The 224,930-nt window shown below is 42.0% G+C and overlaps 4 protein-coding genes and 1 long non-coding RNA gene across 11 annotated transcripts; 2 read left to right on the top strand and 3 right to left on the bottom strand.

Annotated features, from left to right (window-relative positions):
* Positions 1–2,560: 2,560 nt before the first annotated feature.
* Positions 2,561–51,075, bottom strand: IL16 (interleukin 16). 2 transcript variants are annotated; one of them, XM_030578392.1, is made up of 21 exons: positions 50,752–51,075; positions 40,442–40,578; positions 38,692–38,824; positions 36,646–36,795; positions 35,556–35,664; positions 32,360–32,502; positions 27,256–27,366; positions 24,240–24,354; positions 21,695–21,768; positions 21,391–21,607; positions 20,169–20,286; positions 18,522–18,654; positions 16,566–16,653; positions 14,580–15,058; positions 11,675–11,813; positions 9,385–10,588; positions 7,656–7,839; positions 6,404–6,505; positions 4,982–5,234; positions 3,588–3,713; positions 2,561–3,047 (listed from the first exon to the last, which is right to left on the bottom strand). In XM_030578392.1, exons 1-21 carry the CDS (start codon positions 51,058–51,060, stop codon positions 2,842–2,844), a joined length of 4,530 nt encoding a protein of 1,509 aa, XP_030434252.1. In that variant the 5' UTR covers positions 51,061–51,075; the 3' UTR covers positions 2,561–2,841. The 2 variants fall into 2 exon arrangements, with proteins under 2 accessions (XP_030434252.1, XP_030434253.1); XM_030578393.1 differs by lacking the exon at positions 36,646–36,795 and having other exon boundaries at positions 9,385–9,883; positions 9,983–10,588; positions 21,391–21,604; positions 38,716–38,824.
* A 39,344-nt stretch (positions 51,076–90,419) lies between these two features.
* On the bottom strand, positions 90,420–106,061 carry CFAP161 (cilia and flagella associated protein 161). Of its 2 annotated transcripts, XM_030577607.1 has the most exons (8): positions 105,874–106,061; positions 103,445–103,534; positions 103,032–103,270; positions 101,321–101,405; positions 99,514–99,672; positions 98,010–98,083; positions 96,746–96,957; positions 90,420–92,817 (listed from the first exon to the last, which is right to left on the bottom strand). In XM_030577607.1, the coding sequence occupies exons 1-7, from the start codon at positions 105,958–105,960 to the stop codon at positions 96,762–96,764; spliced, it is 930 nt and encodes a 309-aa protein (XP_030433467.1). In that variant the 5' UTR covers positions 105,961–106,061; the 3' UTR covers positions 90,420–92,817; positions 96,746–96,761. The 2 variants fall into 2 exon arrangements, with proteins under 2 accessions (XP_030433467.1, XP_030433466.1); XM_030577606.1 differs by lacking the exon at positions 90,420–92,817 and having other exon boundaries at positions 93,324–96,957.
* LOC115658522 lies at positions 105,783–201,212 on the top strand. 5 transcript variants are annotated; one of them, XR_004002322.1, is made up of 9 exons: positions 105,783–105,869; positions 120,979–121,036; positions 141,108–141,212; positions 143,030–143,130; positions 153,513–153,607; positions 164,247–164,402; positions 176,717–176,835; positions 180,686–180,763; positions 200,624–201,212. It is a non-coding gene; the product is annotated as an uncharacterized LOC115658522 (long non-coding RNA). The 5 variants fall into 5 exon arrangements; XR_004002323.1 differs by lacking the exon at positions 120,979–121,036 and having other exon boundaries at positions 105,813–105,869; XR_004002325.1 differs by lacking the exons at positions 105,783–105,869; positions 120,979–121,036; positions 141,108–141,212 and adding exons at positions 129,612–129,622; positions 131,804–131,809.
* TLNRD1 (talin rod domain containing 1) lies at positions 189,627–192,737 on the bottom strand. The gene has a single exon (XM_030577605.1). It carries the CDS (start codon positions 191,436–191,438, stop codon positions 190,371–190,373), a length of 1,068 nt encoding a protein of 355 aa, XP_030433465.1. The 5' UTR covers positions 191,439–192,737; the 3' UTR covers positions 189,627–190,370.
* A 5,775-nt stretch (positions 201,213–206,987) lies between the features above and the next one.
* On the top strand, positions 206,988–219,580 carry MESD (mesoderm development LRP chaperone). Its single transcript, XM_030577793.1, has 3 exons — positions 206,988–207,173; positions 212,688–212,920; positions 215,050–219,580. Exons 1-3 carry the CDS (start codon positions 207,003–207,005, stop codon positions 215,312–215,314), a joined length of 669 nt encoding a protein of 222 aa, XP_030433653.1. The 5' UTR covers positions 206,988–207,002; the 3' UTR covers positions 215,315–219,580.
* The last annotated feature ends 5,350 nt before the right edge of the window (positions 219,581–224,930 follow it).

Raw genomic sequence — 224,930 nt, 5'->3', positions numbered from 1 at the left:
GAATTTGTTCCCCCCCTTGTCTTTTAGTTTTTAGCACAATAATAAATTAAGCAAATAAGTTACAGTTGCATTAACTTTCTGTTAATTTAAATTCTATTTTAAGTGATAGAAATACATGGAGATCAAGGCAGTAATATCATCCAGGGTACTGTACTAGTAGGTCCTGAAGACTGGTCAAATCTTGGGGGTACTTACAAACCTTGACAAAGATGCTGTAATACACTATCAGTGTTTACAAAGAACTCTCCATTTGAAGCAATGGCATGCCTTGTGTGACCATCAATGCCAGATCTGTCCCCAAGGTATTTAGTATTTCCAGTCACCAACTGGCTCACCGAGCCTTACATCCCATAACCAATCACTGATATTTTCATTTTAAATACTACTGCAGTGAAGTTAAAAATTACACAAACTATATATTCAGATAACCAGGTTCAGTTCTAAATGTCCTTGTTACTCTGGCCCAGATTTTTTAAAGTATTTAGGTATTGCTTTGCTCAGGGCTTGTCTACATCAGAAAGTTGCAGCGCTGGTGAGGGAGTTACAGCGCTGCAACTTTGAAGGTGTACACATCTGCAGGGCATCACCAGCGCTGCAACTCCCTGTTTGCAGCGCTGGCCGTACTCCCGTTTTGTCTCGGGTGTAGAGGATCCAGCGCTGGTGATCCAGCGCTGGTAATCCAATGTAAACACTTACCAGCGCTTTTCTTGACCTCCGTGGAAGGAGGAAGCCTCTGGTAATCAAGCTGGTCTCCTTCCCCGGTTTGCTCTCTCGGTCCCGGAACCCCGAGCAAGCAGGTCTCCTTCCCTGCGGTTTGCAGGGGGGTTCGGGAACGCGAGAGCAAACCGGGAAAGGAGACCAGCTTCGCTGCGGTTTGCTCTCGCGTTCCCCGAGCAAGCAGGTCTCCTTCCCTGCGGTTTGCAGGGGGGTTCGGGAACGCGAGAGCAAACCGCGGCGAAGCTGGTCTCCTTCCCCGGTTTGCTCTCGCGTTCCCCGAACCCCGAGCAAGCAGGTCTCCTTCCCTGCGGTTTGCAGAGGGGTTTGGGAACGCGAGAGCAAACCGCGGCGAAGCTGGTCTCCTTTCCCGGTTTGCTCTCTCGTTCCCCGAACCCCGAGCAAGCAGGTCTCCTTCCCTGCGGTTTGCAGGGGGGTTCGGGAACGCAAGAGCAAACCGCGGCGAAGCTGGTCTCCTTTCCTGGTTTGCTCTCTCGTTCCCCGAACCCCGAGCAAGCAGGTCTCCTTCCCTGCGGTTTGCAGAGGGGTTCGGGAACGCGAGAGCAAACGGCGGCGAAGCTGGTCTCCTTTCCCGGTTTGCTCTCTCGTTCCCCGAACCCCGAGCAAGCAGGTCTCCTTCCCTGCGGTTTGCAGAGGGGTTCGGGGAACGCGAGAGCAAACCGCGGCGAAGCGGGTCTCCTTTCCCGGTTTGCTCTCCCGTTCCCCGAACCCCCCCTTGAAGCCGCCCAACAGCGCTGCAGTGTGGCCACATCTAACACCACTTGCAGCGCTGGTTGCTGTAAGTGTGGCCACTCTGCAGCGCTGGCCCTATACAGCTGTACTAATACAGCTGTAACAACCAGCGCTGCAAAATTTTAGATGTAGACATGGCCTCAGTGTTGCAAGGCCTATGTCTCATTTTCAGAAGTGACTTTGACACTTAGGAGCCCATTGACTTTCAGTGAAATGTAGGCTGCTAAGTGGCTTTTGATGACTTAGGCTCCTGAATCATTTAGGCAGCGCTGAGCAGAGCAATCCCTGAATGCCTTTCAAAATTCTCAACCCTGTACTTAGGATATTTTTAATTCACAATGCAATGCCTGGGTATTGCAAGGCTTTTCAAATTCTTGTTTCACAGTAAATAATGTGCTGTGGTACAATGTTCTTCAGATGCATGTGCTTAATTCTCACTCAGACAAACGAGATTTTCATCTATATTAGCTTGATTCTCTACTTTGTCCGCTTTAGGGGTGGTGGCGCTGCAGGGAACTAATCACTCCTTGATTCAGGGCTGCTTGGCCATTGAGCAAATGATTGCTGTCCAGTGCAACTCTAACTTACTATCCGACTGTTACACCAGGGGAAGATAAGATGGAGCTCTGCTACGTCCTGTCCCGTCTTCTCTTCTCCCTCTCCTGACCCCAGAATACCCCCAAACATCCTCTTTTTTCCCCTTACAATGGGGGTGTAGGGTAACTGGCGTAGAAGGCAGCAGAGCCAGCTTTATGCTAGCAAAGAATTCCCCTTCTCCACGGGGTGGCCCTGGCTCCTTTGTGCTGGATAGAGCCATCCTTCTTTGGCTGCTTGCCCTCTCTTCCTCCCTTCCCCATGTGCTGGAAGCTGTGGGGAGGGAGATTTAGGAGCCAGCCATTTCTATTCTGCACCCACTGAGAGCTACCTTATGTTACAGAGTCCCCAGCTAGGGTTTGGTCAGTCTCTGGAGAAGGAATGAGAATCTGCCTTAGGCTTTTGGCCTGTTTCTAATTCTCCTCAGATTTGGTGGTTAAATTAACTTTGCACGCTAGTCTGTGATGCCATCAAATTGATTTACATGGGATAGAGAATACTGCAATTTTCACACATTTTATTACACTCATTATATTAAGACCTTTTTTTAGCCTTCTACAATTTTCAACAGCTTCTTATGAATATTATAAACGGAATTGTGAGCATTTTATATCAGTCTCTTATTCCGGACAACTTGCTTGGAGGTTGCAAAGATATCTGTAAAACTTGCAATATGATCATCTGCACTTCTACAATATCTCTGCTGTGTTGGTAAATAGCTTTAAGTAATGAAATGTTGTGGGTTGGTTTGTTTGTTTTGTTTGAACATTGGCAGCAGTTTCATTCTTCTCCTTGCAAAGTTTCAGATGATTTAGTGGTAACAGAACTTGGATTTTTCCTCTTGATGATAGCAGTGATGGGCCCATCAGGTAATGCCTTGATGATATTCCAAGCTTCAAAACGGGTGAGTCCTTGCATAACAGTTGTGTGCACTTGCAATAGCTCATCACCAGGCTGAACAGTGCTGCTTTGTTCTGATGCAACTCCTGTGGGGAGACAATGAATTTACTTCAGTTCTTTTGTGTGGGGAAATCTTTGTTGTTGTAATTATGGATAGCTGTAGCAGGATGTTACATGGAAGATGTGCATATCTGATGCAAAAATAAAGAATCAAGTATTTGCCACAGTGCAAATGCAGAGACCTCCAAATCATTGAACACATTGTGAACAAGTGCCCCCCCTCTTTTCATTTCCAGGAGGTATAGCAAAAGTGCACGCTGCATCTTCTCAAGCCCTCAAATGGATTTCAAACCTTTCAGCTAACTTGTAGATGTTGCCATTTCCATGCAAAAGAAGAAGTGTGTTTCTGTATAAATGGTATAAAATGCGTCTGGTCTAATTACAAAGCAAGGAGTTCATCCCGCACAACGAAATGTAATGCTGCAGTTTAAATAAAAAATTATCATGGACGGGATCGTCATCTGGTGTAGCTCAATGGAATTACTCCAGTTTACCACAGCTGAGGATTTGACTGTGTGTGTGTGTATATAATAATAAATAGAGACAGAGTGTTTAAACATCTCTACCTTTAAAAATCCTGTTGATGATGATGGGTTTATCTCCATGGATGGAGCCTTTCCCTCCTTCCAGACTGAATCCTAAGCCAGCAGGTGTCTTTTCCAGAGTTACAGTGCAGATTGTGTCTTCAGTTGCTGGAAAGGAATAGAATGGTATCAGGAGGGGTACAAAATACTCTGAAAAGTGAAAACATCTGAACAAAGAACGAGTTTTTGTTTGTTTAATTTTTTGTAGGCAAGTAAATGATAGCGCAAAACAAGGCAGAAAATGACCATTTTCTTCATCTTTTTGCTCACTGTAAAGTTGTTAATTGCTCCTAGAGAAGGTTATGGTCAGGGAGGATGTATTTTTAGTGTATAGAAATCTGAGCCAAATGAATAGGTTGGATTTAATGTAAACGGCATTTGCTTGAATTACATAAACATGCTAGAGACACATTAACATTTCCATTCACTGTATATATTCCGAAATTAAGTATTTGGTACAAGTGACCTGATGGTAATATTAAAAGTAATATTATCTAAACAGCCAATAATGTTTATTTGGGGTATGTAAATATGATTATAAAGCTCTGACTTCTGAACAAAAATCCTAAGAATGAAGATGATTCTACAAAACTGTATGTCCTCCATATATTTTGAATATAGCCAGCTGCTGTGTTGGAGGCCAGAGCATGATTTAGGAAATCTGGAGAAAGTATCCTTTCAAATAAAATATTTTTCACAACACAGGAACTTTTAGGGGCTTAAAATGAAAGTTCATTACTACTACTCACATGAGTAGCCATTACACATGCAGTTAATCCTGTTAACTATGCTTGACATTATCTGAATTTTCTTAGAGCTCCATTTTGAGGAACCTTGCTTTTGGTGCAGTTTAGTGATTTATGTAATGTGTATATATAACTTTATTGCATTTTCCCAGCATACCTTCCCCCACCAATGTTAATTAATTTTTTTGTTCATACACAGCTGAGCCCCAAATCAGCATTTACCGCATAATTATACAGAATAAAATAGCATATGTTGTTTTGCATGAAATTGTCAATATTTTGTTACAAAATTGCAACTCTGATTTATACTGAAGACTGCATAGATTTCAATCTGTAATTTCATAATGATTTTTTATATATACACCTAGAATCTTGATTCGGCTGATAGATTTTGCAGGACTGGGACTTTGGACAGCAGAGAGTAGTATCAACTGAGTAACAGGTTGTTTAAAGCCTACTTCCCGGATTTTTAAACAGTTGTCCAACTTTTAATCACAACTCCAAGATTTGTCTAGCTAAATCCATACAACCCTTTGTAAAGGGCAAGGATTCTGTGGTGGTATATACAGGGAGGTATATAAATATCTAGATAGGTAGCGAATGTGGTTTATGCAGGTGTAGAGTACTCACTAGCTTCTGTTGAGGTTTCACTTTCTGTAGAATACGTAGTAGAGTCAACTGAAACATTAAGACTTTTTTCTTCCTCTTTAGCTTTTTTAGTCACTATGACGGCTTGCCTTGGCAGTCGAGCCTGGCGCATGATCGCCAAGGCATCGTTGTGAGTGGCACCTTTAAGAGACTTTCCATTAATGGATAAGACTTCATCTCCTTTCTGGATAGTTCCTTCCTGAGATGCTAGTCCATTAGGAAATACTCTGTGAACCTATTAGAGACCCCAGCCGTCACAAAAAAAGAGAAGACGTGACTAAGTCTCACAGTTAGTAAAGTTAAAATGTGACACATTTTCATTTCTTAGCAAGAAAGAGAGCTGATTTTTAAGGCTCATGGATTGTAACTGTTGTGGTAGAAGCTTATTAAGATACAGGGGATACTGGGTGGCTTGTGGCTAGTACCACCTTATGCTATCAGCCATCAGATTTCACAGAGTTTAACCAGGTCAGTCATCTTGTCCTGAACCTGCACCAGTGACTTAAAAAGAGAGAAAGAGAGAATCAGGAGTCTGAAAAGACGGACTGGTTATTTAGTAGATGACCATCTTCCACTGAGTCCATGCTGAATCTATGCTGCAGTAGGTATTGTGCTCTTGAAGGCCTTCATCACTACTGATGATTAAATATCCCATGGCACTTAAAATAGGCATGGTAATCCCAGTTTTCTGGCAACATTTCATTCCAATTTGCTAATTATCTTCTGGCACCATAAATTCTTTTCCATTTCATGCCCTATGCTGCTTATGTAGGGTTGCTGGGTACTGTTAAGGAGCTACATTTTTTTTTAAATGTCGTTCTGAAAAAATGGAATGGCAAAATTAATTCCATTTTTCTTTTTGTCGCTCAAACTTTTTCAGAGTTCGAAAAGTTACAGAGTAGGAAAAGGAAAAGATGTGGGGAAACCTAGATATTGTGTGTTTGTTTGTTTGTTTGCGTAAGGTGACAAAAAGGGGAAAACTCAAAAATCTGAAAAAAAAAATGGAAAACCGAATGAAATGACATTAACCTCAATTCAAAATTGAAATTTTATTTCAAAATTTTCCATTTCCAATATTTTTCTGCAGAAAGTTTTCATTTTTGATGAACCCCCCCTTTTTTTGAGAGAGAGAGAGAGAGAAAAAACATTTTCCAGTTGAAACTACATTGGCCAGCTCTAATTTTTTAATATTTCTTTGTGTATAGCCTGTTGTCATTCCCATCGTATTCTTGTTTTCTCTAGCCTTGAACTTGCCCAGTTTCTTTAATCTGTCCTCATAGGTCTTAGCTTCCAAACCTTTTCCATTTTTGACGTTCTCTTTTCAACCCATTCCATTTTTTCTGCTACCTCTTTTTAGACTGAATGTTTATTTTGGGAGTATTTTATGAGAGTGATACTACTTACAGTAACAACTTTGTTTTCTAGATCGATTCCTCCTGCCAGGCTGAATCCAAGACCAGCATCTTCTTCTTTATGCAAAATTGTAACCTGAATATCATCAAATTGCTAAACACAGAAAAAAAAATAATTTCAGACGCATCCTACTATAATTTAAGATTACCAGAAGATGTATATTTTCTCCTGTATCCACTGTGTATTCTGCAGTGGCACTTAGATGCTAAGAAAACTCTGTATTTGTTTTTATTTAATGGGCTAACTTCACCTGGGTATCATATCTCATGAATGAGTTTGTGTCTAAAAGTTTTGCTGCTTCAATGAATGTGCTGTAAATTACAATATATTAAAGATCACTGATCACTACTGAAATAGATATAGAAAATAGTATTGGCTCAATGGTGAGAACTATGTACATGGTCTTCTATCTGTGAGAGGAAAAAACTTTTGTTATCTACAACTCATCCTACTCAATGAATAATGGTCTATGGCTCAAAAATTACTTCTAAGCCGGGTTGCTATATTAATGTACATTTTGTTAAAGTTTTAATTGTAACAATATCCTGGAATGAGCTGTTTCAGTCTGTTACCCTTTTAGATTACAGTTAATATGACGGAAAATTGCCTTTTTTTTTTTTTTTTTTTTTTAGTAGCACATACTACAGTGTTCTTAAGGATTCAGGTATAACACCTTTTCTTAAGAGAAACTGATTGATTTATCTTCACTTGTCTCATAACAATGTGCTTTTTTGTAGCTGGATGCATAGGTTGGTGGACAGGCCACTGAACTAAGAGTGAGAATGCCTGGATTTTATTCTCTGTGCTTCCTCTGCTTATATAATCTTGACCAAGCCATTTAGACCAAAGTCTTCAGAAATGTCCATCGCTATTGATTGCCCAAATGAGAGACAATTAAGGCCTGATTTTTTCAGCTTTTCTGAGCTCCCACAACTCCTGTTGAGTCAACTGGGTGTTCGTTGCCTTTGAAAATCAGGCCTCTTTAAGGTACTCCTAGTTAGGTACCTAAAATTGATGCAAACTTTTGAAAACATTGGCTTTGCCCTCTATGCATCTCAGTTATCCCATCTGTAAAATCGGGCTGATAATTCTTAGCCATCTTTGTAAAGTGATTTGAGCTTCATGGCTGAAAACTGAGCATTACTGTTACATATTGATATTGGTGTTGTGTTTGTAAGAATTTCACATAGCAAAAATTAAACACTTTTCTTTCAGAATAGAGTGCACAGAAAAGTGGACTTACCTTTAAGGTAGCCTCATCTAGTGATTTTACTTCTTCTATAAGCTTCTTTAATTCTTCAGGGGAAAGCAGAGAGATGACTGACTGCCCAGACACACTAGATGCTTGAGATGAACAGTGTTCCTGTTTCTCTTCCTCTTTCCCTCTGTCTGTTAAACTCACCGTATAGTCTCTCAGTTCAGAGAGGCTTTCCCATTTTGAAAAGGGAAAAAAGCAATATTAATTTGTGATAGCAGCTTCCACACTGTGGCACAGAACAGGCAATTCTGGAATCTTCATCTTTTGATCATACTAGATTTTAACTGGTAATGGGCCAAGCGGTTCAGATCTCTATTTATTTGTTCCTAGTAATGCCTACTATGTAACATACCAAGAGGTGGCAGGGTTGCTGCCTCAGTAGGGTGACCAGATGTCCTGACTTTATAGGGCCAGTCCTGATATTCGGGGCTTTGTCTTATATAGGCATCTATTACCCCCCACTCCCTGTCCTGATTTTTCACACTTGCAGTCTGGTCACCCTGTGCTTCAGTGATGACACACTTGTGTGAGCATTCACATGAAGGAATAAGAGTCCTCTTGAAACTTTGCCCCAACTCAAATTGAACCTTTCCTGGGCATTGAAAAAAAGTCCAGATAACTTTTTTTTTCTTTTTTAACATGACTCCAGACTTCCTAGTTATATCTGCGATTGGAAACGGGTGGCAAAAGTCCCATACTCTTGTAAATATATCAGACTCTTGTGAGAGAGGTTGTTTTCACTGTGTTTCAAATCTGAGCTTGGAAATACCCATCCCACTTTTGCAGTTACAAAAGGTTCAGATGTGTATCTGAGAGTGCAGATGCTTATCCAAACCATAACCCCAAGGCCCAGGACATTAGTTCATCACAAACTATAACCTTTGCAAAAGCTGTTAAGCACATAGCTTCCCCCTCTTTATTTAATGACACTGTCATATCAAACTAGCAGCACAGAGGGCATGTCTGCAAAACAGAGACTAGACTAAAAAATTTTCGGTACAATATATTTGAATTACATACTAGGACACCCTTGAAGAACATGAGGCAATGTTTGAGAGGTTCACATCCTGCTTTTAAAATAACTTCCCAACTTTTTAATTTCAGTTTATTTAGCTATTCTTTTCTAGATTCCTCACCTGGTTAGATATTTATAAGATATGAAAAAATGATTATTAAAAAAAATCTAATGTTGACAACCTGAGTAGGGCAAATCCTTATAAGAGGCAAGACCTCTCTGGGGACGTGCAATTCATTATTTTGGGGAAGTTATGGAACCCATGCTGGCTACTTTTTCTGGTGCAGCAGGAGTCAGACCTTCTCCTTTACTGATCCCAAAAGACCATCAGTGCGCTAATATAATAGCAGAACTTGGCCTCAAATGTTGGCAAATTGGTAGCATTGAAATAAAGGGGTAGGAGCAGCTATATGGACTTACTCTTGAAACTGTCCCAATACTGGGTTTAGCAGTTTTGGGTCCATTCTTCTGGCTCCGACTATGGAGAACCTAGGGATATTGTTCTGTGGCTCAAAGAAGCTGGCAGCATAAAAGCTTAAAAATCTTATTGATGGCAGCATGCATTCAACTGATCCTTTACATTCCTCTGAAGATTTAACAACTCTGTCTACACTCTAAGCAACCTATACTCCTATCCAAATTGCCTGAGGTGCAAATTGCTTTGTGTAGTGTGTGGGGAACTTTAATATGGTATCTTACTTCAGGGAAAATCCAGTGTCTGAATGATGACTCTCACTCGTAGATGAGGGAGGGGTCCCATTCTCTTCCATGGCGTGCTGAGATGAGGTTTCCAAAGTGCTCCATGGATTGTTCCCAGAAAAGAGCGGAGACTGAGGAAGGCAAAGCAAAGATTTCATTAAAGCAGATGACACTTGATTGCTGATGGAATGGATTTTGCTGTATTTTTCATCATTTGTCTTCATCATCTCACAAGACTGGTTAGCAGTAAGGGGGAAGCTTCGTGTTCTTTGGGTCTGTGCTTTTGCTACTGGACAGTGAAGTTCAGTGGCTTGTGAAGGTAGTAAATCCAAGGAAATTTCAGTACTTGTGCTGTTGCTTCTCTTTGGACTAGGAGTGAGTGCCTCTTTGGGAGAGCAGGACCTATTTAGGCTCAGAGTCTCGACTGTAACCACAGATGGAGTTGATTGTAGTTGGTTGTTATCAGAACCTTCATTGTAAGGGCCTTGGTTTAAATGAACTGCAGGTGATTCTGGCTCTTTTGGACTGGGAGAGTTTTCTTTCCAGACTGCTGGCTTTGGGCTGGGAGAATTTTCTTTCCAGACTGATGGCTTTGGGCTGGGAGAATTTTCTTTCCAGACTGATGGCTTTGGGCTGGGAGAATTTTCTTTCCGGACTGATGGCTTTGGGCTGGGTTTTCTATTTCCTTTTTCAGGTGACTGAGGAGCACTGAAAGTTTCAAAGGAGTTTATTCTCTGCTTTATTGATGATCCTCTGGGTGAGGCCCGGGATATACCAGAGCCCTGTTCTTTGCCAGAAACACTCTGGAGGTCAATGGAACTTTGATCTGCCCATGTGTTAATATGTGAATTTCCTTTCTTCAAACCTTTTAGACTTTGGCGAAACCAGGCTGGTTTAGGTGCTACTGGAGGGCCCTTTTTCCCAGTGTCACTTTCATCTGAGTTGTGTCCTTTTGAACCATCTGCTTCTGCTTCTGATTTCTGCAGCACTACCTCTGGACAGCTGGGACTTTGATTTTCTTCATTTGTGGTGTTGTTGGGGTCTAAATCTAAGTGACTGTTTTCTTCACTCATAGTAGGATTAAACAAGCTTTTGATGCAATCAGAAATTCTAACCCAAGGATCTTCTGCTGTAGTATCAAGACTGTAATCTACCCGTGGTTGTCTTCTAAGTACAGGCCTTTGTATTGATGAGATAGGATTCCCTGTGTTGTAGAAATAATTATTATACATAAGCTTTCTTTTCATTCCCTCCATATATCCCTTTGCATTTATCACTGCTGCTTCACTGCCTGTGGGCTTCTCTACACTCAAGCCTCCAACAGGTTATTTAAGGTTACAACTCTTAATCTAAAGTTCTGTTTCACTGTGACAGAAGCCGTCTTGTGCTGATACTGGATTTAGCTGCAAACCCAGGCTCTTCGGTGCTGGTCACTTCCCTCAAGGGACATGTAACCTCTGCAGGTAAGCCTCTCTCCTGACATCCTGGGACACTGAAATCATTGTACATGCTACAGCACTGTCATGTTAAAATATAAGACTAAATTTATCTCATCTCAACTACAGCAGATTGAACTAGCTGGTGTCGCAGCAGATAAAAAAAGTTATTCTTCCCTTTCTGCATTTTAAAGCAGGTTCTTTAAACATTATCTCTGAGACCTATCTTTGATTGATGTGTCTATATGTCTCTCCAAATGGATCCGTGCACTTCCCTAGTGTATACCATTTTATCTTTGATGTAGGATGTTTTATATATCATGGACTTATTAAACCTCTTACTGACTATTGGTGCAGACAGGACAGTGGTGAAGGTTTTGGGGTTTTTTATGAAAATTTATTTCAGTACAATGAAAAGAATAACTGCTCAGGAACGGTTGCCATTTTAAATACTACTAGCTACCATTTCACTAACAGAATCAACAGGGCATCAACTTTATGTCAATTATCTATAATACATGCAGTTCAGTTTTGAAACTATAAATCAAAAATGTCCTGTGGTACATGCTAAAAATAAAATTCAGTAGCACTCAGTTTTTAATATAAACAAATAAAGTATCGTCTGAAAATAACTAGTGATTCTTGTACGCCTATTACCACTTATTCTCTTTAATTACAGACAATCTATTCATCTTTTGGTGTCATTCACACTTTGAGTCAGAGGTAGTTAATGCACAATTGTGTAGAAATGTGTCTGTTCACCCAGTAATTTAGTCTGTTTTTTAAAGATGGAATTGAAATGAATGCAAAACTCATTAACCCTGCTTTTGAAGCAAATGGAATGAAACACCTACCTAGGTTTGCTTTCCTCTCTTGGTCTCCGTCTGCTGACACTGCAGCTGAGTGTTCAGTACCTCTTGGTGTTACAGAAGTTGCAGAGAGACTGTGTGTTATAACTGTTTTATTTCCCTGTAGCAGCAGGTCTCCTGCTTCCTGTGGAATAAACAGGAAATAGAACTATGTCAAAACATAATCACACAAACCACATTGTATATGAGATGTAGAAAAATGTTCTTCATGTTCTTGTGTTTAATCTGAGAATAAATATTAAACAGCAGAAATACTGATTTGTTCTGTGCTCCAGGAAAGGGAGCAAAATATTTTATGTATGCATGTAGACACATTGGAAATTTTTTTGTTAACATCTCAAATTTTGATGGATTGTTTGTGTTGTGTACCACAACGAAGCAAGATATTGGCTGCTACAACTTTAGACTTCTAAAACCAGCCACACGGTAATCTCTTGCAAATCAGTTAAGCAGAGACAGAAAATGAACTGTCTAGCGTCTGTCTTTATTTTACACAGTGCTTTTCTGTGTGGGGCCTTTACCTCCAAACACAAAATTGTAATGAGCCCAATTCATGGCTGGAACGTCAAGAGTTTTTCCCCTTTTGTTCTTGGTTGGAAATGCAGAATGAGAGGTTTTGTCTGAGGTCTTAGTAGATGCCACTGGAGGCAGCCATTTGCAGATGCTCTACAATTACCAGATTACTACGGAACTAACGTCACAAAGTTACCATCTGCCAGAGCTCCAGTGTGACTCACAGGAACCATGGACAAGAGGGAGAAATTCTGAAAGAAAAGTGAGATTATCCTGTAAACATCGGACTGCCTGGCAACTCCTGAGCATTCTGACAGTGATGGGTTAGCACTTAATCCTCACTAGTCCAGTGAAGAGTTTACCTCTGTCAAGACCCTGATCGTCACCGGCTTTGGTAGTCTCAGTCTGGGTTCACTTTCTAATCACCTTCTGGAGGGTGTTCAGTCATCCAAGAGCAACTTCTGTCTTTTTAATATGGCGTTACCTAAACAAGCATCTTAGTGTGTGCTTATCCCTCGCTTGAGACCACATGATAATAGTGCAAATGGTTAGAGTAATAATGAATGATTTGCATAGGGACAGAAAGTAAATTATCCAGATTCAAATTCATTTTAAGCATTCTAATGCAACCAGCTTTGCATCTTAGTAGCTTTGCAGCTTTCTTCCAATTAGGAGCCTGATCTTGTGTAACACTGTGCACCCAGATCTTCAACTGTAACGAAATGGGGATTCTGAAACAGATGACTGGATCAACTGACTGTGTGCTCCTGGCTGGTAGGGACTGTATCTACTTGCGTATTGACACAGTGCTAAGTACACCACCGGTGCTTTGTAAATAATAGTTGTGATCTGTAAAATATTACAGTTTAAAGCACAACATTTTAAATCAAATAATTTTGGCTTGAAAAAAGTAAGCTCACAATCTGCAGACACCGCACACACAACCGGGGCCAGTACGTCTCAAATTGAGCAATACGACACGTTTGAGAATAAAGAAAAATAGAGAAGGGCACTAATAAATCTTTCACTTAATTATCTGAAATACATTTTGAAAAGTAGGAACCTTGTTTTCTATGCAGCCACCTACTTAAGAGACATCAAAAGTCTTTCCAGGGAATCTTTCTTTGACTGCACTAAATTTTGGTTTGTGTATACTGATCTCAGGATTTCTTTTGTTCCCCTTATCACTGCAGAATTACACTTGCAGCTTAATAACCAAGAATTGCATTGTTTCTCAGCTCAAATAATTACTTGCTTTAAATGGGACCTCGAGAAGCTGTTTCTCCTTGTCTTAGCTGTTTTCTCCAACAAAGCTGATTGTAGAGTAGCTGTTGGTGTGCATGCATATATTTCTACTGCACTCCATCTTAGATGATAGGAAAGAAGTCTCCTTATTTTAGATGCTAAGCGGCAATGTCCTTATTAGTTAGCTTTATGCTATACTTTAACCAAGGCCTTTACTGTTGTGTGGGTTTATTTTCATGGTTGCTCAGTTTTGCTTGTTTCACCTGGCACTAAATTCTATTAATTTCTACTAGCCTATTACTAAACCTTGTGTAAATGGGTTCCTTTTTTAAACAAACCACAACACAGTTTCCACACACACATCACAGAACTGTACACATTTATTCAAATTTGTTTCTCTGTTTCTGTTAATTCTTTTGGGGGTAGGAGGGATGTACATCTGACTGTGTAAGGTAATTCATCTAATTTTAAAATATTTCAAAAGAGCTAAATTAATCAACAAATAGGGGAGAGAGTCCATGGTTAGTTTAACCATATAGCTAAAGCATCTAGGCCTTGTCTACATTAGGGATTTTGGGCAAACTGTTCCCACTGTTACTAATACCAGTTTATTTCCTCCAATGAGCATGCTAGTGTGGTAACTGTTTCACATTATTGTTCTTGTAGTTTACTGATCTCACTGTTTATTGAATGGGTTGGCTCTGCATTTGATGTTGTGGAGTTAGGGAGTAACTACACTGACTTGACAGTAGAAGTGGTGCAAACTATCCCAATCCTTGTCTGCAGCCCACTGGTCTTCAAGTCCAGAGTGACCAGAGACTGCCAAATGCTCAAAATGGTTTTGTACCAATGAGGGATGTTCACTAGGGGACTCTGGGAGAACTTCACATTTATTCTCACTCCTGTCTGCGTTTGGATTTGAACACAGTTTTCCAGAAGTGAAGTACAAATGCATTACAGCATTCCTCTGCCTAGCGTCCCTCATTTGGGGGGGTCCTATTTAGAACTAAGGTTCAAATTTCACTAAACAGATAACGTATCACTTTACCTTCCAAATATAAAACTATTCTAAAAGAAAAAAATCCTGCTGTTTCTCCTAAAAACCCTGAGAACTATGCAGGATTTACTTCACCTGAACATTGGCAGAAGATGGGCTCCCATCGTCTTGTAGCATAGGTTTCCCTTTCACCTCTGTGTTACACTGGTCAGTGTCTGTGCAGTCTTGTTTAAAATACTTCCTTGGTGGAGGTTTGGGCTTTGACGATTTAGGTTTTCTAACAAGAATCTCCATAGATTTTTTTATGTTCTGAGAGAGATGGCCTGCTTCATTGCCAATGGGAGGGGAATGGTTCTCCAAACTGGTTCTGGACAATGAATCCAGCAAGCCAGGCTGTCTGGTAATTGGTACATCAATGCTGTGTACTTTTGCCTTCAAGTCAGCACGCTGGTATGGGGTGCCATTACTGCAAGATGACCTGGGATTGTAACTACTGTCACTGCTGGAACGGGTCATTAGCTTCTGAGATCTGCGGCTGCAATAAGTAGTGTTCTTCTCAATGTGTTTTTCATGCTGGTATCGGCCATGCCAGCTAGTTTCCAGTCTTTTAACACCTGTATCAGCAACATGATTAAAATATATAAAATGCAGCCTATACTTTGATGAAAACACTCAGATACATTCAAAGCATTTTCTTCTAGGATTGTTAATCAAATCCACTGTAAAACTAAACCAGTTGAGTATAGCAATCTGATCAGTGTACCATAGCGAAAAGGAGGCGAAGCATTTGTGGAGGCTTTTTAGATCAAGGAATCATTTAATTATTGGACACAAACAGTACTGCCCAGATATACTGTTCTCCTGTTTACCCTGTTAGTAAAGAAAGGGAAGGTGAAATGTATCTCGTATTATAAAGCATTGCGATAATAGCACTCCATTCTGGGACTTGGCAAGTAGCCCTAAGGGGAACCTAGTGTGCCTTTGGCAACAAGGGAAATGGGGTGCTTATCCCATCCATGGATAGGCTGCATGTTACACTAATACTGCATTATTGATCTGCTGACATTGGGTCAGATACCTTCAGCCAGGGGGGTAGTAAATCTGAACAAGCTCCAGAGGAAGTGAGCACAAGAAAATGTAATGGTTAAGAAAAGTGTGAAGGGAACATTATCTAGTCTGTTTCTGACAGGAAGTAAGTCAGAAATGGAAAGTGAAATCACAATGAAAAAGTTTCAGTGGTGCAATCCCACTAAAGTTTGAAAATGTTACCCCTTGTCACCCATGCTGTACCTCATGCCCAGCATCTGAGTCTATCCCTTTAAGTCAAGGATGCAGCTCTTCTGGGAGCCCACCAGTGTTGCTCCATCAATCGAACAGAGTGTGTTACTCAGCATGAGGATGATAGAGCTGGGCACTGTCCACCCCTAGAACCAAGCCTGCTACCTCTGCGGCACTCCCAGTGTGAAGATCAAACCCAAATTCAGTCCTCCCAAATGGCAGCGTATTGCTCTGGCTGTTCTTACCAGAAAAACAGAACATTCTTGTGAAGCGTGTTAAAGGCTGGTTTTAGGACAGGGTGTGAAATACTGAGTACAGCAAGGGCAGGAAATGGGGCGGGGGTGCCACAAAGCATCAGCTTCACTGGAGCTGAGTCTCACAATGTTTGGGGTATGTCTACACTGCGGCTGGGAACAAGCCTCCCAGTCTGGGCAGACAAACTCATGTTAGCAGGGCTCAAGCTAGCATGCTAAAAATGGCAGTGCAGACATTGTGGCTTGGACAGAGACTCCGACTAACAGCCCGTGCTCATCACCACCATACCAAGCCCAGTCTCTGCCCAAGCTGCACCATCCACTCTGCTGGTCTTAGTGTGCTAGCTCAAGCCCCCACAATACAAGCCTGTCTACCTGAGCTGCATTGTAGACATACCGTTGGAGGTCAAACCGGTGTCTTGAGCTTTTTACACCATTCTCTGGCAGTATCTCTCAGGATGGACTTCAATAGTATAGCTCTATGCTCTTTCCACCTTTCCCTTCTGCCCCAGCCAGGTTACTTAACTAGTCTGATATCTCTGTCAACACTAAGTCATATTGTCTCAGCCAGCTGAATGAATTCCCTTACCTTCAGTATTCCATTGTTGCCTCTCCCTTCCAAATCTGTTGTTTTCCACAGCTTGTGAAACCGCTTCCTTTAGCTGCTGTTCGGATACCTATAAAATATTGTGTCATTCTTGCAAAGCTCACCAAAAGATTGGCTCACCACACAACTTTCCATTCCTGCAAAGCCTTTCTCACAAAAATAGTCCTTACTCAGGCAAGTGGTCTCAATGAACCTAATAGGCCTAAACATGTGAGCATGGATTACATGCATGAGAAAGGGTTTTGGGGCCTTTAATCAGTAACATATATTCAGTACAGCTGAAGCCTCTGTATTGACAATCTAGATAAATGGGACATTTTTCAAGAATAAAGGGTAGCTTATCCATTGTACAAGATGCACAGTTCTGGGGTTGCCGTTATAAGGTATCTGGATGGTGTATTTTTTTGGTGCACAGATTAACCCAGTTAATAGGTCCGACAGACTATTAAAAACATTTCTGAAAAAAAATTCCCATAAGGACAAAATATTTCTTTCATATCATTCAATATAATAACAAGAATTGGCTGCGTAAAATTCAATCAAATCAAAACGCTGACTTTTAATTACGTTCTGGGAGAGAGGCTTAAAATCAATACTGTTGAGTTTCACATTCTATTCTTGGTGTATATTTAATCTTTCCCGGTTCTTACTCCTCAATGAGAAGTTTCACTTGAATGAGTTTCAGATACTCTTGTTTTCTAAGAAGCTGTCATAGTATAATTCCCAAATCTGAACCTTAGCGTTCAAAATATGGCTACTAGCATGAATTTTCCTAAGCTTAATTACCAGCTTAGATCTGATAGGCTGTCACCAATCAGGACTTAGGTAGAGCGCCTGATAGACTCTGGTCTCCCCAAACCCTTCCCTGGGGACCCCCAAGACCCAGATTCCCTGAGTCTCACAACAAAGGGGAATAAACCATTTCCCTTCCCCCCTCCTTTCTTCCTCCCAGCTCTTTCGCGCCCTGGGTACACTAGGAGACCACCATGATTCAACTCCTTGAATCACTCCTTCCCCCTCCCTTCTTCCCCGGAGAGAGATACAGAGATAAACGCAGAGAGCAGGTTTTTCTTCCCTCCTCCCTTTCCTTTCTCCCACCAATTCCCTGGTGAGTGCAGACTCCCTTCCCTGGAGTTTTACAAAAGATAACCAAAAAATCAATTAGATTCTAAAAAAGAGGAAAACTTTAATAAAAGAAGAAAAAACATAAAACTTGTCTCTGTAATCAAGGTGGTAAATATACAGGGTTTTTATAGCTTATAGACAATAGAAAGAAGCTTTCTCCAGCAGAGAAACAATTTAAGCTACTTCCAGCAAGTACACATCTGCAAATAAGAAAACAAGTTAAAAGACTATAACCGCCTTTTTTACTTACTAACTATTCTGAATAGATAAGAGACAGTACCTGGGAGATTGGCAGAAACCTGGTTGCACCTCTAGTCCCGTCCAGGACCCAGAGAGAACAATACACAAACCCAAAACCCACAAACAAAGGCTTCCCTCCACACAGATTTGAAAGTATCTTGTTTCCTGATTGGTCCTCTGGTCAGGTGTTTGGGTCCCTGTTTATTAACCCTTTACAGGTAAAAGAGACATTAACCCTTAACTATATGTTTATAACAGAAGCATATGTTGTATATCATTGTTCCTGAAAACCTGTTTCCTTACGTTGTTTATTCAAAGCACGTGAACACTCATGTCAGACACTGTCTTCACTGATCCTTGCACCACATATATCTCTATAATAAGACAGCACACTATTTTGAATTTAAATATCTTGGGTTTGTACCTTACCCTATATTTTAGGTAAAACCAGAGGTCCTGCATGTACATCGGCATGTTATTTGCCAAACTGATTTATACCAATTCTGCTACCAATATTAGTGTTAGTTTGTCAATATTTGCTTTATTCAAAATCAGAAGAATGTGGAATGCTACCTGTGGATCAGGGTGTCTGCTAATAATAATCTGCACAGCACCAGGACTGCAGTGGCTTAGAACAGCATAAACTTCATTAAGTGTCATATTTTGGACTGGTGCTTCATTAATTTCTATGATTTCATCTCCACACCTACGAAGGGATAAAAAAAAATAATAATCCAGCAAGAAGAGCAGACTTTACATTGTTATTTCTAGCATATTGTTCTATCATGACTGTAACTGTGCAAGAAACATACATTCATGTGGTTGAGCTTTGTTATGGTCACAGATTAAATTAGTGTGTTTCACTGGGTCCCTTCCCAGAAAATGGGAAGGGAATCAGCACTGAGGCATGACGTTTCCTCAGTGGTGCATTCTCCATAAATCTGAATTCTCTGCACTTCCCACAGTGCATGTTTTGTATTATAATGGCAAGACAGACAGAAAATGACACAGAAGGCTGTCCTGTTGCGTGCTGTTTACACCCACAACTTCCTTCCTGCCTACAATGTAGCATTTCACTTCTTGTTTGTGAAAAGTCTGCTACTTGCACTGAAAGGGCAGAAAGGACGGTAACAGTGCTTGAGAGACAAGCTGGCTGAGGTAATATCTTTTATTGGACCTGCTTCCAATGAATGATATTACCTCACCCACTTTGTCTCTCTAATATCCTGGGACCAACAACACTGCTCCATAATACGGTGTCTGTCCTTTATACTAAATGCCGAAGAACAACTTATTAATAATCAGCTTTTAGATACTAATTATTGGAAGCTCTGTTCACGGTTGAACTCTGAGTCTTTCCTAAGGAAGTTCCAGCATGGCACAGCTGGGTACTATCATGCCCTCTCTCCCCTCTGTCCCAAACATGCACATGGGTGCTGAGGGTTTCAAAGTTTCAATTCAAATGTTGCAGAATTTGTGGCATTTTCAGCTGAGTTTCCAGATACATTCAGGGTGCAGAACCAGTGTTAAAACAAAAATCCTTTGAGTTCTGCACAACTCTAAATACCCACAACGTACCAGGTCCTCCTAACGTTGTCCTGTGGCAATGAAGCTCTCAAATCCAATGGGATAAATTTCTGTTGGTGTGGAAGGTCCCTGACACAGCAAAGCTGTATTTCTATCATACAGTAGGGGATAGAATTTGGGGAACATGTGCAAGACTCTGCAATGCCATCTGCACCCAGGAACACTGTAGGTGCACACAAGTATTGGGGAGGGGAGGGAAAGAAAGGGGCAGGGCCAGTGGATCAGTGACTATTCGGATCTTCTAGTCATTTCTCCTGTAGCAGGGGAATAAACGCCCCAGAAACGATTCCTTCCATCAACCCCATCTAAAAGCCCAAGTACTGCAAAGCCCATTTACTTGAACTTTGTGTGGGAGAGAGGGCAGCGTTTGGCCCCATGACAGACATTGTCAATATTTAGGTCAGTCTTAGTTTGATCCTCAATTTTCTCATGTATCTCTTTTCATTCACAGTTCCTATTTTCCTGGATTATAATCCCATTTCTTGCCAGCCCATACTTGTTCCTGTATATTTCAAAACTTAGCCTCCTGCTTGGACAGATGGGAGTTCCATCTAAGATGACAGAGCTTATCTGGCAGGGGAATGCAAAACTTTCATTCTGAAAGGTTCTCTGATAAAAAAACATTCAACGTACCTGAGCCTCCCATCCATATGAGCCACGGAGCCTGGTGAGAGGGTATGGATAAATATCCCGGAAATGCATTGGGCATAAGGGACACTGCACAAACCAATTCCTAGGCCAACGCCAGCTTCTGAAAGGACCCATCAGAAAGATGCATAAGAAATGTGAACACCAAAATAATTTGGGAGCACTGTTTCTAAACGAGAAACATCTGTTGCATCTGAAGAAGTGGGTTTTTACCCATGAAAGCTTATGCCCAAATAAATCTGTTAGTCTTTAAGGTGCCACCAGATTCCTTGTTTTTGTGGATACAGAGTAACACGGCTACCCCCAATACTGTTTCTAAATGGTGACCTCAAAACACGCTTGCTGAAAACAGAGACATATCCTTACGGTTATGCATTTTCCACATGCAAATGAATTTTTTTTTGCACGTGTAAGGAGGATGCACACAAATGTTGCTAGCCACATTTGAAAATTTAGTTCACACATTCGTTGTTAGCATGTTGCAGATACAGTACAATGCAGCTTTATTTTGCAAAGGCTCTGTCATGCAAACTGTATCCCAAATCATTTTACAATGAGAAATAACAGAGAGAGGGAGAAAAATGAAGAAGGAAACGTGGTTGTGTGTAGCCTGAAATTGTTCTCTTTTTTGTTTTCTGTGCAAAACACCTTTAGATTTTTAAGACCTCTTCCTCTTTACACAGACAGCAGCCATTGAGTTGATGCAACCTATTCAAGAAATGTCACACTTATTTACTTTTATTCTTTGTTTTGGTGCATCCTGTATTCTAAACTAAGTCATTCTTTCAATGTATGTGATTGTTTTTTGTGTCTGGACAAACACAGCAGTTGGGGGAAGAGACAAAAGAAATGGCTGTTTTATAAAGCCATGAATGTTCACACTGAAATAGAGACTTCCTATACTTAAGAATGAGAGTTGTGTAATGTGTTTGTAAGGGTGTGAGGAGAACTAAAAGTGTCAATCTAGTGCCTGAGTGGAACAATGGGTGGAAATATGGTAGGTGAAAGACAACAATTGATTGATAGCTTGGCAGGATATCATAGCAGGCACTGAGTCTGTATTAGGTGAGTTGGAAAACAAATCTGTGCAAGCAGGGGAGGAATTAGGATAGAGTGAGGACAAACATGCAGAAAGTAAATGAGCCATCAGTTTGGGAATCAATGTCTTGTTCCATGTATTCCTTGTTCAGTTTATTTTAGCACCTACCTTTGTTTAAGGAAACTTCCATTATGACTCTGTCATTGGGCTTTGTGGTGCGTAATGAAAGGGCAGCACCATCTGAACTGAAAGAGCTGTTTTCCTTGGTTATCCGAGTGCTGGAGCTCAGAGACTGACATAAGTGTGACGATAGGTAGCTAGAGGCAGAATAAGGAGTGCTAAGGCTTGTCCTGACCGTAAGAGTGAGGAGACCCTTTTTGGCCTGCTAGAAAGAAAAAACAATGAGTGGGCTGAGCTCACAGGCATCTTCTTGTATAAAGATAGAAATTGTGCTGTAAGGAGAGTGCATAACCTTGAATTTTTGTAAAGCTTCATAATGCGTTAATCCGTACATTGATTCTCCGTTCAGTTCCAAAATTTCATCACCTGTTTTAAAAAGGAATAATTTAAACTGTGTTACTAATTGCTATTACCGAATTGTGTGAGAGACAAATAACCAAGAATGAGCATGCCTTGAATGTAGTAACACAGTGTTTCCCAAACTTGGGACGCCACTTGTGTAAGGAAAGCCCCTGGTGGGCCAGGCCGGTTTGTTTACCTGCTGCGTCTGCAGGTCCGGCCGATCGCGGCTCCCACTGGCTGCGGTTCACTGCTCCAGGCCAATGGGAGCTGCTGGAACTGGCGGCCAGAACACCCCTCAGCCTGCACCGCTTCCTGCAGCTCCCATTGGCCTGAAGCAGCGAACTGCGGCCAGTGGGAGCCACGATCGGCTGGATCTGTGGATGCAACAGGTAAACAAACCGGCCCAGCCCACCAGGGGCTTTCCCTACACAAGTGGCATCCCAGTGGGAAACAGTGCCGCAATGCATGGAGATGAAGATATACCACCTACAGCACTGATTTCAGTGGGACCAGACAGAGCCCTTTAGTGACATTAAAATGCTGCTATAAATATTATGTGCTCTAAATCAAATGTGTGACAATTAAGTTAATGTTAGACTCCTCCCCCATACAGGAAATTATTAGAATTTTTACATTTTCAGTATTGCCAACTGTCGCAATTTTATCCTGACTGAATATTTTGGGTTGGGGCTTTTTTCCCTGCTTCATGAAAAGATAAGGTTACCAACTGTCTAATCACACAAACCTAAAAATCCTTGCCTCAATCCCTTCTCCAAGGCCCCACCCCACTCACTCCATTCCCCCCTCCCTCCATCACTCGCTCTCCCCCACCCTCACTCACCTTCACTGGGCTGAGGCAGAGGATTAGGGTGCGGGGTCCGGGCTAGGGCAGGGGACTGGGGTATGGGAGGAGGTGAGGGGTGCAGGCTTTTGGAGGGAGTTTGGATGCAAGAGGGGGCTCCAGACTGGGTCAGGAGGTTGGGGTGCAGGAGAGGGCACGGGTTCTGGAAGGGAGTTTGGGTTCAGGAGGGGGCTCAGGGCTGGGGCAGGGGGTTGGGGTGTGGGAAGGGGTGAGGGGTGCAGGCTCTGGTTTGGGTGGCGCTTACCTCAGCGGCACTGAGGGGCTAAGGCAGGCTCCATACCTGCCCTGGCCCCATGCCAGTCCTGGAAGCGACCAGCATGTCCTTGCAGCCCCTGGGATGGGCAGAAATCTCCGCATGCTCCCTAAGAGCTGACTCCACAAATCCCATTGGCGAGGAACTGTGACCAATGGGTGATGTGGGAGTTGATCCTGCCTTAGCCCCACTGCACCACGGACCGGGATGGGAGCCGCCTGAGATAAGCGGGGTCAGGGGGCTCCGCGCTCTGCCTCCTCCATGTGCTGCTCCTGGAAGGGTCAGCATGTCCCTGGGGAGCCAGGGGGTTCTGCATGCCGCCCCTGCCTACAGGCACCACCCCTGCAGCTCCCATTGGCCAGGAACTGCGTCCAATGGGAACAGTGAAGTCAGCGCTCGGGGCGTGGGCAGTGTGCGGAGACCCCTGCCCCCTTCCCCCCCACTCAGGGGCTGCAGGAACGTGTCAGCCACTTCATGGAGTAGCATGGAGCCAGAGCAGGTAGGGAAATTCATAATTTTCAGCACGTGGGCAGAGCTCTAAGCAAGAGCCTTGGAGCTGAGGACGCAGACCAGCCCTACCTTCACGTACAGTCCTAGGGGAGGGGGAGTTGAGGAAATGATGTTGCTGAGTGCCAAGCACAGACATGTTTCTCTGGGGTCAGGGCAGGAAGAGGAAATGAATGGCAGTTCCTCTGTCTTAGGGGTGAGGATTGGGAAAGTGGTATCTCCATCTGAGCAGCCTAGGAGAGCCATGCATTTCTGTGGTCATTAAAGCTTGCCTTTTTCAGCTTGAAATGATCACATATCTACACTGGAAGAGGAGTAGAGGGGAGTTAAAAAGTTGAAAGACGCACTAAACAACATGATCTAATTTAAAAAAAAAACCCACCTTCCTGATTTTGGGGAGTCTTGCTGATGATTTTTGATCTCTTGAGGTTGGCAATACTGCAGGTGAATGACTAAAAACTTTGAAATTTCACTGAAAAATGGGGGTTGGGGGAAATAGCAAAAATATTTGATTTCCCCACTCCAGTTTTCTGCCTACCTCTATTTACAGTGGCTAAAAATGTAGCTGAGTCACTAGCCTCTCTTCTGAGATTATAAACAGAGGAGCCATGCCACTTAGAATGTGGATATTTGTCATGCAGCCAATGAAATTAAACTGCCATCTCATTTCACAGCAGCCACCAAACAAGCTTCAGGGGAAAACAACTTTCATTCACAGCCAACCTGAGCTGGCTTTGACCTTTATGTCACCAATCCCACAAGCAATCCGATCCTCTTTTATTCTACATTTTAAATGTCTGTATTGCTTGTGTGCTAGAAATTTTGTAACACCCCAAACAATCATGCTAAATATTTTTCATAGGAACTTCCTACCTTCTTGTAACCTTCCATCAGCAGCAGCAGCTCCACCTGGAAAGATGGTCTTTACATAGATACCAATGGGCCCGTAAATGCTGTCCTTCCCTCCAACAATACTGAAGCCCAACCCCTAAATTATGAGAGAGAGAGACGATGTTTATTTCTCATAATGGCTACATTGTTTTCCCATCTGTACTAAAATGCTACATGGGCAATAACAATAAGCAAAATTACATGGTGAACATTAATATATTCATTACAAGATTTAAAACAAAGGTGGATATAGTGATCTCCAACTTAAAATTTCAGTTAAATACCTTCTAAGAAGTTCTTTATAAAAGTCACAAACAATTAATTTGAGACTATATATGTGCTGCACTAGTAACGTTTAATGATTAGAGCATATGATTAAGTGCCATACTCCTGACTCTGCCACTAACATAATGTGTGGCCTTGGGCAAATCATTTAACTTCTTTTGCCTCAATTTTCCCACCCATAAAATGGAACTGATATTCACCTCAGAGGGATGTTCTGAGACTTACTTCTGGGGGAACTCTACAACACTGCTCACCTGCAAAATTCATGTCCCCCACAGAATTTTTTTCTCCACAGAAAATACATTCTGCCAGGGGTTGCTGTGGCACCAGAACAGAGGGATGTCGGTTCACCAGCCATAGGAAGGCTGCCAATAGGGAGGACAAGAGGCTGCCTTCCTCACAGAGTCCTGCCAGGTGAGGAGGCACAGGATATGGTGGGGACAGACAGAGCAGGGCAGATGGGGCTGCTGGGATTCTGAAGGGCTAGTTGTGGGGGACAGACTGTGAAGGAGCTGAATGGGAATGGGGCTGCAGGGCCCCAAGAGGATGGGAGTGGCTGAGTGTGGGTGTAGGGCCAATGGAAGTGGGATGTGCCTGGGGGTGGTTGGGTGAGGGTGTAGGGACACATGAAGATGGGGAGGTGTGCATGGGGATGGGGAGGGGGTGCAGGGACGCATGGAGATGGGGTAGTGAGGGGCAGGGGTTGCATAGGAGCAGAGGGTGGCTAAATGGAGGTGCAGGGACATGTGCAGACAGGGAGAGGAGGATGGAGAGCCACACTGAGATGCAGAGAAGGGGTGGCTGAGTTGGGGTGCAGGGACACATGGGGACAGGTTCAGATGTGCCTGACTCAATGGGAGAGGCTAGAGGTCAGCCAGGATCTGCATGGGGGAAGGTCCCCAACTCCCTAACAACCTCCTCCCTCTCTCTCCCTCCACCTCCAAAAAAACCACCCTGATCCCTACGTCTCCCACTCGCATCCAACAACCCTCCAGGTTCACTCCAGGCTTCTTCCCAGCAATTACTTCCCTCTCCTTCAACTCCTCCATTGCCCCTGACTCCCCCAAGCCCTATGCACTGCTTCTGAGGATGGAGGGAAATATGTTTCTGTATTGTAATGTAAATGAATTATTACTCAATGTTCTGTATTAATATGCCTAGTAAGGAAACTATTTGTCAAAAAAAAATTCCTGAATCTTTTTTGTTGTCTCTGTTGTTATAGACATACTTGCTAACAGGTATTTTGAAATTGGTGTGATTATATTGTGTTATGTAGACAAAAAATATGCAGAATTTTAAAATATAGTGCGCAGAATTTTTAATATTTTGGCACAGAATTCCCCAAGTAGAGACTGTACTTAATTAATATCTGTAAACCACTGGAAATCCTTGGATGAAAAGTGCTATAGAAGTGCAAAGTACTACATACAGTGGGGCCCTGATACATGACTAGGGCCCTTAGGTGCTACCGTAATACAGATGATGATGATGATTTATTTTATTGAACTCCACAGAAGGACTTTCTGATAGCTGTCCCTACATCTGTACTAGACGTTAATTAGAAAGAGATCTTTATTAGAGAATTTACAGGCCTAAAAGTCCTGTGTTTAAGTTCTAGTTTCCATATTTTATGCATCCCAAGCTACAATGAAAGTCAGTCAAAAAATAATCACACATGCTAATACAAATGTGTGGCCAGACAGAGAGCAAGAAGACCCCTTTGGCATTTTTATTTGGAAGTGTGATAGCAATTGCTTTCTCTCTGTCTTGCTAGATATGGTCTTTGTAAATCTAAGTTTTGTTTTTGTGCATGTGTACATGATTTTACCGAGGGTCTTGCTTATGTAACTATGCTTTATCACCAACTGCATCTTGTGGAGTTTCCTGGCTTAACAAATCAGGATGATGCAAGCTGCAGGGCAGAGTTTAACTAGATGATATAAACAAAGCTGGTAATATGTTGCCATGGAGAATATGCTCTAGCTACTGTGCACACATGCAATTCCCATTAGTCGCAGATATGCATGTGCATGGAGAGTGAGCCCTTGCATAGAGTACAGGAGGTGTGCTATGAATTACTGCAAAATCTGAATCGAACTGAAGACAAATTACACTAAAGAGACAATCCTGCAAGGTGCTGAATTCCCTCAATTCCTATTAAATCAGTTGGGAGTTGAGAGCAGTCAGCACCTAACAGGATAGAGTTCAGCTTTAATCTTGCTGTGTGAATGTTTGGTGTTTGTGAAAGGTGACAAATCAAAAGGTTCTGGAGGCTGCAGTCCTTTATTTACCTGGAGGTCAGATACAGCACAGGCAGTGCATTCTTCCCCACCCTGCCAGTCCACCACTGTCTCTCAGCTCTGACTTGGAGGGAGCATCTCTAGAAGGGAGAGGCTAATTCAGTCGCCACACCCCAGTCAGTCAGTGCCCCTCATTGCTAAAAAGGATGCCAGTGAATATCAGCTGTTGGTGGTGATTGTGTGATATATGTCCATTAAGAACTGACCTGTGACCAGCAACACACGACACAGACCACCAAACAGTCAGCAGAGGATGGTGATTTTTAGTCACTGGCTGCCAAGGCTCAGATTGGAGCTGGCAACCCAGAGGTGAAAGGCTCGCTGTCCCGTTACCAGTCTCCCTGCACCATTCGCTCCCCATTTGATATGTACACCTGGGAAGATGACTAGTATTCTGTTTATGAGCATCTCACCTTCCCTTGGCCTTTCATCAAAACAATGTTTGATATTACGGAAGCCTGTGAGCCACAAGACATGTGCGTTAACTGAGCAGTGCTCAGCGATCTAGAAGGTCTTGAAACCGCCTGCAAAAAGAAAAATAGTTTTAATGCAGTGCCAGGCATTTGTTGTACGTACCAGATGAATGTGTGCAATTGCTCTGAGAGAGTATAGTCTTAATGGAACAACAGATATCCCACAAGCAGAAAGTGCTGGGTTTTAAAATATTTGTTTGCAGGAGTCAGATAGCTCATTTATCCAGGAACCAATGGTCTACAGAATTGCCTGGTACTTTAGCCTTTTTTTCAGATGCATAGGATATTCCGCTAAAACCCTGAGGTCCTTATAGACTATGGGTTTGATTTTGAACTTGCTTAAATCATTTCTATGCTTGTCTAGCTACAGTGATCCAACCAGATTTAGAATCTAGACCCTAGAAATACTCTGTAATAGTATCTATTATTTGAGTCATATTATTTGTGTTGGCATGTGATATTCCCATGCCAGAATTACGTGTTTGAAGTCTTTAAAGCACAATTTGAGGAGTTCAATAGCTCAGACATAAGTTAGGGGTTTGATACAGGAGTGGGTGGATGAGATTCTGTGGCCTGCGTTGTGCATGAGGTCAGACTAGACGATCATAATGGTCCCTTCTGACCACAAAGTCTATGATTCTATGTTTGGACATTTGGGTCACGACAAGCACTGTTATGTAAAGGCCTGAGTACAGCACTGTGAATCCAGATCATCTCCGGATTTCTATTCTTATTATTTATTGCTATTACTGTAGCACCTCAAGGTTCAGTCTAGTCACAGACCAGGACCTCGCTATGCAGTCCTGACTTTGCCACTGACTAGCTCTATATCTTTGTCACCATTTTTCTGCCTGTTTCCTTTGCCATCAAATGGTGAAAATAATATAAACTTACTTATAGCTGTTGTACAACTATTAGTTAACGCCAATATAAGTGCTTCAAGTATGTAAACAGCTATGTCCTGTGATTAAGCAGTAGTACAACATTCTTCCAAACAGTGAAGGAAGTAGTTCCGTTTTGCTTGGATATATTCAATGAGAAGCTGATAACCAATTTGCAAGTAGTCTGCTTCCTTCAGTTTAATAGATGGTAGATTTCTTAATTTCCAGCCCATGAGGCATGACTAGTTTTAATATGAGTCTGTATCTGTAGTGATATACATGTAAGCAGGGTCTGAATGAGCTCTACTCTGACATCCAGTGATGAACTGGGGAGATGTCGGGGCGGACCATATTTGCACAGACACACCTATTCTGCCTAGGTGTTCAGCAGACAGAGCTGCTTTGTCAAAGTGATCAGTTTTGGCTGGTTTTGGTTACAACCCACTTTGAATGCAGGAGTATCCTTATTGTATGAGTAAAGGGCAGCAGAACCTAGGTTCAGTCAAGGCATACAGTACTAACTTGCTAAGAAGGGGGCAAGGATGCCAAATCCCACTAATGATGAGAGCGGATGGGGACCAGTGTTCCTACTCGACGGTGTGCGCTCTGCCTAAAGAGTCCTAGCTACTGTTTGACCCTCCCCTCTCCAGTGTTTAAAGACAGAGCTGATTAGACTCAATTGAGAGGCCTTGTTTCTGTTCAGTGATTACTAGAGCTGGAACCACTGATGAGCAGGTCTAGGAGCTAAGCTTTGGACGTGCTGTGGGGACAGTGTTGCAGTGAAAGACATGGAGAGGGAGCAGCACCGAGGTTCCCTGCTACCCAGGGCCGTCCTTAGGATTTATGGGGCCCTAGGCAGTATTATTAAACTGGTGCCCCTATGCCGGATGGCAGCCCAAGCTCACAGCCTGGTGGGGGAGGGGGAGGAGGGACTTGACAGCAAAGGATAATGAGATGCCCAGCCTGCCTTATGGTGGCGGAGATCCCCGCAGAGACTTCCATGCACATTCCCTCATGCAGAATGGACATGAAGAAAGTACCTAATTAAAAGCACTAAAATTTGGGAATAAAAAATGTCAGTCACAGGTTTTTTGATATGCCCTGAAGTTTGTCAGAGATTTATTTGCAAAAACTTCATAGTAAGGGTGAGTCAGCTGTCCTGCTGAATACAACATTACATATAATGGAATACATGATGCAGCTCTTCTCTGTTTTACATTTTCTTCATCAGTATTTCTGAGTTGAATTTATATTTTAAATGTACTCAAATCTTAAGCCAGCAGTCCAGATTACTACATATTTAACTCACTGAAACAAAGACATTCTTTTAAATTAATCAGAGAGATTTAGTGTGTTCATAACAATGTTCATTGCTTTTAGAAAAAGGGAACAGTAATTTACTTTGTGTGATCTCCATAACAAGAGACATGGTTATGAAATTTCACCAACTTTAAAAAAAAGTTTCCAAAGATTTTAGGTATAACAAGGATTTTGTCTTACTAAGGTACTGATTTTGCTGGAGGGTTCTTTTAAAACTAGTTTGTCGGATAGTCAGAAGTAAAGAAAGGGAACTCTTTGTCCAGCTATCTGGAAGGGAAGGACTGTTGTCCCTTTAAGGGCTCTCTTCAGTGGGGAGTGGAGGGAGAGGTGGTGAAGGGATGGACAGAAAGGACAGGAAGACTTGGAAGCACTTTTTTTTTTAACTATAGTAATTAAAATGTGTATTTTAGATAAGGGAGGTCTTTTGAAGGATTTATTTAAAAAATTATGTGTGAAGCTCCACACATTTAAGGCTAAAGATGATTGTGCATCTAAAACTCTATGCAAGCATTTTTTAGAAATGTGATTTTATAATCTTCACCAGCTCACTAATGAAATATTTTTAAAGCAAATTTTAAACTAAGGTCCTGTAGACTGACATGTTCTGTGTAAATATTACATTAATGCACAACTGTTTTTGTCAGTAAAGTCAGAAACTTGACAGTATAAAAATTTATTTGGGCATAAGCTTTCGTGGACATCTGATGAAATGGGTTCTAGTCCACAAAAGCTTATGCCCAAATAATTTGTTAGTCTTTGAGGTGACACAAGGACTCGTCCTTGTTTTTGCTGATACAGAATAACAGGACTAGCACTCTGAAACCTGTCAGTATATACCTTAGGGTTGGCAAATGCCTGTTAAATGGCTTTATTACCTCTTGAATGTCTCTTTAACAGTTTCAATGTTGTGCTAATAGGTCTGGCAGGCTGGAGGTTTTTTCACTTTTAACTACTAGATTCCCTCCCAAGGAAGACTCACCAGGCTAGAGCAGCCATCTGTGGGAGCCTGCAGGAAGGGTCAAAACAGGGATAGGAAAACAAGAGGGTGGACACTAAGACCCAGTGGTGCCCCAAATTTTCAGGTGCCCTACGCAGCTGCCTATGTTGCCTATGCCTAAGGACGGCCCTGCTGCTACCCAGTGAAATCACTAAGAGCTGGACTAAGCTGGGGAACCCCAGAACACAGCAAGCAGCAGTGACAGTGGTAAGTGGCAGAGATGAGGGGTGGCAGCAAGTGGCCAGCAATGGCAGAGATAACAATGGCAGCAAGCAGCGAGCAGTGGCAGAGATAGCAGCAACTAGGGCATGGCTTGATGCTCTGCCCACCCGCCACCAAGAGTGATAGATGGACCCATGTGAATGCACTTCTGAACTCCAGGTCTTTGCTGACTAAGGACAACCAACTGTGAGTGAGGAGCAGTGGAGAGAAAGGGGATGGGCATGTTGAAGGGATGTTCATTCGTCGGAGTTTCACACCGCACAGTGAGAAACTGAGGCAAAGGACACCGCCCAAAGTACCAGGGGTGGGTGTTTATGGCTACATGCTTTTGAGTGGTGGTTGTGGTGTTTTCTCAAATGAATGCATGGTTCACTTTCCTTTTTATTACAAGTTTTTCTTTTCTTATACACAGACTCAATGCTTGCAACTGGGGAGATATTGCCTCTTATAAGTGCCCAGGGGTGGTGGTTAGTTTTCCCAGATTACTGCATGGGGACTCAAGCCACTTCTGTTTTGTATTGTTCAGAGAAACCCCTAGATATTGAACCTCATTGCTGCCGACTCCAGCTGGCAGAAAGGTTACATGCATAATGAAGACTCCCTAGATGAACATTAGCACGAATCTCATTTAAGCACTGAATCAAGTTATTATCTAATGCTAAGTATGCGTGAAGTTCAGCAGGTCCAGAAGCATGTGCAGGGAAGCTGAGAGTTCTGATTTTCTACAAATTTGTTTGTGCAGAGATGTGAAACTAACAGCTGCATGAGGCTCTAATGTATGGAACACCTGTCAAGTGTTCAGCTTCTGTGTATGTCAGGAAATGAGGCTTGATTAGTACGTGAGAAGAAGCTTATTTGTGCACTGCCATAGAGAGAGTTAAGAATGTGAATACCTGGGAGATAGCTGTGCAGTGCCAAAAATATACTCAGTGAAAGGTACATCTCTGTCAAAACCCTGGGGACCTGAGATACGTGCAAGTTTATACAGAGTTTGTTGAAATCCATGCCCCTGAGGAAGGGCCTGCGTAAGGCTCTTCAAGGTGCAGAAGCATTGCAATTTCTATCTGTAGCCAGCAGAGTGGATCAGCCATTCAGGGCCTCTTCTGCTGTCACCGTGGCAGTGCTCTCTGCTAACTCCAAATAGACCAGAGGGCTATGGGGGTGAACAAGGAAAGGGGCAACAGCATCCATTCTCCTGTGGATCCATTGTAGCTGGAAAACATGCATCGGGGTGATCGGGGCGGCAGCTGCTGGAGAAAGGACAACGGAAGGGCTGTGCTGTCATAGAACCTTTCCTCCTTTTCTGGACCTGCACCTCACACTGTCAGTTCAGTGTGGCTTTGCACAAGTGTGTGTGGGGGTGGGGGGAGTAGGCAGAAAATTCACCATGGGGAGATTGAGGCAGCACAAACCCTTTCACTTAGGATGGCCTGCTGGCAGGGAGCACGGCTGGAGTGACTGAGAGATGCACTGATTCGTTGTATCCCTAGCGCAGTCTCCAGTGGCAGGCCCCCTAAGGTGGGAAAGCTTTGGCAAGAAAAGTGCAACTTAGCTGGAGTGTTCTTGTTTGGTGAGCCTGATGAATGTAACTTTCTAGTGGTGTGTGATTTCCTGTTGCACTTACCGGACCTCTTCCTACCAAACAGTCTAGCTGCTGAGAGAGTGACTTCCGGTTACTGTAAAGAGAATGGGGCTGTCTGTCTCTATATGCTGCTGATTTCTTTGTCGTTGGGTAGTCAATTTCCCCCATCCAGTAAGGATTTACACCTGCAGGAGACAGAAGGCATGACACCATATTTTTCATGAGCATTAGCTTCAAATACTTCTGCATCAAACACTTGACCAGGCGCTCAATAAATTCTGTTTAGAAAGATTTTTCAAGTTGTAAATGTAACTGTCCCAGGCAGCGATGGGATTCCCTGAGCAACCATTAGGAACCACACCTCACAAGCTTCAGTTGCACCCAGTGACTTCACATGATCAGCTGCTGGGCACACACAGCTATAGAGAGAGTTGTGCATGGCAGACACACAGGGCCTTGTTCAAAGACTGCCTGCTGCACACACATTCCATTCACTTTTATGCACAAGCTTCTGCATCCATAGCCCTCTCTCTCTCCATATCAGGGGCTCGTTACAAGGGAGCATCTTAATTGCATCACATGATGCACTGAGAGCAAAATCACATTACCCCAAAGTAAAGAAGACATAGAGACAGTTATCACAGAATCAAAGGAGAATACAGATGAAAAGACCTGTTAGCTCAGCCAATTCCTCCTCCTGCCAATGCAGGGTGAGACTATTACGCATATTTCCCCACTTTCATTGAAAGATTATTCCACAACCTAACAGACTTCACTCTTCGGTAGATTTTTTTTTAGTTGTTACAGGTTTTCAAAAGACAGTTGGCTGGATGTGTACTTTTTTCCACAGCAAAACCCTGAGCGCAAGGCTGCTGGTTGTGGAAAATCTGCCCACTGATGCACCATGTCTACACCACTCTGCTCCACTGAGGGACTTGCACCCAGCCTGTGCTGCCACAGTGGTGCTGACCAAGTTGTGGTGGGAAGGAGAGAAAGGAGGGGATGTGCTGACTCAACATATCCCCAGGGCAGCCTCTGCCAGTGTAGGATCCTATGAAACCCTGACTCCAAATTCAAGCTCCATCTTTGGGAGAAACAGCTGAGAAGGACAGTGGTGCAGACACTACCAACACTTCCGCAGGGGTGAGACCCTCTAGGACACAGCAATCCCAGCTGTCTTAGAAGTGGGTAATCAGGCTCAATCACCTAATGCTAGACTATGTGTCCACAAAGGAGTTCTGCTGGCATAAGCCGTGAGGAGGAAGATCAGGCAGCTTGTACCCGGACAAGGATGGCATTTCTAGCTGTTACAGACTTTCACAGTTTGAATCACTGGAGTATACTTCTGTTCATGTCACCTATGCCAAACAATCATAGGAGGTCGGAACCTGATCCATGCTTTCTGGCTATAATAAACTGCTGCATCAGGGACCACCCTCTGGTCTATGCCTTGTCTACTAGAAGGAATATGCAGTGGTGGGGGACTGGGCAGGTAATTCACCTGTTTAAAACTTTAACACGCTGACATACAGAGTATAGGATTGGGTTTTCTGGCTATGTCCTGTTTCACTACTGCTACCCTTGCTATATTGTTTCTATGCTTTCACCTATGCTGTGTAGAGGCACATCTCATAAGGATTTCATTTTATTACAAGCTATTTCAGCTATTGCATCTCCTCATAAAATTTCTTTTCTGGCTGTTTATATCTATCTTTGCATTTCCAGTGTGCCCATTGCCACGGTCTCTGGACAAAAGTGAACCGTCTCCTCGAGACTCAGCTCAATTGTTAGTTTTAACTATTTCACTCGAAAGGCCATGCTGATTACACTCAATGGAAAACAGACAACAGCATTGTGAATAATCATCTCTATATGACAAAATATTTTACTAATGAAGCACATGCGGAACATGTATCACTAGTCTGTGCATTTGATTAGAGAATAGATACTGTACTCAGCCCATCTGAGTACCCTAGAACACTATTATTTTTGTTTCCAGGAATTACAATCAGAACTTGTATGCAGTTATTGCAGTACAATAGACCTCTCGCTTCTCCTAAAAGACATTAAAATGCAGAAAATCTTTCATTTTTGGAAGCAAGGGCTCAGTTTTAAAACTTTATGGAAAATGATGAACTCAGACTACAGTGTCAAAGAAGTAACCGTGTATGATGTCTGTCTGTGTACAGACAAAGAAAGGGAGAGAACATCATAACGTAGTTCATAAACTCTATGTCCAGATGTCTCATTTGATGCAAACATTTAACATAGCCTAACACTAAAACTACAGCACAGGAGTTAACATTGAGTTAAAGTGACATTCCCAACATAAAACTGATACATTTAAAAATGTCACTGCCCCTATTACTAACAACACTCAAGAGTATGGAAATATAAATAATTTTTAATATCTAATTTATTTCTCAGCATTTATGCTGCTTGTTTCCTTTTTGCATTTTCACTCAATCTCTCGAAGGGACCTTCAAAATTGAACCTACAAATCAAGCTCATATGCATCTTTGCACACAAATACAATGGGTGAAATCCCGGTCCTACAGAAGTTTATGAGAGTTTTGGCACTGTCTTCAGTGGAGCCAGGATTTCATTTGTTGTTTAACAGCATACATCAAAACGTCAGACACACACTGTGTATGTGTATGCGTAAATAGCTACACAATGAAATAGGTGTGCCCATATTTGTGACTACAGATCAGGGAGGCACACTTGTAAATTTTACCCTTATTAAAGACTTGTTTATAGTCAGTTGCACTACCCATTTCTCAAGTATTGGTATACGTTGCCATTGGGAATTATAACACTTAAGAGGAATCTTTAAATCTAAAATGATTTTTTTTAATTACAAAACTACTTTTGTTAATGTTAATTTTAGTAAAAATCAACCAAAGCTTTCCCCCCCAAAAAATAGTCTGAATCAGTTCAGGGTACCTTTAAAATATACAAAATGGTGTGCAAGTGTATATATATACATAATTTTTGTGTACCGGGATCATGACTGATAAGTATGCATGGATATCTGAATCCATTCTTTAATACTAGCTTTTCATGCACCACAAGTCTTACAGAAGAAACTTTAGCTAAAACCCTCCAGAGTAAAGCCTGGCAAAAAAAAAAAAAAAAAAAAAAAAAGCTCTTTCTTTCAACATCATGATATCGTAACCTGAGAAAGTTTCATATGTTTAAATTTCCCAAGAGAGTATATTTCCTCTTAGAAACTTACTGGCTGAATTGCTGCGAGTCCTTTGGCAGCTGGCTTTAGTGTGCAGAAAACAATTAGTTTGTATTTCCAATTTAACAGGCCTTTCATTGTAGACACCTGTTGAGGATTCCTGAAAAGAGACCCAGAATATTTTAAATACAAATTTAACCAGCTATGTTTTTACTGAGAGTGCTAATCCCTTCACTAAGTGCAACAACAAAAAACATGGAAGTTAATCTCCATTTTTTAAAAAAATTATCACAATTTAGTTTGCACAAACCTCAGCCTGGATTTTAACTTCTATCCCAGAACTTGGGGAGAAAAGCAGTTTATCTGGCATAAATGGAATGATGAGAGATGGTGGTTCCAAATGATTTGTTTGATAATGTTTCTTTCAAAACATCAGAAGTAATTGTAACTTACCTCAGAACTAGTATGGAAATACATGCAGTTTAGAAGTTACATTCAGGATGCTGGGTAAAAAATGAGTCCATCTCCCTCTTCTTCCTCCACTCTCAACAAATTTACAAGGATATTTTCATTTCTTGGTAAACTCTAGATATGCTGGTCTAAATATCAGATGTGACTAGTGGTTTGGTTTTAAAGGGACCTGATTTTTGGAGGATAGATGATTAGCACTTTCTGAGAATCAGGCCCTTTCAAGGAGTTCCAAGATAGGCACCCAAAATGACTTTTGGGTTAGAGAGTTGGGTGTAATCATTTACTTTTCCCATCAAACTAGGAACCCCACTCTAAGCATACTTTAAAAATAATGAGTTCCATCCATCTATGGATCTAGGCAATTTATTGCAATTAATAGGATATATTGAGCCCTATCAATTCTAAAAGAATGATAACTGTTGGCAGTGTAATCATACTATAAAAAAGTATTAATTGCATGGAAAAAACCCCTCTCTCTCTCTCGCAGTTAAATGGTTGGGAAAATAGCGATGATAAAATCACATGTATGTGACAAACTATCACTTTGCATAAAACGTCAAGCTAATTTTACTCAAGGGAATCTTGCAGGGGTTGAGGAGGCCACAAATGGTATAGGAGCAGGGCCTATATGTCATAAGATGTTGAGAGCCAACAAAAAGATGTAACTTACTACCTGAAGTCTAGTTTTAATAGAGCTGTTTGAACGTATCCTATCACAGTGAGCCAATGAATGATAACTTTCCTCTTCAGCAGCAGGTGGCGCCATTGCCAAATCATAAAAAAATACATCTTCTTTCCGGCTTGCTTCCCCTAGTGAATTCTTTAGAATAAAAAGCCCAAAGAAGAGTCTGAAGGGTGCGTTGCGAAACTGATTATATAGCTTTTAGCTAAGCAGCCAGTTCCAGAATCTCATTTCAAAAATGTTTTCTATTCACTTTTAGTTTTGTTTTTCGGCCAACGTAATGTATGTTTTAAAGTGCGGGGTGGGGCCTACCCTGGCTGAGGCTGTTGGGTGCTACCGCAATATAAATGTTAAATATAGTCTGCCTTTATAAATCAGAAGTCTTCTTTGATTTTGAAAGGAAAAATAAATAAACTCCTGGTTAAAGTCAAACAGCCCTCAGGGTGAGGGACAATGTACAGTATGAAGATGCTAAAAAGAGGCACACTCTGGGCAGGACTGCAGGCTTTAGTTCTCATTTCTCTAACTAATCCTGTACTGGCTATGTGAGTTTCCCGGGCTTTAGATAACTGAACTTTTTTTTCCCCATTAACATTTAGGTCCCAATCCTGCAATGAACACCTGTGCAAACACCATTGACTTCAAAGGGGCTCCGTAGATGCAAGGCAGGGAAATACCCCATGGAACTCACTGCAGGAATGGTGCCTTAGGACTTGTCTACACAGTGCTTCAGTCTGTACTAGCTGGGTATAAATTCTAGTGCAGTGGTTCGCAAACTAGGGCCGCCGCTTGTTCAGGGAAAGCCCCTGGCGGGTCGGGCTGGTTCGGCTGATCACAGCTCCTGCTGGCTGGGGTTTGCCGTCTGAGGCCGATGGGGGATGCAGAAAGCGGCGTGGGCCGAGGGACATGTTGGCCACCCTTCCTGCAGCCCCCATTGGCCTGGAACAGTGAACCGCAGCTAGTGGGAGCTGCGATCGGCTGGACCTGCAGACGTGGCAGGTAAACAAACTGGCCCGGCTCACCAGGGGCTTTCCTTGAACAAGTGGCGGCCCTAGTTTGAGAACCACTGTTCTAATGTGCCCTGGTGTGTTGCACACTAATTGGCCCAGGTGCATGGTGCTGGCGCACACTAAAAGCTCCCCAGTCTGCATTAATGTAGTCCCATTTCAAACACTACTACCTTAATGTGCACTAGACTGTGTCCAGTACCCGCTGTCTTCATGTAACTTTTGCCAACATGCCATTTGCTTTTATCAAAAAGTGAATGTCCTGTCCAATCATTTATTCTGAGTCTCTCCTACAAATTATGGAAGTAGGGTTTTAATTTAAATGAATGCACTTATGTAAAATGTAATAAAGCTCTGGCTTCATTATTATTTTTTTAATGCCTTTACACTATATGGCAGTTTACTGGGTGAGCAGCAAGGACTAAATTAGGGAAATACAACCAGCACCACTCAGATGTGTGCTTTAGAGTAGATTAAAACCCTGAAATCTGGATCCAAATGGCCCACCCACAAAAAAATCAAAGGGCTTCCACTGAAAAAGGGCTTGTTTGTAATACTTCTTCCTCACTGTCCTATGAGTGCTATCTCGTGCTCTCCAATCCCCACGGCAAACCCTAGCACTCTGTAGCAGTGGGTCCCACAGCTATAGAGCCTTGGATCCAAACTTGATGGGTCCTTGGCCCTTTCCCAGCCCAGGTCCTGGGTTCATGGATCTTCCCTTCATTCACTCCAGCTTTGGTCAGTTTGTGCATAGAAAACACACAGTGGTGGGATATGTGCTTATGAAAGGAGTGATTGTATACTCCCAGCTAGAATTTCCAAGGGCTGATGGCTCCCCATAGTCTCTGTTTGTTCTGGAAGAGTTACACTGAAGGTTAGCAGACTTAGACCACATGAGGTTTTGGGGTTTGTCAAGAAGAGAAAAACAAATGTTCCAGATGTTCAGTGCACGGATTCCTCTTGTCTTTCAGGTAAATGCTGTTGAACTGCCATGGAGATGGGGGTGGCGCACAGCCCTCACACTTACCTTGCTAGCAATCACCAAATTCACTAGGCCTGTCGCTGACTGAATGAGAGATTCAGCCTCTTTGCTGGTGAGCTCTTTAAGTGATTGTCCATTTAGTGTTAACAATTCATCCCCTGGGCTTAGACGACCATCCCTTTTAAAAAAAAAACACACACACAGTATTACAGAGCGAAGAACAATACAGCATAATTGAGCTTGTTCTTGGTGTCTTGCCCGCAAAGGAGCCACATGAAATCTCTCCTTTCCCCTGCCACCTTGAACACCCTGATGCAGGGGCTGGCTACAATCACAGATGACTCCCTGCTAGCACTCCTTAGTACACGAGTATCAGAGGGGTAGCTGCGTTAGTCTGGATCTGTAAATGCATGCATCCGACGAAGTGAGTATTCACCTATGAAAGCTCATGCTCCAATACATCTGTTAGTCTATAAGGTTCCACAGGACTCTTTGCTGCTTAGTGCACAAGACATCCCAAAGAGCTCCCTCTTCCTCCACCAGTCTAAGCTGTGCAGAGCACTGTATACTGTGCTCTCTTAAGAGAACTCAGGGCCATAATGCCTTCCAGTACTTCTGATAGCATGGTGGCCCTTACTAAAAAGAGGACACCATAAATCTTGTACAATGCACAAGCTGGTATCTTTCTAATCAATTATTCAGATAACGCATAGAGAGTGCACTTAAAAAGTTTGTGGACAATACCAAGCTGGGAGGGGTTGCAAGGGCTTTGGAGGATAGGACTAAAATTCAAAATGATCTGGACAAACTGGAGAAATGGTCTGAAGTAAATTGGATGAAATTCAATAAAGACAAATGCAAAGTACTCCATTTAGGAAGGAACAATCAGTTGCACACATACAAAATGGGAAATGACTGCCTAGGAAGGAGTACTGCAGAAAGGGATCTGGGGGCCATAGTGGATTGCAAGCTAAATATGAGTGAAGAGTGTAATGCTGTTGCAAAACAAGTGAACACTATTCTGTAATGTTGTAAGCAAGACACAAGAAGTAATTTCTCCACTCTACTCAGCACTGTGACCAATTCTAGGTGCCACATTTCAGGAAAAATGTGGACAAACTGGAAAAAGTCCAGAGGACAGCAACAAAGATGATTTAAAGGTATAGAAAACGTGATCTATGAGGAAATATTGAAAACATTGGGTTTGTTTAGTCTGGAGAAGAGAAGGCGGGGATCGGGCGGATGATAACAGTTTTCAAGGACATAAAAGGTTGTTACAAGGAGGAGGAAGAGACATGGTTCTTGTTAACCTCTGTGGATAGGACAAGAGACAATGGGCTTAAATTGCAGCAATGGTGGTTTAGATTTGGCATTAGGAAAAACTAGAACAAAGCACTGGAACAAATTGCCTTGGGAGGTTGTGGAATCTCTGTCATTGGAGGTTTTAAGAAAAGGTAGAGAAATGCATGTCAGGGATTGTCTAGCTATTACATAGTCCTGCCTTAAGTTCAGGGGATTGGACTAGATGATCTCTCGAGGTCCCTTCCAGTCCTACACCTCTATGATTCTATAATCCTTATTTGCGATTAACATTGAGAAGAGTTAGAGCTGAGCATGGCTGCATCTTTTATTTCTAATATGTGTAACCATTTCTTCAGCTCCGTGCAATATAAGATGTTTCCTGTGCATCACTGCATTCCTTTGGATTTAAGATCTTAAAGTGCAGCTAGTGTCAGAAGATGGATCCTGCAAAAACCATCAAGTTAGTCCGTAACAATAATTATAAACCAAGTACCTGTGGGCAGCACCCCCATTGATCACCTGGCTGACTGTGAACCCTTTCCCAACAGAAGTGCAGTTGGAGGTTCTCGAGATTCGGATCCCCAGGCCGTCATTTCCAGTGGCTATACAAAGCCTCCAGATGCAGCCATCCTGGTTTAGGAAGATGAAGACAAAAACTCTTTATTGTGTCAAAGTAAATATGCAGAGAATATTTAAGTTATTTACAGTTTGATTTTTTTTAAAAAAAAAAAAAGCTTCAATTTTCCTGGTCCTAGATCCAGATTATGTCTAAGCACAAGAAAAGCAGAAGCTGAATGCAGCTCACTTGTGAGTAGATGCTGTTGTGTGAGACAAACATGTCAAACAATTCTTCTCCATGGGACTGCAATGGCTTCTGATTACTATAGGAAAAGATTATAGTATGATGTGTTTTGCCATGAAGAGGCAAGAGAGCAGTTGACAGACTTTTGACAATAGGGATGTGTGAGTTTTTTGCCTATGCCAACTGGAAGGGAAGGGAGAGACAGAAATAATAAGTTAAATACGCTGGGACACATTTATACTTGAAGTCAGTGGAGTATTTTTCCCTCTGTTTTATTGATACAGTTAAGTGTTTTCTTCTTATTACGTTACAAGTGGTTAATGGTCCTGAAAGAAGTAGCCATCAACCCAGGGGGGAAAGAAAAGAAAAAGAATGAGAGATTGAATCCCAGTAATACGTTATAATATTCAACCCCTAGTGGCAGTAGAGTTAAACTGCCATTTTTATTTTGTTAACTTGGCTTTATGCACTGCTAAGAAACTCATGCCAATACAAGGCCAAATTTTGCCTATAGAAACATACATGAAAGTCACTCTTGCTTCCAAAAACTGATGTTGGGAGATAAGGTCTGGTGAGATTCTTGCCCTAGGTTCATGGCCAAATACCTCCAGCCTGGTAAAGCTCGTGCAGTTGGCAGTGCCATGGGACAGCTAAGGATAAAAGTGGTAGTGGCCATGTGGTCTGAGGAGGTGCCCGAACAATGTTTCATTTTATATTCAGAATTCAGGCTTGGATCTTGCAAACCTTTTCTCACAGAAATACTTATTCCCATGAATAGCCCCTTTGAAATTAACAGAACTGCTCACATGAGCAATGATTCTTCGTACAAGTCAGGGCTTACAGCGTTGAGCGCTTAAATTTGGAGATTTTATTTTTTGACACGTTGGGGCAAATTTTCAGCCAGTCTCAAGCTCCACTCTATTCAGAGACACCTCATCCCATTGAAACCCACATGTGGGGTCCCCAACTTGTGTACAGGTCTTAGATCCCCATCCCGCAAGGAGAACTGCATGATTCCCAGTTGAGTTAGTGGAGCACCATGCAGGCGGCTTCATGGTTTTCTTTGCAAGATCAGAAGCTTAGATTGTAAATTCTTTGGGGGCAGGAATTATCTCAATATGTGTTGTCCACATATGCATATCCTGACTCAGATTTCAAGGCAGGTGCTGCTGTTATTTAAATGCCAAATAATAATAATAAGAGGTGGTTTGGATATTGTTCTGGGCACAATCATTTGTATGCATTAAATTAGTGAGAATGCAAAAATGGAAGCTAGTTCTGTTGTGTGTCTCACAAATACTAGAGAACAGCTATAATTTTTGTTTTAAATCCCCTTTTTTAACCCCATCAGGCTTGGTTAATTTTCAGTTTAGCTCTATTTGTCAAACACATTAGAAATTAGTTGTTGTTGAAGGGATGTGTAGCAATTTGTATGTGTTGTCGTCATTTTCAGTTTTGAGTTCTGGATATAGATCATTATATTAATATCCAAGTTATAGCAACATGACATAAAAGCTGACCTTTAAAAAATAAATATTAGACTGGCCAATGTTACAGCAGCCAATTTGTTTGGGTTTTGCTCTTTAATGTCTTATTTCCTGTCTCATTTATTATTTTATATATAAAAATGCTCTGCTAGTGCTTCCAAGACCAGAGCAGTTATTAGTTTTGCCTCTTTCTTTAATGTATCCTGTTGGTTTTGTTAGGTGACTCATAGTTCCAGGCCTGGCAAATGTAGAGAACTTGTTAAAATCAAGTTGGCAGGTTTGCTGGGTGGGCAGGGGGTTCCTCCTAGGGCACCAGACCTAGTTGTTACTGGAATGTATGTTTAATGCATATTGGTTGCCAGTGAATAAAAAAATCTCTTTAACTTATAGGCAGCTTTGCCATACAGAGCTTAATGAAGCTGGTGAAACATGTATTTCACATCTGTTCACATTTTATTGACCCCAAGCATGCAAATAAAATGAAGGCCTTTCAATAGTGCACTGTTAGTAAGATTAGATTTAAGCAAAAGATCTCAGTCTGGAAGAAAAATCTGAATCAAAGGAGTATCGCAAGAACCTTTTGGAAACTTTTGTGTCTAGATTCAGCTGATCTTTCATGCTTTTCATTTTGCAACCAATTTTCTTCATTCTTGTCATGCCAAAGGCCAAATCTCAGGATATTTTTCTCTCTGCCATTTTGGAGATTTCCTTTTCTGTCATTTTCTCATTAGACGTTTCTAGCTGAGTCCTGTCTTGAAACATCTCCTTCCAGATGCTGTTTTGAAATAAGAGTAACCACGACTTCACTGGAAAACTGAAACACTTTTGTGCACTCCTAATGTAACTCACAATAGTTAGATTGTCTGAAATGAAATACATGGTTGCACATGGATAGTTCAAGGAAGTTCTGGTAATCACATAACCAGGCATATGATGATAACCTGATTGACTCTGTTTAAAAAACAGTCATAACAATATAACAGTAAGTGCAACTATTAGGCTTCTGTATCCTGCTGAATGCTAAAGAGCTGTGATTTCTGAGTCAATGACCGATTAGGAGAATAGAGCCTTTCTGAATTTTCTTCCAGAGAAATTGTATTGTGTCAGTTTTGAAAAATAGGGCCAGAGGCCTCGCTGGTGTAAATCAGCAGAGCTCCATTGATTTTGATATGTTCAGTTGAGGAACTGGCCCTTTAAAAACTTTTAGACAAAATTCCATTTATTTTCCTAGCATCTGTCTGCAAATTCCCTTTGCAATTAATAAAGGTACCAGCTGGTACCTGTGAAAAATCCATGGGCTAGTGGAACAGTGCCATTGGAGGTGGCTGCCCTACTCCTTCCCTCTCTGTTTTACCACCTTCTTGCCACCTGCCCTCCTCGGTAGTGAGATTATGAGATCAGTGGTACATGAATTAATGGGATGATGCAGCAGGTGGGGCATGGGATTCAGGTTCCCACAAAACCCTGGCTATAGCTAGTTGTTGGATAGAGAGACAGGTAAACAGATCACGCAGTATAAATAATCGGTCTATTCATCAACTATCCTTAGCCATGTTTTTTTTCTGGGAATCTGCCCCACCTGTTGTAGTAACCACTTCCTACATGTCACATCACTCAGCAAGTTTGAGAGAACCTGTCTCTGATCTCACAGTCCCATTTCTGGGAAAGGCAGAAGGGAGAGGACGGAAAGAGAGAGAGAGAGCACACAAAAAGAAAGTGAAGGAATAAATACAGCCTCCCTCCCAACCAACCTTGTCCGGCTGTCATGCCATAACCCTGTTTCTGAGACATCACAGTCTTCTGCCATGGAAATCGTCCCGTCACAAAGAATGGGTTAAATCATTCTCTTCTGGAAAATGGGAAGTTAACAAAAAATATACCAGGATGATGATGATGATGATGCAGAAAAAGTGAGTTATTTTTTCTCTCAGGCATGAGAAATCGAGGGCCACATGGAACAGGCCAGGGGTATGGTTCTGGAACCACACGGAGCTCTGTGATCCACTGACAATCCTGACTCCAGTCTTTTGGTGGTTGGGCAGAAAACCTGCCCCTCAACATTGTACGCTGTCCTGGATACCCTGTCTCCCTGAGTAGCCTTATTGCCATGGCTATTATTACAGTGATTGGGTGTTACATGCCACTGCCCAACATAGGTGAGGGTGAGATGTGCAGGAGAAGCCACATATCATAATGTAGTGCAGCCAGAGGCAGTAATAAACTAGATGGGGATTACTGCTTGAAATTGCTTGCTACAGTGGGTGTCCCTGGTCCCACCCATTCCTCCCCATGACTGACTTTGTCTCTGATTTCTCAGTAGCCCTATCAGATATACCCTCCTTCCACAACTTTTGCCTCAGTGTCAGGGCACCGAGTGTCATCAAGAGCAGAGAGACTGTAAAGCAGATCTTCTAATTTACACACCAGCATCCTTACCGTTTGGTGCACACATGAAAAGCCAGGAAGTTACTTTGAGCACCACATGACAGGCTAACGAATTCAGATTGGAGCATTCTTTCCCAGTGATCATCCTGCTCAGGGTAACTTATTATAGGCTACCAGCCTTTGGCTTGACATTCCATTTTCTTTGTTGTTTTTTTAGTCAAGATCACAGTAGCTTGAGTCATCTGCACTTCTAAGTATTGGATGTGTTGAAAGATCATAGCACACCCAGTAGAACTTACTTAACAAAATCCTTAACTTTTGTGACATATAGAAAGAGAATTCCAATGAGTGAGAGAGGTCAAAATAGCCCCTATCACTAGCCTCCCAAAGCTGCGTTTTCAGACAGCTACCTACCAGCACAATAATATTTTATGCTCTTAGGATTCTGTTGTCTGACATCAGAGATTCACCAATGCTAGACTTTAAGGCCAGAAGGGCCCCTTGCGATAGTCTAGTCTGACTTTCTGCATAACACAGGCCATGGGATTTCTCATAGAACCCATCCAGATGAAGACTGAGATGCCTTCCTTTCTTGGTGAATACTGTTAAGAATACTCTGAATACTGCCAGACTATTCTTGCCATGAGAGTCGATCAAAAATAAAAAAGATTATGTAGGTATCTAGAAGATTTGGAAAACATTTTCATTCCATGGCTTATCCAAATGGACCAATTTTCATTTTCCAGACAACTTTTTGTATGGTTGTATATTTTTATAGTGATATTGGGAAGTTTGTCTCAGACAATATCAAACTCACGTAGAACATAGCTGCATGCCAACTACAGAGTAATCCAGTGGTTCTCAAACTTTTGTACTGGTGACCGCTTTCACATAGCAAGCCTCTGAGTGTGACCCCACAATAAATTAAAAACACTTTTTTATATATTTAACACCATTATAAATGCTGGTGGCAAAGCGAGGTTTGGGGTGGAGGCTGACAGCTCGTGACCCCCCAGGTAATAACCTCACGACCCCCTGAGGGGTCCTGACCCCCATTTTGAGAACCCTTGGAGTAATCAGTAAGGGATCTTTTGTTTCACTCCAGGTCCATCTACCCATTGGGAACATAGAATTGCATACATCCCAGTTTAATCACTGAGTGTGGATTCTGAAATTAGTAACACTTTATTTGCTGGGTTAAAATAATCCCCAAAATGCATACTGGGGAGTAACCATGCTTTGAATGTTCCTCCTTGAAAGCAAAGGCAAATGATTTAGAACCATAATGTAATCAGAATGTCAGAAGAATCTTTCCATGATCTGTTCAGTTTGAATTCACATCAAAGTATTTGTTTATTTTCATAAGCAGAATAAGTGTCCCATAGTGAGACCGTTACACAAGTTATAGTTCCCGGGATTCATCTGAAACTCAGCCACCCGGTATCAGTTATCAGAATTGTCACAGTAGACCGAAAATGTTGTGACTTTGCCTAGAAATCAGTTATGAAGCAAACCTAATACACAGCACACTCTGCTACTTTATAATAATACACATATCAGCGTGGTGAAGACTGTATGCAACCTCACACGATTGTTGCTTTAAGGTACAAATCACTAAGGTGGAACTGGGAGAATCTACACTGGCACAAGTCACTTGTTATACTAGCACCAGTGTCTGCCCCAGGGGTTGCACTCATGTGGCTACATCAGTATAGCCACACTGGAACAAAAAAAATGTCCTTGGTTGCATTGTGCTCAATTTCTGTTTGTTAAATAAGAGCGAAGTAGTAGTAGTGTTCTCCTTAAACTCTGAGGATAGGACAAGAAGCAATGGGCTTAAATTGCAGCAAGGGCTCTTTAGGTTGAACATTAGGCAAAACTTCCTGTCAGGGTGGTTAAGCACTGGAATAAATTGCCTAGGGATGCTGTAGAATCTCCATCATTAGAGATTTTAAAGAGAATGTTAGACAAACACCTGTAACGATGGTTTAGATAATACTTAGGGCTGGTTTTCACTACGGGAAGATGGATGCTGCTGCAATCGATGCAGCAGGGATCAATTTAGTGGGTCAAGTGAAGACCCCGCTAAATCAACCACAGAACGCTCTCTGGTCAACCCCAGTACTCCAGTTCTTCAAGAAGACTAAGGGAAGTCGACCAGAGAGTGCCTCCCATCGAAGCAGTGCAGTGAAGACACTGGGGTACGTTGGCCTAAGCTACGTCAACTCCAGCTAAATTATTCACGTAGCTGGAGTACTGTAACTTAGGTCAACTTACCTCAGTAGTGAAGACAAGGCCTTAGTCCTACCATGAGTACAGGGGACTGGCCTAGATGACCTCTCAAGGTCCCTTCCAGTCCTACGATTCTATAATTATGGTGCAAGTCACATACAATTCTCAGGGTCTTTGTAAGCTGTCAGTGTGGCCCTCCAAACCACAACAAACAAAACAAGCCATGTCTTCCAGAGATCAAAAGTGTTGCCTTAGTTTCCACACTTCCATCTATTCACAGCTGCTCTGTTTTGACAAGCAACAAAGACCCTTGTAGTACTTCTATTATTCTTGTTACGATCACTGGTTATCAAAATTATCTCTATGTAATATGTAAATGATAGCTGTAATCAGATTATGGCACTTCCTATGATATGTATTGTGTTGATACATAGAACTTGCCAAGTATTTGCAACAAGAGTACCTGAAACTGGTTTCCTGAAATAAAGTGATGCTGGTATGAACACTAGTGAATCGTTCACAATTATCACGGAAAGGCTCAGACAGGAGCATGAATTCATCCACTGCTGGGTGTGGAAGGAACTGCTTTTTGAGAGTTCAGTGCTCTGGATTTCCATCTACATCTGGCGCATCTGTACGCAATGTACAGTAAATCATTTAATATTATTTTAACAACTTCTCCCCTCCAGTGAACACCCTCAGTAAGTCTTTGTGAAGGCTGTTCTTACCTTCAGTGTCATGGGCATTATGCATAGGGCTGAAGGTATTGCCAGGCAAAAAACTGATGGACTAACCCAATAGTCTGGCACAGCTGTGTGCCCCAGTAATGTCACAGAAAAATGGATTCTGATTCCCTGAAATGAGAATGGGCCGTGCATTGACCAGTGAATTTCTGCAGCTGATTATAGAGAGGAATAGAGAGCCTGACATACTGGGACCTGAAGAAAATCACCAACTCTTCTGGATGTTTGAGGAGAGAGGTTTTAAGAGAGGGCCAAAGACTCTCTAATACATGCTGCACGAAGGAGCCAGCTATGACAGACCTGTGTGACATAGAGGGGATGTACCAATCACTTCATTGCATATTACAGAGTCTCAGCAAGATGACAGAGAAGGGAGATCAAAGTACATGATGCTGGCATCTCTGCTCTCATAGGAGGAGAAATGAAGACTTGATGGCATCACCATGATTCCACCCTGCATACAGAAGGTTAACAAGTGCCACTAGGGGACACTTACGTTGTTAAAGATTAATTAATGTGTAACTGTTCTCCAGCGGCAGTAGCTAACCTGACTACTGTAAATTCAAGGCACCTGGATTCTCTGACTTAACTATCTTTGGTAAAACGGTGAGAAGTCATATGCTGGTGAACCTGGTAGCAGTTATTGGAACTTGGAGTGGTTTGGGTTTGTGGATGGACAAGTTGCAATCTCTGACAAGCACATGAGGTGGGAGGGATAGCATAGTGGTTTGAATATTAGCCTGCTAAATCCAGGGTTGTGAGTTCAATTCTCAAGGGGGCCACTTAGGGATCTGGGGCAAAAATCAGTACTTGGTCCTGCTAGTGAAGGCAGGGGGCTGGACTCAATGACCTTTCAAAGTCTCTTCCAGTTCTAGGAGATAGGTATGTCTCCTATTATTAGAATGCACTGTGCAAGGAAGATAGAGAGGAATCCTTTGGCTGTCAGAGGCCAGCAGCCTCCTTTCATTTGCAGAGTGAGATCACCAGCCAGAATGTGGAATGCTTCCATGCTGGAGGAAGGGTGTGGTTTTGCAGAGCTCCATTGTGATTGTGTGTCTTTTGGGGCTGACTCAATTTAAGTCATTTTTTTTTCTTTCTGTTGAAATGCAGTAGAATGCAGGGGGAGGGCCTCCATTTTGAGATTGAAATGTTGCATACTATATTCTTCTGATTCACTTTTTGTCAAGTTTGGGCTATGTGCTGTGATTATTAGAGAGAAGCTCAAGTGGCATGATATAGATTTGGTTTTAGAGTTTCAACACCATAAATATTAGTTGATGTTTGGATATGAAGTTTTGATTTGAGCCCATCGCTAAAGAAGACATGCAAAAATGAATGGAAGGAATATTTAATACGAAGGAATCAGTTCCCTCATACAGGACAATATTTGCATTGCTAATATGAATATGATGTAATAGGTATTAGGATACCATGGAGGTCACCAGCTACAAATTACCTAGGTATTGTAATGGGGCAAGGCCAGATGGCTACAATAAAGTAGTGAGGAACAGGTATGTTAGCCCCAGGCAAAACAAATCCCTGGTACCATGGTAACCAAATGGCAGTTGCTCCAGGTTAATCATGAAAATTAAGGGGCCAATTAAGATCCTTCTAGAGGGCAGTGGAGATAGCTACATTGATTGGGACACCTGAAGCCAATCAAGGGCTGGCTGGAACTAGTTAAAAGCCTCCCAGTTAATCACTGAGGTGTGCATGTGAAGAGCTGGGAGCAAGAGGTGCAAGGAGCTGAGAGTGAGAGGGTGTGCTGCTGGAGGACTAAGGAGTACAAGCGGTATCAGACACCAGGAGGAAGGCCCTGTGGTGAGGATAAAGAAGGTGTTTAGAGGAGGCCATGGGGAAGGAGCCCAGGGAGTTGGAGCTGTCATGCAGCTGTTACAGGAGCAGGGGTGGCTCCAGGCCCCAGCATGCCAAGCGCGTGCTTGGGGCGGCATACCGTGGGGAGCGCTGCGCTGGTCGCCAGGAGGGCGGCAGACAGGGTGCCTTCAGCGGCACGCCTGCGGGAGATCCACCGGAGCTGCAGGCAGAGCACCCTCCATGGCATGCCTCCATGCCTGGGGCGGCGAAATGTCTAGAGCCACCCTTGTACAGGAGGCACTATAGACAGCTGCTATCCACAGGGCCCTGGGCTGGAACCCGGAGTGGAGGGCAGGCCTAGGTTCCCCCAAAACCTCCCAACTCCTGATCAGACATAGGAGGAGTTGACCCAGACTGTGGATTCCACCAGAGGGGAAGATCACTGAGGTGAGCAAATCCGCCAATAAGCGCAAGACCCACCAAGGTAGAGGAGGAACTTTGTCACAGTATATAATGTATATTGAGTTCCTGTCACCAAGAAGGTTCTCATAAGAACATAAGTGCCTTAGTCTTTACTAGATGAGTGACAAACTATGTACTGTGTATTAAGAGATGCTTCACTTACATCTGTAATGCAGCCACCTCTGGGATGAAACAATGTAGCTGCTTAACAGCACACAGCAACAATATACAACACTTTAAGACAGAAAGTGATGAAACATGCAGCATCCAACTGAAATTGTAGATGGAATTTATTATAAGTGTCCAGAATGTAATCACTCAATTTGAAAAATGGCCAAAATGGTGGGGTTACTACATTTCCTCCTCATAAAAGCAGCATTCGTTTTTTAATGACCAGAGGTACTTAGGGTCTATCTTTTATATAAGAAGGTGACATCTCTAGCAACATAGTCTCTAGCACTCTTCAAACTCAGACAGATCATTTGCCTACTGGATCATCTGAGTTTCCTGTAGTGCTAATCCAGCTGCACCTCACTTAGCTTGTAATATCTGAGAAGATCACTGTTTAAAAATGGGCTGTACTGTAATGACAGCTTTCTATTATGACAGCTGATCTGCTGCATTCCAGATAGAGTGCACCTGCCTAATGCATTGAGTAGGGTTTAATATTCCACTGACTTCAATGGCATGTCAGCCAGCAGAGTGCAGTGGAGAGACCTTGTAGTCCAAGAGGGAGTATAATACATTTTGTATGCTATTTATGGGGAGTTGGAACACTGCTGCCTCATGATCTCTGAGAATCAGTGGGGTGTCTTCTGTGCCCTGAGATTCATGAAACCATAACATCAAATAAAAAAAGAGTCAGTGAATTGCCTACCTGGATGAAGAACTTTCTTCTCATATTCTTGCAGCTCTCACTTGCATCATCTTTGGACTCGATCACGTTGGTGATCACAAGAGGATAAGGAGTGCTGTTATCTGATTCTGAAGTGCACAGCACTTGTAATCCAGGACAACTGTCAATTTCCCCTTGATCCCAGTTGGTAGAAATCTCAATGGGATCAGGGCATTTCTCATCTGGACTCGACCCATCATCAGTATTCTTGGCATTACAGAGTATAAGTGATCTTGAAATGGAGCGAAACTTTTTTGATTTCCTACTCCCAGCGCTGCTCTGTCGATCCATCTTCAGTGAGCTGGTGATGCTGCCCTTTTTCCTTTCGTGTTCCCATTTATGTGGCATGACAAAGCCAATAACTTTCTCTAGGCCTCAGCAGCTAAATATCTTCCTGGAAGAGAAATATAAAAAGTGAGTTATAATTTGCCTCGTCCTATTTCCCCTCCCAATAACCTACACTACTGAAAAATTGTGATGAACAAATTGAGTCAAGAGAGCCTTTCAGTCTTCTAACAACCATGTGATGTGTTATGACTTGCAGCGTTTATTTCTGAGAAGTGCTGTACTAAATTCTCCTTCACCTTTTCATTCTCTTCCCATGCTCTCCAAGCACAGAGGAGTGCTTTTAACAAATGTTTTTGAGGTTTCCCTTGTGTTGCTTCTTCCTGATTTCTGCTGAATTTGCAGGCTGAAATCCCAAATTGAAAAGAAGATACACAAAAGCACTATTCTATCCTTCAAACTCACATAGGAGAGGCTCTGCTTGGAGCCTGATTTATGAAAGTATTGTAATTCAAATAGGATTAATCAAATTGTTAAGGTTAAATTCTCTGCCTGGCACATCTGACTTGTAAGTGGTTTAGCTAAAGTAGATCTTGGCCATGAATAAGGAAGGAATGTCAGGCTGGAGTAAAACACATACCTTTGGACAGCTAAGCCCACTTAAAAGACTGTGTTTAATTGCAAAAGAGAGATCCACTCAAGCCGTTTAGATGTGAATACCTGATTAAGGATTGAACCTCAGAAAAGAATACAACTCCAGCGTATTAATGCAAAAATAACCCATTAAAGGAATTATTTTTTCCACTGTATGTTTCCGTGTACCAAATCAAAATAAAATAGAGCACAAATGCCACAGAGTAGCAATATGACATAAAAATTGGTACTTTATAAAACGAATATGAAGTAAAGGAATAAGCATATTAGAAAAATTAAGAAAAACTAGTCAAATTTTCAGCATAACCATTTTCCATCAGAAAATGCAAGTTAGTTGAAATTGAAATGGTTTTCAGGAGCATATTGATTTTTGGTGGGTGAAAGTTTAAATGAATCATTCTGACTTTCTCATTTCATTTTGATAACATTGAAACATTTTGTTTTAACTTTATCATCTCAAGTAATTTCATTTATACTTTATAGTATATCACAGTATTAATTTGAATAGTATATTTAAAATTATATATTTATTGTTATATATTATTATGTTTTGACATTATCTAAATGAAATGTGTTTACCCTACTGAAACTAAACGATTTTACATTATTGAAATAAAATGTTGCTGAGCCTAAATTTTTTAGCATTTCCCATTTCACAGAAAATTTTGACTTTTCATTCCAATTCTGAATGAAAACAAATTTTGAAATGTAGGAATTTCCTACAGAACAGAAATTCTGTTTTCTAGCCAGCTATAGTAAGAAAGTTATGCAATTATATAGGGTTTATTCCTCCTGTTTTTATCTTCCTCTTGATCTGTTTATTAAAATGCACAGGTCCGGGAAAGTTATGGAATGTAGTTTACATTAAATTGAAAAGCATATTTAAAATAATTCTTTTCAAGTCTGTAGCTTTGACCCATGCAATTTGCACAATATGCTTTAAACTGGGATTTCTTTCTATCTCTTTTAGTGACTGTAGTGCTGGTTAAAGTTGTAAACCTGGCTGGAGTATCTGGTTAGGGCCTGAACAGGTACACCCTGACCAGGAAGAAGAGTGCTGAGACAGTGGTTCAATCTCTATGTTCCATTCAGTCCTTAGTATCTCTGAAAGTGCTAGCAAAGGTGCCAGGTAATACTAATTATGATGTGATGAGTTGAGAATTTTGTTGGACATTTTTCAAATTCATAAAATGTTCTTATTATGAATGTTTAATAGCATGAAGATCACAGACAGTGCAATAAAGCACAGAAAACATATGCACAGGGAGATGATACTGTGGGAACGCTTCTCAGAGGGCTCAGCTTCACTGTTTACAAGCACAAATTGCACTTGAAAAAAGGTGCAAAATTTGCACCTATGTCTTTTGTGTCAGCAAATGAATTGTGGGTGTAAGTCATAAGTTGCATGTTACAAATGAGATTTCTACCCACAGCTCTGTTGGCGATGCAAAAATGTGGGTGCAAATTTTGCACAGGCAAATTGCAGCCGCAAAAGAGAGACCAGCCATCTGAAAATTATAGGCTTGTAGTTTTTACACCAAGCCAGCTCCACTGTATAATAGAACCCTACAAGACAGCCTCAGAATTATATTCCTGTTCTCTACCGCTCCGGCAAATACCCATAGAAACCAAACCAAACACTGAGGAAAAGAAGGAAAAATGAATATGGTAATGTGTAATAGAGAACCTGAGCAAAAGAGGTATATGGTGGGAAATACGTAGCTGCTAGAGGAGTACAAGACCCAGTCTGCATCAAAGTTTGTTTAATTTTGTAAAAGAAAAACAAACATTGCACATAGCCTTTTCATGAGAAGCAAAGAGGTCCCTTTATCCATCATCGAGAAGTATGTTAATACATATGGTGCCTTGAAGAGGTTCAGGCATTTTAATAGGTGATTCTCTTTTATGAGAGTTTAAGATAATTTATTTTCTATCATAGTAATAATAATATCTTTCTGCTTCATAGTGTCTTTCATCCAACTGGATCCCAGAATACTTCACAAATTACATACTAGCACTAGGTGAGAGATTTTCCAAAGAAACGTTCTTCCATCAGAAAATGCCGATTCATTGAAATCAGAATGTTGTATTGGAATGTGTTCACTTCAATGAAAATTTTTATGGAAACCTGCCTGGTTTCCTGTCAGCTCTTCTGCCCACCTCCCAGCTTCTTGGCAGCTCTCCTGGTGTGCTGGCACAGAGACTGGGCTCCTTGGGCTTCCAAGCTCTCTGGTTTCAGTTTTGAAGGAATCTTTCAACATCTAATCCTAATGCAGGGCTGTACCTCCCAGCTCTGTAATCCTACAATGCTGTACCTCCTCTAGTTTCCCTTTTTTGTTGAATGGAATCCTTCTCTCTGAAAAATCCCTGTACCAATCTCCTCTTATTGCTCATAGTTTTATCAAAAAGCTGAGTGAAGTTAACAAGGGTCTGGTCAGTTTCAGGGATGCTATTGAGAGGTGTACCTTAATGAAACTGACAAGAATCATGATCATTTCAGTTAGTAGCTGCTTGAGAAAACTAGAAGCCAGGCAGAGAGAGGTACTGGGGTTATTCATAGAGAAGGCTTCCCCAGGCTCTGAGTTACAAGGAGTATGGGGAGCTGGCCCTGGAAATCTTTGAAAAATTCCATTTCTGTTCTTCCAACATGGATTTTCTTTCTTTTTGCTGTGAAAAAATTCATAGAGCTTTTTTTTTTTAAAAGCAAAAAAGCTCCAGAACAAGCCCTGACTCTTACAACATATGACAAAGAAAAAAAAGGCCTTGATTTAGGAAAGCATGTAAGCATGTGCACAAGTCCCAAACACATGCTTAAAGTTAAGTACATATGTAATTGTTTTGTTAATGGAATGCTTTCCTGCCTAAAAATCCCCACAAACAGTAAAACATGTGGAACTCAGTTAATCCACCCAAGTCAGAATAAAAGAGGGTATTTAGGCATAGCTAGATAGGCATAGATAGGCAGCATGGTTGAATTAATCAGTAACCTGTGTTCTGTGCCTCTGTTTCCCCATCAGTAAAATGAGGCTAATAATACTCACCAGAATCCTCTATTTGTAAAGCACTTTGAGATATACGGATTTAAAGTGCAATGTACTATTGTTAGTCACAACTTTAACAGCCTAATGCATATTCAAATAACAAGAAAATGTGCACATTGATCTGATTAAGTATCACATCTGCAGTTTGTATTACACTTTTTACATGGAATAATTTGCATTAGTTAACGCTAAATGACACCCACCCATATTATTGCGTAACGTCTTTGGGGGGTTGTTTTAGTTTTGTTGGTTTTGGGTTAAATAAGATTTTTTTTTATTGCTGCTGCAATTTATATCAGCCTCTGGTGTAGAAATCAGTCCAGCTGCTACTTTTTGACATAACAAATCTCCATTAGAACCTCAATATGTTAAGAAATGAATCTGGAAAAGTTCATGATAAAGGTTACATTTCCTGTATGCTTGAGGGTGTGGAAGGCTGGACCTTACAGATGAAAGACAGAAAGTGGGCTTGGATGAACAGTATGATTGATAGGGCTATGGGAATCTCAAATCCTACTCAAATAGAGATGCAGCTAGTCCAAGAGCATCCCCATAACATCGGCATAGGAAGCACTGTGTCTAACCTGCTCAGGAGTGCAAGTAGGGTGGTATGCTCCAGTATGCAGCACCGGCAAGAGATTTTTAGTGGGTTAAGGGTACCGGAAAGACTTGTGGGGGCTAGAATCCCCCTCGGGGTGGGAGGTGAAATTGCACTCTGCTCCTTAAAGGAGTAGAACGTGGTTATGGAGGGCATTCATTCTTTATATGGGTCCAACAGTACAATGTATATGCTAATTACCTTAAACAAAAGGCTTTGTTTAAGGTTAGCGTATGTATTGTGCTGCTAAGTTGGTCAGGAGTCCTCAAGGGGTGAGTGGTAAGGGGGAAGGAAGTTGTTTAAACATTTGTTTTTGATTCCTGATCCAGCCTCTGGACTAGGAACATATACTGATGGGAGCATTCTGGCCAAGGGACTGAGAATTTTAAGGTAATCTGGAGCCTTCATATTTCCTTGATCCTTTGCAGATGGATTTCTGAGTTGGATATGGTACAAAGACTGTTCTAGCCTCATTGATTGCTGATTTTTCCCTTGCAATAGACAAAGATCGGATGTCTGCTGACTTTCTCACACAAGTCAGCAGCCTTTGATACCTGTGATATAAGCAACACAGCCCTTGCTTGAGTGGTTTTGTTCTTTCCTCTCCAAATGTCAAAGCCTGTTCCCATTGAACTCAATAGCAAAACTTCTTTTGATTTCAATGGGAACAAGGTCTGGCCCCAAGAGGTCAGAGAATGTGATTTGATCAGTTGCTTCTCTGTCCAGAGACAGTGCTCATGCATGTTCTGCCAGGCTGATTTTGAGTGCCCCTCCTGTATGTCATGCTGAGGAAAATAATAAAACAATTTGGGCTGTAGTTCTATCAAGATTCACATGGCGCACACAGTTCTATGCCTCTTTTCCATCAGACCCAAGTGATCAGCAACTTTGCTTTCCTAGTGCCTAGCGGAGAGCAATACTTAGGCCTTGTCTACACTGGCACTTTATAGCACTGAAACTTTCTCACTCAGGGGTGTGAAACGCCTCCCCCACGAGCGATGCAAGTTTCAGTGTTGTAAAGTGCCAGTGTAGACAGTGCACCAGTGCTGGGAGCCACGCTCCCGGCTCTGGTAGCTGCTCCCCTCATGGGGGTGGGTTTTTTGCAATGCTGGAAGAGCTCTTGACTACACAACCATGTTAAAGTGCTGCAGGTAAGCTGGAAGCAGAAGCTTAGTTTGGATATAAGGGAGGCACTGATAGTGTGTTAAGGGAAAGTGGGGTGATTGTCCTTCCTACCCTTCATTTAAGAAGTTTTCAATTTGGGTTGCTGCTGGATCCTTAGCGACATCTGGAAATACAGGTGGCACCAGGGGACCAAAGCATCATCTTACAACTGCATCCGTTTAACAGATGCAGTTGTAAAATTTTAGACAGGTAAGAAGGGTGTCGGAGGTGACAGGGAGAGCATGGGGGTCCCAGGCAGGGGGCGGGGAGGGGGAGTCACCTGGAGAGTCATGTGGGAGGTCACAATGTCCCCCCCTTGCGTCCCTCCTATGAGTGAAATACCAGCAAGAAATGCTCTCTACTTGTACCACTGACACTGCTGTATTTTTAGAAGGAGACCATGGAATATGCATCAGAACTTACCTCCGGACACTCAAGGCCTTTCACATGAGATTGGTTGCCCTCACAATGTGGAATCAGTGCTTCCAGGAACTCCTACGGTATAGTAACAACAATAATATTAGAGATAGGTCTGAACCAAAAACCAAGGTCTAAACCGCTCCATGCTAGGGGACAGTTCAGAGGCAGATGGCATCTATTGTTGAGCGGTTTCAGTGTTTCACAAATATTTTCCCCCGAGGAAGTAGTTAATTAAACCGAACCTTTCTACAACTGGGTAAACTGAGTCATAGCAAGATTTATGGCCAAACTCTGGTGCACCAGAGGACAGCCCACAATGAGTGAGGATGGAGTGAAGCAGCAGAAGCCCCTTCTCTGCTCCAGCATACCCAGACAGCAAGCAGCCGTACCCCTGAAGCCACTGAGCACAAAGGGGAGTACATGCCATACTAAATGCCCTGGAAGGGGCCTCTCTCTACGAAGCTGGGTGTGGGGGGAAGTGTATAGGACACCTACTGAAAGGGGAAGGACATGTTGCATAAGTTCCACTCCCCCAACATTTCTTAAGGCATTATGCCTGTTTCTGCCTTATGCAGAGATAATGCCTCCCTTCTTCACTGCATGGACAGTACAACCACAAGCCCCTCCATCCCCAGTGCTCCTTTATGTCTCGAGACCAAATTTAACCCTACAAGACTTACCCAAGATCACACAGCAAGTCAGCAGCTGAGCTGAGGCTAAAACCCAGGAGTCTTGACGACTTCCAGTCCCTTGCTCTAAGCAGGAGATCATGCCCCTACTCCCAGCTTTTACCAAGGCAATGTTGTCTATAAAGCTGCTACATAAGTGATACAACAACGGTAGGAGGCACCAAAAACACACTCTATACGCTCTCTAATACAAATGTCCAGAAAGCAGCAATACAAGTGCCAGAAGATCTTCATGAATCATCTCCATCTTCCACCAAATTTAATTCAGTATATTGTGGGAAAGGCCAATGATTTCAAAGCCAGCTCCCCAAACCATTTATCTTTCCCCTGGTGCGCTTGCTGCTTGTCATATTCTCTGGCCATTCCTGTACCTCCAGCCCTCCTGATGGAAGTTGTCTGTGGTTTGTAACTCAAACCAAATGTTACTACTTTTTTCAAAGGTTCCCCCACCCTTCCAGCTTTATGTTAAAAAGCTCTCTGTCTGTCTTCTGTAAACAATATACATAATTTTTGAGTAGCATTCATTTGGTTCACATTTTTGGTTGGATATTAAACCAAGCATTTACAAACGTAAATAATTTGGAGTTGTTCCCGGACTGAATGGGAATCCTCTGCTGTTAATGAAACAGTGGAAAAGTTAGATCTATTCTTTAATAGCAAGAACACGAAGGCTTTACATTACTTAGTACTAACAGCATAAACTCTTGCATCCTATTTTAAATCTCGATCCTGTGAGCTTTATCAGTTTTGTTACTGAGCTTTACCATAAACAATGAACGATCACAAAAGTCTAGGGCTTCCAGCCAAGAAGGAGAACTGCTCCCTTTTTGTTTTGGTAAAGAGCAAAGGCATTTTGGAGTACTGGATTTACTGGGCAAAGCCTGTAGTAATTATTAAATAAAAAAATCATAAAGAGAACTTACAACAGAGAGGCAGAAAAACCTGACTCCTGCAGAAGGCTGTTTTTCTTCATAGGCCTGGCAAAAAAACAGTCAATAATTGAAAACACACCCTCACTGTCACATGACTTAGTTTTAGTAATTCAGTTCAGTATATTGGAATGAGACTATTGTTTCCTAATTGACCAAAATGTCAGCAGAGATAGATAAACAAAGTCAATGAGATACACATTCAGGAAGACTGTTCCTGACTTTCTTGCAGCTGTTCAATGAAGACCAGCTTTCCAGGATTTTATCATTCCCGCTACCCTTTTTTTTGAATAGCCCCTGGATGTACTGGGGCTTTGAGCAAGTTACACCTCTTGAGGAGGAGGGGAACCAAGCTAATCGAGTGCAGGATTTCCTGTTGCTGGCCAGCTCAGCCAACATGCTTCTTGTAATTTCCAACAGTTATGTTACATGTTAAGTCAATAGGAATTTTAGCGGTCACTTCCTTTCCAGAAGCAAAAACAATATGGGACCCTCCAAATATTGATTAACAGGAGCCACTGTGAGGCTGAGTCCCAATTCCCACTCTTAATTCTCCTCTTACTCCAAAGGGGATGTAAACTGAATGGTCCATATGACTAGCAAGTTACTTTTGCCTTCATGCTGGCTCAGCTGCATTGGCCAGCGCTGGGGGAGAAGCCAAGTTCTTGCCCATCTGAGCTAGCTTTCCCTGTACATGCTGTACTAATAAAAATACCCAGTGCCCGAGAGACCTGATTTTTAGTCAGTGATTGTTTATTTGATACAGATTTTAAATAGCAAAACTTATTTAGAGGCCTCATTTTTCTTTTAGACCCTATAAAATGTACATAATATCAGATCCAGAAAAATAGAAGCCTGAATTACCCTCTCACCCCTCACTGTGGTCCCTCAAGCTCACACTATCACTGCCCAGGATTTATTCTGTGAATAAATACTAGCAAGGACTCCACTGCTATCAGTCCAACACTTAAATGCCTTCTCTGATTTGAGTTGTAATTTGAGTTTAAAAAGCTACTGTGAAATGGTACCGTGTTTATTGTCTGTCAATGACTTTTAGATCAAAGCTGCTCCATGTCGGTAGGAAAAAGGGTTTCTTCAACTTTCAACCCTGCTGGACTCACACGGTGGAATGTGGAAGTCAAGCTGAGGTGTTTCCTGTCTGCGCAACAGCCCAAATAACCCAGGCCCAACTTTATAGGCAGAGGCAGCTCTAGGTATTTTGCCACCCCAAGCACGGCAGGCAGGCTGCCTTCGGTGGCTTGCCTGCAGGAGGTCCCTGGTTCCATGGATTCAGCGGCACGTCTGCGGGAGGTTCACTAAAGCCACGGGACCAGTGGACCCTCCGCAGGCGTGCTGCCAAAGGCAGCCTGCCTGCTGCCCTAGCTGCGACTGGCAGAGCGCCTCCTGTTGCTTGCTGCCCCAAGCACGCACTTGGCGTGCTGGTGCCTGGAGCCGCCCCTGTTTATAGGTGGTGCTAATTCATAGTTGAGGTGTTCATCATGAGAAGAAAAGCACCCAGCTTTTGCTTTCATGTACCAGAGTAAGTTTGCAGTGCACAGTTAGATAAAACATCCATTCACGTGTAAACGGAGCAAATTTGATCTAGAGTCACTGAAGGGCAACAAATATGGAATGTCACAACACTACTTAAAGTCTTATTTTGGAGAAGACCTATGCTGACTAGTGGACACCGGACATCAAATTTCTCTCCTGTAAAAAAGTAGAATTAGGGAACTTATTTTTCCTATTATTTAACCAAAAACCATGATGCCCTGTAATACCTAAATCCTTGCTGTGGCATGGGCATAGTGGGCTTAAATAGAGGGCTAGCAGCAGCTTTGTCAGTAGTCAAGCTCAGCATGCAGTACTACAGATATGAAAAATCAGTGAAGAAACTAACAAGTTACACAGAGTTTCTCAAGCATTTTTACAGCGTAGCGCACACATGCTATTATTTAGGAATGTAGAACTCATTCATACAAAATCTGAACAGTCTCAACATTTTTCTCCAAACACAGACCAAACTGGAATCTTTTCTGAGGCTCCAAAACACCAGAAATCTTTTTTTCCTTCCTTTTTCATTTTCACACACCAGTGCGCTTCCTGACTATAGGCCGAATTCTGGGGTCCCTAAGTCAATTGGAATTTTGCTCAGTTAAGAAAGGTAGAATTTGGCCTACTGCCGGGCAGCAGAAACATAAATATCATGAGAGAGTCTGTTGCTCATGCTATTTCTTTCCATCCTTTTTTAATATAACATTTTTTCAGTGCACAGTGGTGATCGGAAAAGTGAGCTGTTAGAATGTACAAGGATAAAGATAGAAAATAATACCAGAGTTCTAATGCCATTGTATATCTTGATGGTATTTCCTGATACTGAATCCTGTGCTTGGGTCTCATTACAGCATCGTAGAAAGGATTATAGTGGGAGAATGGCACTGAAAAATGATCAGAGACATGAATTCTGTATGACGGGAAATGATGAGAAATCTTTCAGTACAGAGAAGGTGTAAAGAAGTGACATGATAAGCGGTATATAAAATAATTAAGCTTATAAAAAGACCTCTCAGTGGATCCTATTTACCCTTTCTTGGAAAACAAGAGAAATGGAATGAAAAGGTGACAAATTTAAAACCAATAAAAGGAAACAGAATTTTTTTATACAAAGCATAATTAATATGTCAATACCAAGGGTGAAAATTTAGCCCCTTTGAAGTCAGTGGGGAGTTTTACCATTGATTTCAATAGGGCCAGGATAATGCCCTATTGAGTTTAGTAGATTTTTTTAATTAGCTGTTCATATGATCAGAACTAGCCAGTTACAGTGGTATAAAATATGTAAGGGCTAAAAGGAATAACCACCCCCTTGCCTTGGAGCAAAAGCAAACCTTGTCTGCCAAGGTGGGAAGACATTCCCCCAGGGCATGTTATTTTATAATTGTCTCATTATGGAAATTAGCCACCTTTCTGTGAAGTATCTGGAACGTGTGCCTTTCTCCCAAACAACTTTTAAATGACAAAAAGCAATTTCCTTTTCATTGCTATTGGTCCAGGCCTAAATTAGTCACTTTTGCCTTGACTATTGCAGCCTCTTCTGCACTAGCCTCCCCATATCCCACTGCTACCCCCTCAGTCCATCAAAAATGTAGCAATATAAAAATTGCCAGCCTGGATCAGACCAGTCCAATAGCCTGTTGCTGACAGTCTCTAGCATCAGAACAAGTAACCTGCACTGAGCAATTCTCGGATCACATGCCTCCAGGAAGTTTCTTAGTCCCTCATTAGTTAGAGGCTGGCTGAAATATGAGGGCATATCTCCCTTCCAAAGTGCTTCTTTGTTTTTAACATCTATTATTGTGACTGGATACTCTTTTTATCAAAGAAAAGTGCAAAACCCTCATGGGTGAACAATTACTGTATCTCCTGCCCATCAGGCAAATTCCTTCCTAATACCTGTTGTGATGTTGCACTCCATAATGCTTTATAGAAATATGCTTATGAGTGTAAATATGACATAACTGGAATATGTTTTATGCTAGATAGGCCATGTAACATATCTTTGCAAAGATTATGTTCTACTGAATGTAGTCATCCTATTCGTATGCATGGATCATTATTGTATCTGAAGTTATGAGTGTTGGCTCTATGCTTGTATTTACAGTGTTTGCTGCAGAAAGCACCTAAGGCAGATTTGATCAACATAGTGTGAGGAGGGTTATGCAAGTAAAGGGAAGTACTTGGCTAACAATGGACCTTGATAGATGCCAATCCACAGCTGAGCTTTCCTGGGAACATTTGGGCTAACATGTGGGCAATGGCTTGGCCTGTAGAGAACTGAGTCATGCATGGACATGTGACTTGCCCATGTGACTCCAAAACTCCATCTTGTACCTGTGATTCTACACAGGGGGAGAGAGGGGTTTCCACCCACGAAAGAGACTATATAAGCCCCTGGAACTCCCTCCATTTTGTCTTCAGCTGGCTCAAGAGAGAACTTCTCCACACCAAAGAGATGCCTGAATGAAACTGGAACAAAGAACAGTAACTACGGAGGGGGGGGGTGGTGTGAGTGATTGCTGGATCCAGACTAGGAGGAAGTCTAGTCTGTAATAGAAGCTTACTGGAACATCTCTGAGGGTGAGATTTACCTAAGGTGACCAGACAGCAAGTGTGAAAAATTGGGATAGGGTGGGGGGTAATAGGAGCCTACATAAGAAAAAGACCCAAAAATTGCGACTGTCTCTATAAAACCAGGACATCTGGTCACCTTAGATTTACCTGCATTTAGTTTCTTACTGTATTAGGTTTAGACTTGTATGTTTTATTTTATTTTGCTAGATAATTTACTTTGTTCTGTCTGTTATTAATTGGAACCACTTAAATCCTACTTTTTATATTTAATACAATCACTGTTTACTTATTAATTAACCCAGAGCAAGTAATTAATTCATGGAGGAGCAAACAGCTGTGCATCTCTCTCCAATCAGTGTTATAGAGGGCAATTTATGAGTTTACCCTGTATAAGCTTTATACAGAGTAAAATGGGTGTATTTCAAACTTGGATCCCATTGGGAATTGGGTAGATGGGTGTTGGAAACAGGAGCACTTCTTAGGCTGTTTTCAGTTAAGCCTGCAGCTTTTGGGGGACTTGGTTCAGACCTGGGTCTGTGTTTGTAGCAGGCTAGCATATCTGGCTCAACTAGGCAAGGCACTGGAGTCCCAAGCTGCCAGGGAAAACAGGCTCAGAGGTAGTCCCAGCACATCGGGTGGCAGTTCCCAAGGGGGTTTCTGTGACCCAACCCATTACACTGTCACTTGGTGGTTTGCTTATGCGGTGAAGTAGGAGGAGAGCTCTCTCTTCCAAACACACAATGAATCCTGGGTACTAGAACTATAATTTGCCCTTCTTTTTCAATCCTGCTAAGGTCTTGATGTCAATGAGATGCAGTGACGATGAGTTCTACAAGGTAATAATGCATTGTGTAGAAATGTGTTTCCCTGCAGTAGTTTTAAATTTTCTGCCTTTCGGGCTCATTCAGTTCTTGTATTGTCAAAAGTATTGTTCTCACCTCCAAGTCTTTGTGGAATTTTGCTTCCACTTATCTTTGTACTCATTTCACCCTGTATCCCCACTTGCTCCTTCACCTTTCTCCTTTTCCCTCCTTCTCTTACTCTGAGCTTCACCCTTCCTTCCAGACCATCTTATATGGTTGGAGAACCCTCCCTCTTTTTCAGATCCTTGAAACCCACCTCTTTTGTGAAACCTTGCTACCTTTAGCCTTACCAATTGCATCCAGGCCTCTTGTTATTGAACTGTTGCTCAGTGTTGACCACATGTTGTCTTTGCCTGAATTAGGTTATAAGATACTTGGCGTATGGACCTTGTCTTTCTGTGTGTTTGTGCAATGCATCATGTATACTTATGGTACTGTATCTAATTGTTAGGTCTTTCTCTGGTGGACTCTGTTACTTGTGTTTTAGATGTATTATCTACAATGTTTTTATGGAGCATAACATTTTCACTGGAGAAGACAGTTGCTACCAAAAGAGCTCATCCCACACAGAATGCATCTGCCCCACCTCCAGGCCAGATTATGCAGCCCTGGATGAATGGGTTGATTATTGTGTAGGCAAAATGGGCTGGTTTTAAAAAAATAGCACACATGTGATGAACATGAACTACATAAATGATGCACTGGCTGTGCATGTGACTGAGAAATACAGCAATGGCTGTTTGGAAACCATCGACTGGGTGGGATGCTGAGAACCATGGCATGTGGGGCATGGCAGGAATGTTATCCTTTTAACAAAGTGAGGGGTGTTGTTTAAAGGATTATTTCTATTTATTTATAGATCACGTGTAAGAGTTTGGAGGTGGACAAAAGAATGCTTGCATGTATGGTAAGGCTTAGTGCTTGAAATCACTGGAAGTTATTCATTTCATTTAGATTCATTGATTCCCAGGCCAGAAGGGAGCATTGTGATCATCTGGTCTGGCCTCTTATATAACACAGTTCTAGTCACTAGTAAAGAGTTCGGGGGTAGGGCACTTGGAGCTAGGGATATGGTTCCCATGGGTAGGGCATCTGGCCCTAGGGCTAGGGTTCTTATCGCTAGGGCACTTAGAGCTAGGATTAGTGTTCCAATGGGTAGGACTTCGCACCCTAGAGTTAGGGTTCCTACGGGAAGGGCACTTGGAGCTAGGGTTCAGGTTCCTGTAGGTAGGGCTTCCCACCCAAGGGTTAGAGTTCCTATGGGTAGGGAACTTGGAGCTAGGGTTAGGGTTACTATGGGTAGGGCTCATCCCCTAGTGTTAGGGTTCCTATAGTTAGGACACTTGGAGCTACTGTTGAGGTTCCTATGGATAGGGCACTTGGAGCTAGGATTAGGGTTCCAGTAACTAGGGCTTCCCACCCTAGGGTTAGGCTTCCTATGGATAGGGCACTTGGAGGTAAGGTTAGGGTTCCTATGGGTAGCGCTTCCCGCCCTAGGGTTAGGATTCATAACATTAGGGCACTTGGAGCTATGGTAAGGGTTCCTATGGGTAGGTCACTTGGAGCTAGGGTTAAGATTCCTATGGCTAGGGCTTCCTGCCCTATGGTTAGAGTTCCTAAGGTTTGGGCACTTGGAGATAGGGTTAAGTTTCCTTTAGGTAGGACTTCCCACCTGAGGGTTAGGGTTCATATGGATAGGGCTCTTGGAGCTAGGGTTAGGGTTCATATGGGTAGGGCTACCCTCCCTAGGGTTAGGTTTCCTAAGGGTAGGACACATGGAGCTAGGGTTAGGTTTCCTAGGGGAAGGGCACTTGGAGCTAGGGTTAGGGTTCCTATTGGTAGGGCTTCCCGCCTAGAGTTAGGGTTCCTATAGGTAGGGCTTCCCCCACTAGGGTTAGAGGTCCTAAGGGTAGGGCACTTGAAGTTACGGTTTGGGTTCTTATGGGTAGGATGCCCCGCCCTAGGGTTAGGGTTCCTATGGGTAGGCTCTTGGATCTAGGGTTAGGGTTCCTGTGGGCAGGGCTACCCACCCTAGGGTTAAGGAATTATGGGTAAGACACTTGGATCTAGGGTCGAGGTTCCTATGGATAGGGAACTTGGAGTTGGGGTTAGGGTTTCTATGGGTAGGGCTTCCCACCTAGGGTTAGGATTCCTGTGGATAGGGCACTTGGAGTTAGGGTTAGGGTTCATACATGTTGGGTGCCCCATCCTTGGCTTAGGGTACCTCTGGATAAGGCACCTGGAGCTAGGGTTAGGGTTCCTATGGGTAGGGCACTTGAAGCTAGTTTTAGAATTCCTATGGGTAGGGCTTCCCGCACTAGGGTTAGGTTTACTAAGGTTTGGGCACTTGGAACTAGGGTGAGGATTCCTATGGGTAGGGTTTCCCACCCTAGCATTAGGATTCCTAACGTTAGGGCACTTCGAGCTACGGTTAGGGTTCCTGTGGATAGGGCTTCCTGCCTTAGGGTTAGGGTTACTAAGAGTAGGGCACTTGGAACTAGGGTTAGGGTTCCTATGGATATGGCACTTGGAGCTAGGGTTGGGATTCCTTTGGGTAAGGCTTCCCGTCCTAGGGTTAGGCTTCCTATGGGTAGGGCACTTGGAGCTATGGTAAGGGTTCCTATGGTAGGTTGCTTGGAGCTAGGGCTAGGATTCCTATGGCTAGGGCTTCCTGCCCTACCATTAGAGTTCCTCAGGGTTGGACACTTGGAGATAGGGTTAAGTTTCCTATAGGTAGGACTTCCCACTGTAGGGTTAGGGTTCCTATGGGTAGGGCTCTTGGAGCTAGGATTAGGGTTCCTATGGGTAGTGCTTCCCACCCTAGGGTCAGGGTTCCTAAGGGTTGGGCACTTGAAGTTACGGTTAGGGTTCCTATGGGTAGGACGCCCCGCCCTAGGGTTAGGTTTCCTAAGGGAAGGGCACATGGAGCTAGGGTTAGGGTTCCTTTGGGTAGAACACTTGGAGCTAGCATTAGGATTTCTATCGGTAGGGCTTCCCGCCCTAGGGTGAGGGTTCCTAAGGGTAGAGCATTTGGAGCTAGGGTTAGGATTCCTATGGGTAGGGCTTCCCACTCTAGTGTTATGGTTCCTATGGGTAGGGCACTTGAAGCTGGGGTTGTGGTTCCTATTGGTAGGTCACTTGGAGCTAGAATTAGGGTTCCTATGGGTAGGGTTCCTCCCTATGGTTAGGGTTCCTACAGATGGGGCACTTGGAGCTAGGGTTAGGGTTCCTACAGGTAGGGCGCCCTGACATAGACTTAGGTTTCCTATGGGTAGGGCACTTGGAACTAGGCTTAGGGTTCCTATGGGTAAGGCACTTGGAGCTGGGGTTGGGGTTCCTATGGGTAGGTCACTTGGAGCCAGGTTTAGGGTTCCTATGGGTAGGGCTCCCCACCATTGGTTTAGGGTTCCTATGTGTAGGGTACTTGGAGCTAGGGTTCGGATTCCTATGGGTAGGGCTTCCCTCACTAGGGTTAGGTTTCCTAAGGTTTGGGCACTTGAAGCTAGGGTTAGGATTCCTATTGAAAGGGCTTTCTGCCCTAGGATTAGGGTTCCGAAGGGTTCGGCCCTTGGAGGTAGGGTTAGGGTCCCTATGGGTAGGGCACTTGGAGCTAGGCTTAGGATTCCGATTGGTAGAGCTTCCCACCTTAGGGTTAGGGTTCCTAACCTTAGGGCACTTGGAGCTAGGGTTAGGGTTCCTATGGTTAGGGCTTCCCTCCCTAGGGTTAGGGTTCCTAAAGATAGGGTACTTGGAGTTGGCGTTAGGGTTCCTATGAGTACGACTTCCTTCCCTAGGGTTAGGGTTCCTAAGGGTAGGGCACATGGAGCTAGGGTTAAGGTTCCTATGGGTAGATCACTTGGAGCTAGGTGTAGGGTTCCTATGGGTAGGGCTCCCCACTGTTGGTTTAGGGTTCCTATGTGTAGGGTACTTGGAGCTAGGGTTAGGTTTCCTATGGGTAGGGCACCCCTCCCTAGGTTTAGGGATCCTTTGGCTAGAGCTCTTGTAGCTAGGGTTAGGATTCCTAAGGATAGAACTTCCCGCCCTAGGGTTAGGGTTCCTGTGGGTACGGCTTTCTGACCTAGGGTTAGGGTTCCTACTGATGGGGCACTTGGATCTAGGGTTAGGGATTCTCCGGGAAGGGGTTCTCACCCTAGGTTTAGTGTTCCTATGGGTAGGGCACATGGAGCTAGGGTTAGGGTTCCTAACGGTGGGGCACTTGGAGCTAGGGTTAGGGTTCCTATGGGTAGGGCTTCGCCTCCTAGGGCTGGGTTCCTAAGCGTAGGGCACTTGGAGCTGGGGTTTGGGTTCCTATTGGTAGGCCACTTGGAGCTAGGGTCAGGGTTCCTAAGGGTAGGGCTTCCTGCCCTAGGGTTAGGGTTTCTATGGCTAGGGTACTTTGAGCTATGATTTTAATTCCTATGGGTGTGCTTCCTGACCTACGATGAGGTTTCCCAAGGGTAGGGCTCTTGGAGCTAGGGTTAGGGTTCCTGTGGGTAGTTATTCCAGCCCTAGGGTTAGTGTTCCTATATGTAGGGCACTTGGATCTAGGGTGAGGGTTCCAGTGGGTAGGGCACTTGGAGCTAGGGTTAGGGATCCTATGACTACGGCACTTAGACATAGGGTAAGTGTTCCTATGGGTAGGGCTTCCCGCCCTAGGGTTAGGGTTCCCAAGTTTAAGGCACTTGGAGCTAAGGTTAGGGTTCCTATGGGTAATGCACTTGGAGCTAGGTTTGGGGTTCCTACTGGTAGGGTTCGAGCTAGGGTTAGGGTTCCTGTGTGTAGAACTTCCCGCCCTAAGGTAAGGATTCCTATTGCTAGGATTCTTAGAGCTAGGATTAGGGTTCCTATCGGTAGGACTTCCCTCCTTAGGGTTAGGGTTCCTAATGGTAGGGCACTTCGTGATAGGGTTAGAGTTCCTATGAGTAGTGCTTCCCACCCTAGAGTTAGGGTTCCTAAGGGTAGGGCACATGGAGCTAGGGTTAGGGTTCCTATGGGTAGGACTCACGGCCCTAGTTTTAGGGTTCCTATGGGTAGGGTACTTCGAGCTAGGGTCAGGGTTCCTATGGGTAGGGCACCCCTCCCTATGTTTACAGTTCCTATAGCTAGGGTACTTGTAGCTAGGGTTAGGGTTCCTATGGGTAGAACTTTCCACCCTAGGGTTAGGGTTCCTGTGGGTAGGGCTTCCCGACTTAGGGTTAGGGTTCCTACGGATGGGGCACTTTGATCTAGGGTTAGGGTTTCTACGGGAAGGGGTTCTCCCCCTAGGTTTAGGGTTGCAATGGGTAGGGCACATGGAGCTAGGGTTATGGTTCCTATGGGTAGGGCACTAGGAACTAGGGTTAGGATTCCTATGGGTAGGGCTTCCCACCTTAGGGTTAGGGTTCCTAGCGGTAGAGCTCTTGGAGCTTTGCTTAGAGTTCCTATGGCTCGGGTTTCCCACCCTAGGGTTAGATTTCCTAAAGCTAGGGCACATGGAGCTAGAGTTACGGTTGGTAAGGGTATGGCACTTGCAGCTAGGCTTAGGGTTCCTATGGAGAGGGCACTTCGAGCTAGGGTTAGGTTCCTATGGGTAGGGCAGTTGGAGCTAGGGTTAGGGCTCCTACGGGTAGGGCTTCCAGCCCTAGGATTAGGGTTCCTAAGGGTAGGGCACTTGGAGGTAGGTTTAGGGTTTCTATGTATAGTGCACTCTGCCCTAGATTTAGGGTTCCTATGGGTAGGGCACTTGGATCTAGGGTTAGGGTTCCTATGTGTAGGGCTTCCAGCTCTAGGGTTAGGTTTCCTAAGGGTAAGGCACTTGGAGCTAAGGTTAGTTTTTCTTTGGGTAGGGCACTTGGAGCTAGGTTTAGGGTTCCTATGGGTAGGGCACTTGGAGCTAGAGTTAGGGTTCCTATGTGTAGGGCACTTGGAGCTAGGGTTAGGGTTCCTATGGGTTGGGCATTTGGCCCTAGAGTTATGGTTCCTATGGGTAGGACCCCCCCACCCTAGGGATAGAGCTCCTATGGGTACGGCACTTGGAGCTAGGGTTATGCTTACTATATGTAGGGCTTCTGGCTCTAAGAATTAGGGTTTTTAAGGTTAGGGCACTTGGATCTAGGGTTAGGGTTCCTATGGTTAGGGAACTTGGAACTAGGGTTAGTGTTCCTATGAGTAGGGCTTCCAGCATTAGTGTTATGGCTCCTAAAGGTAGGTCACTTGGGGCTAGGGTTAGGCTCCCTATGGGTAGGGCTTCCTGCCCTATGGTTAGTGTTCCTAAATTTAGGGCACTTGCAGCTGGGCTTAGGGTACTTATGGGGAGGGCACTTCGAGCTAGGGTTGGGTTCCTAAAGGTAGGGCACTTGGAACTCAGGTTAGGGTTCCTATGACTATGGCACTTGGACATAGGGTAAGTGTTCCTATGGGTAGGGCTTCTCTCCCTAGGGTTAGGGTTCCAAGTGTATAGCACTTGGAGCTAGGGTTAGGCTTCCTACTGGTAGGGTGCCATGCCCTAGGGTTAGGGTTCCTATGGGTAGGGCTTCCCGCACTAGGGTGAGGATTTCTAACGATAGGGTACTTCGAGGTAAGTTTAGCGTTTCTATGGGTAGGGCATCCCACCCTAGGGTTAGGGTTCCTATGGCTAGGTGTCTTAGAGCTAGGGTTAGTGTTACTACTGGTAGGGCTTCCCGCCCTAGGGTTAGGGTTCCTATGGGTAGGGCACTTGGAGCTAGGGTTAGGGTTCCTATGAGTAAGGGTTCCTTGCCTAGAGTTAGGGTTCCTATGGTTAGGGCACTTGGAGCTAGGGTTAGGGTTCATATGAGTAAGGGTTCCCGGCCTAGGGTTAGGGTTCCTATCGGTAGGGCACTTTGAGCTAGAGTTAGGGTTCCTATAGGTAGGGCTTCCCACCGTAGGGTTAGGGTTCCTAAAGGTAGGGCACTTGAAGCTAGGTTTAGGGTTCCTATGGGTAGGGCACTTGGTGCTAGGGTTAGGGTTCCCATGGGTAGGGTTTTCCTCCCTAGCGTTAGGGTTCCTAAAGGTAGGGCACTTGGAGCTAGGGTTAGGGTTCGTATGTGTAGGGCACTAGGAGTTAGGGTTAGGGTTCCTATGGGTAGGGTTTTCCTCCCTATGGTTAGATTTCCTAAGGGTAGGGCACTTGGAGCTAGAGTTAAGGTTCCTATGGGTAGAGCACTTGGAGCTAGGGTTAGAGTTCCTATAGGTGGGGCTTCCCAACCTAGGGTTAGGGTTCGTAAGTGTAGGGAACTTGAAGCTAGGGTTAGGTTTCCTATGGGTCGGGATTCTCGCCCTAGGGTTAGAGTTCCTATGGGTAGGGCACTTGGAGCTCGTGTTAGTTTTCCTATGGTTAGGGTTTTTCGAGCTAGGATTATGGGTCCTAAGGGTAGGGCACATGGAGCTAGGGTTATGGTTCCTATTGGTTGGTCACTTGGAGCTAGGGTTAAGGTTCCTATTTTTAGAGCTTCCAGCCCTATGGGTAGGGCACTTGTAGCTAAGGTTTGGGTTCCTAAGGGTAGGGCATATGGAGCTAGGGTTAGGGTTCCTATGGGTAGAGCAGTTGGAACTATGGTTAGTTTTCCTATGGGTAGGGCTTCCCGCTCTAGGGTTAGCGTTCCTATGGGTAGGGCACTTGGAGCTAGGGTTAAGGTTCCCATGGGTAGGGCTTTCCGCCCTAGGATTAGGGTTCCTAAGGGTAGGGCACGTGGAGCTAGGGTTAGGGTTCCTATGGCTATGGTTCTTGGAGCTAGATTTAGGGTTCCTTTGGGTATGGTGCCCTGCCCTAGGCTTAGGGTTCCTATGTGTGGGGCATTTTGAACTAGGGTTAGGGTTCCTAAAGGTAGAGCAAATGGAACTAGGTTTAGGGTTCCTAAGGGTAGGAGTTCCCACCCTGGGATTAGGGTTCCTAATGGTAGGGCACTTGGAGGTAGGGTTAGTTTTCATATGGGTACAGCTTCCCACCCTAGGGTTAGGTTTCCTAAATCTATGGCACATGGAGCTAGGATTAGGGTTTCTAAGGGTAGTGCACTTGCAGCTAGGCTTAGCATTCCTATTGGTAGGGCACTTGAAGCTAGGTTTAGATTCCTAAATGTAGAAAACTTGGAGCTAGGGTTAGGGTTCCTATGTGCAGGGCTTCCCACCCTAGGGTTAGGGTTCTTATGGATAGGACACTTGGAGCTAGGGTTAGGGTTCCTAGTAGTGCTTCCCGCCCTAGATTTAAAGTTCCAAAGGGTAGGGCACGTGGAGCTAGGGTTAGGGTTCCTATGTGCAGAGCTTTCCGCCCTAGGGTTAGGGTTCCTAAGGGTAGGGCACATGGAGCTAGGGTTTGGGTTCCTAAGTGTAGGGCACATGGAGCTAGGGTTATTGTTCCTATGGGTAGAGCACTTGGAGCTAAGGTTAGTGTTCCTATGAGTAGGGCTTCCCGCTCCCGGGTTAGGGTTCCTAGGAGTAGGGCACTTGGAGCTAGGGGAAGGGTTCCTATGGGTAGGGTTTCCCGTCTTAGGGTTAGGGTTCCTATGGTAGGGCACTTGAAGCTAGGGTTAGGGTTCTTATGTGTTAGGCTTCCCACCCTAGAGTTAGAGTTCCTAGGGGTAGGGCACTTGGAGCTAGGGTTAGGGTTCCTATGGGTAGGGCACTTGGAGCTAAGGTTAGGGTTCCTATGGGTAGGTCTTTCCGCCCTAGGGTTAGGGTTTGTAAGGGTAGGGCACGTGGAGCTAGGGTTAGGGTTTCTATGGGTAGGGCACTTGGATCTAGATTTAGGGTTCCTATGGGTAGGGCATTTGGAGGTAGTGTTAGGGTTCCTATGGGTAGGACTTCCCACCCTAAGGTTAGGGTTACTAAGGGTAGGGCACTTGGAGCTAGGGTTAGGGTTCCTATGGGTAGGGCACCCTGCCCTAGGGTTAGGGTTTCTATGGGTAGGGCACTTGGATCTAGATTTAGGGTTCCTATGGGTAGGGCACTTGGAGGTAGGGTTAGGGTTCCTATTGGTAGGACTTTCCACCCTAAGGTTAGGGTTACTAAGGGTAGGGCACTTGGTGCTAGGGTTAAGGTTCCTATGAGTAGGACTTCCCCCCTAGGGTTAGGGTTCCTAAGTGTAGGGCACTTGGAGCTAGGGTTAGGATTCCTATGGGTATGGCTCCCTGCCCTAGGATTAGGGTTCCTATGGGTAGGGCACTTGGAGCTATGGTTAGGATTCCGGATGCTTAATGTAGTGTTCACCTATTTTCCAAGTTATTGGCTAGCATCATAGAGTATATTAATTACTGCAACTGCAGAATAGTAATAATTTATGTGAGCTCTCTTGTTTGGGGATTTTCAGAGTTTTTTAATCTCATTTTTTATGACTTTGCCTCTTTATTCCATATTTCCAATCACATAATGTTGCTTTTTCATCTGACCTTGCTTTCTTTTTGATTTATATGGCCCTGAGCGGCATACCAAAATAAAGGGCGCTTGAGGTGGAATGAAACGGGGATTAGCAGTTGCCAACAAATGTGATTTATCAGGAAAAATTATAGTGTGAAAGAAAAATGAACTTTCTCTATCTGCAAAATCACATGAAAATGGTCTCAGTATTTTTTAAGGCTTCAGTATAAAAGTTGCATTTAGGGCCATTTTTTTTTTTTACATTTTATTGTAGGTTCTGCCTGGCTTCTGGCACCTTTACTGATGTAGAGTTAGTCCCTTACTCCTCAAGCAGCCCCACTGGAATGTCTGGGAGTACTCAAGGAGTGAAGGACTACTCCACATGAGTGAAGGTTCCGGAATCTGCTCTGCTCCAGAGCTCACAGATATCAGTGCAAAGATTTCCATTGACTTCACTAGGCTTGGATCAGACCCAAACACAGGTAGTACGTACTACTGTATGTTGATTGGAGGATTAAGAAAAAAATTAACATTGTCAGTTATTTCTGCCCTTTGGTGAAGAATTAAGCAATCCCCTACCCCTTAAGTGTCTGGGACTAGGTAAGATGAATTTACTGCATCTGTGGGAGCAGTTGTTATTTCAGCTGCAAGGGCTTAGCAGCAGTCACCTTTTGAGTCGCTGTCATCCTGTGTGCTTGGCAAAGGTAAAGCTATTTAATTTAGCTGCTCCTTCTCTGCATTAAATGAGTCTTGAAACTCCCTCACATTTACATTGCTTTCCTTTCTCTCCAACACCAGGATAGCCATAAAGAGATGCAAAGTGTATGATTTTTATTTGTGGTGTCAAAGATTTCAGCGGCTGGTTTTCTTACCAGCTAATTTATTCAATCTGGTGACCTCTAATGCCAACTGGTATCATAATACATAACACATACATACCACACTTACATTAAAGTTAACAATATTGGCTATCAAATAAACAACTGCCTAATAAGGTACAGAATGTCATGATGCGATTGCTTAGTGGTAGTGCTGGCAACAGGGAGCACATTACAACAGTGCTCCTGAGATTCCATTGGCTTCCAGTCTGCTCCTGATTGCAGTTAATTATGTTGATGTTAATCTTTAAAGCCCTACATACTTTATGTCCTAGGCTTCGAGTGATTGGCTCTTTCCCATGTGCCACCATGACATTTGAGATCAGCTGATGCATTTGTGCTAGCAATACTGAGATTTAAATATATCAAAGCTGTTGGCATGGAGTTCTGAGTTGAGGGTTCTTGACCTTGGGAATTGTTTTTCCCACTGATCGAACAGATCCTGAGCATAAATTTTGAGGCACAGTAGAAAGCCCATCATCAGTTTACACAGACTTGGAGAGTGGGAAGTGGTATCATTATACTTCCTTTACTGCAGGAGCCTACATGGTAAATATTTTGGTAATTTTGTATTGCTATGATGACAGCAGCTTAAACATTGAAAACTAAACAATAATATCATGTACTTCTACAGCATCTTTCATCTGAGGATCAAAAACAAAGCAGGTCTGATAAATCCCTTTTAACCGACAAGACAGAGAGAATTTAAGGCCAAACTTTACCAAAGCGTCTTCTAATTCTGTGTGACTAATTTTTGGGTGTCCACTTGAGCATTGGCCTGCTAAACCCAGGGTTGTGAGTTCAATCCTTGATAGGGCCACCTAGGGTTCTGAGGCAAAAATCAGTACTTGGTCCTGCTAGTGAAGGCAGGGGGCTGGACTCAATGACCTTTCAAGGTCCCTTTCAGTTCTAGGAGATAGGATATCTCCATTAATTTTGGGGGGAGGGATTGCGCATTGGCCTGCTAAACCCAAGAGCATGAGTTCAATCCTTGAAGGGGCCATTTAGAGATCTGGGGCTTGGTTCTGCTTTGAGCAGGGGATTGGACTAGATGACCTCCTGAGGACCCTTCCAACCCTGACATTGTATGATTCTAAGAGACACCTAGGGTCTGAGTTAGGGAGCACCCATAACTTCAGGGGAAGTCAAAGGGAGCTATAGGTGCTTGGCATCTCTGTAAAATCAGGAGCTAGTAACATTATCTTAAGCTGGACATTCAAAAAAGAAGTCCATTTTGACAAATTGGTACTAAGTGACAGCTTAAGATTACCAACCATATTCTAAATATATCTTAACAGATGCAGTTGTAAAATTTTAGACAGGTAAGAAGGGTGTCGGAGGGGACAGGGAGAGCATGGGGGTCCCAGGCAGGGGGCGGGGAGGGGGAGTCACATGGAGAGTCATGTGGGAGGTCACAATGTCCCCCCCTTGCGTCCCTCCTATGAGTGCAATACCAGCAAGAAATGCTCTCTACTTGTACCACTGACCCTGCTGTATTTTTAGGAGACCATGAATATGCATCAGAACTTACCTCCGGACACTCAAGGCCTTTCACATGAGATTGGTTGCCCTCACAATGTGGAATCAGTGCTTCCAGGAACTCCTATAGTAACACCAATAATATTAGAGATAGGTCTGAACCAAAAACCAAGGTCTAAACCGCTCCATGCTAGGGGACAGTTCAGAGGCAGATGGCATCTATTGTTGAGCGGTTTCAGTGTTTCACAAATATTTTCCCCCCGAGGAAAAATTGGTACTAAGTGACAGCTTAAGATTACCAACCATATTCTAAAAATATCTTCTTATAAATGGACACACAGTATCATTCCAAAAAGTAGCGAGCATATATACTACAATATATGCATGGGGTAGAATGATGCAAAATGCAACAGGAGTAAAAACATTGATTCAGATCCCTGGCTAGAGGTGAGGGAGCAGGTGCAAAACTGGGGTAAAGAGACCATGGTGTGCAGTGACAGCGCCCTCATGTAAATTAGAGCAGCTGTTCAAACCTGTGTTGGGTGCTACAGCCTCACAAGGCCAAAGCAGCAGCCAAGGATAAGTACAGTATAACGGCATTCTGCCACCAGCTGTCTTTTCCAACAGCCATAACCTCGTCCCTGGCAGCAGGGAGGGATACCAGAGGAGCCTCTACATTGACTCTGCACCACCAGCGGGTTTCCTTTACACGAGGGTGATCCTCCTGGCACTGGATATACCAGCTCTGCAGCCAGACTCCACTGGCAGTTCTGCCAGTATATAGTTAATATACTATTCTGTATGCTGCTTCTCTAGATTCATAGTGTATGAAACAGTCACTAAGAAGACTCATACTAAATGGAACTATCAAGCGAACACTGTATTAATAATATTGGCAAGGTTTCAAATCTAGGGATTTTATTTATAGCATATGGCTAAACAAATATGTCTCCGAATTGAGGCTGAGATTCTGGACCAATTTACAGATTTCCTGCATCAGATAGCATTGCACTCTGATTCAAGTAAATGGTATATTTGACTTCTTGCTTGGAAGTATTCTCTAAGAGTGTGATGGGTGATTACATTAATGTTTTATTTTAAAAGGGTTGCAAAATATGTGGCAGTTTTACACAGGATCAGATATTAGCTTTGTCCAGTTCTCACTGAGGCTAAAATATGCTTGTATTTTTCAGCATAGTTTCTCTAAAGGAAAATATAATCTTTTAAAATGTAGACTAGACAGTTAAAATGAAATAAGATTCAGAAATGATTCAGAAAAAGGCACTGGGTCTTAACAAAAGCTTAACAGAAAACCCCCTAACCTTTCCTCTAACTTCTGCTCACTAGGGTTGATTACCAGTGAGAGAGATGATTTATAGATTTACAAACCCATTTACATAGTGGATGATATAATTTTTTATTTTGTTTCTATTCTATTTCTCATAGTATTATAAACTTGAAGAGGCCTTGACAGCTAAGGAAAGCTTCTGTTGCGGGAAAGTCTCTACTTTTAAATATGCTTACCTGGGAAAATATTGTCCAAGAACATCCTATTTTGCAGGTACTGACTGGCTAAATATACATGTTCCTTTTTATCGTGAGATTACTAATCAAACAAGAAGCAAAGATGAGCAGCTATATCACTCCAAATTCCCCCTATCACTTTAAAATGAGATATCCATTATAGTGAACAGAAAAGCAAAAGCACAAAATTCATACAGGAAAACTTGCTTCTGGCTTTACATTTTATCTATTTACTCTTCTCATTTAAACTGTCAAAGAAAAACACTTTGAAAATGAAGCATATTTGCATCTTCAAACAGCAGAATAAACACTACTGAGACCCAAACAGTTTGGTATAAATATATCACTTACCATTGTCAAATATCAAACATATCTTCTTATTTAGGATCATTATTGTAACACCTTGGATGTGAAATATGCAGCTGAGTCACTTCATAGTATGTTAAATACTTTACAAAATAAAAAATACAATGTAAGTCCAGGGTGTTTGGGTATTTGTAAGTCCTAAGCATGCGAAGTGACTACTCAATATAACAATTTTTCCCCAGCAGAAAATGCCTTTGCTATTTGCCAGCAAATCTTTAATGCTTTAGACAGTATTTCCAACTACCGCCCTACTTGCTAGGCAGATGTGTATAAAGGAGATGTTATTTCACTGAATCAACCACTGAAATTGTAACCCTTTTCCTGTACCACAAACAGAAATGTAAAACCTCAATCTTTCCTTTGGACTTTAACTGACTTGTCTCTGTTGTACGAAAGCAAATGCAACTATTTCAAGGTCTCCTATATGGAAAATGTGGTAAAATGTTTTAGATCATCTTAGAGCTTCAGCTTCCCACTCCAGCCACTCATTAGTTAACTGACCCTTGCTGTGTTTATGTAAATGCACGGTACAAATACAACACCTAGACTCCTTGCCCTGCGTTGAAATGATTAATTTATTACTCTTTTTACAAAACACACATACCGAGAAAGAGAGACAGAGGGAGAACACACAGTTCTCTTTTAACCTGAGTGAGAACTCCTTTCATAAGGCCTGAAAGGGCTTCAGGAGGCTGCTCTTTGGGAAATAAAGTCTGAATAGTGGATAGCAGAGTTTGGCTCAAGGGAGGCGGACATCAGCCGAAAGCAAACAAAGGGAGCTGAGACTTTCCTCTGTGTGAGAAGAGAGAAAAACTGATCATGATAACAATGACATTTGCACCACCTGCAAATTCTCCTGTCCTTTAATGGTTACACAGTTGGTCAGTTTTTATTCAGATGCACTTTTGTGTGAGGGGAAAATAATTATTCCCCCCAAATAGATAATACTTGGGGCTTTTCATCTTCAGAGCACTTCACAATTAACTAATCGGGGCTTTTCATCTTCAGAGCACTTCACAATTAACTAATCAATCCTCATCATAACTACCAAGGGGAAAGCAAGACAGAGAGACAAAGGGCCTTTATGCTCAGCCCTGAGTAAGGAGTGCTATATAGGACTGAGTCACAATTCCTGCCCTGCTCTTCTGGCTCTGGGGAGATGGGCCAGCAAGATATTTCACGCTCTTGTGCCAGCTATGGCTCCACCCACAACATGCCCTCTTCCCACCCACCTCCTTTCCTCCCCGTGTCCCAGCCTCAATCCAGTTAATTCTAAAGCAGCTGCATGGAGAAGCCCTTTTCTCTACCCTACTCCCCTATGTAGTCACATTAAACTAGTCAAAATCTAGCCCTGACTTGTTTAAGACCACAGACAAATTCAGTGTATCTGGACTAGAATTAAGTCTTTCCTGGCTCTCAGTCCTATGCTCAAACCACTATTCCATATGCTTCTCAAGAGAGGAGCAATAATTCCATTTCACTGCATAACTTTAATTTTTTTCTATATTTTATTGGGTTTAGGATGTACTAGTCATGTGGCAAGGACACAGCCTGTCCCTGATCTGAAACAAGCCTAGAATACAGCAAACCTCCAGATCAACAAAATAAAGTTCACAAAAGAAACAGTTAAACATTCTGACTGGCTTCCCTCTGTCACAGAAAATGCTAAACACATTTGTAAGTTATATAAAACTGCGTTGATTCATATTTTCCCCTCCCAGTTTCATAGCCTGGGGTGGCTGAAGGACCTTGTGACATCCTCCAGGCACTCCAGGGCTTGGTAATAAAAACAAAAATCCTCGGCAGAAAACAAATGCTGTCTCAAACCACACCTACCTCACTGACGGACAGATTTCCCATTTTCTTCACTTATGCTCAGACTAAACAATGTTAAATTTACAAATCTGACAGCTATTTATTGTATAGCAAATGTATCTACTGTAGCAACAAGGAGGTGGGTAGATATTGCTGGCTATAAGCCACAGGACAATTTTTCAACCAGGCATGTGTGGTCATTACCTAGAAGCTGACTACTTGATTTAACACCTAATATTAACATAAGGCCTCATATATAGACACAAACTGAAGCCCCAAGCTTTTCATTTTTCCCCAGGCAAAACAGTCTCTGTTTTCAGTTTTTCTAACTTACCATTAATAATAGTTATTAATAATAATGACAATTCACTTCACTTTTCATCCATAGCTCTCAAAGTGCTTCACAAAGGTGAATAAATACTATTATCCCCGTTTTAAAAATTGGTAACTAGAGGTATAAAGAGATTATGAGCCATATTTACAAAAGTACCTAAATTTTGAATGACTCAGATTTTGGCATCTTTTTAAAACCTGGCCCTTTATAGAAGTTTGTCCATGCCTTTAATAATTTTCATTGCCCTTTTCCAGGCCATTCCTATATCTTTTCATAGATAATATGACCAGAATTGAACTCTTTTTTTTTTTTTTTTTTTTTAAAAAGGAGAACGTACTATTGATTTATTTTATGGTGTTCTTCTATTTTCAGTATTTTTCTCTATCCAGTTTTTAAAACAGCCTAACATCTCATTTGCTTTTTTTTGACCACTGCTGTGCACTGAGCAGAAGTTTCCATTAAGCTGTCCACAGTAACGCCTGTCTTTTTCTTGAGTGGTTAATTTAGAAACCATCAGTGTATATAAGTAGTTCAAATCATTCCTCCCAATGTGCATTACCTCATGCCTACCTACATTGAATTTCAACTGCCATCTCGTTGCCCAATTCCTCCCTTTAAGACTTTTCTAAGTTTGCCTTTCCAAAACAATTATCAATCGTCTACAAATGTTGCTGTCTGACTGTTTCCCCTTGACTACCTCCCGCCCCCCACACTCACGCTTACAGGCGCACATTCCAGATAACTGGTGAACACATTAAATAACTCCAATCCTAGTACAGATCTTTGGGGCATCCCCTTATTAATACACTTCCATTTTGTAAATGACTGTATAGCCATACTCACTGTTTTCTAATTCTTAACCATTTTCTAATCTATAGTTATCTCACCCTATGGTAACTTTGTTCCCTAAACTGTCTCTTGTGAAGGACTTTATCAAAGGCTTTTAGAAAGTGCAAATAGAATTCTACCTACTGGTTCTTCTTTCTCTACTATTCTGTTGACTCATTCAAAGAACTCCAGTAAACTGGAGAGGCACAACTTTCTTTTAAACGTATAAGCAGAGGGATGGGTGTTTTTATAAGCAGGAGAATATCATGTAGAACTAGGGAAGTGTCATTATCACGCTACAAGGCATTAGTTAGACCATACTGTATCCAGTTCACTTTAAAAAAATTGGAAAGGGTTCAGAATTATGTGAGGTTTGGAAAGCATGCCTTGCCATGAAAGATTAAAGAAACTCAGTCTATTTATTTTATACATGAGCAGGTTAAGAGGTAACTTGATCCCAGTCTGTAAGTACCTATACGGGGAGAAGATTTCTGATAGTAGAGGTCTCTTTAATTTAGCAGAAAAAAAATAAAAGTTCCAATGGCTGGAGGCTGAATCTTGACAAATTCAGATTAGAAATATGGTCCAAATTTGTAACAATTAGGATACTTAACCATTTGAACAACTTACCTAAGGATGTGGTGGATTCTCCATCGCTTGAAGTCATGAAATCAAGAATAAGTGACTTTAGAAAAGATATGTTTGAGCCTGAACAGAGCTTGTTGCAGGAATTACTGGATGAAATTCTATGGCCTGTGTTATGCAAGAAGTCAGACTAGATGATCATAAATGGTCCATTTAGACCATAAAGTGCTATGAGCTATGCTGGTTTCTCCCTATCATATCGCATTCAGGTAGGCAATTTTATATCTATGTCTTTAATTCCTGTTTCAACTCATTTGCTTAGTACTGAGGTAAGGTTTACTAATCTGTAATTCCCAGGTTCACTTCTAGCATCTCTTGTAAAGATAGGCGCAATGTTCCTTAATGCCTCTGGTGCAGCAGCTGATTTTAATGCTCAGGTTATTACAGTCTGTTTCCTCCTTGGCAGAGTGACTCCTGTCATCCCCAAGAAACCACTAGGAACTACTCTGTTCTAAAGGGTTAAAACTACTCAGATTTGGCAACAGCCTTTGGGTCAAAATATGACAAAATTGCCTCCTGAGCAGCCCTGCTCATACCTCTTTTAAAACTGACCCTGGGCCCCAAGCAGTACAAGAGATTCTCTTGCCCAGCTGTACAATAGTTATCTCAGGTTGATACTACTATTATTATTTATTTAACATTTCTGTTGAGGTAGTGCTGAAAGGCTGCAGCTAGACTGAATCCCAGTATCCCATGTACAAACATGTCATAAATTACTGTCTCAGCCCTAAAGAGCTTGCATGGACATTTATTCTACTCTGTGCAATTTGCCACAGTACCTGTATGCGTGTGTTTTTATAGCAGATGATTCCACTGTATTGCGGTTGTAGTCATTTGAGCTGGAACATATTTCAGTTTGATTCTTTACTGAGAGGATTCACTTCCTTCAAAACCCTGCAGCTTTGTAATTGGATGGTGGGGGGGATGCTATTTTCAGTTGATTCTCTGAGTTAATCGGACAATGGAACCAAGAAGTTGGCCAAATTGGACAATGCTCTTAATCTTTTGGGGGAAACAGATTTACCTGGCTAAAGTCTTGTGTTCTCTGCCCATCTGAAGCCTGCAGGCATTACATAGTTTTGGTCATTAAATAGAGATGTAAACGAGATTTAATTTTTATTCAGTTACCAATGGTTTATCACATTGGGATTCTGTGGGATGATGGGAGCTAGATGAGTGCAGGCTATTATTAACTGTCATGCTGCTCCCTTTTTATGCCTGAAACACAAATTATTAAGGTGAACATTTTTATTTTGTTCAAGGAAAAAAGGAATTAAAACAAGAAGGCATCCTGGTCTGGTTTTGAAGGAGAGTGGATTTGTAATTAATATACTGGAGAAATGATCATAGTTCATTCCTACAGGGAAAGTTACCTTACCTTCATTAAGCTCTCATGGTCAGTGTCATCTTTATGTCGTCCATGTAGCTGATGGAACTGCAAGTTTAAGCTATTCTGAGCAGCTTTAATTTGTGCACCTAAGTTCAAACATTTTGTGTTCACGCCTCCTTCAGAATGGCTCCTCCCCCGTTTTCATGACTCTGTCAAGTTTTGGACTCCTTCATCCCACCCAGCCAAACGTCCTCTTGAATGGCAGGCAAAATAACCCCAGCTGCTGAATACTCACTTAATGGAAGTGACACAGGAGTATCACCCTTAGTGAGTTACTCAGTTAATTTTAAAAAATCGCTCTCACTCAGCATGTAAGTGTGTTCTGGGTTTCATACAGCAGCTTTAAAAACTATTTCAAGTCTCCTATGGTTGCACATAACTTATTGTTCATTATACCAATTCTGAATTAACATCTTTATTTACAGTATGAGCCTTGTGTTATTGCAGAAAATCCAAGTGTCATTGTAGGTTACGTGGACTGAACAAAAAAACCCTTCACTGCTAGTTGGCCTTATATAATGCCTAACTTCTGAAGCTAAACAGCTTACAGTAGTGTTGTGTAAGAGACCGAATGTTCAGTGTAAATCAACTTTTCCTGAATTCTTTTTGTGATGAATGAATGCTCTGTTCTGAGAAAATAATTGCCTACAGGGAAAGGTTGCATACATACCCTCTGCAGTGCAAACAGCTGGTCCCCAAATCCTTGTAAGTTAAATTCATAGAGAGCAGGAATTTGTGTTGGTGTTTCAGTATGTTACGTAAAGTCCAGTCCTCTGCTGAAGCCATTCACTAGTTCCAAAGTGTCTCACTGTTTAAAATCAGTAGCACTTCAGGACAAATTCCGTAACTGCCTAACCTGGTACCATCAGTTAATATCTGTTTATCGATTAATTAGCTTAGGGAAGAGGGAAATGCTTAGCTGCAAACACTTTCAGAATGCTTCACACGTTTCACTGTAGCACTGAGAACAAAAAAACATGTTCTGACAAAGGTATAACTTATAATAATTATTCAGCTGACAGCATGGAACCTGTATAAAGATGTTCGCGTGCATCTGAAAAAGGAAGAACACATGGACAAAAATAGAAAAGATCCAGAGAAGGGTGACATTTTTGCCACTACAAAAATCAGCCCAAATCATCAAGATTTACCTGATTTCAGGTCAAAACCACTTAGCTGGCCACAAATTGGCCCACACTGGCCAGAAATTTGGCAGCCTTGGCCCACGTTTCAGGTTTGATACATACCTGTATGTCATTTTGAACAGCTCTGTTTCATTGGCAGAAGAGTCTCATGAGCAACACGAATCTTTAGGGGGGGAAAGCAGGAATGCTATCCCAGCAGTAGTCCACCTAAACGGGAATCCATTTAACAGTCACTTCGCTCCTAGGTGTGGATTACTAATAATAGTGATGCCCTTCCTCCTAAGCATGTCCTGAAGAAACTTATCACATTGAATAGTTTAGTAGGGAAAAAAAGAAGGCAATTCATATGCTGGACCCAATTCTGGGCTACTCCTCAGAACCTTCATGATGTTCTGGTGAGCAGGACTGGAAACCAGCTGGATCTCTCCACTGAGAAACACCCCTGACATAAGGAGGACCCCTCAATAGTGTAGGACCGACAGAATGACCATATGCTCTGCCCTTGCAGACCATGGAGCAGGAGTGTGCTAGGGGAAAAAGTAGATCCTGGAGCAGAGTGATACTGGAGAAGGAGAGTATGAAGCTAGAGTGCCCTGTGCCTGGGCTATTCTTCACTGCCATATATTCCCTTGGGGACAGTTACAGCCTGGGCATAAATTAGACTAGCCCCAGGGCTGCTCAAGCTTACATTGGGAGCCTAAACTAGCCCATGGCAGTGTCAGAATCTAGGAAGTGTAAAGGTGGCATAAAGCCACATTTCTGCCCCCTCCTCTCCCCCCCCCCCGCCCATCCTCCTACATGCACACCAGACTCAAACACAGTCTAGAATCAGGATCTCTCTCTCTGTCTGACACGCTGACTCCTAAGGTTTCCAAAAGGAGACATTAATGTTTTCAGAAAAAAGAAGGGAAATTACACTAAAGGGAGGGAGAGAGAGTCTTGCACACGTGCACCCGCACTTGTGTCTAAAACCCAGATTTTTGTTGTGTCAGTGTTAAAGTACCTACTCTCCCAAACTATCCACAAGTCCCAAAATATGCTTGCTTTCTTGTGGTCAATTACACTCACTACTTGCAAGGCTACAGTACCTCTTGGGTGTTCTGGTCAAGGCTAACACTGCTAAAATTGCCAGCAAAAAGACAGGAAGAGACAGAAAAACTTGAACTGGAACACAGGAGTTTTTAATCTTTCACCCGCTACTGAAAGCTGCGGCTGCAAGAGGAGGAAGACCCAGACAACCCAATCAGGAGAGGTAGCAAGAAACCAGGAAGAAAGGGTAGAGAATGCTGTCTGCTGTGGATTTCACAAATTGCCATGTTAAGTCTTTTAGAGACTCTATAATAACAACTTACATGCTGACTATTGTTTAAAAAGGTTAAACTGTTGCCAAGAAAACAAAAGCCACTGAAGCCTTGATACACCTCATTTCTTAGCTACTTTGATGTTGCCTCTGTTGTGTTTGTGTGTTGAAGGGATCTATAAGAACTGTGGGTAAAACTTTCAAAAACACTGAAGTGTCATTTTCAAAAGCACTCAGGAGCCTAACCTTCATTGAAAGTCTGGCTTTGTCTACACTGGCAACTGAACGACAAAACTTTCGTCTTTCAGAGGTGTTAAAAAAACAAACCCCCGGAAAACAAACGTTTTGCCAACGACAAGCACCGTTGCGAACAGTGCTTTCTCGGCAGGAATGCTCTCCTGCTAACTAAGCAAATGGTGCTTATTGGAGGTGAAAGCTTTTTGTCGGCAGGCAAGCTCTTGCCAGCCGACAAACAGCAGCCACACTGTGTGCCTTTTAGCGGCACGGCTGTAGCGGCACAGCTGTGTCACTTAAAGCTGCATAGTGTAGACATAGCCTCACACACACAGGTTCCTAAGACATTTTGAAAATGGGACTTATGCTCCTAAGTTTCTTAAACATTTCTGAAATTTTTACCTTTGACTATATACATATATAACCATATGTGACTCGTATTCCCTTTGGTGGCATTATCACATTCATAGGGACATCAGTGTGGTTTTTAGCCTCTCATTAACATCAGTGGAACTGGTGTAGCCAAATCTCAGTACAACAACTGAGAATTTACCAACTGGTAGTGTTTTATGTCAGGTTGTGTCTACACTGGCACAACAAGGCACCTGGGTTGGATGGCATTCATATTGAGATGCTTAAATATGGAGGCAAAGACATGAAATCAGTCATCTGTTCACTGTGCAACAAAATATGGATAGAGGAGAAAGTGCGGGAGGAATGGACCCTTGGTATCATAATCAAATTACCAAAGAAAAGTGACCTAAGCAATTGTTCAAATTGGAGCGGAGTAACACTTCTGTCTGTCACAGGAAAAGTACTAGAAGCAGTCCTCCTGAACAGAATGAAAGGAAAGATGGATACCATCCTACGTGAACAACAATCTGGATTTAGACAAGGGAGATCATGCACAGATGCTATTTTCACCCTGAGATAACACAATTGAATTCCAAGGCAGCCTTGCCATTAATTTTGTGGATTTTCAAAAGGCATTTGATAGTGTAAACAGAGAAACAAAGTGGAAACTTGTGGAACAATATGGAAGTCCAACAAAATTAATCAACATCATGAAGGCATTCTATGCCAACTCAAAATGCTGCATGAAAATTGATTAAGCCATTGAGCATCAAGATAGGTGTAAGGCAGGGGTGCATCCTGTCTCCTTTTTTGTTTATGCTAGTCATCGACTATGGATTAAAACAATGCAACAGTGATACATATGGCCTAAAATGGAATAATTCAAGGCTATTTCATCTAGACTTTGCTGATGGCATCTTCACTGATAAGAGCGATGTCAACGGACTACAAAAATGCACAAGCCAAGTAAAAGAAGTAATGGAGAAGATAGGTTTGAGATATAATGCAAAGAAATGTAAAGTCATATTAATGGGGACTACAGGGACAGAAATCAAAATTGAAGAAGAGAAACTGGAGAAGGTGGACAATTTGACGTATCTTGGAAATACCATCAGCCAAGATGGTACTAATTCTGAGGAAATAAGAAGAAGAATTGGGAAGGCAAACACTGCATTTGGAAGACTCAAAAACATCTGGCAACTCAAAAACATCTTCCTCAAGACAAAACTGAATGTGTACAAAGCAATTATTATCACCATCAAAACATATAGCAGTGAGACATGGCAACTTACCAAGAAAGATACACACAAGCTGGATGCATTTCATCACAAATGTCTGAGAAGAATATTGGGAATAACATATAGAGATAGGAAGACAAATGAAGAAGTCAGAAAAATGACTGGACAAGGCACCCTCTCACAAATAATCTACAAAAGAAGACCTCAGTGGCTGGGACGTGCTGAGAATGGAGAAAGAACACTTACCAAATTTGTGTATTTGTTCAAACTCAGAGGAAGATATGGTCTCAAAGCTGGATCCAAGCCAGTATGGGGCAATGAAGAGGAGGATGTAGATGGCTGCTGCAAGCCACTCCCAGCGCTTACAGTTGAAACCAGACAATACCACTGAGAACCATAAAGCCTACATGACCTATAACTGGATGGTCTGCTGAACTTTGCTTTGATATACCTTGTGCAGCAGTGCTTAACAGATGTCAGAGACCAGGCATTCTAAGATGCATATGTAAACAAATAACAGAGATGCCTGTGCATAAATTATCCTTCATCGGCAAATCCCAGTGATGGTTGTGTCAGACTCTTTTCATGTTCATGCCTATTACCTGGTACTTACTTTTATGAGCCCTCTGTTGGCAACAAAATTTAGAAACTTAGAAGAGTTGTGAAGAATTGTTGACAGATGTTTTCTAATACTGAGAACTCTGTTCTTGTGCACAGAGGAAGGAGGTGGTCTTGTGTGCTACCCATAAGGAAAAAGCACAAGTAACTCAAATGCACTATTGACATGTACACTTCCTAGTTGCAGAGTTACAAACATCACAGTCGTGAGCTGCCCAGTGAACCGCGCACCTCATTTGGAACCAGAAGTATGCAATCAGGCAGCAGAGACGAAAAAAAACCAAAAAAGTGAATACTGTACAGTACGGTGTTATGTAAACTACTAAAAAAATAAAGGGAAAGTTTTAACAAAAGACTTGGCAACGCAGGGAAACTGTTTCTGTGCTTGTTTCATTTAAATTAAAACATCATTTTTCTTCTGCAGTAAAGTTTCAGAACTGTATTAAGTCAATGTTCAGTTGTAAACTTTTGAAAGAATGACCATAATGCTTTGTTCAGAGTTATGAACAACCTCCATTCCCGAAGTATTTATAACTCTGAGATTCTACGGCAAATAATATTCAGCTGTCAAGTATCTTGGACATCATGTATTTAGCATTCCTACTCTGACTCCTCATGGCCATGCTGGACTATCACACTTCCAACAGGGCAACAGGTATTCCAGTTTCTCCTCCTCCTGCTAGGAGATGTGGTGGCAGAAGCAAGCTTCTGCTCTTTGGTCTCAAAGCTGGATCCAAGCCAGCATGGCACAATGAAGAGGAGGAGGTAGATGGCTGCTGCAAGCTGCTCCCAGTGCTCTGCTGGCAAGGCAGGTAGGGGGACAGAAGGTGAACCCTACCAAATTTTCCAGTACAGTGCTTGGATATTTTCCCACCACTATTGTGTGGAAGATTCATAGGGTGAGAGTATTTTAAAATTTCTTTACCCCAGTTACTGATCCTTCTGTTAGTCTCCTCCTCTGAGCCACTAGCCTGGCCAGAACCAATACCTTATGTCCATCACTCCAAGGAAAGGTAGCCTCTAGAGAGCCTTGTGGGATTGAGTTAGGGACCCAAGGACTAGTGGTAAATGCACTAAGAACACTTTATAATCACTGAAGACATATAACGTTTGGGCCAGGAGGCAGAGTGGAGGAGACATGATGTGAAGGGAGATGTGGGTTATGAAGGCAAAGGGAGAAAACAGAAAGAAAAAAGTGAAAAAACAGATGGAAACAGAAAAAGCCTTGTTTGGATTTCCAGCTTGCTGTGGTAGCTTGTACCCCTGCAGTTAGCTAGGAGGTTAAGGCCTTTCTTTGCTGCTGCAGAGCTTGAAAGCTTTCATAACAACAATATCTACAGCGCTTTTCATCAGGAGCTCTCAAACCACTTTACAAAGGAGGTAAGCATCATTGTCTCCATTTTACAGGTGGGAAAACTAAGGCATATAGGTGAAGTGACTTGTCCAAGGTTACCTAGCATGTCAGTGGTCAAGTCTGGAACAGAACCAAGATCTCAAGCCCCATTCCCGTGCTTTATCCACTAGGCTACAGTGTCTTCCTAACTGGCAGAGACTGTGGTGATCTGCTGACTTAGTGAATCGTATCACTCCTCTGCCCCGAACTGCACTGACTCACATCTACCTCACGGTTATGGTTACAATCTATTAATAGCAAACGACTTATCTGATGAATTTAGCCTTTATTTCAATTTGTGAATTATCTGCAGACAGATTTCTTTTTATTGATTAATTTGTCATTCAAAAACCTTACGTCAATATAGTTGTGAGTTGCTCAGGAATTGTTTGCTTCATTATCTTTGACTATTCACTATTCATGGTGTGTGATTGGCTATGCAAGTCACATGGTGATGGTTCCCCTCACTGACTGGATGACTGAAGCTTGAGAAAGGCTCAGAGAGATTTCAAGATGATGGCATGAACATTTTCAGCATGAGTTTATATTTGTGCCAGACTTCTTTCCACCAACATAAAAATCATGCATTATGAGTGTTCATGGAAAAGAAATCTGAAAGGCATTTTTGGTGGAGGATCTCTAGCTGTGAAAACTCACTGTCTTTGTTAGTCTCCCAGAGCCTATATTTACTTGTGGTAAAAGGGATGTCTTTTTGGTCAAGCATTTATTGGTTATGGGTAGTGACTGAGGAGTTGGGGGTTTCTTATGATGGATTAGACCGATAAAAAGAGGGAGCTGCTTGTTCTAATATGGACAATCCCATTCAATGTCTGGACAGTTCAAATCAATGTTCGGCTTGTTTTTAATGTAAGTGATGTACCCAGCCAGACCAGCCCATAGGCATTCTGCTACTACAGATGACCTGGAATATGTGTGCCCTACTCTGCTCCATCTTCATTATCCAATCAGCCAGTGAATAAATATGTTGCCAAATATTGGATGGGTTGTTGGACATAAATCTGAAGGTTACAGGTCTCAACCAGCTCAAAAGTACCACTATCCAAGCTTGATGGACTGTCCTGTCCTGCTATGATTATAAAATGGCACAGAGGAAAAAAGTAATTAAACACAATAATTATTTCTGATTTAAAAAATGGTGTATTTCTACTCAAGTTACAATTGTTCTATATCTTAAGATTAAAAAATTTAAAACATGAAAAACTAAGTTTTATCTGTTAAAAATATACAACAGATATAGCGTGTTGGTTATCCGCCCCCTCCAGCCCCAATGAAGGAGTTCTGTCCGGTAAGAGTGACATTCTCCCTTCCTTTGGTGTATAAAGGTCACACTCTAGCAGCTTTTTCTTTAGCCCTAGCCACCACCACCAATCAATCTTTCCCACCTCCAGTTATGGCATAGGATTCAATTCCTTAATACAGTGCAGAAATACTGAATCGGAATGATTTTGTTCCCCAGTCTCTATTATTCAACTCAGCTACTGCTGGAACCATGAGGTACCAACACTGTTGGACCCGATTAAGTGGCTTAGACCAGTTGAGACCCCATCAGCCATGACTCATGCTTCCAGAAGTACCCCACCTTAATCTGAGAGTGGGAGGCAAAAATCTCCTGAATCATTTTGCTACAGTTATAAAGGAAATTACCCCCTGATGTGAGAGGAAAGGGATGGAGATGGTAACAGGGCTGCCTAGAATGGGGAGAAAAGACCTGGTGGATTATATTTTTGCCATCCTAGCCAGAGGCCCGCTCTGCCTGTTTGGTGCGGCTGGTTCTGTGTCAAGATTCTAAAGCAATGGGTGCAGTCAGGCCCTCTCAGAGGTCCATAGAGGCCTGCACCACTTCCAGCTTTTGAGGCCCCTAGCCATAATAAAAATAAAAAATGATGACACAAATAAGGCACCAAGAAAAGAGAGACATAATTTGAATATGAATTTTTTTTATTTAACAAATGCTTTTTCTGTGCAAATGTACTAATTATTAAGGAAAAATCTAGCTTTCATGCAATGTCACAGTTGATATTAAGCATGGCGAGCCCATTCAAATGCTCGTCACATAGTTGAACGGTGATAGTTCTTTACCTGCTTCAATACGTTGAAGGTGCTTTCACCTGAAGCCACTGATGTGGGCAAACTGATAAAAATACGCACTGCAATTGTGATATTAGGAAACACCCCCAGGGAGTCCAAGTTTGAGTATTTCTTGAAGCAATTCCTTTGGCTTGCAATCCAATTTAAAGTTTGTGGAATATGTTAGTTTGAGGAAGATGACCTCGTCACTGAGATCTTTTGAGATTTCTTTGTTGTACTGTTGCTGAAATTATTCAGCTGCAGAAAGTAATCTTCATTACTCAGTCTGCTGAATTCCCAAAGAAACTCCAAAAGGGTACAAATTAGTCATAGTGGTTCAAATCAACGTGTAAGACCCGATTTGAATAGAGACAATGATGACAAGGAAGACATTGATCCTATAGTCTGCTTGGCATCGGATTCTGTAGGTAAATTGCAATTGGTGGAGAACTCAGATAAAATGCCAATATTCTGTGCTACTAATTTGGACTCAGTCAGGATTGCAGCCCATTGTTCACAAATCTGCTGAATGTCATTGATAAGTCTTTCAATGTTATCCCTCTCAACATCAAGTGTAGCATTGAGTGCTTCAATTACCAGATTAGTTGGTGGATCAAAGTAGGTAGCTTCATCCACAAAGATGACATCAGAATGCATTCAAATTTGGACATGTGCAGTGAGATTGAGAAATTCAAGATCATTTAAAGTCTGTCTCACTGAATTCAAATGCTGAGCAACTGGTTGAACACCATCAATCCGTGCAGACCATCTAATTTTGGACATCCCATGCAGTGAAACAGGAAGATATTGCTTCAGAATTTCCCACCTTATTGGACTGCTAGTAAAGAGATTGTACATTTGCCGAAGAGCTCCAAAATACGTAATTGCCTCCTTGCATCATTCAGCACAGTTAACACCTACAAGGTTTAGTGTGTGGTTTCCACAGCTGGAAAAAATAGTTTGTATTTCCCAGCCATATTAGATTCACTGTCATAGGCGTGAACAATGCAGACTTGAAAATCTAACTTAAAACCTTCTAGAATTGCTAGTACTCGAGCAGCAATTTCTTTTCTAGTTTTTCTCATGAAATTATCGAACAAAATAAACCTTTCTTCAATTGAAAATTTTGAGCTGTCTACAATCTTAACATATCAAATAACCATTGTAGTCTGTTCCTTGTGAGAACAATCTGGAGTGGCATCAACAATGATTGAAAAATACTTGGCATTTTGAATCTCATCAAGAATTGCTGTTTGTACGAATGACCCGTATAACTCAATAAACTCGTTTTGTATGTGTGTGGAGAGATAATGGACTTGCATGCGCTTTTGATTCTCTTGCGATTCTCAAACGCATTTAACATGCTCTGATAAAAGTGGGTCATATTTGCTGAGGAGCTCAACTATGCCTAGAAACTTTCCATTTGCAAGATCACCAATACGTTGACGGGAACCAAAGAAAGCTAATCCCCGCTCAGAAAGAAAAAGGATGACATTCAAGATGTGCTCAAGAAGTTTCTTCCAGTTATTAATTTCTGTAGAGAGTTCAGTCAAGAGTAAATTCTCAACTGAATTTTCAGCTGATGCTGCCCTACTGGCTGATTTCCATGCAACAGTTTTCTTTGTGTGATGTTGAGCTCTCATGTGATGGTATTCGGTCTTTCAATTTCCTCCAACCTCTGTTGATGCTCCATCCTGATTGATCAGAGAGAACTGATGTATTTGCAGCACTTTTGTTCAAAATACAGCATGGTGCACAGTACAGAGATCATTTTTACATACTCCAGAATAACCAGTCTCTTGTGCAGGTCAGACGAGTAGGGAAAGCATGATTATCAGCATCTCATGGAATGTTACTTGGAATTTAAAAACAACTAATTTGAAGAAAAGATTGCATTTGGGCAGCATTGGTCTGGTCAATAATTCCAATGTCAGTCACAGTCAAATCTGTAATACTCATGAATTGTTCTTGCTGCGTAAGATCTACATCTTCCTGTTGCTGTTGAGTTTCTTGACTGTACACAGGATCTTCTGCAGCATCTGTTACTGTTGGCACATCTCCTTCTCGACTACTGTTCAGGTATTGACATTGACATTGAAATATTACCTGTTGCAGTTGCGGAGTTTTCATTATCTGTAGCATTTTTTGCTGGGTAAGGTGTGTTTTCCAGTGGTTTGAGAAATGAAGTTATTGGCTTTGAGCTCTTAGCTGCTGCTTCACTGCGTTGTTTTTGCCATCTCTTGCTTGCATCACTTTCAAATCTCCTCTTCAGAGTGATCTATCTGATCTATTTACACCTGAAATGTTCTAAAGTAAATATGTAGCCTATCCACACTTGAAATATTCTGATGTAAATAAGTAGCTTATCTACACTTGAAATCTTCTACTGTAAACATGTACACAAATACTAAATCGCACATAAATACTGAAAAGACTTAAAACAAAGGAATACTAATTAAGAACACAAAATGAAATGGTCAGACAGGTTATTATCCTTATCACTGAATAAAACTCAAGCATGCAAAGTATAATATAACAGGCTGAGCTGAAGACAAAGAGATGACATATATATAGTAAACCAGGGGTAGGCAACCTATGGCATGCATGCCAAAGACAGCACGTGAGCTGATTTTCAGTGGCACTCACACTGCCTGGGTCCTGGCCATCATTCTGGGGGACTATACATTTTAATTTAATTTTAAATGAAACTTTAACCATTTAAAAAACCTTATTTACTTTACATACAATACTTTAGTTACATATTATAGATTTATAGAAAGACCTTCTAAAAATGTTCATGTATTACTGGCACAAGAAAACTTAAATTAGAGTGAATAAGTGAAGACTTGGCACACCACTTCTGAAAGACTGCCGACCCCTGTAGTAAACACAGACATGGATACAGACAGAGGGATAATGTCCAAAAATTTCAAACGTGTCCTCACAAAAGTCACTGTATAAGATTGTCCTCACAAATTTTCACCTTGAATCTGGGCCTATAAACTATGAACGTGTATGATGATGGCCAAGCTAGGGCTCACCAACTAGTCACCTTTTTTAGCTACCATATGAAAATAATAATGAGGAATTAGCATACATAAATAATTCCTTAGTCAACTAGACTTAAAACTATAAAGACACTAAAATGTAACAATTCTCAATCTTTCAACATGCACCTGATCCAGCACCAGCCACTAGTAGTGGTTTGTTTATATAATCACCTGATCTGAGAGGACACATTCATCATAGTCTAATCTTGCACCATCAGAACGGATATATTTTTATTAATATTTATGAATATTTTTAACTCTTTAATATGACAATCTATATCTGTCAACAAAAAACCAAATCACCTCTCTTATTTGCTTAAATTTGCTGCTCTAGGCTGAGAGTGTGTGTCACATTTTGGTCCTATAGGGATGCACATAAAAATAAGTTGTGAAACTCATCAAATGCCAAAAAATTAACAACTGTCTAAATTTGAGGCTCCCTTTGTGCTTGAGGCCCAGGCCAAATGGCCCTCCTGGCCCCCCCTCTGATTGGCCCTGGTTGCAGTTAAAAAACAAAAGACTCAACCCTCAGAATTAAATAAATAATCTTCCCTTGGAAGAATCTAACCAGCTAGTTTTCTGCAGCATGGGGTCAGCAGGTAACTCTCCTTCCCTCCCTCTGCACAAAAAGAAGCCAGAATGTTAATTATATATGCCAAGTGTGCATGAAGAAACAAGCCCACCATCATGCAAAGAAGTCTACACCACACTTGTTCAGATTTTGAGTCCATATTGAGGAATATAACATTTTTAATTAGAGCCCTATATATTCACCACCACAGCGGTCAAAATACAAGTGTGTGTGTTATTGAACACTGAGTTTTCCAAGTGTATCAGATATAAAAATACCTATTCTAAGTAGGATTATAGAGTTTTATTGGAAAAATCTGAAGATTTAAAAAAATCCTCAAATCTCTCTCTAGAACTAAGATTGCTGTATACAGAGTAGGTAGTACAGTAGCCCTAAAATAGTTTATGCTGTCTATCACATATTGCAGCTAGGAGTACTTGCTTCTATGTTTAGAAAATAAAGGAAACAGGTTCTAAAGATATTCTTTCCTATAAACTTGTCTTAGTTCTTAATTGTTTTCCATTCCTGTTAGCTGTCTTTCAGAAACTGACTTCATATGAGTGGTTTCAAGTGTCCTTATGCCTAGTTTTGCTTCCTAAAAATTAAATTTCATGTTCTAAAAACAGGACAACACTCTGGAAACACCTAATGGCCTTAATTCAAGCCTGTTGTAACTTGATTACGTTTTGTGGCATTATGTATCAGGGATGATTTGGATTAAAATGTTTAAAGCAGTTCAGATGGACTGTTTTCTTTTTTTAAAAAAAGGTTGCCATCTTGTGACCAGTGTTGAGAACTGTATGATTATACTAAAATCTTACAGAAACTCAATTTTAAAAAGAAAATACGATTTTTAAAAAGAGATTAATTGTTTATACTATAACATATCATGATGCCATTACATTATAAAAATACTGAGTTAGACTGTAGTGGATTCATCTGCGAATAGTTATAGCCAAGGTAAAAAATGTATGCGACTGGTTTATGCCTTGTGAAATTCAAATTCTTCCCTGTAATAAAGCACTTGTTTTTCTTTGTCTAACAATATATTATGTTAAAATAGGTTACGGTTTTGGATTATAATTGCAAACAGTAAGATGCTTTAATTTTTAGCATTTGTAAGCACTGCAAGCAACAACTCTAGATTGATTAAGGAGGCAGGAGAATTTAGAGGCCCATTAACCACGTACATTGTGACCACTAAACCACCAGAGCAGCCAGATCTGTTTGTTTACCATCTGCCATCTGGCATGGTCATGGGAAAAGGGCAAAGGACAATTCTATGAACAATATATTTGGCTTATTGTGGCAGCAAGAGAACATCCAAAAAAGTTACACAGAAGACAACCCATTCAGTCGGTGCTTATTTTTGTGTACTTTCTTTTTAAAGTTATCACTGTACCTCCAAGGACTGGAATTAACTACTGTATATAAACAGAGAAACTCACTGGGTACTGTAGACCAATAGATTTGTACACAAGCATCAGTAGTTTTTCAGCTTTGCAGCAAGTAAATGGGTAATCAGTTTTTCTTAGTTTCATAAATTTTTGGCTTTATTTCTTGTTCTCCAGGAAGAAGAATTTGATCATTTTATATTGGATGCAGACAGTGGTTCAAAAGTCCTAGGCACTGGGTTTGAATCAGACAGACTCTAGAAATACAGCTTGAAATTATGACAGGGTCAAATCAGCCCTTGCAGAGTTCCTTGAAACTTATTTTGGTAAGACTTTTAAAACCAAGGTCTTGTCTGAATTGCTTGGACATTAAAGATTCCTCACCATTTTTATAAGAATGGAGATTTGTCTTGGTTCGTTTTGGCCAAAAATTTCCTTCCCTTGTTGTACACCAATAGCCTATCACAATGCTGCTGCTCTTCCATCCCAGCCTTGTAATTCTGAAGAAAAGCTTGAATACATGATTCCTAAAGACTCAAAATCGAAAAGGCAAATTAAAGAATCCCCAAATTACTATTTTTTTTAGAAGTCACAATCTGTAAGCCAATCTTATGATTTTGACGCCTGATTTATGATTTTTGAACACTTGGCAATGCTGTGCTAGCCAGAGGAAAATGTGAGTTCAATTGACATAAGGTTCTCTGAGGTGGTCTCTAAGTGCCGAAGATTCCAATGATAAGATGGCATGCCTTTGGCTTTTAATGTTTTGGAAACTACCATATATCCATTATCCTTAAAAAAGAGACAGTGGCTTATTTTGAAAGTAGTAGTTAAATAAGTTCTTAGGACTGCTGAGGAAAATCCATTAGTGTTACTAATTTCTGACACATCTGTTACCATCAGTGAATGTCAAAATGGGAAAATCAAGCCTTGCTTGGTTAAGAGAACTCCTAGAGCTGAGCTTGTACATGGATCACCAATTTTATTGACCAAATTCTGTCCTCAGTTACATTTAAGTGAAACCCTGACTTCAGTGGGGCTTCCCAGTGTAATTAATGGCAGATTTTCATAACTACTTATAAAATAAATGAATCTAGGGTTAAAAATAAAATGTGAATAGAGAAAGTGTGAAGTGCACTCAAAGCTCTAATTATCATCAAAATTAGAATTTTCATTTTGTAAAAGCATAAATAAAATGAAAATTTTTGACCTTGGACTATTACATTCTATGTTCCTGCATAAAGTTCATTCTTCTCTCTCTCTCTGGTCTCCTCTGAGGGAGGCTTAGGTCTGTCAAACACAGTATTTCCATCATCACTGGGATTCGCAGTTACTATTATCCAGTAATTCTTATCTTCTTCAGCTTTATGGGAATCCAGATAGGTGTGACAGATGACTTCATATTCCTTTCCAAAGTATGACCTGTCAAGAGAAAAAAACACTCCATGCTCTGTCTCAGAAGTTAACGGTGAGTCAATATAAACTGTAAATTACTTCTCTAACCATTTTGCAAATACCTTTTCTCACATAGTTTTTGGTTTATTAAGCCATATTATTCATGCTTTTTAAAAAATGTTATTTGTCAATTATAATTTTAGAAATCAAAAGCCAAGAGGAAAAGTTAGCAATGGTCCAGATTCACCCAGCTAAATCCCAAAACACTCCAGGGAGTATTCATTCATCCTGAGGAACAGCAGGTGGTGCTGCTGCTGCCTGCCTTCCTTCAGAATTTGCACTGGTGAATGGCAGCTCTTTTTAGTTGGGGTGCTACAGGTGCCCCATTGATATAGGACTGCACTGAAAATACCCAGTTCCCCAGCCAACTCTATCGATTTTGGAGGCTGTGCTGGGTTACTACAGGCTCCCTGGCTTTCACCATTTCAGCCTCACCCCAGCAAACTTTCTGCCTCAAAGGCCTCCATGAGGGTCTGATATGGATTCTGAGCTGAATTTTGTTTGGAATTAAATGAGAAAGAATTGTTATACTCATTAACAATGTAGAGTCAAAACAATAATTCAGCGCAGAAGTTACATTCACACCAATATATTAACTTGGTTTTTGTGAGAGTCTCATGTATCCTGCATGCAATTTCCTGCATTGTTTTAAAATATATTTCTGATCTATGACACTTCCTCATACACAACTTTCTCTACAAATAAAGGACTACAATTGGTCAGAATATTCAAAGGGGGAACTGAACCATCCAAGAAAGAGAGAAGTCTGGAAATCTGAGGGGAAAATGTGAAAAAGATTGAGCTGATTGATTGCAAACCCAAGGTAGAACTAAATTACAGCCCGACAATAAATTGAGAGTGAGCGAATGTGTTCTGCACTCTTTTTGTTTTCCCACTAAATGTGTGATTAAAGCACTTGTCTCACTGCTTATATTCTTGATATACTGAACTTGTACATCATTATATCATGATTAATGAAAAACATCCCTGATATTTATATTGTCATAAATTATACTTACCTTATCCAATAGTTCCTAGGAACTGCTAAACCTCTATTTGTATGGCAATGAGTGATAAGGACTTTAGTGTTTGCCTAGAGAAAGAATAAACAAGAGAATCTTTTTCACAGACATTTTATAGACTGTTGTTAAATAGTCTTTTTGCCGTGCAAGTGAATTGTTTTGAGTTAGTGAATATAACATGTTAAAAACACAAGCTCTGATTCTGGGCCACTTTGTACCTCATTGATACTGGAATGTCATGGGCTCGTCCAGCCCACAGTGTAAATAAGCTGGTTTTACAGCTTAACTGCAGCGATTCCCAAGGGACCATCCAGTAGCCCACAGTAGCTGAATGTATAGCATTCTGGTCACTCCTAATCATAGAATCATAGAATATCAGGGTTGGAAGAGACCTCAGGAGGTAATCTAGTCCAACCCCCTGCTCAAAGCTCTCTCCTCCAATACACTTCTTCCCTTCACGGGCATGTCCCAGAGCTGGGCCCTGTAAAAAAGAGCAGTGTAAAGCCAGGCAATGGTCCTATACCAGCAGAGGAATCCCAGTTTCACTTGGTGTTTCCTAGTGGAGAGATCCTTCTGGTTGCCCCAGCACATTTTACTGTGGAACAGTCTAGAATTGGGGCCTCTGTATTTTTAAAAATAAATTTTTACTGTATTGTTACATTTTTGCAAAGAGCACTTTTAATTTATTTTTAAAGTACAACAAGATTGATCTTAAATTAACCTGTTTAAAAATATTTTTAAAACTGCCATGAAAAGAGAATATTGTCTTAATTGATTACATAATTTTAACCAGGTTTTGAGAGTCAGAAGCTTCATAGAAATATATTACAACAGAAGTAGTGGCTGGCAGTGGAGGAACTGTTATATTTATAATATAATACCATTACTTCACATTTACCTTGAACTATAGAGGTCTTAACTGAGGGATTTCTAAGCATTTTAGAAGCATTAAACAAACTTCCAGCACCTCCGTGAGGTAGATATTGCATCCATGTTACATATACACACTGAGGTTAGCCGCCACATTTTCAGAAGTGGCCACTGATTTTGGGTACCTCCATTTTTTGGAGCCCTGTGGGCCTTATTTTCAGAAGTAAAGAGCAGCCACAGCTCCTATTATCAAAAGTGGAATTGCAGATACTCGGTACTTCTGAAAGTCAGACTGCAGAGGTTACAAATTCAACTCCAGAACCTGAGGCACCCAAAATCAATGGCCAGTTTTTAAAATTTTGGCCAAAATATTTATCCTAATTACACAGCAAGTCAACCCCAAAGTTAACACTGGAACCCAAGAATGCTGAATTCTAGCCCCCTGCTCTAATCATTAGCTATCATTTGCAGACTGTTTCCCACAGTTATGTATGGATAATTTGCTTTTAACCACAACTTTCAGAATACTGTAAAGAATAAAATGAATGCATTTTTTTAAATGGTTTATCGAAAGCATTAATTAAATACTCTTAATATTTACTAGGGTTTTACTTTCTATATAATTTCTTACAGGAACTGGAAATCCTTCATATTCAAGACGCAGCTGTGGATCCAAAAAGGTAGCTTGCCAGCATGTCAGATAGGAGAGCTCATCTGTCAAAAACACTTGCTGAAGGTATGATTTTTTAGCAAATCTCGTAAATGATTTATGGTCACTTGCAAGATATAACTGTAAATGGAAACATACATGAATGGCAATGTAAGTTTAAATGATTAAACTACTAAGTTACTACAGATAAAAGAACAATTGTTTGTGTTAAGCAATGTCACACAAATTTATATAAAATAATTTTAAAACACTCAACTAGTTTTTAATAATTGTTTATAAAATTGATTGTTTCTGAGCATAGAGTCTGTTTTATTCCAGAATTTTAAAAAATGGTGAAGAAAAGTTTTATATCTGTGCAAGCAAAGAATTGTAAGACCAACATGAAAGAGTATACAAAAATGCCTGTACAAACATAGGGTTACCTTTGTGCTTCAAAAGTAGTACTATATTTCTGTTGTTGAAATATGTGCTTCTACTGTTAGGGATGATCCAATGCTCACTGATTTAAATAAGCATTGGATTGGACCCAAAACATACTGCAGTTATAAAAAAGAGACTTGTTTTTTCAACACTAGGAACAGATTCTTTGTAAAAAGTCAGTCAGTCAATTCTCATGAATTCAAAACTCTTAACTATAACAGACTACATGACTGATGAGCTTATGAATAGTGTGCTGCATTCAAATTGAACAAGTGACTTCAAAAAGAGCGAGATATCTAAGTTGATCACTGATATATAAATGAGATCTGTATTCCAAAGGGTCACTGTGATTACAAAGACACAGGCAAGGTTGCTAGGCCAAAAAAAAAAAAAAATCTATCAGTGGTACCTATAGTGGCTTTATAGATTGTTCTCTGATTCAGCACTCTTCCTGTCTTCTGAACAGACACAATATTAACATTTACTAGAATCCTGCTGCCTGACTCAGACTGAGACACTAACATTTTACTTACTTTAGAAAAATACAGACTTTCATTCACAGGTTCCAGATTTGCCAAACCTCTTCCATTTTCAGGAGAGAGTCTCTTGTTCTCAATTCATTTATAGGCAGAGTTTAAAACATCAACCTTCCTGCATTTTGTGGTGTTTCATGAGATATTTAAAATGTCCATCTTTTTTAAAAATCTCCCTCACTCAAATCACCTGAGTTTGATAGTCCTGGACTGCATTCCTGATTCCTAGAAATTTGGTAAAGCTCTCTGAATAGGTGTTGCATTTGAGACAAGCCATGATAAGGAAATGCAAGTAAATATTTGTTTTTAGGGGGATTTTTTAAGCTCCAAATAGCTTATTCATAGAGGATGGTTATTTGGCGATAGGGTACCTTCTATGCAAATGTTAACTGTAGATTTTAATATATTGATAGCTAAACGTATATGCTATGAATATGACCAAATGACAGTCACACCACTACTGGACATGGGACCACAGTCTTATCTCAATTACACTGGTGCAAGTGCAGATGAACTCAATTGATCGTCAGTGCAGTTGCTCTGGATTTACTCTGGATTTAACCTAAATCAGAATGTGACCCTAGGTCTGTCCTGCAAAACTGGTATGTCTGGCCATGTACAATATGACACATTGAGTGCTCTACAGTATATAGCTTATCCCCTCTCCTCACATAAAGTGCTCCAGGTTCATTCTTTGCTTAGTAATAACTATTGCATATTTTATTGCCCCAAAATAGCATGCAAAATATGTACAGTAACCTAATTTACAGTATCAATATGTACTACAGTTTTAGTTTACATCTGTGTTGACTTACCATTTGATCGGTAAAACCACCTGTTGCCCCAAGACCAAAATTCTGTCCAAATCTAATGGGTTCACCCATAGAATTTCCTTCAACACTGTTAACATAGGAAAAGAACCATATAAACTGAAACATGCCATATGCATTGATTTGTGTATATTGTGTGTGTGTTCAGAATTACTAATTATAGAAGAGGCTGGTGTGACTGCTTATTATTAAGATTGCTATTAGAAAATACATTATTGAAAGAGTTGAAATTTAAATAATTATAGAAAGAGTTGGAATTTAAATAATTTACTATATAAATATTTAATCCTCAGAGTGGAAAATTAGGCTGTCAGTGCTATTTTTCAGCTGCATACATTAAACATATAGGCTGGGATTTTCAAAGGAGTTTAAAGGAGCTTGGTGTCCAAATATCACTGAAATTCAGAGGGAGTTCAGCACTTAATTCCCTTAGGCACTATTGAAAATCCCATTCCATATGTTTAATTCATGTATCTGAAAAATCCCTGCCAAAAAGCAAAAGGAGTGTTTCCCTGTAATTTACCATGTTGTTTAGTTTTCATATCGGTTTATCATCCATTTCAATGCAAAAAATAAATGTCTGCTAATGAAATGTCAAAATTGAGAATTTTAAATTCAAAAGTCAAGTTGCCATAGTAATATTAACTCATTTCCTTTGATCATAAGTATTATTCTGCAACACTGATGTATTTTGTTAAAGGGGCACTGCTAGGCAGTGGTATAACCTCATAAAGAGACAGGAAACTGAAAATGCTTTAGTCCTGTAGCTATATTCAATCAGGGCAACATGTCCCCATCATCCACTTCAGTGGTTATGACTAGGCTATGAGATTAAAACTGCATCATCTTTTCCCTTATCTATATTTTAATTAATAATTTTAAAAATAAATTTAACTTTACATAATTTAAGCTGCTTGTTTACTTTTTTAGATTTTGGTGAGTTTACAGATCCAGGAATCTCTAGTCAATGTCAGCATCTAGTTCACTTCCATTAGCACAGTGATACAACATTTGGCTTTTAAACCCACAGCAGAGAATGTTTAAAAGAATAAAAAATATATTTTTGGAGTTTCTTTTTAGTTCATAAAAATATTCCTATCTACACAGAAGTGGTAGGCTCTATATACACATATAACAAAAAGCCTCTACCTCAAATAGTTTACAATTTAAGTATGCCATCTTTTCTAATATTCTCAAGAACTATTCAGAGATACTGCTCAACTTTTAGAATGTCAGGGCAAAGAGGCACCCTTTGCTCTTTTGTGTCCTTGCACAGAAGAAGGAAGTCTGTAAGATTTAACTAATTCTCATAACATCCATGCAAGGTAACCAGTTATGTTTGTAAATGCTTTGTTAACTAAAAATATTGCTCTATGTCAATAATAAGCTGTTTCAACTTTAAAATATTTGTTAGTTTATGAAAAATAAATACAGTGAGCCTGATTCTGCTTTTGCACCAGATTTATACCAAGGTAATCTCATTGATTTCATTAGAATTACTGGATGCACACTGGCACGAGAGCAGAATCAGACCTAATGTGTAATAAAAATTAAACCATTAGACTGAAATCAATAAAATGCTCTGCACATTGATTTTCATTTTTAAGGAAGTTCATTGTCTATTTCACAAAATAAGATCAAACCTTAACACAAGGGTTTAACTACTACTGAATCTACTGAATGCAAGATACCAAACCTTAGGATACGAAATGCATTTCGACCAACAGGGTTCACGCTTTTCACTGCACTCACTCCACAGGGGACTTGCAATGACTCAGACATATGTACTGTTATATCATCTGGAGTAACAGCCAAAGTTAGATTGCCACGCACTGCAGGGTAATTCTCCATAGGTGATTTATTGTTTTCAGGGCTCAAAAGCATCACAATGTCTCCAAAGTGAACAAATCCATCTTTCGAAACTGATAGTTGCATCTAAGTTAAAATATACATAGATTGGTACAGACTGTTTCAATTTGTTTTAAAATTATTGTAATGTATCATATAGAATGCTAAAACATAGTATTCTCACTACGCCAATGCTAATGATTCACTGCAACATTTTATAAGCGGTGAAGCAGAATTGATGAAAGGCTAAGAACTCATTACCTGCTTTAAAAGATTATTTTTAAGTCTCCTTGATTTCTGTATTAGAAGTTCTCCTTTTTCTCTTTTATACAAAAAATCTTTCAAGAGGTCCTGTTTAAAAACAAAAGTGAGAAATTAAACATAGTATCCAGCATTTTAAAAATCATCTTGGCTTTAAATGCAATGTAAATAATATTTTTTTAAAAGGGCCCCATTTAGGCGGAAATCAATGAATAGGTGCCTGTGGCAGGTGGCTCACAAATATTCCAGGAACCTGAGTCTGATCTCACACTAGTTTTACACTGAGGGTAAACCCATTAACTTCAGTGGAGTTACTCTCCATTTACACAAATGCGTGATCTACTCTACAGTGTGCTCTAGCTTACATCAACCTCTCTATCGGGTCTAGTGAGGACCCGCTAAATCAACCACCAATTGCTCTCCCGTCCACTCTGGTACTCCACCAGAATGAGAAGCATAAGGTAAGTCGACACTGCTATAAGTTGACTTAAGGTACATCAACTCCAGCTACGTGAATAACTTAGGTCAACTTAGCCCTGTAGTGTAGACCTGCCCTAGGTAAGCGTCTACACAAAACTTTTGCTCAGACTACCATAACTGCCCATCTACGCAGATTTCATAACTCCACCTCCATGACAAGCATAGAGTCAATGTCGCTGTAGTAAGGTCAATGCGTTGTTAGTGTAGGCCAGAGGTTCCCAACCTGCAGCCCGCTTGCAGCCTAAACAGCACACAACTGTGGCCCATATGACATCCTCCGGGCCATACAGTAGTATATATATTGTGTTGATGTGGCCCATAACACATCGAGAGGTGTAAATAGGTTGACAACCACTGGTGTAGATACTGCATTGCTTACATAAGACAGTTAACTTTTCCGTAACTAGTGTTCTTCGAGATGTGTTGCTCATGTCCATTCCATATTAGGTGTGTGTGCTCGCCACATGCACCAGTGCCAGAAGTTTTTTCATCAGCAATATCCATAAGGGATCAGCTCTGGTGCCCCCTGGAGTGGCACTCTCATAGTGTGGTAAAGGGGCACTGCCGGCTTCCCCGACCCTCAGTTCCTTCTTGCTGAAAACTCCGACAGTGGGGAAGGAGGGTGGGTCATGGAATGGACATGAGTAACACATCTCGAAGAACACCAGTATAAAATAGGTAACTGTCTTTTCTTCTTCGGGTGCTTGCTCATGTTCATTCCATATTAGATGACTCTAAAGCAGTAGCCCTGGAGGTGGGTAGGAGTTCACAGACGTGTAGATTGCAACACAGCTCTGCTGAATCCAGCCTCATTCCTGGCCTGCTGAGTGATGGCATAATGAGTGGTAAATGTGTGGACAGAGGACCCTGCTGCAGCTCTACAGATATCCTGGATAGGGATGTGTGCCAGAAAGGCTGCCAAAGGTGCCTGAGCTCTAGTTGAGTGGGCTCTGGCAATTAGTGGCGGCAGAACCCTACCAGGTTGTAACAGAGCCTTATGCATAAGGTGATCAAATTGGAAATCCTCCGTGAGGACACTGGATGGGGGCTGCAGGAAGGGCGGCCAGTACGTCCCTCGGCCCACGCCGCTTCCTGCAGCCCCCATTGGCGTGGAGCAGTGAACCGTGGCCAGTGGGAGCCGTGATCGGCCAAACCTGCAAACGGAGCAGATAAACAAACCGGCCCGGCCCACCAGGGGCTTTCCCTGAACAAGCGGTGGCCCAAGTTTGAGAACCACTGAGCTAGCCCCTTCCCAGAGCCTGAGTTACAGATTTGGATGAACTTGATGGCCCCAGATGCCATGGGCAGCAAGCGCCCATATGCTCTAGGGCGGTGGTCCCCAACCTTTTTTGTCTGGCAGGTGCCCGATGATGAGCCACGGAGGACCGTGGCGGCGGATGACCATCTGCCGAAATTCTACTGACAAGTGGCAACATCAATAGGTGTCGCCGCCGAAATGCCGCCAACAGGCAGCATCATCCAGAGGTGTCGCCCCCAAAAATTGGCGGGATTTTGGTGGTGACACCTCTGGATGACGCAGCTTGTCAGCAGCATTTTGGCGGATGCTCGTCCGCCAGCCAGTAGGTGGGCGCACTTAGACGCCATGGTGCCCGCGGGCACCGCGTTGGGAACCCCTGCTCTAGGGATTAAGGAGTTGGGCAGCTGCTACCAGGTCTCCTTCCCACCCCTGGATTAACAAGCAGGCTGCCCCCTCCCCCCCGGATGCCAGCCTGCTTTAGCTTGGCGCTGCCCAACCCAAGGGGCGATGCTGCTGCTTATGGCGTGGGGCGGAAGGGGCGGCAGAGGGTGCTGCCCAAAATGCGGGGGGGGGGCGGGCAGAAGGAAGGCGGGGCCACCCCGAGCCCGCCGGAACGGGGGGCGGGCGAGGGGACAGAAGGGAAGCCCGCCGGAGGGGGGAGGATCCGAGGAAATGGCAGCGGCTCAGGTACCTCCTCTAAGTACGCGTCCTCGTTCCAGTTGGCGATGCGCACCCCCGCGCTGTAGGGCTTGCCGCTCAAGCTAGCCCGGCCGTTCATGCTGGGGGAAGGTCGGGGTGGGGCTCCGTTTGGGGGGCCTCAATAGAGGAGTCGGCTCCAGGCAGGCTTCTCCCAGCACCCGCGCCCGCTAGGCCGCGGAGAGTTTATTGGTTGCCAAGGGAACGGTTTTAGCTGGGGATTGGATGGTCTCGAGGGAAGAGTCCGCCAATGAGGGGTGAGGGGCGGGAGTTTCTCGGCGCTCTCGCGGCGTCTCAGTGTAGCTAGGGAGACGGTGGGTTGGTGCTGGGGTGGAGCCTCCTTGTCCCTCCTGCTGGGGCCGGGAAAGGGTGGGTGGCCCCCACCGCAGCCCCCATCTCAGACCAGAGGTGGCCGGGGCTCACTGCAGCGCTATGACTCCTGCTCCTCACGTGTCTGGCTGGAGGCATCTCCCAGGCGAGCTTGTTTAGCTCACGTGACCAAAAGAAAATTAGTGGTCACCAAAAGTTCCCAGGCACTGAACTTTGGTGAGCTGCCCCTGGCCTCTACCTGCCCCTAGCGTCTGCAAAACACCCCCACGCTGCAGCCGGAGCAGCCCGCTGCTGCACTGCACTGGCCTGCAAAACATCCCCCTGTACTGCACCCAAGGTACTGTTGAGCTGCGCAGCTCAGCCTGTCTTTTCACTCACTCCTGAGGGCTGTTATTGGAGTCGGTTGGAGCATTTTCTCTGAAAAATATTTTTTCCAAAAAAAAAAGGTGAAAATGTGTTCAAAGAGATTTTAATGAAAGTGTCGGCTTTTCAATCAGCTCCAGGTATTATAGACTCTTGACAGCTGTCAACTTGTGGTGGTCAAGTACTCCTTATTACTGAAAAGACTATAGATGCCTGTGATGAACTTGTTAATTATGCCTTAGCAGAGATTGCTCTATCCTTCCTTCCATTGATCACACTGTCTTTCCATCTCTAACCTCGCTGTTCTTTAAAGTTTTTCTTCTATATCTATGTTTATATTAAGCTACGGACCATGTTCATGTAACTTTCAGAATCCCTTATAAGCCCAGATAAATATGAACATTCAGAATTAGGGCTGCGTCTCCCTCTTTTACTCAATTGGGCCAAGGGATTGCTGCACATATGGAGAGCATGGATTGATCTGTGGGGAATTTTGTGTCAAATTTTGCTGACAGATTTCACAGCTTTATATCTGACATCTTTAAGGTAAATTCTCTATGATATAATCTGTTTGTATTGATTAACAGGAAACGTTAATATGTAAAACAACTATATAAGACTAATACTATATAAGGAGATCTAAGAGGTCAGAAGTATTAGGTGACTGACTTCATTTAAAAAAAATGTTTAGGTTTGTGATGACCTTAGATATGAAACAAAATGATACAGAGGAAAGAATAGGAAAAGTGATATAAATCTGGTTATTTGTAGTCTAAACTGTTACCACACAGCTGTGAAATTGATTTTATAGTGAATGAATGTAAACAGATTTTAAGCTGGACAAAATATTTCTCTTCATATGGACAGCTGGTCTTCACGTTAATGTCAGCTATAGGATTGATTAATAGTTTTATAGGAAGAGTAGATTTATTTATTTATTTATTTATGCCTCTAAGCCAAAACTAACTAACTTCCTTATTGCTTGCTTTCTTATTTAGCATAATCCAAGGGCTAACAAGACGACAAAGTAAAACCCATTCTTGTAGAAATAGCTCCCCTCTGTGGCCATTTCTGAACAATGAAATTTTCATACATAACTGCTGTGTGTATTGACCCTGAAGTTAGAACACTGTCCTTTTTTCTATTGTTAAATTTAAATAGGTTGGGGGTTGGGTTACAAACCACTTGAATGTAGAGGGAATGGGGGATGAAATGTTGTTCTTATTGTATGAATAAAGGGCAGTAGAACTGTACTTAGCCTGTGATGATTTGAAGGCATCAAGAGAGAGGGTGGGGACCTGTCCCTCTCTACTGTTTAAAGACAGAGCTCATTAGGCTCCACAGAGAGTCTTCTGTTAAGTGACCACTGCAGCTGAAATCACTGACAATCAGGTTTAAGTGCTTAGTCCTTTTGTGGGGACAGTGGTCCTGTGGGTACAGTGTTTTTGTGTAAGAGACAGCCCAGACTGCACTAGCAGCGAGCGAGAGCGCAGCTGAAATCACTGAGAGCTGGTGGAACCTCAAGAGACCAACTCGCAGAGGTCACAGTGGCAGGTGGCAGCAGAAGGTGACTGTGCAGGGCCATTGGCAACAGAGCGGTGGAGTAAATGGTGGCACAACGAACAGACATGGGTGGCCAGAGCGAACAGTGAGCAGCTGGAAGGACAAGCAAAGTGCCTTCTTGTCCTCCACCTGGGAGGTGTACTCACGTGAAAGCACCTCTGAACTCTGAGTCTCCACTGACCAAGGACAACACCGGTGAGTGGAGTGCGGTGGAGGGCAAAGTGAAGGGCATGTTAAATAAACATTTGTTTGTTGGACTATATTTTAGTCACTTTGCTCCAGAATGCTAGATTTGTGACTGGGAATGGAAACTTATATAAATGTTTCCTAGTAGGCCAAGATTTTTAAAATGCATTATTTGCCAATGTTGTTATCTCACATTGTTGCTATCTTGGGAGGTCATTATGTTGGGGAGTTTCTGTACTAAACATTTTTATTATTATAATTAATTTTTGCATAAGAATGGTCATACTGGGTCAAACCAGTGGTCCATATAGCCCAGTACCCTGTCTTATAACAGTGATCAAGGCCAGGTGCTTTAGAGGGAATGAACAGAACAGATAATCATCAAGTGACCATCCCCTGTTGCCTATTCCCAGCTTCTGGCAAACAGGCTAGGGACACTCAGAGCATGGTGTTGCATCCCTCCCCATCCTGGCTAATAGCCACAGACGGACTTACTCTCCAGAAATTTATCTAGTTCTTTTTATAATCCAGTTATAGTTTTGGTCTTCATAGCATCCCTGGCAAAGAGTTCCCTGTGTTGACTTTATATTGTGTGAAGAAGTACTTCCTTTTGTTTTTTTTAAACCTGCTGCCTATTAATTTCATTGGGTGACTGCTATTTCTTGTGTTATGTGAAGTATTAAATAAAATTTCCTTATTCACTTTCTTCGCACCAGTCAAGATTTTGTAGACCTCTAGGATACTCTCTCCATTCTGAAAACTGATAATTTATTCCTACCTTTTGTTTCCCATCTTTTAACCAGTTACTGATCCATGAGAGGACTTTCCTCTTATCCCATGATGGCTTACTTTTCAAAAGTCAGTTTAAATTAAATACTTTTTTTTAAAATGTATACATTTTTAGAAATCTTGACCTGTTATGTGTTTTGGTATAACTTGCATTATTCTTATGTTAAATTTGCATAATCCTAACAAAACATTTACTTTATTCATATCTCTTTTATTTATCTCATTGGTCCTGACACCCCCCCTGTAAATTCAAACACCTCCCCTAATTTCAAGTCCTGGGGAAACCACTGGAGGGCATCCTTTCCCCAATCTCCCCGCACTCACCAGCGGCGGGAAGCAGAGCAGCCCAGCCCCAGCCAGCTGCACTCTGCCAGCTCCCAGCTGTGGCGCTCCGCTTCTCACAACAGGTGAATGCAGGACCTTTCCCCAGCCGCCCCCCAGCGACACGGCTGGGGCCAGGGCAAGTAAAGCGGAGCAGGCTGGGCCTGCTTCTTGCCACAGGTGAGTGCAGAGGGTATCCTTTCCCCAACCTCCCCGCACTCACCGACGGCAGGAAGCGGAACACCGTGGCTGGGAGCTGGCACGGTGGAGCGGACTGGGGCTGGGCTGCTCTGCTTCCCACCGCTGCCGGTGAGTGCCTGTCAGGGGGCGAGGAGGGGTGGATAGGGGTCGGAGCAGTCAGGGGACAGGCAGGTTTGGTAGGGAGTGGGATCCTGGGAGTGATTAGGGATGGAGGTCTCTGAAGGGGACGGCCAGAGAACAAGGAATTGGGGGGAGGCAAAGCTAGTTTGATATAATGCGGTCTCACCTATAATCGGGTGAGATTCTTTTTGTCTCCTGAAGACTGCATTATATCAGGGTAGAGGTGTAATTTGTTGTAAACACTTAATGCAACATGTATTTTGCTGCACTGTTTTCACAGAACCAAAGGTTTTAATTAGGTTTGTTTATCATCGTTTTACACACATGCTTAGGTAGGTATGTAGCATTTTAGTTATAAGCATGTAACATAGTCGTATTTAGATTTACTTATCTCTTTAATGTGCAGTGCTATGAAATTTAATGTCTTTTGCTTTGTTGTCTTTTTTTCTTCTCAGAATTAACCCTGTATTTTAATTAATATGCATTATTGACTATTATAAGCCATACAGTGTTTTTACCAGAAGTGGAAGAATATATTGGCAATTCAGCAAGCTGTCATAGTTTTAATACTTGTCAGTTTTGGAATGTTATGTGGTTTCTCATGGATGATGTTTCTTTTATACAAATGTTATAATTTGCATACATATATGTATGTATAAATTACACAAAAAAAACAAAGTAAAAATATTGCTGTACAGAGCAAAATTAGTCTATACACAATATGAGTCTTGTCTTGCCACCTGGAAATTTTTCTCTTCTAATTTCATAATATCCTCTGAAAAACACATAAAAAGAGCTTATTAAAAATTATTCAGTTCATGAAATGAATGTCTTTCTTACAAGCATGGCTAAGGGCATGAAATGCAAATTACCTTGATTTTCTTGTTATATGTTAAACAAAATGCATCTAATGAAAAATAGTTTATGAATTGTTAAATACTTTGTGTGAAATCTTGCCTCCTCCCATTGAAGTCAGTGCCGGAACTCCCATTGTCTTTAGTAGAACCAGGGTTTCAACCTGTATTTGCAGAAGGATTTGCCAGATGGATTAATTTGTCAACATAATTAATCAGACTTGGGGATGTGTGTTGATTTAGGGGAGCATAGAATATCAGGGTTGGAAGGGACCTCAGGAAGTCATCTAGTCCAACCCCCTGCTTAAAGCAGGACCAATCCCCAACTAAATCATCCCAGCCAGGGCTTTGTCAAGCCTGACCTTAAAAACCTCTAAGGAAGAAGATTCCACCACCTCCGTAGGTGACCCATTCCAGTGCTTGACCACCCTCCTAGTGAAAAAGTTATTCCTAATATCCAACCTAAACCTCTCCACTGCAACTCGAGACCATTACTCCTTGTTTTGTCATCTGGTACCACTGAGAACAGTGTAGATCCATCCTCTTTGGAACCCCCTTTCAGGTAGTTGAAAGCTGTTATCAAATCCCCCCTCATTCTTCCCTTCTGCAGACTAAACAGTCACAGTTTCCTCAGCCTCTCCTCATAAGTCATGTGCTCCAGCCCCCTAACCATTTTTGTTGCCCTCTGCTGGACTCTTTCCAATTTTCCCACATCCTTCTTGTAGTGTAGGGCCCAAAACTAGACACAGCACTCCAGATGAGGCCTCACCTCTGATTCCTATCCGTACCCTCCAACATATCTACCACTCCTCCCAGTTTAGTATCATCTGCAAACTTGCTGAGGGTGCAGTCCATGCCATCCTAGAAGTATGAAGTTTATTGGAACATCTCTGAGGGTGAGATTTGTCTGTAAACAGTTTCTTAATGTATTAAGCTAGACTTGCTTTTATTTTGCTTTGTTCTGTCTGTTATTACTTGGAACCACTTAAATCCTACTTTTTATACGTAATTAAATCACTTTTGTTTATTGATAAACCCAGAGTAAGTGACTAATATCTGGGGGAGCAAACAGCTGTGCATATCTCTCTATCAGTGGTAAAGGGGCCAGACAATTTATGAGTTTACCCTGTATATGCATTATACAGAGTAAAACAGATTTATTTGGGGTTTGGATCCCCTTGGGGACAGGGTGTCTGGGTGCTGGAGATAGGTGACTTACTGAGCAGTTTTTGGTTAAAATCTGCAGCTCTGGGGGTGTAGACCGGACCCTGAGTCTGGGTTTCAGCAGGCTTGTGTCTCCGGCTCAACAAGGCAGGGTTCTGGAGTCCCAAGCTGGCAGGGAAAATGGGCTCAGAGGTAATCTCAGCACATCAGGTGACAGCCCCAAGGCGGTCTATGTGACCGAACTCGTCACAGTGGGTATATCCACACTGCAGTCGAGTAAGTGGTTACAGCTTGGGCAAGCATACCTGCACTAGCTTCAGCTATCATGGCTAAAACTAGCAGCATGGGTTTAAATGTGGGCTGTACAAGCCTGCCCAGAATCCTGGGAATGAATTCATGTTGATAGCCCATGTTGGGGATCCGTGCTGTCATCTCTTCAGTGTTAGTTTTAGTTGAGCTTGCTAGATTAAAGCTAGTGCAGGTGTGCCTAGCCAAACTGCAATCACACCTTCTATACAGTGTAGACATACCCAATGTTTAAAATGGGAATGTTCGTTACTCAGTATTTGAAACTCAAGTTGTATTGCTTAGTTGTGGGTCAATTTCTGCTGCTTGACTGGATGAACATAACTCAGGAGATCTTAAAGAAGTGCCCAGGGTGCTTAATCTCTCAGGGAAAGTTGGTGGATTAGGAAGAGGTAGCATATAAACAGGATTAGGGCATTTTAGACCATTTAAAATCTTTTTATTTCTGGGCCCTACTGGCCTTGTCCAAAGCATGCTTCCTAAAAATATTAAACTGGCCATTTTATTGGTTAGGTGGGGAGTTTACATTTAATTGTCTCATTGAAATGACTCTTTGCCAGGGCTCTATCACAGGATTTTTTTAAGTAATGTTCCACCCCATTTAAAATATACCAAGTGTGCTGCCTTTGATGAACTACACATTTCTGTCATAGTGCACAATCTCTGACACAATATAACTATGTGTGTGTATGGGGTGTGGCCCTATTTATGAAGAGTGGAAATCAGGTCATTGTCTGTCTTGTTTACTGATCTGTTTTAAAATTTGATTTCCATAAATACTCATGCTTGGGAGTTTGACATTCACTTTGGTTACCATAAATGCTTGTGCATGAGACTTTGAAATTTGCTTTTTGCTAGCAGTTGTGTGAGTAAAAAGCAATCATTTGAATGTTGGCAGAAAGGAAGCAGTAAACTATGATTTCAACTACTCTTGCTTTAACTTTTTGGGCTTGTTCAAAAGTGAAATTCTGGGAATCTGAACTGCATCTCTTGAAACTGAATGATATTTTTGCATGGCCCCCTGTGAACCAAAACTACGGAGTTTCTTCCCATTTCAGTGCTAAACAACAAAGGCATTTAAGGTTACCTTTGCTTGTCCTTTTTAGAATCACATCTTTACATCACGGCTCCCAGTGGCTGCGGTTCGCTGCTCCAGGCCAATGGGAGCTGCTGGAAGCGGTGGCCAGTATGTCCCTCGGCCCGCACCGCTTCCAGCAGCTCCCATTGGCCTGAAGCAGCGAACCGCCGCCAGTGCGAGCCGCGATCAGCCGAACCTGCAGATGCGGCAGGTAAACAAACTGGCCCAGCCCGCCAGGGGCTTTCCCTAAACAAGCGGCATCCCAAGTTTTGAAAACACTGCTATAGAACATGAATTAGTTACATCCTTGTTAGTATAAAAAAAATGGTATAGCGTCAGACTCTTTGTCCTAAGGGGAAAAGAACATGTGTACTGTAATTGTTTTTCACATCTTCTGCCACCATTGTACTATTGATGATTTGGATTTGGATGACCTTTCTCTGGCAGTCTGTCTATGTCAGACATCACGGGCTACAGAAAGTATTTTATATGTCTGAAAATTCTGGCAACAGTTCTGACTTGAGACTCTGAACATTTCAATATTTCCCTGTCCCTATTGGTTAGTAAACAAACTCTTCTCAGTTGATAGTTTCTGTTTGACTTGTGAGAGGGAGATGGTATTTCAGTATAATGTGGGGAATCCAGGAATAGTCTGGAGATAAATATAGTGATAAATGATCTCAATACAAAAGCCCCAAATGGTAAAGTACAGTATACTTGGAAGGAAGAAACCAGAGATCTCCAGGCAGTGTGAGTACAAAATGTGCAGAAGCAGTGCTCTTCTGGAGAACACTCTCAGGTTTTTTTTGTTTGTTTACCCTTAGGCTTAAATTCTTTACCCTTGGGCTTATGAAGAAAGCCATTAGAATGTTAAACCACTGCAGTGTTGTCAGAGAGAACACCTGAAAGAACAACTCTAGCTGGTGTGAATTGCCTTGGTTCATCTCATTTGGACAATAACTCTGAAACCTAATGATGACAATTTAAAGATTAACACTTTTAGCTTTTCATTGTAGCAAAACATCTAGTTATTCTAGGATTGTGAAAATTGGGTAGAGTATTCTAACATTTGAAAAAAACCCTCCAGGCCTTAATTAATTAATTGTTTAAGTTTTTCTAGAAAAGAAGGAGTATCAGCATGGGGGAAGGTGATTGAGGTGATACAGCATGCATTGCTCTTCAGTGCTCCTGAGTCGTTGAAAGCATGTGTAAGCAGGGTCTGAATGAACTCTCCCCTGACAGCTAGTTGGGGAGCGGGAGAGACTTCAGGAGCAAACTGTATTTACATGCACATAACTACTTTGCATAGGTATCTAGAAAACAGGAGCTGTGGAGCTCCAAGTGATCAGCTTTGGCTGGTATTGGGTTACAAATCACTTTAGTACTGAATGCAGGGGTAGTGAAATGTTATCGTCATTGTATGACTAAAGGGGAGCAGAACTGTGCTGAGCTTGTCCCTCACCCTCAGCTGAAAGGAACTCGCTAAGCTTGGGGCTCAAATGCTAGACCCCTATGAAAGTAAAAGGAGTGGGGAGTTGGGGACAGTTGTCCTAGCTAAGAGGTCCCCGGTCTGGTTTAACCTGTCCCACCCCACTGTTCAGAGATAGAGCTAAATAGGCTTCAGTAGGAGCCTTTTGCTATTTTAAGTACTCGGTAAGAGCTGAAATCAGTTGTGGTGGGGCAGTGTTTCTGCCTAGCCTGCTGAGAGCTAAAAATCACTAAGAGACTGACCTACAGAAGTCACAGAGAGAGGTAGGTGGCAGCAGAAGGTAACTGACGGGTGGCGGGGTGGCCAGGCAGCGAGGAGCAGCGGCTGGCAGGGCGGCCAGGTGAAGCAAGTACTCAGATGGCAGAGCAAGCAAGGTGCCTTCTTCCCCAGGTGGGTCCCTGAACCCTGGGTCCTCACTGACCAAGGACAACCACTGTGAGTGGGGGTATGGTGAGGAATCAGAAAGGGGCACACTAAAAGAACTTTTGGTTGTAGACAGGGCCAGCTCTACCATTTTTGCCGCCCCAAGCAAAAGAAAGAAAAGCATGTGCCGCCCGAGGCATGTGCTTCCTCCACTGGTGCCTGGAGCCGGCCCTGGTTGAACACCAGAACATGAGGTAGAAGACTGCCCCGTGCACTCTGGGGTGGGTGTCCTGCTCACAGTTTATGAATCGTGCTTGTGGCCTTTCCCCTAATTCAGTGTTTCCCAAACTTGGGACGCCGCTTGTGTAGGGGAAGCCCCTGGCAGGCCGGGCCGGTTTGTTTACCTGCGGCATCCACAGGTCCGGCCGATCGCGCCTCCCACTGGTCGCAGTTCACCGCTCCGGGCCATTGGGAGCTGCTGGAAGCAGCGGCCAGTACAGCCCTCGGCCCGGCCCGCCAGGGGCTTTCCCTACACAAATGGCTTCCCAAGTTTGGGAAACACTGCCCTAATTAATAGTGGGTGACTTCCTTCCTTTCATTAAAAATTTCTTCTCTACACTCAATCTCTGTGCTTGTGAGTGGGGAAGTGTGGCCTCTCAAAGGTGCCCTGGGTGGTGTGTAATTTTCTCAGGTTACTAGTTGGGGTCTTGAGCTGGTTCTGTGTTGTATTGTTGAAAAGGAACCCCTAGATATTGACCCTGGTTGCTGCCAGCTCCACCTGGCAGAAGTGTTACACATGTATGAGTTGGAGATCCTATTTTCCTAGTCATAAGATGGCTACAAATTATGGCTGATACAAAGAGTGTACTAAGAAAGATATTTAAATTACCTGTCCATAATAAAAAGATAGAATAAAAGCCTTATAACTGCCCACTGGGGCCAGCTAAACTCCTGCACTTACAGCATTGAGGAAGGGAAAAACAATCTCTTTGGACTAGGGATAAGAAAATGCTCTTTCTGGCATTTATTCCTTTGAATATCTGTTTTGGGGATAAATATCATTCTTGATAAAATAGCCTTTAAAATATATTGGTCACATGTCCTCTTGTTTGCTCTTCCCAATGGAAGTCTGAAACTGTTTTCTCTCTGCCCCATAACTGGAGGAAGGTGCTAAATGTAGAATGGCTGGGTTATGGGATTTGATTTTAGATGTCAGGATACCATTCTGCTGGATGAACACTTCATAGTCCTGAGACAAACAAGTGCTGGTATGTGGGTTTGTGTGCATACTGTTCTCATGTAAAATGGGCAGCTTCCACAAGAGGGTGTCTATACACCTGTCATGGTATAATTCCCCACTCTGAACCTTAGCGTCCAAAAGATGGGGTACCAGCATGAATTCCTCTAAGCTCAATTACCAGCTTAGTACTTGTAGCGCTGCCACCAACCAGGAATTCTAGTGCCTGGTACACTCTGGTCCCCCCAAAACCTTGCCCGGGGACCCCCAAGACCCCAGTCCCTCTGGATCTTAACACAAGAAAAGTAAACCCTTTTCCTCACCGTTGCCTCTCCCAGGCTTCCCTTCCCTGGGTTACCCTGGAAGATTACTGTGATTCAAACTCCTTGAAGCTTAAAACAGAGAGGAAAATTCACCTTCCCCCCTCCTTCTCTCTCCCCCTCCCAGACTCTCCCTGAGAGAGAAAATAATCCTAACACAGAGAGAAAATTTTAATTTTAATTAAAGAGAGGGAAAAAAAACAGTAAAAATTATCTTTGTAAATTTAAGATGGAATATGTTACAGGGTCTTTCAGCTATAGACATTGGGAATACCCTCCCAGCCTAAGTATACAAATACAGATTAAAATCCTTTCAGCAAAATACAAATTTGAACTCCTTCCAGCCAAATACACATTTGCAAATAAAGAAAACAAACATAAGCCTAACTCGCCTTATCACCTAGTACTTACTATTTTGAATCTACAGGAACCTGTATCAGGGAGATTGGAGAGAAACCTGGTTGCACGTCTGGTCACTCTCAGAACCCAGAGAGAACAACAACCAAAATCTAACAGCACACACAAAAACTTCCCTCCCTCAAGATTTGAAAGTATCCTGTCCCCTGATTAGTCCTCTGGTCAGGTGACAGCCAGGCTCACTGATCTTGTTAATCCTTTACAGGCAAAAGAGATATGAAGTACTTCTGTTCTATTAACTCTTACTTATCTGTTTATGACAACACCCTTGTGAGCAGGAACAAATTCTGAAAGGACCAGCATAGAGTATTTGATTTCTGTTGCATAACAGCTTACTGAACTTTGGACATAAAAGTTTCTTTTAGGAATAAAGTGCATGAGAGCAAAATAAAAACTATTGGTGTTGCTCTAATGTAACAGAATACAGCTTCCCCTCCAGCACCACCTATGACTCTGACAGTAGTAAGCATTCTCAATAAAGTAAACAGATTTAACTTAGAAGACACTGATACAAGTATAGTCTCGTGCCGTGCTGTGTGCACTGTCATTGTTCAGATCCACTTTAGAAGAAAGCAGATGAATAAGAAGTGAAATTCAGTGCAGGGCCTATGCTTAGACACAGTCCATAAGAAACTGCATTCGATATTGGTTGAATTAGGAGATTTACTAAGAAATATGGTAATTTCAAGTCTGTGACTCAATATGAGTAGCTTTCTAGCTAATACTTTATCCAAGGGTAGTGAAAACCTAATTAGCATTCAGAAGAACCTTAAACAAAGGATGGCCTGGGCAGTAAGAAATACCAACACCTCTTGTGTTCTTCAAGTGCCAAGGAAAAAAATCAAAATGATTGTAACACAGCATATGTGTAAAATACTAAATACACACAGAGAAATGGTGGATAAAAAGCAATGATTTTAAATTAAAAAAAAGTTTGTTTTTTTTAATCAGAATTCTTTTGATAAAATGCTTTTTGATCTAAAGATAGTTTTAATTAAAATATATTATACCTCAAAGATATCTCATCATGGAATAGGGATTATAAATTCTAATTCTACAATATGCAACAATATATTCATGTAATGTTTAAGAAAAGTTTTGTAAATGAGTTCCAACAGTTCATGGATTAGGAACCCAATTTTATGGGATCCCAGGGGCTTGTGTATAGATTATTTAGGTTAATCTTTCTATCTACTCAATGGGACTCAATGCTCTGTCTAGAACAGAGATCAGCAACCTTTGGCACGTGGCCTATCAGGGTAAGCCACTGGTGGGCCGGGCCGCTTTGTTTGCCTGCAGCGTCTGCAGGTTTGGCTGATCGTGGCTCCCACTGGCCACAGTTCACCATCCCAGACCAATGGGGGCTGTGGGAAGTGGCACAGGTCGAGAGATGTGCTGGCTGCCGCTTCCCGCAGCTCCCAGTGGCCTGGAGCGGCAAACCGCAGCCAGTGGGAGCTGCGATCGACCAAACCTGCGGACACCACAGGTAAACAACTGACCCAGCCCGGCCTGCCAGGGGCTTACCCTGAAGGGCCACGTGCCAAAGGTTGCTGATCCCTGGTCTAGAAGATACCATCAGAGATGCTTAGTTTTGCTGTTTGAAGAAAAAAATCCATAATACATAACGTTGTTATAGTTAAATAAAACAATGTATATGTCTATCTGATGATGTTCTCTTAATACAGCATGGCAAGAAAATCCTCCAAATATTAATGATTAACCTGCTGAATTGGAGATAGTTCACCTTCCAATGACTTCATAAATATCTGCTTCAATTACCTTTGCTAAATGAAATAACAAAGTAATCATTCATTTTCTGATATAGCTGTAAAACAAATCTGAAAAGTTTTCAAAATAAATCACTTAAAAATGTGTAGTGTGTACCTTCTAAAAATGAAACCTACATCTATTCCTAAGAATATGTATTAAGGTTGTAACAGCCAACAAGAATGCACTTCTATGTAGAAATCCATGATTAAATTGAGTCTTCCTGACTAGTGATTTAAATCAAATCCACCCTGCAGAGAAATAAAAAATGCAAAATCAAGACCTGTGAAAATATATGTTACAAGTACCTCTAAGCACAGTAAAACTTTTCATGCAGGCTAATTGGTGTGATTAGGAACCTCATTCTGTAAAATCATGAGGTAGAATTGGATGATTCTGCAATGAGCAAGACGAAAATAGCTCAGAAGGATGGCCCCATTTAAGATCTCAGAAACTTTTGTTAAAACGTTGCATTTCATGCTTATATAATGCTGGTAGGACTCCATTTTAAATCAGAATGCCAATGGACATTTGTACTGTTTTAATAACTTCTACTACTACTGTACATAATTATGCCAGTCTAGTGTGGTTTATTCACTACCAAGAGTCAGGGCCTTGGAGCTGTGCTCCAGCTCCAGGCAAAAACCTACAGCTCCACTGCTCCACGCTGCAGCTCCAGGCTCCACTCCAAAGCCCTGCCAAGAGTCCATGTTTTCATTATTACACACATCTGGACTAGGCAGCAAGGGTTGGGGAGTAGAAAGTGATAGTGTACAGACCCTGGAAGGTGAAGATAGGTAGTTTGAACATGCTGCCAGAGGCAAGGGGAAATCAGTGGATGGGCTTAAAGAGGGGAGTGAAATGTATTCCATGTCATGCAAGGAAGCTGATATTCACAGCAGCATTTTGGATGCACTGAAGAAGAGGATTACAGGCAGAGACACCAGGAAGGAAGAGGAGGGGAGAGAGAAGAGAGAATAAATGCTCATTGTGGTGCGAGGGACAAGCCATTGTGCAAACTTATACTTCAGGTGATCTTTATAAAATTAAATTTGCTCAAACATCCTTTAGCTTGGGAATCAATTTACATAGCTGGTCACACTAATTATTCCTAGAGATTTGTTGATGTATGAGTGGAAAATATTTACGAGTGATGGGCGATACGGCAAACTAGCATTTTAGTACTGAAATGTAATTGATCCAAATGTGTCGTCTTGCCTTAGTCATTGAAAGGAATTTATCACGGATGTCTACAGACCATTCTCAGTGAGCAAAATACCACATCACCCTAAAAGGAACAGGAGTACTTGTGGCACCTTAGAGAATCTATTTCCCTATGTTAAGTTCTCCTCACACCTTCTATGGGTCATCTTAATTATCACTTCAAAAGTTTTTTTTCTCCTTTTGATGATAGCTCATCTCAATTGATTAGACTCTTCCTGTTGGTATGCATACCTTTTCATGTTATCTGTATGTATAAATATCTCCTGTCTTGGTGTGTGTTCCCTTCTATGCATTTGAAGAAGTGAGTTGTAGCCACAAGTACTCCTGTTCTTTTTGCAGATACAGACTAACACGGCTGCTACTCTGAAACCTGTCACATCATGCTAGTTAGACACATTTTAACTGAGCACTGTGGTTAAACTATATCAACAATACTTTCATCCTCAATAGTGTGACAAAAAGAATAGAACAGTTGTGTAAAAGGGGAAGCAACTATATCCAGGGGTTTGCATTTTTTGTTAGGCAATATCCAGGGAAAAACAAGTTGACTCCGCAAGCAAACAACAAAGATATTCAACACATTGTTGTCTTCAGTGGGCCTTTGCTAGTTTGTTTGGTGGTGATTGTTGTTTCCAAAAATTGCCCACCATTATTAACACTAATGCAGCTCCACCAGTCGTAGAAAACAGTGCAAGCTCTAGTGTAGACAAAGCTCCTGCAGCTGCCAGTATTTTTAACACGGTCATTTAGACTTGCTGGGAAAGAATCTGCAACTGTGTAATCCCGCATCTGTCCAAACTGCTCTGCTGGAGGTTGACATAGCGAGGGATGCCACTGTGAATAGCATGTTCCTGAGAAGCTTTGAGTGCTGTTTATGAAATAGACCTAATATGTGCTGTTTAACATCTCTAATCAAAGCTATATTTGGCAGACACTGCATATAGTGTAAATAAAGTGGGACTAGAATAATTTATTAATCCAGTGTGTCTCTATTTCTCTCCCAAAAAGGATATAGCACTTTCCTCGAGTCCAAAGTTTCCTGACTGCTTGGAAGTTCTGACAATATGTAAGTCTGTATAATGTATGTTCCTTAATAAGTGTATTGCTTGAAAAAAATATTATGTATTTATATTGCAATATCACCTAGACACTTCAATTTGGGATTAGAGCTCTGTTGTGGTGTAGGTGGGGTAGACACATACAGCAAAAAGATAATCCATTTCCCCAAAGAATTTACTGGCTTATAGAGAACATGCTGATTTTCATCATAAGACAACAGAACAGAGCTAATTTATAAATGTTTGATATATATGTTTATTTTTCTGCTTTTTAGCTATTTGTTTGTTGACATTACTCTTGTGCTGATCACTATAGTAATGACAAGTCTTGAGTCTTCATATTCTGATTGTTTGCTGTATCAACAAAGAAAGTATCAGGGCTGTGAGTTCAGGAAATTGAAAAACAGAGTCTTTCAATTGTCTTAAACCCTTCTTTTTACCTTCACTTGAAACATTAAAACCACCTATTTCCAGCACTGAGGGAAAATTGTAAAAGTCTCTAATCCATTCCATCAGTTTTTTCGGTGATTCCTCCTTTAATAGTCCTGTATAGTGAATTTAATTACTGGTTTTGAGAATTAATTAACTAGTGTTTTGTTTTTTTTTACAAGTCTATCATAAATCACCTAGTTTGCCCTAGAGTGACTTACAGGTAACAGGTCCTTTGGTTTTGAAATGCACATCACTGAAAGACTGGTTAGTCTTATAAGCTGTGGTTAATTATAGTAAGGTAGACTGTGTTTAGTGCAAGTAATTGCTGTGAAACATTACCAGTATACTGCATATTGCTTTTTTCCTTATTGTCTGCATATTTAGATACAGTTTACCCACTAGCTGTATAATATGTTTCTACCTCTTGCAGCCCCACTTATCCCCTCTATGATTTTTTTAACCTGCTTTATTGTGAAACAAAAAACCCACAGGCGAATGAATGATATATAGGTTTGACAATGGGGCCATTATCTATTGGTCCCCTGTGTTTTCAATTCTAGACTGTCAGGCCAGAGCAGATATAAGGGCGATGAATGGGAAGGCAAGTTGCACTAGTCAGCCATATCATCTGATAGTGCCGAAAACTGCCTGATTTATGGGATTGACAATGGACTACATGCTCCAAATATCAATCTTGTGTGTCGTTCAGTTCCCTGTGATATTTTTACAGAGTTTTCATGGCTTTGTCACTGGTTCAGATTTGGGCCATGTCAATATACAAAATACATGAATATCTGATGTTGTTCTTTGGCCTTGTAAAATGAGTTGGTGGGCACCGTCCAGCTCCTGTAGGACAGATTTTCTTCATCGCAACAAACATCATCAAAGTTAGCACTCTTACTAAGCAGTCTCAGTAGAGGGGCGAGCATTAACTGAGACACAAAGGTGCTGGTCTGGGAGAAATGTACACTACCACTGCCCTGCTGCATGTGTAAAAGGAGAACTTGGGCCCTAATGTTATATTACCAATATCTTTCACCAGCACTCACTTCACTCAGAAACATTAAACTCCAGACACTGAGCAGCCCAATTTAAAGAAACCTCTGTTTACCCTCCATCTCTGATCACATCATGAATGTGCAGGATTGTTTACCTCAAGCTGCACAGCAAGTTAGGTTTTTTATTTTTTTTTTATTATTATTTTGGATTATAGCTTAGACTGAGAAAATCCAAACACTCAATTTACTGTGTGATCCAATGTAAACAAACCCAGGGCACACACATGCTATGAAAGCAGATGATACACATCCACTGATTTATTTATACTGGATCGGGCAGTAATATGAGTGTCCTTTCGAAGCACTATTTTTAGCTACTGAAAAGATTATTTTTTGAAATCATTGTAGTTGTAAAATGAGGAGCTTCTGGGTCGATCTGTTTTTTGTATTTTTAATTTTAACATTGTCTCTTTATGTTATAAGATGGACCTTTGCACAGTTTAACCACGGAACAGTGTATTGTCGTGGCTTTTGTGCTTGAAGAAAACAAAATAGGAATTCTATGATCCATGTTTTTATATTCATTGTAGTGCCACACTAAGATGCATCAGTGAGGTAAGCACTGAAAGTGGGGGAGGTAGGAAAGAAGAGACAGGAGTTGATTCAGGGGGCATAACTATTCTCCTTCTAATATGTTGGTGTGGGCAGTTTGGATTTAAACATTGACCTTGAACCTCTTCTTTATGATGCTCCTTTATGGGCAAGCAGCAAGCCCACAGTTTTCAAGAGTGGGGTAGAAACTCCTGGCCCCCATTGAAGTCAATCAGAGTTTTGCCATTGACAAAATATTATAGGGGACTGTCATTGGGACCAGGATTTTACCCTGCGTGCCTAATGTTGGGTACATAAATAACTGGTTTGATTTTTCAAAGGTGCAGAGTACCCACAGCTATGTCTGTCTAGTATGTATGTAGTATTTGAACAAATGGATATTTGAAAACAGTTGTGTTCACAAACAGACAATTAGTCAATCCTATTTTTGAATCCTCCTTCAGTTAATTACCAAAAGTCAGTTTTGTTGTCTCCTGATAGAAGAGCAACAGCTACATCTGTCTTTACAAACTCGTTTTGTCTATGAATTTCCTCTTTAGCAGGAAGTCCCCTGTAAGAGGAGTCTCCCACCTAGTCATAAAGTCGGGAAGGGACACACCCGACCTACCCAAAACCACTGGACTCAAGTATGTTGAAAGTTCACAGTTTGGAAAGATAAACATCACAAAGACACAATGGAACTCTCATACTCCAAGATTCCCATATTCATCACTCATTGCCATTCTCATCATTCTGCCTCTCCTCCCTGTTTTATGGTGCAAAGGTTATTCTTTTAAATAGGAAGAAGAGAGCAAAATTTCACTAATGCAGGAATCAATCACTCTGTGCAGAAGCTATTTTTAAAACTGTGTTTAGAATAGTACACACTTTTTTCCTGAAACTTGTTCAAGATCATCATTCCCATGACACAACTTTGTGTTTGTGCATGTGTAATTCCTTTAGTGTGCTTTAGAGTTCAGAGAGAATATTAGTTCCATATGATCTGCCAATTGCTAAAATGATCATCATGTTGTCATTCTAAACCATAAAATGAAACATCACAAATTAGTGCTTACACATTAACACCAAAGGCACAAACTTATAACTGGAAATGATGCGCAACGCTGGAGAAAAGCAATTTTCAGATAAAGTTTCTGAATGTGGGGGAAATTAATATTTATAGGAGCCCGTATGTATGACCTAAATAATATTAAAAACATCTGGGGGCATCTCTTCACCTGATGTAAATCATCAGAGCTCCACTGAAGTCAGTGCAACTGCGATGATTGACACTGACTGAGAATCTGTCCACTAATGTTGAAAAAAAGTAGACTATTTTTACAACGTAAGTGGCATACAACAGAATCCTATTATTAGGATTCATTTGTATGCCATTTGCATTTACATGATAATTAAGGCAATCTTTGTTTTATGTCCAATGATCAGTACATGCAGAGTACAAACATGGGACTTTTCAAAGCGGATGTATGTGTTGCAGCAAAATCTCAGTTTATGAGACCGAACGATTTATACTAAAGCAGGTCAGCCAGGTTACAATTGACTCTTTACCTGTACGTATTGGCAGTCAGCAAGGGATGTCATTCTTTCTGGCTTCTAAAAACAGAAAAGAAATTACTTCCAGTCTAGTCTTTGCACCCCAGAAAACCCAGCGATCAGTGTAAATGAGGGCAAACACATTGGCATGAAAAGGAACTCTCTTACTGGAAAATAATTTTTAATCCATCGTCCCAAATTATCCCTGCAAGTGGCGATCAATAACACTGAACTTCACTACTCTGTTAATTAAAAATGTCTAGGATGTCCATGTCTTTTAATATAAAATCTCTGTCTGACCTCTCATTACAATTCCCTCCCAATTTGCCCTCAAACCTGCAGATCACAAGCCCGCTTTGCAGGTTCTATGTGATTTTTCATAGACACCTCCTCTCGTCTGCCATTGCAAAAGTTACTAAATGACTGAACCCTTTTTGCTGGTAGCATGCTGAGGAAACAGCCTCCTGATAGTAGAAGACAACACAGAAAAGAGGGGATGTCTAAATGCCAGTACCTTAATGGGGTTGTTCCAAAAAGCCTGCTCAAAATGACACTTAGGTATGCATGAAACAGCCATTTGTGTGCTTATCTGCTGATCCAGATGCAGGACAGAGTCCTACTTAGATGCCCTGTTTGGAAACTGGGCTCTTGCAGAAAAGGCTTATGGTAGTGAGCATTACTATTAACAACCAAAAATCTCCATGACTAGCTAAGCTTTTTCTGCATTTGTCATCTTCCCATTTTTGTAATGTTTCATATTTGTTTAAAAAAATCATATTTCTAATAGGAAAACTACACTTTAACTTGGACCTTTGGACCTTTTATGTTTATGTTTTGTTACATCGTTGCATGGTTTAGTGTTGGTTTATATTTTCAGCATTTGCGTTGTGGTTTTAAGACTGTTCCATAATGGCACTGTGCTTAGTGCTTGAACAGATATATAACTTATATCTTCCTTTATGTTGGCCAGCTCAGCCCCCTGTTCCACCCCAACAGTCTAATTTCTGGGAAATTATCCTAGCAGCTAATATTTGACATGAATTAGTAATCCGTTTTTCAAGCCAGTATTGAGTTTTGTGCTGGGACACCTGTTGGAGCCTGGTATTGTATATACATGGCTAAAAAACTGACTGTTGCCCTCTAGTGGTTGATATAAGGTTCGATGATGAAACAGTTCAACAAGATAGACCTCTGTTAGTGAGTCATATTGGGCATATGGTCACTAGGGACATGGCATTAGATAGAAATTCAACAACCATCTTTTAATCCTGTCATCATTAGCTGGACTTGCTTCCTTGAGAGAAGGGATATAGACAGGAAGGTAGAGAACAAGTGAAGAGAATGAGACAACTGCAAGAGGGGGAGGGAGAGAGGGCTTCTCTTTTTTTAAATATTACCAAGGGAAGAATAAAGATGGATTCACATATTTCTAAAAATAGATGTCAGTCTGGTCTCTGTTGCTTTTTCCCTTCTTCTTTCTGAGCTTTAAAAGACATAATATATCCTTGGCGGTATTTTGTTGCACAACCAACTAAGCAAACATGAAAGTTAACAAACAGTCCCTCCCCCACCTCCCAGGTATGTTTACACATGCAAGAAAAAATCACCTGATAAAATTCATACCATAGTGCAGTGTTTCCCAAACTTGGGGGGCTGCTTGTGTAGGGAAAGCCCCTGGCTGGCCAGGACGGTTTGTCTACCTGCCACGTCCACAGGGCCGGCTGATTGTGGTTCCCACTGGCCGTGGTTCGCTGCTTCAGGCCAATGGGAGCTGCTGGAAGCAGCGTGGGCCAAGGGACATGCTGGCTGCTGCTTCCAGAAGCTCTCATTGGCTTGGAGCAGCGAACCGTGGCCAGTGAGAGCCGTAATCAGCTGGACCTGCAGACGCAGCAGGTAAACAAACTGGCCCAGCCTGCTAGGGGCTTTCCCTGCACAAGTGGCGTCCCAAGTTTGGGAAACACTGCCATAGTGTTAGAATTTATTTATACTATCAAGGCAGTGTGTAATGCAGCAAGACTGTTGACCAGGAATTGGCAACCTTTGGCACGGGAAAGCCCCTAGTGGGCCAGGCCGGTTTGTTTACCTTCAGCGTCCGCAGGTTTGGCAGATTGCAGTTCCCACTGGCCACGGTTCACCGCTCCAGGCCAATGGGGGCTGCGGGAAATGGTGGCTAGCACGTCCCTCGGCCCACACTGCTTCCGGCAGGTCAGATCAGACCCGTGCTTTGCATGGCTTAATTAAACATCAATATTTAAAAAGAAAATATTGTTTGCAAGGTTTTCTATCTTCCATGCTCTCAGGTGCACAGGACATTCATCAGGTTGCACCATTTATATTGGTCTTGTGCTGATCTGTTCTGGGTTCTGACTGTCTTGTTGATGGATTTGGCTTCTTTCTCTATTATTTTACATCATGCTTCTCTAGTTGCCCTCTTTTTCTCTTTCCAGGTGCTGTCCGTATTATCACTTGTTGTGGAAGTCATATTGGTGGCATCTTTAAAGCCTGTCCTAAGTATGTCCATATGTCCATAAAATGATAGACATTTTAACCCAATCACTGACAGTAACTCACATGTGTTTTGTACTTGTGTGGAAAAAGGCTCCAAACATTTGGGGATATGGAAGGAATGATACTTGCTGCATTGCTGTAGTCTGCTTCTAATATTAGAACAGAGTGAGCAGTTCACTTCCTGGAGACATCAGCTAGCTTTGTGTTCTGCAGCTTTTTTCACTGGTATCAGACATGTGGAATAAATTATTATAAATTGCTTGTTAATGTTGAGTACCACCAGGATTTGTAATACTTAATCCTTTTATTCCAGTGGCCAGTGAAGTCTGAATTAAGCAAAATAGTGTTACATCACTGGCTTTCATTAATACTTTGACATGAGAGTATTAATTTTATTTAGTGTCATTATGGAATGTAACTTCATATGTTATAAACTTTAGGAATATGGTAATTATTCTTGTGTACTATGACAGTGCACTGTGGTTATTCTGTATAATTCATGGGCGCCAAAAGTGATATTAGAGAAGTTAAGGTTATAACAGAGGTTTCATTGTATAATAAAGCTCTTTTAGTAACTTAGTTGACTTATTCTGTATATTCATGGTGTGATGGGGTGCACCTGGTCTTTGCTGCTCCCTGCAGGAGGCCCCACAGTCTTGCTACACTCTGCCCCAGAAAAGGAGTACAAAGGTGGGTCCTGCAGGCCTGCCTCTAGAGGGCTCCCAGGGCCTAGGTAAAAAGTACTGCAGGGCCTTAGCAGGTCAGTTCCTGGCTGGGACCGTGGGGTGGGGCACAGTGCAGTGCAATGCTACTCCTTGGTCAAAGAGACTTGAGTTTGGTTCTGGCTGCATCTGCATAAGCTGGGAGAGAGAGGACCTGAGAACCTTAACCCTGAGGTAAGGGGTGAAGATAAAGGGGCCAGGTGGGAAAAGGCCCAGGTAAGAAGCAGCAACAAATTGAAGTGAGCACTACATGGCTTCTGTTTATAGGATCCCTGGTTTGGAACCCAGAGGAGTGAGTGAGCGGGCTGACTTCCCCCGCTAGCCACTGGTGAAGTGATGTAAACCCTGAGAAGGAGACCAGACTCATTTGAACATCTGAGCAAAAGGCTGCATTTAAAGAGCCCAAAGCTGGGGCTGAAGACCCTGGCGAGGGCAGATAGACTGTTTTGTTGGGCTTGTATTATCCCAGAAGGGGTTAATTTGAACTTTGTGACTTGGACTGAGGGTCAAATCACTGAAGACCCCACCAAGATTAGCTGACAACCTACAGGGGGCAGCAGGAGCAGGAAAAGGACTGCAGTACTGCATTCAGCTGCAAAGATGCTTGAGATGAGTGCCCGTTACATGTGGTTGTACCTGAAAGCAGAATTTGCTCCCTCCGTTCTGTTTTATGGGTAATTTTATTTCTATTTCCATATTTATTGGCTTCTCAGATTTTTTTGGTTTTGTCCTTTTTGCATTCCTTTAACTAAAAATAGATTTATTTTAAAATAATATCTTGCAGTATCAGAGGGGTAGCCGTGTTAGTCTGGATCCATAAAAGCAGCAAAGAGTCCTGTGGCACCTTGTAGACTAACAGACATATTGGAGCATGAGCTTTCATGGGTGAATACCCACTTGGTCAGATGCATGTCAATGACAAAGTGGTTATGCATCCGACGAAGTGGGTATTCACCTATGAAAGCTCATGCTCCAATACGTCTGTTAGTCTATAAGGTGCCACAGGACTCTTTGCTGATCTTGCAGGATGTTCCTAATGGACCTCTCTGTATTTAAAAAAAACTAACAACAATGTAAAAGCAGATTTGTTCATGTATACAAGGCAGTACTGTCCTTGCCACATTGTTTTAATGCACAGTGTCTATTGGGAATCTGTCATTCCATCACAGCCCATATACACATTGTGCACTACTTAATATATGCAGAAATCATACCCCCAAATGGCTCCTGTCCCTATGCACGAGGACTACTATGTGTTGAATGTCCTGTGTGTGATATGAAGAGGAACAAACACACAAATTTATGGCCAAAATAGACAGGAGAACGGAAGGAGGCGATTGGAGGCTACACACCATGATGATGTTTGGGATGGAGACTTTATTCTCCAGTATGTCTGTACAGCACCTAGCACATCTTGAATATGATTATTAATAAATTACCACTGCCCCTGAGCTGGCAGTAGCTCCTCTATAGCTATCTCTGTGTAGGTGGGACTTTGTGTGTTTTGGGGGTGTATGTGGCTGAATGGAAGGAGTTAGAGCCAGGAAACGGGCACTATAGAGTGTTTTGTGTTAATTTGGCCATATTTTACTAAATAAGGCTATTTTGACGTTAAAATACTCTGTTCTTGTTCTCAGTATGGAGACTGAAACCCCAAAGCATGATCTTTTGATAGTTTAATTAGAGAGCCCTTCTTTATTCAAACCATTTACAACCAAGAATTCTTGGGTAAAGACAAACAAAAAATAATGAGAAGAAAACAGGAAAGAAATAGGTTAATTTGTTTTCTGTCTGATGGTTCAGTTCCTTCATTCTTCACCTATCTCCTGCTCTTGGATAGCAGTGGAGGCAGCGGATCAGGTGTTAAGAATGTCAGATCCAGTTAACTCTAACTGCTGTGTGCTCTTTTTTAATCTGCAATACTAAGTAATTGTTCTCCCATTCTTACAGAGTTCTAAGAATATTAGCCTAAGTGAATCGTTTCTGTTTAAATCCAATAGGCCCCAAGCCAGTGGGTTTTGTTTTGGGAGGGTTTTGTTTGGGGTGGTGGAATCTCAAGAAGAAAATAGGACAGCCTCCGATAATGGAGGAAAAAATGTAGCTGTCAAAGGAAGAGAGAGAAAAGAACAGAAGGCGGTTTTGTGGAGCTTTAGGACAACAAATAGGCTCCTTGTTTACATAGTTTAAGGTACATTACAAACATTATTTTTTGGATAGTTGGCCAAGCAACCAAAGGCCGTACTTGATGACGTTTCTATATATCCGTATGTAACATGATGGCTTTTGAATGCTTCATCTAATCAGTTCCAAATCGTCATGGATTTCATCTAAAAAAAAGAATTGGAAAAAGTACAGAGAAAGGCGACAAAAATGATTAGGCATATGGAACAGCTTCAATATGAGGAGAGAGGGGGGAAAGACTGGACCTGTCCACCTTAGAAAAGAAATGACTAGGAGGGAATATGGTAGAAATCTATAAAATCAGGAATGTCATGGAGAAAGTGAATAGAGAAATCTTATTTGCCCTTTCATGTAACACAATAATCAGGGGTCACCCGTTCAAATTAATAGGCAGCTGGTTTAAAACAAACAATAGCAAGTATTTCTTCACCCAGCACACAGTCAACTATGGAACTTTTTTGTCATGGGATGTTGTGAAGGCCAAAAGTATAAATGGCTTCAAAAAAGAATTAGATGAATTCATGGAGAAGAGGTCCATCTGTGGCTATTAGCCAAGATGGTCAGGGATTTAACCACATGCTCTGGGTATCCCTAAGCCTCCAACTGCCAGAAACATCTGTTTTTGACAGCGGCCAGTGCCAGGATACTGGACTAGATGAACCAATGGTCTGTCCAGTGCTGCGAGTCTTACGGAATGTTTTGGGCATCTGGTTCCTGGCATGTGGCAGGAGAGATTGGTGGCGGGGGTGGGGAGAACAGAACCCCCAAGGTGTAAGGGTGTAGGGACTCTCTGAAATAGAGAAAACTGGGAGGTGGCACACCAGGAGATTGTAGGGGGAATGGCAGGAGGGCTTCATGTGTGCAATAAGTTTGGTCTACAGTAGCAACTAAGAGTATGTCTACATTGCTGCTGGGAGCATCCTTCACAGCCCAGGTAGATGCAGATGTTGCAGCATGCGTGGCTGCTTTGGCTTGCTGCCCTTGTCTGATCCCCTGGATGTGAGCTCAAGTGGCTAGCCCAAACCACTGCCCGGGTCACAATGTCCACACTGCTATTTTTAACACACTAATTCAAGTAGAGCTAGCATGAGTCTGTCTGCTTGGGCTGGAGGAGACACTCCCAGCTGCAGTGTAGACTCACCCTACATGTGCAACCCTCTAATAAAGTAAAGAGCACTAGCTATGGGTGTGCTGAAGACCGTGAACATCTGGAAAAAGGAGTTTTGCTGATTTGGAGACTCTTTTGTCGAAATCTTTTCTTTCTGGCTTCATTTAAATTTAACACTGCTGGCATGTCCCATTCATCTCAACATTATCCTGCACCTCCCTCCCACCCCACACCCCATGGGAGAACTGATGCAGAGTGTAGTGTCTGTAAATCCAGGGAAATATGAATGCTGCTTTAAGCAGCATTAACTTTTGCACCTCAGCTCCCTTTCCTGTCCCCCACTGCCTCATTGTTGGACATAACCACAGCAGGAATCTTAAAGCAGATGGGTGGAATAAGGGGGCCCAGGACAACATGCAGAGGGATAGGTTTGCAGAGTCCTTCGCAGATCTTGGGGTTCTGAACTGTTACAAGGCCATGACTCCTTCCCCTTCCATGCCACCTTTAATTCTCTTCCTGAGTGAAAAAATGTGTCATAGTTGCTGCTGTATTGAACATGCTGCTATTTTGTTGAAACTTTTTCCTTTTGGAGTATTTTTCTGTAGAAGGGAACGATGTAACTGGTGTGCTCAGCGTACAGTATAAAGAGTCACTTAATATAAAGTCCACTGGCATCTCAAGCACTATGTTGTGTTAGAAAGTGGGAAAATTGTTCCTTTAATGTTTAATTTTTGAAAAGTGTGGGAGGTTTAGACTATACTCCCATTAAGTCACTGAAGATCAAATGCAAACATGACCAAAAGCCATTGCCACATTTTAGATCAGTGGTCCCCAAACTTTTCCTCTCACCCCCCCCCCAGTAATATAATGTGTCTGCACCCCGCTCCTCCCCCAAGCCAGGAGTGGAGCCGGGGCCAGGAACAGAGCCAAGGCTGGGAGTAGAGGCTGAGAGCTGAGAGGAAGCTGGCAGCTGAGCCATGGCAGGGATGCTGCCAGACTAGGGGGCTAAACTGGGGCTGCAGCTGCGGCCAGGGGCTGGCCTGGAGTGGAGCTGGGAGCAGAGTGGGGCTGGGTGCTGCTACCTTCCCGCCCCCTCATGGGGACTGGCCCGGCCCACCCAGGTGTTCCTCCATGCCCCCCTTGGGAGGTGTGCCCCACAGTTTGGGGACCACTGTTCTAGATCTACATTGGCAAAGGCAAAAACATTCATAGGGCTGCCACTGCAGCCTTAACTCATTCCACTGTTGTTAGGTATGAGAGCACTTATGATACATAGCATCATAAACTGATCTCCAACTTCTGCAATACCTACAGCCATAATGGGGTGCAATGGTAGTCCTAGTTCAGAGTGCCCTTCTTGAATGTGAGATTGTAAGAATATTTCATGTCAGGCAAAAAATTACTGCTCTAATGGGATGTGACCCTCCGCTCCTATTAGTGTAGGCAGTGCAGCTCACTGACCATCCTTACAAATATTTCTGCCACAGGTTTTCACATCTGCTGGGCTATTCTTGCTATTGGTCCTAGGATTGAACTTTTCTGTGATGATCTTCAGAGCCCACATTTGATGAACTTAAGATACTGAATAAAACTTTGGGTTAATTTTTATAAGGGAGGAAGGAAGGCTTATTAACAAGCCAGTACGTGCTTTTATGTTCTGTTCCCTTTCTGCTGATTGGTTTTACAGTGGACAAACCACCAAGGGATCTATTTGAGGGGCACCATTATACGTATCTAAATAAGAATAGTGATTTTATGTTATCAGTGATTGTATTTTATGCTATTACATTGAATTGTGATTTTTGCCTGAATAATAATTTGTTGTTCATCTGACTGTAGTCAGGACTGCGTTTTGCTAATATTAATGTACCACATACATTATTTAGCTGCTAACTGTGTACAGGAATGATCAAACAAAGGCTGAGACAATTTACTCAATTACTGTCAGTGTTCACCCCACATTAATGATCAAAATACAATACACAGAATGCTGCATATATAAATGAATACAACAGGAAGGATTAACTATATAATTAACTAACTATGATGAATTATCCTTGACCGAGTGTTTCTAAAACATGCGTGTAAGAGTAGGTAACCACTGAACGTGAATGGCATCCTGATTCTTTAATCTATGCCTGCTATGCAACAGAGAAGCAGGGGTTTACTTTTACTTTTTGTGAATGCCTCAAGATCTGAGCATGCTCTGTTGAGGCAGGATACAGAGCAGACTGCAGCTCTGTTCTGTGTCTGTTAAGGAAGTGAGCCCCACCTCAGCTAAAATGGGCAAAACATCCCTGGTAAACAGACCATTGGGCAGAGCTTTTCACAATTAGCAATTACTCCATAAACCCAAGCTGGCCTCTGCCCAACTTGAACTGAATCTTTATCCTCCTACACCATTTTGTTTAGAAACTATTTTTATTTTTGAACAATAATACTCACTAGCAACACCCATCCTGAAGGACATGGCCTGTTCTTACAGCAATCCCAACTCTTGCATAAATTAGCAATTACCATGCCATCCCTTCTAACTGAAGTGAAACAGGCCTGTAAATGATGAAAGTCAGTGACTAATATTTAATAACCTGTACATTTTAATTAATGAAAGGGGAACAAATTGCTCTACAATGCCGTATTGTTAAGCTCTACCCCACACAAAGGGTTCCTTCCAGTTGTTATGACAATACGTTCTTCATGATGCTGTTCTGGAAGGCAAATGAGTTGGAAATCCATCAATCAGGGGACAGGCTGAAACATCCAGAAATCATTTGTATTCCCACATTGGACTCAAACTGAGTCCCAGCGACAAAAGGCGAGTGTTCTGGTGTTTTCAGTTTCTGAGAGCGGGATCATGCCGTAATTTAGTTCTGGCAGCTCATCTCCTTTGTCATCTGACTTCAAACTAAGCCTTGAATCCTGCTTCAATAAATGCTTAGAGCAGGTGACAAGGATGGGGAATGGGAGATTTGCAAAAAGCTCTTTGCAGCATTATGAGCCTGGGCTTACTTCCACACTGGCTCAGGCCCTGGTATAATTTGCAACTTGAGCGGGGCTAATTTAAACTCTGCCAGCTGCCTCTGGCCCACACCAGGGCCAGTCCATTTACTGGAGATTGTCAGACCGCTGTGGTGCAGCCACACGACCTACAGCAGGAAGAGCATAGCCAGTTCTATACCACTCACCAGGACTCTCATTAACTGCTTGTTTACACCATGTTTCTAGTCTCTTTGTGTTGCGGTAGTGGGCCAAGGTTCTGAGATATGTCCTATTAAAATGGAAAGCACAATATGTATCAATAACCCAAAACATTCTGAGCGATATCGAACAGATTTAAGGGTAAGACTGTGTGAGTCAGGACTGCATGCATGAGGAAGACTGTTCACATAGGATCAATCCCTAGCAAGGAACAAGGCTTTGAGAAGCAGAGAGCAATATGAAGCTATAAAAAGTATAAGTCAAATACAAGGGAGGAATGGACAGTTGAGTCAACAATCCAAATTTAATAGACATTTCTTATCAGTGCAAAGTACAGGACTGTGAGTTCAGTTTTTCTGTAAGTGTTTGATAGTTACATCTTTCAAACTCATTTTGGTTTTGTCATCAGATTGTTACGTCACGGCTTGGAGTTTATCTAACACCAAAGGAACTAGTAGCAGAGCTCTGTGTGTGTGTGTGTAAAGCAGGTGATCCCTCCAAAATTTTAGAAAAGTTTGCTCTGTTAAGATTAAAATGGTCAGTCTTTCATTCAGAGCAGTTGAATGTGCAAATAGCAGATTTAAATAGTATCAATTTTTCCTCTGGGAGAGAATAACAAGACAATTATGGAAAGAATATTTCACAAGACAGACTAGATCCAAAACTCACAGCAAAGTGCTGAAGGAAATAGTGTGAGGAGCCATCTTTAGTTCTTGTGTAAATGTCCCAGAATGAAAAACTTCTGGTCTGATGTTAGAAAAATAATCCAAGAGTTATTTTAGGAATATAGCTTCCAAATTCCTACTTTTAAGGTGTAAATCAAGCAAATGTCTGGATTCACTGAAATAAAACAATGATACCAGTAGATAACTGTTCAGAATTATTGTGACTATGGCCAGCAAATGCATTTCATCACTATGGTTGCAAAAACAAACACCAACCAAAGAATTGTAGTTGAAGAGAATAAAATAATTAAGGGAAATGGAACAATTTTACTGCCTGGGTTAGATTAACAACTGAATTATCTGAGGAAAGATGAACAATGTGGGGTGAACTGGATACAAATACATCATTTGATTCCTAACCTCTCGATTGATATTGCCAAGTAGGTTTCAGATTCAGTTAAAAACTCTGACCTCACTTGGATCCTTCAGTCTGAAACCACCCCATATATGAATGGTGGATGGGAGAGAGTGGCTCCAAATCTCTAGCTCTGAGCTCAGCTCTACAGTTGGAAGGGACTTGTTTTCTACGTCTGCTTCGGACGCAGCCCAAGATGACAGAAATTTCTTGAGAACACCTGAGCTCCTGAACCTTCTGCCATTCCAACTTAATTACACCCCTAATTAACCAAGTACTAAAATACTGTACTGTTAAGAAAAAGTGTAATTTTTCTATAAAACGTAAATAGAAAGATTTCTTTTAATTATTGCAACAGGGATTTGTAAAGAAAATAGATGAAGGTTAAAAATGAAAACAAAATGGGAATAAAGAAAAAGATTAAGAACAAGGAAAAAGAGAAAAAGTCAGATGCGGCTGAGAAAACAAAAATCCTCCATAAATACCAATCTCAGTCCCCTGTCTTCTCTATCTGTATTTATCTGTTTGGGGCCCTACTCAGCCAACCCTTGCTTGTGCAAGTTCTTGCTATCGTGAGTAATTCCACTGAGGCAAAATCTCTACATGACTATTCCAACCTCCTCCCCTTCAGCCTTGATTGTGCAAAATGCTTCTGGTAAGATCCTCTTCCTGGCTCATCATTCTGACTGCTTCAACCAGTCTTTCCATTACTTCACCAGCTACCCACTCTCCACTGCGTCAAATACAACCTTCCTTCCTTCTATCTTTATGGCCGTTCATGACTTAGAACGATTAGGGTAGACGGGACTATTCTATCCTGAACTAAACTGCCACCTTTGCTCCATCAACCTTCCCAGTTTTTACCACCCACCAATCAGCTTCTCCTTTCATTGCCTTCTCCCTTATCATACCTTTATGCATAAAGTAATCCCCCCACCCAAAAATCCATAAAGTTAATATCTTATCTTCACTCCCAACCCTCTTTAAACCTTGCTTCTTCCATGATGCCTAGGAAACCTGACATCTGATCATAAATGCACTGTAACTACTGCTTTACTGTACAGTAAGCATTTTGCTGACACCTCGTCCTCCTGTCCCCACCCCATTTGCTTTGTCCACCTGTTCCGTCTGGTCATAAACCAAAATTTTAAGCTCCTTAGGGCAGGGACTGTCTTTGTACTTCATAGCTGTTTGGTGTTGTAATAAATAAAGTGAAGGGACATCTCCCTTTGATGGACACCCAGCCAGCCAGTTAGCTGTAAAATCCCTCCTGGTAGCTGTTCTTTACTTGCTTTACCTGTGAAGGGTTAAAAAGTCCCCCAGGTAAAGAAAAAAAGTGGGCACTTGATCAAAAGAGCCAGTGTCAAGGTTGAATCCCAACTCTGTCACTCTGAGTGCAGAAGTGGGGCCCGCAAGGATTTTAAAAATTAATATTGGCCACTCGAGGCTTGTATTAAACTCCCAAGGTTACAGCTTTTCTCAGACCTTGGATTGGTAAACACTGCCACCACCCAAATGCAACAAAACCCCCTTTTGAATCAAGGAAGGAGCACTTGGGAATTCCTCCCTGGGGGGTGCCCTCAAGCCCTTTTACCCTCCCTTCCCCCCCGGGGAAGAGCTGAAAAAGGAAACAGGATTGGATTTTTGGTGTCCTAAAAGGTTCGTGCATGTTGTTTGATTATCAGTTTTAAAAAATTCTATCTTCCCATTGGCTCTTTTGGTCAGGTGCCCACTTTTTTTCTTTACCTGGGGGACTTTTTAACCCTTTACAGGTAAAGCAAGTAAAGAACAGCTCCCAGGAGGGATTTTACAGCTAACTGGCTGGCTGGGTGTCCATCAAAGGGAGCTGTCCCCCCACTTTATTTATCACAAGTGCCTAGCACAAAGTGGGGTCTCCTTCCTTATTAGAGCCTCAAGGCACTCCTATTACTACTGTAATACAAATATACTATATTTGTACACTCATATTTGCGTAGGCACTGAAATCTGAGGGTTACGCATGCAGTATAAAACCTAAGCAAACAGAATAGGATAAGGACCAGTTTGTGAGTAATCATTTTCAGGATTGCCCCCTGAGATTGTAAGAGCTTTGTGGCAGGGATCTGTCTTCTCACCTGTTTGAAAACTCCATTCACATGTATGGCACTACATAAATTACAAATGCTAGTTATTGTTAATATCATGATACCCTCTTTGACTCTTATGCTTGGCAGAAATAATCAAATAGCACGTTACATTTTCAAAGCAGTGTAAAAACAATTACCGGTATTTCTTTGGCAAGCAAATAAGTATCTGCATCCCCTTGGTACAGTTGGGGAAACTGAGACAGGCAGGTTAAATGATTTGCATTAAAAGTAGCAGAAGCGGGGAATACAAATGAGAAGTTCCTGGCTTCCACTACCATGCTTATTGTTCTAGACTATGCTCCTGCTAAAGAAAAACATGATCTCTAGACTTACACTGAAACTAAGCAATACAGACATACTTTAAAAGAGACTGTGGATTTAAGTAATACATTGATGCACTTCCAAATATTTTTGGCACCACTCTATTTAAAAGTAAAATATAAAGTTCCATATTTGTATTACAGTTTATGGATAGCCATAAACTTTAAGGCAAATGTTTCCTCGCTGGAAAAGAACTTAAATTCTAATCAGAGTTGCATAAAATCTAACCCACCTCATCCAAATTATTTTGTACCGTGAATGGTGCTGAAATATACTGAAACTAACAACTTTCAAATAGTTTCTCTACTTTGACTGTATATTTTATGTTTTTAGAAAAGTAAATCATATAAAAGTATTTCCCCCTAGTCAACAATAAAATGACATCATAGAGAGAGAATGTACACAGTGCAGAAAGTGTCCTGCTGGTTTGTATTAGCTTCTCTGGTCAGACACATCCTCTGTAGCATTAGTTAAGATTTACCAGTTTGAAAATAGACAGGCAAAGAGTTCATTATGGCAAGACATTTCTTTACAACATTCTTAGGAACATCCTTGGAAGATGACTACATGGTCATTGTTAGTCAGACTAGAACTGTGGTCAAAACTGTCTAACTACGATATACTCCATTAAAAGAGAGCATGGTAGCTGATAATGCCGGGCACTATTACGAATGGTCTCTTACAAGCCCCACATCCCCCCAGACAGACAGAGAGGTGAGAGCCTTCCTAAGAGAGATGGGAAGTTCACCTATTCGTGGTGGAAAAGACAGGTTCTTTGACAGCAGGGGGGAAATATCTTATTGTATCTGGGGAACCAGTCTACAAATGATATTATGCCAATTTCAGTCCTCTGTCACTGGAATGCTTTTCACAAGGTTCACTTCTATGGGACTCTGATTCTCTGGGACTAGTGTTTCTTGTGTTCATGATAGAACATATCTCACACTTTTCTTTCCTTTGCTGAAACAAAAATGGATTATTCATAAGGGTGAACTGAAAATCTCTGCCTAGAGAGAGGTCTGCACATATGTGCACATAACTTCCAATAGTGTCAATAAGAGCTGTGTGTGGGACTATTGAGTGTCTGTAGGGAGTATGAAAGGCAACTTCAGTATTCCTTCCCCCCTTGCTCGCTCTTCCTGAATACAGTACCTGTGCAATTCCTTCTGAAATATATGCAGAGTATTGTAGGGTGTTAAATAGGTTTTATTTTCATTTTGTGGACGGACTAAGGCTGTTGGTTGACTCACTGCTGGACACAGCCAAAAGAGGTCTCTGTTGGTATCCCTATTACTAAGATCTCTGTCCTTAAGCACTACATTTCCTACATAAATGATTGTAGCCCTGGAAGGCTAATCTTGTCCTGCGTTTCTAACCCCATTAGTAAAAGTTTGAACAACAGTGCATTTGTGTGCTGGTGGATGGTAGACAAAGCCTGCTCATATGGGTACATTGCTCATAACTTTTTAGAGCTCTGTGACAACATCTAGCCAATGACAACTTTGCAGATGTCTAAATATTGATGGCAGTAAGGCCCCACTAGTATTGATATAGTTAGTGGGGGTGGGATGAAAAGAGAGGAAGGAGATAAAGGAGAGCAATGAGTAGAAAAAGCTTCTTACATCTGAACTGTGAATTTTCTAAAAGATCCCAACTCACTAGCATGAGTCGTGCTGTGCTGATGGACTGTTTTTGTCTGGCATACAGGTGTTTAACTTGGCATCTGCTAGCTAACCATCAGGCAGCCAAAATTTTGAGGGGATCACCATGTTTAACAGAAAGTGGTCCTTGTCCTTCTCCATAACAAGCTCAGTAAATGTGCTGGAGCTGCCGTTTCACTTTCTCCCTACTCACCTCCTTGATTTTGACTCACTGTCCAAAAACCCGACCCTACTTTGTAACTAAGCAGCAGACTGTTAGTGAAGGATTTAGATAGAAAAGGGATGTTTATAATCGCTTGAGATCTTTATTTGGGGGTCTGGGCTTTTACCAGTTCATTCAGTAGAAATGGAGAGGGAGCAATGATAAGCTCTTGATGGTACCCAATATTCTGATTGTTGGTTGTTTTTGCAGGAACCGGTATTAGCATTTTGTTGTTCTTCAGAAAGTTCCTTTTGTTCTGAATACACTGCCTGAGTGGTAGAATGAGCAGCAACAACTGAGGGAGTGTGTCTGTATGCCTCTTTGATTTGTTTGAGAAATCCAAAGAACAACCAGAACCTGTAAGATCAGGATAAAAGGTAGTCACTTATTTCCATAGAAAGTGTTCATCTGTATGATGTTAAAACTTTCACCAGAGGCTAGTAAGAGTGTTTTCCTTGGTATAGGATTAATCAACGACAACTTATTTTGATGATTCTATACGTGTAACTGGCATCCTATGGAGGAGCTTTGGTGCTTGGAGCTTTATGGAAACAAAAAGAACTAATATTCATCCCTCTTTGCTTGCTCATGCAATTTAAAGCATGAGCCAGAAGTACATTTCTTAATAAAACTCAATCCTGTTTCTAATTCTCCCTTGGACTTTTAAATATTACTACTGTGAATGTAGCAGCCCATTTCCTCCTCAGTGATTTTTTTCTGTAGGCTGCACGCTCTTTGGGGAAGACCATTTGCCTTGTCTATGCATCTGATCTTGCATTCCCTGAGCATCTCAAACTCCCAGTGATTTGGAAAGGACATGATAGATCTGATTCTTGGCTGTTAGATCTGCTTGTGCTCTGGAGACACATAGCCAGCCTCTGGAAGAGCCCTCAGCATAGAGGAGATGGAAGGTGAGACTTCCACAAAAGGTAGACTATATAAGAAAAAATGTGCTTTGCTAGTTTGATGCTGAGATGTAGCTTGATTGTATGTGTGTTGTGATGCAGTAAAGTGAAATCTTTATGTTATTTATCTGGGCACTAGACTGCAGACATGTCAGTACTCAAGAACAAAAAACAGTTCTTAATTGTGTTTTTAGGATATGTACTGACCTTGTGGAATAGAGGCACTCACATTCTGAGAAGATGGGTGTCATATAGCACCCTAGATCACTAAATGTCAGCTATAAATAATGAGTGAAATGCAAAATCTCTGTCTACTCAGAAGAAAAGGATGAACTGAGACCTGATGTAAAAAGATGCAACTCTGGTAACTACTTACACCAGTCCTGAATCCAGCCTGAAGTGATTAGACAGTAGTTTACAGTTCCCTTTTGCTTTATCTGAGTTTGCAAATGCCAAAGAAGCTCATCCAGACCATAATTTTGTCATTAACAGACTTCTTCCTGTGCCAATTTGGATAATCCAAACTTTTTTACTTGAGCCATCAAGGACAATTAGATGTTGCAAAAGAAATCAAATAACTTCCCTGTATTGAGACAGGTGAGTAAGAGACATTCAAAACTTTTTCACTTAAGTTTAGTTCATCTATCAGTAGCACAAATAATTTTAGATGTAAAATTCTGGATGCATCATGGCATGTAGCAATATGAATTGCTGTTGCAATAGGATAAAGGCTATTTTTTAAATTGTTTTAGATGAGTATCCAAAATGTGTTCTATAGTTGCTTTTACTTAACAACATGCTTTATTAATTTTTTTTGTCTTGTTAGTATAGACTTTTTCCACTGCCTTCTAGTACAGAAATCACAATGCTGTTGAGTACGGTATGATAAGGCAACAGGCACAGTTTATATGATCAGATTTCTAAGGAATGTGCCAAGAAATGCTATTATCATCTGTGTTCTTTCAATACACTTCTAGGTAAACTAAATACTTGCACTCAATCACAAAATAACTATATTTAAACAAAACTGTCTACCAACTCAGATATTACAGTGATAAGGAACTAATAAGTGCTTAGATGACCTAGAGTATTATCTATTTATTTAAATTTGATGTGCTCTTTTTCCTTACATAATAAGAAACTGTAACAGTAAAACTTTTCTGTGTTCTTAATCCACAGGAGTGGTTTGGAAAGTATCTTGGGTCTATACAATTCAGGAGAGCCACTACACATAATGAAGTGCTGGTTGCAGGCACCTGTGTTCTGTAATAATCCCTCAACCAACAATATAGGTTTAGGCCTAAACAACCAGTGTAGAGACTCTGAGTTTATCAACTTCTGCTTTATTCAGGCTTTTCATCAGCATGGGATTTATATCAGCAACAGTGGCCAACATCTATGTAGCCCCTTATTTTTAAAACTATTATACAGAATTGTACGATAAAGGTGCCAAACTCTACAATTTTCAATAGTGTCACTGCACTGTTGTAAACGTTACTTTGGATCAGGGCCGGTGCTGCCATTTAGGCAGCCTAGGCAATCGCCTAGGGCACCAGGATTATTCGGGGGGCGGCATTTTGACGGGGGGGGGGTGGCAGGTGGCTCCGGTTGACCTGCCGCAGGCATGCCTACGGAGGGTCCGTTGGTCCGCGGCTCCGGTGGAGCTGCCGCAGTGGTGCCTGTGGACGGTCGGCTGCTCGCACTGCTCCGGTTGACCTCCCGCAGGCACGACTGCGGCAGCTCCACCAGAGCCGCGGACCAGCCAACCGTCCGCAGCCACGACTGTGGCTGCTCCACCAGAGCCGCGGGACCAGCGCGCGGGGCGGCGAAATTGCCGTGTGCCTAGGGTGCGTGAAACCCTAGCGCCGGTCCTGTTTGGGATACTGCAGTTTCATGTGTATTGTTGTTTCTTTTAAGTGGAATCTTCAGAAGGGAAGAGGTGGCAGATAACATTAGGGAATGGCATTTGTTTACATTTAGGATGGGCAAATTAATTTTGCTGTTGCGTGAACATTGTGGGTTTGCATTCTCCTTAGGAGAGACTGTGAAAGTGGGCAGTAGGGAGAAAAGAGAAAAAAATTAATGAAAAAGGGTGGGAAATGGAGCCAAGGAAGTACAGAGTGAAAAATAAATCCAGTGAAGTCTGCATAAAGGAGAAAAGAGGGAGAATGAAAAACTCTAATACAAAAAAAATACATGCACCAGCCTAGATTCTGTGCCCTTAATTGACAAAACAGTTAATAGAAAAAATCCATTTATTTAAAAAAATGGAATCAAATAAATATGGATTTAAATTATGGAATAACCAGATTCTGAATCTTCACTATTTTTATGAACTCAGAATATAATTTAGACATTTGCAAAACCTTGACATATAATTTTAACAATTTTGTATATCTTTGTTTCTATTGCAGTTATAACAACAGCTACTGAAACACCTCGAAATCCCATAACCCTCAACCAAAGAATGTGAAATTTAATGGATAAAGCCATCTGCCTTAGGATTAGAATGCTGGTAGGTTTGTGTTTTTATTCCCATGTCTCTGCATGCCTTTTTTTTTCATGTGATTTGGATGACTAAATTTTTACCATTTAACCTGTCTCAAGTAATACGATGACCTCTTTTGACCTAAAAGTAAGCAGAACTGTAGCTTTAGCCTTCTCAAATATGATGCATCTGACTAAAGCATTTCAACATCTTCATTTCCAATGTTGTGCTTTTAGAAAAGGAAGTATGTTCTTTTATGACATTTTGGACACAAACAGGGGCTTGCATGAGCAAGTAAATGGGTTTTGTTTGATCTCTGTAGCTGTTACATGACACATTTAATTAGAACAACACTGTGACTGGCAGATGTGATGCTGCTATGTAATAATATAAGAATACTGCTATAATAATTACATTAATGCTGCATGTGACCTAGTCAGTGAGATTGTTACTGTTTACCTATATGGGTTTATTAGACACTCTTACATGAACATATTGATTTAGTGCAGTGGTTCCCAAAGTTGTTTCGCCGCTTGTGCAGGGAAAGCCCCTGGCAGGCCGGGCCGGGCCAGTTTGTTTACCTGCCGCGTCTGCAGGTTTGGCCGATTGTGGCTCCCACTGGCCGTGGTTCACTGCTTCAGGCCAATGGGAGCTGCTGGAAGCGGTGCGGGCTGAGGGACGTACTGGCTGCCGCTTCCAGCAGCTCCCATTGGCCTGGAGCAGCTAACCGTGGCCACTGGGAGCTGCGACTGGCCGAATCTGGGGATGTGGCAGGTGAACAAACCGGTCCGGCCCGCCAGGGGCTTTCCCTGCACAAGCGGTAGAACAAGTTTGGGAACCGCTGACTTAGTGTAACAGTGGACTGTTGGAAAAACAAATAGGAAAGCAACACAGTGGATCTAAATAAGTAACCTTGGAACAAACACTTGGAGGCAATTACAAGACAATGGCCATAAACTCCAGCCTGAAGTTGCACAGCTGTTCTGTGAGCTAGCAGATCAAAGGACAATCAGCAGTCAACAAGTGACAGTTTCTGGGAAAAGGGATGAAAAAGACATAGTGATGAAAAAGATATAGTGACCTATTTCGGAATATGCAGACAATCTTGCAGTTTTTAAAGGACACTTTCCCTGTAGCAGAGAGAGACCAGGTTTGTGAAAAAGTGAGGGTTAACTAGAAATTGAAAAGAGTTTTATAGAAATTACTCTAAAACCTTTGCAATGTATTACAAGGTATCCTTTCTGTCGTCTCTTCTAAACCTTGATATAGAAAGGGAATAATTGTCATTGTTTACTTAATTCTTCAGAGTGGTTCAAAAAAGCAAGAGAATATAATCTAATAAATTCTCTCAGACTTTTCCATAGGAGTTCAGTATCACTTCTGGGCCATTATTAACAAAGCACTTGCTTCCATTACCATTACCCATGACTCTCTATTCTTTGTTCCTACCAGCACTCCCCATGTATATTGTGTTTTTGCCCAAATTAGTGCATACATGGATACATTTTCTGTAGGTCTTTCAAAATTTGGTCCCTGGTTGTGCAATATTCATATTTCTCCAACTGTCAAAACAGAGGAACATGATAAAATATTCACTTTACTCCAACTTGCCAAAGATGCCAAGCTATAATAATATTTGCTTTTGTTATGATACATTCCATCAGAGGATCTTAACATTCTTTACAAACACTAATGATTTAGCCATCATAATACTCCTGTGAGCTGGTTAAGTGTTATTATCCCCACTTTACAGATGAAAAATGGAGGTACCAAGAGATTAAAACCCACATCTTCAAAAGTGGACATTAATTAACAAAGAGGCCTCTTTTTTTAAAGTTTGGGTGCAGTTGACTTGACCATTGTCACACAGGAAGTCCAGCAAAGTTGGCAAGCCAAGATAGTGATGTTATTTGCAGAAAGCTCCTTCGTATGATGTTACCAGTACATAGATGTCAGTCGAATACACTGTATTATAAATAAGAGTGAAACGCTAAGAAAAGTATAGAAAGTACCCACCTTTAAAATTTCAACAATAACAAGCTGGGTGTGGCCACTCTAAAACTGTAGCTTGTCAGATGCTTAGGAGAAGGGAAGGGTGGGAAGGCTTTCTGCTTACCAGTTCCACAGTCTAGTTAGTAAAAAAACATCTGACACCAATGCAGCCTGAAAGACACTGAGAATGGGTGGAGATAGAGTGATTACAATGAATCAACTGTGTTGGTAGGGTTTGGAATATAGTCCTTGAACAAAACATTTTTTTAACTTGCATAATTTACTTAATGTTTGAGTAATTGTGAATGAAAACTTTAGAATTGTTGCCTGCATTTAAAAAAAGTTTACTATCTTTAAACTTTTTTCCCCTCCAAGGAGCCTGTGAGGCTGTTCCGTTAAAGCTGATCCTGAAAGCTGCTGCTTCATGCTTAATTTGCTGCACTTCAATTGGACATTGTGACAGTTTCAGTGTTTATGAACAAGACTGCTATTTACAGAAACTGCTGCCTCCCATTTGACAGCAGTTAGATACTGAGAGAAACTCACTGGCAAGTGGGTAGGTCAGAGACAGAGCAGATTTTGCACATGAAAAACTCCCTAGAAAAGAGTTTACAAAATGGTAATGACCTGAAATTTCTTTGAAGAGGGATTTTAAGGATCTAAACCATATGGGTTGACCTGAAATCAACTTTGTGGAAGTGAGAGACATCCTAATGCTGGAAAAATATAAAAAACATCTCACATATAGCTCCACCCACTCTTCCAGTAACCCACAAACCCAGAACTGTCTCTCCAACATATGAGGTCACCTGGAACTGGCACTTAGTTTGTTGAATTCTCCTTTTATTTGGATTTGTTCATTTAGTTCTGATTCAGGATGAATTAGAGCATAAGGAAAACATAAAATTATGGCCAATGTTCTTTACTATTCTAGAAGGTTCTGTTTAAAAGACTTCTACTTCAATCTTATTTAGATTAGATTCTGAGAAAAGAGAATATTTTCTAGGTTGTGCGGTGTGTCTGTAGACTCACCATTTAAAATATACATTGCTTTACACAAACTTTGAAGCTAGGAATTTCTTTTAGTTAACCTGCTATGGAACAGAACAGTCACTCCTCAAAAACGCTACAAGCTGGTTGCAGCAAGCCCAATAGCTAAGTGGGTTTTGTCTGAGGACGTTCAGCACATCTCATTTATTCAAAAGCTGACTCCATAAACTTATTGTTTCATTTTATTTTTCCTAACACGTTGTGGGGTGTGTGTGTTTGATATCCTACCTCAGTGTAATCTCAAATCTTCACCCTATTGCCAGTTGGGCATTTAGGGGGTCTGATCCAAAGCCCCTTGAAGCTTATTGAAAAATTCCCATTGGCTTCAGTGAGCTTTGGAACAGTTTTGAACAGAGCTCAGCTGGTGCTTTAGATAAGGAAAAGATAAGGTTATAAAAGAGAAAGTTAATAACAACGGAGGTGACTACGATTCTCACATTGCAACAGTAAGTACATCTAGAATAGAAGACATTGTTAATACAAGGCTGCTACCGCTGCTGTTACTTGTGTATCTGGAGTGGTACTACCAAGTAAATACCCTCCTACAAATAATATAGTCAGTGCAGGTTATCAGCCTAAGAAAATTAGGGATATTGCTGAATGGTACAAGTAGCTCCACTCCCCCATCCATCTTCTCTGTTAATCAAACCAGGAAGAGATCACACTCTTTTGCAGAGAGAACTAGAACTAACCACTTACAGAGAAATTAAACCTTGCAACCCTTTGTTCCTGTAGCTCCTGATCAAGAGAAAAAATATCCTCAGTCTGCTGTGGAGAAATGTAGCGAGTCTGATGGTTGGTAGGAGACTGAGAGAGTTGGTCATATCTGACTGATTTCTTCATTAGGATGCAAATGCAGTAGGGTTCTCTGATTGGGTAATAAGTGTTGGGTTATTCAACCTAAAGAAGATAACCTCAGTAGCTTTGAGAACAAAACAGATACACACTGTCAAGAGGAGAGCTGATGTGGAATGTAATGGTGAGTCTAGAGCAGGCAACACTGTAGAAGACCTAGAAAATAAGGTACATTTCAAAGTCATCCAAAAAGATGCAGAAAGTTTGACTCACCATTATTTTTAGGCTATGTCATTCTTTTCTTAACCCATCACTGGTGTCACAGCAGGCTGGCAGGGTGGTTTTGTTACACTCATCCAGATGCTTATCTGTTTGCTCAAACTGCTAGGCAAGCAAACATCTCAGAACAATGATGTGCATCTAAGCAATGGAAAAGCACTTTGGAGGGGAGGAACAAAATGGTAACAAAGACTCTGGGAGGCACAAGAAGAGGCAATGCCAATCTCTGACTTAGGGATCAACTGAGCTCCTTCCATGCTTGTCCCCCTTACTTGGTTACGCTTCTGAAAGTGAGAAAAAGTTATCCAGACAATTTAACAAATAAGTTGCAACTAATAATTTACTCAACCAGTGGTTCCCAAACTGGGTTTCATGAGCCCCTGGAGGTTCGTGAAATGTTACAGGGGGTTCTTGGGGAAAAAGTTCCTTAATGGCAGACAGAGCTGTCCCTAGGGACCCTGGGCAGCCCGGGGCCAGCAGCCTGAAGCCCCTGGATTTCCAAGAGCTAAGCAGATCAAAGCAAGCATATCTATCACACTGAGAAGATTTAAACTTCAAGACTCCTTATAAAAAATGGAAAGGGAGGTGGATATTTTTTGCTGTTTTTAAAATTAAATAGGCAGCTAGTATTATTTTTAAAATTATTATGAAGAACAAGTTTAAGCTTTGTTGTAACGTGCATTGTTTGCCTGGACTGCTCAAGATCTGAATGCTTGTGTCGGAGAAACTCTTTGAGCTGGCTTCTTAAATCCCTTCATGCTGTTTCACATTTGATATTCCTTGATGAAACATGGGAGCCTTGTATTATAACAGGCTTATTCAAAGTGATACAAGCTAGGAAAGTGAGATCTTGGGAGAGTGTTGCCATTTTCATAATGTAATAAAAATACTGTAATGATTAATAATAATAAATAGTGTGTAATAAGCATGTCATAAAAACATATCTTATTTCCAACATTACTGCTTTTATAATTTATACTCAGGTAAAGCAGAAAATCCCTAGAAATATTCATTTTTAGGAGGGGGTTCACAAGACTTGACATTTTAATGAAAGGGTTTCACAGGTTGTTAAAATTTGGGAACTACTGTACTAGACAAATTAGCTTCTTATTTTTTCATGGAAGAACTGCAAGATCACAATTCCCTGAATTTTTTAACTAACCAATACATATATTTTCAAATTTGACTCTTTGGAATTTGAGCTGTGATTGGTCAGATAAGTCACATAGAATTATATGTTATCTTATTAGACAAGTGAAGAAGGTTTCTGTAAATGTTTATGCATATGACTTTGAAACTCATTTGCCCCAGTTGTTTGTGCCTGTAAAATTTGATCACTTGAATGCTCACAGGAAAATAATACAAATGGAGCAAGAGAATAGGTGAAATACATTAATTAAAATTCAAACTTATTAGTGGACAAGAAGTTGGAGATGATTCAGAGACTATGATCTCATTGTTAAGGCACTGAACTGGGACTCAGGAGATTTGGCCTTAGTTCCCTGTTCTGCCACAGACTTTCTGTGTGACCTTGAGCAAGTCACCTAGCCTCTCTGTGCCTCAATTTCTTACATCTGAAATAGCAATAGTAACTTTTCTCTAGTGCTTTGTCTTGTTTGTTTAGAGCATAAGCCCTAAAGGGTGACTGTCTCTTATTATATGTTTATACAGTGCCTAGAACAATATGGCCCAACCTCTGGTAGAGCCTCTCAGTGCTTTTGTAATGCAAATATCATAATATAGATTATAAATAACGATTGTCCAGTCCTATTTTCCTTTGATTTCCAGGCAAAGTACATAATGTGTATGTTTCGGGAACACCCAACTCTTTTTGTCCCATTCTCCCACCCTCAGTAATATAAAAATGCAGATCGTGTAATGCCCATTTGGAGTCAGACGAGTTTGCAAAATACCCTTTCACTGTCTTGCTGGAATTTTAAACACCAATTTAGGCCTACTTGAGATTGAAAAAGGACTTCCCAAAGTGAGTTTCCTTAAATAAGGGATTTGGAAGTAATTTCTCAAAATAATTCTACGTCTAAGAGGGAAAAAAACATCAAAGGTGTAGAAAATGCTGTTCTAGGTTCCGTTCGGGTGTTTAGCTGCATCTTTTTTGCTAGCTTCTGCCTTTCTGGTATTGAATTTGCTTTTGAAAAAAAGAGAAAGTAGGGAAAAAAACCTACCTTGCTATTACAAGAACATTAGTGCTGTGTGATTTACTGCACATGCAAGTCAAAGTGAAAGCAGTAGATGCTCTTAAATGTCTAAGCATGGGGGGCACTTCCTGTCAAATTCTTACAGTATGACTGCATATATAATTAAACGAAGACCTTTGTTTAATAAATATTAAATATTCCCTAGTATTTTATATCCTGTTGTCATTTCCTCTGCACAGTTTACAGCTGTAGTTTCAAGCCAATGTGCAGAAGTCCTCTATTAAGCATGGTTTCATAATGAGTATATTTAACCATTTTAGCAAAGGTTTTTTCTGAGGGTATTTCTCTCTGCAAAGTTTTTGGCTTGCTGAGTGTTTAAAATGAGCTTGTATTAATTTCTTTGTCTTGAGCAAAAGGTATAATCAATCATTTCATTCATTATACATTGAAGAAGCCTGTATGTACTATAGTGTAGAAAAAAAAATTAGCCAAAGAACCTGGCTGATATTTACTCATATTTTGTGGTTTGGGGAAACCACAAACTCTAGGGTGGGGTTATTCATTGTGTTAAATTTAACTATTTTCTCACATTTTAGAGGCAGCAGCTTGAAACACTGTGATCCCGAAAACTATTTACTCAACTACAAAGCAGTTGCTCCATTTGTTTCACTGGGCCTTTGCCAAGGATATTATCCAATGTACAAGGGGTAGTATTTGAATATGTGCTGGAGGGGGGTTGGTAGAAAGAAGAGCATTGATTGTATTGTGTTTTGTTCTTGTAATTTTTGAATAAGAGGCAGGGGGTGTGGGTGACCGCTTTGTATTTATGCTACATTGAAAATGAAACAACTTTGTTGTGTGTTGTTTCCCACACTGTAGAAAACATACAGATGAATAATACTGACCCAGTGTTAATCACAGGCATTTGTTGAAGTGAACAGTAAACAACCCTCTGTGTGAGAGATGAGTTCAGTTGCCTCATCCGTTCAGTTCTCCTCAATGAGTATCAGTTGAGAGGGAGAGCGTGGTGAGGCTGATGCCTGTCGACACTGAAACCACCAAACCCGTTCACATAAACCACTGAACGGTTCTCAGACAGTCACAACTTTTAGTCACACACAGACCAGGTGAAAGAACTCACGCTATTTTTGTTTACTTGGCCTGCTTTTCATATTGTATATCATAAGTGTATTCCCCAATCTCAGATGCAAACAGCCCCAAATTGAGACAGTATTAAAAATCCAAACCCACCTCAAGGCTTCTCTGTAACTTGTGCCAGCTGCCAAAGGCTCCAAAATGTCATTACAGCAGCCAGGGACCACTGGGGTTCAGTCGCGTTCTGGCTATACTCCCCCTTCTTTTCAGCCACACTCCCTAAAACAAGCATAAGGGTAAGTATGAGGCATTACAAAGGCTCTATGCTGCCTGAGGATCTCCCTACATTGGCTGATCCTCCTGGGATTGGTTATGCTGGTTTTAGGACTGCTGAGTGCTGCTGCATCCAATATAAGATCAGAGTGTCAGTCTGTAAAACACTGCAAAAATTGTTCTTTTATTAGTGTGGTAAGGGAAGGATGTTAAGAAAAATTAACACTAAGAGAGAAGTGATACATGTGTTGTGGCAGGGTATCAAACCAATGATTATCTGAGTCAGTTTCCAATTAACCTTATAAGTAAAAACTCTTTTGAAAAATTACTTTAAAACTGAGATTAACTCCTGGGAGAAGGTTGGAATTTGACCCCTTTTAATAACTTTGATTTTTTTTTCTTTTCTACTTCAGTGAACAACGATGTTGCCAATAAATACAGTAATTTGTGTTTTCTGCCAAAATACTCCATAGAGTGTTATCCATCTTCAGTTCTCTATTTAAAAATGAGTGAACTGAAATTAAAATAAGACGATCTAGGACATTTATTTCATGGAGAGGCAATCTCCCAGGATGCATTTGGAATTAAAAACTTCATTTTTGTTTTTTTTTTCCCCCTGAAAAATTGTTCTCATTGATTCATTTATACAGCTAATTATTCCAAAAAAAGAAACTTCTAAAGGTAATAGCCCAGATCCTGGACAACAGAATGTAGCCTGAGAACGTGTCTACTGTAGGAAGTTGTAGCACAAAATTCCCACCAGTGCTACCACTGGTTTAGCTGCACTAATGGGCACCCTAGAGTAGGTAGGATGGTAGCAGTGCTGGCACTGTGTCAATAAATTCTTTGCAAAGAAGGCGCTGTGCTGGGGGTTCCATGCAGGAAGGGGGAGCCCAGGCCCTGGAGCAGAATGGATATATGTTCCAATACTTTGGGGCTGCAGTAGTTCCTGGTGCTCTGCCAGAGGTAATGATTGGAGGATACAGCATTCCTGTTTCCATTCCTTCCCCCAGCCTGCCAGTACCCTGGACACTTCCTGTATGAGAGTGCATAGGAAGTCCTTTGGAATTGGACTACATGGCATGCAGCGATATATAACCTCTGCATGGACTCCATAAATTCTTCCTGCCCGCAATGGAATTGCACTGATCTCACTGCATTTGAGCCACAGAACAGAGAGGAAGGGGATTTGTCCCAAAATTAATGAAGGTCATATAATTTAAAGACTTAAATGTCTGGGCATGCTATGTTTAAGACAGTAAAAATGTTGCACTTAATTAGTGTTAGGATTTGAAAACATTAATACAGATTTATAATTGAGTCTGAGTCACTGCTGCCACTGTCATTAATTGTAATTACCTACATAATAAGAAGACGACCACTGCTTATGGGCATTCCCTTCCATTAATTGCCTAGACACTTTCAGCTGGACTACTAGCCCAACGCAGGTTTAGCCTTATGAAAGAACAGTACAACCTTGTGCAAGGTAGTGTAACTCCACCATTAAATTCCTTTAACTGTTGTGACCTGTTGAGCCTATTTCTTGGAGAAGAGTAATCATGTTGTTTGCTAAACAACTATTCCTATTTGTAAGGAGAATGATAGAACTAGAGTTGGGCCAAAATCTGAATCTGAGTTGCGATCTGGATTTTGAACTTTCCCCAAATTTGGGTATGTTTGGTAGAGTTGGGAGGTTTAAGATCCTTCTACAGAAAGAAGTCCTAACAGAAAGTTCAAGTCTGGGCTCAGATATGGAATTTAAATAACTCCCCAAAGTTTGGAGGGGAGTTCAGACTCAGGATTCCAAAACCACTTGTCTGAGCCAGTCACATTTCCCCAGATTTACAAGTGTCATTTGGATCTGTCCAAATTAAGGGCCAACTCCGGTGGTTCTTACTGAGGGAAAAATCCCACCTCACCATTGCCATGCCAGACAGGAACAGCAGTCAGAGTCTGCTCTGTTCTCATCTTCACATTGCTCCTCAAACTGAAGTTGGATAGTGGGACTCTCCAGTCCCTATTCCTCTCAGCAGCTCGCTCTGTAGCTGCAAAGAGGGGAAATTTATGGTGGAGCAAGAGCTTGATAGAGGGTCTGTGACTCCATAATTGGAGGAGTGCTTTGTGGCCAGCAATGGGAGGAAGAGGGCAGCTTTCCACAGCTCAAAGCCTATTTATTCAGGCTTTCCCCAAGAGACTAGGATTTGGCCCCAGTTCTAGGAGGATGGAGCTGGGGCCAAGGGGAGAGGTAAGTATCTTAAACCTAGTTTCATAAACTTGTAAGATTTTTAACTTTACCAGGAATTAGTATTGGGAGGAGCTTGGGGACTGGATTAGGTTCGGTGTATTTACATGCTAGCTAGCATCTTGTCTCTAACCTTTTATGATTCATCTTGGTTGTTTATGTGAGCTACAAACATTCAGACCAGAAAACTAGACTGCAAGTAAAATGACTCTTCTTACAAATACCTCTATACTATGTCCACTCATTGCTCACCCAAATGACATAGTTTGGAGCTGTCTGGTTGAGAGTCCATGGTTCAACTTCCTGGTTTGTCCTGGAATGAGACAATGGTTTTGATACGTGCTGAGAACATTTGCAGCTCTTTCTGGCTCATTTTGACACCATGTCTCCACACCCTCTTTCCTTCACACCTCCTCTGCTGCTAAGGGGATTATAGCAGCTCTAGTCCATTCGCAGTGTCCTATGCACTGTTTTGTACATCTCAGCCAGCTTTACTGTGACCAACTCCCCGTTCTCCTCTTCTTAAGATCAAGCAGATTGAGGGGGGCCCATTCAAGCCTGTGGACGTTGCAACAACTGGTATATGGCTTTCCAAGGAGCCACAGGATGTTTCACTAGACTGGTAAGTGAAACCAATTGTACCAATTTTTTTAAGCATTTGGACAATAGGATTGTGCATGATTTTGCATTCAGCCTTTGAAATGCATGGTAACTTCATGCTGAAGATACTGCACTGGAGCCTTTCCAAAGCTTCCAGAATTATAATGAGGTCCTGTTATTAGGGCAGGACATGCAGATTAATAGAACAGACTTTTATTTCTTCTTTATTTAAGACCATTTATATTTAGCGCTCTCTGTATTATGTGGTCTACCCACCCGTTCCAGCTGTACCAGCACTATTTCTTTTAGCCTGCAAGGCTCAAGGTCACCCTGAGGTTGAGCTCGGATCATGGTCAAGAAATGTAAACATGGATAAGCCATGTGATGTGAGCTCACTCAGAAAGGCCATGTGGTATTCCTTCCCACCCCACCCCCCTCCCCCAATGACTGTCCATTGATTTTTTTTCAATGAATCCTCTGTGGTAATAGAGCCAAGTACAGCATGTGTATAAAACTGTACCTCACAGCTTGTACAGTGAAAAAGCCAAAGACTTCAATTCTTGGTGCCAGCCTTGGAGTACTCAGCACACTGGGCCGGGTTGCTCTAACGTGTATAGACTACCATTGGTCTCTAGAGCCCAGACGGGTTTGCTGGGACTCAGGGACACCCCAGCCCCATCCTATACCACTCAAGGATCCTACTATATGGGGGATCCTCCTGTAGCATTAGCGTAGCTTTCCACTAGCAGAGGTAGCATAAAGTTGTCCTAACCCAGGTGAGAATCTAGCCCCAAATCTGCAATCCCTATTGAGGCAAAACGTGTATGCTGAGAGAAACTGTCTCAGAGCCAGGTATTATGTACTTTATTTGCACCATGTATGTGTTCTTAGCCATACTATGTAAATGAGTCCTGTTGTTCTTAAACCACAATAGAACCAATGACACCCAAACAGCTCTGGATATCTGAGCTCAGACACTCTGAACAGTCACCAGGAACAGGTGCCTCCACTGCTGTGCCCCCAAGTCTCCAACTATTCTCCTAACTGCCATTGAACCTTCCCCTCCTGGCTTACTTATCCTCCAGTCAAGAGCCAGAGAGTAGCAGCAGATTCACCCCATTGCTGCTACTACCTATTACCACTCAGCAGATTCAGTACATAATGTATAAGAAAGTCAGGGCATACATATAAATGAGTCCATCCTTAGCTTACTCACATTTACTTCAGGGATGATCTTTCTAGTGCTGTCCATCAACAGAGATGGCATATGTAGTATGTTATAGAGCAAATATGTCAGAGATAAATAATTCAGATACAGCTCGCTATATACACATGGGACCTAATTTTCAGAGGTGTTGGGCACTAGCAGCTCCCATTAACCTCCACTGGAGTTGTGTGTGCTCAATACTTCTGAAAATCAGGCCCCCGGGGTCCATTTTCCAAGCCTGGTTGCCAGTTCCATATTAAAGCCCTTAAATCAGCATGTATGTACCTAAAACAAGTGAGTTTTCAAATGCAGAACTGGGCATCCTAATGTAAACCCCAAATTTTAACATTGACCACTATGATACACTAGGGCTCAATTTGGAAGTGGGTCTAAATTCCATTACTTGGCTCCATGTGTGCGACAGTCAAGTGTCTGGATTGTTTGCAGTGTTGTTGCAGTCCTATTGGTACAAGGATAGGAGAGACAAGGTGGCTGAGTTAATATCTTTTATTGGACCAACTTCTGTTGGTGCAAGAGACAAGCTTTGAAGTTCCACAGAGCTCTTCTTCAGGTCTGTCAGAAATAGTATTTCTGTCGGCAGTGGGTTTGTTTTAGTTTACAGTAGACGGCTCTCATCGTCTTTCCTTAGCTCTCCTACCCCTTGCATTTTTTTTTACCCTTCTCCTCCCCCAACTCTTTCCCTCTCTATTTTATCATAACCACTTATCATTCTGGATTACTCTGCATTGGGGGTTTTGTAACTGATGGCCTCTTCGGCCCTGTTTTCTCTTAGGGCTTGTTTACACAAGGAAGTTAATTGAAGATTAAAGTAGGATATGAATTCAAAGAGGAATTTTAATCCACTTTCAAAGTGGATTAAACTAATTCAGAATAAAGCACTCTTATTCTGGAATAAGAGCACCCAGACAGGGAGTTAATCAGGAATAACCCTTACAAATATATACCACAGAGAGAGAGAGAGGAGCGGGAAAAGAAACAGTCTTCAGTTTTATTTCAAGTGCTATGGAGCCATTTCCTATAGTACCGAAGAATGAAAGCTGATTACAGTAGCATGCAGGACATATGCTGCATGTTTTATGTCTATCAGTTTAGCCAATTATACTGCTAGATGACATGTTAATGAGACTTTTCTGATGAGTTAGTTGCTGTTTTGCAGATCAGGGGAATGTTTGGTGATGTGATGATGGAATTTTCACATGACACAAAGTTTCATTGCATCATATAGTTAGTATATAGGCTTTCACTGGGGACTTTATTTGTTTAACATATTAATGATGAACAGCTGGCTGCATTACAGCCTCGGTGTCAGAATGGATGGAGTCAAAATATGATGTTAGTCTAAAACATCATTACCTTTTTTGTAGATTGGCCGACATATATAGGGAGAATGAGCAAAACAAGGCGATGACATTGCAATAGTGGAAATAAAATGTCAAACATAATGAGAGTCAGAACAACATGTAGAAGAAATGTTGGCATGAAAGGTGTTAGAAGGATTTAACTGAGTTAAGGAATGTAGGTTATAAACACATCCAGTTTCCAAGACTGTGTTGCAGCCTAACGTGACTTGAAGCTAAGAGTTATATATGCAGTATTGTTCACATCATTGCTTTGATCCTTATGGTTTGACTTGCCTGAAAAGACCCTTATTAAAAAGTACCAGGTATTAGCTACTTCCTATCTCTGTGAACTTAGGCCATGGCTACAGTTGTAGATGTAGAGCGCTTTGAGTTAAACCAGTCTTCACAGAGCGCAGTACGGAAAGCGCTGCAATCTGTCCACACTGACAGGTTCAAGTGCACTGGTGTGGCCACATTTGCGGCACTTGCAGCGGCATCAGGAATGGTGCATTATGGGCAGCTAGCCAAGCATGCAAGTGACTGCGACGGGCTTTTAAAATGGGAGGGATGGAATGGAGTGGGACAGGGAGTGTGTTGTGTGTATGTGGGGGGAGAGAGAGAGTTTTTGGAGGGGGAGGCTGAGAGCATGTCAGAATGCTGTCTTGTAAGTTCAGACAGCAACAGACCCCCCTCCCTCCTGCCTCTCTCTTACACACAGCGTTCCACAGTAACGGCTTGCATGCTGGCTATCAGAAATGGAGCTTTGAAAGAGCATTTCCGCATCCCTACAGGAGTTCAAAACAATGACGAGTGGCCACTTGACTTAAGGGGATTATGGAACGTTTCCGGAGGCCGGTCAGAGCGCAGTAATGCAACACCTCATTCACACTGATGCCAAGGCACAGCAAACGTTATTCCTCTCGCTGAGGTGGAGTACCAACCGCATTGTAGCCACGGAGTCAGAGCGCTCTACGTGCCTTGCCAGTGTGAACAGGGAGTGAGCTGGTGTGCCCGGGGCTCCTTTATTGCGCTGTAACTCGCAAGTGTAGCCAAGCCCTTAGTGGGGATACTCAGCCATTCCTTGCTCCCAGCATCCCACAGTGTATTTGGATTGCACTACATGTAGCCTCTTTACACCAGCTTCACCCTCCCCCCAAACACATCTATGAAAACATCTTGCTACCTTAGTGAGAACTATGGTCCTCCGCTGCCAGTTTTGACTTTATATAACAATGGTGAGTCTGGAACCACTTGCCATCTGACATCATTCAATGTACATGAGAAGAAGCTTCATTTTAGAGTGTGTGGTTGTAAGTGGTTAGTGTAAAGGATCCATCAGTCCTCTCATTGCCATTGATTTGCTGTGTCTTTGAGTAAGCATCTTGGGGTACGTTTACACTGCAGTCAGGATGTGCATGGGATGTTACACACCATATTCTTCATAGAAATAGTATGATATAAATATAACATAACTAAGTTTTGTATTTAATGCAAGATGGGTCTTGTGAGATGTCATTGGAAAGGTTATGATTTACTGAATATGATTATCCTATTTGTATGCATGTATCATTTCTGTATCTGAAGTTAGGAATATTGACTATATAACAATTACAACTAGGTGTGTATTTGGGGGAACATCCACGAGACAGTAAGCAATCAGCCTGAATGGGCCATTTAAAAAGGACAATAGGACTTTGAATAAACTAATCTCCCACCTTTCTGGGATGTTGCTTTCACACAGCAAGGTAATGTGATGTTACCTGGTACGGAGTACCACCTTAGACATTGCTGGTATTTTTCCACTGGAAACAAAGGATTCCTACCTTATGTTAATTTTATTTAAGGTGGGGAAGTAAGTCAATCAGGGCTCTTCTCCATTGCCTCCCCACCCAAGAAGGAAGACTGCTAAAAACACCCAAAGAAACAAAGGAACTAAGCAGGGGAAAGGCGAAGGCTGAGTGCAGGCTGAGTTAGGGGTCTAGTCTGTAAAGAGACATAACTGGAACTCTGAGCTGCAGAAACTCTGCAACCTGCCTAAAACAACATTAAGGCTTTGTCTACACTACACAGTTTTTAGCGACATGGCTGAGTTGCCACAGCCGAGCTGCTAAAAGTCATGCAGTGTAGCCGCTGTTTCTTGGCTCTCCTGCCAGCAGAAGACTTCCACCCCCAACAAATGGGGTTAGCTTTGTCAACAGGAGAGCACTCCTGCTGGCAACGCGCTGTTCACACTGGCACTTGTCATGGCAAAACTTTCTTTCAGGGATGGGGGGGAGAATGTTAACACCTCTGAAAGACAAATGTTTTGTCGTTCAACTGCCAGTGTAGACATAACCTTAGGGTGTGCAATTATTATTTGTAACCTGTTTCTTGAGTGTATTAAGCTTAGTTTGCATGATTTGTTTTATTTGCTCAGTAATCTGCTTTGTTCTGTTTGCTACTCCTTATAATCACTTAAAATTTACCTTTTGTAGTTAATAAACTTATTTCTTGTTTATTCCAAAACCCAGTTTGTGCAATTCATATGGGGAGGGGGAGGAGAGGGGGGCAAAAATCCATGCATATCTCCCACCACATTGAGGGAGGGGGTGAATTTCATGAGCTTATGCTATATTGATTTCTATACCGCACTGATCTCAAGCTCTGTGTGATTCTACAGTTGGGTGTTTCCCTACGTGTGTCTGTGTCTGTGTGCTGGAAAGGGGCTTGAGAGCCAGTCACAGCAACACAGAGTGAGGGAAACTCAAATGAGAAGGCTCAGTGGCACCCCATAAAGCAGGAATCCAACCCATCACAATGTGATTGCAGCACGGGTAGACATACCTGAGCTAGCTTAAGTGCCAATAGTAATCAAGCTGCAGCAACATGGGCTTCAGCACAGGCTGTACAAGGCCACCAGGACCCTGGATTCATACCCAAGCAGCTGGTTTGCTCTGAAGTCCATGCTGTTACAGCTTCACTGTATTTGTGCTAGCTAGATTCAATCTAGTGTAGGTATGTCTACCCATGATTGCCGTATAGATATATCCTTAACCTTTCTAAACTCTGATTATCTATCAGTAAGATGAGTTTTTAAGCACTATTTACCTATGAATTTTATAGGAGGGATATAATTCTCTAATACATTCTAATGGACGATTTACAAATTCTGTTCAAAAGTTACCATTCTCTGTTAAATTCTGCAGGAATATATAATATTACACAAGTTAGAGATGGGGGAGCGATTTATAAGGTCATCCCCTGCCAGTTCAGGGTATTCCCTAGTGCTTAATCAGTGTATGTTTAAAAGTCCTAACTAAGCTAGGCTTTTCCTTCTTCCCATAGAAGATTATCCTGTGAACTAACAGAGAACATTAGCAGGAAATTTTCTTGATGGTCAACCTACATTTTCTCTTAATTTCATCCTGTTGCACTTATGCCCTTGTAAGCACCCTAAGTAATATTTTTTCTCGTGGTAGTAACTGTCTACATACAAGTATTTGAAGGATGTACTCTTCCTTCTTGTCATTCAGCTTAGCTATATTCAGCTCTTCTGGCCTTAATAAAATGCTGTCAGATTTTCTGATGAAAGGTGCTATATAAGCCCCAATGGTGAAAGTCAAATAACAAGTTGCCATCCACTGTCAGTTTCAGAGGAAGAAGTACTGAAATTAAAAAATCCACGACATTCAGTTATATGTTAGAATTAGAAATAGCAGCGAATAGTGTTTTCTAGGAATTTTCCCCAGCGACTCTTTTGCTGGATGATGATAGTCTGGGATAAATGCTGCCCTCGGTCCACTGAAATCATAAAAATGAATTTGTAAAAACAGCAGAGAGTCCTGTGGCACCTTATAGACTAACAGACGTTTTGGAGCATGAGCTTTCGTGGGTGAATACCTACTTCGTCGGATGCATGTAGTGGAAATTTCCAGGGGCAGGTATATATATGCAAGCAAGCTAGAGATAACGAGGTTAGTTCAATCAGGGAGGATGAGGCCCTGTTCTTGCAGCTGAGGTGTGAAAACCAAGGGAGGAGAAACTGGTTTTGTAGTTGGCAAGCCATTCACAGTCTTTGTTTAATCCTGAGCTGATGCTGTCAGATTTGAAGATGAACTGAAGCTCAGCAGTTTCTCTTTGAAGTCTGGTCCTGAAGTTTTTTTGCTGCAGGATGGCCACCTTAAGGTCTGTTATTGTGTGGCCAGGGAGGTTGAAGTGTTCTCCTACAGGTTTTTGTATATTGCCATTCCTAATATCTGATTTGTGTCCATTTATCCTGTTCTGTAGAGACTGTCCAGTTTGGCCGATGTACATAGCAGAGGGGCATTGCTGGCATATGATGGCGTATATTACATTGGTGGACGTGCAAGGGCTAGTTCAAACACAAAGGGCTAGCAAGGGCTAGTTCAAACACAAAGCCATGCTTAAGCACCATTCTGCCAAGAGGTACTAAAACAGTTTCTTTAGCTACTGTAGACATGACCAGAGTGTGTGCTGAGGAAGGCGTGGTTGTATATTTGGTGTGTGCTTTCTAGCGGATGGAAGAGATAGCGAGAGAACCACAGATGGAGACTGTTAAAGAGAAAGGAAAAGGAAACAAAACATAAAATATAGGATTAAGTGTGCTGGGCGTCTTGATTGGAATGAGTGACTTCAAACAACAGAGGTGTGGTGTTTTATGTTGGCTCAGATAACAAAAAAGAAAGAGGACACAAGTATAATAAAAGATTTTCTGCTTTCAAAAGAATTGACAGCTATTTGTTATGGCTTTCCCTTAGTAGGTAATGCTGCAGTTAGTAACAGAGTAACAATTGTGTTAAAGACCATTTTCAAATCCTCGAACTTTCGGACAACTTCTCCTTTTGAGATGTCTGGTCTCCATCCAAAAGGTGATTTTTTTTTTTTATTATTTTTTTTAGGGAAAGTTTGGGCAAAATAGCTGTAGCTGGTTGTGAATTGGGAAAATACTTTTTTTTCCTGCAGTGAAGATATCTGTGTAGAAGAGTGGGTGGCTAACTAAAAGCAGCAGAAATATGGAACTTGGTACAGATATGGTCATTAGGGCCTAAGTTTTGATTAAAAATTGGTTAGAAGTTATAAATCTTTGAAATACACAAGGATCCATAAGGATGTATAATATGACTCTGTTCTAAGGTTGAGCATTTGGATATGTTTTTCTGGATACATCTTCCCTGAAGCGTACACTTATTACTGTAGGTCTCTAAGCACCAGTCCCCCTTCCGGACTTGAACTGGCTTAAAAGCTTACACAGATTTCATTGTTTTTTTTCCACTATGAAGTGGCTTTGGCACTTTTTGCCTACATGGAATAAACAAAAATCCTACTCATGAGCCCTTTGGTTCTTTAAAGAAATCTCTAGCAAATTAGTTGGGTAAGAATGTGGTAATTCAATGTTGCAGTTGCTTAATAAAAATTAAAAGGCCAAGAAATGCAAAATTAGGTTTAATCAAAATAACACATGAACGTATGAATTTTCTATTCCTACTTTGCTTGTTAAGGGAATAGCTTAATACATTGTTTCTCAAACTTGGGACGCCACTTGTGTAGGGAAAGCCCCTAGCAGGCCGGGCCGGTTTGTTTACCTGCCGTGTCCACAGGTCCGGCTGATCACGGCTCCCACTGGCCAATGGGAGCCGCTGGAAGCAGCGGCCAGTGTGCCCCTCGGCCTGCGCTGCTTCCAGCAGCTCCCATTGGCCTGGAGCAGCGAACCGTGGCCAGTGGGAGCCGCAATCGGCCGGACCTGCGGACGCAGTAGGTAAACAAACCAGCCTGGCCCACCAGTTCTTCCCCTACACAAGCAGTGTCCCAAGTTTGGGAAACATTGGCTTAGTACATTGCTGTCTAAAAACATGCATCATAAAACACAGATCTACTTCCAGTGGAACCTTAACTTTTATAGTTCCTAATAGTTTGTGATTTTTTTAACTGTGCCACCTTAACATTGTATTAAATCCTAATTCAGCAAAACGCTTAAGCAAGCACATGCTTAAATGCTTTGCTGAGTAGGAAGGGACTTGAGCATGTGCAAAAGTGACTTGTTGAGTCAAGACAGACAGTATTTTCTCTCTCTCTCTCTCTGATGTATTTGAGTAACATACATACCCAGTAATTATCACTCCAATCCTTAGTGTTCTGGCATTTAGCAAGTGTTCTGATAACTAGCTGAGCCCTCACATCTACTGGAAAAATGTTCATAAGTTATAGCTGTAACGCTAACATTCTGCTTTACAAGCAAAACGTTTCATAAAACAGAACATGTGTGAATCTTAAGCCTTCTCCTTCCATCATAGCTTTTCTCCCCGGACTCCAGAACCTTAACTTATTTTGAAAAAGGGGATGTCACATGTATAAACTGTGGCAGATCTTTTAATTCTTTGTAAACGTTACACATTTCATCACTGAAAGAGCTGTATCAAATCTTTATACAGGATACTGAACTTCGTACTGCTAAGGGAAAATGATCCATCTTCCCTATACAGAAGGCATTACATCACAGAAGGGATGGAAACAGAGAGCTCTGAGGGACTGGGATAGGCAAACTTTCCTCCTTTTACAGGAAATGGGTGAAGCCTTGCTTGAAATTATTACTCAGACGTTTTGTGCTGTGAAGGAAATGTCTCCTGATAGCACAAGCTATTGGTTTCCTGTTGTGAACTAACAGTTTTTGGCATAACCAGGAATGGACAGGAAGGGCAGACGATTGGGGGTCACTTGGAGATCCTTGTTTTAATGACAAGTAAATTGGAAGAAATTTGGGCAGCAGAGACACTAAAATGAAAAGAGGAGGATCAATTGCTGATTAGTAGGATGTTGCTGTGGAAACAAACAATACATCAAGTGCTACCAGGCTTGTCAGAAAAGCAGGTGTGACACTATTGTTTAAAAGGAAGTATACTGTGGGAGAAATCCCTTTGTATGCTCCATAATTAAGAGCCTGATTCAACAAAATATACATCCGGTTTCCACACTGAGAGGCAATTTTTGGAGGTTTCCATAGATGCTGGATTTTTTTCTTCTTTCAGTGGGACCCTATAACTGAGGCACTTGCAAATGCCATTTTCCAATTGTAATATATAAATAGCACTGCTATCGGCTCCCTCCTCACTTGATCACCTTACTTATTGTCTTCCGAGGCTGGAGAAAGGGGTTGTGCACGACCTTTGTTTTGCCTAGGATCAGCTAGTTCTAGATGGCTACTTGGTAGCCCATCACAGGGACAGAAGGGAGAAGGCTTGAGCCCCCCTGATACTGGGGACTAGTTCAGCCTCCGGTGCTTGTTAAGGCATCTCTGAAGGCTGTCCTACCTTCTACCTAAGCTACCCTAGCCCTGTGGGCACTGCAGCAGCCTTCTGAACTGAACTAAGGGTCCTGTGTGAAGGGAGGAATGCACAGCTAGCTATGCACCTGCCAGAGAGGCTCCCTTTGTCAGGGGTATACTCCAGACCCTCACTAGCCCTGTTACAGCAACATAGCTAATGCAAAATAGCCTCAGTACAGAGGCCATTTCTCCCTTTCAGGACTAGTCATGTAAGGTGCTAAGCACCCCCTGCAGCCATTGGAATCCTGCTTATAGGATGAGGGCTGAGGCCTCTCACAGGACTGCACTTTAATTGAACTACACGTAAGGGACATAAAATCAGGAAAAATTGTCTCAACGTACATCTTTAAACAAAACCTTTTTTTTTAAATAAGTGAGCAAATTCTCTTACATAAAATAAATCTGCTCCGTTTTTGTCACACATTTGATGGTCACAAATTTCATCCTTGTGAAAGCATTATTTTGATTGTGTGTAAATTCAGGTACAGAAAACTGCTTCTTTCACAGAATTAAAATTAATTAAAAGAGCTAATCCATGTGTGCGGACACTGAAATAAACTTTCCTGAAGCATTGGTTGTTTTTATGGTGCAAAATGCACAACCGTTTGTAAAAATGTGCCTTCGCTTTCCTTTTGGATTTACTAAAGACAGATCTATGAAATCCATGTACGACAACATTTCTGCTTTCTGCTCCAAAAAAACACAAACTTCAGTCATCTTTGAATCATGCTCTTTTTTTAAAAACATCTTTTAAATATTTTTGTTTCCATTTCAGACTGCCAGCATTTCCATGGAAACCCCCAAAAATAAAGACTTTCCCAGCCTTGTGAGAACACACCTGCAAGAACCAGAATCACATTTCGCCTTTGGCCTCTCAAAAGTGACACTCCTCCATTTTGGTGTCACCTAAGGACATTTGTTTTTACACTAGGTATGGATATGTGCTCTCAAAATTAGCAGAAAGTATATATTAATCTAAAATTGCTATCATTTGAACTCTTGCCATTGAGAGTAACAAATGTGTTTTGCTGTCCAACAACTCTCTCTTTAAAATGTTACTTCATTCTCTTTTTAAGGGAAAATAAACAAACGAAAGGAATTGCTCTAAAGACCATAGAGCTGAGGTTTGCAGTCCTGAGATAAGAGAACTAAGGATCGTTAGAGATAAGAATTGTGTTTTGATCTTTTTAAATTGCTAATCTTGTACATATACATTTTTAGATATAAAGCCAAATTTTCAGCATCCCAGTTTCAAATTTTTCATGCTCAACCGCTTTTCCCATGTGACTCCCCCACATGTAAAGAAAACCTGAATTGTCATGTGCAAAATGATTGCACACCATTTTTTCCTCCACATGCCTACTTTTCCCCCCAAACATAGCTAGTTGCGGATGCAAAGCTGAATTCACAAAATCAGAGGCTGGCTAAAAATTGCCCTTTAGGGATTTTGTTTGCTATATATCAAAGCAGTTGACTTTTACATATTTCTAAAGGTACTTGTCAGCACTACAGCACTAAGGAGCAGCCTTACTTACATCAACCAAACTTGCTAATGAACACTAAAGGAAAATGGGGAGATTTTTTTGCTAAGGAAACCTTCTCCAAGGATCTCTTACACAGTGAGTTAAAAAAGAAATGTTTTGGATAAGACAATCTCCAGGTGTATTTCTTAAATTAACTCAATAGTGGCAAAGTAAATAGTTTCAGAATCATTTCCATGAGTATTTGGCCAAATAAAATAACTGAACTGAACTCAGCCTTATCCACACCCCCTTTTGTAATATTCTAACAAGTGAGTTCAGTGGCAAGATTATCTGGGGTTACCTTTATTCACATTGAATAGTGAATCCATGAATAATCCTACTGAAGGTAATGGGCTGTTTTGTGAAGAAAGGCACTACTCCATGTAAGTAAGGATATCAACAGCTGCCTCTACATTAATATTAAAGAATATTCACAGAAACCAAATTTTGAGCTCAAACACTTCCAAACTCTATCGATGCAATTACATAGAACTAAAGGGTACAGCTGAAATTTTGAACATCAGATGTAGTGAATGGCTGATAAGCAATCTGCAGGCTCAGAATTATTTGCACAAATTATTTGGTGAATAATTTCAAATAATAAACTAGAGAAAATCTAACAGTGCTTGTGGGACAATCCCCAAGCAGAAAAAGATGCTCAATTCAAATGTTATTTATTCACTCAGCTATATTTGCTAACCAAGAGTTACTCTCTGATAATGTTTAATCTGGTTGAGTGCATTTTGAACATAAATTTAGACATAGACTGAGGCCTAATTGTGATACATCCATATACATGTGCTACAGAATGCTGGATGGTACTGAAAGCACCCATTTACACGTTATTGTACAGCAACCTTTCAGAAGTGGTGTGCCGAGTCTCCATTTATTCACTCTAATTTAAGGTTTCACGTGCTGATGAAATACATTTTAACGTTTTTAGAAAGTCTCTTTCTATAAGTCTATAAACTATTGTATGTAAAGTAAACAAGTTTTTTAAAATGTTTAAGAAGATTCATTTAAAATTAAATTAAAATGCAGATCTTATCAATTTAGTACAGAGGTTCTTAATCTGGGGTGCATGCACCCCCTGGGGCAAGGCCAGTGCAAGGATATTTTGTGCCCTAAGCAAAACTTGCACCTTGCGCCCTCCTCCTCGCACATCGGTTCATTGAGTGGCAAATCCCGATGAGCCTTTATAGACCCCAAGGGCCTGCTATGCCCAGGGGCTGCTCCCCAGACCAGGTTTCCCCCTCCCTGCCCCCTGAACCCCCTGGAGGGTGCACAGCCCCCCCACACAAGCTCTTCCAACCCCACTCCAGTGGCCCCCGCCCCAAATCCACTCACTGGCTTTGCCAGGCTTGGGCCGCTGCAGCAGCTCGACAGGGAGGAGCCGCCTTCCGGAGGCACTGGAGAGCCAGAGCATCCTGCTTGAGGCAGCAGCGAGCCCCAGCCATGGAGGAGCCAGCATGGTGCAGGCAGGCAGCAGCCCTGCAAAGGCGGCAGTGCCGCTAGCAGGGAGCAGCTGTGACCTCCCCCCACACCCAAGCTGTGGCCCGGCTCCCCCCAGGGGGCTCCTGCAAGCTGCAGTGGATGTATGTGGGCGCCAGCCCCCATGTGCCCCCTGGCTCCCCCCTCACCTTGGGTTACCATATTTCAACAATCAAAAAGAGGGGAGAGCCCTGCCCTAGCCTCACCCCGGCCACTTCCTCCCACTTCCCACCCTGACTGCCCCTGTCAGAACCCCCAACTCCTCCCTGTCCCCTGACTGCCTCCTCCTGGGACCCCTGCCCCTAACTGCCCCCCCCAAACCCCACTCCCTACCTAAGCCTCCCTGCTCCTTGTCCCCTGACTGCTCCCTCCTGAGACTCCCCCACCCTAACTATCCCTCTAGGACCCTACCCCGTACCTGTCCCCTGACTGCCCCAACCCTTATCCACACCCCCACCCCCAGACAGACCCCCCAGGACTTCCACGCCCCATCCAACCACTCCCCACCCTCAGACAGGACCCCCATAACTCCCGACCCATCCAACCCTCCCCCTTCTCCCTGACTGCCCCCCAGGGACTCCCCTTACCATGCCCATGCTAGTCAGATGCTGGCTTCACGTGGAGGCAAAACTCGACAGGGAATGCTGAGGCAGCGGGAGGGAGGAGCTGCAGGAGGGACAGCGGCTGTGGCGGCTCACACTTCTGGGAGCCACAGAATCCTAGCGCAGTGAGGAGGGGAGCCGGGGGGGGCGCGGCTGGCTGGGCTGTGGCCCAGTGACCCCCCCCCCGGGGGCCTCCTGCAGCAGATACATGCGGGTTCCTCACCGCACTTGGGCTCTGCAGCTCCCGGGAGTGTAAGCCACTGCCACTGCCCCTCTTGCAGCAGGCTCGGGGCCCCATGCCCCAGCGGCTCACACTCCTGGGAGCCACAGAACCGAGTGCAGTGAGCGGGGAACTGGAGGGCAGGCCTGCCACCGGTCTGGGGTGCTGGCCACCAGCCCCGCTCAGCCTCCTGCCAGCTGAGTGAACAGAACCCCAGACTGGCAGGAGGCTGAGTGGGGCTGGCAGCCAGGACCTCGACCGGCAGCTGCGTGCCAGGCAAAATTGGCTTGCGTGCCACTTTTGGCATGCATGCCGTAGATTGCCGACCCCGATATACAGCTTACTGTTATGTATAAGAAAGACAAGGTGGGTGAGGTAGTATCTTTTGGTGGACCAACTCCTGTTGGTGAAAGGGACAAGCTCTGGAGCATGGAACGAGAATACCCAAGTTAAATACAAGGTGGGACAGACTGTTTAAGCACAGGGGGTTCATACATGTTGTAGGCGACCACTTAAAATGAAGTGGGCAATTAACATCTCTGCAGTCATAGGACACTGAAGGGTTTGTAAGCAGCAGGGTGTGTTGCAAATTGTTGTAACGGGCCATAAAACTGGCGTCTCTGTTAAGTCCACTGTTTTTAGTATCCAGCAGAGTTATGAATTTAAATTCCCAGGCTTGTCTCTTGAAGATGTTGTGCAGGTTTCCTTTGAGGATGAGGACTGAGAGGTTAGATATGAAATTTGCTCATTTATAATTCTTTTACAACACGCCTTTCAAGATCCATAAGCCCTACACACACCTATCACAGTAAGTGGCGTATCTCATCTAGTGCATCAAATGCCCCAACAACTCCTCTATGGGTGAAACCAATCACTATGCTCTTGAATGAACTCTCACGAAAAGAAATGATAGACAAAACACCCATGCAAGAATACTTTTCACAAAGCGATCACTCCGTATCTGACCTCTCTCTTCATCCTCATAGGAAACCTACACAACACCTTCAAGAGATGAGCATGGGCACTTAGGCCTGATCTACACTAAAAAATTAAAGTTAACTTAACTATATTGCCTAGGGGTGTGAAAAAAATCTGCACCCCTGAACAGCGCGGTTAAACTGACCAAATCCCCAGTGTAGACAGCACTAGGTCTACAGAAGAATTCTCCTCGCTTCTGCCTCTCTGGCAGGTAGATTACCTATACTGATGGGAGAATCCCTCCTGTCAGCATTGGTAGTGTCTATACTGAAGTGCTAGAGCAGTGCAGCTATACCACTATAGCATTTCAAATGTAGACAAGCCCTTAAATTCATAACTGCTGGACACTAAACACCATGGACTTGAGATACTGATTTTATGGCCCATTTTAACAATCTGTAACATACCCTGCTACCTCCACTGTCTAACCCTCCCACTACTACCTCTCCATTTTCCTGTGAGTCCAGGGGTATTACTTGCCCACTTCATTTTAAGTGGTCTCCTACAACCTATGAACCTATTATGTTTAACAATCTCTCCCCCTTTGTTTTTCGCTTGGGCACCTCTGTTACCTTCTCCAGACATGAGGAAGAGTTCTGTGAAGCTTTAAAGGTTGTCCCTTCTACCAACAGAAGTTGGTCCAATAAAAGATATTACATCACCTGCCTTGTCTCTCTTATATCTCTCACCATAGCTACAATGCTACCGCAAACAACCAGTCACTCTCAAGTGTGCTTTTGTACCATCTCAGACTGATTGCATCAGGGCTGGACTTGTCTGATATTCCTGTGAGAGAGCTTCATGAAAAATACAGCTTGATGCACAAAATGGTGTTGATAATTTTGGATAAGACAAATCTCAAGGTCCTGAATACTTGTAGTCCTTACAGTTCCTAGGTCATTTTCTGCCAGAACAGGAATGTAATCCAACATCCTGGCCAAACTCCAGATCACATACTTATACCTTCTATTTGCTGAAAGTCCCCATACAGTTTCAGTGTGCTTCACTTCCTGTCTTAAGTAGCTACTTATTCAGTGTTGCTACATGGTGTTTAATTTCTGCTGTGGAGATTGGTGGCATTTCAGTGGTAGGTGAAGGGATTCCTGTATATGTATTCATACAGAAAATGACAATTTCAGAGTTGTTTTGATGTATGTTTATTGCAGTACTCCTAAAGATTGATTAGTAAATATGGTAAAACTTGAACATCAACGTAGATGGCAGGTGGAGTTTTACGACAACAGCCATTAGAGTAAAAGGATAAATGATACAGCATCTGAGTGTGGTTTTCAGTTATTCATTTGAAACAGATGAAGTAAAATCCACATGCAGAAAATAAATTCACATGGGCTAAATCTTTGGGGTAGGGGTAGAGGGGGAAGAAATAAGTTTTCTAGGATGTTGTAAAGTTAGTGTAGATTTAAACTCCATTGTAGTAAAATTGCAATACTCTACATTAGCTATATAGTCTTCCTTCGACTATATTCAAATCACTTATTTCATTTGTGCGTGCTTGCTGTAGCTGAGATTAAACAGCAGCACAATACAGCTCCAGCTCAGTAGTGAGAGACTTCAACTGAAAAGCATTTATTTATATGTTGTGATTCACTCTGTTTTCAGTGTCACGTCACTTGCATTCTGAATAGGAGGTTGTAGTTCCTTTTAACGGTTTACTTAAACAGGAGAAACAGCAAGAACTGTATCTGGCCACCTTTATGTTAATAATACAACTGGCATATGCTACGTTTTTGGTACTGACACATTGTACAAGGATATGTGAGAGGTTGGATTGCTACAATGGTTGCCATTGAAAAGAAACCCTAGCTGACAATAGCTCATCTTAATTAATTCACCTCTTAGAGTTGGTAGGGGACCTCCCACCTTTTCATGTTCTCTGTATGTACATATATCTCCTCACTATATGTTCCATTCTATGCATCTGATGAAGTGGGCTGTAGCCCACGAAAGCTTATGCTCAAATAAACTTGTTAGTCTCTAAGGTGCCACAAGGACTCCTGTTCTTTTAGCTTTTGCCATCAGTCACCACAACAGTGGTATCTGAGAACAGGTAATAACAGAATAGAGTGGTAACATGGAACTGGAAATAAGCATACAGAAAAACTCCGGTGTCTGTGGGCAAATGTTAATGTTTTAATAGCCACCGTTCAAAACAAATCAGTCACTTTGGTGACTTTCAATACAATAACCTCAAAGTTAAGATTGGTATAAAAGTGAAAAAATGCTAGCAGAAATTTTCTAGCCATTCATGTACTGTTCTGCCTTTTAGGCTCAAACTGGGGTTTGTTTTGTTTAACTCTACATTTCTTTGGTTTGGCTGGTTTGAATCCCAGTGTGAATTAGAATGACGAACTGCAGCCCTAAAACAAAAGGTCTCTTCTACTGACCTTTACATTAGGTCTTGAATGGCATTTATAACTCGTTTAGCTTTCAATCCCATTTGAGCTGTACCTGGAAAGGTGGCAGTTCCTGAGTGAGCCTGGATAGTCTCCTCTCACAAGAGGACTTCAAAGCCAAAAATTCAGTCACTTTACCTTCCATTTCTAATGCTGTCTTGAGGGAGAGAATTTTTGATAGAAAGCTGCAGATCCTAGAGCTTGATGCATGAGAACAGATCAGTGCTCCATCTATTCCCATTTCCTGTCTCTGATATTGAGCAATGCCACATGCTGTAGAGGAGGCATACCTTGCCAACCCCTCCAGCTTGTGAAATACTGTGCCCTTGGAGATGGGCCATTTCTTCTTGATCCCAGCTGGTCAGTAGTTTATGCCCGGATGCACAGGCCTTTAATTTATTATTGCTAGTGATAATGTTCAGATGCCTCTATTCTTATTCACATAAAGGTCAAATCCTTTGAATATTACTACAAGTATTTGTTGCAATAATATTCTGCAGCAAGTTATGTTGCAAGAAAAGCTCCATGAGCCTGTAATAAGTTTTCAGAGGGGCTTCCTGAGGAGAGAGTCCCTGACTTTGGATTCCCTCCTCACATTTGGCCAGAGGAGGGAATCCTCTGCACATGCAGCATACCACAGGTTCACTGTGGGCACACAGTGTTCATGGCCTTCACTATTCAAATTGTACCATGTAACAGCTGCACATAGGGCTCAACTGTGCCTGATAGACACAATGAGAAGGACTATACTTGGGAGGCTCAATACGCAGAATACCTATGAAAATGCAGTATGCTGCTCCCTGGATATCCACCCGGGAGACCCGTTTCCTTTGGGATGGCTAGTGCCTTCAAGGGCACTATTAGGGAGCACTCCATGGAGCAAATGGCATTCCAGCTTAACAACTATGTGGATTACCTCTAGGTGCTGCCATTTGGCCTCACTGCATGTACTGTTGCTGTCACGCACATTTTTCATGTAGATGGCATAATTATTGTGGCAGTGACTCTGGTGGCTCCTGTTTGCTCTTCTAACAATTTCTATTCTCTAAGTCCATTACTGTAGGGGTCCTAGCTTTTACTATCAGAAAGACTTTTTTTGCTTCATGATCTCTTAAGTACAGTATTGATTTATAAAAGTATATCCCCCTTCCTTCTTCGTGGCTGTTTCTCATCTGCTTTTAGTATACCTTTTGATCATACTTTTGACAGTCACTCATCCAATTCCTCTTTAAGTAACCCTTCTTCCCCCCAACCAACAAACTAAAGGAAACAAGTGTTCATGGTCCATTTGCTGGAGGGTACATGCAAACTAAGCATAGGTGCGTACACACAGTCACCTAGGGAAAGCAAAGTATTGCTTAGGAGAGTTATCTGTAAAACACTACCCATCTCTTCCCCAGGAGCCAGTGTGGGGGACTCCTCCAGCAGGGTTGGTTTCCAGTGTATCTTACTGTTGTGGCTGTATCTTAGATATTTTGTCAGGTATCTACAACCGGGGCCAGCCATCTTCTTGTATATTTTATATTATAAGAAGAATCAGTCAGCAAGTGCTGCTAGATTCTATATAACTATCCAAAAAAGGCTGGTACTATGGAATAAGTAAGCACTTTAGAGGCTTTTTTAGTCTTGTTCTCTCAAATCTCCCCATGTCTATTTCTGATCCCAACCCTCTTGGAGGCGGAACAGGGGGAGGAGTTCCCCAGTGTGCCTGAAATATTGAACTACTCCCAAAGGACAAAACCTAAACAAACAGTATCCTGCTGCTTGTCACACCCAATCCTTACCTAACCTAAACAGCCACTGACCCGCTTATCGCCCTCGGTCAACAACTTTCAGAAGGTTTTATTGTGAGAGGGGAAAGCCTTTTACCTCTTCCACTGGTTTTATTTATCAGAGGGTAGCCGTGTTAGTCTGGATCTGTAAAAGCAGCAAAGAATCCTGTGGCACCTTATAGACTAACAGACGTTTTGGAGCATGAGCTTTCGTGGGTGAATACCCACTTCCTCAGATGCATGTAATGGAAAAAGCTCATGCTCCAAAACGTCTGTTAGTCTATAAGGTGCCACAGGATTCTTTGCTGCTTTCACTGGTTTTATTGCTACCTCCACATTACATGCCTTAAACAGCCAGCTGTGTGTGCTTGCCATTTAGAGAGGTAGGCATGCACAGAAACGGATGCTAAATTAGTCAGTTACTGCAATAGTCTTAGGACATCCTGTGTTGAAGAAGGGAAGAGGGGGGCAGAAACCATGACAGAACAACCTTTGATTGACATACTTCCCCTTCTTGGCACATCATGTCCGTTCAAATATGTCAGGACTAAATCCCACCTCTATTTTGAACTGACTGGTTGAGCTTTTCATAGGCAACCAATCACTAATGCATGCTTTGGCTCCTGCAAGGTATCCACATGACAATGGAAACAAACCATGCACCTCTAATGCCAACTGCTAACTCACCACAAAAGTAAACAGGGATTGACAGCCTTGATATGAGAAGCCACAAGAATTCAGGACTAGCTGGAAAAAACTGATGATCACTTAACACAAAATATAAAGCTCTTGAGATCAGATGTCAGATCCTTGAATGCAATCTCCAATAGTCCCATATCAGTCTTTCGAGAAGTGCGCCAACCCTTCCCCCATCACACTGCTGTATTGAGCCTATGGCATTTGAATGCAGTTCAGAGCTATTTTCAAGGTGACAAGAACTTTTTCTACCCTATTGTCAAGCAGAAGTTCTTAGTATTGTATAAAGCCGTCTTCACCTGTGGCTCTTAAAGCACTTCATAAAAGGTGGATAGGCAGAGCCAGGTCTCAGGATTTCAAGTCCTATGCCCAATCCACTAAACCATGCATTGCAGACACAACAAAATATGCATCATGTGTAAACAGTTTAACAGAAAATGCAAATACATATTTTAAATTTCATATCAATCCAACGGACTAAAACAGGAATGCACTGTCCTACTAGATAATTAGCAGTTACTTTTTAAAATGTATCATATATAATGTCCAGCCACCTTTGTAAAGCGCTTTGAGATCCATGGACAAAGAGCACTATTTAGTATATATGTGCAAGAATAGGAACATCAGGAGAGAACAGGGAAAGGTGAGAGGGTGAAATTCACCCAATATAGATGGACTGCACAAAGCCCTAAATCCACATAGCTCCCACTTAAACCCTTAATAAAGAGCTTACCTGGGGTGCGGTCCCTCGACGCTGAAGTAAATTTCATCCTTACATTATTTTTATGGTCTAGACTGAAGTGTGAATAAAGCAGTAACATAACAAAAGTTTACTGTTCTTTTTGGCATAAAGAGCTGAACTTGGAACAAACTCGGTTAAACGTATGTAACCGTAAAAGGGCTGCTTGCCAATTCCTGGAGAGGAAAGATTTTTAAATAGCCACTGCACTATAGCTCTGGCTACAGAGCAAATAGTGTAGGCTGAATTTACTATGATCTTCAGGTCTGAGTGCACAGTAAATGGAATTCACGCGCCTTTCCAAGTCACCTCTTGTGCCCTGAACAGGCAGCCCTGAAGTGAAGTACTTCCCTCCCAACCCCTTAGGGTTGTGCAAACCCATGCTCTTAGTAGTAGCTAAAGGAGAAAAACACCTACCTCCACGTCACTGCAATTGAGGAAAGAATGGAAATGAGAAATAGGTACGTTGCTGAGCTAATCTTGCATACAAAGCAGCTTCCAACTCTTTTCACTGATGATTTTTAAGAGCAAAAAATTTTACTTGTATTCCATTTAAAAAAAACTTGGCCCATGAGTACTCGCTATATACACGGATGAAAGCAGCAAAATGCCTTAAATGACTTCAGCAGGAAACTACTGGGAAGAGGAGTGGTGTGTTTAGAGGAGTGGTGTGTTTTCTGACAGACCCATTGCATGTTTCTAGGAAAAACTTTTCAAGCTCAGTGTCTTGAAATGAAACAGAATTTTACAGGACTGCCTCACTGCAGAGGTTTTCTACAACACTCCTTCCCTGGATCACAGGCTATACTGCCCTAGATGAACTCCTTTAAACACACCCCAGCATCAATGGTTCAGAAAAAGAGAGAGGATGAAAGCTCTAAACACAGCAAGTTTAAAATCAGCACCAACAGGACCAAAACCTGTCTCAGATAAAATGCATATTTTGTTCTGCTCACGGTCATAAATCCTTCTCTCACCAGCCACAGAAATGCATATCCTCATATGAAGTGCTCAGTGAGCTCAGAATCTACCCATATCGTAGTGATGACAAAGCATGAGACTACTGCAGTCTCCATGATGGAGAAGCTGAGTAATAACTGACTCCAGCCAACTAGATCACTGGGGTGTAAGGTCATCCTGGAACTCTATTTCCATTATTTCTTCTGGGTAAATTGCTCTGGGAACAATCCTCTCTTCTAACATAACGTAATCAAGAACTAGAAAGTCACTGCCACTTACCACAGGGTTGCAATTCCTGGCCCGACTGGCTGTGTTGGGAATTTAAATGATGTCTCCACCCTAGCAGCATGTGGAACCAATGTAATGGCTAATACAAATCAGGCTTAAAATGGAGTAGTGCTGCAGTTCCTGCTGTTTTTGTAAGCCAGCAAGAATGATTTTTGGACAAAACCGTAAGCATTAAAGGGAACCAAAAAAGAAAAAATCAGCAGAAGTGAGGAATGGCTCCTAATCTAACAATATACACCAAGAAACATCCTAGTGACCGAAAAAAAACAAAACAACCCACCATCACCAGGCTGTATTACATAATACCATGCTCAGGAGCAAGTCAATGAAAAAAATGCATTTTTTCACCAACCCTGGATTATTTTGTGGGGGAGAGATGTACAGTTCTTTACCTGCATTTTAAACAATGCTCAGAACCCACTACATCCGAAAAGGTTAAGATATGTGGCCTAAGGGTGAACGGCAGTGGCTCCCCAGTGAAACTTTCACTCCAGGAAGTGAGGTAGTTTCTTGACTGTAAACTAGGTTTGGCTAAAAGTGTGTTAAGAAGCATTAACGGAGGTCTACACTACAGGTCCCTTGGTCAGCTGTGCGCCACATTTCCCTGTTGAACGTATGCCAGGTCCCAGCATTTACTGTGCCATCTTGACCCAAGCTAACTCTAGCCCTGAGTCTCCAATTTACAGCTCTAGATCACACAATGAGTCACAAGAGTTAACACACACATTAATTTTGCCCATTAGGCAACATCCATTCTCATTTCTTTTCTCCTAACCACCAGAGACAGTCTTTCTTTGTTACGTTTAAGTCACTGGCAGGACATGTTGAGAAAAACCATTCATGTTATCACTCACTCCTTGTGCACAGAAGTCCTCAGTCTACGGCTAATGTAAAGCCATACTTTTAGCATGTCAGTTTCCCCATTGTCTCCGTCCTTCCTGGGCTTCCTTTAGCACAGTTCTCCCACTCCCGGGTAACTGACTAGACTGCCACAAGGGCTGCCTGCCTGATACAGAACTCTGCTTTGCAGTTGTTGGATCTTTTGGGTCTCATGGATGAGACGTGATTTCTGGGCTTTGGAACGAGTGCCAGTCATTCTTTTCATTCAACATATTTGGAGAGTACTATCACAGAACACGTTAGATTCATGTTAGATTAAGTACTGCTGAAGGAGTTAAACTGCCTTTGACAAATAGATCTCCAGCTTTACATTAATCCAGCTTAAAATGACATGTTTCTTACATGTTCCAGGAGCAATTCTCAAGGTTTTATTTAATTGTATAATGTGGCATTATGAACAATCGTGTCAGTTTTACCTGGCTATCTCTACTCTGTCTTTTTAAGAAACATTTTCTATGGACAATTTGGCCAATCCCAGACTTCCTGCCCACCCAAGGTTGCTGTCCCTCCTGTGTAGGGTCTGCTATTCCCCAGGGAGAACGTACCCTTTGGGGCCACAAGGGTGTGAGGAGTGAAGCTTTAATCACAGGCCACAGGAAGAACCACAACACCCCAGCAGCCCTAAATGTTTCTGACTGGATTTCTCCATGTCCCTTCTGCAGGAATATCTTTAGACCATCTCCATGCCAGTTAAGTGGAACCCCTGCCTATACACTGCTTGCTGGGATCATAGGCAAAGCCAACACTTTCAAAGATCATACACCATCAGTAAGGACAGAAGGTCAGTGGCGAAAACTATGAGTGAGATCACTGGTCCCCAAACTTCTTAGGGTTGCGCATCCCCTCCCCCCAGCCATTTCTGCACAGAGCTAGGGATGGGCATGGGGCCATGGGTTGGGGGTGAGGATGTAGACAGGGGTAAAGGGGTCGAGGTTGGGGGCAGAGCAGGGCTGGGTAGTGCTCCCTCCTTGCCCCCCCGCAGGGGCTGGCCCAGGCCCAGCCATGCCCCCCTCGAACGGTCCTCTGTGCTCCCCAATGGGGGGAACACCCCACAGTTTGGGGACCTCTGGGCTAGATCCAGTCTCACTGAAAACAATGAAAGTTTTGCCATTGACTTCAATGGGTACAAGACTATCATGTAGGCACAAGGCCACTAATTTTTGTTTAGGTAATGCCCAGGGTTAACAAGGGGACGTGATAACCCACACTCCCACTCAAAAAGCTCCAAAGAGCATTTTATAATTCCATAAACAGATGGGGAAAGGTAAGGAGGTTGAGGTAAGCTCTTACAAGTATAAGAGTCTGGAATTCTTTGGGATACATGGAATTTTTTCAATCAGTCTCAGTAAGATGCAGAATGCATAATCCAGCCTTAAACACAAACACTACACACACTAAACCTGTCCAAAACAGAATAACTCTAGGTAGAAATCACTGCAAACTAGATCAGAATGACTTTTGTTTGTTTTACTGAATATACTCCACTAAACATTAATTCCTAAGTAGCTGGAGAGTGGGGGAATAAGACAGTGATGCACTCTCAGGAGGGTGTGACAAAAGGAAATAGTTTAAAAATAATTTGCTTCAGTCTTGAAAAAGTCCTGAAACAAGCTTCTACAAATGCAATGACCATTACAATTATTAAGCTAAACCTCTCATCTTCTGACCTGGGTAATTTTTTTTTCCAGAATTAATCTTAGTAATAGTGATTAGGTAGGGTTATTTTGTCGTGAGTGAAGAGGATTCAGATGTGTGACTGAAGTAAACTAGCAAAGAATCCTGTAGCACCTTATAGACTAACAGACGTTTTGGAGCATGAGCTTTCGTGGGTGAATACCCACTTCCTCAGATGCATGACATGCATCTGAGGAAGTGGGTATTCACCCACGAAAGCTCATGCTCCAAAACGTCTGTTAGTCTATAAGGTGCTACAGGATTCTTTGCTGCTTTTACAGATCCAGACTAACACGGCTACCCCTCTGATACTTGAAGTAAACTAGATAAAGACTTTTTAGAAAATGAAGCCAGGTGATCTATTTGAGGTCAGCGGACAGACTGGAACTAGAGGACAGATATAAGTGAAGGGGGAATGTATGTAAAATAACTGTAAGAAAGTATTATCTTACTGAGTGCAGTGAGCAAGTGGAGTTAAGCAGTAAGTATATGGCCTCTAGTATGTGAAAGGGGTATTAATTACTTTTGAACCCTTCGCTCTGTCTGAGGGACCAGGAAGGAGTGTCTCACTGATCATGCTTCCCCACTGCAACTGGCAATGGGTTTTCTTTCAACGTCCAGCACCAAAAAATAAATAAATAAAAATGAAGAGAGAAAACATTTAATTTTTTATTTTTAAAGACGTCTAGACTAGAGATAGTAATGAAACAACCCTTCAGCTCATTTCTTTCTTCTGATCCTACATAACCACACTATATGGAAAAAGCTGCATTTATTTTTTTTTTAAATTGGATAAATCCAGGTCTTACAGTACTTTAAACTTAATTATTCTGTAGGAGTAAAAAGGTATTTTACATAAATAAAATAAACGTCTGAACTAGGGCATCTGAAAGAGTCTTTTAGACGTGTCCTAAAATATTTTTGATGCTTTATTCCCTGTCTATATTTGTTTCTACCGTGGTACCATGAATTATTAGATTCATTTTTTAAAAAGTGCAAACAACCAGAACATCAAAGGCTCCCAAGGGAGCAGAGGATATTCAGCACCTTGAAGGATAGGACCCTGAGTGAGTTACTTAAAAGAGATATAATGTCAGCCAATTATTGCAATAGATAAATCTTCCTTAAGTAAAACAAACTAACAGTCTCTAAAGGGAGGGAAATATCAAACATAGTTTAAGTTAAATGAGCAGAACAAAGAAGCAATCGCTAATGTAATATTCCTGAAAAAAGAACGAGGGGTACTTGTGACACCTTAGAGACTAACAAATTAATTTGGGCATAAATTTTTGTAGGCTAAAACCCACTGGAAAGGCTTTGAAAAATCCACTATTTGGCGACTCATATTTTTATTAGAAGGATATATTAGTTTAAAAAAAAAATCTGTCTACTCAGCAAACCCCTCAGCCCCATGTGCTACGTTGCAAAGCATATTTATCCCCCAAAGAGCCATTCACAGACTGCACTGTCATTTTCAAAGGAAAAGGAAAAGACAAAGGATTTCAAAGATATTTGAGTGGGTTATTTCATCCCATTGCTACAGAGCAAGTGTAGCATGTGCTCTCTGTTTTAGAATAGAACAGCACAGAATACACAATGTAATTAAAACATTTCCTTTATCAAACGAAATAGATCTTATAAAATAATTAGCAGATAATTCAGGCTTTAGCCTTCTTGTCTTATTCAAGGAAAACTTTCCACTCAAGTCAATGAAGAATTTTGTCTGTGTAAAACATGCAGGATCGGATCCCTGTGTGGAAGTTCTCTGGCCACGTCCACACTACAGAGTAAAACTGAAATTAATAAAATCGATTTTATAAAACAGGTTTTATAAAATCGATTTTACGCGTCCACACTAGGGCACATTACTTCGGTGGTGTGCATCCATGGTCCCAGGCTACCATCGATTTCCGGAGCGGTGCACTCTGGGTAGCTCAGTAAAAGAATGGGACCAATAACTTCGATTTCCATCCACACTAACCCTAAATCGATATAGTAATATCGATTTTAGGGTTACTCCTCTCGTTGAGCAGGAGTACAGAAAATTGATTTTAAGACCCCTTAAAATCGATTTTAAGTGCCTTGTAGTGTGGACGGGTACAGCGTTAAATTGATTTAACGCTCTTTAAATCGATTTAACGCTGTAGTGTGGACCAGGCCTCAGTATTACAAGTACCCTACCTACAATTGCGTCTGCACAGGAAGGCCCATTGTGCCCACACGGAAGACCCACTGAAGTCACAACACACTTTTGCAGATTATAATACTAGCCTCACATAAATCAATCCAAGCGGCCTATCTGATCTTTAGTTGTGCCATACCAATAAACTTAATCCTGTATAGTAAATAACATGCACTTTCTTCCTTCATATCCAAACAATAGATGTGTTAAGCAAACAAACACCCTACACAACCTTCACGCAGGGCTTTTGAAAATTAAAACCAAAAGAAAGTGTTTCGGGGCTATTTATGATGATAGTGTCCTTTAAAGACTGCTAGGGAAATGGATAATTATACAAAGCACTTCTTTCCTAATTGGAAACAAATGAAGACAATCTTGAAAAACTACTCTCGAAATCCCGTGAGATGATGACACAGGCAGGAGCTAAGAATTTTTGGTCCTGTGAGATTTTTAAAAAAACAAACCCAAGTGAGCAGATTTCGAGCCCAACACAGAGATCTAGTAGGAGATGCAATAAACAGAAAGTGTTGTTAGACTTTACAAGGTGGTATCATCGATCCAGGCACGGGTTCTTTATTACTGAATTCAAAGTTCAGGATCAAGCCAAGACAAAAAGCTTTTCGGGATACCCAAACCCCTTAAAAATGTTTGGGTAAAGTTATAGTTAGACAAAACAAAAAACCTAAATGCTACATAGCTGGGACATTTGTACTTGAAGCTTCAACATCAACAACCTTAACTTAGTGACTAACACACATCTTCTCTCCACCGGCAGGCTAGAGATCCAACCCCAAACTACCTCCTCTACAAAACAGATGAACCAACACCAAAAAAGCTGCCACATAAAAGAAATGTAAGTCTACTTTGTGTATTGGAATTGCATTGTTATTGGCTTTTGACATACTACGTAAGGCACACTTCTAGGGTATATTGATTACAGGAGAATTTCTATTCTGCATTTTGGAAGGATGCATGAGGTGGAATCTGGAACCAGTACATATGGAACATAAAATTCCAGCCTGATCTGGATGGTGTAGTCTCAGACCATAATTTGCAGGGGAAATGAAGTACCCTGGAGCATACAATATAGGGAGAGTGCATGGAGTACAATGGAGTCTCTGTTCCACATCAGGGTGTTGTACTGGGCATGAAAGATGGAGGCGGTGAAGCCTCTGGCTAATAAATAAATGTAATATGCAAGGTGCTGGCATGTGAACCATGAGAAGCAAGTGGGGTGGAGCAGTCAGCCAGAAACAGAGCATGGGCAGAGGCAGTGCCACTGACCCATACTGGAAAGCTGGGATAGTGGCCAGGAATACAAGGGTAATTTACAATGGAAACAACTGCAATTGCAACACAACCTTGTCGTGTTTTGTTTTATTTTTACCACAACATTCTATTAACTTTTTTTAAAAACCCACATACTGTCAAACTTTATCACAGAATTCATAGTTTTTCTTCCTTAATAGTCACATCACATTCCCATGCCTACCGATCTCAAACAACTTCATCTTAATCTTGCTTGTTAAGATTTTTCAGACCTGTCTTTCATTACCAGAGCTAATGTTACAGACTCCAGGGACATAGCCAGCAGAACGTAAATCGGGGTTATTTCAAATGCGATTTTCGTGATTTCACAAAACTCCACTGGCCAGTCCTCTGGAGCCACTCTTCAGGCAAATGGAGGGCCAGTCTAACCACCCAAGCTTGGGTCAGAGTCCTCATCAGTGAGGCAACGTCCACTCTGTTGTTTTTGTGCGCTAGCCCTGCTAGCAGGTGTCTGTCTAGCCAGGCTGGGAGGCTCACTCTCAGCTGCAGTGTAGACATACCCCAAGAAGTCACAAGTTCCACAGGCATAGACTGTTAGGATAAGCTCCTCTAGTATGGCGTTTACCTAATTTATTTACCTGGTTTCTGAAAGAAGTTACAATTCCTATCTGTATGAGCGCCTGACAGAATTCCCACCATTAATTGAACATGTAATTTTAGTATACTGGTCCAGGGCACAAGTTCTCTTTAAGGACTTATGCATAAGGCCAATTTCAATTTTACAAAGTAACCAATTTTTAAAAAAACAGTAAGAAAAAATAGTTTACTTGCACATCAAAAAACACACCCCTATTTTTCTGTGTCCCATAATTCAGAAGTTATTTCTCCAATTAACTTCCAACTTAAAAATAGAAAAGGGCTCATGGGTTTTTTGTTTTTGGCCAGGCACATAGCAAGAGAAGTTTCATTCTTACAGGTGTCCTAAGCCAGCAGAAAGGGGTCAAAAATATGGCCTAAAATTAAAACATTCAGTTTTAATTATGGAGTTGCTACTATGACTCTAATATTGTAAAGTCAAGTTTATTCTGTGGTAAATTTTTTAATGAGATCAATTTTAACATCAAGGTTACAGATTCAAGCACACAACAGGCAGTATATGCAAAAGTTAAGCTTCCCATAGTAATCTTAACTTGCCACTCTGCACACCCAGCTCTGTGCAACTCTTCTAAAAAGCAATCAAGTGGTGCATGTTCAGAGTGCAAAACTGAGCCCCAGACACATTAAGGTTACATTGGCTAGTAATTCAAGAGAGTCCACATGTAATGTGGATAAATTAAAATCCTAGGATACTGAGAAAATCTTCATGGGAAATGGCAGGTTTTTACTTGATGCATCTACAGCTGCTCTACAAACACAATCCCAGAGACCCACATGCCTGCTGCAATACCCATGAGATGATTCATGGCCAATGGATCAACAGAATAATAGATTCAGTGGTCACCCTCTTACAACTTTCCCAAGCACCTTCTAAACAACTTTTAGGGATGGACTTGGTATACATGGTCCTGGCTCAGCATGTGGGGATGGACTAGATGGCCTTGCAAGGTCCCTTCCAGCCCTACGTTATGTGGAGATCTTAGTTCCACTGCATATGAGGCAGAGAGTCCCACAGTACATCCACTCCATAGCCATCTAACTCCTTTCAACAGACCCACTCAGGTTCTGCTGCTTTAGGAACCATCAGTAGCCCCTGATGAACGAGTATTGACCAAACAAAAACCAAGCTAACAATACCCATAGAAAGAAAAAGGTACCATCCACTAAAATCTAAACAAAGGCAAATTAACATTGGTCTGGCATTATTTCTGATGATCCACTGCACTAGTGCACCCTGTGGTCCTGAATGACTGATGATGCCAAGAAATAAGCATTTGAAAGGGTAGGAAGTAAAGGTGGTTTCAATTCCCTTGATTTTAGGGCTGTCTAGACACTTGTCTATTCTCTAGTGTAAATTACACTAACTACAAATGGCCTTGAGGAGCGATTCTGACACCTGGGGATTGGGGGTGCCCAGGCTAGGCCTCCTTTATCCTGACCAGATCCCAAACCTTTAGTCAGGAAGATGGGAGACATCAGAGCTGCCATGGCAGTTCTAAATCATTCAATATGGCTAATTAAGCTAATTCAGGACTGTTTTGTGATGCTGGAGCTGCATATGCAGCCTATCATACCAATGTACCAGACCCTATGAATTATTTAGAGCAGGGGTTGGCAACCTCTGGCACGTGGCTCGCCAGGGTAAGCACCTTGGCGGGCCGGGCCAGTTTACCTGCCGTGTCGGCAGGTTCGGCCAATCGCGGCTGTGGTTTGCAGTCCCAGGCCAATGGGGGTAGCGGGAAGCGCCGAGGGAGCTGCGATTGGCCGAAACTGCCAACGCGGCAGGTAAACAAACTGACCCGGCCCGCCAGGGTGCTTACCCTGGCGAGCTGCATGCCAGAGGTTGCCGACCCCTGATTTAGAACAATACCAGCAGCCACTACAGTCCAGACTGTATTGGAGTTTCCAGTTTAAGCCCTGATCCTGCAACAGCATCTGCAAAGGGGAATCTCTGACCCTGTGCAGAGTCCCACTGATTTCAGTGGAACTCTGTATGGGCACAGAGGTCCAGTCACGCGGCTCTTGTTGCAGGACTGTCCCTGATCTGTGCTTTTTAGGATTCTGTATATTTATTGACTAGACCAGTGTTAGGAAGTGCCATTTCCCTGCCTGCCAAACAAACATACCTGAAAGACAACTATCAAATATTTGTGTATAAACAAAAACTCAAAAAAAAACAACTCCTTTGAGATATCCTTGCTTTTAATCATTTCACCTCAAACTAATTCAATTTAAAACTAAGCAAGTTGTTATTAATAATAATCACTTTTGATAGCTTGGGAAAAAACCTTCAAAATATTTAGCTTTCAAAAGTGTTTAACAACACAAACTGAAAGAGCGGCATCTGGCAACCAGCAGGATTTCAAAATATATTAAATGGTGTTTACATAAAAGTGAGGCTATCAATACAGTACGGCAGTCACAACTTTTACCACCAGGAGAAACCTTTAACATAAAAGAGAAATTATAAAAATTAAATTAGAACAGTATCAAGGGTCTGGCAAACCACCAAAGAGCCAGGAAATTCTGAGTTAATGCTGACACTCCATTCCTGACTGTGTCTAAATATAGTACCATGTAGTGTATTGTATGGTAAAAATCATTTACTGCTGAGAGCTTTGCAATCGTGTGATAGACTACAGCATGTTGTTAATGAAAGTCTGAATCTGTGTCCATTCATTTCCTAGCTTGGCAGTATAAGCCAGACTCTTGATGTTATTTTAACATAGTTTGTGAAAACAGCATTATATTACTAAGAATATAAATTGACATTGATTTCAATCGGCTACGGATCAGGCCCTTAATGCCCATAGGAAGCCTTTCAAAAGCATTTATAGTTATGCTGATTATTAGGCTAATTTATACAAATTCAAAAAGATCTTATAGAATAATTCTTTACACGGTGTATTCAGAGTCAACAACTTCCTGCAAATAAATCATAGAAGTTTCTTGGGGGAATCTGATGTCTTAAGGGATCTATAATGGAAGAAAAAGCCATTCACTTAGTAGACGGCCAGTTTGATTTTTGGCCCAGAGTGAGAGTTACCCAAAACTATAGATGTCAAATGAAAGGATGGTCTCAGTCCAATTTCTGATAGACAGATGTCCATGTCACCACTGAGAATCTTTGCTGGCTTCTCAGCAGTGAGCTGAAGGATTTAACTGAATGGACCAGAGACCAATCTAGGAGGTCTGTGGTTTTGGTATCACTGTTCTGTGGGAAGAGGACTTTTGTCTTCCTAGCCGTAAATCTGGCATTTTTCACAGGCACTAAGATAACATAAAATTTTAAAGAAATCTAAGACACAGGCCCTTCCCAGACCCTTCCACTTCTAAAGCCCTGAGAGCCAAAGGTAAGCTAGCAAAGACCACAATTTCTAACAAATTGTCCTGTCAGGATAACAGTGTTTGCCACCCTCACATAATGGTGTGGCCCTCCAAACTTTTTGAAATCCTGAGATCCTCAGGCAAATTCCACAAATGCCCCATGGCTACTCTACAGGCCCCTTGTTCCCTATGGCAGCACAGCTCCCAACAGCAGCCAGAATGTACCTAATCCAATCCTTCCATACAGAGAGCAATCTAACAGCCTGGAAAGGGCATTTGTATCATTTACTGGATCAGTCCCAGCATTAGCTAGCACAGGGAAATTCCTGGTGGTTTACAGGAGATATTACCCCTGTGGAGCATTTCCTCTTTCTTGGTTCCACCCCTTCTCTAATCAGGCACACCCCCCCAGAGCTGCAGACACCATAATGGCTCAAGCCCTCCTCCCTCTGACAGAAGTCTAGCTAAGAGCAGGTTTTCTGCCTCTGATAATTTCCTGTAGCAAAAAGTGAAGGGGATGGTAAGACCCATTCCCTTCCCCCTCCCCGTTTTGCAAATAGCAAGGATAGCTTTAAATAGTCAAACTTACTTACTTTTAGTTTTCAGTTATACTTTGTTGCTAGTTTACAGGTTCTCCTGCAGTTTTTACATTTTTTAAAAACAACAAGCAAATTGCTCTTAACTTCTAAGCCCTTTCAGTTACGTATTTCGTCAAACTGCATTATAATGGAGAAACAAGCAAGGTAACCATCAACCTACAGACAATACAAAAGCGCTTTTTTCCCCCGTTACAAAACCTTCTGTTTTTTAAAATAAATTGAATCTTCATTGGAGGCGATAGTGTTATTTTTGGCTGACATGATGCTCCTTGCCCAGTGAGCTTCAAAAAAAAGGGTTAACCCTTTTACTAGTACTAGTAGAACAGATCTGCTACAAATGGGACATAAGCAGCCTGAAAAATTAAGTTTGCTGCTGTCAAACAACATTAAGGCCCTGATCCAGCAAAAACTCTCACACACCTGACTTGACAATGAAATCAACAGCACTACTTGCTTGCATAGGGCTAAGCATACGAATAAGTATTAGGACAACTGGGGCCTAAAATATGAAGTACAAAACCAGGTCATAATCAAAGACCCTCTATAATGGCTCTCTACCTACAAAGGTGGAAGGAGAAAAAACAAAAACAATACCACCCTCACCACAAACACACATATAGAAATACTTCCTTCTATGACTCATTTTCTCTGACTTGGAAAATTCGAAGTGTATCAACAACATACATATATTGCTGGAATACTTCCTCCTATACCAGACTTGACTGTTCCATGATAATTATCACAATACATGCTTTATAAAAAAATTAACCTGAGACTAAAATTCTTTTAATATTTCTCTGCTTTGTAATTAAATTATGCTTTTTCCAGCTGAAAAGCTGCCTTTTTGGTTACTCGTTAATTCCATGCAAAAAAATCTGTATCAGTTCATAGCAAAAGTCTTCCCCCCCCGCCCCCCAATTTTTTTACATTCCAAGTATGTGAATACATTTTCAGGGATATGCTGTGAACTCAATCAATAGGCATGCAGTTCCCTTTGTCATCAGGGAAAGTTCTGCTATGGAACGAAATTAGCACGTGGCCTAGTGGCCTACCTTAAGTATTTTCAGAGGTGTTTAAATAATTAGTTTTTAAATTTATGGTAAATTATTTTTGCCAAGTTACTGATTACATTTTCTTTTTAAATCTCCACTAATGAAAATCATGAACCTGACAGCTGTATTTCTCAGACTTTATTCCCAGGTTTCATTTAACAGTGAAACATAATTCATGCCTCACAAGGAAAAGTAATCTAGAGCAGCACATTTTACTTCAGAACACCTAGAAAACCTAAATTCTGAAGTAAGTTACATCTGTACATCAGAGAGTGGGGAGAAATCTGTGGCATTATTGTTAAAACCAAAGTAATATACTAAACCACTCCAAAAAAAAATAAAAATCTTACCACAACAAAATCAACACTATTGTGATTAATAATACATTGCCTTTCATATTCAGAGGTAATAAGACTTTACTGTTTCATATAACCTCACTAACAACATATAAATGCATCAAAATGAGTCTAATTATACAGCAATGACTATTCAATAGTCAATAATTATTAAGTTCACACATCAAAAGACACAAGAGGACATTACTTTTCTGTCAGTCACACTACAGAGCTGCCCTTCAGAATCCTTGGCTTTTATATCTGGAAGCAGGTTTGGGAAATTTAGGTCATAGCAAATTAAAATAAATTAGAGCTAGATGATACCACCTAGATACATGCACAGAGGGGACCCTCCGAAAGATGTCTCAGGAGAGAGAAGCAGGTGAAGGCAGTAGCTGCCTTCACAGCACCACTCCTACGGATCCTACAGACACCTCTCACTTGGTCAAGGGTCTGTGCTAAACAAAAGGGTGGCGCCCACTCCTCATCCCCTATCCCTCCCCAGGGAAGTTAGTCAAAAAAAGATAATACTTGCTGAGACTTATCTTTTCCATTGAACATGTCTTCTTCCGTCCTAAAGGACGGCTGTAATCAGGGGGAGGCCCTGGTAGCTTGGTTTTAATGGAGACAGGCTACTATGAAGACAAGGAAGGAGGGGCCGTAGGAATCACTGACAGTGCAGTGGCACAGCAACTCCATGTAGATGCCCCTGGCCTGCTGTGGGTTCCCAACGGCCTCCAAAACCATTCCTGAGGAAGACAAACCCTGCCGTCCTGATGGGAATGTGCATGTGGGGAATCTGAGGGAATCCTCATGTAGATTTCCTCCAAGGGAGTTTCCTCCTGTGGGCTCTTCCCGGGGGGGAGGATTATCTGAGCCAAAGTTCGGAAGTTATGCCTGAAGAAACTGGATCAGATTGCATTAAGAGGGTTTACACTAGAGTTATACAGATGCAGTCATTATACCTGTGTTGCATAAATTACACAGAATAAATTAGTAACTTAGTGAGGAACACACAAAGGCATTAAACTCAAGGCTGTGCCTCCAAAAATAAAATTCCTAGCCACAGAGGTTGCTGAACTCCAATTAGTTTCAATGAGGAAAATACCCTAATTTCAGGATCCATTGAATTTCAGTAAGGAAAAAACTAGCAAACATCCTTCCAAAGCCAATGAAATACTGTACAAATAGATACATATAATCTCATCTTAAAAAACGTTTAAACTGTTAGGGCCTAGTGCAGTGTATCTCAAACTGTGGTCGCCGCTTGTATAGGGAAAGCCCCTGGTGCGCCAGGCCGGTTTGTCTACCTGCCCCGTCTGCAGGTCCAGCCGATCATGGCTCCCGCTGGCCGCGATTTGCTGCTCCAGGCCAATGGGAGGTGCTGGAAGCGGTGCAGGCCGAGGGACATACTGGCCGCCACCTCCAGAAGCCCTCATTGGCCTGCAGCAGCAAACCGCGGCCAGTAGGAGCCGCAAATCGCCTGGACCTGCGGACAGGGCAGGTAAACAAACAGGCCCGGTCCGCCAGGGGCTTTCCCTACACAAGCAACGACCATAGTTTGAGAAACACTGGCCTAGTGAATCAAGTGATCTTCTTCTTATGTTTGAGTCTAGGAAAATAAAAGCACCATATCTGCCACCAGGCTTGCTGTAATAGGAAGACACTTCAGTAGTCTAGGACAGTTTATATTCTAATGCAGACATCAACTTTACTTCTTATTAAACAAATACAATAGCCTATGGCAGTAGTCCAAAACATGGTAGTAATATTTTTTAGGTACAGTTTTAGACAATTCCTGTAAAATTCTATAGTCCTGTTTATATGCCAAGTCTAACTTCCACTGCTGGACCAGGCCTTCCTAGGTAGGTCTCTTACTCAACGAACCTTTAATTGTACCTGCATTATCAAACCTGTTATACTTGACCTATGTCAAAGAATTACAAATGCAAGTCTTTGTGGGATCATAGGGCCTGATCCTGCAAAGCTTTATGTACAAAAGCAGGCCCAATGAAATCAATGGGACTTCATCTGCAGGTAAAAGTTTGCAGGAATAAGTCTTCCTACCAAAACTCACAGGTTTAACATATTAGAATCCATAATACCAACAAAAGCTAAAATACACAGTAAAACTTCTCAAAGACTATATGAAACTTACTTAACTTGACAATATAGATTTGCAAACCCTCCCTGTGCCATCCAGAACCAACAACCACTTCTTTACAAGTGTGTGATCTCTACACATAGTACGGTCCATCTTTTAAAAAAAATAGACTAATTTAGAGGAAGGAACAGGAGTGGGGAAAATGGGAAGAAAACTATTTGTTAGAATAAAATAAATTGAATTCAAGTCCGCATGCTGCTCTGTCTAAATTACAGCTGCATTTGTACCTCACATTCCCTGGGGAAAGTGACATACAATGCAAACAGGCCTAGTTGTTCAATTATTCAGGTTTTAAGAGATTCACAGAAAGACATCTGAGAAACATAACATTTTAATAGATGAAATAAATACTCCAGTACATGCAAGATAAAAACTGACATTGGAAAAAAAATTAAAAAATCATTTTAGTTATAGTGTAATTTTTTGTTTGTTTAAACACTCACAGTAGCTTTTCCCCCAGTTTGGAAATCAACACATGGAAAACATAATCACAATCTCCACTCCTGCACACCAAATGCACTTCTCTAACCTAACACTTGATTCAAAAGAAATTAGATCCCCCACTCTCCTCCCCACTCCCGAAAGTAGCTACATCCATCATCTAGGTGGTGGTGGTTTGTTTTTATACGTGAAAACTGAGGTAACTTCTTTTTTCCTGCACAACTGAACAGTGGAATTTAGAAGGGAAATTTTGGAAGACAAGACAAACTTTAAAAACCGCACCCAGCGCGATTAAAGCTTTTTAGATTCCCCACCTCCTCAGGTATAAAACTCTTTTGATTACCTTTTGTTTGTATATAGACCTTATTGATTGATGGAAAATATATTTGTGAATAATTACTCAATTACAAAAATGCCTAAACTGGCCACTAATTATTTTGTCCACTTCTTCTTGTGTATATGTAGTTTAAGTATGTTGCTGCTGTGTTCCCTCACCACATAAAATCAAAGGATTGGGCTCATCTAAGCAAATTCTTTGGTATACAAAAACCAGGGCTTGGGGAGGTGGGATATTATTTTCCTTTAGCAATGACTGAGATCTAAACGGGGGTGGAGGTTAATTCACAGAATTGGAGTTCACTGGCGGTAAAGTCCTGGGTGAAGATCTTTCTCTTAGTGCCTGAGATAGCAGGTTGCAACCTTCAGAGACAGCGCAAGCCGAGTTCCTCAACCTTTCCCTGTAATCTGTCATTTTGGTGCTACTTTCTGGGTGTTGGGCTATATCCCTGAGGCATTGGGTCAGGAGCACGCAAGCCGATACCACGCTCATGGCCCCTCCTAGAATGGCAGTTTGCACAGCTTTGCCCTCTGGATTAATGGTGGCAGCTTTACCCAAAAACTGGGGCTCAGTGGCAAAGCCCACCAGAGCATGGACAGATTGCACCAAGGGTCCACTGAACAAGACGCACCGGTTCCTGGTCAGCTCACTGGGTGAAGTCTTGACCTCCTTGACACATGCTAGGAGGGCAGAGGCGCTGGTGCTCATGCACTTGACGCTGAGTTTGAACTGCTCCTTGGCAAACCTATCCTTGGATTTCTCACTGGCCAAGACACAAGCATCTGTCAGGAATTTCAAGTTCTTGGACATGTTCTGGGAAACCTCCAGCAGGAGCTGAGGGCTCATGTCTGGCAAAGGGGTGTTTTTTAAGATCCCACAGCCATGCTCCACCTCGTGCCTGCATCTGGTCACCTTGTAGCGATCCACCAAGCCGGGCAGGGCAGGCTGAGCCCCTGGGGTCTCCACGGCAGCCAGGTAGGCAGCATGGGCAGAGCACTCAGTGAGGGAGACCACCAGGTTCCCCATATCCACCAGGCTGTCCCCCACTTCCCCGAAGCGCCCCATATTGAGCTGGCTCTGGACATCGTGGGTCAGGATGGAGAGCCCTTTGGTCCTCGCAATGATCGTGTCCCTGCACTTCTCGAAGGACTCCCCGAAGACCGAGAGGCTCTCGGTGTTCACCGGCCTGGTCTCGCTGGACAGCAGGAGCAGATCCGCCACCAGTTGCATCTTGATCTTGCAGTGGTCGCAGATGGAGACGAGTTTCTTCCTCTGCAGCGAGCTGCTGCTGGGGACGGCGCTGCTGGACACCTCGCTAGTGGACTTGCCAGAGCCACCGCTAGCCATCGCGCCGGGGGGGCACTCGCATGCCTCTTGCGACCCCACTGCCACCGCCTCTCCCGCCGCCCGAGCAGTCCCGACTGAGCCCGGCAGGATCTCTCTGCCTTTCCCGCACCATCATTCCATTAATCTCCGCGAGTAAAAAAAAAGCCTCTGGGCGCCGGGGCTGGGGCTGCTGGGAGTGGGTGGGTGGAAAGCACAATCTTCCGCACTTGATCAAGCCCCGGCCTCTCCCCTTTGCAATACACTGGCTAGACCTCCGGGCCAGCGGCGGGGTGCTGCTCTGTGGGAGCCACCGGGTCCCTTCCCCGCATGATCTATGCTTTTTATTTACTTTGCACGGTGATCTGTGCCGTGGTGGTTGGTTTGCTTTCCGGCAGCTGGATTTTGCAAAGTTCCCTCTTCAAGGGGAATAAATTACGGATGCAAACCAGTTGACATGAATTAAAAAAGAAACATCCAACTTATTACCGTTTAACTCCTTCAAAAAAAAAATCCCACTGGTCCGAAAGGAGGCGACTGCGAACCATGTGCTCTCCCTTTACATGTCCCCGAGAAGTCAGTCGCAGGCGGCGGCAGACCCGCATCTCCTGGTATCAGGAAGCACAGCCGAGGGTGTGGCCCGGTCGCGCTGCACAAGCCCTGGAGGAGCTGGGCACAGACTTAGTGTTTGCGCTGCTGGGATCGCGAACTGTTTGCACACACCCCAGCTCGGTGCAACGGGCGAGGGGGGGAGCAAAAGCGCCACCGGATCCGGCAGCTGGCGGGGAGGGAGGGATCCTCTCCCCTTCCCTCTGTGGCTGCCTCACGCCTTCCTTCCTTGCTCATGCATCCAGCCGCCCCGAGCTCGCTCCCGGCCGCCTGGCTCCATCCCCTCCTCGCTGCGGGCCCTCCGGACGTGGGCGCATCCGATCCGACTTCGCCCGGCTCCTCGGTGGCCTCTTGCTGCCGCGGCACGAACTTAGACTCTCCCCGCCAACAAGGGTGGTGGCTCCGGGCTGCAGCCGCGGCAGATGCTGCGACCCGCTCGGCCTCGCTCTCCTCCTGCCATTTTTCTGGCTGAATCACCAACTTCCAGGGAGGGGGGAACAGCCCTTCGGCCGCCTTCTGTCCTCCGATTCCTCTGCCCGGGCCCTACAACAAACTACTGGGAAGAGGCGGCTGCTGCGGATCTGCCAGCCAGACGCTGCATGGCTCTAAGGGAGGCTGCTTCGCCCACTCCTCCCCCCGTCCCCGTTGCCTTTGCTGTAACCTCACTTAAGCCTATAGAAATCTTTTGTGCGGTGTCACCGCCCTTCGTTCAAATCCTGCCCTCCCCCCTTCTGCGCTCTCCACGCCCGCGGCTTGACGCTCCTCCCAGGGAAAGGGGGCAGCAGCGCCTTGCTGTGGCCAGCCCCGTCCCATTCATCCGCCTGGCTGCTGCCCCGGCGGCGCGCTCCGCGCAGCAATGGCTCTACGCGCTGCTGCTTTTAACATCTCCCCCCGCCCCACCTCCCCTGTGCCTGGGTCTTTCGCGGGTGCAAACAGCAGGGATCAGTCTGTCAGGAGCTTATGTGGCTAGAAGCAGGTTCGCGTGATACAGAGGGGAGGTGATTAAAAAGGAGGTGACTGATTCATAAATAAAAACTCTCTCAAATAAACACAAGAGGGAGGAGATGAAAGGGACGGCAGAACACAAGGAAAATAAAATACACAAGGAAAGGGGCTTGCCTCACCAGATCAGCCTGTATGGATTGGCTTATGGCTCCTGACTGACCAATTAGGTGAAAGCACATAATATGCAATGCAGTCATATTAGTTGGAGATGGAAAAGATACTGTGGTGAAAAAAGGCAATTGATGTGGGGGGACCATTCCCACACCCACACGCAAATTGACCAGTTCACAAAGACTACTGTGTCAGATGAATATATCAAAGGCTCTGTCACAGCCACATGTGGAGTTCCCTTGCTGCAGATTTCCATGTTGGATTAATTCTATCTGCAACTACAGTACTGCTACTCTGAGAAGGGATTTTTTTTGCTGGGAGTTTGATATACCTATTAAATTCCCAGCATTATCGCAACTTGTTCTGTATTATACAATGAAGTAAAATACTTTGCACAAGCATGGTCTAAAGTTTAATAGCATATCAGGTTTGCAATATAGAATGCAATTTGTGAATTAGTAAAGTGCAATAGAGGACTCTGGTTCATAGTTCAGTTAATATTGTAATAATTTATTGAAAACTTTTCATTGTGTTAGTTTGTTGTAATGGGTTGGCCCCTGTCAAGTCAGTTTAGGAACCAAACTTAGTTTTTATAAAAGGTAGGTGTTGTAAAACCAAATATAAATAGAAAAAAATGAGTGAGTGTATTTATCATGCCAATTATTACCTTTTTCTGTTTATATCTAAACTTTCCCCTGCACTGTTTGCAGTGGCCTTGTACATTGGCGGAGGCAGGGACAAGTTTGAATCCTATTTTGGTCGGGTGTGAAAATGAATTTTGATGCTCTCCTTACATTTGTGCACATCACATTTTAAAGATCTGTTGATATCTGTCAGAACTTTTTCACTGTGGAAGGCAGGATCCTGCTTCTGATGACTTTAAGGGTTTTTGGAAGGGCTGTGAGAAAAAAATCCTCTTTCCTCTGGCTGATTTCCCTTCCAGAACTTATCAAGGGCAGTATAAGAAGATTCTTGGCATAACATCTCATCCAATACCAGAAAGTTTTGGAGGCAATAGAGTTAAGTCTTATAAAGAATAAGGGCAGTATAAGAAGATTCTTGGCATAACATCTCATCCAATACAAGAAAGTTTTGGAGGCAATAGAGTTAAGTCTTATAAAGAATAAAATGAAAATTACTTATTTTAAAGATACAACTGTTTGTCATATTTAATAGGACATTTCCATAGAAAATTTACATTTCAGTCAAGTGGTAGTGAATGATGCAAAATAATTGAAGTCCATAGTTCTGATTCTCAGCTATTACACCATTTTTATGCTAGTGTAATTCTGTTGAAGTGAATGGATTTCCAGCAGCATAAAGCTGGTGTAATGTAATGTAGACTCAGGCCCAGCCTGTGACCACATGTTATGTTTTTATATATTTTGCTGCTGCTGTTAACTCAGCAAAGCAAGGGTTAAATAGTAATATTAATCTTTTGACTTCTTTCATATCACTTTGACTTTCTTATAAGTCAAACTCCTTGTTACACATGTATAATTTATTTTGCAGTGTAACAAAGGCTACCGAGTACATAAGTCTAACTCAATACATAGGGCCTGATGCTCATTTACACTGAAGTCCTTTACATTTATACCGCCAAAGTGGTGTGGCCTTGGTTTAAAAGCAAATCAGGCCCATGCTGTACATCCGCATTCTTGATCCAACAGTTTTTACCAACTGCCAGTTAATGCTTTTTGAAATGCCCTGTAACAGGAATGGCCAAACTTACTGACCTGCCATGCCACATACGACAATCTTCAGAAGTTCGAGTCCCAGGGTGCACCTGCTGGGAGTTGGGGTTTCTGGACCTCAGGAGGTGGCTTGCTGGGGTTTGGGGTTTCAGCCCTGCTCCCTGCTGGGCAGAAGCCCCTGTCTCACCACGCTGCTGCAAGGCAGAGGTCCTGAGCTCTCCGGGGGCATGCGGGGCTCCAAGTGCCACACTTTAACTGTAAAAGAGCTGTGTGTGGCTTGGTAGCCGCAGTTTGGCCACCCCTGCTCTATAAAATTGATTTCAAAATAATCTGAAGAATAAGAATCAATGGCAAGATTAAATTAAATATATGCCTATCTCATAGAACTGGAAGGGATCCTGACGGGTCATTGAGTCCAGCCCCCTGCCTTCACTAGCAGGACCAAGTACTGATTTTGCCCCAGATCCCTGAGTGGCCCCCTCAAGGATTAAACTCACAAAGCTGGGTTTAGCAGGCCAGTGCTCAAACCACTGAGCTATCCCTACCCCCAACTAACTATAAATTAGTTTATATTTTCAAATATTTCCAGCCATACTCAGGAAAACCAGATATTTTCTGTACCAAGATGAGCACCTATTATTTAAATCTTAACTTAGGTAATTGTTGAAGATGGCCAAAGTTGAAGAAGGCTTTGAAAGCTCATCTTGGAAGCTGTTTAGTCTCTGCACTGGCAGAAAGAACTAGTAGATAACCTATTTGATCTTTTCCATCTCTAGACTCTGTGGCCCCGGTTCTCCATTATATTAAGTCTGCTTTGTGCCATTCCTCCTGGGCCAAAGCAGACAGATCTTTGGGTTAGGTAGAATCTCTGTAGCATCTCCTAGACCACCTTTCCTCCCAGCTACCAGCACGAGGGACATGGCTGATCTTTACAATCCTGACAATTCCTAGCTTCTGGAATGTCCCATGGGGCCATTAGCAGCCAATACAATTTAAAGCAGACAACCTTTAGGCTTCTCTAAGTTGCCCCAGAAGACTGGACCACTGATCACTAGCCTCAGGATTAGGGATGAGCAAAAATAGCAAATGTTGCCCTTCGGAGTATTGCTGAAACTCTGTTTCTAAATTATTGTTTGTCCTTTACAGTGTATTTTTCCTCCCCAGTGACAGTTGGTGTTCTGCTCCTCTGCACATGAAATGTATGACCGTGACCAAGCCATGTGATTTGGTTTATTACTAATCATAGAGCTGGGAGAATTTGTTTAGTGTGTCCTCTAATTTCTATACTAGACATGCATAAATCTCTTCAAGCATCTGCTACTGAATTCTTCCCATTGATGTGCTGCATCAGTGCCTCTGTAAGCGCCATATATTCTGCACCACAAGCCAGATAGAGCGCAAGCATTGTAGACACAGATTTCAATTGATCTTGCCACAGATTTGTTTGCTTAGATTTTCAGCAGTTGACTGAATGCCCTATTGGCCTTTTTGACTCACCTGATCATTTTTAATCTGAGAGTGATGTGAGCAGGATGAACAACAATTCTGAAAGCAATTATGTTAGCAGGATGCACACTGTTCTGGGAAAAAAAAAGTGTTGCTGCAGAGCTGGTGGAGTGTGTGTCCAGAATACGGCAGTTCTTCACCCCTCAATGTACCCTCTCTTCATAGTGACAATGGTGGTTATTATAGCAGTTCTAGGTAAGATCATCATTTTAAAATAAAGTTAAGACAGATTCTCAATAGGTATTAATAGGCTTAGCTCCAGTGACTGGTGGAGCTACACCAATTTACACCAGTTAAATATCCAGTCTTTACATTTTTAGGATCCAATATAGATGCAGCTACATTGTTTAAGATTAAACTTTTAAATGACTCAACAGTGTCTTTATTAGCTCTTTAGAAAGATCTTTACAAAGAGAGCCTCTGCAGATCTGCTGGGCTCCACAGCTGCAGAGGTCAAAGAGTAACTCTAGGACATTTTTTAATAGTCCGTCCGACAAACTGGTAAACAAAGATACCATACCTCCTATTTTGTGCTTCCTAGCTTGATTATCAGACATGGAAATCAGGTGGCAGTGCTTGACTTTCAAGAGATTCCACTGAGCATATCTGAGGCTCAAACCACTCTCAAGGCTAAAAATTGCATGCCTTGCTACATTGGAAGGGATTAAAAATACTTTTTGATATGGATTAGCAGTGTGTGGCAGGCTGACTCACTTGTGTGAGCTCTTCTCTCTGGCCACGTTCATGCTTCCCTTTCCTTGTGCTTAATAAAACAAAAATGAAAAGCTTTAATTAGCTGGGTGGAGTTTTGTTTCCTGAATCTTTCTATCGGGTTATAAAATTAATTTCTCTAGATCAGCTTGGGCTTCCATATTGCAGAAACTTGAACTTTTTTATTGCTTAATAGAAATGTTGTGAAAGAAAGATTGATTTGTCTGTGTGACAGATATGGAGATGCTATATAATAATGCAAGAATACTTGTAACCATTTGATGAATTGTTCTCTGGTCAGTGAAGGGAGGGTATTATATATAGATTATAAGATTTTTCTGAATGAAAGCACTAAGCTAGTTTAATAGGGGGTTGTGGGAAGAAGAAATAGGAAGGCAACACAATGGCTCCCCAGATAATTAACCTCTGACCAAACACTTGAGGTGGCAATTACAAGACGATGGCACTAGGATCCAGCTTGAAATTACACAGCTGTTTTGCCAGGCTGGGAAGTAGAGATCAAAATGACATTAAACAGTTAAAAAGCCTTTTTCAGGAGAAGACAGGAGAGAGAGAGAGTGTGTGTGTGAGAGAGAGAGAGAGAGACAGAGATGATTGTCAGAAAGATAGGCTAACTGACACAGAGAGAGGGTCTGCAGAGCAGTCTGAAGGAAATTGGATCTTCCTAGATCCAGGACATCGTAAGCCTAAGAGAAACACAGGCAAGTGTGTAGACTGCTTCCTTGTTTTTTAAGATGTTTTCTTTTAAATACTTTGATTCTAAATAAATAATACTTTCCTTTAAGAAAGCTGTCTAGTCACTGGTTACAACGGTCATTGCTCCCTGAGGGAACACAATGGCAGGGTCAGAGCCCAAGTCAGACCTGCCGAAGTAATCATGGTTGATACGCCAGGGACTGCAACTCAAAGCCTGTTTTGAGAGCAGGAGAATCCCATGATTTCATCCCAAGAGCCATGATAGCTCAAGTCCTGAGATCTGGATTGGGGGTGCACTCAACAAGGCCAGGAGGAGTCACAGGCGTAGTTAAACTGGTAACTATGACAGTCAGCAAAATACAAATAACACAAATGTTATATATTTGCACAAGTTTTATTTTTTCATATTTTAAAATAATTTTATGTATTTAGTTTTTGGCATAGTAGCAGTGTTCTTTTTTTTTTTTTTAAGACCTGATTTTTCACATTTTGAGCAACTTTAGTTTCACACTGTATAATCAAAAGTTCTATATGGGACATAAGAAAAATACAATTAAATTAAAATACCAGCACCTTAAACATCACAGTTATGTTTGAAATATGTTTAGTTCCTGTTGCTGCACATGACATCTAAGATTACTCTAACTGAGAGAGATCAGAAGAAAACAAATGTGTTTCATTTTGTGCTCCTTTTTTATTTGACACAACTTTGTGTATAGTTGTCACTGTTTCCCATATATAGTCAGTTTCCCCCTGCTGTTAGTGTGGGTCTTTCACACAGCAACAGAGAAGAGAAAAACATATAATTAAAAAGAAAATGTAACTATAAAACTGCTCTGCCACTCTTTGGAACGCTGCATCATACATTTTCTATGCTGACCCAATCTGAGAGCTCTAATGGCCTCCACCTCATGTTTCCATCTTCCCTCCCTCCAAGCCATTTCATGAGGCTAGCACCTAGGGGTAGGCAGAGGGGCAAAGTGGTTCCTTGTGGCCTTTCTCTTCTCTTTGCACACCCAAACATGGCCAGACACAATCTAGCATGCTTGTAGACACAGACTGGTTTGCAATTGCAAAGAACTTTATAGAGTTGTGAATACCAGATTGATAAGAATGGTCCAACATAAATAAGATTCCCAGACCTTCCCTTAAAACCCTTAGGTCTGTTTTTGTTAAGATCAAAAGTGCTCTGTACAAAATGTGTGGAGGCCCACCCTTCCTGGATTGCTCTTTTGATAAATGGGTTGTGTCCTGCAGCTGTACAGCTCTGAAAGGTTTTTTTGTTGTTTAATGTATATCATCAGACTGCTTTAATAGATGTTTTTCACGTGATCACTGCAGGAATTCCCCAATCTTACAATCTCCCCACATTGTGTGTGTTCTGTAAGGAGAGCTGCTAATAATTAGATGTACCTCATTCTGGCACTTTAACTCCCATTGAGTAGTAACTTACTCTGCAAGTAGTCGTACTAAAAATCAGTGGGACTCCTTGCAAAGTAAGGTACCCCTTACTCCGAGTAAGGGTGCCAAAACTGGACTGTAGATAACCTAAAACCAAACTGAGACTCTAAAATTAATTTAACTTGGAATGGGAAATTAGACTACAAATGGAGTCCCTAGGGGAGATGCGTGGGCCTCATCCAACTTTCATTTCCCCTAATTCTTTCCTAACATGATCATCTGAATCTATGTGATCAATATGTAGGTATAATCAGTGAAAATTTGCAGTTCAAATAAAAGCAAATTTTACAGTGAGACTAACATCAACATGGATATTCTACAGCATTGCAGAGATTAAAGATAATGTCTAGCCCTACTGGAGCTGATGAAATAATGCAGCACTCGGACAGAATTTATATCCATGGAATTTGTGCCAGCTGGTGAAACCAATGGATTCCAGCAACAAAACTGGCACAGCACTTCCCCCAAAAGCTCAGTTTAGTCCATCAGGATGCAGTTAATTCATAATGTCATTATATAAATAAAATGTGTGACTGTGTGTGTATGTGTATGGTTAATTGTAAAGCTGCAGCCAACTCTAAACTCAGATCAGTATAACCCTGAATTTTGGAGAAGTCAGTGTCTGAATCAGAGTTTCATGGCTGGCTCAGACTATGAGCTAGATCCCAACCAGCCCTAACTTTGGAGAAGTTTGGATTCAGTCCTGAATTTTGCAGCTTCAGCCTATATCTGGGCTCTGGCTAGCTGTTCTCTAAACCTAATCAATCTACTTAGTGTGTATTCTCACTTCATGAGTGAAATGGATTCAAGGCTCCTGATGTGATACTGAGGTCATGTCTACACTACAAACTTTTGCTGCTGCAAGTTATATTGGCCACCACAGTTTATTGCTTGTGTGCATGCATACTTGGCTCCCCATGTTGATGGTGCGCGTACTCACCAGGGGTGCTTTTGTCGATGCACAGCGCAATGCACCATGGATAGGTATCCCAGTGTGCAACTCGTCTGTGTCCAACACATTGTCTTTTAGGATATTTTAGCAATGCATGGTGGGTCATAAATGTGCAAGGGGGACTGGGAGCAAGAGGTTAACTTCCTAGCAAGCAACTTTCTCCATCCCATAACATCATCCATATCCAATAATTTAAAAAAAAAATCTCACACATCCATGTGACCCTGCTTGTTATCCACCATCTCTCACAGAAGCTCACAGCTTTGAATTATTTTCATGAGCACTGCAAGCACAGGATGCATGATCCTCCAGCATTGCTGTGTTACGTAGTGAAAACCAATTCAAGGTTGTTAGTAGCATTCACAGAGAAGCTGCAGATCATGGAGTGCTGCTTCTGGGCCTCAGAAACTAGCACAGACTGATGGGATTGCATTGTAATGCAGGTTTTGGCCGACAAGGAGTGACTGCAAAACTTTCAGATGTACAACCTCCAAGGCCACAATCCTGGATCTATATGCCAAACTCACCCCAGCCCTCCAGCTCAGGGACACCAGAATGAGAGCTGCATTGACAACAGAGAATTGAGTGGTGACTGCACTGTGGAAACTTGTATTTTGGATTGATTCTGGTCAGTGGGAAAACATTCTGGAAGTGGAAAATCCACTGTGGGGGCCATTGAAAGTCTCCTGTTATGCAGCACTGTGACTCTTGGCAATGCAGGACATAGTGGATGGAGTTGCAGCAACGTGCTTCCTGAAGTGCAGTGGAGCAACAGGCAGCACACATATCCCTGTTTTGGCACTGGACCAGCCTGCCACAGAGAATGTCAACAAAAAGGGTTACTTTTCTATGATTATGCGAGCACTGGTGTGTCACCGGCAATGCTTCACTCATGTCAGTGTTGGCTAGTCAGGGAAGGTGCAGGATGCTTGCATCTTTAAGAACATAGGAATGCTCAGAAAGCTGCAAGCCAGGACTTCCTTTTCCAACCAGTGGATTACCATTGGCAATGTTGAAATGATAGTAATGATCCTGGTGGACCCAGTCTACCCTTGCTTCCTTTTCCAACCAGTGGATTACCATTGGCAATGTTGAAATGATAGTAATGATCCTGGTGGACCCAGTCTACCCTTGCTTCCCTGGCTCATAAAGCCATATACTTGCCACAACAGCATCAGAGAAAGATTCAACAACCAGCTCAACTGGGGCAGAATGACAGTTGAATGTACTTTTGGTAGAATGAAAGGATATTGGCACTGTTTACTCATAAGACTGGATATCAGTGAAAAAAATATCCCAATGGTTATAGCTACCTGTTGCGTCCAGCACAGTACCTTGTGAAGCTAAGGGGAGAGGAGTGCAGGTGAAGCAGCTATCTGCTGAGTTCAAACAGCCTGACACAAGGGCTATTAGAAAAGCTCAGTACAAAGCTATAGGGCTTAGGGAGGCTTTGAAGGAGCACTTTAACAGCAAGCCATAGTAATGTGTTACGGTGGACTGTGATCTATCTGGCCCTGCAGTTTTGAGGGCTATTAGGAATTGTGTGGTGCTTGGTGTACATCTATGAATATATCACTGTCAATGCACCTATTCATTTTGTGGTGTCACTGTACATTTAGGATTATTACACTGTTTGTCACTGATCTTATTAGTTGTCATACTGTACAACAAGGGTAGGCAACCTATGGCACGTGTGCCAAAGGTGGCACGCGAGCTGATTTTCAGTGGCACTCACACTGCCCGGGTCCTGGCCACCAGTCTGTTGGGTAAAATCTGTTTCTGACCTGGTTTATGTAATGTCCATCTTGGATTTGTAAAAGGACAGCTAAGCTTCCATCTTGGATACCCTTCTCCTCAGATGATTTAGTGCCCTTTCAGCCTTTTTCAAATCAAGGAGAGGAAAGGTCAAGGCAGTTAGAGTCATGTGACAGCCATCCTCTGCCTAGCTACTGCAGGTTATTTAGTCAGTGGCACACCTGTCACTCAGGGCTGTCCATCTGAGTGGCAGCCAGTGTCCCACACAGTTCAGCTAGCTGCCAGGAGCCCCAGAGAGACTAGGACTCATAGGACTTTAGATTCTTGGTCTCTATTAACATACTTGCACTCAACTGCTACACATCATTAGTGAGCTCATACTTGCACTGGACTACGAGGTCAAGCAGAGACTGCGTGGGCAAGCACCAAAGACCTACCTGAGGGAGAAGATCTACCCAAGAGGGAGAAGACCTGCTCAGAGGGAGAAGAATACCCAGTTGCTGAGTTTCTGTTTGGTGTCCAGCACCCCTGATTTTCACTATTCCTGTTAGTATCCTGAGTTTTTGTCATTGTGTCCCTGTCTTCAGGATATGGTACTGTAATATCCATTGTGGTTTTCCTCTGTTTTACATCTATAGGTTAAGGGGGTTTAAGGGTTCTGAGCTTCACGCTTTGGTAACTGTTAACAACCGAGTGTTAACAGTGTTGCTTATGTTGTTTATTGTCTGAAGGGTTCCTTGTCTAGTTTACTGACTAGTGACATAATAAATATTTGTGTGTTACATCTTATTCTGCCTCTGTCTTAATAAATCACCTGATGATAGATGCAGGAGGAGGTGGGATCTGCAGATAGACCATCTTCTGATCTGTGTAGACCATAGTTAAACTGTTTTGGGCTAACAGGTCCGGGGGGGCTCTGCATTTTAATTTAATTTTAAATGAAGCTTCTTAAACATTTTAAAAACCTTATTTACTTTACATACAACAATAGTTTAGTTATATATTATAGACTTATAGAAAGAGACTCTCCTAAAAAGTTAAAATGTATTACTGGCATGCAAAACCTTATATTAGAGTGTATAAATGAAGACTCGGTATACCACTTCTGAAAGGTTGCCGACCAGTGCTGTACAGTAATGTGTAAATGGGTGCTTTCAGTACCATCCAGCATTCTGTAGCACATGGAACAGAACTTAACAAGGGGAAATATCCATTTTGGGGACACCCCTACAGCAAGCATGGCTCTCACTGGTCAATATGTGTGAAACTGTGGTTGTCCTAACTGTTTCCCAGTATGGAGTGAGAGGGACGCAACCCCTGATGCCACATGGAATATTGAGGGGGATTAAGGGAGGTGCTAAAATTGAGTTATCCAGGGATTGCAAAGGGGTGGGGGGTGAACCCGTGATTGCTGAACTTGTAGGTCCACAACAGTCTGCAGCATCTGTGTTTGCTGCTGGAAAAGCCCCATTATGTCCTGGTGAATCTCCCTCTTCTTTTCCTGTTGGAACTCTCTCATGTCCACTCTTTCCTTCACCATATAGTCTGCAATATTCATCCTCCAGGCCCTCTGCTCATGGTCTGATGAAGCACTGGCTTGTAGGATCTTGCTCAATGTGTCATCTCAAGACCTCTTCTTTCTCCTCCTTATCTGGTTCAGGCATTCCAGGAGGTGTGGAGGGGGATCCCTTCAAGGCCACTGCAGCAGCAGCTACAGACAAAACACAGAGAGGTACCATTGTCAGTATATTCACAATGGAAAGTGAAAATTAAGATTCAGAATCCCTTCCCTTGCTCCCCTAAAGTTTTATGCTTATTAACAAAACATGCTTATTGACGCTTCGCATGGCACCATTCACAGTACCAGCCATGGTAAGTATGGCCTACTAGGGATGAAGGAAATGAGGAAAGAATTGTTCAACTGCATGAAACTATGAGTATAGAGCAATTGCGTTGATTATGTGTACCATTTTCCACAAGCAGTGGTGATTTTAGTGGATATCTCACTTCTGAGTGTAACAAAGGCACAGAGAGCACAGCTGCTGCTGGCATCCCAAAGCTGCCCAGACTCATATTCTGCTAGCCTGTTTATTGCAATGGTGTCTTCCAAAGTTATCACTGACTGGTGTGGGAAAGCATCCTACCACAGAGGTGGTGGGAGGTATAGGTCAGTGGTTTGAGTATTGGCCTGGTAACCCCAGCATTGTGAGTTCAATCCTTGAGGGGGCCTCTTAGGGATCTGGGGCAAAATCAGTACTTGGTCCTACTTGTGAAGGCAGGGGGCTGGACTCAATGACCTTGCAGTTCTAGGAGATGAGTATATTTTTATATTATAATGAGGCTGTCATCCCTAGGAACCTTTGTGAAAGGATTGCCAAGAACATGAATGTTTCAAAGATCTTTCAGGATTCAAGGGGCATCCTTGTGTACATAAATGAACTGCTCCATATCCCTCACCTAAATCTACAGGGAAATAGAATGCAGATAACTTTACCTCTGTTGTACTGATATCTTTTCTAGTACAAATTAACAAAATGTCAATAGCTGCATCCTATTAAGTTGGGAAAACCATTATTGTAATGGGAACTGCTCATATACACTCAGCTCAAACTTCCTTCCCCTGCATCAAGCTCACCTGTGCTCAACTGCTAGGTCTGACTGGACCGCAGTGGAGTCTCAAACAGGTCCTGGCTTGCAGCATAACTGGACCCCCAGCTGCATGTCCTCCAGCTACCTCTTCTTCCTCCTTCTCCTAACATTTATCGAACAGCAGGAGCGGCAGGCCAAAGTGCTGGCTTTGCAGTGAGCTGAGGCTGCGGGGGAAGGGGGACAGCAGGGGAGGGGTGGGGGGCTAGCCTCCCCCGCCAGGAGCTCAAGGGCCAGGCAGAACAGTCTGGAGTGGCCCACGGGCCATAGTTTGCCCACCTCTGTTCTATGCTATATATTTAGGATTGCATTATTCTTGTTTTCCACGAGTATCACTGGGGGAGGAAGAACCATAAAGCTCACAAACATTCCCCTTGCTAAGGCCCGAATCCTGCAAATGGCTTCATGCAAGCCATAATTGATTTGAGTGAGGTTCTCCCCACACGGAGACAGTTGTAAGATCCTAGCCTAGTATAAGAAACACTCCTTTCCCTGAAATTCACAATACAACATACAAAAACTTTAGTACATTTAGAAGGAATGCATAATATTGTGCACTGTAGGATATTCAGAACCATCTGCTCACCTGACTCATACAAGTAGATCCGTTTAGGCAAAGTGAACTAGTCAGGCAAGCAGAACTTGTATGTGCAATAGGAGCACCAGAAGACAAAGTAAAGAGGGGTTTTTTTTTGTTTTGTTTTTGGAGGGAAAAAGTGGTATTAGAGACAATATTTCAAATTAGAAACTTAGTGGTACATATTTTTTATTTGCATACACCAAAATCAGAGACAGAGATACAGCTTCCTAAACTTTGAATATTTAGTCTGTAAATGTGAATGTTTTCAGTAAATGTAAATATCTTCCAGCAGTAAGAATGTTACCAGAATCATCTTTAATAAAAGCAACATTAACTATGGCAATCTGATATATCAGATCAGATATTAGATACAGTGCCAAATCCTTGAACAAATATGTTATTAATAATTTATGGGACAGCTTTGTGAAATGGCAGCTAATTAAAACACTGGTTTGGTTACTGTTCATTTAATAAGCTAGAGGAATAGGCTTATGGTTTAACAGCTTCCTGTTCTGCTCATTTGTAGTAAAAATGTTAGAAAATGATAACATATAAGGTTTTTACAGCCCTAGCTGAGCACACCATAGCAAACCAAGGCAGTTGTAACTAGGGTGACCAGATAGCAAGTTTGAAAAATCGGGACGGGGTGGGGAGTAATAGGCATCTATAAGAAAAAGCCCAGAATATCGGGACTGTCCCTATAAAATTGGGACATCTGGTCACCGTAGCTGTAACAGACCCAAACCTTGGATCGCATGGGCTCTTAGATTTGTTGGGTCTGGAACAGAAGCTGGTCACTGCCTTAAACTCCAGACTTCTGGGCATACACTCAGGCACATCCTCTATCCAGCTTCCTTTCCTTTGATATGGACTCCAGTCCACCTGCCAAGATCCTGAAAGCAGTGCTGGGTGCTGGCCCTTTCCAAGCCACCTTAGAAGCTATGGCCCCTCATGGTTTCATCCTTCAGAGACTACATGGCAGTTAAAGCAAGTCTTCTGCTACAATTGCATGAGATCTCTGGGACATGTTCCAAAAGCCAGAGCATCTCCAACACTGGGAGCCAATCCTTACAGCACAGACTAAACATATCCGCAGTATTGCTAACTCTCATGCTATTGTCATGAGTCTCATGATAATTATTGTTTTCTTTAAAGCCCCAGCTCCGGGAGTCAAGTGGATATGTGATGATTTCAGCCTTCTTTCTTAAATAAAAAGTTTCTAGCCCTCATGGCTGCAGAGAAAGCTTCAAAATGTGACCCCAGTGCGTCCAAAAGGCTCAAAAAGCAGAAGGCAAGTAAAAAGAACACTAAGTCTATTATTTTTACCTAATCTCATGATTTTAAAGTCAGTTTCAAGCTTGACTCATGCCTTTTAAATATTTAGGGTTGGCAATGCCGCATCCGTTCACCCAGCTGAAGGAAAGGCGAGGGCAGCAATCACTTACAGATGTTAAAACTTTACATTCCTTTCTGAAGGGTCTTTTCAAACCTCGGGTCTCTTTCGTTACAGTGATGGGGCCGAACCCCGCACTGGGTTACGCCCAGGCAGTCCCCTGGCCGCCAGCGCGGCTTGAGCTGGGCTGGGCCTACGTGCGCGGAGGCTGCCCCCAGTGTCAAGCCAGGCCGGGAATGGATGGGTGACGCCTCCCTGTTAAAGGTGAGAGGGCGGCACTTCTGAGCCCTCCCTGACCGGTACATGGCCAGCCCCTGCCCCTGCCCTACCCCCACCTCCCTCTCCGGGATCTCAGGCCGGGCCCCCGGGCAGAGGCCGAGCCGCTGTTGCCCCCGCCCCGGAGGCAGGACGCGGAGGAGGCGCCTCCTTCTCGCGGAGTCCGGAGAAGATGGCGGCGGCCGCTGGCTGGGCCCGCCTGGGCCTGGTGCTGCTGGTGCTGGCCGCGGCCGCCGGGGGTGGCGAGCCCGAGGGGAAGCGGCGGGCCCAGCCCGCCAAGAAGAAGAAGGACATTCGGGATTATAACGATGCGGACATGGCGCGGCTGCTGGAGCAGTGGGAGGTACGGGCTGGGTCGGGGCCCCGCACCGGCTCCCTCAGCCCCCCACCGCTCCCCCCCCCGCGCTCAGCTTCCCGACCCCCGCTGCTTAGCCCGGAGCTGAATTGACATGTGCTCGCCGCGGGGCCCCCGCGGCCCATTGCTGTCCGCTCCCCTCCCGCGCCACGCAGCTCGGCCGCGGCCGACGGGAGGCCGCTCTCCTGCCCCAACGGGCGCGGGACGCTTCCCCCAAAAAAGCTGCTGTTGGAGCCGTGCCCGCCTGGGCAGGGGGCGCGCTGGCTACTTCCCTCCGCTGGGCGGGGAGAACCGGCCGGGGTTCCCCTAACAAGGGGGTGGGGGGCGAGCTGTGCTAGTGGGGTCGGGGTTCCCTTGCCGGCAAAGGGGTTCGGCCCCGCTGTGACATATTCCACCTCCATCAGGTAGAGGCAATAAAAGGTTTTGTGTATATGTGTGTGTTGGGGGGGGACGGAATAGGTAGGATCCTAGACCCCGCATGACCCCCCCCTTCCCTCCTCTGCCTGAAACCCCCAGTTACAGTCTGGGATGAGTGCAAATAACCTGGGCGTTGGCAGTTTGAGCTCTGTCCACTTTACCATGGCCAGAACTTGATTGAGAGCTCTGCTGTGGTCAAAGCTAGTGAGCAAGTAGATAGTTATTTTGAGAGATTGAATGAACAGATACATGGTTTCTACTAGGTAGTTGTGGTTGAGAGCACAAATTAAGGTACCACATGTCATCAGTTATTCAGTTCAACTTATTGTAGCCCACTTTATTCTCCACTATCTCTTCCCAACTAGACTGGCTTTCAAACTAGTTACTATTCGAGGCCCCAGTCTTGCGGACGTGTACTACTCATACATGTTAATAACTTCATTTATTAAACAGTAATAAGTCACCAGGATCAGATGGTATTCACCCAAGAGTTCTGAAGGAACTCAAATATGAAAGTGCGGAACTACGAAGTGTGGTATGTAACCCATTGCTTAAATCAGTCCGTTACATTAGTTATCCACCAGTCAGTCAGCTGGTAAAGGCCAATTTAAAAAAAAAAAAAAAAAAAGAGTTTCTGAAACGCTCCTTACAATTATAGGCTGGTAAGCCTAACTTCAGTACCAGGCAGATGGGCTGAAATTATACTAAAGAACAAAATTATCAGACACACAGATGAACAGAGTTAGTTGGGGAAGAGTCAACACACCTTTTGAAAATGGAAATCATACCTCACCAATCTATTAGAATGAGGGGGTCAACACATGTGGATCAGGGTGATATGGTGGATATAGTGTACTTGGACTTTCAGAAAGCCTTTGACAAGGACCCTCGCCAAGGGTTCTTAAGCAAACTAAGCAGTTATGGGCTAAAATTGATGGATCAGTAACTGGCTAAAAGGAAACGATTGGAAGGAGTAAATGGTGTTTTTCACGCTGGAGAGGTGAATAGCAATGTCTTCCAAGGATCTGTACTGGGGCCATTACTGTTCAGACATATTCATACAAAGTCTGGAAAACGGGGTAGACAATGATGTGGCAAAGTTTGGAGATGATACAAAATTACTCAAGATAGTTAGGTCCAAAGCTGACTGCAGCGAGTTACAAAGGGATCTCACAAAACGGGATAGTTTGGGCAACAGAATGGCAGGTGACATTCAGTGTTGTCAAATGCATAGTAATACACGCTGGAAATCATAATCCCAGCCATACGTACAAAATGATGACTGCCAGATGATGGGATCGATCACTCAGTAATTGCCTGGTTCTGTTCATTCCCTTTGAAGAATCTGACATCAACCACTCTAGCAGGGGTAGGCAACCTATGGCATGCGTGCCGAAGGTGGCACACAAGCTGATTTTCAATGGCACTCACACTGCCCGGGTCCTAGCCACTGATCGGGGGGTGGGAGGGTGCTCTGCATTTTAATTTAATTTTAAATGAAGCTTCTTAAACATTTTAAAAACCTTATTTACTTTACAAACAACAATAGTTTAGTTATATATTATAGACTTATAGAAAGAGACCTTCTAAAAATGTTAACAGGTATTACCGGCACACGAAACCTTAAATTAGAGTGAATAAATGAAGACTCAGCGCACCACTTCTGAAAGGTTGCTGACCCCTGCACTATAGGCAGAATGGATACTGGGATAGATGGATCATTGGCCATACTGGGTCAGATGGTTCTTATGTTCTGTTTACTTTCCTTTATTGCCTGTTCCCTGTCTCCCTATGGGTCCTTCTGTCGCTACAGTCTCTTCTATTTCTTTTTTCCCCATCTTCTGCCTTTTCTGTTTGTCTCTCCCAAATGCCACAGATCCTTCTGATTCCATTCCTTCCCCTATGATTGTGGTTCAGAATGTCTTGTTCTGTTTTTGAAAGCAACAGAGGTAAAAATATATCACTTTTATCTGTACCCAGTTACACAGGGTTTCAAGTCAAAGTGTGGGAACTGGATTTTGCATGTGCCTTCTGCACAGGAGATCTTTGCAGAGAAGAAAAAAGCCACCTGATTCTGCTGAACTGAGTATTTCTGTTGAGCAACTTCTGGACTTCTAATTCTATGAACTGGCACTAAGACCTTGTCTACAGGGAAAAAAGCATTGCATTAGAAATTGTGTAACCTAATATGTTTTAACTAAAATGATGTTAAAACATGATTTAACCCTTGGTTTAAAATGATGGTAATCATGACTAGCTAATATGCTTCCTTGTGGAGAGCCTTATTTTTTAGTGTTTCCTATCTCTATGGTAACCAACAGCAAGGCTTGGAAAGTGGGAGTCACGCCCTGCCTTTCCAGAGGGCTGCCAAAAGAGCACACAGGCCTTGTGAGGCTGAAGAATTTGTAAGATGGCTATATGTGCACTCTCCTCCTCCTCCTCGTATCCCTCTGCCTTTGCCACCCTCTCCCCCCAACTTTCTGGATGTCAGAAAGGAAATTTGAAGTAGTTGTAAATGTGTGGGATGAGGAAACTGGAAGTGTCAGATAAAGGGCAGAGGAAGAGAAGGAGAGTTATAACAGAGCATGTGACTGATAAAAATGAGACCATATGGAAGAATGGTTGTGGTGTTAGGAGTCAGGAAATATTAAAATTCAAATCCTGGTTCAGCTACTAACTTACTATCTGGCTTTGGACAAGTTACTTTACCTCTCTACCTCAGTTTTCCCACTTGTATAATGAGAATATTTGCCAGTCTCACAGGGATGTTGAGGATTATTTAATAATCAGGAATTAATCTACCATATATCTTTTTATACACACAGGGCATAATCTTCAACTGTTCTGAACTCATTCTTGACACAGTTGAGGGAGGAAGGCAAAGTTACCGCTAAGCTGCTCTTTTCCTTGCCTCGAACCTGCGAGCACATGGGACTGAATCAGACATGTAATAGTTAAAGGCGTTTAAGGGTTTTTAATGTATGCTTTTAACGGCTCCAGGGGGAGTTAAAGAGGGCAGTGATTGGCCAGCACGCATTGTGCTCAGGCCTTTCCCATTATACTGGGGGGGGGGGGGGCAAGTTAGCATAGAGCACACTACATCTTCTTTATGCCACCCAAGGGTTCCCGTATGTCAGGGTAATCTCTAACAGCCCCTCCACGGTTACTTTCCCTCTACTTTGTATAGTCTGAAGAGCATAAGAGAGCCAGAAGTGGAGCCAAAATCTGTGCCAGAATTCTTTCCAGGGCTAAAATTGATGTTCTTTAAAACCATTTATTATTGCACTAATTTTAAACTTCGACATACTCCAGAGTTGGCTCACAGCTAAAATCATAAATTACCATAGGCTTTTTTGGCTAATTCTGTAATAGAAATATATACAATACAGTATGTGGAAATCAATAACAGAGAGCCTTCATTTTAGGAAGGGGTGTGTGAGGAGAAAACAGATAAAGAAGTGGTGTATGGGTGTCATTTAATCCATTTAGTACTTTCTTTGTGAAACTTCATGTTCATACATGCCTGGCAGACTTACTTATTCATTTTATACTGAAAATCACATATTTGTCTTGCTTTTAGTTATTAGTTTTGGACTTCACACAGTAATACATATCTCTTTTATAAAGCTTTCTGAGAGATCTTCAAATGATGAAGTGCCATACAGGGAAGCTGTCAATCACTCCTTTTGATGGAAGGTTATACTTACTCAAACCAAAGCAATACTACTTTGAGAAATCAAATAAATTCGCATAGCCATTCAGCTAATTAATATTGATAGGCATGTGTTATTACTGCAGTCTTAGCCAGTTTGTGTAATGTATAGGAAACTTTGTATTCCTAGCTCCTCTTTTCGTAAGTACAAAATAAACTACATTTGTGTGGCTTAAACTAATTTTAGAATAGTACTGAGAATTGCTTTTCTGTTTCCTAAAAATTATTTCTCAGTAATGTGCTTTGCACTTTCACAATACTTTACAAACATGGCCTTTCTCAGTATCCCCAAAAAGTGTTCTTCCCAATTTTCAGGAATGGGGACTAAGGCAGAGAGAATAAGGATGGGATTTTCAGAAGCGTTTGTGATCTTTTTCCCCATGGAGTTTGTGCTAGTAAATCACTTACATGCTTGTGAAAAATCCACAATAAATGATTTACTGAAGGCTACACAGTAAGTTGGTAGCAGAGCTGGGAGCAACTTAGAATTTCTGAGCTCAGTCCACTAGACAGCTACACCTCCACTCTGATATAACGTGACCCGATATAATATGGATTCGGATATAACGCAGTAAAGCAGTGCTCTGGAGGACGGGGCTGCACACTCCAGCAGATCAAAGCAAGTTCAATATATAGCGGTTTCACCTATCATGCAGTAAGGTTTTTTTTTTTTTTTTTTTGTCTCCCAAGGACAGTGTTTTATCAGGGTAGAGGTGTATTCTCTCTTCGGCCCTGCTTTGTATATACAACTCACAAAAGTTCGATCAAAACCAGTTTGCAAGCAGTGAAGAAGGAAAAGCTTAAATACCTATTTAAGAAGTAACACTGTAATTCCCAAAGTAAAAGACTGCAGAACAACGTTGTGATAGAAATTCAATTAAAAACCCTACGTCAGTGACTAAAAAAGCAGACTCCACTTGTTCCAGACAGGAGAACAGCTGCGGCCATTCATCCGAACCAGCATTGTCTTTTCCTATCTCCATCATGTGGTCGGAGGATAATACCTGATTCATAAGCTGGTATAGGGCATGGTGTAGAAATGAAAGTAAATGTACAGGGAACCTAAATTAAAAAAAAAAAAAATTAATGAAGAGCTACTAACTCTTAAGGGTGTGTGTGTTCATGTACATTGCAACACTGCTTTTGTATGTTCCACAAAGTATACAAGGTGCATGCAGTTTTGCTATATTTGTCTTTATTTTGGAATCCTCATAATTAAACACATCTTGCTCTTTATCACAAGCAGTGCCTAATAATTTTCTAAACTAAACAGTGACAAATGTCAAAAGAATAGGTCTGCAATGGGTTGGAGTTTATATTGAGGTGGCGTGTTAAGTTTAATGTGTAATTAAAATCTGTTTGTTTCAAAACAGAAAGATGATGACATAGAAGAGGGAGATCTTCCTGAACACAAAAGGCCATCAGCACCAATAGACTTCTCCGAAATTGATCCAAGCAAGCCTGAGAGTATCCTGAAAATGACAAAAAAAGGGAAGACTCTTATGATGTTCGTCACAGTGTCAGGAAATCCCACTGAAAAGGAGACTGAGGAAATTACCAGCCTGTGGCAAGGCAGTCTCTTCAATGCAAACTATGATGTACAAAGGTAAATAATTGTTTTCAAAGTTCTGTATGGCTTTGACAGGACCCTGATGTTTCTTTCTCGAAGTGTTCTTCAGAGCTGTTCTGTTTCTCTGTCTGTTTCTTTGCTCTCCTAAATCACTGGATCCATCTTTGTGAGGTTGACTTACAGCCACCGCAGTAATCTCTGTGGTGGTGCATGTCCACACTACCCTCCTTGGGTCAGTGGTGCGTGTCCTCAGCAGCAGCGCTTCCACCAACCTAAGAGGAGCAGTGTGGGGAACTGAGAGCCCAGTCTCTCAGCTCTGCTGGCAGCTTCCTGCCAGTAGTGCCCCGAGTGGGCAGGGAGCCGCCCAGGCTTCTTGCCCTAGCTCTCAGATGGGAACAGCATTCAGCTGCCCAGCTCTCCAGGGGAGCAGAGGCTTTTTTTTTTTCCTGCGTGAAATTGACAAGACAGCCAGTGTAAAGGACACAGCCTCTACACAGACACTGCATCACCCTAACTACACCAAGTAAGCCTTACACCTCTCATGGAGGTGGAGTTATTCTGTCGGTGTTGTAGGGCACTTTCATCGGTGGGAGGAAGGCTGTAATGTAGACATTGACATAATTAGGTTGACATATGGCAGTTTAACTGTATAGTGTAGACCAGCCCTTAGTCATAGTGTCTGTATGGCCTATCCTTTTCTAACTCAGTCCAGCCATCTGTCTTTTTAATTGTAATTGTTTATGTGCTTGATAAGAAAGTATTCCACCTGGAAGTCTGTGTCACTACTCAGCTTTTAATTCCTTTTACTAAAAATAAACTTTCAGAGATCCTTTTGAAATAGAGGGATGATAGATTGCCTGTGCTGGTGAGGAGGCAGACAGAGTTCTGTTGCTATATTGATCTTACATCCAGTAATGGAATACTGTTTATTTCTTTTTCTGTGAAAGAGATTTAATGCATGTTGACAGTTTATTTATTAGCTACTTAAAAGAATCTTGTTGTAATATTTTTCATATATTCTTAAATATTCATCAACTACATTTTTGAAACATAGGCAGATGTGTCTTTCTGTGGTTTCCTTGAAGGCACCAAGTCTCAACACGGCCAAAAACTTTAGATAATTTAATGTCTTCGTTCTTACTTGGTTTTTGAGCTTATATTCTTCGCTTTTCTCTTTGCTTTGTTTTATACATATTAATGAGTATTTATTGTAAGTAAGGCTACGGTTTAGTCACGGGTATTTTTAGTAAAAGTCACGGGCAGTAAACAAAAATTCACAGCCCGTGACCAGTCTCTGACTTTTACCCATGACTAAAACTCGGGATGGGTTTGCCTATCTGTCTCCACGCCTGACCCCAGCAGCAGCAGAGTCAGTTTGGGTGTGGGAACGGGCAAGGGGATGGGGCCCAGGACGGGGTGAGGCTGGCTCTGGTGACGCTTCCCTGGGTTGCTCGCCGGAAGTGGCGACACACATCTTGCTCAACTCCGTCCTAAGCAGGGGGGTCAGGTAGTTCTGTGTGCTGCCTCAGCCTGCAGGCGCTGCCCCTGCAGCTCCCGTTGGCTGCAGTTCCGTGCCAATGAGAGCTGTGAAGCCAGCGCTCTGAGCAGAGGCAGCCCACAGAGCTGCCTGGCCGTGCCTCTGCCTAGCAGCTGAGCAAGGGCGATGTCACCGCTTCTGGGAAGCCCCCCCGGTAAGCAGTGGCCAGAATCTGCCTCACCCCATCCTGTGCCCCAACCCCATGCCCCCTCCCACACTCAAACTCTGCTGCTGGGTGTGCGGTGACCAGACTGCCCCAGCAGCTGCAACTGGCACAGGAGCTGCCTGAGCCAGGCACACCGGCCAGTGCAGAAGTCATGGAGGTCACAGAATCTGTGACTTCTGTGACAAACTCGCAGGCTTAATTATAAGATATCAGCACTTTTATATGTAGCTAATAGCAGTAGTTGTATAACAGCAAATTTCCTGGCGAGACTAGTAAGAAATTGTACTTGCTGCCATGGTGTGTGTGTTGGGTTGAGCACGATCTGCTTTTTTTTTTTTTTTTAAGCAGATGTACCACTTAATGCTACTAAGTGCACCCTGCTCTTAGAATAGCTCTAAATGAAACATAATGTTTTGAGCACTTCAAAGACCAAATGCTAATTGACAGTTTTTTTTCATCTAGGTTTATTGTTGGCTCAAATCGTGCCATCTATATGCTACGTGATGGGAGCTATGCGTGGGAGATCAAAGACTTTCTGGTAAATCAGGAGAGATGTGCAGATGTAACTCTAGAAGGTCAGGTGTACCCTGGCAAAGGAGCAGAAGAAAGTGAAAAAGTAAAAAATAAAACCAAACCAGAGAAAACTAAAAAGAAAAAAGATGCAGAGAAGAAATCGAAACCCCTCAAAGAAGACAACCGAGCTACCAAACAGAGAGAAGATCTATGATAAACAAATTAACCAGACTGAATATAGTAAATAGAAAATCAACACTTTTGTTGTTCACAGAGGAAACCAACTGTCTCTAAGTTTTGCAGCCTTACCCATACAATTTCTGGCTATTTAGGGGGGTGGGGGTGGGAATAAGAAGACAAGGGATTACTGGGTTTAAGAGAGCATATGTTTAAATGCACCAATTCACTTATTAATGTTGGGCATTTACTTAATAACAGCAAAGTTAACATTTAATATCTTGGGGTTACCTGCTTTAGATAGCAACTTTCTTATGTTTTACTCAATTGGTTTAAGGTTAAAATAGGCACCAATGCATCTGATGTTATGGACTTTGTTCATATGACAAGAAAGGAAAAAGAATTGTGATCCTTAGAGTGCACCAAAGTTAATATGTAGTAGTAGTTGGCCATTGTGGTTAGGTAAGTCAATTATGTCAATGATTTACAGTCATTGCTATGTAATAGACTAAACTGGCACTGTATGTTCCTGGCAGCCGTTATACAGACTGCTCAGGGAGTAATAGTCTCTATGATTTTAATGGATTGTACTCTGATTTTAGGCAGAGTATACCCTCAGAGTACCACAGCTGGCTTTGAAATAGATGCTTGGATCCATAATATAAGATAGATAAATACAAAAACTGTTTTGTTTGTACTCTGAATTGGCAAAAGCAAGGAGATTCTCAGGACCCGATTCTCTAGTCATCTGTATCTGCGAAAATGAGGCATAACCCTATAGACATCAATGGAGTTACAATGCCAGTCTGAAAATGGTCTAAGTGAAAGAAGAATCAGGCCCAGGGCCAATCCCCAAATGTATTTAGGTGCCTAGCTCCCATTGAATTCAATGGGAGCTAGATGCCTAAATACCTTTGAGGATCTGGGCCTTGGTGTGTAAACTGCCAATCTAGTTTTTGTTTCAGCAAGCAGAGTTCTTACAGAGTAAAAGACAAGTGAGTTAAAAGAGAAGCAGTCTTAACTCTGAATTTGTTTTTTATTGGTTTGAGAGCTTTTATAACTCTCTATATAAATATTAATTGCAGTGTGAAGAAAATTGATGTACTACTAGCCATCTAGGGCCTGACCATTCTGTCAGTTACATGCTAACAGCTCCCATTAAAAGGAGTTATGGGGAGAATTTGATGGTTTCTAATAATTAGTTCAGTCTGCTTGAATACTTCCTCATTAAAATAATTGAATCAGTCTCCTTTTGCAACAACCATAAATACTGGGAAAGTTGAGTGCAGGTGGGGGTGGAGGATTTAAATCCTCTTTGAAAGACAATTTGTTTAAATAGAAGTTTTTTATTCTAACTGTGTGCACATAAATGTATGACTTTTGACGTTATTCCTCAAATATGTTGAGGAATAAATGCATAATGACCCTGAGCACACGTCGATTTCAGGATGAGAGGCACAGTGTTAAATATCTGTTTGATATTACTGAAATAAAGTTACTTTGATTTTTAAGGTGCCAAAATTCATGTGTTTTTAATAACTAAAAGGTCTTAACTTGAACCATAATGGTTAATCTTTTTACATTGAAGTATTTTGTAAGTGGTTGACTTAGTGAGTGTTTGTTTCAGAATAAGAATGTAATTAAATTTGTACACAAATAGAACCTGGTTTAGTTGTTTCAGAATTCACCTTTTACAATTGTGGGCATATGTTCGTTTCAGTAAATTTATCTTTGCGTCACAGGCTCATCCCTCTCTGGTTTCCATAATTACTCACAAGTAAAGACTAAAATATTTTGATGAAATATGCATATGTTCACTCTTCCCCTTGCAGGTCTTTGTGTGAACTAAAGATTAGATTGTAGTGAATTGCGGTCAGAAAGATTGCTGTAAATGTATATCTGCCCAGTACTCTTGAGTGAAAAGCTATAAAGCATTTGTGTCTTGGGGCTTAATTATATTGCTTTTCTGCGCTACTATTCATGGCAAAGATACAGAGCAGTTCAGACAACTCTGTAGATATTTGATATTCAGAATGTTTTCTGCTCTTGTAAACACATGTTGTCTCATCTATCATTGATCTGTTGCTTGCCCGTACTCATTCTGCATTGCCTTTATTTGGAGTATTTTGTCATTTTTCAGGAAGAAATCACAAGCAAACTCAAACTGTAAGATCCAATGTTTCTTAGTATATAAAAACAAGTTATAATTTACCTTGTAAATTATAGAATACTCTTAACACAGGCTTTGAATCCTTTAGAAACTAAGGATATTTTAGTATGGATATAGAGACTTTTAGCATGGCTATTCTAATCTCTGAGGAGACTACAGAGTGTTTCAATTGTATAATATATACCAGATGCATGCTAGAACATTTTATCCAGTTTGACAAAAACTATGCAGTATGATTCAGTTCAAGCACAAAAATGTAAACTTTAAAAATATTACAGATACTGTAAAAACAACTAAGTTGTGTGAGGGGAAAAATAATTAAAAATTAAAACTATTCAGATACAACTTACAAATGAAGTTCAAGCCAACATTTTAACATTTGGATGTCTAAAGTTAAATATCTAAATCCATATTTAGGTAAATAACAGTAGCCTGATTCAGTAGTGCTAAACGCTCAACAGCAGGGGTCTGTCTAAAGTGGGAAAAGGTGTAGTTTTATTTTAAACCTGATCTAGCTAACATAATTTGAAACAACACTTACTTAGACATGAGCTGTTAAACTGTCAGCATTAGGTGCTAAATAGTGTTTCAAATCATGTCATCGAGCTTGATTTTTTTATATAATAAAAAGCATCTTTTTTCCCTAGACAGACTTAATAGGCATATAGCTGACTATTAATTAGTTAATGCTTTTTGATCCTCAAATAATTAGAAAAGTATATGGTATTACATTCACCCAGATCTTATACTCCATTTTTCTTAACTCTCTCCTACCCACACATTCCAAGGCCAACAGGTAGTGTTATGCCTATTAATTAATGCCATGATCCCGTTGAAAGCACAGGAAATTGTCACTTTGTTTTATTCTCTTGACTGTTCCTTTTGCAGTTGTTAGGATACTAACTAGTATCTCCAAAACCAAGGTATAGGGATCGGAAAGGAAGAGGAGAGAGCTGAGTACTTTTAGTTTTGAACGCTGTCCTGCCAGACTGCGGGAGTCCTGCGTTCTGGATGTCCATTTTCTTTAATTCCATTGTAAGTTGTTGCACGCAGTTCACCTGTGTTTTTTTCTTTCAATGACACTTTTTTTTGCATCTGATGTGACCTTGGGACAATGAGCAGAATATGTGTAATGAAGGGACAATTTACAACAGTGGCTGAATATCCTCAGTGAAGATGCTGTAGAGCAGTGAACTAAGCAGGAATCGAAGCCAGCTGGTGGATCCCAACATGCAACTCTGCATTTGATATGCTGCTTTTAAGCTTAAATGGATGTCTGAGACAAGGTTGGCAGGTTTTGGCTACCAGCACAGTTTGTCTGGAAATATTCCCTGTACAGCCAAGCGGTGATGTAATATGTATGTCAGTGATCCACTTTAGAGAGAACTCTGTAGCCTGATTTCCCCCCCCCCATTGTCTTGTTTACAGAGTTGCATGAAAACCAAATCTGTGCTTTCATTAAAGCTAAATTGTTGCCTGCCTGCCTTTGCAGCAGATGTGCTGTAGCAGCGACACTGCAAAAAGTTTTCATCAAAAATCTAACATGCTAGTATAAATTATTTCTGTGGATTGCAAGTTTTACAAAAGCTAAATGTCATGCCTAAGTTAGCCAAATTTGGGGTTATACAACATAAAGGTTTGTTACAGAACCTTTACAGGCAAACTATATTGATAGTTCTAATTCTATTGTCACCACTTACATCTCTGATAAATATAGACATGAATTTTTACAGTACTTTGTAGAAACATTATAACTGTTTTATGTATTTCAGTGAGTATCATCATTATTCTGAAACTTCCTGATTAGAAGTCCAGTACAATGATGCAACTTCCATTGACAGAGGACTTGATCTTGTTTCCATTGGTTTCAATGGGAGCTTTGTCACGGACTTCAATTGGAGCAGGATTGGGGCCCCTCGCCTCACACAAAAGAAATGCTGAATGCAGCAGCTGAATTGAATGCTCGGGGCTTAACTTCTAGAGAAAGACTTCAGGATAATGCTGAAACACCATTGCCTACGGAGAAGTAGGTGGTGGTAGTGTTTACACAAATAATATTTTCAGGGCAGCATTTGTTGAAAAATCATTATCCAATGTAATGAATTGTTTTAATAAAACCTACTGTAAAACTACTGTCCATTTCTAGCCTTTTCTCCTGATCTGTTGCACAGTACTCTCCTATTACAAACCATTTGCAGACAAGGAAGATGACTTCCCATTTCTTCAGTAAGTTCTGTTTAGCTTGTTAATGCATTTCCTTACACTTCCATCTAGTGGTATAAATAAAATCTTTTTAAAAACTCGACTAACTCCTTTATGGGACATCTAAAACTATACAGCTGATAATATTTTGTATTTTAACAGGAATCTTATATCTCCTCTACAAAGAGTAATGTTGGCTTCTGCCCCCAAAAAAGACTTCATCAGTGGCAGATGGCAAAAGGTATTTTCTAAACATGTTGTCTTCCATTTTTAAACGTTCAAAATTAAACTCTTAAGAACTCAAATGTTTTACAAAGATTTGGAGGAACCTAATGACATCAGACTTTGGATGGTGCCCTACAATGATGTGTGCTTTAGAGTAGATTAAAACCCTGAGATCTGGATCCGAATGGCCCACCCACAAAAATATCAAAGGGCTTCCACTGAAAAAGGGCTTGTTTGTAATACTCCTTCCTCTAATTGGCCCAGGTGCACCCTGCTGGCACACACTAAAATCTCCCTAGTCTGCATTAATGTAGTCCCGTTTCAAATACTACTACCTTAATGTGCACTAGACTCTGTCCAGTACCTGCTGTCTTCATGTAATTTTTGCCAACATGCCATTTGCTTTTATCAAAAAGTGAAATCCCTGTCCATTTATTCCGAGTCTCTCCTACAAATTACACTGCTCTACAGCCAAAATGCTTCTGAAATAAATGTAGTCCAACTTTACTAATTCTGGGTCACTGAGAACGAAAATGATGCTTAAAATTGTTGATTGGCTCTAGTTTTCAAGATATGCTATTGGGTCAGTATATACGACCCTTGACTTGGGAATGGCAGAGGATAAATGAGTTATAAAGGGAAGGGATCTCAATTTAAACCAGAAATGACTAAAATACGTCTTTGACTGGATCTACGAATAAATCTGACTGGTTTTGGACAGTACTTGCTTTTTAGGCAAAACAATGAATGATGCAATCTGAAGCTGGTATTGCGTCATACATGATATGAATTGCATCATGTTATTCCTAGAAGTCATGGATGATGCAATCATAACGAAGCTTACATCACTCTGCTGACCAAATTGCCCTATATCAGCTCTAGAAATCATACAGTGTCGTGCTCTCTTATTTGTCAGTGTTTGATTTTGCAAAGGGACACATTTCTGTTTAGCCAAAGTGAACAGAGATGCCTTGTACTTGTGTGAACAGTGTAGATAACTTCTGCTATGTTTGTGGTGAAGTGACTTTTGCATCACAAAAGCGCAGTATAACCACTATGGTTAAGAGAGCCTATCACCTTTATTTTGGCTGCAAAATTGGAGATCAGGACAAGAGGTGGGCCCCACACAAATGCTGCAAACACTTGTGCAACAAACCTTCGCCAGTGGTTGAACAGGAAAAGGAAATCTATGCCTTTTGCAGTGCCAATGATTTGGAGAGAGCCAACAGATCATACCAGCAATTGTTACTTCTGTATGGTGCCTCCAGTTGGGAAAGGTGTGTCAAAGAAGAAAAAGTGGACTGTGCATTATCCAAACATTCCATCAGCTATACGCCCAGTACCCCACGGAGAAGGACTGCCGGTTCCTGATGCACCAGAATCATTCTAACTTGAGTCAGACGAGTAAGAGAATGAAACTTCTGGTCCTGAACCATCAATGTCACAGGACCCACATTTTCTCCCATCCTCCTCCTCTGAACCACACCTCATAACACAAGGTGAACTGAATGACCTTGTGAGGGATTTGGAACTACCCAAGAGTAAGGCAGAGCTGTTGGGCTCCAGACTACAGTAGTGGAATCTCCTGGCAGGCTATCAGGGCAAATGGAGCCCATCAATGCTTGCAGATTATTGCTGGACAGTGACAAGAGATGCTCCATCTCATGAATCCAAGACAAGCCAAGAAGCGCCGAGTAGACACTGACTAGGACTAAACTATGTACATAATAGTTTTTTGCCTTTTGTTTCATAATAAATGTTATTTATATAACCCTTTTGCTGATTTTTAAAGGGTTACATAAACAGGACAGGTGAAATATTATCATGTAAAGCAACCATAAACACATGAAAAGACCTAGGTTTGCAATTTATGATTAAAACTCTATCTACACAATATACATAGACATAAAATGTAAAAACTTAAATATCTTAGAAACAGTAGCCAATCAGTTGTTTTAATTGTCATATTTGAATTCAGCACATCAAAATACATAATAAATATCCCATTTTATCTCTGAAGCAGACGACTTCTCAAAAATTGTAGATCAGTGTTATGGAAGTAGGGTTTTAATTTAAATGAATGCATTTATGTAAAATATAATAAAGCTCTGGCTTCATTATTTTTTTTTTAATGCCTTTACACTATATGGCAGATTACTGGGTGAGCAGCAAGGACTAAATTAGGGACAGCTAGAGCATGGGGTTGTATCCTAAACCATCTTGACTTACGGCTATTGGTGGACCTATCTTCCATGAATTTATCTAATTCTTTTTTAAATCCAGTTACAGTTTTGACCTTCAACATCCCCTGGTAATGAGTTCCAGAGATTGACTGAGTTGTGTGAAGCAATACTTTTGTTTGTTTTAAACCTGCTGTCTTATTAATTTCATTGGGTGACCCCTGGTTCTGTGAAGGCGGAAATAACACTTCTTGACTCACTTTCTCCACACCATTCCTGATTTTATAGACCTCTATCATATCCTCTCTTAGTTGTCTCTTTTCTAAACTCAACAGTCAGAGATGCCTTAATTTTTCCCCATATGGAAGCTGTTCCGTCCCCCTAATCATTTTTGGTGCCCTTCTCTGTATTTTTCCAATTTTAATGTTTTTTTTTTTTTTAAGATGGGGCAACCAGAACCACACATTCTATTTGAGATGTGGGCATACTATAGACTTTTATATAGTGATATATTATTTTCTGTTTTATTATCTATCTCTTTCCTAATTGTTCCTAACATTGTTATTTTTTGACCACTGCTGCACATTGAATGGATGTTTTCAGAGAGCTATCTTCAGTGATTCCAAGATCTCTTTCCTGAATGGTAACAGCTAATTTAGACCCCATCATCTTATATGTATAGTTGGGTTTATGTTTTCCAATGTGCATTACCTTTCATTTATCAACATTTAATTTCATCTACCATTTTGTTGCCCAGTCACCCAGTTTGGTGTGATCCGTTTGTAACTCTTTGCAGTCATCTTTGGGCTTAACTATTTTGAGTAATTTTTTTGTATCATCTGCAGACTTTGCCACCTCACTGTTTACCCCTTTTTCCAGATCATTTATGAATATGCTGAACTCACTGGTCCGAGTACAGTTCCTTGGGGGAACCTGCTATTTACCTCTTTCCATTATAAAAACTGACCATTTATTCCTATCTTTTAACCAGTTATTAATCCATGACAGGACTTTCCCTGTTATCCCATGGGCCTTGTCTACACTACCGCGGTAAGTGGAGCTAAGTTACACTACTCCAGCTACGTGAATAACAGCTGGAGTTGGCGTAGCTTAGGTTGACTTACCGTGGTGTCTACACTGCGCTGCGTCCATGGGAGATGCTCTCCCATCAACATACCTTAATTGTCTCGTTCTGGTGGAATACCAGAGTTGATCGGAGAGCGCTCTGCAGTCGATTTAGCTGGTCTTCACTAGCAGCATCGATCCCTGGTAAGTGTAGACATAGCCATGATGGCCTACTTTGCACAAGAGCTTTTGGTGAGGGACCTTGTCGAAGTCCAAGTGCACTATATCCACTGGATCACTCTTGTCCATATGTTTGTTGACCCCAATAAAGAATTCTAATAGATGGTTAAGGCATGAATTTCCCTTTACAAAAGCCATGTTGACTCTTCCCCAACATATTGTGTCAAAAAAAAATGCTGTTAGTTTTTTTTGTCATTTGCTAATTGCTCTTCAAATTCTTTTTTGACTTGCCTAATTAAACTTTTATATTTGACTGGTCAGAGTTTTTGTTCCTTTCTATTTTCCTCAGTAGGGTTTACCCTTCAATGTTTAAAAGATTTTATTTAGCCATGGTGGAATTTATTTTTGGTAATCTTACTGTTTTTTTCATTTAGGGTATACATATAGTTTGAGCTTCTACTATGGTATTTTTAAAGCTTTCTATGGAGGTTTCAGGCATTTCACTCTTCTGATTGTTCCTTTTTATTTTTGTTTTAACCTCATTTTTGTGTAGTTTCCCCATTTTTTAAGGTAAATGCTACTTTGGTGGGTTTTTTTGGTATTTTCCCCTATGCAAATTTAATTACACTATGGTTGCTTTTACCAAGTGGTTCAGCTATATTCACCTCTTGGACCAGATCCTGTGTGCACTGCTTGGGACTAAATCAAGAATTGCTTCTCCTCAGTGGGTTCCTGAACTAGCTACTCCAAGATGCGGTCATTAATGGTAATTGCAGAGCCATTGGCCATTATCTTTGAAAACTCGGGGCAATCAGGGGAGGTCTTGGACAATTGGAAAAAGGCAAATATAGTGTCCATCTTTAACAAAGGGAGAAGGAGAACCCAGGGAACTACAGGCCGGTCGGCCTCACGTCAGTCCCTAGAAAAATCATGGAGCAGGTCCTCAAAGAAACTGTTTTGAAGCATTTGGAGGAGACGAAGGTGATCAGGAACAGTCAACATGGATTCACCAAGGGAAAGTTATGCCTGACCAATCTGATTGCCTTCTATGATGAGATAATTGGTTCTGTGGATACTGGGAAAGCAGTGACTTTACCAAGGCTTTTGATATGGTTTTCCCCAGTATTCTTGCCAGCAAGTTTTAAAAAAAGTATGGATTGGACAAATGGACTATAAGGTGGATAGAAAGCTGACTAGCTTGTTTGGCTCAACGGGTAGTGATCAGTGGCTCGATGTCTAGTTGGCAGCCGGTGTCAAGCGAAGTACCCCAGGGGTTGGTCCTGGAGCCTGTTTTGTTCAACATCTTTATTGATCTGAATGATGGGATGGATTGCACCCCCAGAAAGTTCACAGATGATACTAAGCTGCGTGGAGAAGTAGATATGCTGGAGGGTAGAGAGAGGGTCCAGAGCGACCTAGACAAATTGGAGGATTTGTCCAGAAGAAATCTGAGGCTCAACAAGGACAAGTGCAGAGTCCTGCACTTAGGACAGAGGAATCCCATGCAGGGCGGCCCAGAGGATTCAGGGGGCCCTTCCATTTTAAAAAAAAGTTGCAATACTACAGAATACTATATTCTCGTATGGGCCCCTGCGGGGACTGGGGCCTGAGGCAAATTACCCCATTTGCCC

This window comes from Gopherus evgoodei, chromosome 10 (genome assembly GCF_007399415.2).
Source record: "Gopherus evgoodei ecotype Sinaloan lineage chromosome 10, rGopEvg1_v1.p, whole genome shotgun sequence".
Lineage (NCBI taxonomy): Eukaryota > Metazoa > Chordata > Testudines > Testudinidae > Gopherus > Gopherus evgoodei.
This window is presented reverse-complemented; position numbering and strand designations above follow the sequence as displayed.

Excerpts from the sequence above, each read along its gene's own strand:
- CFAP161 (XM_030577607.1), bottom strand. The coding sequence starts at position 105,960 with ATGAACGGCCGGGCTAGCTTGAGCGGCAAGCCCTACAGCGCGGGGGTG. Across the intron at positions 103,271-103,444 it reads AAAATAATCTTTTAAAGCAG|ATGCAACTATCAGTTTCGAA; the intron begins GTAATGAGTTCT and ends ATTTTAACTTAG. Across the intron at positions 96,958-98,009 it reads CCTAGGAACTATTGGATAAG|GTCATACTTTGGAAAGGAAT; the intron begins GTAAGTATAATT and ends TTCTCTTGACAG.
- IL16 (XM_030578392.1), bottom strand. The coding sequence starts at position 51,060 with ATGGATCGACAGAGCAGCGCTGGGAGTAGGAAATCAAAAAAGTTTCGC. Across the intron at positions 18,655-20,168 it reads CATATGGATGGGAGGCTCAG|GTGTGGAGATGAAATCATAG; the intron begins GTACGTTGAATG and ends ATCCCTTCGTAG. Across the intron at positions 16,654-18,521 it reads GCAGACACCCTGATCCACAG|GTATCCGAACAGCAGCTAAA; the intron begins GTAGCATTCCAC and ends AATATTTTATAG.
- MESD (XM_030577793.1), top strand. The coding sequence starts at position 207,003 with ATGGCGGCGGCCGCTGGCTGGGCCCGCCTGGGCCTGGTGCTGCTGGTG. Across the intron at positions 207,174-212,687 it reads GGCTGCTGGAGCAGTGGGAG|AAAGATGATGACATAGAAGA; the intron begins GTACGGGCTGGG and ends GTTTCAAAACAG. Across the intron at positions 212,921-215,049 it reads GCAAACTATGATGTACAAAG|GTTTATTGTTGGCTCAAATC; the intron begins GTAAATAATTGT and ends TTTTTCATCTAG.
- TLNRD1 (XM_030577605.1), bottom strand. The coding sequence starts at position 191,438 with ATGGCTAGCGGTGGCTCTGGCAAGTCCACTAGCGAGGTGTCCAGCAGC.